The sequence below is a fragment of the Carcharhinus amblyrhynchos genome, chromosome 12, assembly GCF_965287045.1.
Source record: "Carcharhinus amblyrhynchos chromosome 12, sCarAmb.v2.hapA, whole genome shotgun sequence".
Classification (NCBI taxonomy): Eukaryota; Metazoa; Chordata; class Chondrichthyes; order Carcharhiniformes; family Carcharhinidae; genus Carcharhinus; species Carcharhinus amblyrhynchos.
In genome coordinates, this window is record NC_137335.1 from 24,831,788 (window position 1) to 25,120,145 (window position 288,358).

The 288,358-nt window shown below is 41.9% G+C and overlaps 4 protein-coding genes and 1 non-coding gene across 7 annotated transcripts; 1 reads left to right on the forward strand and 4 right to left on the reverse strand.

Moving 5' to 3' along the window:
- Positions 1-4,562: 4,562 nt before the first annotated feature.
- On the reverse strand, positions 4,563-42,014 carry LOC145350859 (solute carrier family 22 member 2-like). 2 transcript variants are annotated; one of them, XM_080200239.1, is made up of 11 exons: positions 41,544-42,014; positions 35,455-35,558; positions 35,115-35,269; positions 33,988-34,156; positions 33,787-33,901; positions 27,747-27,847; positions 21,760-21,974; positions 19,805-19,913; positions 19,474-19,586; positions 9,547-9,646; positions 4,563-5,005 (listed from the first exon to the last, which is right to left on the reverse strand). In XM_080200239.1, exons 1-11 carry the CDS (start codon positions 41,952-41,954, stop codon positions 4,906-4,908), a joined length of 1,692 nt encoding a protein of 563 aa, XP_080056365.1. In that variant the 5' UTR covers positions 41,955-42,014; the 3' UTR covers positions 4,563-4,905. The 2 variants fall into 2 exon arrangements, with proteins under 2 accessions (XP_080056365.1, XP_080056367.1); XM_080200241.1 differs by lacking the exons at positions 33,988-34,156; positions 35,115-35,269.
- Positions 42,015-60,340: 18,326 nt separating this feature from the next.
- igf2r (insulin-like growth factor 2 receptor) lies at positions 60,341-230,323 on the reverse strand. The gene is made up of 47 exons (XM_080200242.1): positions 230,115-230,323; positions 196,051-196,181; positions 190,200-190,324; positions 187,679-187,777; positions 184,209-184,338; positions 183,511-183,628; positions 180,613-180,727; positions 176,322-176,481; positions 172,478-172,673; positions 160,989-161,092; positions 159,708-159,872; positions 157,677-157,838; positions 156,840-156,983; positions 151,419-151,553; positions 145,146-145,290; positions 141,045-141,222; positions 140,422-140,537; positions 137,942-138,092; positions 136,669-136,845; positions 133,955-134,053; positions 132,616-132,717; positions 131,026-131,200; positions 130,357-130,527; positions 126,990-127,133; positions 123,943-124,121; positions 118,874-118,961; positions 117,118-117,333; positions 109,362-109,492; positions 107,904-108,007; positions 107,312-107,442; positions 102,368-102,567; positions 100,572-100,698; positions 99,635-99,769; positions 96,752-97,014; positions 96,252-96,473; positions 95,058-95,207; positions 94,630-94,791; positions 91,782-91,986; positions 90,687-90,921; positions 83,458-83,594; positions 81,952-82,069; positions 78,418-78,564; positions 77,841-78,025; positions 69,475-69,661; positions 68,101-68,259; positions 64,454-64,523; positions 60,341-61,705 (listed from the first exon to the last, which is right to left on the reverse strand). The coding sequence occupies exons 1-47, from the start codon at positions 230,237-230,239 to the stop codon at positions 61,265-61,267; spliced, it is 7,359 nt and encodes a 2,452-aa protein (XP_080056368.1). The 5' UTR covers positions 230,240-230,323; the 3' UTR covers positions 60,341-61,264.
- LOC145351262 (U2 spliceosomal RNA) lies at positions 135,968-136,159 on the reverse strand. Its single transcript, XR_013888369.1, has one exon. It is a non-coding gene; the product is annotated as a U2 spliceosomal RNA (small nuclear RNA).
- Positions 230,324-242,550: 12,227 nt separating the features above from the next.
- LOC145350566 (uncharacterized) lies at positions 242,551-263,554 on the forward strand. Of its 2 annotated transcripts, none has more exons than XR_013888224.1 (3): positions 242,551-242,777; positions 245,120-245,249; positions 246,191-248,483. XR_013888224.1 is itself a non-coding variant. In XM_080199766.1 (3 exons), the coding sequence occupies exons 1-3, from the start codon at positions 242,645-242,647 to the stop codon at positions 263,335-263,337; spliced, it is 420 nt and encodes a 139-aa protein (XP_080055892.1). In that variant the 5' UTR covers positions 242,551-242,644; the 3' UTR covers positions 263,338-263,554. The 2 variants fall into 2 exon arrangements, 1 of the variants encoding a protein (XP_080055892.1); XM_080199766.1 differs by lacking the exon at positions 246,191-248,483 and adding an exon at positions 263,181-263,554.
- Positions 263,555-275,611: 12,057 nt separating this feature from the next.
- Positions 275,612-277,745, reverse strand: LOC145350565 (platelet-activating factor receptor-like). The gene has a single exon (XM_080199764.1). The coding sequence runs from the start codon at positions 277,120-277,122 to the stop codon at positions 276,112-276,114; it is 1,011 nt and encodes a 336-aa protein (XP_080055890.1). The 5' UTR covers positions 277,123-277,745; the 3' UTR covers positions 275,612-276,111.
- Between the last annotated feature and the right edge of the window lie 10,613 nt (positions 277,746-288,358).

The window sequence follows — 288,358 nt, forward strand, 5'->3', positions numbered from 1 at the left end:
CAGGATGGCAATGTTTAGATCTGATCTATTTGTTCCTGCTTGTGCTGTTTAGCCTGCAATTTGTTCTGTGTAGCTTCACCAGGTTCACAACTCATTACTATGTATGCCTGATTCTGCTCCAACATGCCTTTCTGCATTCTTCATTGAACCAGGGCTAATCCCCTGGCCTGACGGTGATGGTAGAATGGGGGATATGCTGGACATGAGGTTACAGACTGTGGTTGAATACAATTCTGCTGTGGTTGATGGCCCACAACACCTCATGAATGGCTAGTCTTGAGTCGCTAGATGGGCAGCATTGTGGCACAATGGTTAGCACAGCTGCCTCACAGCGCTAGGAATCCCGTTCGATTCCTGGCTTGGGTCATTGTCTATGTAGAGTTTGCACATTCTCCCTGTGTTTGCATAGGTTTCCTCCAGGATGCTCAGTTTCTTCCCACAGTCCAAAGATGTACAGTTAGGTGGATTGACCATACTAAATTTCCTCTTAGTGTCAGGGGAACTAGCTAGGGTAAATGCATGGGGTTATAGGGATAGGGCCTGGGTGGGATTGTGGTCAGTGCAGACTTGATGGGCTGAATGGCCTCATTCTTTGCTGTAGAGATTTTACGATTCTATCTGTTCAAAATCTATCTAATACACAACACAATGGAGGGTATCCTAGCTTTGAAGACGGGGCTTCATCTCCACAATGACTGTGCAGTAGTAATGTCTCCCAATATTGTCATAGCCAGGCGCATCTGCACCAGGCAGAGTTGTGAACCTAGCAGCTAAATGCTTTAAGACTTGCCTACCTTAGAAAGCTGGTTGTATCACAGCTTGATATGGCTCCTACTCTATCCAAGACCGCAAGAAACTACAAAAGGTCGTAAAGGAAACCCAATCCATCACTCAAACTAGCCTCCCATCCATTGACACTGTCTACACTTCCTCTTGCCTCGGAGAAGCAGAAAGGAGTCCACACACCCCGGACATACTCTCGTCTGCTTTCTCTCATCGGGAAAAAGATACAAAAGTCTGAGGACAGGTACAACCGACTTAAGAACAGCTTCTAGCCTGCTGCCATCAGACTTTTGAATGTATTAAGTTGATCTTTCTCTACACCCTAGCTATGACTGTTGCACTATATTCTGCACTCTTTCATTTCCTTCTCTATGAATGGTATGCTTTGTCTATATCATGCATGAGAAACATATTTTTCATTGTATACCAATGCATGTGACAATAATAAATCAAATTTTTTTTTAAATCACCTAGGTCTGTAGTGCTGCTGAGCCACTTTTGGTGATGAACGTCACAGCTCTGTCCTGCTGGTAGGACAAGACCTACACAGGGGATAATGATTTTGCCAAGCTAACACCTGCGACACATCTCAGGATTTTGGCACAAGCCCTCAGATATCAATGAGGAGATTTTCAGACAGACAGGTCCATCAGATTTCTAATGACTGTGATACATTTGAGCAGCTTGCTAGGCCATTTCAGAGAGCACTTGAGCCTGCCACATTGCGGTTGGAGTCACATCTAGGCCAGACCAAGTAAGGATTCCCTTCCCTAAAGGGCATCTGGTTTTTATGACAATGGTTTCACTAGACTTTTAATTCCAAATTTTATTGATTGAATTCAAGTCAGCTATGGTGGGATTTGAACTCCGGTCCCCAGAGGATTACATTGGATCGTTGGATTACTAGTCCAGTAACAATACCACTAAGCCACCACCTCCCCCAGAAGAAAGTGGGAAATATTCCATCACACTCCCAATTTGTGCCTTGTAGGTGGTGGAAAGACCTATGGAGTTGAGTTATCAACCACAGAATTCCCAGCCTCTCACCTGTGTTTGTAGTTCTGGTATTTATATGGATGATCCAGTTAAGCTTCTGGTCAATGATAACCCCCATTAGGTTGATGAATAATCTTTGAATTTATGTAGCACATTATAGAATTTGGATAAGGGCATTGGGCTCACTACTGATGCCCCACACAGCAAATAACCTGGAGATATTCATCCCCAAAATCCATCCTCCACACTCCCACCCTTCCAACGCCCTAACCACAAAATAGTCCATGGACAATGTCAGCAGCTTCGACATGGAAAAATGTTCCAAGGTGCTTTACAGTTCACCAGAGTGTCAGAAGGTGGCAGACGCCTATTAATGATAGTGCAAACATTTCCTTTGTAAATTGGTGCGTTCAGCTGGAGAATGATTTGGTTTCACTGGTGTTGTTTTCCACCTGGTGTAGTCCAGCCGTTTTCAGGAAGTACTTGACCATGGAGCCACAGGATGGACAGGCTGCTGACTGGTTGAGCAACACCCCTAATGTCCAACATCGCTGTTGAGCTGCTGCTGCCCCACTTGAAAATCTTCAATACAGCTGGAACTCTGGGTTTACAGGATTAGGTTTACTATTGTCATTTCTTATACTTTAACACACTATAATATCACATTTCCTGAATGAAATAATTACAAAATATACACTTCTTGGGAGTCTGCAAACATGTCACTACTCATTCAACTCGCCTCAATCATCGATTCTTCCTGTTTTCCACATCACCATGCTCATGCCCTGAAGAATAGTGTGAAGTAGAGAAATGAAAAGATTTTTTGGTTCATTTAATATCTTTCATACAAGTCCTCAAAACTTTATGGCAACTGTAGTCATTTTATCAAAGCGCAATCATTGTTACAATATAGGAAACTTGGAAAGCAAAATTGCAGATAGCAATGTCCACTCATCTGCAATAATGACCAGATTGTGTGTTTCAAGTGTTGGTTGAAGGATAAATTTTGAACAGGACATTTTAAAAATTACCAGCAATTGTTTCACATCCTCAGTTTAGCATCTCATCATGCACTTTGAGCCATGTAACACTTCCTTGGTACTGCACTACAGTGTTGGCCTAAGTTTTGTGCTCAAGTGCTGGAGGAACACAGCAATGGGATTCATTACAATGAAAAGGGTGTTTAGTCCTAAATGGTGGGGGGATTTTATGGGGCTCCCATAACCTAAACAATGGGGGATCTTATCCACACACTGACATGAGTCAGACAGAGGTGGAGCTCAGGTCTCCACTCATTGTGACTGTCTGGAATAGTGTTCAAAGCCTGTTAACCTGGATTTAGAGGCAGGAAGCTGACCACTGAGCCAAAATCCGGTGCCCACCCATTATTCATCTATATTCTAGTTTGGCTACATCATAGAAGGCAGCAACTTGCCCAGGCTGCAACACCTTAGTGGAGTTTGCCACCTTCAAACAATGAATTTGAAAGGTTTCTGTGGCTTTTGTCCTCTACAGACCAGATAATGAAGTATCTGATTATTGGCCATCTCCTTGCTTAAATGAAACGATCGAGAGTTTAGGCTTCATTCTATGCAGCAACCATTTAATCACAGCGCAGTAAGGAGGCACTCCTGTCTTGGCTGAGATCCAGATCCTGTCCATCTGGATCCAGTGGCACCATTTCAAAAATAGCAAAGGATTCTCCCAATTTTGTGACCATTGGCCAATACCACCAGATCAGGGTTGTTTGAAATGAGAACAGAAACATAATTAAATGATAACTCACTGAGAATGAAGTGCATGGGGATATCCTGTCAGGGCTCAGAAGAGGGGGAATAGGAAGTGTCTAGTGCTCCAGCCATGATGATTGTGAGAGGGGTTTAAACCAGGTGGACTTTTCCTGCAACTTACTTTTGCAAGTTTAAACGAACCCACTGCATTGAGCAGATTTCATCTTCATGACTGGCCTCAGTAACGCTGCACATAAAATATCATTGAAACTTACGCTTAGGCGTGGATTTCTGTGAAGGGCCACATCAGTCATGATTGTGCTAATGAAAGGTCTGTGATGGCTTATGAAGGCCCTTCCTTAGTAATAATTCCTTCCTGTAATAATTCAGGAACTCGACCTAAATATGGAAGCAATTCTCATAGCCATTACTGCCAGTAATTTGGGAAACTGAATGAGATTGTTATAGCCACAGTTTCAGCAACCATAAGCAAGGTCAGAAAAATGGGCCAATGATAATGGCATCACTATCAACCCCATAAAGCAGCAATTGGACAGATAGATGTTCTCATGGCAGTTCAATGGATGAATAACAATAGTTAAGCTGTGATGTGTGTACAATGATCCACTCCTCTCAGTTGCAAGAGGAGTGAAGAAGAGAGGCCTGCTCAAAGCTGTTGGTGGGGGAGTGTTCTGACGTGGTCATAGGAACCATCCCATTCTCCCTGTCCTTGTTAATAGTGGCCAACTACAGATTATGTTAATAGATATGAGCATTTGGGAAAGACAGTCCAACCTGTACATGCAAAGGTTAATACCCACTGGGGTCTTCATTCTGTTGTCATATCACACCAGCAATCAGACAGTAAATTAACTACATGAAATAGGGGTTGAGGAGCATGGTGACTATTTAAGACACTTTATTAATCACCTTCTGTACAATCCTCTTGAACCTTCATGTTCTTTGTGTAATTAAACTCAAGTTTAATAATGGCACCCAACTCATCCAGTCACATTAGCAGCAACAAGACTGTCCAAAAGAAATTCAAATCTCTTCAGTTTAAAACTCAGAAATTTATTTTCTCAAGTGGGATTTTTTAAATATCAAGCACTGCTTGAGGACTCATTAGATATTGAATAATTAGCATTCAACAGCAGAAAGAACAAAAGCAGAAAAATGCTCTTTTAATTGTTATATAATCGCCGACCTCTCATCTTTTCACTTTGAAAGAAAAATATGCATTACTAAAGAAAATTGACACTAAACTAATCCTAAATATTGGTGAATCACTGGAATAAATGAATGTCATTGGACTAAATTTTGAGCAGGTGAAAGAAAACGTGAAATGTCAACCTGAGCAACTGAAATCAATAGCTCTCTAACATTGGAAACAAATTCATGTTTCAGAAACCATCTTCACTGATGTTGGATCCTTGATGTCTGTTGAATGCAGAACAACTGGCTGGTAGTGTGTCTTCAGAATCTTTTCCTTTGTCCTGAAGAAACAATGCATTATTGATAGAGCAATCTGCACTTTTGCTCAAAAACACAGAAACATAGAACCTTCACCAATCACACACCTTAGAAAAACTCTTCCACAAGTTGTTTACAACCATTGATCATCCAACTTTCCTTTCTGGCCCCTTTGCCAATATTCTTAATGGTTCCCTCTCCTCATGTACTGACCCCTAAATGCCATCACCCAATCCCTCAAAAAAAATGAACCTTGACCCCTCTGATCTGGCAAATTACACAACCTATTTCCAACTTCCCTTCCTCTTTCCTTCAAAGTGTTGTTACCCTCACAAACCCATGTTCCCACAACTCCATATTTAAGAATTAGGTTGCTGTCCCTACCATACCACCAAAAACAAAGATGGTATTCCTCATGGCCATGGTGATCTTCCCTCATTCTCATTGACCTATCTTGCAGCTTTCAACACCATCGTCCTCCATTGTAGTTCCTTGGAACTACACCCCCCTGGTTCCATACTTAATGACCCAATTTTACCCAGAGAATCATTGGTTTCTCTTCCCACTTTCACATTTACCTCTGGTGTTCCAGAGATCTATCCTTGGCCCCCCTCAGCTTTTCCATCTACACCCTGCCCAAGGACATCCAAGAACAAGTCAGGTTCTGCGTGTATCATGATGGCACACAATTCTACCTCACCACATGACCCTCGATTTTTTGTTTGGCCTTTGTGCCATTGCTTGTCTTATATTGAGTAAAGGATAAATGAAAATTTCTTCCAAATAAGTAGTGTGAAGGCCAAAGCAATTGCTTTCAGTCCATGCCAAAAAATGTTTCTAATCACTGACTCCATCCCTCTGGCAATTGAGAGATTGAATCAGACTATTTGCAGCCTTTTTGTCCAATTTAACCATGCTGAATTCTGACCTCATATTCTCTCCATTGCTAAGAGCAGCTATTCCCACTTCTGTAACATTTCCCTTTTTTGTCCCTCACTCATCTCATCTGCTGTTGAAACCCTCATTCATGCCTTTGTTGTATTCAGACTGAACTATTTCTGGCCAGCCTTTTAGATTATGCCTTCTCTAAACATCAGCTCATCCTGAAATCTGCGACCTGCCCCAAGTCCTATTCATACCGACTGACATTGTCTCACACTCCATACAGTCAGAAATTTAAAATTCCCAAATCTCTCAACGGCCTCACTCCTGCATCAAACTTCCAGCTCTATAACCTGCAGAAATCCAATTCTGGCCTCGTGCGCAACACCAATTTTGGTAATCTCTCCCTTTACTTTAGCTGCCTTGGACACAATCTCTAGAATTCCCTCCCTGAACTTTCCTAACTCTACTTTGCTCTCTTATCCTTTAAGATGTCTCTTAAAACCTACTTTTTTGACAGTATTAACATTTATTTAAATGATTATAGGAACAGAACAAGCTATTCAGCCCCTTGAACCTATTCTGCCATTCAATGAGAACTTGACTTTAGAAGAATGAGGGGAGATCTCATTGAGACGTATAAGATGATGAATGGGATGGATAGGATAGAGGTGGAGAGACTCTTCCCACTGAAAAAAGACAGTAGGACTAGGGGGCACAGCCTCAAGATAAAGGGGGGGCGTTTTAGAACGGAGTTGAGGAGGAACTTCTTCACTCAAAGGGTGGTGAATCTCTGGAATTCTCTACCCATTGAAGTGGTGGAGGCTGCCTCGCTAAATATTTTCAAGAAGCGGGTTGATGGGTTTTTGATAAGAGAGGGGATTAAGGGTTATGGGGAGAGGGCCGGAAAGTGGAACTGAGCCACGACAGATCAGCCATGATCTTATTGAATGGCGGGGCAGGCTCGAAGGGCCAGATGGCCTACTCCTGCTCCTATTTCTTATGTTCTTATGTTCTTATGTTCTTATGACTAATTTGTAGCTAAACTCCAAATACCTTTGTATGCCTGGTGTCAAATTTTGTTTAATCTCTTCTGTAAAACTTTGGGATGTTTTATTACATTGTTTTCTAAATATCAGTTGTTTTTCTGGGTTTTCACCAATGAGGTCCAATCCCTCCATCTCAATACTTGGATGCTCTGAGGACTCTCTGCATTTTGCTTGAATGGAGACCCAACCAGCCTCAATCTACCATCACTCTTCTCTACCTTGCTGAACCTGTTTTCACATTGAATAACTGCACTCACTTCCTCCAAACTATGGACACCCACCTGAGTCTCAGCTATGCCTGCCTTTTTGTGGAACATTACCCAGATGCAGGTTGGGTCACCTCTTTAAAGAGCGCCTACATTGAGTCTGTAAGCATGACCTCCAAGCTTGCAGTTGCCTTGTATTTTCATTCTTCAACTTTTTCCCACTCTGACCTTGCTGTTTTCAGCCTCTCACAACGTTCTAGCCTCATTGTTCAATTTAGCTCTTTACAACCTTCTGGACTCAGCATAGAGTTCAACAATTTTACATCACAACCCCTGCCTGTTTTGTTTAGATTTTCTTTGCTGATTTGATTTTTTCTCTCTCTGCTTTTGGATGGCAGTTGTGCACCATTTTGCCATTTACATCTCCTCTAGACACATCTGTTTCTTTATTTGTCCCATTACCATTCCCTTTGGCCTTGTACCGTGAAACCCTTTGTTCTTTAATCTCCCCACACAATTCTGGGGTGGGCATGCTGGTAAAAGTCCGGCATACGTTTACAACTTTTCCCAGTTCTGACAAAAGGTTAATCTCAAACGTTAACTCGGTTTCTCTATCCACAAATACTGCCGGACCTGCTGAGTATTTCCAGGTTTTTATTTTAGATTTCCAGCATCCATAGTATTTTGTTCTTGCATTTCTGTTCGAGATGTTGTGACCACAGTGCAAGGTGCTTGATTTCTCATCTCATGACAGTAAATGCCTTTAAATAGGTTACTTCCAAAGAGATGTTTTATTGGACTCTCACAAGCCATGCATTAGGGGGTGGGGGTGGGTATGGGACAAGATAGTGTCAACCCAAGATTCAGAACCCGAGCTGCGGTCTCTACTTGCTGGTACTGACTGGAGTGAGGTTTGAATACAGTTCCTTCAGCCTCAGATGTACGAATGCTACCAGTGAGCCAAAGCTCGCCCTCCACCATCACCATCCACATCCCCATTGGACCCCACCCCCCCAACCCCCGACTCCCCACCTGACCCAGTGCTTTTCATGCAAACTGATGTTAGTTTTAGTTCAGCTGAAAGCAAGATTAGATGACAGCTGCAATTTTAACTACAAATCAACAGGGGCCAGTATCAATGGACCCACACTTCAACAACACTGACAAAATCCTGGCACTGATTGCAGTTCCAGTTAGAAGTTGAGGATGAAATCCAACTTGCCCATTCAGCGACAGGCACCACTCTTGTCTCAATATTTGATACTCAGTCAACCAATGCATCATGGTTAAATTTCTCAGCCTTCTGTTCAACTCTTTAGAACTTCACCTCTCCTTAACTGTAACTGCAGCCACCCCTACCAGACTCCGAGAACCCCGTGTTCCAACAATTCTGCTCCTATGAGCATTCCCAACATCTTTCATCCCACTACTGGTGGCCGTGCCTTCTGCCAAATTCTCTTCCTCAAACCCTCTGCTTCTTGTTTCCCTAAATTCCTTTCTTTGAGCCCTCTGTCTGTGTGGAGTCTGCACATTCTCCCCGTATCTATGTAGATATCCTCCTACAGTTCAAAAGATGTGCTGGTTAGGTGCATTGGCCATGCTAAATTCTCCCTTAGTATACCTGAACAGGCACTGGAGTGTGGTGACGAGGGGATTTTCACAGCAACTTCATTGCAGTGTTAATATAAGCCTACTTGTGACTAATAAATAAATTAGGGCTAATCTGTGGAGAACTTCCTTCATTCGTAAATTGTTGGAGTTCTTCTCACATAAGGTAGGAGGTAAGACATAGTCCTGTTAAATGGTGGAGGAGGTTTGAAGGGTCAGATGGCCTACCCCAGTTGCTAATTATTATGTTCTTAAAAGCTTTCCTTATAATCTACCTGTTGGACCAAACTTTTAGTCATCCATATTAATCTCTCCTTCTTTCGATAATTTTTAATTTTTGTTGGATTATGCTTCTGTGAAGTAATTACAAACTGTTGTTGATTTTAGAGTACTTAAGGCTGTAAACATGGCAATGAATTGACTACAGATTGGTACTGTTAAATTCTGTGATTCAGCAAAGTCCTGTAAAGTTAACATGTAGCAGATATGGTTGCAGAAGCCGTATTATATAGGTATCTGGCATAGCAAGGGGTAAGGTGGGACTGAGAAACAGTACTGCCCAGTGTGTGAATGTAAAGAGACATGACCGGAGGTTATAGTCAATTGTGGACAGGACAGAGACCTTACAGAAGCAAGCATGGAGTTAGCTCATAGCATGGGCAATATTCTGTACGTATGTACATAATGATGCATTAGCACGGGGAGATAGATTTAAAGGTGCGAGGGAAAACCTTTCATAGTGGGCAATAAAATGGGTGGAAGGTTCGTAGCAAGAGCTTATTAGGGCCTGAGTGCCCCTGCTGCTGTCCGTTTACTTACCGTGTGATGTTCTCCACGTCCTCAATGGTGTCTGGTAAAGTCAACCCCTTTGTTTCAGGTAATAGCAACACTAAGCTGCCAGCAATCAAACCAATCACTCCTGAGGACGAACAGACAGAGCAAGGAAAGATTGAATGCAAACTAGAGACTAAACTAAATTTGAAGAACATTCTCTCAGAAATATTACTGAAATGTACATTAAGAAAATACATTTTTTAATATTTTATTCTGTACCAAATCTGAAAGATACAAGTTCTGAGATCATGTACCAACTGACTCAAGAACAGTTTCTTCCCTGCTGCCATCAGACTTTTCTTATATGAAGTTACCTTTCTTGCACCATAGTTAGGACTGTCCCACTATATTCTGCACACTTTCCTTTCCTTCTCCCCTATGTACTCAATGAATGATATGCTTTGTTTATATAGCACATAAGAAACAATACTTTTCACTGTATACCAATACATATGACAATAATAAATCAAATCAAATCAGAATGGTAAAACAACATTGAGAAATGTGTGTCTGCAGATAAACATGGCTTATGTCTAATACTTAATACTCTAGTTCTTGACGAGTCATCTATCAGTTTATGATCTCCTCACAAGGATGTAAGTTTGGTAGAATAACGTGAAGTTTTTTTTTACAAACTAAACAACATTCAACAGCATGTAATGAATGGCTGGATATAACAACAACCATTAACAGACTAGCAACACAGAGGTCCTACATTCAATTCAAAACATGAAACAGTGAAATTTAATTGAATAAATCTGATAATTTAATGAACCTGCACCAGAAAATTGTCCCAAGCTGGTGAAAATTCAGACTTCAGAGAAGGGACAGTACTATAAATCCAGTCTCTTTATCATGTGGTTAACGCAATATCTTTAGATCAACCAAGAATGAGCAATAGGGACAGTTCTGCCAGTTTACCCACTTTACAAGACTAAAAACTATTTGAACGTTATAGAAATGATCAGTTTAATCAGTGTTATGAAACCCAATATAGACCTCACTTCTTCTGACTTTATGCTTTTGTTAGATCTTTCCTGAACCTTTTCACCTCATATTATTTATACAATCTTTGGTCTGTTTTTCATATCTACGCATCTTCTTGCTGATCATCCCTGGGTTATTTTCTATTAAGCAGTTGGTAAGGTATCCTCTGCTTAACTTCTACTTCCATGTTTCCCAACTTGGTTAAAATGCCTGTACACCAACAGCCTACCACTCTGATGGAGGATCATTACCTGATTTTTTTTTGGCGGATTCTAACCAACTTGCTGTAGATTCCCAGAATTCCCTGTATTATAGCCAGCGTCATTTTGATTTAACTGCTACTCAAGTACCAGCAGTTGTGAGTACCTAACTGTTGTTCCAGTATCAATTAACATGATACAACACATGCAAAAAAACAATGTTGTAGCTGGTTTTGCGTTGATTTGTTACTTTAGGTAATATTTTTGATGCCAATGTAACACAATTCACTCACTTTCTGGGCTTGCGACTTGTTGTGTCACATTCTGTTGTGTTACCTCCAGGCATATATGTTCATTTAGTTTATCAGGGATATGCGGGATGCAGATTTGAGGTTATTTTCAGAGCAGCCATGATCTTATTAAATGGCAGACAGGCTGGTGAGGATGAATGACCAACTCTTTCTCCTCGTCTGTATGTTCATTCATGTCCTTTGATGTTGCACTTACTATATGCTGTGCTCCCTTGCTTCATATTGGCATTTTCTACTTTTCTATCTTTGCCAACTGCTCATCACATGTTCAGTGATCATTGCCACAAACTCTGCACCAATCCATTTCACTTGTCAACATTTATACAACATCTTCAACATAGTAAAACATCCCATAGTGCTTCACCAAGGGATTATCAAAACAAAATTCAAAACCAAGTGACATGAGGTTCATAAGGATACACTACAGCTAACAAAAACACAGACTTTACAAGGAGTATCTTAAAGAGGAAGGGAGAGGTGCAGCTATGGGGAAGTTAAGCAAGGGAATTAACATAGAAACTAGAAGTAGGAGTAGGCCTTTTGGCTCTTCGAGCCTGCTCTTGCCATTCATCCTGATCATGGGGATCAATATCCTGATCCCTCCCCCTTCCCCCTTAATCCCTTTAGCTCAAACAGCTATATCTAATTTCCTCTTGAAATCAGACAACATTTTGGCCTCAACCACATTCGGTGGTAGTGAATTCCACACATTCATCATTCTCTGGCTGAAGAAATTTCTCCTCAGCTCAGTTCTAAAAGGTGTACCCCTCTTATCCTCAAACAATGACTCCTAATTCTGGACTCCCCTAAATTCCTGTGCTTATGGCCTTGGCAACTGAAATAACAGCCACCGATGGCCAAGTGATCAAAATTGGGAGTGCACAAAAGGCCAGAATTGGAGGACTGCAAAGATACCATGGGTTGGATGGAGCCATATAGATGAGGAGAGACAAGGCCATGGAGCATGTTTGAAAACAGGAAAGATCATTTTAAAAATTGAGGCATTGCCGGACCTGGAGATAAGGTAGTTCAGCAAGTAAAGGGCTGATGGTGTGAGTTAGAATAGGCACCCTGAATTACCTCAAATTTATGGAGGGTAACACTTGGACAGGCAGCAACGAGTGGGTTAGAATAGTCAAGTCTAGTGGTTAAAAAAAGCTGAAGTTTTCAACAACAGATGAACTGATAAGGGGTAGGTTGGGGCAATGTGAGGAAGGAGGAAGTATTTGGGAAACATGGCATCAGAAATTCAGGACAGGTTCAGAAAGAACACCAAGGTTTTGATCAATCTCTGCTTTTAGCCTCAGTTGCTGAGGAGAGGGATGGTGTTTTGGAATTTGTGGTAAGGACTGAGACAAGTGGTTTTGCCTGCTCAAGTTAAATTGCAGGAAATTTCTGCTTGTTCAGGACTGCATGTCAGACGAGCAACAACATAAATCAGAGGCCATGCAAAGCTGGAGGGGCTTAGCGGTAGGCATCATCAGTGTAGAGTGGAAGGTGACGTTACTTATTTGATGATATCACTAAAAGGCAAATATGCAGATAAGGTGCAGAGTGTGATCCAGGACATAGCCTTGACAGACATCAGAGATATCAGCACGGGAGTGGGAAGTCAGGAGTGTGCTGCAATATTTCCCACTTGCCTGCCTGAGTGCAGTGCAAACAACATTTAAGAAGCTCAACACTTTGTGGGACAAAGTAGCATGATTGATTGGCAGACTATTAACTCCCTCCATCACCAATGTACAGTAACAGCAGCGGGAAGCCTCTAGAAGATGCAGTGCAGGAACTTGCCAAACCTCCTGAGACAGCACCTTCCGACCCACACCATCTAGAAGGTCAAGGGCAGCAAACACATGGGAACACCATCACCTGCAAGTTTCCCTCCAAGCTACTCAGCATCCTGACTTGTCAGGATTGGCCTGACTGTCACTGGGTCAAAATCCTAGAACTCCCTCCCTAACAGTAATGTGGGTGTAACCTGCACCACAAGGACTGTGGCAGCTGAAGACGACAGCTCATCCCCATCTTCGAGGGCAATTAGGAATGGGCAATAAATGCTGGCCTAGTCAATAATGGCCACTGTCACAATATGAACTGTTCCTCATTTTCCACATCTCCCCTGGCCTGTCCTCAAGCAGTTTGAGGGTTGTGCAGACTTTCTGTGGAAAGTTGGAATCTGGTGAGGTTTGCAGTTAACCAAGGTGGTGTGAATGGTAATAACCATCTTTGCCTACAATGCTCGTGAAAAGAAATACAGTGAATAATTTCAAGCCAAATGGATGGGCCTTCAAGGAAATAAACATTCAGGGTTATAGGGTTGAGTGGGAGAATGAGATTGATTGGATTGCTCGATGGGTTAAAGGGCCTCCACCTGTGTCCACCATAAGCAAAAAAAACAAACAGCCAATTCATACTAGTGCTGTGACTCTGTTTCCTTGCAGTCCCTGGTCTATATCACATTACGTCGAATATACAGCACAAAAAAAGGCCATTCCGCCCGACTAATAAATTCAGGCATTTAAGTTCCCTTATTTAATTTAATCAGCAGAACCCTCTGTTTCCTGCTCTTCATACGTTTTCTTACCCTTCACTTCAATCTATTGATACTGCTGGTCTCAATCACTCCCAGTGGTAATGAGTTCCACATTCTCACTACTCTGAATAATTTCTTCTGATTTTTCCATTTAATTTCACAATGATATTTGCATATTAATGGCCTCTAGTTTGCTCTTCAAGGGTTAGGCAGGAAAGTAGAGTTAAGACCACAATCGGATCAGCCATGATCTTATTGAATGACAAAGCAGGATCATATTCCAGCACTAATGCTATTGAAGTTCGGAAGTCCAAAGGATGTCAAGACTCAGTTTGTAGTGCAAACCCTCAGGATATAAACATTGGGAGCGTGTCATTCAACACCACAGCCCACCCAAATCTGCTGTGCCTTTCTGGTAGATCCTGGCTAACTTATACCTCAACAACATCTACCCTCTTTGTTCCACGTCCTTTGAGATCCTTATCTTGGACATTTTGATTGATCCACCAACCACAGTCTTTTTGGGGTAGCGAGTTCTAGATGTTCACTACAGATTTGATTTGATTTATTATTGTCACATGTATTAGTATACAGTGAAAAATATTTTTTATTGCATGCTTTACAGACAAAGCATACAGTTCATAGAGAAGGAAATGAGAGACTGCAGAATGTAGTGCTCCAATTATAGCTAGGGTGTAGAGAAAGATCAGCTTAATGCAAGGTAGGTCCATTCAAATAAAAGCAAATTATTGCGGATGCTGGAAAATCTTAACAGGTCTGGCAGCATCTGTAAGGAGAGAAAAGGGCTGACATTTCAAATCCAGACAACCCTTTATTAAAGGTCTATTCAAAGGTCTGACACCAGTAGGGAAGAAGCTGTTCTTGAGTCGATTGGTACGTGACCTCAGACTTTTGGATCTTCTTCCAGACGAAAGAAGGTGGAAGAGAAAATGTCCAGGGTATGTGGCGTCCTTAATTATACTGGCTGCTTTGCTGAAGCAGTGGAAGTGTAGACAGAGACAATGGATGGGAGGCTGGTTTGTGTGATGGATTGGGCTACATTCTTGACCTTTTGTAGTTTCTTGTGGTCTTGGGCAGAGCAGGAGCCATACTGAGCTGTGATACAACCAGAAAGAATGCTTTCTATGATGTATCTGTAAAAACTGGTGAGAATTGTAGCTGACATGTCAAATTTCCTTGGTCTTCTGAGAAAGTAGAGGAGTTGATGGCTTTCTTAACTATAGCGTCGGCATGGAGGGACAAGGACAGGTTGTTGGTGATCTGGACACTTAAAAACTTGAAGTTTCAAACATTTCTACTTTGTTTCCATTGATGGAGATGGGGGCATGTTCTCCTTTACGCTTCCTGAAGTTGATGACAAGTTGTTTTGTTGACATTGAGGGAGAGATTATTGTCATCGCACCAGTTCACTAGATTCTCTATCTTATTCCTGTACCCTGTCTCTTCATTGTTTGAGATTCGAACCACTAAGGTGGTGTCTCGGCAAACTTGAAAATTGAATTGGAGGGGAATTTGGCCACACAGTCATAGGTGTATAAGGAGTATAGTAGGGGGCTGGGAACACAGCCTTGTGGAACTTCAGTCTTGAGGATGATCATGGAGGAGGTATAGTTGCCTATCCTTACTGATTGTGGTCTGTGGGTTAAGTCGCAGAGAGAGGAGCCAAGGCCCAGGCCATGGAATTTGAAGTTTCATAGGAATAATAGTGTTGATGGGTGAGTTGTAGTCAATAAATAGGAGTCTGACATAGGTGCTCTTGTTATCTAGGTGTCGCAGGGTTGAGTACTGTTTTTGTGAAGAAGTCATTCCTGATTTCTCTTCTGAATAGCCTAGCACTCTCATTTTAAGATTGTGCAGCCATGTTCTGTATTCCTCACCACAGGAAACAGTTCTACCATAGCAACACCCTTTATCATTTTAAACAGTTCATGGAGATCACCCTTCTAAACCCAAAGAAAGGCAACCCAAGTTTATGCAAACGAGCTTTCATGATTTAACCCTTTAGACAGGCATCATTCGGACAAATTTGCAATGAACTTCTTCTGATTCTGTCTGAAATGCGGTGCCCGGAACTGAACGCAATACTTCAGATCGGGTTTGACTGAGGCTCTGTGCAACTGAAGAATAACTGTTTCACTTTTGAATCCTAATTCCCTGACCTAGAAGTCAATGTTTCATAAGCACTTTGACTACTTTTTGCACCTCTGCCACTTAAAGAATGTGCGTACCAAAATCCTTTAGTCCCTCCAAAGTTTCTAAATATTTCACCGTTAAAAAAAATCTAGTTCACCTTTGATGCAAAGTGAATGACTGCACACTTGGCCAACACCGAACTCTGTCTGCTACTGTTATGCCCACTTACTTGTTTGTATCCTTTTCAAACTTTGTCTACCCAATTGCAAAACTTGCTGTGCTTTCCATGTTTATCTGCAAACTTGGATTTACAACTCTCCATTCCATCATCTAAATTATTCAATATACCAAAAAGTCTAGGTTCCTCTACACATCCCCGGGGAACATTAATCTGGTGTTGTGAGACTTCTTAATAAGTAAAGTCCAACAGGTTCATTTGGTAGCACAAGCCACAAGCTTTCGGAGCGCTGCTCCTTCATCAAGGGAGTGGGAGATCTGCTCACAAACAGGGCATATAAAGACACAAACTTAATTTACAAAATTGAGTTTGTGTCTTTATATGCCCTGTTTGTGAACAGAACTCCCACTCTGATGAAGGGGCAGTGCTTCGAAAGCTAGTGGCTTGTGCTACCAAATAAACCTGTTGGACTTTAACCTGGTGCTGTGAGACTTCTTACTGTGTTTACCCCAGTCCAACACCGGCATCTCCACATCAACATTGCTTATTTCAGGCTACCAATATACAATCCGTATACACAGGACCTGCTCAGATGAGGAGGATCGCAACAGACACCTACAAACGCTGAAAGATGCCCTCATAAGAACAGGATATGGTGCTCAATTCATCGATTGACAGTTCTGATGCGCCACAGTGAAAAACCACACAGACCTCCTCAGGAGACAAACATGGGACACAATGGACAGAGTACCCTCTTTCATCCAGTACTTGCCTGGAGTGAAGAAGCTACGACATCTTCTCTGGAGTCTTCAAAATGTCATCAATGAAGTTGAATGTCTTGTCAAGGCCATCCCCAGATCTCCGCTACTTGTCTTTAAACAACCGCACAACCTCAGACTATTGTACACAGCAAACTACCCAGCCTTCAGGAGACCTTGACACCACACAACCCTACCACAGCAACCTTTGCAAGATGTGTCAGATCATCGACATTGATGCCGTCATCTCACGTGATAACACCATCCACTAAGTACACGGTACATACACTTGTGACTCAGCTAACATTGTCTACCTGATACGCTGCAGGAAAGGATGTCCCGAGGCATGGTACATTGGGGAGACCATGCACACGCTACGACAATAAATGAATGGATACTGCTCGGCGATCATCAGCGTTCCCTTCCTGTTGGGGAACACTTCAGCAATCAAGGGCATTCAGCCTCTGACCTTCAGGACATATGACAACACAGAATTACTGAGCAGAGACTGATAGCCAAGTTCCGCACAGATGAGGATGACCTCAGCCAGGATCTTGGGCTCATGTCACACTATCTGTAACCCCTATGACTTGCCTGGGTTTGCAAAATCTCACTAACTGTCCTGGCTGGAGACAATACACATCTCTTTAACCCGTGCTTAACCCTCTCTCCACTCACATTGTCTGCATCTGAAAAGACTTGATTACCTGTTAAGACTTGCACTCCAACCATTATCTTATAATTGAGTTTGTGTCTATGCCCTGTTTCTGAACCAAACTCTTCACTTACCTGATGAAGGGGCAACGCTCCGAAAACTTGTCCTACCAAATAAACCTGTTGGACTTTAACCTGATGTTGAGAGACTACTTACTGTGCCTACCCCAGTCCAACGCCGACAACTCCACATCATGCCAATCTCAGTGAGTTTTCCCATCTCCCTACACTGACCCAACCACTTATCAACGTGTAATAATGTTCCCTCTAATTCAGTGTGTACTTATATTTGTTAATATTCTCATCAGCTTTATGAAATGTCTTCTCAAAGGTCACATGGACAACATCCAGAGATCCTCATCTGTCCACCATGCTAGTTATAAGAACATAAGAAATAGGAGCAGGAGTAGGCCATCTAGCCCTTCGAGCCTGCCCTGCCATTCAATAAGATCATGGCTGATCTGTCGCTGCTCAGTTCCACTTTCCCGCCCTCTCCCCATAACCCTTAATCCCCTCTCTTATCAAAAACCCATCAACCCGCGTCTTAAAAATATTTAGCGAGGCAGCCTCCACCACTTCAACGGGCAGAGAATTCCAGAGATTCACCACCCTTTGAGTGAAGAAGTTCCTCCTCAACTCCGTTCTAAACCGCCCCCCTTTTATCTTGAGGCTGTGCCCCCTAGTCCTACTGTCTTTTTTGAGCGGGAAGAGTCTCTCCACCTCTATCCTATCTATCCCATTCATCATCTTATACGTCTCAATGAGATCTCCCCTCATTCTTCTAAACTCTAACGAGTACAAGCCTAGTTTATTCAGCCTCTCCTCATAGCTCAACCCCCTCAACTCCGGTATCAGCCTAGTAAACCTCCTCTGCACTCCCTCCAAGGCCAAAATATCTTTGTGCAGGTGCGGCGCCCAAAACTGCACACAGTACTCCAGCTGCGGTCTCACCAATGCCCTATACAGCTGCAGCAAGACCTCCCTACTTTTATATTCAATCCCCCTCGCTATGAAGGCCAGCATCCCATTCGCCTTCCTGACCACCTGCTGCACCTGCAAGCTGGGTTTTTGCGACTCATGCACAAGGACCCCGAGGTCCCTCTGCACCGTCGCCTGCTGCAGTTTTTCGCCACGTAAGTAATAGTCCTTCCTACCATTCTTCCTACCAAAGTGGACCACCTCACACTTGCCAACATTAAATTCCATTTGCCATTTCCTGGCCCATTCGCCCAGCCTATCTAGAACCTTCTGCAGACTCTCCACACCCTCCGCACAATTTGCCGTTCCCCCAATCTTGGTGTCACCAGCAAATTTCGACACCCTACACTCGGTTCCCTCCTCCAGATCATCTATATAAATGGTAAAAAGCTGAGGCCTCAGCACCGACCCCTGGGGCACTCCACTAGTCACCATCCGCCAATCCGAATAGCACCCGTTGACCCCCACTCTCTGCCTCCTATTTGACAACCAATCCTCTATCCACGCTAACACCCTACCCCCAACTCCATGTCCCTCGACCTTCTGCAATAACCTCTTGTGAGGTACTTTGTCAAACGCCTTCTGAAAATCCAGAAAGACCACATCCACTGGCTCTCCTCTATCCACCGCCCTAGACACATAAGAACTCCAGTAAATTTGTCATCTCAAAAGATTCAGCAGAAATGTTTGGGATTTTTGATAAGGAGGCATGTATTTTGCAGCTAAACTTCTCAGGTACTGAAAGATGATAGGGGTGTGTTTGTGGATAAGTTTGGCCATTTTCCCTCCAGAATTAGTATGTGTGTGTTTGTGAGACAGAAGTTATCTTCCGTCTGGAGGAGGAGGAATCACCATGGTTACTGAAAGGGCTTGGAGAGGAAGTGGGGGAAATGTGATTGATTCTTCTCTTGAGAATGGGAATGCTTACAGAAAAAGCTTATAGGAGTGTTTGCTTTTTTAGTGAATTGATTCTGAGCTCGCTTTGTTCATTTTAGACATACAACACAGAGGTATAGGGCGACTTTTTGTGAAAGTAAATGATTAAAGCACAGCGTTAAAATAGTTAAATTCATAGCACTATATAAACGATCCTCACCAAAAACCACAAGAGGCAGCCCCACCCACGTTCCTGCCAGTCTGTACACGATGAATGGGGCTGCAACCCCTCCAATATCACACAGTGATGAGCACACTGAAACACCAAAGTTCCTGTTGAAATAAAATGCACCTTTACTGCCACACAAAGTATTTCACAGGCATTAGATACTTCAAGCAAAGCAGATTTCATCACTATGAGATAGTTCAACAGAACGGGTCCATTCTGCAGAATGAACAGTATAATCAATAAATTGATACAGAACTATAATTTTTATTCAGTTCATTTAAAGAGTTTTCGTTAGTGTACAGAATATCTATTTAATACTCACCTCATAAATGTCGGGTAAAGTTCAGCATTTACAAACACCACCATTTCGATGCTCATTGTGATCCCTAGTTTACCCACAAAGGCTACTGCTGTTGACAACCAGCTGATACCTGAAATGGATATACGAATAGGAGTGTGATTAGCTTGACTGCATTTGCAGGAACAAAACTTAAATATTCACATTTTCAATTACAAGATGTAATCATGCCTAACTACTTAGATTTGTTCAGAGATTTTAAATGAATTAAATCTTTTGCAAATTGCAATTACTGTTTGGATCATCAGAACACACAGATACTGGTCCCAGACCAGGTAACGTGCACTGTGTGATGTGCAGTGAGCACAAGTTGCTGCACTAATCAGACTAACAGAAGAAGCAGCCTCAAGTCAGCTTGCACAGACTTTTCCCATAATCAACTTTTTGTGCTGCTTGGTAGGACAGCTTTTGTTGCTGAGCATCTGTACAAAATGAGTGCTGGAAGGAAGGTTCACCCCAGTACTGAAAAGTTTGGCTGCCCTGTTACTGACCCTTGCATTCTTACCATAGGTCAGCCATTTAAAATAAATTTCAGCTAGGTAGCTGCAAGAGTCAATGTTTCGTTGCAGTTGGCATTTCTAGTTTTCATTCTGCACCATGTGGCTGATATCGTTTAGATGAAAAGTTTGAACTTAATTGCAATACTTTGACCACTGAGAGGGCAAGTGTTGCAGCAGAGGAGAAACAGAGGTCACTCAACAGGCCACAGCTTTTAACAAGGAGTGGATGGAATGCTAACTCTCTTCTAACACTGAAAGGATTGGTTACTAAGTTCAAAAAGGGTTTGAGTTCTCCAAACCGGAGAGTATCTGGACAATTTTAAAAAGACCATTACTGCAGCTGCACCAGAAGTGGTCACTGAGAATGTATAGCTTGTGACTTTTCATTGCAAAGTGCATTGTGCCTTCTTATCACATGACTAGAACCAAATATATGTCAGTCCAGACCCCACCCCTACAGTGGAAGGGTTCCCTTTGACTGCTGCCAGGATATTCTGGTCTCATCAAAGTTGATGGTGATTTATATTTCTCGCCTGTGCAGTTGCTGGGGAACCTATGGTGGGGTCAACTTCAGCAGGACTAGAGGGCTGGAGAATTCCACTCATCATGTTCACATCAATACTTCAGAAAGATGGTACCAGAGATGAGTTATGTGGAAAGAAAAGAAGGTTTATTTAGTATCACAAGTGGGCTTACATTAACACTGCAATGAAGTTACGGTGAAAATCCCCTAGTCGCCGCACTCTGGTGCCTGTTCAGGTACACTGAGGGAGAATTTGCCATGGCCAATGCGCCTAACCAACATGTCTTTTGGACTGTGGGAGGAAACTGGAGCACCCAGAAGAAACCCACACAGACGAGAGGAGAATGTGCAGACAGAGTGTGATCCAAGCTGGGAATTGAACCCGGGACTCTGGCGCTGTGATGCAGCAGTGCTAACCACAAGGGAGGATTATTCTGCTCTGAGTAAGGAAGATTAAAGGGAAACTTGAAGGGCTGTTCATAATTATGAGGACTTTCAATGTAATAAATACTGTTTCCACTGACAGGAGACACAGTAGCCAGAGGATTTAAAATAATTAGCAAAAGGACAGGGAAGAGATGGAGTTTTTTTTATATAACAAATTCTTAATGAGCAGAATTGAATATGTTTTTAATGAACAAAAATAATGTGGAGATGCCTTGAATATGATTGGAATGTGCTGCTTGAAAGCAGATTTGACAGTAAATTATAGGAGGGAATTGGATAAATACTGAAAAGTAAATATTTGGAGGGCCATGAAGAAAGAGAAATTGGATAGATAGCTGAGAGATAATGACATATCCAGTGCTGAATGATTCTCTCCTATTCACTTGGCAGTCACCTCATTAGGTTGATTAGTCTGGGACTGGAATCCCAGTGTGAACCAGGATACTTACTGTCAGGAATGAGTGCTGCTATCAAACAGGAGGCTCCTGACAACAGGCAGCCTGCTGCAAAGGGGAGACGCCGTCCAATCCGTTCAATGGTTAAAAGGATGATGATTGCCGCCGGGATTTCTACAGCTCCCGAGATAAAGAAATCAAGGTAAATATTTCCTCCCAGGGTTCCCAAACGCATGACAAGACCTTGGTATATCAAAGTTATAGCAAACCTGCAGTGGAATTGTATACAAGTAAGTCCAGTGACATTAATATGCAGAATCAAGTTTATTCTAATAGACTATATGTAATTGTTAAAATTACTACAGTCCTTATGCCACTGCTAAGTTCACCATGGCCTAAATCTTACACTCAGGGCACCTGAAGTCAGCATGGGTGGGAATGGATGTGAAACCCATTCCTGCTCCGGATCACACTGTTAAAGGTTTGGTCTCTATGCAGACAGGGATTCTGGATCCAATGAGGACCCAATGGAGGCTGTAAAACAAAGAGGGGCATTTCCTATTACAGAGGAGGCTGTAAGCGCTGTGTGGCTGAAGACCAGGAACTTTACTGCTCCCCAGGAATATCATCAGTGTCAGGAAGGTGGGAAAACAAGTCACATTGGCAACTCTTTTGAAAAAAAGGGGTACAGAAACAATGCAAGACCTCAAAGGAGGAAATTAAGACCTCCAGAAAGAGGCAATGCTGGAACTCAGAGGAGGTAATAAGCCATCAAACAAGAGGCAACACCAGTCTCAGTAGGCAGTAAAAGATCCATGGAAGAGGGCACCAGAAGACCCCAAATTACTAAGTGAAGAGTTGAAAGCAAAACAGAGTTGTGTCCATCCTTTTGTATTACAATGAGAAGTTCCTCGAAGTTCTAGTCATAAACTACAAGCAAACAATAAAGCTCTGAGACGGTAAATCTGAGGTATACAAATTGAATAATGTCAAGATAAGTAAATTGGCTCCAATTATAATAGTAAATTTATGGTAAATTGGTAGCCGTTAAGTATGAAGGTGGATACCAGTGCTTCTACTATAGTTGTAGGACAGCAGACATACAAATACCTGCAAGGTGGTGTTTAACCTCTAATATTAAAAAATACAACAGTTAAATCAGTCACAAACACCAGGGAGACACTGAAAATACTGGGAACCAACATCCGCACCAGTGACGTACCAACACGAGTCAGCTCAACTACCAATCATCATAGTATAAGGCCAGGGATTGAGTCTCATGGGATGAAATTAATATGTCAAATAAAATAGATTTTCCGTATAACTGATGGCAGCTTCCAAGAAGTTTTGGTAAGATACCAAGAGGTCTTCCAAGATGAATTAGGCAAGTTATGGAGTATCAAAGCTAAAACCTATGTAAATTTGGGGCGGCACAGTAACACAGTGGTTAGCACTGCTGCTTCACAACTCCAGGGCTCCAGGGACCCAGCTTGGGTCGCTGTCTGTGTGGAGTTTGCACATTCTCCTCATGTCTGTGTGGGTTTCCTCCAGGTGCTCCGGTTTCCTCCCACAGTCCAAAGATTTGCGGGTTAGGTTGATCGGCCATGCTAAAATTGCTCCTTACAGTTATGAGATGTGCAGGTTAGAGGGATTAGAGATATGGGGGTAGGGCCTGGGTGGGATTGTGGTCAGTGCAGACTCGATGGGCTGAATGGCCTCCTTCTGCACTGCAGGGTTTCTATGATTTCTATGAAATTTAGATTCACCAGCCAAATTTTACAGGGCTCGCCCAGTGCCTTGCATGAAAAAGTTGGGGCACAACTTAAACATTTGTAAGAACTCGGAATAAAAAGGTGGGTACAGTTCTCAGAATGGGCTGCCCCCATCATACCTGTAGTGAAACCAGACAGAACAGTCTGAGACTAAAAAATTATCACATTGCTCACCCAGCTCAGACCAAAATGAAGATACTCACTAGAAGTTACATTTGGCGGCCAGGCATCGATAAGGATATTGAAAATCTGGTCAGGTGCTGCGATCAATGCAAGTCGCAACTCATTTGATCTCCTTCAGCTTCATTACACCTTTCGGAGTGGCCTAGTCATATGGCTACATGTGAATTTTGTGGGTCCTTTTATGTTCTTAATTATTGTAGATGCACGCTCCAAATGGATTGATAACCATGGAATGAAATCATCAGCAATGGTTGAGAAGCTTTGCTGAATCTTCTCTACGCATGGCCTGAGTGCTTTTATAGAGGAGGAAGTTCAGTATTTTGTGTGTACTAATTGAATACAACGTGTGCACACTGCACCATCCCACCCAGCCTCAAATGGCTTACCAAAGAGAGCTGTTATAGAATCATAGAATCCTATACTGCAGAAGGAGGCCATTTGGGCCCATTGAGTCTGCACCAACCACTATCCCACCCAGGCCCTATTCCCATAACCCCATGCATTTACCCTAGTTAGTCCCCCTAGGGGCAATTTAGCATGGACAATCTACTTAACCTGCACATCTTCAGACTCTGGGAGGAAACCAGAGCACCTGGAGGAAACCCAAACAGACACGGGGAGAATGTACAAACTCCACACAGACAGTGACCGAAGCCGTGAATCAAACCTGGGTCCCTGGAGCTGTGAGGCAGCAGTGCTAATCACTGTGACACCATGCTGTTTCCTCCTGTTCAGATCTTCAAGTCAGCAATGAAAGAATGCCCACACCTTTAAAGCTTGCTAGATTCCTCCTCACGTATAGAATGACACCACACGCAACTTTAGGTGTAACCCCTGCAGGACTACTGATAGGAAGGTGCCTCCAGATGAGGTGTTGCAGGAATTAACTGCTCTACTTTTACTGTTGCTAGTTTCTCTCTGCCTTATGTGGTCTACATGTTTCTTGACTTTTCTCCCTTAAAGATCAACCAGGTATGACACAGGCCCTGTTTTCGTTAGGATCTTCCCAGGGATCCAATCTGGATTGACATTAAAGGGCCGGATGTATACGTTGACTTAGTATTTCCCAATTTAGCAGGGACAGCGGAGGCAAAACAGGGTGCACAAAATAAGTACCCCAATTCTGTTAAAGCTCATAGGTCCTTCGCAGTGAATGATTTAGTATATGTCTAGACCTTTAATGTCAATCTAAATTGGGTCCCTGAGCAGATCCTGGTGAAAACAGGGCCTGTGCTACCTGGTTGATCTTCAAGGGAGAAAAGTCAAGAAAGTTGTAGACCACATAAGGCAGAGAGAAACTAGCAACAGTAAAAATAGAGCAGGTTATTCCTGCAGCACCTACCAGCATTCCTCCAATGGTGCCAATTTCAATGGGGAGGGGTGGGTTACTCCAGAGGAAGGACCCTGTGTTGTTCCAGGGGGAAGTGGAGAGGATATCTGCACTTGTGCACCTTCTGACACAAAGAGCCACCTAACTGCTGCTCAAAACATCATCTATCTCAACTGAGGAAGATCCTGCCAGAGAGCTGAGGCATTCTCAGAATATTTGGAAGTCTCCTGAAAGACAGAAGTTATGAGAGATTGCACTGATTTATCTCCTTTTATATTGTCTATTGTTGTAAAGTAGAACAAAAAGAACAAAGAACAAAATCAGCCTGGGAAACAGGCCCTTCGGCCCAACGAGCCTGCACCGCCATCTCAACACCACCAGTCCCCCTCTCCACCCACAGCCCTTGTCTAATATTTTATGGCCATCCAGATTGAGGGGAACTGATTTAGGGACAATTTATTCCTGTTAATCAGCCCTACAGCACATCTTTGGGGTGTGGGAGGAAACCGGAGCACCCGGAGAAAACCCACACAAGCACAGGGAGAATGTGCAAACTCCCACAGACACTGGCCCAAATCCATGTGTCTGCACAGCAATCAGCGATAGTCACTGAGCTGTCGTCTTGCCCAGTATCTGGTCCAGTTTAGGCACACACTAACGACATGAAGCACTAGGCCAATCTCGAACAACCAAGAGCAGCCCCAGTATGACCCATCGCGTGTATGCCCCTCGTTGGACACAAGGCGGACCGACTTATAACCTGTGAATGAAAAGGGAAAAAAAAACATTATTGTACCATATCCATTTACCTTACCAGGGATGCCCCAATGCTAATAACCCTTATTTGAAACAATCTCCTATATCCACCCATCTCCAACCCACTCATGTGCCTAAGTTACTCTTAAATGACTCTAGCATGTTTGCCTCCACCACCTTACTTGGCAGAGCATTCCATACCCCCACTACCCTCTGTGTGAAAACCTCCCTCTAATATCTGTGTTGTACCTCTCCCCCCTCACCTTAAGTCCATGGCCCCTTGTCCTATGTGTCTCTACCATAGGAAATAGCTTACCTCTGTTTACTCTATCTATACTCTTCGTAATCTTATATACCTCTATTAGATCCCCCCTCAGTCGGCGTCTTTCAAGGGAAAAGAGCCCCAATTTCTTCAATCTTTCCTCATACCCCAGTCCTTCCATACCAGGCAACATCCTGGTAAACCTCCTCTGCACTCTGTCCAGAGTCTCCACGTCCTTCTGGTAGTAAGGCAACCAGAACTGGACGCAGTACTCCAAATGCGGCCTAACCAATGTTCTATACAACTGCAACATTAGACTCCAGCTCTTATATTCTATACCCCTTCCTACAAAGGCTAACATACCATAGGCTTTCTTCACCACACTCTCCACTTGCACTGCCACCTTCAAAGACTTGTGCACTTGCACCCCCAGGTCTCGCTGCAATTCTGTACTCCTTACGGGCTTACCCTTTATCATATAACTGCCCCCTACATTATTCCGGCCAAAATGCATCACCTCACATTTATTCAGATTAAACTCCATTTGCCATGTATCTGCCCAATCGACCAGCCTATCTATATCCCATTGTATTGCCAGACACTGCTCCTCACTGCCTGCCAATCCAGCCATCTTGGTGTCATCAGCAAATTTGCTGATCACACCACCTACTCCCTCTTCCAAATCATTTATATACACTACAAAGAGAAGAGGTCCCAGTACTGAGCCCTGTGGCACACCACTAGTGACAGATCTCCAGCTAGAAAAGGACCCCTCCACTACTACTCTCTGACTCCTCTTTGCAAGCCAGTTCTCTACCCATCTAGATACCTGACCACATATCCCATGAGCTTTAATCTTCTGTATCAACCTACCATGAGGGACTTTGTCAAACGCCTTACTGAAATCCATATAGACAACATCAACGGCTCATCCTTCGTCGACCGTTTTTGTCACCTCCTCAAAGAATTCTACCAGATTTGTAAGGCAAGACTTCCCCTTGACAAAGCCATGCTGCGCATCCTTAATCAGATCGCAACGCTCTAAGTGTGCATACATCCTATCCCTAAGAATCCTCTCCATCAACTTACCTACCACTAACGTTAAACTCACCGGCCTATAGTTACCCGGGCTATCCCTCCTACCCTTTTTAAACAACGGTACCATGTTCGCTATCCTCCAGTCCTCTGGGACCTCACCTGTGTCCAAAGAAGAGACAAAGATTTGCGTCAGAGGCCCAGCAATCTCATCTCTCGCCTCCCTAAGCAGCCTAGGATAAATGCAACCTTAAAGGGGGTGTTGAGGGGGGAGCAGAATGTGCTAGAATAACTTCTTAAAAGAGTGAGTGATTGCAGGTCACGTAACCTGATGGGCCTCTCATAGCGGTCTGTGAGAATCTGGGCCAATCATGGCAGAGAGTGCGGGTCTGGGAATGGGCTGTCCCTCAATCGGAGCTTGGGGGTTGGAGAATAAAGTCACATCCATCATTCTGCCCTGTGTATAGTTTGTTTCACAATAAATAACTTTGTTTAGATTTCACCTGCTGAGTTGCGCCTCGTGACTATCACTGTTACAAAAGGAACAGGCTTAATGACAAATGTTTATCCCTCGTTCAGTGCTCTAAATGTTCATAATATTGGTCTTTTTTTCTAATTGATGTATATCTGATTCATTTATCAAGTCGATTTTTTTTCCTAGTGAGTCTCCTGAGTTTAAATATTTACAGAAATTAAATCTTACCAGTTAAACATCAAGATAAGAGTGTGTTTCCTGATCTGAGGTGTCCGTACTAGGTCTACAAAGGAAGGATGGTTCAAGTCCTCACTGCACTCTTCAACTATCTAAAGGAATAAGAAAAAAAAAATCATATCTCAATTTACGAATGTTCTATTGTATGAAACACTAACCCATCTAAAACAAGGAGCCTATTAAAATAAATGCTCCTTTAAAGAAATAGAAGAAATGGAGGTATTGTGGTGCAGTGGAAAGCATCCTGCTTCCTGAGCCAGAAGCTCCAGGTTCGCGTCCCATCCCAGGATCTGATGGCTAAGGAAGGTCCAGTGAAACAGGTTAAATGAACCAATCTGCAAATCCTTCCAAATACGCTAACAGCCGGTGGTAAAAGTGGGGGTGCCTCCTGGTCAGCTAGGCTTGATGCACAGTGGTGCCCCTCAAGCAATAAGTCCATGGTAACAGATTAGCAACCTGTTTTGGGAATTAATAGCCAAGGAAACAGAGAAAAGTCTGCCTTAGTGCACCACTAGGTGTGGGAGGAGAATAGGAAGTGCAATGTAATAAATTGGACAGTAATATTCAGCACAAAATTTAAAGCTTTCAAGACAATGGGCAGCATTTTCCAAAAAAAAAGTGTCATGACAGCAAGAGTATTGGGGATGGGTGGGGGCAGTAAATATGTTGACTAAATTGGTAAACTGACTGCATTGTACTCGGGTACCGTTATGCAAAGATGCCCCAATCACACATTGCACCAGGATACACCATCTCCCCCCTACTTTGGGCATAGACATTTTCCCCCACCCCCTCCCCAACATTGAGGCTCTCTTGATGGGTCCCCCCCCCCATTATAGCCAGCACTCAGGACCCACCCCCTTGGCACTGCCTCGACACTGGCAGTGTCCAATTGGCCACGCCCCTGACCACTCAGGGATTTAATGGCCTCTGAGCCGGCCCGCATGGCCGTCACTAGTGGAGACCAGTAGTGATTCTTGCCGTGTTTGTGTGACACCCGAAGTTTGGGAGATCCCAAGGGCTGGGGGAATCCCATACGCAATGGGTATTTAAATGCTACTTTAAATATGAGAATTGACCTTTCACCCTTCCTGGGTGCGATTCATTTCATGCTATTGGAAAAGGACTGGGGTAATTGCAACCATTTGGAGCCGGGCGCGGAAATGAGTTTTAGGCCCTCGTTATTCTCCTGGATCAGTGGAATCTGCAACGAGATCAGAGAATCCTCCCCAACATTTCCTCTACACTGTGAAACAGCTAATCAAATGAAACAAAAAAAAATCAGAGCTGATTTACCAGCAGATGGAGATACGGCCATTCATAACATTTAAGTCACAGAGGCATTCTCAACTCAGATATTGTGGGTGTCAATGCTGTGGTGAGAAGTGCACAGTTTTATCAGGACACGGTTGACTAAATAAACTGGCAGGGGGAGGGGACACAGACCGTTAGTAGGATAAGGGCACAGAATCATATAGCAAAACTCACAAGTCAGAGGGAATACAACTCCGTTAAGTTTCAAGAGAGTAAGGCCAGGCTGGATGACCTCTACTTTAACGCCACGAGTATTGCAGGTAAAACGGATGAGTTGAGGGCAATGATTGACACTTGGAAGTGTGATACAGCAGCCAAAAGAGACATGATTGAAGGAAGGACATGATTGGCAACTCAACATTCCAGGATATAGCATCTTCAGCCAAGACAGGGAAGGAGGTAAAAGAGGAGAAGGCATTGCATTATTAGTGAAGGAATCAGTTGTTGCAATAAGGAGAGATGATATCTTGGAGGAGTCATCAAATGGAGCTTTGTGGGTAGAACTTAAGAATAAAAAAGAGGCAGCCACATTGTTAGATGTTTATTATAGACCCCCAGATAGTCAGAGGGATGTTGAGGAGCAAATATGTGCTCAATTTGGGAGGTGTCTAAAAACAATAAAAATAGGGTTATTATATCAGGTGATTTCAATTTTCCCAACATTAACTGAGAGATACATTGTGCTAAAGCTTGGATGGAATCAATATCTTGAAATATGTACAGGAGAACTTTTTAAATCAACATGTAGAGGGTCCAACAAGGGAAGGAATTGTGCTGGACCTGATTCTGGGGAACGAAGCCGGATAAGTAGTTGAAGGGGAGCATTTTAGTGATAGCAATCACAACATGGTACAATTTAAGCTTGCTATGGAGAAGGAAATAGAAATCTGCAAAAAAAAAGTTTTGGATTGGGAGGGAGCGGATTTTAGTAAAATAAGACAGGATCTGGACAAGGTAAACTGGGAACAGCTACTAACAGGAAAATCAATGGAAGAGCAGTGGGGAGCATTCAAAAAAGAAATGGGGAGGGTGCAAGCCCAGCATGTTCCCTCTACGGTGATAAATAGGTGTAACAAGCCCAGAAAACCATGAATGACCAGACATATTCGGGATGTAATGAGAAGGAAAAGAAAGGCTTTTAAAAATACAAGGGGAGCAAATCAGTGGTGGCATTAGTGAGGTATGGAAAATGCAGGGTGGAGCTTAAAAAAGCAATTAGGAAAGCAAAGAGGGGATAAGAAAAACCTCTGGCTGGAAGAAGTAGGGAAAATCCCAAGATATTCTATATCAATTGGAAGAGGATAGCCAGGGAAAGAGAAAGCTCATTACGGACAAAGAGGCGATCTGTGGGTGGAGCCAGAGGACATCTGTAGAGTGTTGAATGGAGACTTCATATCTCTCTTCACCGAACAGCATGAAGACGATGATATGGAATTCAAGCAGAGAGACTGTGAGATTCTTGAGAAACTTGACATAGGGAAGGGCAAGGTATTGGAGATGTTGGCAGCCTTAAAAGTGGCTAAATCTCTAAGTACAGATGAATTGTGCCTTAGGCTGCTGTGGAAGTCAAGGGAGGAGATTGCAGGAACTTTGATCCAAATTTTCAATGCTACTAATTCTGGAGAATTAGCTGTTCTCCAGTCCTCGGTTCCAGACAACTGGAGAACAGCTAATGTGGTTCCGCTATTTAAGAAGGGTTAAGAACAAAGAACAGCACAGCACAGGAAACAGGCCCTTCGGCCCAACAAGCCCGCGCCGCCATTTTAACATCGTGAGTGCCCTCTTCTACCCACGACCTTTGTCTACGCTTATTGGACTCCACAATAAAGGAATTATAACCAGACTGAGGGATGCCTAATTTAGGGACAATTTGTTAACACCAATCAGCCTAAGAGCACGTTTTTGGGGTGTGGGAGGAAACCGGAGAACCCGGAGAAAACCCACGCAATCACAGGGAGAATGTGCAAACTCCCACAGACACTGGCCTAAATCCATGTATCTGCACAGCAAACAGTGATAGTCACTGAGCTGTCATGTTGCCCGTCAGCTGGTCCAGTTAAGCGTACACTAACGACGTGAAGCACTAGGCTACTCTCGAAGCAACATCCAAGAGCAGCCCTCGCACGACCCACCGCGTGTAGAGATAAACCAAATAACTACAAACCAGTGAGTTTCACATCAGTGGTAGGGAATTTCAGGACTAGGGGGCATAGCCTCAAGATAAGGGGGGGGGCGCGTTTTAGAACGGAGTTGAGGAGGAACTTCTTCACTCAAAGGGTGGTGAATCTCTGGAATTCTCTGCCCGTTGAAGTGGTGGAGGCTGCCTCGCTAAATATTTTTAAGACGCGGGTTGATGGGTTTTTGATAAGAGAGGGGATTAAGGGTTATGGGGAGAGGGCGGGAATGTGGAACTGAGCCACAACAGATCAGCCATGATCTTATTGACTGGCAGGGCAGGCTCGAAGGGCTGGATGGCCTACTCCTGCTCCTATTTCTTATGTTCTTATGAATGTATCAGAGAAACTTCTGAAGGAGAATATCTATCTGCACTTGGAGAGGCAAAACTTGACCAGGGATAGTCAGCATTGCTTTGTCAGAAGTAGGTCATGCCTGACAACTTTGAATTTTTTGGGGAGATGACCAGGTGTGTAGACAAGGATAGTGCAGTCAATATAGTATATATGGATTTCAGCAAAGCCTTTGACAAGGTCCCACATAGCAGACATGTAAAGAAAGTAAATTCACATAGGATACAGGGTAATTTGATAAAGTGAATTCAAAATTGACTCAGTTGTAGGAGACAGAGGGTGATGACAGAAGGCTGCCTTAGTGATTGGAAAAAGTCTGACAACACCAGGTTTTAGTCCAACCTATTTATTTGATAATATTCTCACAAGCTTTCGAGGGGACAGCCTCTTCGTCAGGTGAATGGAGAGTTCTGGCCTCAGACAGAGCATATAAAGCACAGACAGTTTAGAGATTACTGATTAAAATGCGAATCCTTACACCTAACCTGCTGTTCAAGACCTGAAGTGGCTGACAATGTGAGTGGTAGGAGCACTGATCACAGTTTAAAGAGATGTGTATTGTCTCCAGACAGTACAGTAAGTGAGGTTTTGCAAACCCAGCAAACCCAGGATTCGCATTTTAATCAGTAATCTCTAAACTGTCTGTGCTTTATATGCTCTGTCTGAGGCCAGAACTCTCCATTCACCTGACGAAGAGGCTGTCCCCTCGAAAGCTTGTGAGAATATTATCAAATAAATAGGTTGGACTAAAACCTGGTGTTGTCAGACTTTTTACTGTGTTTACGCCAGTCCAACGCCGGCATACCCACATCATTAGTGATTGGAAGCCAGTGTCCAGTGGCATACCACAGGGATCTGCATTGGGCCCCCTATTATTCATCATTTATATAGACGACTTTGGTGATTATGTGGGGAGTAGGATTAGTAAGTGTGCAGATGACACAAAGAGTGGACGGGTGGTTAACAGTGAGGTGGAGTGTCTTGGGCTACAAGATGATAAGGACGGAATGGGCAAATAAGTGGCAGATGGAATTTAACCCTGAAAGTGTGAGGTGATACATTTTGAAAGAGTAATTTGACAAGAAAGTACTCAATGAATAGTAGGACACTAGGAAGTTCTGTGGAACACAGGGACCATGACATGTTTGTCCACAGATCTCTGAAAGCAGAAGGGCATGTTAATAGGGTGGTGAAAAAGGCATATGAGACATTTGCCTTTGTCAATCGAGACATAGATTATAAAAGCAAGGAAGTCAGGTTGAAATTGTACAGAACTTTGGCCACAGCTGGAGTACTATATGTAGTTCTGGTCACTACATTATTGGAAGGACATGAATGCACTGGAGTGGGTGCAGAGATGATTCACCAGGATGCTGCCTGGGTTGGGAACATTCAAGTTATGAAGAGAGGTTGCGTAGGCTTGGGTTGGTTTTGTTGGAGCAGAGATGACTGAGAGGGTACGAGACATGGACAGAGTGGATGCAAAGCAGCTGTTCCCCTTAGTTGAAGGGTCGGTCACGAGGTTCAAAGTAAGGGACAGGAGGTTTAAAGGGGATGTGAGGAAAAACATTTTTACTGAGAGGGTGGTGGTGGTGGGCTGGAATGCACTCCCTGGGAGGGTGGTACCGACAGATTGCCTCACATCCTTTAGAAAGGTATCTGGGTGAGCACTTGGCACATCATTACATTCAGGGCCAAGTGCTGGCAGATAGGATTAGGTGGGAGTTCAGGTGTTTCTAATGTGTCGGTGTGGACTTAATAGGCCAAAGGGCCTCTTCTGCACTGAATGATCCTATGATTCAAAGTACAAAACCTGGCGACTGGGATATTTCCTATTTGGATCCAAGCCAAAGCTCCAGCAGGAAGGATGATGCTGGTTCCACATAGCATGGAAAGTCTCCTAGTGCTTTAGTAAGCAGCAGCCTTTCAGCTGGTTAAACTCCAGCAGTATCTCAATGCACTGTTGAGGGTCCCTCAGCTTGGCTTTTGCCAGCCCATACCTAAGCTGTCTGAACAGATATAAAGTGGGGTGTCCCCACCAAAAGAAATGCGTGGAATCCCTATCAGACACACTGTTCTATTTGCTTGGTGAAAATAGGTTATCACTCATGCCAAGCATACAGCCAATCAAATCAAAGGCTTTGAAATATATTTTTGACTAATTGCAGTAAGATATTCATGCTAATCACCTCAAAATCTTTGGGAAAATTATTCCCATTTGTTTTTGCAATTTTCTGTATAACATTTATGGCTTCTGCATTCTTTTTCTGGGACAGCATCCACCTGGGAGACTCTGGGATCAGCCTGTAAATGGAACACATTCAGGTTATCACTAAGCCTGAAGTACTTTTGCTACTGACTCAAATAATGATACTCTTTCAGGACATTACCAATAGTAGGTCAGGAAGAAAAAGCTTGGAATGGTAGTCACCAGTTGCAGATTTCTCCAGTCTGGTACAAAATAAGCAACAGCTGAAAGTAGCATCATCCCCGTACTGAACCACACTTGGTATAAAATTCCCACCGTTTTTCTGTACTCTAGTCCAACAAGTTCTGTGACTGAAACAGATTGCACCTTAATAAATCAATGATTAATCAGCACTTTGCAGCAAAAGAGAATGCACCATCAATGGTGCAATATTCTATTAATTGCACTGGTGAATCAGTCTAAACTGTAAGATGAAAGATTCACTGGATCAGGAACCTAGTTCAAACCTGCTTTGTGTTTGAACTATTCTACAACTATTGGTGTAATTTTTGGAGCTTTGTTCTTAGTGAGGAGTTGCAAACAAAGGAGCAGCAACTGGAAACAGTCTCACAATATCCCAAAGACCATGGCAAAATACTGCAGATGCTGGAACCTGAAATAAAAGCTCTGACGAAGGCTCATCCTGACTCAAAACGTTGGATCTTTTCTCTCTCTACAGATGCTGTCAGACCTGCTATGATTTTCCAGCATTTTCTCTTTGTGTCCCAAAGATCACAGCTGGAACATCTGAAGATTTCTGTCACATAATTTAATGTGGCCTAACAAAAGATTGTCCCAAGGATATATTACAGACAATCTGCAGATCTCGCCAAGGCACATTTGTCTTCTGATGTTGGCTAGGTGTCATTAGTCTCAGGACTCAGCAGGGAAATCTTTCATGTCACCAATTACATTTCCATTGCCATCACGTTTCCAGAATGTTAGGTCAATTTGAATGTGATTTTTTAAAGCACAGTATGACATAACTACGGTTAAACAAATCCTAATAGTGTTACAATTTATTAAATAATAACGCAAATGTGACAACTCACCAAAGAGGACTTTGTATCATTAGTTAACATTGAAATATGTGGAAGCATTTGATATCAACAAGAACCAGAACACAAGAAATGTTTGCTTATTAAATGGGCAGATTATATACTGGAACAAAGTATAGCGCTATGGTAGCTATTATTGAAATAAATGTGAAGTGTTGCTACGAAGCACTTAAAACATGTTATAAGATGGAGGTAGGAGTATAATTCTTACTGAAGACATATGCACACAACCAACTTCCTTTGCTGAATAAACCTTGTAAAGTTCGGAAAGTCAGGAACCAAGTGTAGTTTGGTAGGAATGACACAACAAGTCCCAACACTGAATTCACAAATGTTGCAAACAAGAAGCTCGATTTTCTACCAAATCTAGAAAGAAAATAAGTTTGGATTAAATTAGCAAGAAAAAATATTCATAGGATCATAGAATCCCTACAGTGCAGAAGGAACCCATTCAGCCCATCGATAACAATCCCACCCTGGCCCCACCCCCACAACCCCACACATTATTACCACTACATTCCAAATCTTTGATTGATGGATGATATACATACGTATCTGCTGCGAAACCCATGATTATTGTCCCAAGTGTAAACCCCAGGTTTAGACAAGCTTGACTCAGGTCCAGTTTCCAGGCCTCAGAACACACCAGTTCAAACTGTGCAAATTGTAGAGTTAGATAAAAAAAATGAGATTCGTGAGTCGTTTCATGTTTGAGAGATATTAAAAGACACAGACTACTCATTGCATCTTATAGTCATCAACTCATCGAATCATAGCATTATATGGGATAGAAAGTGACAATTCAGTTATCATAGAATCCCTACGTAGCAGACGGAGGCTATTTGGCCTATGAAGTCTGTGTCAACCACAATTCCACACAGGCTCTATCCCTTTAAACCCACCTATTTACACTGCTAGTCGCCCTGACACTGAGGGGCAATTTAGCATAACCAATCAACCTAACGCACATCTTTGGATTGTGGGAGGAAAGCGGAGCATCCAGAGGAAACCCACGTAGATGGGGGGAGAATGTACAAACTCCACACAGTGACCCGAGGCCAGAATCAAACCCAGGTCCCTGGCGCTGTGAGGCAGTGATGTTAACCATCCTGCTTGTGCCAGTTCGTTTGTAGATTAATCTGATTTTTCCCAAGCCCTTTTTCCCCCCTGCGTCACCTACAAAGGTGATGGCTGCACATTTGTAAATTTTAGAAGCAAGTTGGATAAATATTTTTGGAGCTTTGTTCTTAGTGAGGAGTTGCAAACAAAGGAGCATCAACTGGAAACAGTCTCACAATATCCCAAAGACCATAACAAAATACTGCAGATGCTGGAACCTGAAACAAAAGCTCTGACGAAGGCTCATAAGAACATAAGAAATAGGAGCAGGAGTAGGCCATCTAGCCCTTCGAGCCTGCCCCGCCATTCAATCTGTCATCCTGACTCAAAACTTTTGATTCAAACTTTCCTCTTCAAATATTTATCCAACTTACTTCTAAAATTTACTAATGTGCAGCCATCACCTTTGTAGGCAGTGCATTCCAAATAACAACTCGCAACATTAAAAACAAAGCCTCCTCTGATTCTTCTGCAATCTGCTGAAATACAAGTCCTCTCGGCACTGATCCTGTGCCACTGAAAACAGTTTCTCTCCAGTTACTCTGTCAAAAACATTCATGATTTTGAACATTTCTGTCAAATTTATTCTGCTCTAAAGAGAAGAACGCCAGATTCCATATAACTGAATTCCATCACTCGAGCACCATTCTTTTCTGTATCTACTCCAATGTTTTAGTAACTTACCTAAAAGGTTGCTGCCCAGAATGGGGACCAGAGCTTCTGTAGGGAGGAGTCCAAAGTGTAGGGGTTTTTCTAGCCCTTCCCGCAGGCAGGATCTGCCAGTCCTGCCAAAGGTGACCAGCCCCCCCCGACCTTATGATGGGACAGGTGATCTACACAAAACACCATAGACAATAACGGGAGCAACAGATCCCAGCAGCAGCCAATGGTGAGGCTTCTGCACAGTCAGAAAACATTCCAGGGCGGGGTGTGGGGTGGAGGGGCTGGAAACTCCCACTCAATGTTTTCCCCTGCAGCTGTACAATGTTATTTTGCACTGCTTTTTGTGACATGGTCACAATCCAAAAGTCAACTTGATTGACAGCCTTTGCTTCCAGTCAGGCAGGAAATCGAGGAGAGAATTCCCTTTTAATCTTTATAATTTAGTCATCAAAGGAGTTCCAGGCTTTGATGGCCTTCCTTTGTCCCTTGTAAGACAATGTTCATTCTCTACCCAAACCATCTCCTCTTTGAAGCCCCCCCCCCCCACCCAAACCCACTCCTCACATTGTTTAATTATTATTATTTGGTGGTCCATATTTTCTTTCCAATCCATCTGGACCAGGCACCTTCCAACATGTAGAAATACTTAACTGGAAATTTCAATGCTTTTTTTTGTCCTTTTCAGTAATAATTCTAACTATGATTATGACCACTGTTGCCCAAATGCTTCCTGTCTGAAACATGCTCCACTTTCCTAATTCCATTCCCCAAAACCTTCCTCTTTGGGCTGGAAACATGTTGATTAAGGAAGTTCTCTTGCATACATTTCAGGATTTCCTTTCCCTTTTTCACTTATCCTAGTCCTATATTGGGATAATTGACCTCCATTCATTATCATTTTTCTAATTTTTTTTGTCTCTCAGAGGCACATTGGCACTGTGGTTAGTACTACTGCCTCACAGTGCCCAAGACCAAGGTTTGATTTCAGTCTGGGGGCATGACTAACTGTTTGGAGTTTGCACATTCTCCCTGGGTCTGCATGGGTTTTATCTGCGTGCTCTGGTTTCCTCCCACAGTCCAAATGTCTGTGGATCAGGTATAATGGTTGAGCAACATCATCCCCTAACTGTCCAAAGTTGAGTAGATTGGGGGGGGGGACTGGTGGAGTACATCCAGAGATAGAGCTTGGGTAAGATGCTCTAGCTGAGAGAGATTTTGCGCAGACCCAATGGGCCAAATTGTCTCCTTCTGCACTGTAGTGATTCTATGTATCTTTCTATAATTTGCTGCACATTTGATCCCTTATCTGTTTCCAATTATTTGATGGCCTATTGTAAATACCCAACAGCATAATCAACCTATTATTTGTAACCAAATGGTTTGTCTTTGTCCCCTCAATTACATCATCCCACACCAAAGCTATAAAGCTCTCCAAAAGCTTCTGACACTTTGCTCACTCTCTTCTGTTCCTTCACCATTGTTCAAGAATACACTGTAGTCAGGAATATGAAATTCTCTATTATCATCACTGTTTGAGATTCTTGCCTCAAATGCTCTTTTCCTCATTTGGCTGACACATTGAAGATAATGATGAATTTTGTCATTAGTGTCTGCCTTCATCAAGAGGAATCTCTCAAGGTACAGATTCTCCAGGATCTTGTTGTTGATCATTATCCATGGAATAAGGTGTTGTGCTGTGGGAGCTGGTTGTAAGAGCACATTGTTTTAGTGAAAGGCCCATTTCCTCACATGCTTTTCAGAAGGAGTCAACATGACATGGAAGTGAGTGCACACAGGTGTCATCTGAACACTGTAGCCCAATGACTGAGGTTGGAGTGAATTTGGTTTTGGATTGAAGATGACAGAGGTTGAACATTTTCCTATCGGTTCTGCACATTATCACCATGCCTGTGGGAAACTTTCCGGAGGTGAGGTGTAGTATCACAGTGAGGGAAACAGAAAAGAGGATTAGTGCAATGACAATCTTTCTTACCCCATTCTTCACTGAGATAGTGTTTGTCATGGTTCCATTGGCGAGGATCATGGCTTGCATGTCATTGAGGACCTGAGACTAAGTTCCTGTTTCAATGGGCAGTGGTGATCCCCTTGCTCCTAGATGCTTCAGAGAATTGAATGACCTGCAGAAAGCACCTCATAGAAGTGGTGCCTTTGCAAATCCGATGGCAAAAAGGCAGTCCAACAGCAGCAGTCCCAAGCCAACTGACTCAGCATTGGCAAGTAAGCTTGCCTTTGGAATGGCCTACTTGGAATGAAAGCAAGAATACTGCCATGCTGGAGATCTGAAAAGCAGAAAGTGTTTCTGCTTTTCATGCTGAAAAAAATTCAGCATGTCTGGCAGCATCCAAGGAGAGAGAAACAGAGTAAAGGTTTTTGGCCCAATATGACTCTTCAAACTGAAGACAATGAGTCACATTGGATTCAAAACGTTAACTCTGTTTCTCTCTCCAGAGATGCTGCCAGTCCTGTTGAGCTTTTCCAGCATTTTGTTCTACTTAAACTTGGTCATGCCAGGAGATTCCCAGGAAGACAGCAAAAGCACTTCAAGGATTTTCTCAAAGTACTCCTGAAGAGATCAAACATTCCCTCTGACTCATGGCCCTGGCTTGTAACTGACAAAATGGAGAAGTTTCATTTGGGAAGGTACCTGTGATGATCATATGTAGTTGTTATAAATGTATATATTATATATAAACATATGCTATATCATTTCAGCATATCATTTGTTACTTTGACAGTGCTAATGGAGCTTTGTTTACATAAGAGATTCCTTGGGAAGTTGATTGACAGAGTCATGTGATAATGTGGTTAATGTGTAGCCTGGGTTTGTAGCAGAGAGAAATAAACTCCAGCAGTTACTGTTAGAGGTCTGCTAAGGTCACAGGCATGTGCAGACTGTTTGCTGAGAACTCAAGTCGTTCCCCACAAAATCTCTCTGAAAGCTTCAAGACTGTTAACGGTTTATAACAAGTATGCTTAGGTGTGCTAACTGTATTTAAAAGTGTTGTTAATCTATGAATGGGGCTTATTTGGAACTAGAACAGTCAGTAGCTAGAAAGTAAAATTGTTTCCTTTCATTTTAAAATACTGTTCAACTGTCAATGGTTAAGCTGCTTCATTTGTTAGACTTATCGTTAGACTATGTGTTATTAAATAAAGTTCATTTCAATATAAAAGATCCCTACTTTGTCGATGGAATTAAACCCGAAACAAAGTGCCCTTTCCTCACATTTTTTCCAAAAAGGAAAATTTGTCGGGGTCTAGTCTAGCTTCCTCATGTAACTTGGGGTTCTGGTCCAGTATCCTAACAAACCACAGAAAGACTTCATTGGAAGCATATACAAGCAAAGTTGAGCTTTTAGATCATTTATACTTGCATATACACATCCAAAACATCATCTCCTATCCTGCACTTTCCCCAATCTGATTCCCATTTCTGAGCAATTCTTTAGTATTAGTTGTCTCTCAGACCACAGTACACCTGGTTTCTTTTATCTAATTTTTTCATCCTGGTGTTCAAACCCCTCTTAAATTCATTTAAGATCACCCCACTCATTGATCTCCCCACATGTGGAGCAGCTTGCTTTGGCCCCAAAATTCGTTCCAAGTTGTTTAGGAACCTGGTACCTTTTGCATCTTATTGGAAATAAAGCACAAGGATAAGCACAATAAAAGGTCTTTCTATGCCCTTGGAGAGTTTAACCACGAAACATAATTGGGCACAAAGTGAAATCATTGCATATTCATCAATATACCTTAGAGAGAAAGCAAGTGAATACAAGACATTATAAACTCCCATAAAATTAAAACATTTACTGGAAACATTGACATTCCTAGCCCTTACCTATACAAGACTTAAATTCATAACAAGGATGTAAGTAAAACTGTGGGAAGTAATATTCAGGACTCAGTGTAAGGAAGTATTTCTTCACACAAAGTGATTAAGGGCTGGAGTAACCTCCAGGTATGGCCGTGCGGGTACAAATTCTACAATCGCAAAGATGATGTGAGATAAAGGAGATTGCAGGTTTCTCTAAGGATGAGTAAAATTATTGACATTAAACAACATGCATCACACCATTTATGTACATGCAGTCAAACAAGCCTATACTGCCTTGTACATCCCCTTATCTCATCCTAATATATGAGCTATTCTTTAGTGGTAATTGTCCTTCCCAGTCCTCTGGTTCTCCTATCTAGCGTTTCATTCTAACTTCCCACAACCCTTGTTAAGTGAATTTAAGAGCAGCCCACAGCACTCACTAATTCATCACCCTTCTTGTGCCTTGAACAATTTATATAATGCTATTACAGACGGCCACATATGATGATGATATCAGGACATAAAAGATGTTGATTTTGAGCCATCAAAAAGGATGAGAGAGAAGAGGTAAGGAAGTTTGGGAATAGAATTCCAAGTCAAAAGTATGACTGCAACTTAGAGGTACAGAAATAGGCCATTTAGCCCATTAAGTCAGCTCCCACATTCAATGAGATCCTGACTCATCTGATACGATACTAAACTCCTCAACTCCACTCTCCCTCCTTATCTCCAAAACATTTGATTCCCTTACTGACTAAAAATCTGTCTATCGTAACCTTGAATACAGTTAACAACTCAAACCCTACAGTCCTCAGCAGTGAAAAATTCCACAGATTCACTTCCTTCAGAAGAAATGCCTTCTCATCTCAGTCTGAAATGGGCAGCCCTGAGATTATGCCCTTTGGCCACCAACTCTGACAGCTCTCGCCCACAGTTAAGATTCGAGATGTTTCCGTTGCCTACGGTTAACCTTCCAATACAATCAACATCTGATCTCCAACCAAAATTAAAACGTACCTCAGTCACAATACTGGAGGACAAGCCATTTTCAAACACCCATCCATCCTGGCATGCTGTACGTGGTAAATCCCAGGAACCATTCTGGACAAACAGCAGTGGGTTTTCACAGCTAACTGAAGAGGAATTCCAGTCTATATCGTATCTCTCACACTGACTGTGTGAGGAGCTACCAGATCGTCCTAGAGGCAGTGTATAATTCTTCTCCTGTTCCAGAGACCAGTTGCACTTATTCCTCAGCTCAGTCACCCCAGGACTCCTGCACCAATGGTCAGGAGTGACCGCTAAAAAAACAAATCCAACATACAGATAGGAAAAAGCTGCCGAGGACAGACACACAAGACCCAAAATTAATTTCTGATACAGCCCAAATTTTCCAACTTCCTCTAAAACATCATCAAAGGTCGGCATTGCAACGTCTGTTCAACTGCTAAATTGAAGGTGCAAGTTGGTACTGATAGATTGTCCTGCTTGTTTATCTGCAGTGCCTGAGTATATCCCAGCAATTCAGTGTGGAAAATAGGTCTGCCAATCATCTGTGCAAATTAAGAAGTTAGTAAATGAGTGAACAAATGAAATGTGATACTGAATTCTTCAGTGTGATTACAAACTAACACAAGTAACCATTTATCAAAACTTCAACTTGAATACACAACTCAGAAACCACTATGCTTTTCTGATTTGTTCGCTTTGAGTTTTTCCACATATCCTCAGTTAATCTGATTCAGAGCAACTTGAATAGCTATTATAACTAGCTTCAGGATGTATTATAATTAGTGAAAAATACACAACTCCTTTTCACATCAGAAAGCTACTTTCCTCTCTTAAGGAGGATCCAAGTAAAATGCGTCTTATTCTATTTGGTTCTCCATATCCACTGAAGTGTACAGTCAGAGTCTCTTCCATAGCTGCAATGAATGGTAGAAAAGATCCCAGTTCTCTGGGTAATCTGAACCTGTAGAAACAGTTGAAGAAAGTGGTCTACTTTTAATCATAGAACCAAGCAATGCAAATAGATGCCATTCATGCATTACACTTATGTCAGCTTTTTACACAATAGATGCTTTCGTGAACACAACAGCAACATGAGAGAAAATGTAGTAGCATGTATAGAAAGTGACTGGTAGACAGAAAACAAAGGGCTAATGATGTGATTGTGGCCAATATGAACTATTACCCTTCTCTACCACAACATGCTGCTCCAATACCTGTCCTCCATTTGGGTGCATTTGCTTGGTGCAATTCTTATTTATCCAGCTACAACCAGAGGTTCATCTGCAGAGATGTTTCTTCATACCCCTGCAGTTATTGCTGAAATCTCCGCAAGGATCTATCCTTGACCCTATCCAATTTCTCCTCTACACAGTGTGACATGAGCCCAAGATGCCAGTTGAGGCTGGAACTTGGCTATCAGTTTCTGCTCAGCGTTTTTGTGTTGGTGTGTGCCTTGAAGGTCACCTTGGAGAATGCTTGCCTGAAGATCGGAGGCTGAATACTCTTGACTGCTGAAGTGTTCCTCGACAGCAAGAAAACACGTGCTCAGTGATTGTCAAGCGATGTCCGTTCATCTATTGTCGTCAACGTACCATGCTTTGGGACATTCTTTCCTGCAGCTGAAATCTCCCCAAGGATCTACCCTTGATCCTATCCCATTTCTCGTCTACATGCTGCCCCTTGGCAATAGTTGAAAGGATACCAAATAAACCTGTTGGATTTGACCCTGGTGTTGAGAGACTTCTACTGTGTTTTAAGGAGCTTGAGTTTTAATTTCACTCTACAATATGCCTGCACTTTAATAAGGTCTTACCACTTTAAGGTAGGAAAAATTATGTGGTTGCCTAGAGGCCAAATCATTGAATGCATTTAAGAAAGAAATGAAAGACAAAAGGGAATGTGGAGAAAGAACTGGAGTGCGACGTTGAGATAGAGCCTCAGTCATGATCACATTGAATGGCAGAGTAGGCTTGATGGGTCAAATGGCCTATTTTTCCTATTTTCTATGTTCCTATGTCTTTCTCATGAGGGTTTCCAATCTTCACTCTCTAAAGAGCACCTTAGAATCTTCTCCCAAACAACACTTCCTCTCAACTGTACTCGCCAAGGATCTGTCTCCAAGGTTTCAATCTCCCCTTCTGGTGTTCCTTTTCCCTAGAGCATCACATGTATTCAAGCAAATACAGATAGCAAAAGCAGTTTTCCAGTTCATCTGGAAGGTGGCATCCCAGAAACAAGCAGCCTTTCGCAGAATCCGCTGGATGGGAGGACTTCAAAGGGCAGGTCTCAAACTAAAGAACCAGGGAAAGGGACAGAAGGAAGTCCCAAGAAGACCTGTTAGCCCATATAATCCCTAAAGTGCAGAAGGAGGCCAATCAGCCAGCCCAGACACTCTCACCCACCCTGTAACCCCACACATTTACCATGGCTAATCCAACTTGGACACAAAGGGGCAACTTAGCATGGCCAATCCAACTAACTTGCACATCTTTGGACTGTCAAAGGGAAAGAATACAAATCTGGGAAATGGTCCTGTTAAGTGAAGTTAATAGCGATGAGCACAGATTTCAACTTAAACAACAGGGCTGTAGAGTATGGACCTAGAATAACATGAGGTTCTGAAAGGCCAGAAGATCCAAGAAGATTGCCAAATATTGATGACTCCCAACTACAGCCTTGTAAAGCAGTGGTATTTTGTTGGCAATGGCTGGGTATCTGAGAGGTCATGTGAAACGCGAAGCTTGAATACATGTGGTGCTCGTGGGAAAAGGAACATCAGAAGGAAAGATTGAAACCTTGGCAATGGATCCGTGATGAATACATTTGAAAGAAAGTGTTGTTTGGAAGAAGATTCTAAGGTGTATTCTTTAGAGAGTGAAGATTAGAAACACCCATCAGAAAGACATAGGAACATAGAAAATAGGAAGAATAGACCATTTGACCCATCAAGCCTACTCTGCCATTCAACCCATCAAGCCTACTCTGCCATTCAATGTGATCATGACTGATGCTCTATGTCATATTCCAATTCCGTCTCCACATCTCCTTTTGCCTTGTATATCCATAAATCCATTCATTTCTTTATTAAATACATTCAGTGATTTGACCTCTACATGATCGAGAATTCCACAGGTTCACCACCCTTTAATTGAAGAAATTTCTCCTCAACCCAGTCCAAAACCCCATATTGTGAGAATGTGGCTCCTTATTCTAGACCACTCCCCAGCCAGGGAAAACATCTTTCCTGCATTTAGTCTGTTCAGTCCTCTCAGAATGTTATATATTTCAGTCACATTTCCTCTCATTCTTCTGAACTCCAGTGAATCCAGACCTTGTGGACACAATCTCCCCTCATACATCAATCCTACCATTCCAGGAAGTAGTCTGTTGAATGTGAGCTGCCCCACCAGAGTCCCAGTGAAACCAGTTGTTTTACAATGAGACAATCACCTGAGAAAGTTGTTGAGAAAACTATAGAATAAGTTGTTTGGGCAGCATTTGTCACTTGGTTTCAGAGTGTGGAGCATCTGACAACAGTTCACTTATTGGTTTATATGGACTGTGAACTTTAAATATAGATTTTGTACCTTGTATTATCCTTACAAATCTGTACATAGAGTACATGGAGTAATATAGTTATTTTCTGGCTTAATAAATTTCATTGGCCGACTCCTGTAGCCACATTTCCAAATGAAAAAAGTTAAGATCTATCAGATTGGGTTCTTCCTTGGGATCCAACTTTTCCAGTAGTATCAGCTGGAATTATAATACTCACCAATCTACCTGTTGCTGATCATCTGTCTATTGTAGCATTTGAAGGCGTAATGCTGTACAGTCCTTGTGGCAATAAGGCCCAGTATTGAACCAAGAATACTATCCATCCTGTTGTGCGATACTACCTTTGTGCTTGATGAGAATTGATTCAGGATAAATCTAGCACTCAGAACAAGGCATCCACCAAGTTCATCAAAAACAGTAACTCAGCAAAAGGAATAACTATGAAAATCAGGAGCACTAATAAAACAGGTCTTCACTACAAGTCACCCTGTCGCAGACTAAAAAGTCCACCGACCCAAGACTGCAGATGCTCTGAACCCTCAACTGCCACCAGTAAAACAATCACATTGGAGGAAAGGCTCATAAGAACACTATGTATTCAAAATTATTCTTGTGTGATACTTCTCCGCTTAAATTTCAATTCCCCATCAGGACAGAACTACAGCAAAAGTAATGTCTTAACCATATGAAAGTGTCAGTAATACCACTGGTGAATTTTGTAATAGTTGCTTAACCAAAAATAGGCAAAGTCCACGTGCAAACTGAACCATGGCCTATTAAGCTACTCCCAAGGATGAAGTGATGCTGGTGGTACTGTCTTTTGGTTTATCTGACATGCCAAACAGGATTTCACCTTGTCCTCCAGTCCAGCTCCATATTATGCCACCATATACACACACACACACACACACACACACACACACACACACACACACACACACACACACACACACACACACACACACACACACACACACACAATCTGGCTGGACATTTCACACTAGGAGCACCTGGGTGACCCTCACGAACGCCACCCGACTTGCAAACTACAGGGAGGGTGGGGCGGGGGGGGAGGAGATGCCCAGCTGGGCACAACCACCACCCTTAATCCACACCGTATAAACCATTCTGCATACTTAACCCATTCCTACACTTCACACCAGGTTTAACTCATTATCTATGACAGTTGGCCACTTTTGCATCGGAAATCTTTTAACCTGCAACAGAACAGGATCTGTCTGTCCACTGAATCCACTTTGCACGACTGCAGAATATGCAAATCTCTCGATTAACAAAATTGTCTTGCGACAACACAGTAGTTTGGATGGTAAACCTGGTAAAGGCGATGACTCAATGCATCCGTATTTGCATTGTCTTCCCCTGCTCTGTACATGACATTGTACTAATACATCGACAATCTAAGTGGCCAGCACTGTAATCTTGCTAAGACCATGGGAGGAATACATTACAACTCACTGAAAAGACTCATCAGTGGCTTGTGGTCAGTACACAGTGAACGAATGATCATAGGAGGTATTGATGGAATTTTTTCACTGCAAAAACAACAGCTAGATCTTCTCTATCCATCTGTGAATATCCCTTTTCAGCCTTTGTCAACATCCTAGATGCAAAACTGATGGATTTTTCAGACCCATCCTCCATTAAATGGGAAAGTACTGCCCTACACTGTAGGGAGAGGCATTACAAGACAGGATAGGTTCCCTGTCCGGATCAAAATGGACTAGCAGATTACCCATTTGCAGCAGCACTTTCACATCTTTGAAAATTTTCTGTGCAGACTCTCACTTCCATTGGTTTCTTTATATAGAAGTAGGTACAGTGGAGATAACACTGCAGACTTTTCATAACAGTTTACCTAGTCCAATAATGACCAGAGCTTGGCTATATTCTGGGGCTTTGGAGCTTCCTTACTGGCTCAAATGTTCTCCTCCATGGGAGATCAGCCTTGTGCAGTGATTCTGTATTCTAGACATGCCACGCTTTGTGCCTGGAAAATGCACTTGCTAAGCTTTAGTCACAGACCCACCTCTCAAAACCTTTTTGGAATTGACCCAGGTTGCTGAGATGCTCCTCCTCAGTCTTCCCCATAATTAAAATATTATCCAAGTAGATGTCAACATGAGGAATACATTGCAGCTGGTTGTCCTTTGAAAGATTGCTTCACTGGAAGAAACTCCAAACAATTGTACTTGAACAACCCTTTATGCATGTAAGTGGTCACATTGCTTTGCATCTTCCTCTAGCAAGAGTTGTTGATATGTCTGCCTCATGTTCAGTTTTGAAAATGTCTTGCTTCCCACAAGAGTTGAAAACAAATCTTCCAGCCAAGATAACGGACAGGCATCTAACTTGGAAACCTGTTTAATGGTGAACATGTAGTCACTACATGTGCACCATAATATTTTTAGGGCAGAAATGATTGGAGCTGCCCAATGAAAGACTCCAAGATTTTGCCGCCATTTCAACAAATCCTCTATTTTCCTACTCATTGTATGGGACATTGTCCTCTGCTTGAGAAAGCAAGGAGTGGATACCTATGTACAACTTCACAATAGTACCATGCAATATACACAGTTTATCCTTGAACACATCCAGATACATCTGAACATCCTTGGTCACCCACATGTGCTTGATTTCACCCCAGTTCAATGGGATTTTGCTGAGCCAGTCATGCCTGAGCAAACTTGACCACAAAGAGGTACGTCCTTGCTTTGTGGCTATTATACACAATACTGACTTCCGAAGCCCCGAGCAAACGCATGGAGTCTCCAGTGTATGTCTGAAGATTAATCACCACCGCAATAAGGGCTAGTGCTTGGTTACATTGACTTGTAGCTCTCCATACTAATTCCGGACACAAAGGTTCCTGTGTCCCACTCCATCTTGATTTGCTCTCCATTGACCATCACCGTAGTAAAAATATGCTCTGCTCGTGACTCATTCACATTAAACGTACTGCAAACTTGTTCCCTAATCTGCTCTGAGCTATCTGGATAATGATTAGCTGATTGTGCATTCTTTGAATTTGATTTTCTTGCCCAGTCTTTACCTTGTCCCCTGCACTTCTTCACTAAATGTGCCTTTGTTTTGCACCGGGGACAAACTGTGTCCAGAAACTTGCAATGGTTCACATAGTGAAGCCCACCACACCTAAAACACTCCATTGTTTTCACCTTTTTGCTTGCAACTTCTTTCTTGGTTTAAAGCAATGCCCCTGCCTGGGCTCTACATTTGCCTGGTGAATATCTCTAGTATTACTGGCAGCCATTTCCAAGCCTTGTAAAATTTCTAGAGTCATCTTAAAAGTCAGTGTGGCTTCACCCAACAACTGATGCTGAATGATGCTGTAGTAAATGCCGCACACCAGTCTGTATCTGAGCATATCTTCTAGAACGGCTCCAAAATCAGCGTCTTGAAAGCTGATGTAATTCTGCCACGATGTTAGCTACCAATTAACTACTTTCCAAAAATGGTTAAGAAATTTGAATATTTGAACAATCACAACCTAATCTGCCAATGAGATTTCCCTTGGTTTCTGTGGCATGGCCAGATTCATCAGCTTAAGCCTTCGCCCCACAAACATTATAAAGAATCAAGCACTGCTTCATCTCATCCATTCCTTTTGCTAAAAAATGCTGCACCCTCTCCACTTGAAATTCCTTTGAATAAATTCATGATGAAAACTAGCTACCCCTTGGATGGACCTCATGTTGTCATGCTGAATATTGAAAAACTTTGTTTGCTTTTCTTGCCATTTACTCCTCAATTGCTATAAACACAGTGATTTGAGACCATAAATAAGGCAGTTGAATGCATTGTTTAAAAGAGATTCTTTATATAAAAAAATAAAGTTTAATAATAATAACTCATTATAACTATGAAAACAGGAGCACTGCTAAAACAGGTCTTGCTTACATGTCACCATCTTGCAGAGTGAAAGGCTTCTAAATCCCACTCATGCTTAAAACCCTCAACAAAAGTCAGGGCGTGTTTGTTCAATACTAAGTAGCGTGCAATTTAAGGCAAAGTGATCTCATGACTAACAAATCAGACCAAACCCTTGTAGTCCTGTCACACCAGTTGTGAATTAGTGGTGGAGAATTAAATTCCTCACCAGAGGAAGAGGTTTCACAAACACCAGCATTCTTAATGGTACAGGAGCCTATCAGGATAAAAGGCAAGGCTGAAGCATTTGCAAACATCTTCAGCCAGAAGTATTGAGCTGCTCCAGTACAGTTTATCACTGGCATCGACCAAACGTGTCCTGTTCACAAAAGAAGCAGGACAATCCAAACCAGTTAAGTACTGTCTACCGTAAATCATCAGCAAAGTAATGCAAGGTGATGGTGAACCAAACATCACTTACCCAGCAATAACCTGCTCACTGATGATCAGTTTGTTTCTGCCAGGGAAACTCCACTCTAGACCTTATTGCAGCTTTAGTCTAAACATGGAGAAAAATGTTGAACTCAAGAGATATGGAAAAAGTGACTGCCCGACATCAATCAACATTTTACTATATCGGCATTAAGGAAGCCTAGGAAAATTGACGTTAGTGGGAATTTGTATGAAAACACCCCATTTTTGGAATTATAATAGCATAAAGGAAGATGGTTGTGATTTGAGGTCAATCATCTCAGTCTCAGGTCACTGATTAAAGACACCCTCAAGGTGGTGTCCTAGGACCAACCATCTTCAGCTGCTTCATCAATAACCTTCCTTCCATTACAAAATCATTGACAACTGTGTGGCATTTAGTACTTGCAACTCCTCAGATACTGAGACAGTCTTTGTTATCTAGATCTTGCTGTATTCAAGCAATCAGGCTTGAGTGGCAAATGGCAAGTAACATTCATGCCATACACTTACCAGACAATGACCATCTCCAACAGGACAGAGACTAATCGTTACCTCTTGATATTTAATGATAACACCACCACTAAATACACCATTATGAACATCCTGGGAGTCACCATTAACCAAAAATGTAACTAGACCAGTTACATGAGTACTAATGCTAAAGGAGGTCAGCGGTTCTGTGCCAAGTATCTCACCTCTGAACTGGTCGGTCATAGACAAGGCACAAGTCAGGAGTATGATAGAGTACTCTCCACTTGCCTGGATGAGTGCAACTTCAACAGCTCAAGAAGCTCAAATCTACCCAGCCTGCTTGATCAACACTCTCCACTTACACACCATGTCAGTCATTTATGCAATAACTCACTAAGGCTCCTTCCATTGAAACTTCCAAACATACAAGGACTGCAAATACATGGGAACAACCTCATGCAAGTTCCCCAAACTACACAACATCCAGACAGAAATATTTGACCATTCCTTCATTGTTACTGGGTCAAAATGCTGGAACTCCCTCCCAAACACCACCGTATGTTCCTTACACCACATGGATTACAGCAGTTTGAGAAGGCAATTCACCAAAACCTTGAGGGAAATTAGGGATGGACAATAAATGCTGGCCTTGCCAGTGCTGCTCACACGCAATGAACAAACTGCTGGAACTTGGCAGAAAATGCTTAAGGGAAGAGAAGGGAACTGGAACCAGAGGAAGTCAAAAAGGATTCCACCATAACCAGGAGGCCGCTGAAAAGAATGAAGGTGAGTGGCCAAGGCAGTAGCACCAGGAAAGTTTCAATGACTTTCAGCAAATTATCTCAGATTTGAACACAAGCTGTTTCATGAACACTATAGTGGCAAGTGGTATTTTTCACCAATAGAATGCTGCTGAGGCCAATAATACATTCTTGCCCATCATGTTATTTAGCAACATCATATATATCTTAGTGTGTGTGTGTGTGTGTGTGTGTGTGTGTGTCAGCTCTACTCCAGCACTTGACCAATTGAATCAGTCTGCATGTTCCTTCACTTGTACAGGCTGATTCAATCAAGTCATGCCTAACATTGTTAGACAGCACTTACTGAACAATCTTGTGTGCTGATAGCTACACTAATCAATTTAAGATAATCAGTCAAGATTGTAAGGTGGCTCATTTACACCTGCTGGAAGCGACATGTATTTTTTTGTAGGGACCCATTCTTTGCAAGCAAAAAGAAATTATTCTAGCCTCGCTCCATTTGTGAAATACACAGTTGCTTTCTGCATGCGAACACCGTTGCTTTCTGCATGCGAACACCTTCAAAATCAACTTAGCAAACAATCTGCACCCTTTGCTCCTGCAGTATAAATTGTTATCGCTTGAAACCTGGCATTCTTGCTTTTGTCCTGATGAGTGCAAGATTAAAAAGCTTCAGAAACATCACTCTCTCTTCGGTAATGAACAACAATATTCTTTCCAAAACAGGATGATACATAGCTTGCACAGCCTGTTGCAGGTGGTGACGTTTGCAAAGGTTTCCCATCACCACAGCAAGTCTACTGGGCAGAGAGAAAAGACCATCTGTAACAACACCACCTGTAAGTTCCACTCCAAGCTGCTCACCATCCTGACTTAAATGTATTGTCATTTCTTCACTATCACTGGATCAATATTGGAACTCACTCCCCAACAGCACTGTGGGTGTACCTACACCTCATGGACTGCAGTGATTCAAAAAGGCATCTCACCACCACCTTTGAGGGAACCTGGGGAAGGACAATAAACGCCGGTCTAGCCAGTGACACCCACATCCTATAAATGAATAGAACTACAGCCTAGGCTAAATTGTCAAGAGCAAGCATCACAGGCAACCTAGCTTCAATACCCAGAGGGAGTAGGGGTAGAATCAGCAAGTGGTGAATTTTGAAAGGATTTTGGCAAAACAGTGTTACATGGCTGGGAAGGAAAATGATACCCATTTCAGAGATTGATAACTCAAATAAATGACGTGCTAGATCAATGACTAGCTACATTACAGGTCTTCATGTAAAAACCATCCTCGGTAGAAGTTGCAATGATTCTCTGATTTAAAAAGCAGCAGAATGGCATAGATCTAGAAATGCAATGACTATTACTGTATCTGATAAACACCAATATACAAAGAGGACCTACAATTAAGGATATAGTGTCTTGGAAAGTCAACATAGTTATCTAATTAAAGGGCAGCACAGTGATTAGCACTGCTGCATCCCAGTTCCAGAGACCTGGGTTCGATTTTGGATTCAGGTGACTGTCTGCATGGAGTTTGTACATTCTCCCTGTGTCTGCGTGTGTTTCCTCCGAGTGCTCTGGTTTCCTCCCAAGCTCATGAAATTACAAGGAATCCACGTGCATTACAACATTCAATCTAAAATTTAAAGCAATACATTTCATATTTCACATCACAAATCTCTACATTTCAACTATCAGGGACTTTCACTGGTTCAATAATTCTCAAATCATCAGGATCAGTTCAGAAGGAAGATTAATCTGATAGAAATAGCCTCCAGTTTTCTTCAGCTTTGACCCAGTGCCTGTGATATAAATCTTATTGATCAGGAAAAGAGGGGATTGCCTTTGGCAAATTGTCAATGATCAGAATGAGATACAACTACAGCTGAAGCTAACCATCTTTATTACCATAGATGCCTTTTGCCCAAGGGTAAGGGTCTGTTGATTGATCTGTATTTATTAAACTACAATTCCATGATACTGCTAATTTGTGTTGTGCCGTTTTTAGATGTTTAAACAAATTGCATTGTTGCGTAATTTCTGTTGCTGTACGTTAGCCTCTTGACCAGGTCATTACTGTAAGTGAAAATTAGTTCTCCATTGACTTACCTGGCTAAAGGTTAAATAAACAATTAAATACTAGGTGGTTTCATTTGATAATCAAATTGTTCTGCCATTGTCCAAAACTTTTGTAAACAAGCAAATTACAACTAAATAGGGGTTTCAGACATTGGATGAAGTATGGTTAAGGCCCCTCAATGAAGATTGAAGATAGTGGTCCTTTCTGCCAGTTTAGACTTTGTAGGGATCCTGAGACATCAAAAACCTAGGTACCAACTTGGGTAATTGAATTTCAATTGAAGCAAAGGAGAGAATCTAAGAAATAACTGATGTAATCTATAGCAATAATTTGAGATAGCTCTGGCACTTAGTCAAAAAAATTCTACTTGTGAGCCAGAAAATGTTCATAATGTTTAACTTTAGTGCAGCATAATGCAGAATCAAAGGTTATAAAAGCTTATGAGAACAATGCAAACATGCTGAAGGCGGCAACATTTAGAATACCAAATTTTCAATCTTGGGAATTTCATATTACAATTCTCTTATTTCCACTAAGTTTTAAAACACATGCTTTGACCTGTTAACTAGGAACTTTGGTGCTAGAACTGTTACGCTGAAAAACAGTAGCTTTGTCCATGCTGTACTAAGCCTGTTGGCAACAGCATCTTTTGATAACTTTTTTCTGCCAACTACTTGAGATTTTAACATTTCAAGCCCTTCCTCCTGTGCCTATGTGTGCTCCTCCCCCCACCCAAAATAGGAGTCAAAAAGATGTGGACAATGTGCACTAAAATACCAACAAGCTAAACATGTTCCTCCGTCTCAAACTGAAAGAATTTCATTTGTGCTACAAAAGATGAATGGGTACCATTCTCCTCACTAATGACTGCGTTCAAAGGTTTTAAATGAACATCTAGACTTGTATCATCTTCCCCATTTTCAAGTTATGAATTTATGGATGATCCTCATGGGTGAATCTGGAACCATGGGACAGTTTAAAATAAGTGGTCTCCAATTTAAATCAGAGATGAGGATAAATTTCTTCACTCAGAGGGTTGCTAATCTTCGGAATTCTCTTCTCCAGAAAATAATGGTGGCTGGGTAATTGAGTATATTCAAGTCTGAGTTTGACAGATCAAGTATTATGGGGGAAGAGGCAGGAAAGTGGAGTAAGGCCACAACCAAATTAACCATGATCTTATCAAATGGTGGATCAAGCTTGACTGGCCAAATAGCCTACTCCTTCTCCTATTTCATATGGCATGTAGGCAACTTGAAGCCAAATAAAGTGCAGTATTAAAGGCAGGATATGGCTAATGACAAACAGCAGTACGAATTTACAGTATGGGTTAGCACAAGATTTAGCTCAAAACAATTATATTTAGCCTGAACTTAAATGACTAAAGATTCCACTGGTAATATTTTAAAAAGTGGCATTGTGAATAGATACATATGGATGTTAAATTACACAACAGAGCACTTTCTCTAAATTAGAGATTGTTCAATGCAGTTTTTACACTATCATTTGAAATGTTAGAGGCTATTAAGAAATGTGCTTTACTTTTAAACCTTCATCATTCTTTTCTTAGAACATCTTGCTGATGTACATAAAACTGGTCAACCAAAAGGAAATCGTGATCGAGTCTTCAGGAATTTGCCATATAATCTTGAGGACTGTATCAATCCCTGACTACCCCACTCACCCGACCCCAAACTCCATCTCTCAACCCCTGAAAAGGAATCAGGAACATGAGGCCAGACAAATTCACAATGAACACAAAAAGACCTACAAAAAACAAATCAAAAAGGAGATTCAGACAAATGGCAAAAATAATTTCATTTTACCCCCTTGAATAAATTGATATATCACTGTGCTTATAAGTCTAGCCTCCAATGAATAACTTGAGTAAAATGTGATCCTCAGCACACCAATCTAAACAGTAATGCTTAGAGAAGGCTGCCTCATGAAGAACATTCAAAAATATTTCAGACACAGACTAAAAGTCCAACTAGAAATAGCTTTTATTTTACCTCAATTCCAAATCATCCTTATAACAAAGCGATACATCCAAATGTTCACTTCAACATGTTGAGATGAAATCACAAAAGTTATACCAAAAGAAAAATAATTGTCCAAAATTATGCAAAATTTTGTCCTCTTTTTGAAGTACTGAAGGACTCAAAATTGATGCACTCAAACATAGACTTGAGCTCAAAAAGATAATGGAGCTAGAATGAAATCAAAGTGCAGAAAAACTAACTGGCAAACTTGAAATGTATGCTACTTCTACACTGATATTAATTATGCTGGAATATAATACCAGCACATTATACATTAGTATGGGCAGGTCAGAATTCCTTTTCTTAAAAGATTGCAATTCAGGAACCAAAGGATGACTAACAAAGATTTTTTTGCTGCTCGGTCCTGTCTCATCACCATCCAAATTAGCCTGCATAAGAGTCTAGTTCTCTCACGAGAGGAGGAGATATCAACCCTCCCACTTCATACAGGAGACCACCTTCACATGCACTTTTACACCACAGTGCAGGCTATGTTAATGTCTCAGCAGAATAGAACTTCCCAGCTTTTGCTTTAAGCGTGAAAGCAGCAGATATTTGATGAGCTATCGAGATGGAAAGTAAGATCAAAATGTAATGCACATAGAAAGGCAAAATAAACATAAGAGAGTTGGGAAAAATCCAGAAGTAACCGTAGGGAACAGGAATGAAGTCAAAAATTAGAATCAAGCAGAAGATTGGAAAGAGCAAAACAGCTTGAAGTTAACTAAAAGTGTAAACACCTGTACAAAATCAATTCTGTACAATTACCCAGGTGGAATCTCTTGTGTATACTATAAAATCTAAGAAAAGTAGGACCTACAGGGAAAGTCCCACAAAGTAGTCACCCTCATCTTCCCTGTATGGACACAGATGACCCCGTCCCCCCATACCCCTGGGTTTTATATGCGGTCTGTATTTTTCACATGGTGTTCTTATCCAAACAATGGCACGCAAATGGTACATGGACATCAAACTTAATCCTTCAGTCACAATACTGAAGGATCCCAAGATAATTAGTCAGAGCTCCATATCTTTCCATATAAATGTTCACAGTAAGATTGAGTTTAAGCAAAAAGGTTGACAAAAAGAAATAGGCCCATGGCCGATTAACCGGGACCCGCTCTCCCTAACCATTGACTCCCTTGGAGAGTAAAACTCTGTACATCAGCTTTGACTATATTCAATGAGCCGCTGTTAGAATCCAGCTGGAATCCACCAACCCTGAGGGCAAAAGGTTAAGGACCTAACAAAAAATTGCTCCTGAATGCAAGGTCTCTAAAATTGAAACTGTGCCTCCTAGTTCTAGATCCCTCCCTCAAGGGAAAGGGTCCTCTCGGCATCTACCTTGCCGAGCACCTCCAGAATCTTGTGTGTTTCAATATGATCACCTTGTGTTCTAAATTCCTGCACTGTAACAATTCTGAGTATAGGCCCAACCTGCGCAATCTTGCGAGACAATCCTTTCAGCCCAAGAATCTATTGAACCTTCTCTAAATTGCTTCCAATGCATGTAGATCCTGCCTTAAACTTGAAGAAAACTGTACAAAGTACCATAGGTGTGGTCAAACTAAATATCTTGCAGAGCAAGAGTTTCAGACTTTCATACTCCATCTCCTTTCCAACAAAAGTCAACATTAAATTTGCCTTAATTGCTTGCTGTACCCAACTTTGAAATTCACGTACAAGCACATTTAGAATCTTCTATGTCATAGCATTCTGTATCTCTACCCGTTCATAGAATCCCTATAGTGCAGAGGCCATTTGGCCCATTGAGTCTGCACCAAATCTGACCCAGGCCCTCCCTCTATCCCTGCAACCCTAAACATTTACCATTGCTAATCCACCCAATCTACACAGTTTGGGACATGAGGGGCAGTTTAACATGGCCAATCCATCTAACCTGCACATCTTTGGACTGTGGGAGGAAACCCACACAGACACTGGGAGAACATGCAACTCCACAGAGTTATCAAAGGCTGAAATTGAACCCAGGTCCCTGGAGCTGAGAGGCAGCAGTGCTAACCATTTTACCACCCTGCTGCCCTAAAATGAACAACCTTACATTTCCCCATTTTAGCCCATCTGCCAAATTTTATCCACTCACTTAACCTTTTTCCCTGCATCCATATCACGTTTCCCTACGAACCTTTGTGTCATCAGCAAACTTGACAGAGAGACTGTTCCCTCATCCAAGTCATTAATATAGATTCTAAATAGTGGAGGCCTTAAGCACTGATCTGTGGTATTCCACTAGTCACCCTTGTCAACCTGAAAATGACACATTTATCCCAACTCTGTTTACTGTTAGTTTCTAACCCTCAATGCATTCACCTTCTCCCCAACATTGAACTCTAACCCTATGTAATCTTTGAGATGACATTATCAAATGCCTTTCAAAATTCAAATGCACATCTACCAGTTCCACTTTTCCCACCCTTTTACGTCCTCAAAGAACACCAATAAATTTATCAAACATGATCTTCCTTTTATACTATCTGCTTGACAGTATTTTGATCTCTAAATGTCCTAACTGCTTAATTGAATTCAGCATTTCTCCCAATTACAGGCAAGGCTAACTAACTAGTCTATAGTTTCTTGTTTTGTCTCCTTTCTTTTTAAATACATCTGATACATTTGCCGTTTTTTAATCCAACGGAACCTTTCAGAATCGAGAGAGTTTTGGAATATTAAAATTAATGCATCAGCACCCTCTGCAGCTACTTCAAGACCCTGCGATGCAGGTTATCATGACTAGGGGCCATGATAGCCTTTAGTCCCATTGGTTTACCTAATGGGTTTTTCTCTGGTGATAGTGATTGTTTTATGTTCCGGCATCCTTTTTGCCCCCTGATTTTCCTATTCCTGGAAAGCTTTTTGTATCATCTACCTTGAAGAGGCATGCCATATATATTTGTTTAGAGTCCTTGCCATTTCACCTCATTTCCCATTATTGGTTTGTCCTCTAAGGTTCCAATATTAACTTTAGTTTCTTACTTCTTTTAAGATTTGTAGAAACTCTTTATATTTCTAGATGGTTTATGCTCATCTTTTTATAAAGTTTTCCCCAATCTTGATGGCTGCCATTAATTTCCACAGCATTATATGTTTTTTCTCCAATTTGATACCATCCTTACCTAACTGGGATGGTGCATCCTTCTCAGTCTTTCTTCCTTAAATGACTATATTTTTGTTGAGTTGTGAAATATCTTAAATGTTTGCCATTGCTCATCTACCATCTTACCTTTTAAGCTATTTCCCTAGCACACCATAGCCAACTGTGTCTTCTTACCTTTACAATTGTCTTCAAGTTAAAGGTTCAGACCCAGATTTTTCATTCTCAAACTGTGAAATTCTAACATCATGATCACTTTTGTGTACAGGTTCCTTCACTGAGATCATTAATTGATCCTGCCTTATTACCAAGTGAGAAAGAACACATTCCCTGATCTACTCCAGAACATATTGTTCTAAGAAACTGCCCAAATACACAATCTTATGAATTCATCTAAGGTTATTTTTGCCAATTTGATTCACCCAATCCATTAGTTTAAAATCACACACGATTTTTGTGCACCTTTGTCATAAGTCTGCAAGGTCAAAAGGAACAGATCTTCATTGCAGATGCTTTTTAAAAAGGTGGCAAGAACGGCGTACAAAGCCTTGAGAAATAGAACACATTTAATATATTCATTATATTAGACTACAAAATACTGTTAAGTTCTTTAAAAGGTGGATGATTTCCTACAATTAAAACTCACCACTCGTGAATATGTACTGAAGATTGTTACCTTGACTAAATTCATCTTGCAGGATTCCTAGAAAATGCAATTGCAATATTGATTGCAGATCACTCAATAATGTGCACCACTAAGACAAAGGTTTAGATATGATTAATGTAGCAATGGTACTTGTAGGAGGTTGAATAAAGGATGAGTATGTTTATGTAAATGAATATCAATACCATTTACCCCAGTGAATTGTGCCTCAAAAAAGTTCATTAATTTACATTCATTTATCAAGAAATACATTTTAATTACACTGAGCCTAGAATTGTGTTTTCTACTACATCCGAAAAACAATAGGAGCATGGTTTGCACCATGCTTGAAACAAGCCAACATGAAAACAGCTCAGTTACATGGATGTGACTAACTCCATTTGTTTCTTATTGGATTTTAAGTATTCAACGTATTATTTGTAATTGATTTGTAAACATCTGCTCACTGGAAGGCTAATCACCTGGTTTTTCATCTTTGGTTTGTTTTTTATAAAGTCCTTTGACTTCTGGCACCAATGATAAATGTATATTTAACTTCAAACTGGTCAAGATTCAGCATTCTTGTTTTACCCCATATTCTCCCAGCATTGAAAAATTTGCTTAGCTGATTACCATGATTCTGTAACTCTGATCAATCTTTCCTATCCTTACAATTCATGGTTGTCCTAATGATGTAATCAAAGATGGAGATGTAGAAAGTGGAGACACAGAAGGGAACCAGATAACTTGAGTTTGAGTTTATTTATTAGTGTCACAAGTAGTCTTACATTATCACTGCAATGAAGTCACTGTGAAAATCCCCTAGTTGCCACATTTCAGCACCTGTTCGGATCCACTGAGGGAGAAGAATTTAGCATGGCCAATCCACCTAACCCACACATCTTCACACTGTGGGAGGAAACTGGAACTCCTGGAGGAAGCCCATGCAGGCACAGGGAGAACATGCAAACTCCACAGTGACCCAAGTCAGGAATCAAACCCGGGTCCCTGGCACTGTGAGGCAGCACTGCTAACCACTGAGCAACCAACAAACAAAGCATGAAAAAAGGGAAGCTATAAACCGAAACAAAGTCCAGATTATTGGAGAGACACATGAAAGGAAAGAGAAATGGACAGCCAGTCATTGCTAGCTGAAAAATAACATTTAATGAAGGACCATACGGGATTCAAAATTGGATCCTGAAAGCTGAGTGACAAGATCCCATCAACAGGAAGTTCCATAATTTATGCTGCATTAAAACAGAACTTAACAGTAAATAAAGCAACATAGATAAATAATCTACATTTGACATAAATACCATTGACTGGGAATGAGGTTCAGTTGACAATGTGCAATCACTTGGGATGGAATGTGTGTTAAAAGCTGTTTGAGCAGAATGTACATGGATGCATTCCACTCTTTTTGCTGCACTTCCAAAAGTCTGGATCACATCACGAACAAATGCATAACATGCCACCATTTGAACATTGCATCTAAACTGCTTATAAAACATGACAGGTTATTACCAAAAGCAGCAATAAATTAATTCAGGGTATGCAAAATTGCATGTACCTATTACTACTTTATTAAGAAAGCAAACGCATACATATGGGTTTTTAAATACTGCAATTTGATTTTAGTTCAACTTGCACATGAAAGCTTTCTTCAGCCTTGAAAAGATGGAGCATTTCGTGTGAATGCACTGGAAATGACTAGACAAAATGTTACATGGAGCAGAACTAGAATGGGAATATTTTCATCTTTTATTGAAATGGGTGTTGTGCTTCATATTACAACAAAATTATCAAACCTTTTGTAGAAACAAAAATCACATACCTTTTGATTTGAAAATAATTAAAAAATCTTTGAACCCAAACCAGAAATAGATACAAAAAGAACACTTGCCCAACACATTGTTGCATTTTGGTACCAACCAAGTATGGACAATAATATTGTAGAATATACTTCAGAGGGACATGCAAAAGGACTAGAGCTGACACATCTTTAACATATCCTGCCAACTTTTATACCTGCATGTAGCACAGTTTTCACAATATTATATAGTCTTTTGTCAAATGATTCCTTTCAGCATTTCAGAAACATTTTTTCCAAAAAATAATTATATCCAAATCCTCTGCAATTCCCTATATCACTGTACCTTTCCCTGTTTGGGAGGGATGAACAAAGTACCAGCATTGACTAACCCTTGCCACTTCCAATAAATATTAATGCAAAAAGAGCAGTGCTTCATGGAAGCTAAATCGAAGATACTGAGCTGCAAAGTAACAGATATTATTTAACTCCGTTCCCCTTCCTTTTTGCTGTCAAAAAGTGTCAGGTCAAAGTAAAAGAAAGCATCACAGAGCTCTTTGCAATACATAGGTTCAATAATTATTGCCCGAAAGAAATGGCCGTGTGCACAAGCTTTATTATTTAATATATAAATACCCTCTAGGCAGTTGCTAGGAAATCAGCAAAGATTTGTCTCTTTACACATCATTGTAAACAATCAGGAGTGTTTATGTAGTTCCCTTCTTGCGCTTAATTTGCAAAAATCAGCAGGGTTATTCAAACATTCAGCAGAGTAAATGACAGGCAGGCTCCTCCCATCCAGGTCTGCTGGGCTGGGTGTCCCATCGGGTTGTCAATAGATAGGCACAATGGTTAAACCTTTAGCAAGTCCTCATCACTGTCATCATGAAACGTTACATTTGAGGAGTCATTTGCCGGCTTATTTCGCTTCATTTGTGGTTTTGATTTTCCCTTCCTCTCCTTCCTTTCATTATGTAAGCCAAGCAAATCTTCATCACTTTCATCATGAAAGTGCTTCTCTGGATACCACTGCACTGGTTTGTCCACATTCCTGGGCTCTCCTGTTCTGGTCGAATTGACTTTCACTTGTGGCACGGTCAAAACCTCATCTTCACTGTCCTGATCATCCAATGGGAATGAACTGAAAACATCAGGGTTTACAGCTTTAGTGACAACATGGTTCAAACCATTCTGCTGGCACTCTCTTGCTGGTTTCAGTCCATTCTCAGACGTTGTGATTTCTTCCATCAACCATTCAGTCTCATTTTCATCACCTTCTTCTTCCCCGTTAATCTGAGAGAGAAAAATAAAATTAATTCTCCGTATTTAAGGTATTGAGCATTTTGTAGCAATGTTCCAGCCTTGCCTTGCAGTGTGCGCTATAATTCCAATACAACAACTCATCTCATTTTGGTTTATATTGATTACCTACCACCACCCCCCCCCATATGAATACTGCTGCCAATCTGGTTTGCATGATGGACATTTGCATTGTTTGAACAGCTCATCTCTTGCTCCTGAACCTCTTCTAATTTCTGAAGTGAGGCTTGAATTTGTGACATGTTTAGGTTGTGTATTATCACATCCAAGGCTGATGCAAAAGATGATCAAATCAAAATGTAACAATGATTTTCTGGCCAGTCATATATGGCACAGAACTGCCGTATTGCTGGAAAAAAGACATGTCTAATGGTTTCATCTTGCAACACCAGAACTCCCCAAGAATACCAAATGTATGCAGGTAACAATTTATACTGTAGAAGAGTATGCTGATTGATTGGCAAGTAGACTGATTCTCTTGCCAGCCAGCTAGCGCACACTTCTCTTCAGTATCAAAGTCCACTTGCCAACCAGTCAGCACACATCACTAAATTGTTTCCAAAACATTTAGTATTTGAGAGTTGTCCTGATGACTGCAAGATGAAAAACTTTGATAGCATGCATCTTTTTTCAGCAATATAAAGGAGTTATGGTTGGAAAGTGAAGTGAAGTGAGATTAGCATTAAAGGATTGGGCCTGTATCTACCATATTAGACCAGCAGAACTAGAAAATTAACTCAATTTAGTACTCGAGAATAATGGCAGCTGAGATTATAGAAATGGTGACAAGGAGCTGGATCCAGGTCAGCAGGGGGAGGTCAGGAGCCAGGATGTTGAGTTCTAACTCAACTTTTCAGCAAATGTCATCAATTCTCAGATTATTCGAGGAATTAGGAGCAGTAGAAGGCAATTCAGCTCTTAGAGCCTGGTCCGCCATTCAATCAGGTCAGGCTGATTTCTCACTGGTCTCAAATCCACCTGCCAATCCGTTCCCCATATCCCTTTAACCCATTTTTTAAAAATTAGAAAGATATCTATCTCCTTGTTGAAACCATTTACCGATTCAGACTCCACTCTGCTATGGGATAGCAAATTCCACAAATTCACCACAAACATTACAATCAAGAACTTCGGTCCTCCAACTCTATTTGCAAGACAGCCACATTCTATCCTTCCCTGTATCATTTGTTTCAATGTGAACTACAGTAATACTCGAGTGTTAATTTTTTTGTTCAATTAGCCTAGTGTTGTAAATTCAGGCCCAGGCCCACTTTGTGCTAAATTCCCTTCGCTTACATCCAGGCATAAACTGTTACCTTTTCATTGTTAATTGTGCATCAGATTTAGTTGCGAGAACACACTCATCTCAAATCAGCCACCACACCAGAGAAATGTGAGCATGTAATCTAGCACTTTAGTGCAGTATTCAAGGAATGCTGCAATATCAAAAGTGCTACTAGTCTTTACATTATCTTCTATTTGTTTAGATGAGCAGTAAAGGTGAAAGGTTTCAGAACAGCAAATGCCCTAATCATCGGAACCAAAAAATCCAAGTTAGTCGATATATTAAATTGGCTGTCACTAACCAGAACAGTAATAAATGATCTTAATCTATTAGCCATGAAATCATTTAGAATATCTAGGATACAGGAGTCAATTTTGTCACTTAGTCTAGTAAAGATAAAGCAGCTTCTCACTTTCACATCAAATTATTGTAGCTTTTTACCTCCCTACCAGTTACTCTTTGCCCTTCCAGTGACTAGTAGTGTGCCTCATGGATGCGTTGGGGCAGTAACTGCTTATATAGATGATATTGAGTTGGGGACCAAGTGTAGTATGTCAAAGTTCGCAGATAACACTAAGATGAGTGGCAAAACAAAGTGTGCGGAGGATACTGAACATCTGCAAAGGGATACAGATTAATTTGAGTGAGTAGCCAAGGGTCTGGCCCAGATGGAGTAAAATGTTGCTAAATTGAGGTCATCCATTTTGGTAGGAATAACAGCAAAATGGACTATTATTTAAATGGTAAAAAATGCAAAATTCTGCTGTGCAGAGGGACCTGGGTGTCCTTGTGCATGAAAAAGTTGGTTTGCAGGTGCAGCAGGTAATTAAGGCAGCAAATGGAATGTTCTTCTTCATGGCTAGAGGGATGGAGTTTAAAAACAGGGAGGTTATGTTGCAGCTGTGTAAGGCACTGGTGAGGCCACACCTGGAATACTGTATACAGTTTTGGTCTCAAAATTATGAAGTGAACAAATAAGCTGGAAGCAGGGAAGTTGTTTCTGGACGGTGAAACCAGAGTAAGGGGGAAACAGATTTAGGACTGAGTTGAGGAGGAACTTTACCCGAAGGGTTGTGAATCTGTGGAAGTAGTTGAGGCTACCTCATTGAATGTTTTTAAGGCAAGGATAAATTTTTGAACAGTAAAGGAATTACAGGTTCTGGTGAGCAGACAGGTATGTGGAGCTGAGTCCATGAAAAGATAAACCATGATCTTTTTGAATGATGGAGCAGCCCAAGGGACCAGATAGTCTACTCTTGCTCCTAATTGTTATATTATGTTCCACTTGCCAATTGATACCTCAATACATTTTAAATATACCCTCTGAAATATCTTGGTTTCAATGTAATAGCCAGGACTGTCTTCTGTACTTGCCTTAGAAGCTCTATTTCTTACAACATGGGAAAAGTCTCAGGCAATAATGAATATACTTTTACCTTTGTGTATTTATATGCAACTCCAGTTCCTCTCCTGCAACAGCCTGTCACTTTTTGTAAAATAATTTCCCTGGAAAAATGAAGAGAACATATGTTACACTCTCAATGGGATCTTTAAAAGCACCTTCAGTAAAAATACCAAGGTGCTTCAAAGGAGTGTTACTAAATAATATTTTACATCATGCACATTGGGAGGTGACAGAAGACCGTGGTCAAAGAGGTGGCTTTTAAGGCTCATCTTCCATGGCAGAGACACGCAGAGGAAATTCCAGAGTTTAGGAATTAGGCAACAGAAGGTATGACTGCCAATGATAGCAGGATGATAATCAGGGATGTGTATGAGACCAGAAATTGAAGAGAGTCAAGATCTGGGGATTGATAGAGGATAGAGAGATAGGTAGGGACAAGACAATGGATGAACTTAAAAATCAAAGGCATTCTTGGATCAGGAGCCAATGTGGATCAGCAGGCACAGAAGCAATGGCTGAAGAGGCCTGGTGCAAGTTAGGATAGAGGGAGCAAAGGATAAAAGTAAATTACTGCTGATGCCGGAATCTGAAACCAAAAGAGAAAATGCTGGAAAATCTCAGCAGGTCTGGGGGCATCTGTAAAGAGAGAAAAGAGCTGATGTTTTGAGTGCAGACTTTGACAAAGGATCACCTGGACTCAAAAGTCAACTCTTTTCTCTCCTTACAGATGCTGTCAGACCTGCTGAGATTTTCCAGTATTTTGTCTTTTGGTTACAGGGAGCAGAGTTTTGAGTGAGTTCAAGTTTACATGTCTCCATCAGAAGATGGAGAGTATTATGAGTGGAAACAAGTGGTCACAGTGATTGACAGAATATGAAGGTGGAAGTTTACATCAGGATCAAATAAGACAACAGTTTCTACTTCAGTTTCAGAAACCAACAGGGAGAGGGATGAAGTCATTGGCTAGGGAAGAGTTGGGGTGGTGAATATTAAATGTGAAGAACATTTCTGCTCGTTCCATGCTGGATTTTGATTGAGCAGCATGGTCGAGAAAGGTGGCAGATAAGTTGAGTTGGTGTTGTTAATATATTTGTGGATGTTGTCAAGAAATATCATGTAGATGAGAAATAGGAGGGGACCAAGGCTAGATCCTTATGGAGACTTGAGGTAACGATACACTAGTGATAAATTCAGATTTTATGCTGCAGAACAAACCTCCTCAGCCTTAATTAGTGCCACTCGAGTCTAAAACTAAATCCAAGTGTACAGGCTGACCCTGATGATTAAATAAATATTCAGCCTCTGCTTTGCAATCTGTTGACTGTAAAAGCAGAAAATATGGGGAAACCATTCTTTTTGGTAACCTTTTATATTTATTTGTGGCAAAACATTTATTCATTTGTGGGATATGGACATCACTGACCGGCTAGCATTTATTGCCCATCACTTGAGCTGAGTGGCTTGCGAGGCCTTTCAGAGGGCAGTTGAGAGTCAACCACATTGCTGTGGATCTGGAGTCATATGTAGCCCAGACCAAGCAAAGACAGTCTATTTCCTTCCTTAAAAGACATTAGTGAACCAGATGGGTTTACCCAACAATTCACAATAGTTTTAATGCTCATCAGTTGAGTCTTAATTCCACATTTTTTTCATTGAATTCAAATTCCACCATTGGCTGTAACAGGATTTGAACCCAGGTCCCAAGAACATTAGCTGAGTTTCGGGATTGATAGTCTGGTGATAATACCACTAGGCCATCACCTTCATGTACTAATGGCTGTGGGGAAACATTTGCCTTGTAATATTCCCCTCCCACATTATGGATTAGTTTCTGATTATTTTTACATTAAAGTGCGTTCATACACTGAAAAATATAGAACACACGAACATTTAAAAAAATAATAATTTGACAGTCATCCAGAATTAGATTTTATGGCTTCATAATCTTCGCTAGGTAGCAGCTATCTCGATTGCAAACTGACTTTTCTTATAGAATCTTAGTCATGTCTCAACACCTAAATCGAGTAAGCAAATAAAGTTTAAAAGTTTATTCACAAGTAAGGCTAACTTAACACTAATGAAGTTACTGTACAGTGTATTTTTGTTATTTATTTCTTATCAAGTTTCTGATCAACAAGAAAGGCAGAAATGGTTCGATTCTACGGTTACATGACAAAATATAAAGTAAAATTGTAATGACAGAAGTTCAAATAGCTGGAGAGCAACAACTTGACATTGGAAAAATGGGTAACAAAAATGAAAAATCAAGGATGAGCTTGATCCTTTTAAAACATTGGAACAGGTTATGAACAAGAACTAAGCAGATATATTACTTTTAGATTTGTGAACGCACATTGGTAAATCAGTAAAACAAAAGTGACATTGAGATGGAAAAAAGATATTGTAAATGGATTTACAGAATAACATTGCAAGATCCAATTCAACTCCTTGAAGAAATGGGAAAATCCTGTGACTCATTGCTCAACTAATGACTCAAGGATTAGTTACATTATCAAAAGGAAATTGAAGTCAAGGGGATAACTTGGTCTTACTTTTGGAAAGCCAGTGGAGTTGTTAGGGAATGCATTATAATTTGTGTGGATCGGGGTATGATTATTAATAAGGCTTCATGAGGGCTGCTCTGACCCTTATCCATTAAACCTTGGAGGGTATTAAATTTCAAGACACTGCTAACCTTTTCACATTTCTGTAAGGATATCAGTAGATTGCAAATAGATTTACACAAGTGAAAGGTTTGTAAACATCCAATACCATCTGAATATAGAGAAATATCATATTAGGTGCATAAGGCTAAGCTATGTAGGTATCCATTAGAAGTAAAAGAGAAAGGGACTTCCATCTAGTCAAAGGCAATAATTAAATGTTTCCTTAGGCAACACAAGGTAGTTAAAGGAATCAAGTTCATCTGATAAGCCTCAACTGAGAACAAAACTAAAAGCAATGTACATTGGTTATTTAAGACTTCACTCAAAATTTGTCCTTGTTTTCATAGCCATATTAGTTTATATTTCAAGAGAAAGTGCAGTGTAAGCTAACCATATCTCACGATATGCTGAGTGCACAGTCGGTTAATTTGGAGAAATGTAGGTTCAGAAAACAAATGACTAAGTATAGTTTTGAATAAATATTTGTATGAAAAGCTATGGTCAGACTAGAGGCCATGCTGACAAAGTTCACAGGCTGAGAATCAAGTTGGATACCAGAAAGTATTTATTCCAAGTGTTGTTAAACACTAGCATTTGGTTTGCATGGATATCCTAGTTGACAGTAAAGGTCATCTGCAAGTTTGAATGGGGCGTTTTGCAGTGTATCAAATCAAGGGAAGGTCAGTGAGGGAGATGGATGAGACATCTAATCAAGAGTTATGGATACCTGCAGCTTTAAATATTCCTGGTCCTGCTGAAATTTGCAATTTCTCCCTCCCTTCCCATTTTTCCCTGAAGAGTTATCACAAGATTGGAAGCTGGTGCTTCAGGTTTCACTGTCCAACCTAAGCACTAAAGAGGAAAATTATTTTCTCTCTCTCTCTTCTAATCCATTTATAAGTTAAAAGGTGTTGGGCAAATAGGAAGAGAAAGTACAGTGTTCCATTTAAAACAGTACTTCTACTTAAAAATTGAATAAAATCCAGCATCACTACCGCTATTTTATTCATACCTTCTTTCTTGCTTGTAAAGTAACAAGATGAGTAGGCAAGCAGTCAACACCACCAATAAAACACTGAGCACTGCCCCCACAGCTCTGCTTCTTCCAGATAAACCCATGGCATTGTTTCCACTTTGTGACTTATCATCTGGAATCACAGGACTGACAGAGCTGCACAAGCAAGAAAAGGAATGAGTTAAGCAGTTCACACTTCAGAGCAGGACTTCTCTTTAGCACATCTATCGTTAGGGCTCCTTGTCTGCGCTCTCTCTATACCTACATTATAAAGTTCCCTTTAATGAACAAATTCTTGCAAACTGCAAAGCCAATCCTGTCTTAGTGCAAGTACTTTGTCTTGAACTTCCTCCTTTTCAATGCTGGAGCACATCAGCTAACATATAAAAACACACTTGTATTTATGCAGCACTTCGTCTCAGAATATCCCAAGCACATTTCTCAGAAGTATTCACTGCTCTCGTACATGAAATGCTATTTGTCTAATCCACAAACAGCAGCCTCAAACTGACCAGATCATGTTTGTGATGTTAGCTTGAGAAAGAAATATTGGCCAGGTCTCCAGGGAGAACTGCTCTGCTCGTTTCAAATAGTAGCACAAGATCTTGAGGCCAGCTTAGAAGGCAGGCATATTTAGGATTTAAATCTCTCAATGGAAAGATGGCACCTTCAATAATAGGCAGTCAACATCAACCAACTAAGTGTTTATGAAGCCTTCATTTGTACAGATTTAAGTTACCTTAGGGCTGAAGTATGGAATATGGAAGACTATTAACTCAATGCCCTACTTTTCTCCATTATAGACTCTACCCATCCATTGCATAACTCACGTAAGAGCTTTCCTAGGTTTCTTCACAAATGGCTGAAGGCTTTTAAGATTAAGGGCCAAATTTGTATTTATTGGGTTTGGAAATGTCAATTTGCATGGAAGTTTTTTTTACAAGCAGGAATTTTCATTTTCACATGACCTGACCACCTGAAATTGATACTGCTTTTCATCTTCCCACCTCAGGTATTCTACAGTTCAGTCAAAAAGATGCCTTTTTTCTTCCAAGTATCTTCCCAGTTAGATCAAATTTTAAATTACGTAAATGCCCAGGGCTCAAAATGAATCGCATTCTTGAAACTCAGGGGAGGCTTGAGTTTGATCTTAAGGTAATAATGCATTTTTTTTTTGCAAACAAAAATTCCAGTGTGAATACATGGTGGGTGAGATGAGACTTCACATTTTTGAAAGCCTAGACAGAATGCTCAATAAATGAAATTCTGTTTGCAACAACTAAAAATTCAACAAGACAAAAATATCAAAGGAGAAATATTGAAAATCAGTTTTCAGCAGCTTAAAATGTATAAATATCTGGGGAAACTCACGTAAGTGCACAGATTGTTGATGTGTACCACGTAAACAGGTACTGGCAGTCTGAAGTTTCATGAAGGAAATCTGGTTTCCCTTCCCCTGCTGATTCACTGCAGTGAATGAGCATGGTGGAGGAAGCATTCTTGGATTTATCCCGGCCACACACAGAGTCAGAAGAGAAAACTACATCCAGGTCATCATCTGGAAACAAAACAATGAACAGCGATATAAAATTATACCACAAGATCAATATGGCCTCTATTATACATATTATACTGTTCAGAGGGCTGTTAATAAACCTGCATCAAAGGATAGATACTAGCATGATGACTGAAGTGAGGGACAACTTGGATTCAGAGTGGCTGGGGGACAAAAGGAGTATTGGGTACATGAACGATTAAAAGCAGGTTTTAGGATTTAAGTGTTGACAGAGTGAAGCACGATTAACCAACCACCTGAAAACTGGAACTGATTGGAAAGCATGACACTCGGTATGTTTTACTGCAAAAATGTTCCTGTTAAGATTTTTAATGAAGCAAAGGCCAGAAGTGCAGGTGGGTGAAGGTGTAGTACATCACCATTCTTATCAATTCATTGGACTGGATTTTCCAAGCATTGATGAAGGTACTCACAGCAGATTTACTTTACAGCAGTAGTGTGCAGTGTTTGATACTGTACTGCAACTGTTCTATACTGAGCACTCATCAGGCTATATCAGCAAATTAAAATCAACACTCCACCCAAATGCGAAACAAACAAAACCACTAATTTGGTTTACGCAATAAAGTTAAAATCAGAACACTCACGTGGGGCAAAGGTAATAACTAAAATATTCTGAATTTTAAAAATTAAAAATTCAAATCATCATTCAACATTCCTCAATTATAAAATTATTTTTACAGGGTCAGTTCTATTTAAATTTAATCACATTGGTGTCTAAAAACCTGGCTGCAGATGATTGACCTAGTTGTAACTTTTTGAATGGTTTGAGACAGCAACATGGGAGTGAGAAGATTGACATTCTCACTAATTTTGTGGCTGAGGTATGCGACAATGCTGCTTATGTCAGAGCTGAGTGACAGGCAGCATACCTTCAGGATTTCTGAGCGAATCTGCATATGCCTGATATCCTAAATTACAATAGTTTCAGAGGGACAATGATAGTAAATGCCAACAAATTTGTCAACCAACCCCATCCCTCAACACCCAAAAAATGGTCCATTGAATTAACCAAGGTACGTGAACTGAGTGACTAAAGTTGCTCGTCAATTTTACATTTTGAACTTAAGCTTAGAAGATGTTTAATTATCTTAGAAGTTATGTGCAGAATAAGTCAAGATGATGGTAAGTATGGATTCAATTCAATTACAAAGACAGTCAGGGAATCACTAGCCAAGGTGATTTTGCAAAATAAAAATGACCAAGGAGTAAACATGGAAACAGAACAAGCTGCCATTTACTTGGGGTACACATGGTGGGCAAAATAATGAAGTTAATAGGAGGAAACCAATTGCAGCACAGGAGATTTCTAAGGACTTTTTATGCAACCATAAAATCAAGCTGCACGAGATGCAGAATGCTTAAAATATGTATCAATGATAGTGCGAGCGCAAAAATTGTTGGACATTACAGCTGTTGCAGAAAGTTGTATAGAAAAAACCAACTAATGAGTCCTTGAGCTGGCAGAAGATGTGATGAGAACAATGATATAACCATGAAATTATTTTTCAGGATACATGGCAAGTTACTGGGATTGTTACTGCCTGGAAAAACTGGAGGCATAGAACATTGCTAGGTGGTTGATGGACAGGGTAGTTATATAAAGATAAAACTCTAGAGTACACTGGTCATCAGCCTCGACACCTCAAGCAAATTATAGATTAAACAAGCTTTAAATGCATAAACATAAAAGTCATTTTAGGTCTCATTGGCATGTCACCATTTCTATTTTGATCAATTCTAGAGCACATTCTGGGCTTTTAAAATAAAAAACTATTTGCAATTCATTCACTCAAAAAACTCTACACTTGACTGGCACCCCTGAGTAGTTGTCCTTCCTTCACTAACTACAAGTTGACAAGAGTGTTCTGTCAGGAAAACAAAGCATTCCTCACAGATGGTGGTTAGCCTTTGGAACAGTTTTTAAAAAAATTTGCTCACAGTATGTGGTGTCACTGGCTCAGCCAGCATTTACAGCCCATCCTTAATTGTCCAAGAAAACAGGGCTGAGCCACCTCTTGAACCACTGTAGTCCAAATAGTCTAGGTACACGTAGAGTTGTTAAGGAAAAGATATCCAGGATTTTGATGCAGTGACAGTAAAGGAAGATTGTATGGGCAAGGAGTTTACATCTCAAAACAAACAAGTTCTATAAGAAAAGCATCAGTTGTAAATGCTAATCAGAAGGGGGGGAAGAGATCACTTTCTCTGACAATGAGATTTTCTATATTCCTTGGGCTCCCAAGCAAAGGTTCAGGAGACTGCAGTAACCCATAATCCTGTTTATTCCTAGCTATCCCTGCAGGTGGAAAAGTGCTTTTAGAAATTGTTCAACTCTGTCTTAAAGGACCACATTGTAATAACTTCACAGGAGGTGAAGGTCCTGTCACCAAGTTACTTTAATTACATCATACATCTGTATACAGGTTACCCTCCAGTTGCTCCCTGATGAATGCAGGCTGGAGTCTGACACACCTGCTTTAAATAGGAAGCATGAGGCTCCCTGATTTAACCATCAGTTAAGACTCATCAGGTAGCTCTTTTAACAGCTAAACGAGTAAAACGAACTCAAATTAACTGAGGGACAAATTAAAAGGGGCAGCTCCCCAAAAGGTGGGGGAACAGCCTGAATAATAAAAAAAAAATCAAAGGAAACTTAAACCATTAAATCAAAAAGGTGATTATGAGGTCAATAATACACCACAGCCCCTGCGGTGCCCAGCAGGGGTGGAAGGGGTCAGCATGCATGTCCATCTCCAGGGAGGCCTGGCTGCAAATATAGCTGTGGTAGAGGGACAGTCAGGATGGATGGCCCCATTGATTCCTGCTGCCTGGACCTATTGATAGTTCACCTCATTAAGCCCACAGCAGGTTCACGGGGAGATCATCCTCCCGATCCGCTCCTCTCCGCACCAGGTGCCTGTAGATTAGGAGCATGGGACTGAAGTGCAAACAAAATATCAATAAAAGGCTTTTTAGAAAACCAATCAAGGTGTGTAACTGAAGATACAGAACATAGACATGGTCCACAGACTCCAGGAGACCACAAAAAGGCAAGCTTGGGGCCCATGAACTGAAAGAGCCTATGGTTGTATGGGGCTGCTGTGTGCAGTACCCTCCACTGCAGGTCCCCAAGATAGTGGTGGGAGATCTCTTTATAGAGGGACCACGAGCGCACTCAGGGCTACGCACGACCATCCTAAAGGTTCTGGATGGCTTTGGCTGTGTGCCAGATGGCAACCCCTGCATGCTCAGCCATGGGGGCTCATCCAGCACGTCCCTGATCCTGACAGCTCCAGCATCCTTGGCCCTCCTCTCCACCAGCCACCTCAAGTTATATGGCTGGAGGAGCGGATTCCTGAGCAGCGGCTCTCGCACAAGAGCCACTCCTGACAGGAGAGAGCTGCATCATGAGGCGACCATGTTCCAGAATGTCAAAGCGTCCTGGTAAAAAAGACAGGCAATGCCTGTGAGGGGGTCGGAAGATGCCCCAGATTGATATGCAGGTGTTGCACATCATAGTTCAGGCCACACACCTGGCAGAAATACATCGCCAGATCGCACCATTGTGAAGGAGGCTCACTGTAGAAGGTATCTCTACAGGGTCTGGAGTCAGAAGGTCGCTACCTGCGTGCAGAGGCACACCAGGCCTTGACCACCCTCCCTAAGTGGGAGATACAGAACCCCAGTAGAGACCCAGTACAGTCTCTTGTCCAAGAAGAACTGGACAAAGGTTCTCCGGATGTTTGAGACAAAAATCAGGGGGAGGGATCCAAGTGACCAGCCGATATCACAACATGGAGGCGAGCAGCTGACAAGAACCCGTGCCCTGTAGGACAGCACTTGGAGCAGTCCTGTCCAGCGACTCAGGCGAGTGGAGACTTTGGCCTCCTACCCTTGCCAGTATGCTAGCCAGGATTCCTTGGCTGGGCAGAGATGGACCCCCAAGTAGAGGAGATTGGTCCTGCTCAGGTGAAAGGCCTGAGCTCCTCTGGAATGGGGTCCGTCTCCCACAGACCAACCAGAAGTCCCGAGCACTTGGCCTAGTTGATCCTGGCAGAGGACGTGGCGGAGCATGCCGCCTGGCATTCTCACATCCTCCGCAAATCAGCCGGGTCTGTGAACATGAGGAGCACACTGGCGCAGACCAACAGGATCATCCGAACGTCCAGGCTGCACAGAGCTAAACCCGACAACCTCCTCCGCAAGAGGCACAGGAATGGCACCACACATATCCAATACTTGGCTGGACAAGGGGCAGCCCTGCCTCACTCCTCTCCCAAAACAAAAGGTGCTGTCAGGGACTCATTAAAAACTTAAATCAGACATGGCGGGAGAGTATGGTAATGGGATCCGGGTGACAAAATGAGTGCTGAACGCACATGCTTGCAGAGCCCTCAGCAGATACTCATGCTCCACCCCGTCAAATACCTTCTCCTGATCAAGGGACAAAATGGCACTCGACAGACCAGCTCTCTGGGAATGGAGGAGGGAGAGAGACTGGGTGTCAAGTCTTTTAAAAGGCAGAGACCCCCTTCTTGGTCAGAAGCGCAAATGATTACCCTGTGCCACAAAAGGGGCATATCGGTTGCGATAATCTCCCCCAGAATCCCCCGCACAATCATTCCCCAAGACATCCCAGAGCACCCCGAAGAACTCCACGCTAAGCTCCTCCAGCCCCAGGGCCTTGCCCCATTCGAGGCTGCTGAGTGCGCCGGTCAGCTCCCCCAGGCTTACTGAGGCCTCAAGCCCGCCCACCCCTCCAGGCTGACCTGCGGCAGGTCCTCCCACATAATTAAGCATCCCTGCTGGACAGATCTGGAGAAGAGGGTGGTATAATAATCACGGGCAATAGCCCTGATACCCACCAGATCCAAGACAGAGGAACCGTTGTTGTGTAGAAGTGTAAGGAGTTGCTGATGACTAGCCAGTCCTTTTTCCAGCAAAATAGAAGAGGGAGCCGCAGTCCAGGCCCACATGGAACATGGAACTGGAGCTGCAATCTCATGTACACGCCGCAGGACCCGACAAGGTGCAGTACTCGCAGCGCACCCTTCTTCTCCTGATACTGCAGCCACAGGGCCAGGTCCACGTCAAATTGAATGAGGTGCGCCTCCAGCCAGCCCAGAATCGACAAAACGAGTCCAGGAAGCGCTCGTCCTCCAGCAGCTGTCCTCAAAATGTAAAGGCGGTTGATTCTGGATGTTCCACTTCCATGTAAATGAAGGTTCTGCAGCCATGATGGAGGCATTTCCAGACATGGATCCCGAGCAGATCCCGCAACTTTACTGCAGGGGTGCACAGCCAGGGGCCGGTTGGTCCCATGCTGTGAGGGTACAGGTGAAATTGAGGCTAATGCATTTGCCCCCATTGATAGTGTCAAGATGAGCAGACAGTTGTCTGCTGTGGTCCAGCATTTGGGGTATAGATGTTCAGGAAGTGAATGGCCATGCCTCCCTCACAGACTGTCAAGAGCAGCAAATCGGCCTGGCACAGGCTCCATGACCCTTAAGATCTCCAGCTGAAAATGCAGGGCCAACAAGACAGTCACCCCACTGGAAGCGAGTGTGGGGTAACTCATGTAGGACTTCCCCTCGCCACTCCAGAAGCCATTGTGCTTCATCTCCCAGAATGGTAAGGGTTTCTTGCAGGAAACACACCGTATGCATCACGTCACGGAGGACCGAGAAGTTCTGGAACCTGCAGAGTGGCTCACTGCTGCCATTGATGTTGAGGCTGGCTATAGTCACTTTCATATCAGCAGCTCTGTGCTACCATCACCACTTAATCTAAATATATGAGAGAGTGAAGACAAGATGCGCCAGTCCACTCCCCCATGAGCCCATCAAGGAACTCCTGCACCTGATGCTGCTCTTTTTGGTCCAGCTCAATCTGCAAGCAGGCCTGCGCGGACCAGAAAAGCAGCATCAGGTCCGACCAAAGGTCAAAGCCCAGTTGGACGCCTTCAAGGCGACCAGGGTGGTTGTTTAAAAAGGCCCCGAGTTCCCTGGAGGGGATGAGGGGCAAAAATCAGTGGGGGTGCACAAGGGAGTCCCCTTCCTCGCTCCAGGTGGACTCCAAAACCATTCCTGTACCCACCACCAAACAGCCTCCTCAGGGCAGACACCCTTCAACTCCAGATCTCCCGCTGCAGTGCATACGGTGGGCAGTATGGAGCCACCAACCAGTCCTAACTCACCCCAATTCCACCCCCCGGATCGGTGGTGGAGGGGGGGCTCCTCCTGGGTCTGAAGGAGGCAGCAGCTCAGTCCCCTGCTCTGCCCCAGACACCTGGGCACCCACAGGTCCAGAGAACCCTCTGGTCCAAGATCAGGGTGCCTTCACCCAAGGACCCAAACAGCAGGATGCTGCTGCAATCCTCCAACAGGCTAAACAGGAACTCCTCTGGGGTGCTAAACTGCACCAGGTGTAACAGAGCCCCGGGGAGTCCCACTTAGAGGGCCTCGGCAGCACGTGTTTCTTTGTTTTTCTTGCCACTGTTCTGGGGGCAAAGCACAAAAATGGGTGGGGCAGGAGATGGTATAAATTGGGAGAGGGGCATGGCACTACCACCTTCAAGCTACAGAAGGGGGTGTGGGTTGTCCCACTGGTATCAAATACCCCGTCCTCTAGGGTACAGCACCTCTTCTGAGGGTCAATCCCCTAGCAGAGGATACCCCTCACTTTTCTGCCCTGCCCCTTGGGTTTCCCTTTTCCTTCCTGGTAAGTGTTCCAATTGCCGGCTTGGGGTCCCCCCTGTCCCTCCATGCCCGGACCCAGGAACCCGTGTACCAGAAAAACCTACGATTGTACGGCACCACTGCGGGCAGCATCCTCCATCCCAAGGTAATTGGGGGAGATCCCTATGTAGAGGGACCTCCACAGCCCAGCGGCAACAAGGCCCGCCAAAGGACTCATCAGGTATCTCTTCAAGATACAACTCATCAGGTAGCTCTTTTGACTACCAACCAAATAAACAAACTCAAATTAACTCTTCATACTCTAGCAAGCCAACCTCATTAGCCTGGCTGAAGATATCACACATACAATACAAAATCCAAATAAACTCCATGCCTAAGGATTGCCAGGTAAAGGATCTGGATATAACATGTTACACAAAAGCTACTTGTGTCCACTGCATGCATATTCTAAAATTTCCTTTTCCATGTGGGATATTCTTTAATCCTTTTGTGCCCTTTCCTCCAGATTCATCTGTGCATTTCTCTATCTCTGATTATAGCTTCCAATTCTCTATCTTAATCCATCTGCTTTTACTGTTCTCCTGCTGTCTGAGGATCTGATGCTTTCTGAATAGACCTCCAATCTACTTCATGTTTTTTCCCCTCGAAAGTGGGAACAAATCAGTTTGTTGTTATTTTTGCTCCCTCCCACAATGATCTCCATTTGAGGTGAAAACAAGTTCCAACAATCTGGGCTCTTTTTACACCTGACCCTTAACTTTTTGTTTTGTAAGCCAAGGTCTAGATCAGAGTAAAACCTCTAACAAGGAGAAATTGCTACCAGAGAAGTAAATACAATGGCAGCATAAAATGAGGTAACGTATAGATTATTAATTTCTGCAGAGAAGTACTCAAAAATGAGTGTGGAAAATTAAACTGATTTCAGTTGGTCCCATGAACAGTTATAGAAATAAACAACATGCATTTACGTGTGTAAATAATATATTTCTATTCACGAAATCAGGCATCCAAAAGTACTTTGGGACCAATTAAGTAATTTAAGTGTAATCAGTATGGTAATGTAGGAAACTTAGAAGCAGCTTGCACACAGTAAAGCTCCACAGTGTGATAATGGTTGGACAGTGAGCATTGTCAGTTGAGGGAGAAATGCTGGCCATGACAACTGGGAGAACTCCCCTGCTTTTATTCAAAACGGTACTTTGGACATTTTACATCTAGCTGCACACAGTGATCCTGCTTTGGTTTCAGCATCCCATCCAAAAGGCCTCATCTCCTGTACTGCAGTGAAGGGCCGAGAGAGATTGTGCGCTGAGGTCTGAATATTTTGCAGATAAAAATATTTGACGATTACAGCAGATTTATATCAACTTTGTTTTGTGTCAAGATCATTTCTAACAGTTTATTTCCTGAAAGCTTAATGACTAAGGAAAACAAGGAAATTACTGAATGCAAGTATTTACCTTCAATATAATATTTTGCTTTAGACACTATGCCAATGCGCCTGAAGTAAGGCTGGTTAGTTTTGATCTGACAGATATTAGATCCTTGGCACTGAACATGCTCAGGTTTTGTGATCCCAGAAAGCTGGATATCGTAGATATAGGAGTCGCCATTTGATCTAATGTCACCTGAAGCATGGTACAACCTGTAACACAAAGCAGGAATTTGTAGCAGTACGTTAAATGAGTGCTACCTATAATCTTCTGTGTGAAACCCCAATAGCAAAAACAATTGGCAAATTAAAGAGCTTTAAAAATGGGCAAAATATGTCAATTGCATGAAGATCAACTGTACCATTCAGAGCTAAGTTTTGTTCTAATATTTGAACGTTCAGAAATTTAGCTGGATAAAATCATTTAAAAAAATGTTTTCATGGTCTAGAGATTTAACTTTGAAAGCTGGCACTGGCACAAATCATGACCATATAGGTCTTCATGACAACAGCTTTCAAAAGTGAAATGACAACTTCGTTAACATGCACAAACAAATACAAATTGAATGAAAAGTATGAAACTAATCAAAATTTACAACACTTACTTAGAATAAATAGATGACAAATTGACTTTCTGGCCAGTTGTTGGACTTTGAATGGTTCCATCTATCACATGAACCTCTTGTGGTTTTCTGGCACAAGCTGCACGAGTCTCCCATAAGATTAAAAACTCGCACTCTGCTTCATCAAAACTGTGAATAGAATCAGAAAGTCATAAAAGTTTACAGCATGGAAACAGGCTCTTTGGCCAAACTTGCTCATGCCGCCCAATTTTTATCATTAAGCTAGTCCCAACTGCCCACATTTGGTCCATTTCCCTCATTACCAATTTTACCATGTAACTGTCTAAAATGTTTTTTCAAAGACAAAATTGTACCCACCACTATCATCTCTGGCAGTTCATTCCAGAAAGTGGTCACCCTCAAGAAAATTGCCCCTCTGTACCCTTTTGTATCTCTCCCCTCTCATCTTAATCCTATGCCTTCTAGTTTTAGATTCCCCTATGCTTGGAAAAAGATATTGACTATCTACCTTATTCCAATGTGGCCTTATTGTCTTGTACAACTTCAACAAGATGTCCAACTTGTGTATTCAATGTTCTGGCCAATGAAATCAAGCATGCTGAATGCCTTCTTCACCACCCTGTCCATCTGTGACTCCACTTTCATGGAGCAATGGATCTGTACCCCCATATCTCTGTTGTATGAGTCTTTGCAATGCCTACCACTAGCTGACTAAGCCCTGCCCTGGTTTGATATACAAAATGCATCACCTTGCATTTATCTAAACTAAACACCATCTGCCATTCATCAGCCCACAGGCCCAACTGATCAAGATTCCATTGCAATCCTAGATAACCTTCAGTATCCACTGTGCCACCAATCTTGGTATCATCTGAAAACTTAATGTTTCCTAAATTCTCAGCCAAATCATTAATATAAAATGACAACTAACAGTGGACCCAGCACTGATCCCTGAGGTACAGCACTAGTTACAGGCCTCCAGTTTGAAGAACAACTCTCAACAGCCACCTTGTCTTGTGTCATCAAGCCAATTTTATATCCAATTGGCTCCCTCACCCTGGGTCCTGTGAGATTTAACCTTCTATAACAACCTTCCAGAGGTAGGTTGTCAAGAGGCCTTGTTAAAGTCCATGTAGGCAACATCAACTGCCCTGCCCTCATCTACCTTCTTGGTTACCCCTTCAGAAAACTCAAATTCAAGAGATATAATTTTCTACTCTCAAAGCCATGCTGACCTATCCCTAACCACTCTTGCCTCTCTAAATGCCATAGATCCTGTCTCAGAATATCTAACAACTTATCCACCACAGATGTTAGGCTCACCAGCTTGTAGCTCTCAGGCTTTTCTCAGCAGACCTTCTTAAAAGGCAAAATATTTGTAACCCTCCAACTGCACATCACCTGCAGTTGTCAATCATTTAAATGTCTTTGCTAGGGGACCTGCAACTTCCTTTCTAGCCTCCCACAACATCCTGGAATACACTTCATCAGGTCCCAGGGCTTTAACTATCTTGATGTGCTTTAAAACTTCCAGCACTTCCTTCTCTGTAATGTGTACCTTCCTCAAGATATCACTACTTGCCCAAGAAAATCATTTCAGTATTATGTTGGCCAGGTTCACTAAAGCAAAGATTAAGACTCTGCAGAAGGTCCAATATTCAGCACAATGTAAACATGCAAAATAAATTTTCTTGATACTAATGGACAATTTTGGACTCAAAAGATTGAAACATGCTTGAGCAAAGTGAAATATTTACAAATGTTTCATTCTTTACCCCAAATATGTTTCCCCTTCAAAATTTCCTCCAAAATCTCTTATGAAGGCACAATCACTGATGAAACAATAATTGGGGCCTAGTTTCTAGGATGGAAATCTAACTTCAAGTGGACAGCATGGTGGCACAGTGGGTAGCACTGCTGCCTCAGTGCCAGAAACCTGGGTTCAATTCTTGGCCTGGGTCACTGTGTGAAGTTCGCACATTTTCCCCTAACTGCATAGGTTTCCTCCAGGTGCTCTGATTTCCTCTCAGTCCAAAGACATGCAGGTTAGGGGCAATTTAGCATGGCCAATCAACATTATCAAGGGGACTAGCTAGAGTAAATGCATGGGATCATGAGGATAGGGCCTGGATGGGATTGTGGTCAGTGCAGACTTGATGGGCCAAATGACCTCCTTCTGCACTATAGGATTCTATGCTTTATTCACCTTGACTGGGCACTATCGCGTATACAGCATTTAAGATTTAACCTGAATTTCACAATTCAAGTGGTGTGTCTCAGGGATCAGTGTTGGGGCCGCAATTGTTTACGATTTACATAACTGATTTGGAGTTGGGGGCCAAGTGCAGTGTGTCAAAATTTGCAGATGACACTAAGGTGAGTGGCAGAGCAGTGTGCAGAGGAAGCTGAAAGTCTACAAAGGGATATAGATAATCTAAGTGAGTAGGCGAGGGTCTGGCAATGGAGTACAATGCTGGTAAATGTGAGGTCATCCATTTTGGTAGGAATAACAGCAAAATGGATTATTTAATTGGCAAAAAATTGCAGCATGCTGCTGTGCAGGGGGATCTGGTGTTCTTCTGCAAAAATCACAGGAATTGGTTTGCAGTTGCAGCAGGTAATTAAGGCAGCAAATGAAATTTTGTCCTTCATTGCTAGAGGGATGAAGTTTAAAAACAGCAAGGTTATGTTGTAGGGTGCTGGTGAGGTCACAGCTGGAGTACGTGTACAGTTTTAGTCTCCTCATTTGAGAAAGAATGTACTGGCCTCTGATGATGCAGAGGAGATTCATTAGATTGATTCTGGAGTTGAGAGGGTTGGCTTATGAGGACAGACTGAGCAGACTGGGGCTATATTCATTGGAATTCAGAAGAATGAGGGGAGATCTTATAGAAACATACAAGATTATGATGGGAATAGATAAGCTAAAAGCAGCAAATTTGTTTCCACTGGCTGCTGAAAGTAGAACTAGGGAGCCTGGCCTCACAATAAGATTGTGCGGATTTAGGACTGAGTTGAGGAGGAACTTCTTCACCCAAAGGTTTGTGAATCTGTAATTCCCCACCCAGTGTAGTAGTTGAGGCTACGTTATTGGATGTTTTTAAGGCAAGAATAGACAAATTTTTGAACAGTAAAGGAATTAAGTATTATGATGAGTGGGCGGGCAAGTGGAGCTGAGTCCACAAAAAGATCAGTCATGGTCTTATTGAATGGCAGAGCAGGCTCAAGGGGCCAGATGGCCTACTCCTGCTCCCGGTTCTTACGTTCTTATTTCCGCAAAGTTTAATGGAAATACTATTTTGTCACGAAGTCTTCACTATCGAGATGCCGTGACACCACTATCTTTCTGGTGAGTAACCAGTGCCCGTCACTGTGTAAACAAGAATTGTCTAGACAAAGCTGCATTTTAAATATGCGACCCTTGCTTTACTCCTGCCTTGGTCTGCTCTTCCAATGTTTCAGACCTAGTCTGTGCTTGATGGAATCAAGATGATCCAATTTAGTTATCAGATTTTTATCAATACTTCAAATAATTGGAGGAAATGTCTACCTCACCTTTTAAACTCCGGTACTCCACCAGTTGATGAACACTGCATTTGTATAATTGTCTTTGCACGCTTTCCTGTGCTACACGCAAAATAGCCATTTGAATAGTTCACATAAAGATATTTATCTGGAAAAAAAAATGGAGATAAAAGCTTTTAGGCTAAATTAGCTTGTCAAGCAACTCTTCACAGACATGTATCATACTAAGCTGCGTTCATTTTGCCAACTATACAGAAAACTGTTACTGTTCACAACATAAATCTAGATCTCATTACTTCTGCTCTTACCCTTATTAGAGAACTGAACCCAGCTGACTGACATGGTTACAAAACCACAAGAGCAACCAACGGTCTGCTTATTTTACAGATTAAACCAAGCAATGCTGCACATTAGAGTTTGCAGAGTTTAAATGGGCCTGAACTTCTGCAGGGTGGAAGAGTCAAACTGCCTTCAAGTTTAACATTTTTCGCTAACTCTTGATGTAACCCAGTGGGAACCCTCCAAAGGTTGCGATTTTGCATGGTTCCCAGTGTAGGGCAATTGCCCACTGCAAGTTTGCACTTTGCAGGCAATTGCTCCACAAATTCCTGGGAATCTTCAGGGTGATGTTCCACAGCACATTTTGGGGATAACCCCCAAATACACTGCCCTGGAGTATGGAATCTGTTCTGTATCTTAATGCTTTTTGAAGTGATATCTCTTTTTTAGACATTCCAAATTTCCATATCCAAATAAAGTGCATTCACAATGGAACTTAGTTAAGATACTGTTAACAGGCACTAAATGGAACATAATAGCTTTCAATATGACTGTTCAAACTAAAGGGCTGAGCTTTGAGATGTAGGGACATTTAGGAAACAGGTAAAACATTAATTTAGCTAAACTGCAATCATGTAGTACATATCACATCTCCCTTTTTTCCCTACTTACAATGTAAATGACAAGGAAAAAAGCAGGATGTCTTGCAGAGCATTTGCAATGTATTTGTACAAAGTCAAAGAACATCAACACAAAATAATATACTGCAACTTTAAGGCTGCAGTTCAGAGTTGGCCTAATCAAGTGAAGTGTTCTGTGTAGACAGTAGATTCAGAGATTTGAGTTATGTAGGGCTCTAGGACAGTTAAATGGAAGAGAGTCAGTAAGCAAGATTCAAAAGTCAATACAAGAGAAAATGAATGAGAGAAACTGAATATTAAGCACATCTCCATTGTATAAACTTCCAGAGTCTGTTCACAAGCATGCAAAGGTACTTTGCCTAAAATGGACTGGATGGTCAGAGGAAATAAACATGTAAATTGTGACTACAGTGAGAGGCAGGGTATCTACAGGCTTTCTTATTAAACCCAGACAGTACGGAGGTTTGGTTTTCTGCTTCAAATGATGACCACAAGTAATTTAGAGTCGAAGACTGGAGATCCTGACTTCAAATTTTACATTTCAGGAAATAGTTGTTTAATTATATGTAAACCATTACTTGCACTGCATATTAAGGTAAGTGACAAGACATCATACCTTGAATGTCCATTTTTTGGGTGTGAACAAGTCCCAACACCTGGGTTTGTCCATTTTTATTCTTTCTGCACATGCTGGCATGTGCAGGGCAGCCTGTGGGTCCTTCATGAACTCCTTGACAGAGATTCATGTAATACCTAGAAGATAAAATTGGAATAAATTCACAATACAAAGGAACAGAAGTAGGCCACATCTTTTCAACATGTCCAGGATCACAACTTATGATGGAGGCAGCCATTTGGACCAGTGTGTCTGCATCAGCCTACCAAATAAGGGCTATATTCCCTTGCCTTTTCCTTGTATACCTGCACTATGTTTTTATTCAAATAATCGTCTCATGCCCTCCTGAAGGCCTCAATTACACCTACTCCACCACACTTCCAGACACTATTTTTCAGACCTGAAAGGTTTTTCTCGCATCACATTTGCTTCTTTTGCAAATCACTTAAATCTGCACCCTGTTGCTCTCATTTTACAAGTGGCAACGGTTTCTCCTATCTATTCCATCCAGTCTCAGATTTTGAACTTCTCTATCAAACTTCCACTTAGCCTTCTTCTCTCCAAGGAGAACAGTCTAACTCAAGGTTCTCATCTGCAGAACTATTCTTGTAAACCTCTTCTGCACTCTATTACATTCATACCTTTTCTATAAGAGTGTGGCATCCAGAGTTGGACATAATATTCCAGCTGAGGTCTAACTAGTACTTTGTACAAGTTCAGCACAACTTCTTTACTCTTGTACTCTAGCCCCCATTAAAAAAGCCTGGAATGTTATATGCTTTATTAACTGCTTTCTTCACTTGTCCTGACATCTTTAATGACTTGGGCATATATACACAAAGGTCCCTCTGCTCCTGCACCCACTTAAGAATTTTACCCTCATTTTAAATTGTGTCTCCATAATCTTCCTACCAAAAGGCATCACCTCACACTTCTTTGCATTGAATTTAATCTGCCATCCATCAACCCACTCCACCAACTTGTCTGCATCGTGTTGAAGTTCCAGACTGTCCGCTTCACAATTTACAATACTTTCAAGTTTTGAGAGATATGGAAACTTTGTAAACGTCCCCTATATTAATGATCTAGATCATGGTATACATCAGGAAAAACAAGGGTCCCAATACAGACCCCTGGGAATCTCCACTACAAACCTGTCTAAAAAAACATCCATTAACCATTACTGCTGCTCATTCTTTTGCCAAATTTTGCATCCACATTGCTATTGCCACTTTTCTTCCATGAACAATGATTTTTCTCAAGCCTGTTGTGGGGCACTGGATCAAATGCCTTCTGAAAGTCCAGTACACTAATTCAACAGCATTGTCCTCAAAGACCCTGTGACTTCCTCAAAAAACTCCAGCAAGTTAAACATGATTCGCCTTTCAAAACTGGCTCTTACTAATCACCCACATTCTTTTCAGGTGACTACCAACTCTATTTCAAATTATTGTTTCTAGAAGTTTGCCCACCACTGCTGTCAAACTGACGAGTCTATAATTGCTGGGGCTTGAACAAGGATATAACATTGGTCATTCTCCAATCCTCTGGTACCAGCGCAGCATTTGAGACTGGAACATTATGGCCAGCACCTCTGCATTCCCAATCTCATTCCCATCAATATCCTTGGACGCATCTCATCTGGTCCCAGTGCCTTAAGTACCACAGTCTATTCACATTTCTTGCCGAACAATTTTGTTCCACCATTTAATAAGATCAAAATCTTCAACCTCAATTCCACTTATTCCTCATATCCTTTGATTATGTTAGAATACCAAAATTTATTGATCTCAACTTTTAATATAGTCAACTGAACATCCAGTCAAAAATCATAAATAGAAGGAATAGGCCATTCAGTTTTGAGCCTGTTCTGTATTTTAGTCATATCATGGTTGATTGGATTTTGGCCTCAACTTCCTGCTGGCCCATACATTCCTAGGCTCCCTTGCAGATCAAAAATCTGTAACGCAGCATCCATCTATCAAGCTCCCTCAGAACCTTGCATGCTTCTATAAGATCATCTCTCATTATTCCAAACTCCAATTGGTATAGGCTCAACCCTTCATCCCAGGAATCAGCATAGCGAGTATTTTCTGAAATAAGGCAAGTACATTGAGACCAAAAGTGCGCACACTCCTCTAGGTGCAGTTGCAGCAATGCCTGCACTGTTGTAGCAGGACTTCCATACTTTTAATGTTTCTTCCCCTTTAACGTAAAGGCCAATATTCCATTTGCTTTTCTAATTATTTGCTGTACTTGCACGCTGGCCTTTTGTTTTAATGTACAAGGACACCTAGATCTTTCAGTACTCGAGCACTTTGGCAAGCAGAATAAAAAAAAGCAGAATATTTAAATGGAACATGGCGACAAAGTGGATAACCTCACATTTAACATTCCATCTTCCAAATTTTTGCCCACTCACTTAACCCATCACCCTCCTCAACTTAATTTCCTACCTCTTTGTTGCTGCAGATTTGACTTTATCCAACTTGCTGGCATAGATCCAAATAATTGAGGCCTCAGCACTGAAACCTTTGGCACTATGCTGATTAGTTTGCCAACCTGAAAATGATCCATTTATCTTGACTCTGCTTCCCACTAGTTATCCAAACTATTATTCACATTAATATTTTAACCCCAACATAATCTTTTGTGCACCACCTAATTGAATGTCTTTCTGGACCCTCTTTATCCTGTCTGCTTGAGATGTACTAAATGGACCTAATAATTTTATCAAACATGATTTCTGTTTCACAAAACCTCCGGGTAGAGAATTCCAGAGATTCAATGCTCCGAGTAAAGGAATTTCTTTTGACCAAAAGAGAAAATGCTCGAAATCTCAGCAGGTCAGGCAGCATCTGTAAGGAGAGAAAAGGGCCAACATTTCAAGTCCAGACGATTCTGTCAAAACTAAAAAAGGCATAGAAAGTGGGAGATATTTATACTGCAGAGTGAGGGCATGAATGATGAGTCATAGCCACAGAAACCAGGGGAAAAAACTACTAATGGCATTCCACAGGGAGAATAAACGGTGTGAATGGCCAAACGGTACAAAAGCTGAAATTAGAGAGTAAGCTCGGGGTGTGCGTACGTGTTGGGGGGGGGGGGGAGGCAGAGAGAAGAAGGGGAGGAATAAAGTAGGGGAAGAGTGGGGAGGGGCACAAAAATAAAGACAGACAATAAAAGGAAGAGGTAGAGAACAGTAAAAATTAAATAAAACGAAAGCAAAAGGGGCTGAGCTCATCATCTAAGTTGGTGAATTCGATGTTGAGACTGGGAGGCTGCAAGTGTCTAGCTGGAGGATGAGATGCTGTTTCTCCAGTTTGTGTTGAACTTCACTGGAACAGTGCAGGTCAAGGTCAGACATGTGGACATGGGAGCAGGACTGTGTTAAAATGGCAACCAGAAGGGCAGGGCTCTGATTGTGCACAGACCAAAGATGCTCAGCAAAGCGATCACCCATTCTACACTTGGTCTCTTTGTTAGAGACCACATTGGGAGAAGTGAATGCAATACACCAATTTGAAAGAGGTGCAAGTGAAATGCTGCTCAGCCTGGAATGAGTGTTTTGGACTTCGGATGGTAAGCCTGGAACAGGTAAAGAGGTGTTACACCTGCAGTTGCATGGGAAGGTGCCATGAGTGACGGGAAAGGTGTGTTTGGTATAGTGGAGGAGTGGACTAGGTTATCCCAGAGGGAACGGTCTCTGCAGAATGCTGACAGAATTTCTTTTGGGTCTGAAATGGCAGACCCCCTATCCTGGGAATACATCTACTCTTGCCCCAACCTGGGTTGAGAATATAGCCGTCCCCCACCCTGAGTTCCAGACTCTCTAACCAGGAATATAGCTTCTCAGCATCTATTCACTACCATCTCGAAAGACAAGGGCAGCAGGGACATGGGAACACCACCAGGAAGTTCCTGACCTGGAAATATGTCACCATTTCTTCACTATCACCAAGTCAAAGTCCTGGTACTCCCTTATCAGTACTTGTGGGTGTACCTACATTACATGCCTGCACAATTCAAGGCAGCAGTTCACCACCACCTTCAAGGACAATTAGTGATGGGACAATGAATGCTGGTGTGGCCAGCAAAGCCCACATCTCTTGAATAAAGAAAAACCCTCAATTTTTTGGTTGAGCATAATCCCCTGCATTCTTCTAAACTCCAGAGTATAGTTCTACACAATCCTTCCACAAAGGACAACCCCCTCCTCCCAGGAAATACAATCTAGTGAAAATTTGCTGCATGCCGTCCAAGGCCGAAATATCTTTCCTTGAGCAGAGATCAAAAATATGCACACAGTGTACTCTAAATGTGTTCTCACACAAGAACATAAGAACATAAGAACATAAGAAATAGGAGCAGGAGTAGGCCATCTAGCCCTTCGAGCCTGCCCCGCCATTCAATAAGATCATGGCTGATCTGTCGTGGCTCAGTTCCACTTTCCCGCCCTCTCCCCATAACCCTTAATCCCCTCTCTTATCAAAAACCCATCAACCCGCTTCTTAAAAATATTTAGCGAGGCAGCCTCCACCACTTCAACGGGCAGAGAATTCCAGAGATTCACCACCCTTTGAGTGAAGAAGTTCCTCCTCAACTCCTCAACAAGGCCAAGACAATCACACCAAGACTTCTCTACTCTTGTGCCTCAACCTCCCTGCAATAAATATTGCATTTGCCTTCTTAATTACTTGCTGTACTTGCATGTTAGCAATGTTTCTAATACAAGGACACCAGAATCCTTCTGAACACCATTTAATGGTGTCTCAATTTAAAATATTGAGTTTCTATTCTTCTTCCTGAAGAATTACTGCATCCTATACTCTTATCTTCCATGTTCACCTCATTGCCCACTCACTTAATCCAACCACATCCCTTGGCAGACTTAGTTGTCTCAAATCTTACTTTCGCAGCTAGCTCAGTATCGTCAGCAAATTTGGATACATTTCAAACCATACATTCATTCCTCCCCCCCCACGCAATTTGCATAAGCCAGTCAACCTGAAAATGACCCATTTATTCTACTTTGTCCTTTAACCAAACCTCTATGCATGCTAACAGTTTATCCCTATCCCATGAATCTTTAACTTGTTCAACAAACTTGTGGTATTCCTGAATGCTTTTGAAAAAGCAAATACAGTACTCACTGGTCCTCCTTTAGCCAGCTGCTAGCCATGTTTTTAAAAAATCTCCTTTCAATAAACTGCTTAATATGATTTTCCAAGTGAATTGTTACAATTTGCTTAATGATGGACTCCAGTTTTTGACAGAACAGAGGGAAACTGATACAATTGGCAGAAGGATTGAGAACCAGATTGAGAAAACAGTGAAAAGGCACCACAAAAAACTATAGTCAGCCAATGTGTGGTTAAGTTCCTTAGTGCACTGTCTGAAAGGCCTGTGGAGCCACATTCAATTATGACTTTCAAAGGGGAATTAGGCGAATACTTGCAGGGATACGGAAAAAGGGTGGGTGGCTGGATTACTCTTGGGAAAGCTGGCACGGACTTGACTGGTTAATAGTCTCCTTCTGTGTTGCAACAATTCAATAATTTTTTCAAGCAGGTAAAACCTATAGCAGAATTAACTTTCAGGTCAGGTTCATAAACACAAGTCACAAATGGCATAGCCAATTAAAAATCAAGTATTTCAATTGAATTGTCTTATTGTTTGCTATACTCAGGTTAACAATCAGTGTTGTTTAGAATTTAGCCACAAGACTTTTTTTTAAAGTCCAAAATCCAGAGACGATAACGTCCTCTGTCCTGTACAGTGTTTTTGGGCAAGGAAGGGGAAGCCCAGTGCATTCCTATCCAGCATGCTCACCCTATCTTCCAAAAGTCCTGGGCACCAAAACACATCCTGTGTACCAGACCATTACGCAACAGGCACTCTTTCAATATTTGCTTCTACAAATAAATAAATTTACAACTCTACCAGCAGGTAAACAAATTTTGATTTATCTTCGAGGTCAGTCACATCAAGTGTCCAACTTTTCCTTTACCTCTAGATGATACAAATACAAACTACAGATACAATGCTGCTGATGACATCCATACATCAAGCATATATGAACATTTTATGTTTTGATATAAAATTTATTCATCAATGAGCAAAGAGTAAAACCTGCCCCAGCCAAATTTAAAACAGCTTAAAGCCACAAACACTTCAAAGTGGAAAACATAACCAGATCATTTAGGTTATTTAGCTTGTGGACGATAGTTTGGACACCCCTAACATAGACCATGTTGGAAAATAACAGCAAGAACCCATCACAAGTTGCCCCGCCGTCTTTCATAGTCTCCTTCATCTCCTACTTGCGTATAATTCTTTTAAAAAAAGCATGTGTGTTAAAAGGGGTTCACTAGTAATACTGAATATAGAAATGCCTTGGTGGTGTATTCTACAGTCACTGAGTTGCCAATTAGTTTTCCAATGGATAGCTGGATTGGACAAGCACATTGATGGTGGATTGGGGAGGGAAGAAAAGCAGGTTGGAATTTATTGTAATAAATATGAATTCAGGGGCTTATGATATTCCCAGTGCTTGTTCTATGTAAAAATGAACATGTTAAGGTCAGTGACTTTTAAGAGGGGCAGAAAGGTTTTATACATGGAAGTTCAACCATTATAGCAATAGCAATTTTTCAAGAAATGATTTAGATATTTTATGATTTAGCACTTTTGTATTGCTAGAATAAAGATCAGCCAGAAGAACTTTGTTTTTAACAACTTGACTTTCTAAATTAGTTCTCTCTCAGGGTTAAGGGTTGATTTCTTACTATATCACAGATAGAGCATCATTCAGTCTCATGCTCAGGTAGCTATTATTCACGTGTTCAAGATGGAAATATACATTATCAGTATGATTTCTGACCAAGACAATCACAGCTAAGTTCGACCTCAACAAGCATCTGCAGATACGCAAGCCCATCATAAGCTGGGGATAGCCATTAGGAGAAACAGCCATCATTTTTCTCTTTCAAAAACCACAGATGACCAATGCAACTCCACCTTTTGACCCTTTGTGAGGTTAATTAACAATAAAAACGAGAAATCAAGGTGAGTACTTTCCTAGTCTGCAATGTTCAGTTATCAGGTAGGAGTCCAAAGTTCAGTAAATATTAAAATATTGAATTTGATTCGATTACAACTATGGAAATACAGTGCAAACAATATACAAAAATAGAAACTCTATAAATGGTGGGAAAACTATAACTTACGTATAACCATCAGACATGAACTTCCATGATCCGGTAAGAGAAGAAAGCATCCTCAAATCATAGGTCTTATGACTATGAATCATCTTGCATTCCATCTGTTTGGGTGGACAAACTGCGTTTGTCTTCCATTCAAATGTTGTTGAGCAATTAAGAGTCTCGCTCAGTACCTCAGGATTTCCACCTTCAACTGTTTCATCACATCTGAAGATGATCGTTGATCTCCGAGTTGCCGTTGCTGAAACCATTGGAATTTAAGCAGTTTATTAAATAACAATTAACCCATTAGCTCGCACACAAAAGCGCTGGTTTTTGTTACATACTGTAACTACAGAAGCCACATGCCTGTCATTGCACACCACAGAAATCGGTCTGATCTCCCATCAGTCATACAATCACTAAGATTTCTTGAAAAACTTAAAGGGAATCTGCAAAGCTCTCTTCTTTCAGTCACTCAAAGGCAGAGGAAAAAGCACACAGGTCACCCCAAATGAAAGAGCTAAAGTCTAAGCTGGCTGATGTATTGTGAACTCTTGAATTGCTGTTTAAACAAATAAAAATAAACACGAGCTCCTGTCACTGTTATCCTTCATCTTCCTATAGGTCACCCACTCTTCCTTTCCTTTGATTTTCTGGGCTTCCTGTACTCACACAGGTGGCATCCTCATACACTAGTGGAGGCACAGATCATGTCCACCCAGGCAACTATATAGAGCACAATAATCCTGTCTGATTGTGGCCCCATCCAAGATTCACACTTGCATTTTCAGCAGGACAATGCTATAGAAACTGGGAAGCAACCCAAAGTTATTTCCTTACTCCAGCTCTCAGTACTACAGCACATTGCAGCTTCCTACAAACTGCCCTAAGGTCAACTAATTCAGAATAACCCAAGAAACCTGGGGTACACTGGTGCACCCCAAGGATAACATTTTACTGAATTGAAGTTGAGGCAAAATAAACTGCACAACTTGCCACTTCCAAGCGCAAGGTAATTGATTGTGTACAAAAGTACAGTTAAAGGATTATGATTCACAGTATTTGCTTCAACATACAAAAGACACTTAGCAAACAAGTTAAATTAACTTCGCCCATTACCTTTTGGGCACAGCTCACTACTGTTGTAGTGCAAAATTAAGGCCTGATCCTGATGTTTGTATTCCAGAGTCATTGCTTTTGGATTACCAAATGAAACTGCTTCATCTCCTGAGACCAAACAGACAGCACTATCTTTACACTTGTCAGGTCCTTCAGTTACTGCTGCACATATATTAAGGTAATATGTCCTCTTTCCAGACTGAACCTGAGAGATCAAAAACATTGTCAATTATTTCAGAGCACTATCATAACACGCTAAAAGCAGCTTATAAAATAATGCTAAGGTAGACATAAAGAAAACATTCCCACTGTAGGGAAAACAAAAATGACAGAATTAAAGGTAAAATAGTCACAAATAAATCCAGTGAGGACTTCAGAAGAAACTTAACAATTGTATAAAGAATGAACAAGTTACAAAGCACTTTTAGTACTGAAGAAACAGTCAGCACCCACAAGGTCCTTTTGGTTTAACAGCCCAAACTTTGCTTTGATTATGTTTTTACCATTTATGAACCCTTTTGTGTTAACCCGTTAATTTATTCTCAATCTGTGCCTACCCTGCTATTTCCTTTTTCAATTCTTCCCTGTATTTCTGCATTCAACTTGGATTTACACTGGATAATGAACCAGTTATTTGCCATAAGATTCCTTTCTCATCTTTCATTTTAATCTGTGTTTAGTCATCAGAGATGGTTCAGCCTTGGCTGTCTGTTCTTTCCCCCTTTTTGGCAACGTTGCCAACTGGCTGCCCCTCGATTCAAGGATGGCGTCTCCTCATGGCGTCTGCTTCTGCCATAGGTCTTCTCATAACGGAGTCGGTCGATTTTCAACTCACAGATCTTTGGGCACATGGGGCAAGGCATTCTATGAGGTAGTGAGATCTGGACTGCAGGATTTACTTCCATTTCTTTCTTTGCTGCTATACAGTTTGATGGGCAAATTGCCACCATTCAAACTGGCAGCAAGTTCCTCCCATTCATTAAGGTCAATGTTGTCAGGGAGAACTTGTGTCTTTTAAGCATTTTTTTGCCTTCCTTTTGGACATTTGTCATTTCAACTTTGGAGATCAGGACCTGGCTGGGAAGACTATTTTCAGCCATGCAGTTCTCTTTTGTACTCTCATCAGCTCTCTGGAGGCTTCCTAAAGCTAAATTACAACTTTAGCTGTCAATCTGAAATTTCATTTTCACAGGAGCATATCCCTTTCTAAGTCACTGAAATTGGTCTACCTCCAGTTGAACATACATCTACATTTTATTTGCCTTTTTCCTGAATACTTTAAACCCAATGATATTACTATTACTGTGCTCTCTCACCAAATCACTCAACTTCATTCTCCAGAACTAGATCCAAAACTGTTTCTTCACTTGTTTAACTGGAAATGGATGGATAGGATAGAGGTGGAGAGACTCTTCCCGCTCAAAAAAGACAGTAGGACTAGGGGGCACAGCCTCAAGATAAAGGGGAGGCGGTTTAGAACGGAGTTGAGGAGGAACTTCTTCACTCAAAGGGTGGTGAATCTCTGGAATTCTCCGCCCGTTGAAGTGGTGGAGGCTGCCTCGCTAAATATTTTTAAGAAGCAGGTTGATGGGTTCTTGATAAGAGAGGGGATTAAGGGTTATGGGGAGAGGGCGGGAAAGTGGAACTGAGCCACGACAGATCAGCCATGATCTTATTGAATGGCGGGGCAGGCTCGAAGGGCTAGATGGCCTACTCCTGCTCCTATTTCTTATTTCTTATGTTCTTAAATACACTGATTAAGAAAACTTCCACACATTTCAGGAATTCCTCCTCCTTTCTGCACTTCATACCATTTTCTCCCCAATTTCATCAGGGAATTAAAAATTCTCATTGCATTCTGGTGCAACATGCCTGCAAATTTACTTCTCATTTCCTTCCCATTGGTTGGTGATCTTTAACATAGACCCAGTTTTTCTATACTTCCTCAGTTATAAACAAAAATTCTGATATGATTTTCATAGTGCAGGACCATTGATTGATATTGCTTGCCAACCACACTTAGCTTTGCCAATTTTCCTGAATCCACTGTAGCCAGGAATATTAATGGCTCATTCCTCCCCTTATTTCAGCAAGGTCACTATCCATGTCTACTTATGACTGTAACTTGCCACTTCACTGACCATGTACTGCACATTAAGTACATGCACCCAAAGTCCATCTTCATCTGCCACATATTTCCAAACTATTCTTTATTCTAACACTTCTTTGGGTATTTCAGGTCTTTGTGCACTTTATACCTCCTAACACAGGGCTTCCTAAATAGTGGAAGACCACCATCAGTGGAGAGATGAGATGAACTGTTGTGAAGCTCAATGTTAGCAGCTGTGAGGTCCCTTTAAATGATTATGTTTTATTCTAATGGTGGATGTAATGTAATGGACAGATCTTCAAGGCCTGATTGTTGTTGCAAAAAGTGCCTGTGAAAAGACAGATTTTTAAAATTTAAGAACCCTGCAGTTTAAACACTTCTCACTACGTTTAACCGCATTCATGGCACCTCTAGCATCTGAACCCCAGCCATACCCTTACTCAGCAACCAGACAGCATCCACCAGCCATCTCCCCACCTCTGCAATTTTCATACCCTCCAAGTTTTCACTCTTGGGCCACGTGAAGCCTGAGGGTATTTAGACAGGGTCACATTGGGGAAGTAGTCGGGGAAGAACTGAATCTACCCTCTATTTATCCACATCCTCCATTATCTTCATTCTCTTTGTAGTTGAAGGGACTCTCCATTTTTGAGTTGTCTACAAATGTTCATGTGTCACTTATACCCAAGTTCCAGCTAATCTGGAACTTGTTCACTTTCACATAATCAAAGTGATTACCTGGTATCTTCTTCCTGTCAAAGACGACAGACTGAATGTGTAATGCAATTGCTCATCAGTTAGTGAACAGCCAGATGCAATCACCGAATCTGGACAGACCAGTGGAGTTGCCCATTCAAACACAAAGCTGCAATCTGATTTTCTCATCATCTTTGGTCTTCCCTGGAAAGAAAAATTGCCACAGAATGGATCACCATTTGAGCACATCACACTTAACACCACCTTTCCAAATCCATATAAAGGGAGAAAACAATGTAAAAGCTAAGCTTTGCAAATGCACTGGTTATTGCATACAATATTTACTTGAAGCTGGCCCAACTCAGTCATTATCTACATGAGACAATACAAGCCTTTTACTGTCACCTACTCTATTTTAGTAAACTCTAGACTTTATAGTTCAATTGTAGAATAGCCAAAGAGTTTCTTACCAAATCTACACCCCTGACACAATGAAATACAATGAGGGAGTCATAATTCAAATTCTGGTTGGTTTGACAGGTGGTATTGCTATTAAAGGAAATGTAGACTTCCTCAGTTGCTGAATTAATCCGTGGAGGTCCAGAGATATAACCAATTGCCTAAAATAAAAAAAAACGCAGCAAATTATTGAAACTGAGATTTTAGCATTAATTCTATTAACTTCTTTTTACTTCAGTTGCATTGCTTTCATCTGAATGCATCTATCAAAAAAATAAATGTGAAGTGCAGTGATAAGACCATAAGACACAGAATTAGGCCACTTGGCTCATTGAGTCTGCTCCGTCACTCAATCACACCTGTTTTTTTTCTCATCCCCATTCTCCTACCTTTTCCCCAACAGCCCTGATCCCCTTGTTAATCAAGAGCCTATCTGTCTTAAAGACACTGAATGACCGGGCCTCCACAGCCTTCTGTGGCAAAGAATTCCATAGATCCACCACTCTCTGGCTGAAGAAATTCCTCCTCATCTGTTGTAAAGGATTGTCACTTTAGCCGGAGGTTGTGCCCTCTGGCTCCAGTTTTTCCTACTAGTGGAAACATCCTCTCCACATCCACTCTATCCAGGTGATATTATGGAGAAATATGCACTTAGAAGATTTAAAAATATTTCCAAGATGACAGTCATTTAATTTTCCTGTTTCAAAAGGAAGAAACTTAATATCCACCCTCATCCACATGGAAGAAGCTAAAAAGCAGTCCCTTTCAAGACAGGTATACCCCACAACAACTTGCACTTATAAAGCATCCCAAGGTACCTCATTGGAGCATTAAACAAAATTCAACCTCAAGCTATAGATATGCTAGAAATAATGAACAAAGCTTGGACAAACGGAATCCCTACAGTGCAGGAGGCCACTATTCGGCCCATCAAGCCTGCACCGAAACAACCCTATCCAGACACTATCCCTCCAATTTGAAAACAGCTTGGGCTTGTCACTGGAATGTAAAATGCAACAAAGAGAACTTTCCTGATAATTAGCCAGAAGCTGTAACTAAAACCATAATGCAACTCTCCCCTTCAAAATAAAGTGATAATATCTGTAGAGTTGCGTCATAATCATATTCCAATATACCACATTCAGATTTAGCATCATTAGAACATATATAAGCAACAATATACACAGTTGCACATTTCAGCTTACCACAGGTGGTCCATTCACAGGATCCATACAAACAGCTGAACCAGGGGGACAGGTAACTTCTGGGATTGGATTCAATGGCTGGCAAATGTTGATGTAAAAATCAGGAGAGTCACCATGACCATCGTCAGCAATATCTTCATCCTCTGCAGAATAGTACCCACTCTTCTGCATCAGAGGACTTAGGTCAATAATCGAACTTCCATTCTTCACTGAGCATCTCACCTAGCCAACAAACCAGAAAGGGCAAGAACATGTCAGCTTAGTTACTTTGTAATAGAAAAGAGTTTATTTAAGGGTCAGAAAACCATTCCAACTTATGTAAACTCACTTTTTATTCAAGGAGCAAAAGTGAAAAATTCACCCAAGTTAACAATTAGAGAATTGAAATACTGAGAGAACAGGTTCAAAAAAAAACAAACTTGATTTCCACTTTAATTTTTTACAGTCACATTGTGGCAATTTCTAAGTTACTGGTTATAAAATTGCTGTAAAAACTCTACCTCATGCTCACAGGCCAGCTGTGTGTGCCAAGAAAAATAATGAGTGCACAACTTCTCATCTGAAGTCACCAGAACAGGTCCCGTTTCTGCACCTGCAGTAGGGCCACAGACAAAGCTGAAGATGCTTCTGTGACGCAGGTTCTTGTTGCTGGAGCAGACGTCACCGTTGTCATACGTGAGCCTCAACACTTGATCTACATATGTCACTTCTTTGTTGAAACGTCCTGCATTGATTGCAGTCTGACCTCCTTGAATACACACACCTGCAAAGTACATGAACATTACTACTGTCCAAATGAAACATTAAATCTTTAAAAAAGTTCCCAAATATGTTAACTGCCTTCAGTCTGCAATGTTCACTGTATTCAAGTGTAGGATATAATGCTTGCAGTGTGTAGGGCACCATACATCACCAATCAAGTGATTGCCCACGCACAGGACAGGAAGATACCTGCACCAGTTCTATGGAGAAGGCCTTCAACAGAATATCTCACACATATATGATGGATGTACTCTACAAGATGGTTTTGGAGTAGAAATGTACAATCGAATCCAACTTCTCTGATACAAAAAAATCAGTAACAACAGATTTTTCAGCAAAGATGAAATCTGTGGGATTATAGTGAGAGTTGTATATAGAATCTGCAGAAAGCAGAGCAGCGAATTGTTGTTTTTCAGGTAATGTGAAATGTTCTTCATGGCTGGGATGCCGGTATTTGGACAACTGCTCTTCTGATTTATATATTTATCACCTGAACATGGGTATCTGCAACACAAACATCTAGGAACAACAAAATCCTCAGCAATATAATTAAGAGGCTGTGAAAGTTGAAACTCATGGAATTAAAAACAAATTAGTGACCTAGTTAAGAAATTGGGTGAATGGAAGACTAAGTTAAATGAACAGGTATTCCAATGGTGAGGATATAATTAATGGTATTCTGAAAAGATCAGTATGGGGGCCTCTTCACTGTATTCCTTAACGACTTGGATAACTGCACAGAAAGTCATACCAACATTAGCTGATGTCACAAAAATAGGCCACATAAGCAATGTAAACAGAAGCACACAATTACAAGGATTTTGATACATTTTGAGCAAAACTGGATTTCAATGTAGGCAAATGTAATATCATCTACTTTAGACCTAAAAAAAGGAAAAACAGGGTACTTATAAATCGCAAAGCTTGAAATAATACAAGTCCAAGACACTCGGATGCCTACTAAAATCACAGAAAATAATGAAAAGGGCTAATGGATTCTCAGTCTTTACAGCTGGAGGTCAGCTTCAGCCATACGAAGCCTTAATCCAAACCACAGCTAGAGGACTGTGAGCAGCTCTGTGCACCACATTAAGCAGTGCAGCATATATTTACCAGAATTATACATGAATTCCCAGGTTAATTTGAAACAAAGGAGATGGAAAATTAGAAAGTTGAGGGAGGATATGGTCAACAATTTCAAGATATTGAAGGGAACAGATAAGAGCAGATGGAAACCATTTCTACTGGTTGGAGCCTGGACTAGTGAGTACAGTCTAGAGCCAGATATTTCAGGTGTGAAATTAAGGGAACACTAAAAAGTAGATAATTGGAACTCCCTTCTATTCACCAATGGGTTCCAGCTCAATTGCCAATTTTAGATTTGAGATTGATATTTTCTTAATAAGATATTAAGAAATATCAGTCTAAAACATTTAGGTAGCAGGTCAGCCATGATCTCATCGAAAGGCTGAGCAGGCTCAAAGACCTAATTAGTCCACTTGTTTTCCTATTTTTGAACTTTCACAGACAAGTTGAGAGATAAGCCGCAAAAGCAGACTGACATTATTGATAAAAGCATGGAGTACAAAAGTAATGCCAATTTTTAATAAACCTCTGTCAGCCCCAGCTGGACTATTGTGACCAACTCCACAGAGTTTTGGAAGGATGTCAAAACCTTGGGGAAAGTGCCAGAAATGCAGGGCTTATGTGGAGATACCAGAGAATCTGCAGAAGGTTAAGGGCACATTGAGAAAATCATGTATGGTTTTGTTGAGGAAACAAAGGAGAAACTGTTTCTAATCACAGAAAAGTTGCTTACAAGTTAAAAATGCACAATTGACAGAACTAGAAGTGACAAGGAAACATTTTAAATGTCACGAGTCATGGTGACCTGGAAGGCAATGTTTGAAAAAGTACTGAAAGCAAATTCAGTGACTGTCAAAGGTGAATTGTATGAACACTTGAAGGTTTAAAAGTCACTGCACTAAAGAGAAATTGCAAGCAAGGGATATTAATTGGATAGCTCTACTAAAGAGCAAAGGTTCAATGTGCCAGTTGGCCTCCTCCTGTGCTATATCATTTTATGTCCTTAAGACGGCTGACCTCTGAACTAGATATGGTCAACAATAATTACTTGAAATAATTTCCTTAGATTTCTCAGGGAAGGGTTTTGAATTAGAAATACTTTATCCATCATAGAAGCATACAGTGGATTTCACTCCAGCTATAAAGTTGCACAGGATGCATATTAAAATACAAACAATAAGTTATGCCACGAAACATCGCAAGGCACTTCACAGGGGCATTATAAACAAAATATAGCACCAAGCTACGTAGAGATGTTGGCTGGAAAATTCCCATCCAACCAACCACAGGCAGGGCAGAAAATTAATCGGATCTTTTATAGGTCCGCTGACCTTGGGCAGGAGTTTATGGTCTCTGGGCACACACGCAGCCAGAAAATCCCACCCATTAGCTCAGATAAGAATGGTAGTAGTTGTGAGGTTGGAGGGTTAGTGAGATGGAGAGGAACAAGGTCATGGGGAAAATTAAAGATAAAAAGGATCAGAATTCTGAAATCAATAGAAGCAATATAATTTAGACATCCCTTTAATACATACCAACTTCATCTCCCGAACATCCTGTGTTTTGCACCTTATTGCAAACATTAAGATGAACAATTTTTCCTCTGATTTTCCGGTCATATACAGTGTAGCCTTGATCAGATTGCAGTGAGTTTAGGTCAAATAAATGGCCTGAACAGAAAATCAGAATTAGAAATATAGGCAGCTAAGTTCATAAGAAATTCATATCTAACTGAAGATTTATGCCCAAGTACAATATTTTAATGTGATAAATATCAGCTTGTAAAATAGTAAAAGGATTTATATACAAAACAATGCCACTGTGGAATGAAATGCTATAAATCCATCCCTAAAGAAAACACTTTAAACATAAAACACAGAAGCTCAAGTGCATGCCACAGTCCAGCATTCACTGGATTGCATTTGATTATTGATGGAGAATATTTGACTGTGTTAGAAGTGAGGTAAGATCCTCCTTTGAGAGCGCCAAAATACTGCAGACACGGAAAACCAGAGAGACATAATGCAGGGAACACCGAGTTGGTCAGTCAGCATTTGTGGCAAAAACTTGCGGATCAAGTTCTGGTGAAAGTTGTGCACACAACAAACATTAATTCACAGATGCAAACCTGACCTCAAATGTTTCCAATTGTTGCTGTTGTTGCTTGAGATTATGCAAGTTATTTTGCTTTATCCTGGGTGCTATCTAGGAGCAGGGCTGTTTCATTATAGATTTTGTGAAGACTAGGTTGGATTTCTAATCAGCAGTGTTTTAATTTAATCTCCTAGTGTTTTCTGGACTTGTCATTACATTTTCCAATTGAGATAACTTATTGTAATTGGGTAGTTTAACTGTTGACAAGAGTTCAGCGTGGAGCTTATTGCTTTAAGATTTAGAGTAAATTTCATTCAATGTTTGCCGATATTTGGCCATTTGAAAAGTGATGCTGCCACAAAAATGCACATTACTGACCTGTAAGCGGATTAGTCACAACACAATCATTGTGGACGTTCTTAGTCACAGGGCAAGCAACAGCCGTAAACCACAAAAACGTATACTCGCATTCTTGAATGGCAGTGATCAAGTTTGGCTTCGTGTTCTACAGAAAGATAGATTACTTTTAAAAGGAACGTTCGTACGATTGAACAATACCAGTAAATATTTGGTCAAAACAGATGACAAGACTTCTCCACATGCACCTATATATTTGATGTTCAGGAATTTACTATAATATCACAAGCCAACTATTTTTTGAGGCAAGACTGTCCCAAGTTCAGTGTATCCTGGCTCATGCAACTTAATCAAAATGAATTTCGTCTAGTATGAACAAATCCAATACAAAAATAAAGTCAGTAACCATTTATCCCAGACAGAAATATCTGGCTAGTCATTTAACTTCTTCACTGTCTGCACGTCTGACAATTCAAGGAAAAGCTCTACACCTCATGATATTCTTATACTGCATAAAAACAATTGGGGGATTTGCCTTGAACTTCTCTCCAGTTTCCTTCTTGAAATACACCAGCACAGCAGGGTAAGTGGATGGTGTGTGCAGAGGATCAGAGAAAAGCATAATCCCCTGGATAGTGGGATTTAGCTTCAGAAAGACTCATTTTAATCTGCAGTTCACATGCTCTGCCTAATGCAACGAATGTAATTGTGTGACAGTGGACTATGTCCATTCTGCCACAATGCACTTATAGGAACATGATCTGCAGGCCAAAATACAACAAGTTACTTTGATTGCACCTTGCTTACTTGTTGCCTCTTGCACAGGGAGGACAACAGCAATCTTCTGGGAACACATTACCACGTCTCAGAATTGTGAACTGGACACATTGCTAGCTCTTTAATCACCAAATCAGTATCCTGCAACTTAATAATGGCCTTGTGCGAATACCTTTCCCACAAGGAATCAGCATCTCAAGAGAAGGTCAACCAACTCTCAGGGAAATTAGAATGTGCAATAAATATCCTTATGCCCAGCATCACATTCCTCTATACCCATCTTACCCATGCAACTGTCTAAATGCATTTTAAAAGACAATTGTACTCGCCTCTGCTACTACCTCTAACAGCTTGTTAGTATGAGAGGTGGGTATAATTTTGTCTTTTAAAAAGCATTCAGACAGTTACATGGGTAAGTTGGGTATAGAGGGATATGGGCCAAACGCAGGCAATTGAGACAGCTTAGGGGTTTGAAAAAAAGGGCAGCATGGACAAATTGGCCTGAAGGGCCTGTTTACATGTTGTAAATCTCTATGATTATCTAATTCCAGAGAATAGAGTTTAACTTGAAAATGAAGGGAGCTGACAGTGCAACAAAATTGGATTAAACATTTCACGTACCATTTAGCTTTCAAATTCATCACTGAGATGAGCTGGCAATATGAAGCCTAAAGAACTTCTTTCACTAATAATCTACCAGCTAAAAATCAGGAGTGGGGAAGACAATATGTACAGTGTAACCTGCCAGTTGTACATTCCTTGTGACATGCATCTATATGGTCCAGAAGGTTACTAAGGGACAATGGTATGTAATGATTGAGATTCCTGGGCATCGGCAGCGGAAGTAACAGAATTGTTACACATTAAACAGGAAAGCTACAAATTAAGCAGACGTGGCTTCAAGCATCATACCAGGAATCCAAGGAAGAAAAGTAAAACAAGGGCTGAAGATAAGCTTTCCACATATTGTTGTTTTTTCCTACAAGTTTTCCACTCATTTTTATTGAGCTCAGAATAAAAATCCCATTAAGGTGACTTACAATTGCATCTTTATCACATTTAAAGCGTATAATCGTGGTCTTATTGCGCCTTCCATCAGGACATAAGTCACCATTTTGATAGTGTAGGACAAGCAGACCATGTGCTTCCCACCTTGGTCCTGCAACTACACCACCAAGGCTTGCGTATTTGTTGCCGTTCTTCAGGCAGGCGGCGGCACTCAAGGGACAAGCCCAGCTGCCTACAAAAGGTGAAAAACATGTCATAAACTAATCAATAACAAGCAATCCACCGAATAATATCAGATTTGAAAACTAACCAAAACAATGCCAATGTATCAGAAGAATTCAAACGATATGATGCATAACCTCAAAGAATGAGGTTCTTGAGGACTCGGCTTCAAATCAATGTGGCTCAGACACAAGTCCACATTCTCAATTCTTACTTAAATCCTTGCTAAATTATGTTGAACATAGCTCTTAAAAATGTGAAAGTTACCTATAGATTTGCTTTCCAGAATTGCACACTCCCATCTGATGTTAGACAACTTGAATTTCCAAGTTAATAGCACAACACTCCATTAAACCATTGAAGGACACAGCACAATGGGTCAAGGCTCAAAATCCTAGCACCATTCACCATGCCATCCCAGATATAGCAATAAAATAAATAGAGTATAAATAGGTTATTTATCTTCCTATAAATTTTAGCAAGGATCATAACCAGAGAACTGTAATGGTGCAGGAAAGCATTTGGCAGTGTCTGCACCAGGTCAAATGACTTAATGCCAATCTGTTGTTGTATGCAGGTACCCTTGCACATGGTTTCTATTTAAGTAACCATCTAATGCCCTCTTGAAAGACTCAAATGAACCTACCTCCACCATATCCCCAGGCAGTGCACTCCAGATCTAAATGACCCGCTGCATGAAAAAGTTCTCACATTACATCAGCTTCTTTTGCGAATCATTTTTAATCTGTGCCCCTCATTCCTCAATCCTTTTACAAGCGGGAACTGTTTCAACTTATCTACTCTGTCCAGCCCCATCATGATTCTGAACACCCCAAAACTCCTAAGTCATCTTCTCTCCAAGGAGAACAGTCTCAATCTGTCCAATCTATCCTGAAAAATGAAGTTCCTCATCTCTGGAACCATTCTCGTAAACGTCAACTGCACTCTCTCCAATGCATTCACATTTTTCGTATAGTGTGGTGCCTTGAACTATATAAGATAGTCTGGCTGAGGTTTTTTTATTTGATTTATTAGCACGAGTATACAGTGAAAAGTATTGTTTCTTGCACGCTACACAGATAAAGCATACCGTTCAGAGAAGGAAACAAGTGTGCAGAAAGCCCAGGCCACTGCATACTTAGCTGCTCTCGCCATCTGTCCTGCTACCTTCAATAATCTATGCACATATACACCAAGTCCCTCTGCTCCTGCACCCCTTCAGAATTGCAATCTAATGACTTACTAAAGACCGATGCAAAGTATTCCTTTATTACCTCAGTCATGCTCCTTGCTGCCATGCCTATACTCCATTTTAGGTCCCTAATTGGCCCTAGCCTTCATTTAACACTTTACTATTTGTGTCAAGCAAAGACTTTGGTATTCTCCTTAATGTTGGTGGCCAGTCTTTTCCCTCAAACACACTTCGCTTCTCTAATACACTTTTTCATTTCCCCTCTGAATCTTCAGTATTCCTCTGGGTTCTCAATTGTATTTTCTACTTGACACTTGTTATAAGCTTTCTTCTTTATCTTAATTTTTATCTCCTTTTTCATCCACCAAACTCAGCATTTGTTTGCCCTACCCCCACCTTTTGAGAGAATATACCTTGTCACGCCTGGCTCCTTCTTTTTGGAAGATAGCCCATTGTTCAACTGTAGCTTTTCCCATCAGCCTTTGTTCCAGTTTAACTGGCTCAGCTACATGCTTGTCCAATTAGCTTACTCTGGGTTTGCCCATTATCCTTTTCCAGTCATCATCTAAAACTTTACAATAGAAGACTCAGTGCCTCCTAAATGTTTCTCTGCTGACACTTGATCTACTTGACCCACAAAAACCAGGTCTAACAGAGCATTCTTTTTTGTGCCCAGTCCAACAGTCTGCTGTAGAAACATTTCCTGAACACAATCTAGAAAAGTTGGCCCTACTCAGTCTACATTCTGGTAACTAAAGTCAATTATAATGGCTCTATAATGCTTGCATGTCTCCAATTTCCCTATAGGCTTGTTCTGCTACATCCTTCCTACCATCTGGCAGTCTATAGACTACACTGAACAATGTAACTGCACTCTGTTTCTTAGCACTAGTCAAACTGATTCTGTCCTCGAACACTCCTGGATATGTTCTTGCTCCAGCACTGCAACATCCTCCTTAACTAATATCAACACCTTGCACCTAGGAATATTTAACACCCTGCTCTGCCCTTCCTTGAGCCAGGTCTCTTACTGTCACAATATCACATTTCCACATGGCAATTTGTACCTGCAACTCCCCAGTTTGATTCATGTTTTCCTGCACATTCACATACATCTGGCACTGTGGTAAGCACTGCTGCTTCTCAGCACCAGAGACCCAGATTCAATATGGGCCTTGGGTCACACTGAGTTTGCATGTTCTCCCATTGCCTGCGTGGGTTTCCTTCAAATGCTCCAGTTTCCCCCTGCAGTCCAATGATGTGCAGGTTAGGTTGATTGGCCATGCTAAACTGCCCCTTAGTGTCAGAGCAACAAGCAAGGTAAATATATGGGCTAATGGGGATACGGCCTGGGTGGGATTGTTGACAATTCAGGTTTGATGGGCCAATGGCCTCCTCCTGCACTATGATTTACAGCAACACAGACTTCATAAAACTTTAGTCCCTATTCTGACCACCTATTTACTTACTACAGTACTATCTATCCCTGCCCGTACTACACACTCTGGTATTCCTCTCTTGGTTCCCACACTGTCAAGTTAAGTCAAAGCCCTTGCAACAGCACAAGCCAAACACTCCTGTAAGGAACTCAGTCCAAGCTCTGTTCAAGATAGCCCATTCAGCTTATCATGTGCCATCTTCCCCAGAGCCAGTCCTATGTCCCAGAAATTGAAAGCTCTCCCTCTTGCACCATCTTTCCAAACATGCCTTATCCTCCTATTTCTATTCTCACTTGTAAAAAGTCTGACAACACCAGGTTTTAGTCCAACCTATCAAATAGGTTGGACTAAAACCTGGTGTTGTCAGACTTTTTACTGTGTTTACGCCAGTCCAACACTGGCATACCCACATCATATTCTCACTTGCACATGGCATTGGGAATAATCCAGAACTTTATACACTTGTGGTAATGCTTGCTGATTTTCAACCTACCTCTCAAAATTCTGATTGTAGATCTCATCTGCCTTCCTACCCAAGTCACTGGTACCAACGTGGACCATGACCTCTGGCTGTTCACCCTCTCTCAGAAGAATGCCACTCTGACATCCCTGACAATAGGAATGCAACATACCATCCTGGAATCATGTCTGCAGCTCCAGCAATACGGTAGAATCAATTTTACAAACTGAGCACGATAGGTATAAAGAGGAAAATAAATGGAGGGGGAAGAACAAACAATGGTGACAAAGAAAGACACTCCATTTATAAAGCTTCTTTTACCACCTCAGTTCATCCCAAAACATGACAACCAAATCAATACTTTAAGTGCAAAGTATAAAATGCAGCAAAAAAATTACCAGGTTCCACAAATAGCAGAGATAAGCAACCAATAATCCATTTAATGATGTTGGATGACAGATTATTAATAATCAATATGTACTCCCTAATTTACAGAACAAGGGGAAATATTCAGTCTTAGTCCGTTACAGCTGTTCAGAAGATATCCAATTTGATTCCAGTTGCCTGAATTTCTCTCTACAGGTACTAACGATTTCCTTTCTGAAAGTTCTGTTAGACCATCCTTTCAGACAAGTGTCAAGATAACAAGCTGCATAAACACATTCTCATCTCTTGTTCCTTTGCTTAAATCTCTCTTCTGGTTATCAATCCCTCAGCTAGTGGAAACAGATCTTCCTTATTTACTCCAACAAGACCTGTCATTTTGAGCATCCCTACCAAATTTCCCCTAACCTTCTCTGCTCCAAAAGTAAACCACCCCAACTTCTCTCCAGTATAGCGGAAGTCTTTCAAAAGAGATACCATTATAACAGATCAAAAATAGACTTTCATTTTTCATTTCTATTGTTGCACTTGAGTCCCAGGTTAGTTCTAGCTTGGTTGCCCATTTGCTAATGCAAACAGTGGGAGGATCCAAATCCCCCTTTTATTCCAGGATTACTTTGCAGAACAAGAACTAGCCCAGGATATTCCTTAATCACCCTCTCATCTCTTCCCTCTCTCTTGTAAATAGTCTCAAATACCAAATTCAAAGATTATAAAGGCACAGTCAGTTCTGCAGCACAGAAAGAGGCCATTTGGCCCATCATGTCTGCGCTGGCAATCAAGCACCTATTAATTCTTATCCCCTTGATTTTGTCAGCTTCTACCCACCTTGTCAGACTTATTTGCCTACTCTGTATGCCATGAAGAAACAACTTTCACATTATGCCCATGGCATGCTAAATTTTGCTGTGGTACAGGCACTCCGAAAGGGTTTAAGAAGTTGTCATAGTAAATCTTTAAGGAGAATAAGTTGTCAGATCTTGCTGGAACCAAGATAAATTAACCTTGAATTTCCAGTCAGAATGTAGAAATTGATTTTTAGTATTATTTCTCAAAATAAATGACAGGGACCCCAGAATTTACAGAACTGGACTTTCCTGTTCCTTTGCTCCTTCTCATCTGAAGATTGCAGAAATTCCTATTAGCAATTTATGATGAATGCATTTGCGCTTCCTGTAATGATAGTTTGATTTTGACTGGCATGGGCAAATTCCAACAGTCAAAGAGTGGCTGTCTATCAAATGCCACATGGTCACATACTCCTGTTCAGTGCACTCACCATTTTTTGGGACAAGTGACTTGCAGATGTTGATGTAATATTTCTGTGCACCACTTGGTTGCTGCTCGATCTCCCAGTTCTCTCGGGACTGTGACAAAGGTGTAAGGTCATAGGAATTCCCATCACTATCTCTGAAGGGAAGATTTACATTTTAAGTTAAATAATATTGCATTGACATTGTGTTTCCTAAACCACCAGTAAGGATATCTTAATTGTAATGAACACCAGGTCTTCAATACAATTAACCTTTTATAGATTCACATCACAGTACAATTGAACAGACCAGTGAAGAAATGGAAACAATGAAAGTGAAAAATGAATTTTAGGATCACAATTGCTTCAAATACATTAATTGCTCTGCATTAAGAAATTTCAAACCTTTAAAAAAAATTATAACTTTCTAAAAGCCAACAGTTCTAATTGTGAGCATGATCACATTTCACCCTTGGGCAAACCAATGCTTGCTGATCTATTATGCATTACTCTACCGAGAATACAATGCAACCCCAACTTGTTTCTGTTCTCAAATCATACATACACTTAAGCCATTTTGACATTCACTTCACAAAGTTTATTAAAAAAGCAAACATACCTCAATGTGCAATCAATGGATCTGAATGGTGGACAAGCATACGATGTATGCCATTCAAACAGGTATGTGCAGTCTGGAGTTTCCCTCAAATATACTGGCCTGCCCTGTCGGGGGTGGGGGGAAGTGTAAATTTACATATTCTTGCATTAAGCACAAATCATAACTGAGGTTTGCCATTTTACAATGTATTTGTAATATATCCTGACAAATTCCCCAAAATCGAAGACGCCTTTGGTAATTTCACCAAAAATTAAGAGTTTTGTGCAAACCACATTTTGAATGAAGCGACAGGCTTCTCACAAATGCTATTTTATCACAATGAAATTATAGAACATGTACAAAGATCAGCTCTCAGACCATTACGTCATGTTCTAATTATACCTGCCAATACCCATTTAAGGGGGTGCGCTACTGGACGAAGAAAAATACTTTTTCAGCAGTATCACCTGGTTCAATCTAGAACCAGGAATATTAAATATTTAAGGGGCTTCAGTCTGCAATGTGTTAGCTGATAATGACAAATTTCCCATTCCTGATGTTGCTATTGAGTGTCAACTGTTTTTAAGGACATCGGCATTGGGCTCAGCGAGGATTGGATTCTGTCGTCATGACATGCAACCTAACTCATTGTTTAGATTAGACAACGTGAACTCTAAAGTATCTACACGTTTTTAGTTCAATAGGACAGCTATGCTCAAGAGCTGAAAGAGGTTACCAAGATAAAGTCCCTCCCCAAAATATCCCCACCATCATTCATTTTCACCTGTACCTTGGTGATGTAATTACTTCAATTTATTCTTGTCCATTAAATAGTTTTTGCTGTAACAATGGGATCAGAAGTAACACTTTTGCTTTTGACTCAAGTGGAAGTCACGGGTTTAAACTCTACTTCGGAGAAGTGAGCACAATCTAGATAGACATCTCTGCAGTTACACAAATATGGTTCAGAAAGAACAATGACGCACTTTTGCCCATGGTACTTGCGCTTTCCATATGCATTATGTATTGTAAACTGAGATGCTAATTTAATTCTACAGTACATGACAGAAAAAAGCAAACATCTAATTCATGAGCATGCAACACCAGAATCCCCTTTTGGTTAAAGTTTTTATAGATTTTAGATGAAAACGTGCACATCTGAATACTCCAAGTTCCACTTTGCACTTCAAAAGTTTTGCAAAGCTGTAACGCCAAAAATGCAGCTTTGTTAACCATGGACATTACGACAGAGGATTTTTTTCAAATGGGGAGCATTTGCAGAGATGTGAAAATTGTTTGCTCTTGCAAAGTGTTAAGTTTTAAAATGAGACAACACACATTAGCTCTACATTTCAAAAATCTTTGAGGTAGACCAAAGGTAATAAACTGCATTAATATTTAGTTTTATGGCATTTATAAACTTCATGCAATGAAAAATTAATCAGCTGCTCTAAATCACTACAATATTATTTCACTAACCGGAGTTTGGCTGTGATCACAGTAGAACAGGATGGCTGTTGATCGTTCATAGATTTTATGGCAAACATCACCTCTTGTGTAGTTAATCATTATCAATCCATCTTCGTAAGTTAAATTCTGGGTAAAGCGTCCTTTTAGAAGGCAGTGAACATAATACACAAGACATTTTAAATATAAATTTTCAATTAAAACTAGGACACGACTGCTAAAACAACAAGAATGAGTCATCATTTAAGATAAAAATGTGTATTGCATGCTAATTAATAATTTCAGGCAGCTTAAGTTCTGTCTGTAGTCAAAGAAAATTGTAATTGTCCTATGAATTAATACTAAAGACTTCAATTTCCCTAATTGGAACTGGAGAACGGCAAATGTTGCACCCTTGTTCAAAAGATTATAAAAACGTACAAAGTTAAGTCCAGCAATTTCATGTCGGTTTAGCCTGTGGTGAGAAAGCTTTTGAAAGTGATAATACAGGGAAAAAGTTAAGGAGCACTTGGACAAATGTGGATTAATGAAAGCCAGCACAGATTTAATTGCAAATAATGTTTAATTAACTTGTTTAAGTTTTCAATGAGGTAACAATGTGGTAGATAAGGATAGTGTGTTTGATGTGGTGTATGTGGACTTCCAAAAGGGTCTTTAAATGTCACAGAACAGATTGGTCAGCAAAGCAATAGATGAAAGGAATAGCAACAGCATAGAAGTAACATTGGTTGGGTGACAGGAAACAGCAGTGGAGAACTAGTGTTTTTTTGTATTCAAGGAAGTTACATACTGGGGTTCCCTGGGGGTCACTATTAATACCCCCTGCTTCTTTTGACAATGATAATGACCTAGGCTTGGGTGCGCAAAGAAACCTGGGGGTATGTGAGAGTAAATCATTGAAGGTAGGTTGAGAATGCAATTAAGAAAGCAAATGGGATTGTGTTTTATAAAGACAGACAGGTGCTGATGACAAAGATGAGTGGAAAAGCAAATTGTGTGGAGTGTGTGGAAAATCTGCAGAGAGATCGGGATAGGCTGAGCGAGTGGGCGAGGACCTGGCAGATGGAGTATAACGTTAGCAAGTGTGAGGTTCCCCACTTTGGCAGAAATAATAGTAGGAGGGAATTATTATTTAAAAGGCGAAAAGCTGCATCATGCTACGGTGCAGAGGGACCTGAGAGGCCTTGTGCACAAGTCGCAAAAACCCAGTCTGCAGGTGCAGCAGGTGATCAAGGCGAATGGAATGTTGGCCTTTATAGCGAGGGGGTTAGAATATAAAAGTAGGGAGGTCTTGCTGCAACTGTACAGGATACTGGTGAGGCCGCAAATGGAGTAGTGCGCGCAGTTTTGGTCGCCGCACTTGGGCAAGGATATTTTGGCCTTGGAGGGAGTGCAGAGGAGGTTCACTAGGCTGATACCGGAGATGAGGGGGTTGGCCTATGAAGAGACACTAAATAGACCGGGTCTGTACTCGGAGTTTAGGATGAGGGGGATCTTATAGAGACGTATAAAAGGTAACGAAGGGGATAGATAGGGTAGAGGTAGAGAGATTCTTCCCACTTAGAAAGGATAGCAGGACTAGAGGGCACAGCCTCAAGATTTTGGCGGGGGGGGGGTGGGTGCAGTTTATATCAGAGTTGAGGAGGAACTTCTTCATTGAAAGGGTGGTGAATCTCTGGAATTCTCTGTCCGTTGAAGGGGTGGAGGCTACCTCGCTAAAAATATGCAAGTCACAGGTAGATAGGTTTCTGATAGACAGGGGAATTAAGGGTTATGGAGAGAGAGCGGGAAAGCGGAACTGATCCACTTCAGATCAGCCATGATCTTATTGAATGGCACGGCAGGCTCGAAGGCCTACTCCTGCTCCTATTTCTATGTTCTTATCTAAAGCAAGGAAGTAATGACAAACCTGTGTAAAATACTGGCTCTGTCTCAATGGTCAGGGCACTACACCTTAGGAACAATATAAAAGCAGAGGTTGCAGAAAAAAAGCATGCAAATAGCTCCAAGGATGAGAAAATTTAGTTATATGGATTGACTGAACAAAGAAATTTAAGGGGTGATTTGTTAGAGGTTTTCAACATAATAAAATGTTCCGGACAGAGTAAAAGGGCAGAAATGTTCCTGTTGGCAATGAGATCTCTATTTAAGATTTGGAGAAGTAATGGTGATGCAAAGAAAACTTCTTTAAAAATGGCAAATGGTTAGGATCCGAAATGCATTGCCCAAGAGTACAGTGATGGAGGCAGACAATTGTGACTTTGAAAAGGGAATTGAGAATACTGAGTGCTTGAAAAGCCTTCTTCTATTTGTAAATATAATCTATGATTTTTTTTAAACAGAACTAGTTTATAAAGATACCAGAGAACATGTTTCTGCTCTGAATAATAGTTCATAGAATCAGAGAAACCCCACACTACAGAAACAGGCCCATCGAGTCTCCGACCACAATTCCACCCCTATGTCCCTACATATTTACCCACTAACCCCTGTAACCTATGCATCCCAGGACATTAAGGGCAATTTTTTTTTCAAAAAAATGGCCAATCAAGCTAACCCACACATCTTCGGACTGTGGGAGGAAACACACGCAGACATGAGGAGAATGTGCAAACTCCACACAAACAGTGACCCAAGCCAGGAATCGAACCCAGGTCCCTCGAGCTGTGAAGCAGCAGTGCTAACCACTGTGCTACCGTGCCGTCCAAGTTGTACAGACTCAAAATGTTAACTAACTTTCTCTCCAAACTGGCTGCCAGACTGCTCGGTTTTCCAGCATTTTCTGCCTTTATTCCAGATTTCCTGCATCTGTGCATTTTGCTTTTACTTAACAAGTTTCTATACCAGGTCAATTACAAATTGAAAGGTGATGGAGCTATATCAAGTGAGTGTTCATGTACCACAGGAACGTGCTAAATATTGGAAATAGCATCCAAAAACTCTGGAAACACTCTGGTCTGAATCAATAACAATGACTTTTCGCCAGAAGATGTACGTGTTTTATCAAAGGTTAGATATTTGAAGGACTTCCATTTCCCAGATTATCACTGATCTTTAGGACAGGTTGCTGGCCCATGAAGTGAATACAGCTTCCTGCTTAACACCCTCCATAAACTTGAGTGAATCTAAAAATCTGCTGCCGTCAGCCTAACACACCCCAAATCACATTCATAATTCACTCATATATGCTGGCCTGTGTTGGCTTTCAATCTGCAATTTATTTTAGAATTCATATCCTTCCTTTTAAATGACTCCATTACTTTGTTCCTTCTCCTGCACAACTCTTGGATCTCTGCCCTCCTCCAATTCTAGCCTCTGGCCCACTGAAATTTTCATTCCTCTACAGCTGCACAGCCTTGCCTTCAGCTGCCTGTACCCCAGGTTCCAGAATTTCCTTCCTGAACCCTTTCTCGCTATGTTCCGTTCTTTAAAACTTCTGTCAAGCTTTTGAGGTGTCGTGTCCCGATAGTGTTATACATTGCTTGATGATCCTTCAAATGGAGCACCTTGGGATGCTTTACTACTTTAAAAATCACTATATAAATGCAAGTTGTTATTGTTGCTGGACAAGGTCCTGGAGCAAGCTGACATGGTTGCAGAAAGTGCAAGTGATGATGGGATATTGGGTAATAACTTCATGTCATCATTATCACTTGAAATTCATTTGTTTGCTTTCAGGGGATTATCAAAATTTATTTTATTCCCACAAATTGGCCAAGAGTTTTTTTTTTCTCTGCCGAGAGATAACATGGCTGCTGGTAGGAAGTGAACACTGGACATCAAGTTTACCTGGTTGTCACATAGCTTAATGGGGCAGTTTCAATATGGCAGCACACCTCTTTCCGCCCATGTTTGTGTACGTAAAGATAATTTAAAAGGCACAAGGAGATATATAGTGGAAATGAACAGGAAGTTCCTAAACATAGGGCGGTCAGAGTTCAAATAATCTGATTAGATATTCAATAAGCAAACGATTTTGCTTACTGATGAATTTGTACTGGTGGGGTGGCCTAAAGAATGACTTAAATCCTGTGTTATCTACTGGGAAAAAATCTCTACAATTATTTCAATTTAATGAATCTGGATTTCATGACGGCTTATAAATTCCAATTGGATAATACCACAGATTCCGTTCGGGAAGAAGTAAACCTTCAGCAACAATAAAACTAAACCAAGGAGCAATTTGTATAGAAAGACAAAATGTTGAGTGCTTTTACACATTAGACTTTATAAGAACATAAGAAATAGGAGGAGTAGGCCATCTAGCCCTTCGAGCCTGCCCCGCCATTCAATAAGATCATGGCTGATCTGTCGTGGCTCAGTTCCACATTCCCGCCCTCTCCCCATAACCCTTAATCCCCTCGCTTATCAAAAACCCATCAACCCGCGTCTTAAAAATATTGAGCGAGGCAGCCTCCACCACCTCAACGGGCAGAGAATTCCAGAGATTCACCACCCTTTGAGTGAAGAAGTTCCTCCTCAACTCCGTTCTAAACCGCCCCCCCTTTATCTTGAGGCTGTGCCCCCTAGTCCTACTGTCCTTTGAGTGGGAAGAGTCTCTCCACCTCTATCCTATCCATCCCATTCATCATCTTATACGTCTCAATGAGATCTCCCCTCATTCTTCTAAACTCTAACGAGTACAAGCCTAGTTTATTCAGCCTTTCCTCATAGCTCAACCCCCTCAACTCCGGCATCAGCCTAGTAAACCTCCTCTGCACTCCCTCCAAGGCCAAAATATCCTTGCGTAAGTGCGGCGCCCAAAACTGCACACAGTACTCCAGCTGCGGCCTCACCAATGCCCTATACAGCTGCAGCAAGACCTCCCTACTTTTATATTCAATCCCCCTTGCTATGAAGGCCAGCATCCCATTAACTTTCCTGACCACCTGCTGCACCAGCAGGCTGGGTTTTTGCAATTCATGCACAAGGACCCCGAGGTCCCGCTGCACCGTCGCCTGCTGCAGTTTTTTGCCATGTAAGTAATAGTCCTTCCTACCATTATTCCTACCAAAGTGGACCACCTCGCACTTGCCAACATTAAATTCCATTTGCCAGTTTCTGGCCCATTCGCCCAGCCTATCTAGATCCTTCTGCAGACTCTCCACACCCTCCGCGCAATTTGCCGTTCCACCAATCTTGGTGTCATCAGCAAATTTCAACACCATACACTCGGTTCCCTCCTCCAGATCATCTATGTAAATGGTAAATAGCTGAGGCCCCAGCACCGACCCCTGGGGCACTCCACTAGTCACCAACCGCCAATCCGAATAGCACCCGTTGACCCCCACTCTCTGCCTCCTATTTGACAACCAATCCTCTATCCACGCTAATACCCTACCCCCAACTCCATGCCCCCTTACCTTCTGCAATAACCTCGTGAGGTACCTTGTCAACCGCCTTCTGAAAATTAAGACAGACCACATCCACCGGCTCTCCTCTATCCACCGCCCTAGACACATCCTCATAGAACTCCAATAAAGTTGTCAGACACGAGTTCCCCTTAACGAAACCGTGCTGCGTCTGCTCTATCAAGCAATTCCCCTCAAGATGCCTCGCTATTTCCTCCTTGATGATGGATTCTAACATTTTACCTACAACAGACGTTAAACTAACTGGCCTATAATTCCCTGCCTTTTGCCTGCCACCCTTCTTAAACAACGGCGTAACATTAGCCGCTTTCCAATCTTCCGGCACTTCCCCGGAATCCAGCGACGTTTGGAAAATAACCACTAAGGCATCCACTATAACCTCCGCCATTTCTTTCAGAACCCTCGGATGCATTCCATCCGGTCCTGGGGACTTGTCCACATCTATACAAGTTGCTTTGCTTACATTGACACAAAGTTACTTGGGAATTCTGTAGCTACAATATTATCCCTCTTAAGGCCACAGATCGCTTGGCTATCTCAAGTGGTACAATCATTTGAAACAAGGGACAAAAATTTGTAACACATTTTTACCTCAGTATTAGGTGACAAGAACCCCACATTACAAAGGTGACATGGAGCAGCTAAAAGGAACACAATTTTGCAAAGAACATGACCTTTGTAAAACTGATATATATAAAAAACAGGGACAGTGATGAATATACAGTGGCAAGCACTCTGCCTCTTAGTACCAGGGATCCGGGTTCGATTCCCAGCTTGGATCAGTGTGAAGTCTGCACATTCCCCGTGTTTGCATGGGTTTCCTCCAATTTCATCCCACAGTCCAAAAGATGTGCAGGTTAGGTGAAGTAGCCAAACTAAATTCTCCCTCAGTGTACCCAAACACGCACTGAAGTGTGGCAACGAGAGGATTTTCACAGCAACCTCATTGTAGTGTGAATGCAAGCCAATTGTGACTAATAAATAAACTTTAACTTTACTTCATGGTTATCAACCTCAGGTAACTGCCAACATCTCAACTACTACTTTAGTCACTACCTTTGGTTTTCTCCTAGGAAGCTGGTATTGCAAAATGTCAGTACTACTGCTGTTTTACTAACAAGTAGTTACTTGTTGGATTTAAATAAACACTGCTTACTCAAGTTAATTTATGTTATAAACTATCAAATGTTTCATAACATATTCCAAGTAGCAAGAGCTCTCTCAAGGGAAGGTAAGTGCATTTTAAAATAAATTGCTTGCCTCCAGTTATTTAATTAAAGCATTGATTATGTCAACAAAAAGCTGGGTACATCGACGTCTTAAAAGAAAGATTTAATTAACATAAGAAATAGGAGGAGTAGGCCATCTAGCCCTTCAAGCCTGCCCTGCCATTCAATAAGATCATGGCTGATCTGAAGTGGATCAGTTCCACTTTCCCGCTTTCTCCCCATAACCCTTAATTCCCCCGTCTATCAGAAACCTATCTACCCGTGACTTAAATATATTTAGCGAGGCAGCCTCCACCACTTCTACAGAGAATTCCAGAGATTCACCACCCTTTGAGTGAAGAAGTTCCTCCTCAACTCCGATCTAAACTGCACCCCCCCCTTATCTTGAGGCTGTGTCCTCTAGTCCTGCTATCCTTTCTAAGCAGGAAGAATCTCTCTACCTCTACCCTATCCATCCCCTTCATTGTCTTATACGTTTCCATAAGATCCCCCCTCAGCCTTCTAAACTCCAACGAGTACAGACCAAGTCTATTTAGTCTCTCTTCATAGGCCAACCCCCTCATCTCCGGTATCAGCCTGGTGAACCTTCTCTGCACTCCTTGCGCAAGTGCGGCAACCAAAACTGCACACAGTACTCCAGCTGCGGCCTCATCAATACCCTGTACAGTTGCAGCAAGACCTCCCTACTTTTATATTCTATCCCCCTCGCTAAAGGCCAACATTGCATTCGCCTTCTTGATCACCTGCTGCACCTGCAGACTGGGTTTTTGCGACTCGTGACAAGGACCCCCAGGTCCCTCTGCACCGTAGCATGTTGCAGCTTTTTGCCTTTTAAATAATAATCCTTCCTACTATTATTTCTGCCCAAGTGGATAACCTCACATTTGCTAACATTATACTCCATCTGCCAGGTCCTTGCCCACTCGCTCAGCCTATCCAGTTCTCTCTGCAGACTTTCCACACCCTCCACGCAATTTGCTTTTCCACTCATCTTTGTGTTATCAGCAAATTTTGTCACCCTACACTCAGCCCCCTCCTCCAGGTCATCTATATAAATGGGAAACAGTTGAGGCCCCAGCACCGATCCCTGCAGTACTCCACTAGTCACCAACTGCCAACCAGAATAGCACCCGTTAAATCATTTCATATCAAAAGGGGAAAACATACCTGCTACCTTCGTGAAAGGGGGATTTAACTTTTTCTGACATGCCGATACTGAATCTTCCCGACTGGTTGGAGCATTTCCACATTCAATGCTCAACTGGTCACAAACTCTGAAGTAATATATATATTCATCGACCTTCACCATCTGATCTTTATTGGCAAGTGGGTGTAAATCAAGTACATAACCATATTTGGGATCTTTAATTTGACAGTTTGTACCTTGAGAAGAAAGCATGCTCAGTTAGAATTTATTCACTTGACAATAATTAATATTCCAAATAAAACCTGTCCAAGGCAGCTGAAATAATTTCTCTAATGCTTTTTGGGATCACTAACTTTAATACATCGAATAATTCCACCAACTTTAAGTAATGATAAAAAAATGTACTTTTTAAATATTTGTATGTGGGAGAAAAGATTACAAGTGTTGAGTGGGGTGACTCAAGAATTGATGCTGTGTCAACTACATTTTGTAATTTACATTAATGACCTGAATTCTAAAACTCAAAGGAATCTTTGGATCATGGATTCAAGTGGTCCAGATCTAAATGGGCAGATCTCAATGAATTTAAAGAGCAGTGGAATCTGAGGAAGCAGTCCACAAATTAGAGCAAGCTGGACAAAATGAACAAGTGAGCAAAACAGTCAGATGAAAGTTAATGCAGAAAAATTTAAGGATTGTTACCCAGGAAGGAAAATTGGGGAAATAGCTCAGTCCATGAATTGTGCCGCAATTGCAAGGATGAAGTTGAAGATGACTTTTTTGTAAATGTTTAAATGTCCAATCAACACATAGCAGCAAAATTCACGAAATGCTGAACTATACAATCAAACAAGTCTGATGAAGTGCAGCTCCAACAACATTCAAGCAGCCCTTAGATTACTACCCCTTCCACAAACATTCAATCCCTCCACTACTGATAAACACTGTCAGCCATGCACACCATCAACAAGATGCACTGCAAGAACTCACCAAGGTTTCTTAAGCAACACTTTCCAAACCCACAACTGCAACCACCTAAAAGCACAAGATCAGAAGATACCTGGGAACATCACCACTAGATGGTGTTGCTCCAAGTCTCTTACCACCCTGACTGAAATATATTGCCATTGCTTCATTGTCATTGGGTCAAAATCCTGGAATTCCCTTCCCAAGCAGTACTATAGGTGCAGTTACACCTTGGAACTGCAGCAGTTCAAGGCGGCAGCTCACCATTACCTTCCAAAGATCAACTATGAATGGGCAAAAAATGCTGGCTTAGCCAGCAGATATCCACATTCTGCAAAAATGGGAAAAACAAAATCAGGATGCTCGAGATCAAAATTTGCGAATAGATATGAAGTTAGTGGAGGCTGCAGAGGATTAGTGTCAGGAAAGCAGTAAGGCCATGAAGATATTTAAAAACAAGGATTTTAAAATCACATCATTGCTTGATCTGGAAAAAGGGACAGGGGGTTGACTTTTGGCTTGAATATACAAACAGACTGGTTTAACCTCAGGCTGTTGCACAAATGATGGCTACAGTCTTCCCAATATTTAATTGGGGAACATTCTTGTTGAGCTCCAAGCTGATTAAAAGATATCATGGAAAGCTGGCATTGACCTTTAGTTTGGACACCTCCTGACTGGATTCTGAAGATTCCTTATGGCATTGTTTCGTGATGGACAGGAATGAATAGCCTATACAGGTAGAAATACAATTATTTAATTGTAAATTCTCGCCATGTGCTTTCCAGGTTCACCTATAACGTCAAATACCTTGGGCTCTACGAATTGGACATGCAGATGGAGTTCTCCACACAAAGAGAAATTCACACTCATCCTTTTCCTCAAATATTGGGGACCCCTGCAGGGAGAGAAAGAGAATACAGTTGTTATCCTAAATTTCATAAACAAGATTAATCTCACTTGTGCCAATGGTCACTAAAAAGCCATCAATTTTCTTCTTTAATCATATACAAAGTTTACCTGTAGCGGAAACGTACAGAATTAGAGACTTCAGTTCTGTGCCGAACTTACAGAAGCTCATATTGTTTTCTTTAAGGCTTGAGAAGGTTAAGGGGAATTTAACAGAACGTTAAAATTAGGAGGGGTTTTAAAGAAGTATATTTGGCCAGTAACCCATGCGCTCAGATTTAAAGTGATTTAATAGGTGGTCTCAACAGTCCCAGCAGACTGGAAAGTGACAAATGGAACCTGACTGTTTAAAATAAGGGGGAAAAAAAAACAGAATTACAGGTCAGTTAGCCTAACATCAGTGGCAGCAAAAAATGTTACTGTCTATTAGAAGGGATGTAATAACAGCACACTTAGAAAATATCAAGTCACTCAACAACATGAATTTATGAAAGGGAAATCATGTTTGACAAACCTACTGTAGTTTTTTTTTGAGGATGTAATTGGCAAAAGAGGGAGCAGAACCAGCTGATGTGGTGTATTTGGATTTTCAGAAAGTTTTTGGTAAAAGTCCCATATAAGAGATAATGTACAAAATTAAAGCACAAAATTGGGTGTAATATATTGACAGATGGAGAATTGGCTAGTCGACAGGAAGCAATAAGAAATAAATCAGTTTTCTCCAAAGTAGCAGGCAGTGACTAGTGGAGCAGCGTACAGATAAGTGCTTGGGCCTCAGCTATTCACAATGTATATCAATGATTTGGATAAGGGAACCAAATATATCGGGTGCAATCTTATCAGCGCACTTTGACAGTTGATCAGCTTGGTGAGCCAGGAGAATCATGAGGTCCGATGCAAATTAGATTGCCATCTTCCCAGCCCCATTTTACTGGCAAGAACAAAGATGCAAAACTCATTAACATAGGACTGCCTGGATCTGCAGATGATCAGCAGGTCTTGCACGGCTGCTTCCCCCTCCCAGATGCTTCTCACCCTCGCTGGCGAGACATCACAGCAGCAGGAATCACTATTGCTCTGCAGTAGTGGGGACCAAGCGCTGGGGGAATTGGAGGCTATTGAAGCCCCAGTGGTCAGCAGCATAGTTGGGTAGTGCCCATCTCACACCCCAAGTATGCCAGGGCAGCGCCAAGCAGATGGGGCCTGAGTGGGAGTGGGTGCAGAGGAAGTCATGATGCAGAGGACCTATCAGGAAGGTCCTGATGCCCCGATGGTGGCAGCCCGTGTTGGTGTAGACAATAATAGTATCATTGCCATCGAGAAAGGGAGGCACCCCGGTTCACAAGCAGGTCAGAATGCCCTATGCAAATGGTGCTTGAGCACTCTGCAGCTGGCTTCACGGTGCAGAGGGACCTCGGGGTCCTTGTGCATGAGTCGCAAAAACCCAGCCTGCAGGTGCAGCAGGTGGTCAGGAAGGCGAATGGGATGCTGGCCTTCATAGCAAGGGGGGTTGAATATAAAAGTAGGGAGATCTTGCTGCAGCTGTATAGGGCATTGGTGAGGCCGCAGCTGGAGTACTGTGTGCAGTTTTGGTCGCCGCACTTACGCAAGGATATTTTGGCCTGGGAGTGCAGAGGAGGTTTACTAGGCTGATACCGGAGTTGAGGGGGTTGAGCTATGAGGAGAGGCTGAATAAACTAGGCTTGTACTCGTTACAGTTTAGAAGAATGAGGGGAAGATCTCATTGAGACATATAAGATGATGAATGGGATGGATAGGATAGAGGTGGAGACACTCTTCCCGCTCAGAAAGGGCAGTAGGACTAGGGGGCACAGCCTCAAGATAAGGGGGGGGTGTTTTTTAGAACGGAGTTGAGGAGGAACTTCTTCACTCAAAGGGTGGTTAATCTCTGGAATTCTCTGCCCGTTGAAGTGGTGGAGGCTGCCTCGCTCAATATTTTTAAGACGCGGGTTGATGGGTTTTTGATAAGTGAGGGGATTAAGGGTTATGGGGAGAGGGTGGGAAAGTGGAACTGAGGCACGACAGATCAGCCATGATCTTACTGAATGGCGGGGCAGGCTCGAAGGGCTAGATGGCCTACTCCTGCTCCTATTTCTTATGTTCACTGGCATACTTGATCCCCTACTCCACAACAGTGCAAATTTCCCAGCTGTCAAAAAAATTGACAGTGTCATAAGATTGCAATGCATGGAACCAGCATGGAAGTCTCCCATTTTCTCACCGTGACACAAACTTTGAGAAAGCTTGGCTCAAGATTCCCAAATTTGCTGATGACATGAAATTTGGTGGGAATGCAAGTGGTGAGGAGGCTATTAAGAGGCTTCAAGATAATTTAGAGTGGGCAAATACATGGCCATTGCAGTATAATGTAGATACGTGCAATGTTACCCACTTCAGACAAAAACAGAATGGTTGGTTATTTAAATTGTGATAGATTGGGAAATATCGATCACGACTGATCTTTAATGCCAAACTCCCATGCTTTCCCCATATCCCTTGACCCCTTTAAAATATAGGGATCTCTTTTTCCCTTCTTAAATAGATTGAATAAGCACGGGAATCCAACGATCAGCCAGTCATACTGAATGACAGAGCAGGTTCAAAGGGCTGAATGACCTACTGAAAATTACCTTAAAAACAAAAAAAGCCAAAGGGGAGAAGAGATGTTTTCAAAAACACAAGTTGTTGTGACCCAGAATGCATTGCCTGAAAGCTCAGTGGAAGCAGATTCATAAGAACATAAGAAATAGGAGGAGTAGGCCATCCAGCCCTTCGAGCCTGCCCCGCCATTCAATAAGATCATGGCTGATCTGTCGCTGCTCAGTTCCACTTTCCCGCCCTCTCCCCATAACCCTTAATCCCCTCTCCTATCAAAAACCCATCAACCCGCGTCTTAAAAATATTTAGCGAGGCAGCCTCCACCACTTCAACGGGCAGAGAATTCCAGAGATTCACCACCCTTTGAGTGAAGAAGTTCCTCCTCAACTCCGTTCTAAACCGCCCCCCTTTTATCTTGAGGCTGTGCCCCCTAGTCCTATTGTCTTTTTTGAGCGGGAAGAGTCTTTCCACCTCTATCCTATCCATCCCATTCATCATCTTATACGTCTCAATGAGATCTCCTCTCATTCTTCTAAACTCTAACGAGTACAAGCCCAGTTTATTCAGCCTCTCCTCATAGCTCAACCCCCTCAACTCCGGTATCAGCCTAGTAAACCTCCTCTGCACTCCCTCCAAGGCCAAAATATCTTTGCGCAGGTGCGGCGCCCAAAAATGCACACAGTACTCCAGCTGCGGCCTCACCAATGCCCTATACAGCTGCAGCAAGACCTCCCTACTTTTATATTCAATCCCCTTCGCTATGAAGGCCAGCACCCCATTCGCCTTCCTGACCACCTGCTGCACCTGCAAGCTGGGTTTTTGCGACTCATGCACAAGGACCCCGAGGTCCTCTGCACCGTCGCCTCCTGCAGTTTTTCGCCCCGTAAGTAATAGTCCTTCCTACCATTCTTCCTACCAAAGTGGACCACCTCACACTTGCCAACATTAAATTCCATTTGCCATTTCCTGGCCCATTCGCCCAGCCTATCTAGATCCTTCTGCAGACTCTCCACACCCTCCGCACAATTTGCCGTTCCCCCAATCTTGGTGTCATCAGCAAATTTCGACACTCTACACTCGGTTCCCTCCTCCAGATCATCTATATAAATGGTAAAAACCTGAGGCCCCAGCACCGACCCCTGGGGCACTCCACTAGTCACCATCCGCCAATCCGAATAGCACCCGTTGACCCCCACTCTCTGCCTCCTATTTGACAACCAATCCTCTATCCACGCTAACACCCTACCCCCAACTCCATGTCCCTCGACCTTCTGCAATAACCTCGTGAGGCACTTTGTCAAACGCCTTCTGAAAATCTAGAAAGACCACATCCATCGGCTGTCCTCTATCCACCGCCCTAGACACATCCTCATAGAACTCCAGTAAATTTGTCAGACACGACTTCCCTTTAATGAAACCGTGCTGCGTTTCAATACTACCTTGAAAACAGAAATTGGAAACAGACTTGAAAAGAAAGAATGATATAGCTACAGTGAAAGAGAAAGGCAGTGGAAACAATTAGATAGCTCTTTCAAAGAGTTGACACAGACTTAATGGACCACAGAACCATTTCGTGTAACTCAAGTACCCTTCCTCAAAATTAGAAAAACACAAGTGAAAAACCCAAAAGATTATCTTCCAGGAACAAACTAAGTTTGACAGCTTACAATCAGTTTGATACAAATGATGCATTGTTGAGATTGCAAGGTCACTCATCTGGAATCAAAAAATGCAACCTTAAATTTTCAAGACAGTTTTATCACTTCCTGCTGTGGAGTAGCAGGTTCAAATGAATCAAGGAGATTACGTCCAGTCAGCTGAAAAAAAAATGCCTGTTCATCCTCCTTCCTAGCTGGAGGGGAGTGTACAGAGGATAGCAGTTTATTAAAATCATTGAAAAGAAATACACTTTTATACCAGCAAATGAACCAGGATGATGATGATGATGATGATCCATCGAGTTTTAACCAATTTAATTTTAGTAGCATCTTTGCAAGTCCCTAACCATAGCTGTCATTAACCTATGCCAGGATTTTTTGTGCAGGTTAGTGTTCAGAAGGAAATACATTACAACTGGTAAACAAACACTAATGCATCTGAATAGCTTGGTTCAAAGATTCACGCACAGTCTTGGGTTCTTGAATGTCAGACACCCACAGGACACAAGTACTTCAAACAATGACAATAAGATCAGACCTTCCCAGAGATCAGTCTCTGGCTATTAAGAGCAAACGATAACTCCAAATTGAATTATTCACTGCCTATGAAAATAATTGTGTATTTCTTGCAATGATTAAACATTGTTAACATGGCCATAAGTCTTAATTTTTTTTTCCAAAAGGCAAACTTACTGAATTTTCATCACATTGGAAGAGAATACGTGTAGAATATTGCTGATGGACATTGCATTTATCACCATTCAGATACACAATGCTGAGGGAACCATCAATCCCAGCCCGTGGACGCATCTGAATGTAACCCAGGTTCTGGCTTTTATCAGCATATTTTACACAAGATCCGATAGCACCACCTGTAGAGCAACACAATTTAATTTACAATCCATCCTTGTGTTTCTCAAAGGTTTGAGATCTTTCAGAATAATTGCTTGTATAAAGCTGGTGGAATCTGCAGATCCCAGATGGGTCAGCCATTTGTGACAACCGTTAGTTTTTGCTGCACAGAGCCATAAGATAATAGGCATACAGGAGTATTACATATTCAATCATTAACATAAATGTAGCCTGCTCTCCTCCCCTACATTATCCAACTGGGCAGAAATCACCAGGACATTGGGAGGAATATATTTCAAATTTATTATTTGAGTAACCCATGTTTCAGGCTCTTAGTGTCCAAAGGAAGATGGCCTTTTTCAAAGTCTTGCAGCACAAAGAAAAGAATATCCAAACACAACATAGCAAATCAAATAACAGAATAGAAGGATAAGCAGTAAGGATATAAATGAAACGTACTTCAAGAATGTGGAAAATCAAATTTAAAAAGGTACGTGCTACGCAGAGGAGCTATGTTCAATACAGTGACAACCTGCATTTATATAGTGCCTCTAATGCAATGAAATGTCACAAGATGCTTTTACAAAACATGATAGTCACTGAGGAGATTAACCACCGGGTCGTTTGGCTTTTATCAATTGAAAGAAACACTGGTCAAATTGGCAAAGATAAGTCAAATTTTAAACAGCAAAAAAATAACTGATCAACAAAGGGGAAGAAAGTTGAGTATGAAGAAGCTAGTGAGTAACAAAAACAGATGGCAAAAGTTTTTAAATAGGAAAAGAGAAGCTAGAGCTAGTGTTGATCCTCTAAAGTGAGAATCTGAGGAATTAATAATGGAAAACAAGGAAATAGCAGAAACATTGAGCAGATGGCTTCACTGTACAAGACTTAGAAAAGTTCACGAAAGGTTACTAAAAATCCAGAGCAAACAGGGGGGGAGGACCTTAAAATGATCACTATTGCTAGAAGGAAGTGCCAGGAAAACTATCGGACCTAAAGGCTGACAAGTCCCCTGGACAAGATGGCTTGCATCCAAGTGTTATTAAAAGAAGTAGCTACAGCAATAGTAGATGCATTGCTTATAATGTGCTAAAATTCCTTTGACTCTGGAAGGGTTCCAGTGGATTGGAAAGTAGTACCTTTATTCAGGATAAGAGGGAGACAGAAAGCAGTATACTATAGGCCAGTTAGTCTAACATCTGCCATAGGAAATTGCTAGAAGCCATTATTAATGAGGTTACACCAGGATATTTAGGTCAGGCAGAGTCAACATTGCTTTGTGAAGGGGAAATCACGTTCAACTAAAATTGTTTGAGGAATTAACAAGCAAGGTGGAATAAAGGGGAACCTGGAGATGTGGTGTACTTGGATTTCCAAATGGCATTTGATAAGGTTCCACTTCAAAAGGTTATTACACAAGATTACATGGTGTAGAGGGTAACACATTAGCACAGATAGCAGATTGGTTAGCTGTCAGGAAGCAGAGTAGGGACAGTGGGCCTTGAGGGATCAGAACCAGAGCTTCAGCTATTTAGAATCTACATCAATGACTTGGATGAAGATATCAAATGAACGGCAGCTAGATTTGCTGAAGAAATTTGCCAAGATAGTAGGAAAGCAAGTTGTCAAGAGAAGTATATTTATTAGTCATAAGGCTTACATTTAAACTATAATGAAGTTACTGTGAAATTCCCCTAGTCACCACAGTCTGACACCTGTTTGGGTAAATGCACCTAACCAGCACGTCTTGCAGAATGTGGGAAGAAACCACACAGACACAGGGAGAATGTGTAAACTCCACAGAGTGACCTAAGCTGGGAATCGAACGTGGGTCTCTGGCACTGTAGAGCAGCAGTGCTAACCATTGTGCTTCTAGGAAATAGATTCTGCAAATAGATATTGATAGATTCAGTGGGCAAAAATTTGGCAGTTGGAGTAAAATGATGGAAAATATGAATTTGTCAGATAGAATAGAAAAACAGTACATTATGTGAGATGACAGAAGTCAGCAGTAGAGGGTTCTGAGTGTCCTTGTACATGAATCAAAGTTAATTGGCAGACATAGAAAGTAACCAGAAAGGCAAATGGAATAATAGCATTTATTGCAAGGGGAATGGAATATGAAGTAGATAAATTGAATATAAAGTAGGGAAATTTTACAGCAACTGTACAGGCAATTGGTAAGACCACAACAGAAATACTGTAGTTTTTGTCTCCTTATAAAATAGTTTTAGAAATGGAGCAGAGAAGGTTCGCTGCACTCAGGTTTAACATGTTGGGCCAATACCCATTGAAGTTTAGAAGAATGAAGAGAGTGACCTTACTGAAACATACAAGATACTGAATTGGCTTGACAGGGTAGATACTGGAAGGGTGTTTTCACTTATGGTGGAGACTAAAACTAGGGACATAGTTTAAAAATAAGAGGTCTCCCTTTTAGAACAGATGAGGAGCTTCCCTCCCCCCGAGGATTGCCAGTTACGTGGATTTGCTTTTTCAGAATCTAGGTCATTGAATTTATTCAAGAGCCACAAATTTTTGATTGACCAGGGAGTCAAAGGATATTTGGAGGAAGGGGGTTGGCGGTGCAGCTAAGAAAACGGAGTTAAGATCACAACCAGGTCAGCTATGGTTTCATTGAACGATGGGAAGCACCTGAAGGGCCAAATGGCCTACTCTTGCTCGCAAGTTCTATATTCCTATAATAGGCCGAAATACATCAGGCTACCTTCTGAAAGAGAAACAAACTAACTGTCATAAAGACTAATGTTTCCAAAATTGTTATTCCTATCAGCATTTTACCACACCAGAGTGTTACACTGCATTAACAAATAGGCAAGTTATTTATGAAAACAATGAACTTTACTCCATTTTTACACACTGACCTGGGCAGCCCTCAACTGGAGGTAAAGGTTTACAAACATTCAGATAAAATGTACGTTTTCTTCTATCTTCCGTTGTATCTATTGCAATCCAAGGATTGACGTCTCTTGCAAGGTCACTTAGGTCATATTCATTACCTGCTGCATCTGAAACAAAAAAAATCAAACCATCTGATGATACAGGGTGAATTCACCAAATATCTGATTCAAAAAGAAATGTTTTATTTATTGATCAACTTCACATTGCTTTCCTATATAAACTGAATTTTATGCAATCAAATTGCCAGATTCCCACTTTACCACAGAATCCCACAATGCAGAAAGAGGCCCTTCGGCCCATCGAGTCTGCACCAAACACAATCCCACCCAGGCCCTACCCCCATATCCCTACATATTATACCCACTAATCCCTCCAACCTACGCATCTCTGGACATTAAGGGACACTTTCTTAGCATGGCCAATCGACCTAACCCACACATCTGTGGACTGTGGGAGGAAACCAGAGCTCCCAGCGGGGAAACACACAGACATGAAGAGAACGTGCAAACTCCACACAGACAGAGACCCGAACCGGGAATCGAACCCAGGACCCTGGAGCTGTGAAGCAGCAGTGCTAACCACTGTGCTACCGTGCCACCCACGACTTGCACCGTTTGGTGTTGTTTCAGGGTAAGCAATTTTCCCATGGTGTTACAATGTGGTGCTAGTTGAGCTGGTCGTTCTCCCACTACCTCAGCTAACATTTTTTCTTCATTCGGCACTAAATGAAGTGAGGTAGCAACTCAGATAAAGACAAGTGGCATGTGGCAGAAAGAGGCTGGGAGTACAAACTTAAGAGCGTAAAGGCATTAAAACATTTAAAAAGATAGGCTCAGCAGCTGTGAATGCAATCAGTATTTGTAATAAAATGGATGAGCTGTTTGCTCAGATTAAAACAAACATGCATGGCCTGACAGTCATCACAAAAACTTGATTGGAGGGTGACCAAGGCTGGATCCTGAATATTAACAGGTATTTGACATTTCCAAAAGAAAATGAGGTGGAGTAGCTCCGTTAATTAAGGATGTCATTGCTAAGTAGTGACAGATGACCTTAGCACAAGAGTGCAAGATGTAGAATCAGTTTGGGTAGGGATCAAAAAAAAGGAAAGCTAAGAGATCACTGTGGGAGTTCAGTGGTGTTTCTACAAATCTAAACACTTTTCACAAGATACACAAGTGCTTAATTTCCTAGATTTTGCAGCAAGGGCGTTGAGGTGGCTCAGTGCTCACCATTATGGACTAAACTGAACAACATCCAGCAAGCTCAAGTGCAGAAACCAGGAAGCTTCTGTCCAATTTGTTCCTCCACAAACTTTGCTATACTGACATTTTGCCAAGAGATTTGCTACTAAAACAATGGTAGGTACCAGTATATAATCACTAAACACACCCGTAAAAGTTAGGGCTTGGCCACTCAATTATAAGCTATTTTTAATGTTGTGCTAAATTACTTACGAATAACCCTTCAAGCACTGAAAATCTACTTTTAGAAATGTGGAATTTACTTTTCGATTTTTATAGTTGGAGTTAAAGTAACTTTTCAAAAGATTTTTGCCTTTTCTCTCAATCAATGTCCTTTTTCTTTACACGATTTCATATTGGTTCTGGTTTCAGACTTCTTGTCTGAGTGAAGATTCTTCAACCATATTGGGTGTGATGTCACATTGGTGCTTGCCCACCTCACATCTTGGAATAGCTGCACCTGAAAGGGATTTCTAATCACCACAGTTGGCACACAAGAGCCCAAAGCCTGTGAGCAGCTGTTAGAGTATCATTCGCTCATGGCTGACAGCAAAAACTGGTCATGATGGAGATGCTGGCGTTGGACTCGAGTAAACAAGTAAGAAGTCTCACAACACCAGGTTAAAGTCCAACAGGTTTATTTGTTAATAAAAGCCACTAGCTTTCAGAGCGCTGCTCCTTCATCAGGTGAGTGGGGAGTTCTTATCACAGACAGTGCATATAAAGGCACACACTCGGTTTACAGAATACCGATTAGAATGCAAGTCTTTACACCTAGTCGAGTCTTAAAAGTGCAAACGTGAGTGGAGATAGCATTAACATAGGTTAAAGAGATGTGTATTGTCTCCAGACAGGGCAGTAAGTGAAATGTTGCAAGCCCAGGCAAGTCATGGGGGCTACAAATAGTGTGACATGAATCTTGGATCTGTTTGTGATCAGAACTCCCCAGTCACCTGACGAAGGAGCGGTGCTCCTAAAGCTAGTGGTGTCTTACCAAATAAACCTGTTCGACTTTAACCTGGTGTTGAGAGACTGCCTGAGCAAAAACTGGACCAGAACATATATGTATTCAGCATACTAGAAAAATTTTGCCACAAAATCTGGTAGCAGAGATACAGATCAGTCACTTACATATGATAATTTTGCATGCCAACAACCGTGATATTCAGTGTGCATCTTTAGAGTTAAGCAGCTGAAAGTGGAGGAGCTAATAGTTTTTCCCTGGCAAGGTAACCATACCCGTTAAGGGACAACAGCCTTGGCACAAGCATGCAACAATATTTGACATGTACACTATTGATGCACCATTAAACAAGTCAGCCAGTTTCACAACTAGCCTTTGGAGATATTAAGCCAGTCCACTGCCACATTTTATAGGTATCCATTAATTATGGAGGACTGTTTCAAGATATTGTCTGTTGAGAGATTTCAAAGCAGTTCTACAAATTAAAAAACTTTACAAGTTGTATGGGTAAAGGCTGTTTCCAAATAAAATCTTCTGGTGAATTTGTTAAAACATGCACACTTTAAAGCTCATGAATACAAGTCACAGGTCTAAGAGCAGTCCTTCAGTGTATGTCAAGCTGCTCAGCCCAAGGGGAAGCACCTAACCCATGTTATTGGGTTAGGTGCTAGCTGATTTTTCCAATGGACAGTAGTGTAAATGTCAGGCATTTCCCAAAGGCAGCCATGAAATTGGCAATTCACCAGACCAAAGACAAGAGTTTATATGGTTATCCTTCCCCACTCCATCAAGATAGATTAAAAAACTATAGAGAATAAAATTTATTGGAATATGCTGTGACCCAAATCCCGGAATAATTTTAAGCATGTATTCTCCATCCATTATAATAAATTGACCTATTTATTAAACATTGCAAGAAATAATTGACAGCAGCTCATCAGATCCTTATATTTGCAAAATGTTGCAATAGTATTAAACAAAGCAGGTGCACATTTGGTCAATTTGCAATGAAGAAAACCTCAACCAAGTACCTTTTAGATGATTTGAACTATTTAACCAGCAATATTTAATATCTACTACAGCAGGCTACTTAGTTCTACTGGATTAAAAACCCCGACTTACCATTGACAAGGCAATTCACAGGAGCTGGAAAACAAGCCAATGCAGTATAAAATTCAAAGTAGGTGTCATGAACCTGTGCAGCGGCACCAATTTCTTCTCGCAGAAACTTGAGCTTTCCAGGATATGAGTTAGCATCACAGACAAAACGGATAATAAACGTATCGCGAAGTCCTGCAGGTTGTAACAGTAACGTACAGATTATGGGGCTACTTACACCACATGTAAAACATTAAAGTTCTCAACTATATTTATGTATAACCAAAAATTCTTCTTGGATACATTCAAAAACAGAGGGCTGTGAAAATTAGCACATTTAATTGATATAAATTCATACAGAAACACATATTTGAACTTTAACGTAAAGCCAAATTTCTAGTCGCCCAATGCTAATGGATCAATGTTACAAAACAAAACATTGAAGAAAATGATAAAATTTGTAACAAGTGAATGTTACCCATTGGAAACTGATCAGCTAAATGTGCCCATACCAGCACCGTTTTAGCCACATGAACTAATTGTGTAGAAAGGATCAGAATGTTATGGAGATGGGATTAAAGGAACGGGTGGAGACTTCAATTGAGCATAAACACTATGGACCAAATTGGGCCACATTGCCAGTTTCAATGCATTCTATATAATGCTCTGCAACTCGTGTCTGAACACACCTACCTGAAAGTACTTGCAGTTCACCCTTGTACATGAGAGTTATAAAACCATCAGTGGAAATCCGCAGTGATGTTTCCAATCCAACTGGACGATTTGGTTTCTGTCCATCTATTTCGCATCCAGTTGCTGGCTTGCTGCCCACTTTCCCACACTCTTTTACACCCTGACAGATGTTGAGCTTTGAAAAGGATGGAATAATCTAGGTTATTAGACTACAATAGATACAAAGTGCAAGAAAGATTGTCGTGTTAAAAACCTAAACTACTTCTCCACAAAGAAAATTATTAAACTAGCTAGAAAATTAAATTAGAGGTGTGGTTTATGAAACACGAGTGAACACAGTGCGAGATGAATTAAAAGCAGAAAATGCTGGAAACTCAAATATGACAGCGTCTGTGGAGAAAAAAAAGTTAATATTTCAGGTCAATGACCCAAGCACTCCTACTCTAAGTGGCAGGAGAGGAGCATTCAGCAAATAGCTGCTGCCATTGGTTCTATAGCCAGTGTGATGTTACCACCAAATACCACTTTCCCTCACTCCCAGCTTCCTGAAGAGATCATTTCCTATTGCAAAAGATGTAGTAGTTTTTTTTTAAGCAACATATTAATGATCTGGACTTGAATATCTAATGCATTTCAAAGTTTGCAGTTAACACAAAATTCAAATGCAATGCAGGAGGAGGATAGCAAGAGACTTTAAAGAGGACAGACTGGTAACTGACACGACATATGAAATTTAGTGCAGAGATGAGTGAAATGGTACATTCGATATGTAGAGAAAGGAGGGTAAGTATTAACTAAAATATACAATTTTAAAGGCATTTGAGGAACAGAGATAGTGGATTTATGTAAAGTGTGAAATGAAGAGTTACTCCCCTGTTGCTATGCTACTTCAAAAGTTGCCCAAGAATAGTATCTCACCAAGAGATTCTTAAAATGCATGGTATAATGTGAAAGTTGTACTTAACTGATATGGACACATTAAACTCCCATGCCCATTTCAGCACAGGCATGTTTTTAACATCACGTCTTAATTACTGCCTAACCACCTTTCTGGCATTGAAAGTCAACTTGAATAAGTGTGGAGTTTCATTTTGATTTTAATTATAGAATATTTTAAATAAAAATAATTTATACCCTTTATTCTCTCCCTCTTTATCCAATTTTTATTTGCTCTATTACATACTCTTTGCACCTGAATGGACATTAAATTATTCCAACTTGAGTTCAGACACTGCCCTCTTAATGATTCAGTTATACAACTGCACCTCTTCACATGGTCTCAAATGCTTTTGAATAAACACTGCACTTTTGCTGATAACGACAAAGAGGCACTACCAGTGCAAAAATCTTTAGAAAGTCTAGGGGCAAAATGTAATGAACAGCACACTTAAAATCCAGCATTTTATTTTAAATTGATTCAGAGACATAGATAAAAATAGAACCCATCACATTCTGGCCAGCTACATGAAAAACACGAAATACTTTCACTTTTATCTCAGCCAAACACCACATGCTTCAGATTTGTATTTCGTATCTTTAGTACTTAAAATTATAAATCTAATACCAAACATCGTTGTTCAGTATTCTAACCTTAAATGTTACATGGTTCCCAGTCACCGAGTAACCTGTGTCTGAAGCCAGGGGCAGAAAGTTAAACACAAATCCAGTGTTGGGATCTTTTACGGAGCAGTTCTAGAAAGAAAATTGTACAGATGCTTCAATTTAGCAACTCATTTTACAAAAGTACAAAGGGTTTTATAAAGGCACACTTGTTACACAGAAAAAACATTTCAGTATAATGTAAATAGCTATTATCATCACTAACATTTTGGAGCATCAATACGTTTGGTACCATTGGAATCCTGCATCAAATCTGAACCTCCTAATCATGGGTTACATCAACGCAAAGGTCAATGAGTTAAGGAGCTGCTGGGGAAGAGTTATTTATTGGTGTGGATTAAGAAAAGCAGCGGATCAGTCTTCAATTTTAAAACGTTAGGTACAAAACAATTTTAGTATGAAGTCTCAGTCCTGAGTGCAAAGCAATAAACATCAATGTTTCCACTAATTTAGGGCAACTCGACAAATGTGTTTGGCAGCAATTTGTGTACCTGTTGCAGATTAATTTGGCACTAGATAAATTTACATTTGAAGTGGAAGCTATGTATCTTAGACATAGCAAATATACAAATATTTTAAACATGGATTGTTCTTTCACCCACAACTCTTCTACTTGTCCTTGTGGCTGATACAATAGGTCAATGTTAGGCATAGACTACCTATTCCTTTAATCTTCATCTGAATAAAGAAAGCATGCAGTTTGGGATGAAGAAAGATGCCTTCTTGTGAAATTGAGATCTGTATTGATTAAGGAAATAGTGGCAGTTTTATTACAAGAAACTGCATTACAAAACAAAGATTTTAAAGTCTGAAGGAAGAGACAGGTGGCTAGCCTCAGAAGGAACTATACATCTTAGGGGTCTAGGCAGGGGTCTCGCTGTGCATGCACAACGATCAATAGTGAACTACATCAGGATGTGCAAAAGCCTGAGTTGATGGAGCACAGTGATCAGAAATGTGGGGCTGGAAAATATTAGAGACAGGAAGGGGAAAGGGCATGGAGAGATTTGAAAATGAGTTTTAAAGTTGATGTGTTGCAACAAAGGAACCAGTGTTGGTCTGTAAACACAGGTTATAATGTGAATAGGCATTGGTGCAACTGGAATTCAGATGGTATGCTATTAATAAATACAAAATTCTGAAAGTGTTTAACACAGAATTACACCGTCTAAGTAGCATTCATCAGGGCAAACATTAAATTCAAAGAAAACTATATTTTCCCAAAAGAATACTTATTTCATAGTAAGTTTGACATTCAAATCTGTGACTAAAGACTTAAGATCCTTGGTCAGCGCAATTACACATTTACCTCATTTGAATCTTCAGTTGTGACAGGACAGGCTGCTTCAGTTTCCCACAAAAATGTGACCACACAGTCCTTGATATCAATGAACCTTGGGCCAGTGGACTATAAAAGTATATAAAACCGATTAGCATCACACAAGGAATACTTTGCTATTATTCCTAATATATTGTCACCTACAGCAACCCTCACAATCATAAGAAATGGTTTCTATTTATACCAATGAAATACTCATTCCATCTAAAGGATAATTGACTTGACATTCCTGCCAGTACTTTGTCTACCAGAAATCTGAACGTCTTGTTCATTATTTTCCAAACATGTGACCATCCAAATTGGTGTGCTTTTTTTGCCTGTGAAACGTTTCCATGCAAACGAATATAATGATTAGTTTGAGGAGTAAATACTCCTTTTGAAAGGATGGTGAACTCCCACTAATACCTGCACTGTAGATTCAAAGTTGAAATGAAGCATTAGAGCCAAGTAGAAATTCATCCAATGGAGTCGAAGTGTTTTGGAAACTTGAGTGAAACGGACTGGTGTTACCTTCAAAAGCTTTCTACATCATTCCTAACTATGCATTTACTATGATGCATTACTTAAATGCATTTTAGACGACTAGAATTCATGGGCGCATTTACAGAATTCAATTAACATTGTTAGCATTTCCTGCCAATTGCAAAATCTACAATTTGGAAGATAATTAAAAACATTACCACTTGTGATGGGATTGTACAGAGGCACAAGACCACAATCAAAGCTAAAAATCCATGTCAAGCATTGGATTACTTCAAGTAGATTTCTGGAACAAACGCCACCCCTTTCCCAATACTAAAGATATCAGTATTTACTGAGTGTTAGATCAGCTCAATTGATAACTGCAATACACAAGCTTGCAAATTCAAGCCTTGCACTAGAACTTGAATGCATAATCTTAGTTTACACTATTTTAGCGATGGGCATACATCACACTGGCAGAAGTGGCGAAAGATTTATACGATCTGAAGAGAAACCAGAGTATCATCTTGCATATGGATGCCAAAATAAGACCCATCCTCCTTGTACACAACGTTAGAGGTTTACAGTATGAAAACAGGTCCTTCAAAATCAACTTGTCCACGCTGTCCTGTTTTTAAAAAAGCCCCCAAGTTAAACCCAATTGCCTGCATTTGGCTCATATCCCTCTATACACATTGTACCCATGTAAACTATCCAAATGCTTTTTAAAAGATAAAATTGTACCCGCCTCTCTTACTACCTCTGGCAACTTGTTCCAGACACTCCCCACCCTGTGGAAAAATTGCCCCTCTGGACACTTTGTATCTCTCCCCTCTCACCTTACACATACGTCCGCAAATTTTAGATTCCCCTACTTTTGGGAAAAGATATTGACTATCTACCTTGTCTATGCCCCTCATCATTTTAAAGACCTCTATAAGGTCACTCCTTAGCCTCCCATACTCCAGAACAAAGTCTGTCTATTCAGCCTCTCCTTATAACTCAATCCATCAAGTCCCAGTAGCAACCTAGTAAATCTTTTTTGCACTCTTTCTAGTTTAATAATATCCTTTCTATAATAGGGTGACCAGAATTGCACACAGTATTCCAAGTGTGGCCTTACCAATGTCTTGTACAACTTCAACAAAGTTGTACAAGATAGTCATGACACTATCCAAAGATTAAGAGTTCTGGCCTGGATTTCTCCCTTTAGTCTAGGAGTACATTATAGAAAAATACTTTTTACAGATAATACCTTTAATCATCTATTTTGTTGCTTGTGGAATCTATGTAGAAATAGGCTGTTGCATCTATTTGCTTATCCATCATTAAAGGATCTTTAATCACAGTGCTTTGGGACATATGAGAAAAGGTAAATGCAAGCTCATTCTTTCTACACTTTGTTTTCAACTTTATTCCAATCCAGTCAAATTAAAGCCAATTCAGAGTCCCAGCAAGTTGAGACATTCCCAATCCAAGCTGACAAGACAGGGCTCTCACCTCCTGTCTTGGGCTTGACCTACATGATCCAAGCTGATTGGAGTAGGTGTAGCTCCACCTCCAAAGCTTGATCTAATTTGCACCTTAGCCAAAAGGCCCAGATGCCGCTTTAAAAAATTGCTTGAAATGAAGCTGAAATGTAACCTAATGACTTCAACCAAGTGCAGCATGTCGATACTACACTTGATCTTAGCCAAGAGGCCGAGAAGCAATTCTTGAAGTCTCACGAGGAGCAACGACAGGCCCAGAGTATCTCAATTTGCAACATCAGTAGTGAGCTTTACCCTATTTCTGCCCACCATCCCCCCCCAAAAAACCTGGTAGGTAAGGCTACCTCACTTATAACTGTAGGATGATGCCATGTTAGTGGTAAATATATTAAAGCTAAATATTTAGAGAAAGATACATATTTAAAATTAAGTCTGAATCAGCCTGTAGGCAAGTTTAGGATCTTTGGAAATTTGACGCGCATATTAATCAAATAGTAAATAACCAATTAGAAAAGGAGAAAGAAAGAGGATAAGATAATGTGGGGGGAAGCACACTAGTTTAATTTTCTTTATTGGTGTCACAAGTAGGCCTGTTACTGTGAAAATCCCAAAATCAACTGATGTTAAAAGGAAACCAAGGAAAAATCTGCTGCAAAGGAAAGCTGTCTTTCCCAGGAAAACCAGCAACTGGTAAAATAGAACATTAAGAGGTGGCAAGAGAAATTTGCTTACCAGTTCTTTTGAACAACTCAGGTGAATACGGGTAGTATAAGAGGTTAGATTACCACCTGAATTGGTACATGCAGAGCCATTTACGTATTCCAGAACAATCCTTCCATTTTTTCCCAGCTTGGGACCAGTTTTGGCAATTCCCAGATTGCTAATGGACACTTTTTCATAAAGTGCATCCTAAAGATAAATCAAACTTTATGAAAGCAATTATACATTAGAAACACTGAAATGTCCTATCATGCTAATATCCAAATGCAAGCCTTTGGCAAGTTTGCTGAGCTAGAAGGGAAAATCAAACTTACAAAACAGCATTTTCAGAGAATGTCAGAGAAAAGAACTGTACATGGCTCAACTATTTATAACAATCAAAAAAGGAAGGAAACATCTGGATAGTTGCTATGTTCCAACAGGCTTGAAAAGACAATTCTGAATTCCACTCGAGAAACGTTTAACATACTAAATCCTATTACATGATTCATGAATAATCTGCCCATCTGCACCACAGTTTGAGGTCAAGCACTTCCAGAAAAAGATCAATGGAAATCAAGTCAGTCAAGAGTGTGTAGAGAAATTGGTGGGGCCGAAGTTCTCATCCCTGATGTGAGCCAATACCAGACACCGACTAACTACTGCTTTTTCAATTTAACAGCAAGCAAAATGCCCCATCAGCTATAGCATTTAAAGAATTTTAAACAGCAAGTTAACACCAGGTAGAGTTCAATATATTGGTATGAAGCCACAGCATGTGCAATTACTCTTGATGGTACTCTCTTAACTCAGTGCATTTGTTCACATCATTGTTATATGTTTTTGCAAACTGTGCACAGTTTGACTGCTCAGTTAACAGTTTTTGTACTTGCAGCTGACACTAAGTCATAGAACTAATATTTTGTTGGAAAGTTATTACTGCAATGATATAGCAACTTAAACTTCTCTCATTATGACCAAAGTATTTCTTTCTTCCATTCAAATCCATGATCTAACCATCCATCATGGACCCACTGAATGCGTTATTTATCTATTAGACCAAATCCTGCATCACAATGCTTATGCGCAATATTTTTGTCAGTTCATTGAACACTTTATAAACAGCAGATTCTTGCTGTTCACTCTTCCTATCATGGAAAAATCAAACTTGTTTAACTTGAACTGCATGCAAGTTTTGCCAAATACATTCAGAATGTTGTCCACATGCACAGTTTAAAACTGAAAAACAAATTGATAGTTCACATTCATAAATATCAATACATGTTGCATTATAATATATCCTTACTAATTCTCTTTCATACTGCGTCTGGCACACTCCTGCATATCGATCACATCCTTCAACTGGATTCAGAGGTCGACAGACATTGATATAATACTTCTTGTGGTTACTTGATGTTGTGTCCATGGCGAACCAGTTGTCTTCGGACTTTGACAAGCTGAGTGGAAGAGATTTCGAAAAGCAAAGTAATCAAGTTATTACAACTTATACTTGTACAGCTTCTTTAATGTTGAAGCATCTGGCAAAGTATCTCCTTTCAGCAAAAGTTGGAATGTTTCTTTTATAAAATTAAACCTTTATTCTGCACCATTTTGAATACCAAGATCCAGTGATTGGACAAATACACACGCTCCTGCTCTTCTGCCTGCCCCTCCAAAAACAACCAAACCTCAAGAATTGCAGTGCTACCAACTTTATACAAAGATTTGTCTTAGACAAATACCAATACAATTCACTCAGCAATCTAACACGTCTTCCAGATGAAATTCAGTCAGGTTTAGATCTTACAGACAGCAATGGAACACTGAGCTGTTTATTGCTGAAGACATGAAAGGGTGTAGACTTCAAACAGATGCCGATATTAACTTGGAAGCTTGATCACAAAGCAGGCCAACTAGGATTTGTGGAAAGAAACAAGTTAGCTTCCATGTTACCGAATAAGAACAGTAATTTGAACAGGAAATTAAGAATGTGCAAACTTGTATTTTTCTCAAACTCGAGTGGCTTGACATGAAACAGTTCACATGAAAATTTTTATCTAAAGTTAGTTTCTCCTGTGGGAATTATAGTGGAATGCTGAATGCATTTAAAATCCAAAATGATCTTTTGTATCGCAGTGGTCCAAGCAAAGGTGATCAGGTTATAGCAAGATGGAAATGTCAAGGACCAACACCTGGAATAACTTTCCTTATTTGGACAAAAACCTAGTCAGTTACCAGGATTAAAACATGGGAGTATAAGGTGGATTGCAAGTCTCTCTGGCATGGATTCATGATTTTCATAGATTTTTAACTTTCATTTTTTATGTTCATTACCTCACATCTTCAAGTAGAGCTCCTGACAGCCAATTGCTGAAACTCTTCTTTCAGGATATGGAATAGGCCATTTTAGGACTGAGATGAAGGGAAATTTCTTCACTGAAGGAGGGTGGTGAACCAGTAGCACAAAAGGCTGTGGAGGCCAAGTCACTGACTATATTTAAGGAGGAATTAGGTGTATTTCTTTATTCTCAAGGTGTCAAGGGCTTTGGAGAACACGCTGAATATTGTGTTGAAAACAGGATGAGCTATCATACTGAATTGTGGAACATGTTTGAAGGGTCAAATGGCCTACTCCTGCTCCTATTGTAGGTTTCTATTTTTCATGCCATTGTTGCCAACTTAAGGCATTTAACAATGAATGCACGGAACAAATGTAACTTTGAAGCAGAAACCATTTTATTCAACCAAGTGGCAAAAGTGCAAATCAGATGTCAACTGTCTGGATAGGCTCCCGAGTCAGGGGAGGGAGAGGTGGCCTCTTTCAGAGCAACTCACCTCACTTCCTCTGCTGTCAGATCAGATCTTCTGACTTCAGGCCACATCTGTACTAATTCTGAGCAAGGTACAGTACAAAAGCCCATTGCATTGACAGTTGTGTGTGAATACACCCAAAGTAATTAAACATCAAGCATCAATTAGACACCAAGCATTTTTACATGCCAGCTGCATAATTAAAATGATATACCTGCAGATTTGTCATTTAACCCAAGTAACTGCTGAGGAAGACATTACTTTAGTCAGATGGAAAAGCTATTATTTGTTTTAGAAGTCAAATTGTATTCTTTAGACATTTAATTAAAATCTTCCTCAAACCTAGAATTTCACAAATGCCTAGATTAGCAGAATCAGAGATATTTATTAGATGAAACATCCACCATCAGGTAAAAGAAAGTTCAATTCCATCCAGGCAAGCATTTGCTTGCAGGCACAATAGTAAGAAAAACTAATGGAAAATAGACTTGTGGGTACATCCAATTTATCAGTAGGCAATTCCAAAACTATAGCAATTTCCATGTGCTGAATTGCACTATTATATTACTACTACAGGGGCCTCAGTCAGCCTTCAGAACCTGTTCCAGGTACATCAGCATCACTGCTATTACAATATTTGATTGGATGTTTTTCACATGTTCACAAATCAGAGTTACTTGCATGATAGCATTCTGTATCTTAATTGGTTTGGAAAATTCAGAAGTATTAAATTGAATAACTTCAGGTACAGGAAGAGAAGGAAGCAGCCCCCAAAATTGGCAAGACTTTTGTAATTATTTGAAATTAAAGAAAGTTAATAAGGCAGACTTTAATCTGACATCCTGCCACTCAACAAGAAAAGCTTGTTCCTGAATACAACTATTTATCAATATCTATTTTTGAAGGTGGAACATTGAAGTACAATTTATGAACTTAAATATACAAATATAAAAATCCAAAATGCTGTATTCTCACCTTGACAGATCATATTGTTGCTTTTTATCTGGGCTTGTCACTATACATTCTAATGGCACTTCAGGGCAGGCATATTGAGTGTACCACTTGAAATTATAGGTGTGCTCATCTTCCTCCTAATTTTGAAATACAGCTAAGTTTTAGTTCCACATTTATTTCATTCATCACTTAATTCAAATGAGAAAATTTTGAATTCCAAAAGAAACTATTTAGGAACTGAGATTCATGAGTTTAAACTTGTCATTTCCTTCCAAGTCCTACCCAAATACAGAAAAAAAATGATCCTTGTCATAAGGAACGATAATGCCATTCTTCAGAAAACAATCATTCTTTCGTTCCCATATTCGGATTTGAGTGGATTAGTGATTTAACTAAGAATATAAAAGCAATCTTGTTCCTTCCATCACAATTCATCCATTCATAGATTTGCCAAGTTGACAAATTCATTTCACTAACTCTAAACAGGCCGCAAATCCTGATAAACCCCTGGTCGAGCTTCTAACATCTCACCAAGACCTTGAATTGGAAGAAGTCCATCAGGGAACAGTAATTAACAGATATCTTTAGTGAAAGGAAAGTGTCGATATAATTTCACAACCTGCCTGAGTAATCTAACAACTGACCTCAAATTCTGGATGTCCTTTGCCTGCATCCCGGTCACACAGGAATGTTATGAGTGTCGATCGTTGAGTGTGCTGCCCATTATTGTATGGTGTCCCATTTGTATAGGCCAGATGAATGATCCCATCGTAGTATGACAATGCGGAGTTGGACATGCCCAGGCTCCAAACTTTTCGCTGGCTAAGGGTCAGGCAGAGCATTAAAACACATTGAAGGAAACTGGAGATAACCAACTTTAGCCTCATGGCAAATATACAAGGCAGCTCGAAACTTAATGACACAGATGGATTTCAACTACCATTTTTGGCCCTTGCAGTTGTACTGGGATGGGAGAGAAAGTAGTTTGTGTCTTTCAGGAATAGTAAATATGTAAATTTTATTGCACTTAGAGTGCTGCTTCCCATTTATTACAAAACAAGACACCAAGCCAATTAGAGAAACTGTTAGGACAGATGATCAATGGTTTGGCCAAAAACGTAGGTTTAAAGAAGCATCTTTATGGAGAAAAGTAAGATGTCAAGGTAGAGATATTTAAGGTGGGAATCTTAGACTTGGGGCCTAGGCAGCTGAAGGCACAGACAACGTCAGAGCAATTAAAATCAGGGGCACTCGAAGTCAGAATTAAGTGGGGAAACTGTCTAGGAATTCATTAGACTAGTCAAGTCTGAAGGTAACCAAGGAACGGAAGTGGGGTTTCAGCAGAAGAGCTGAGGCGTGAGTGGAAATAGGCACTGTTGGAGATGGAAATAGATGATCACAATGATAGTGCAGCATCGATTCGAGGGACACCAATGGTAACAGTACAGGAATGATGAGAGAAGTAATTGATTCCGACTCCCTGGCTACAAAAAAAGAATGGAACTAGTTTAGTGCACTACCAAGTTGGACAATGCTCAACTGTGCCAATGGATGTATTTGACATTGGTGAGGAGCATCTTTGTCACATTAAAGGGACATGTGGAGTTGCTGGCGTTGGACTGGGATAAACACAGTAAAATCTCACGACACCAGGTTAAAGACCAATAGGTTTATTTGGTAGCAAAAGCCACTAGCTTTGAGCACTGCCCCTTCATCAGGTCAGTGGGAGTTCTATTCACACAGCATATAAAAACACAAACTCAATTTACAGAATAATGGTTGGAATGAGAGTCTTTACAGGCAAAAAAAGTCTTAAAGGTACAATGAGTGGAAAGTGTGTTAAGCACAGGTTAAAAAGATGCGAATTGTCTCCAGGCAGGATAGCCGGTGAGATTTTGGAAGCCAAAGCAAGTCGTGGGGATTACAGATAATGTGACATGAACCCAAGATCCCAGTTGAAGCTCAGTCCCTGCCCAGCAACTGTGCATTGGCGTGTGTTGGGAAGGCCGCTTTGGAGAACACTTACCAGAAGATCAGAGGCCAAATGCCTGTGACTACTGAAGTGTTCCCCAACAGGGAGAGAACACCCTTGCCTGGTGATTGTCGAGCGGTGTTCATAAAGAACATAAGAAATAGGAGCAGGAGTAGGCCATCTAGCCCTTCGAGCCTGCCCCGCCATTCAATAAGATCATGGCTGATCTGTCGTGGCTCAGTTCCACTTTCCCGCCCTCTCCCCATAACCCTTAATCCCCTCTCATCAAGAACCCATCAACCCGCTTCTTAAAAAATATTTAGCGAGGCAGCCTCCACCACTTCAACGGGCAGAGAATTCCAGAGATTCACCACCCTTTGAGTGAAGAAGTTCTTCCTCAACTCCGTTCTAAACCGCCTCCCCTTTATCTTGAGGCTGTGCCCCCTAGTCCTACTGTCTTTTTTGAGCGGGAAGAGTCTCTCCACCTCTATCCTATCCATCCCATTCATCATCTTATACGTCTCAATGAGATCTCCCCTCATTCTTCTAAACTCTAACGAGTACAAGCCTAGTTTATTTAGCCTCTCCTCATAGCTCAATCCCCTCAACTCCGGTATCAGCCTAGTAAACCTCCTCTGCACTCCCTCCAGGGCTAAAATATCCTTGCGCAGGTGCGGCGCCCAAAACTGCACACAGTACTCCAGCTGCGGCCTCACCAATGCCCTATACAGCTGCAGCAAGACTTCCCTACTTTTATATTCAATCCCCCTCGCTATGAAGGCCAGCATCCCATTCGCCTTCCTGACCACCTGCTGCACCTGCAAGCTGGGTTTTTGCGACTCATGCACAAGGACCCCGAGGTCCCTCTGCACCGTCGCCTGCTGCAGTTTTTCGCCACGTAAGTAATAGTCCTTCCTACCATTCTTCCTACCAAAGTGGACCACCTCACACTTGCCAACATTAAATTCCATTTGCCATTTCCTGGCCCATTCGCCCAGCCTATCTAGATCCTTCTGCAGACTCTCCACACCCTCCGCACAATTTGCCTTTCCCCCAATCTTGGTGTCATCAGCAAATTTCGACACCCTGCACTCGGTTCCCTCCTCCAGATCATCTATATAAATGGTAAATAGCTGAGGCCCCAGCACCGACCCCTGGGGCACCCCACTAGTCACCAACCGCCAATCCGAATAGCACCCATTGACCCCCACTCTCTGCCTCCTATTTGACAACCAATCTTCTATCCATCTGTGGTAGGTAAAATGTTAGAATCCGTCATTAAGGAGGAAATTGCGAGGCATCTTGAAGGGAATTGCTTGATAGGGCGGACGCAACACGGTTTCGTTAAAGGGAAGTCGTGTCTGACAAATTTACTGGAGTTCTCATTCATCTGTCGTAGCATCTGCACGGTCTCCCAAATGTACCATGCCTCAGGACATCCTTTCCTGCAGTGTATCAGGTAGACAACTTGTTTAACATTCCAACCATTATTCTATAAATTGACTTTGTGTCTTTATATGCTCTGTTTGTGAATAGAACTCACACTCACCTGACGAAAGGGCAGCGCTCTGAAAGCTAGTGGCTTTTGCTACCAAATAGACCTCTTGAACTTTAACCTGATGTTGAGACACTTATTATATTAAAGAGTGCCATTTGTAACTTGAACAACCATTTCAGTGCAGGTCAGGTAAGAACCTACCTGGAGGAATTTGGAAATGCAATGTGGGGGAACGATGGGCACAATCTCACTGGGAGAGAAACACATTTAATGTCAGGAGGATCTCACGGACATGACAAGTTTAAAGGTGGTGAGATTAGAGACAAACTAAAGGAGGAAATACATTCAGGGCTAAGGTGAGGGACTCAAGGAAAATCTGGTGCAGTGAGCGAGCTAGCAGGAAGGAAGGAAGGAAAGCAAGAGGCGCAGCTCAATCTTTAGTGGTTAGCACTGCTGCCTCAGCACTAGAGACTTGGGTTTGATTGCTGGCTTGGGTCACTGTCTGTGTGGAGTTGGCACTATCTGTGCTTGGGTTTCCTCCAGGTATTCCAGTTTCCTCCTACAGTTCAGAGATGTGTGGGTTAGGTGGATTGGCCATGCTAACTTGCTCCTTAATGTCAGGGAGACGAGCTAGGGTAAGTGCATGAGGTTATAAGGATAGGGCCTGGGTGGGATAGTGGGTTGGTGCAGACTCCATGGGCCAAATGGCCTCCTTGCACACGATGTGGACGTGCCGGCGTTGGACTGGGGTAAATACAGTAAAAAGTCTGACAACACCAGGTTTTAGTCCGACCGATTTATTTGATAGTAAATGCACAAGCTTGTGCGTTTACTATCAAATAAATCGGTTGGACTAAAACCTGTTGTCAGACTTTTTACTGTCCTTGCACACTGCAGAGATCCAGAGATTCTAATAAATCAATCCAAGAGCTTCTCGCATTCATCACTGAACATGCAGACAGAGAGACAGCAAGAGGGGTTTAAGATGACAGCTTGCAGTAGAGAAAAGAACGATCATCCCAGGATAATGCTGGTGGCCCAACCAGAATTGGCAGTGAAGCAATTACTCCAGAATAAAATCAACTCAATTGTATAATATTTTTATAAACTCAGCACAAGATGGACTTATACAGCAAATGAAAAATTGTCATGAAGCACTGCCACTCTCTTTAGAAAAAGGGGCTCAATACTAAACTTCTACACTGATAATATTCAATTCATTCATTCTGCACCAATGCTCATGAATTGAGCTATACAAACACTTTGGTTACTTACACTGGATCTTCTTGACAAGCACCAGAATTTGCCTCACATACCGTTGACACGTTGGCACAGACATTTAAATAAAAATTGTACTTCCCAGATTTAACTTGGTAACTGCCATTTTGTTTGGTCAGAGGTGAAAGGTCAAATAAGAAACCTAAGAGTGAAACAAAAATAAATACAAAGCCAATAATAAATGGTTTTAGTTACACTATCTTCTCTCCAAAGCAAGCAGAAACTAAATTGGTAAGCAATGTGCAAATCGCTGGAAAATCTGTTAATTGTATTCAAGTTTAAGGATATACAGACATTAATTACCTTAAGCACTGAGAAATCTTTGGAACACTAATTAGGGAGCACACAGATATTTGTAATGTTAATATCCACAATTTAGTTTCAGAATCAATTAACCTGGGGTAGTAGAAAATAGTTTTCAGTCTTCGCCTTTAGACAGCTAAGATTCTTTACCCCCAGATAAAAGATTGTAATTGGAGTACTCCTGTGAAGAATTGCCAAAACCAAATATAATAGTCAGGGTGTGGCTACCCATCAATGTTCTTTAAATCCCAACCTCATGGCTAGTGGAAAAATGAGATGCATACATGGGCCTGGGTTATATCCTTACTGAGCAAAAGAAGAGATGGCCTTGGCATTATCGCTTCCTAACAATAAGTAAAATCAGAAGCAAAATATTTTGTGAACTGGATGTCTATTAGTCAGATAGTGAAGGAAGTTTGGATCTTCCATTAAGCTTCATGGATAAAACTTACAAGATGAATTACTAGATGCTGATGAGGCATGGTCAGAACAGATTGATTTCAAGAAATAATTTCATAGAAGAATATAGCATTGACTTGAACAGACTCAAAATTGCAGGAATTCAATTTGGAGATTCCTTATTCAGGAATCTCCAAATTGTTTTAGAGGACTTGCTTAGAGAGGGGAAAAATGCTGCAGGGAGACCAGGTGCTAATTAGGGAGGAGACAGATTAATTTCAATGCTGCATTCTGAAAATAAGGTGAATATCAACTAAGATTGGTGCTCAATTTCTACTTCAATTAGCTTTGGAGAAAATCAACAATCTTTGTTACAGAATACAGTTAGAGGTTATTGATAAGCATTGTGCAAGCAGTTTAAAAATATGCCTAAATGGAACAGATAAAGGATACGTATTAAATTAGAAATCTGCAATCTATTAAGGTCTAGGTGTGCTGACAAACACCATTCACTTCATCGACAGACAGACAATTGCAATTATGGTGTAAATTAACCCCAGACTTTCTGGGGAGTTTGTTCAGAGCACAAAGTCCTCAATAGAATATTTTTTACTGGCACTACTATTAATTTCAAACCTGAAAATCCAGTGAGAAATAATGCCAGAAATTTTAAAGTACTTCACCTTTCAGATTTCTAAGTAGGTGAGTCAAACTTTTAACACAGGCCCATTACTCTTTTGAAAGATCTGCACACATTAAACTAGCTTCCCCACATCAGATCATGTGATACCTAATACTATCAGTACTAATCAGAACTCCAGTGTATCTTTGTTATTGGTTTAGGAAGTTAATCCCAGTTAAATGTGAGACACACCAAATTCGCCAAAATCAATGACCAATCAGGATATTGAAGAAATGTTCTGGCTTTTTTTGGATAGAGCACCCATACAATTACAACTGCTGTCGATCACTAGAATTTTTATTACAGGTAACAGTGATAAAATTTATTCAATAACAGCTGATGTTTGAGTGGATGCAGAAGAATTTGCAGCTTCTACATCCTTCAACCATTCTTCCGCCTCCTTAGAATTATTTTTCTTGACTAATTGTTTCTTTTTACAATTGCAGTTATTATAATTTTGGGAACATAACACCCTAGGCAAATTACTAATTCCATACATCACATTTTCCAACCACAACCTTTTGTACATCACAAAGCACTAGTATGCTGCTTAAATCCAATTTATTCAAACTTATCATTGCATACAAGATTAAATCCCCATTAAACAAAAATTCCTGAAAACAGCCATGCGGCAGCATGATGGCACAGTGCCTAGCATTGCTGCCTCTCAGCACCAGGGACCTGGGTTCAATTCTAGCCTCAGGTGACTGTGGAGTTTGCATATTCTCCATGTGAGTTTCTTCTCAGTGCAAAGATGTACAGGTTGGATCGATTGGCCATAGTGAATTGACCCTTGGTATCAGAGGATTAGCAGGATAAAAGTGTGTAGGATTACAGGAATAGGGCTTGGGTGGGACTGTGGTCAGTGCAGACTCAAATGAGCCAAGTGGCCTCTTCCTGCACTACAAGGATTCTACATTGAACGAGCAGCCTAGAGAACCCCAGACTATTCTCCTTGCAACAAGCATTACTTTGGGGGTTGGGTGGCAGGTAGAAATAATGGTGAAAATTGACAGGCTTTAAGACAGGAAGTAGCTAAATGGAGTAGATAAATCATTTCCACTGACAGGAGGGTGAGTAATCACAGGACACAGCTTGAAAATAACTGACAAAAACAGATGGGAAAATTTTTAATTGAGTTGTGATCTGGGAGTGTGCGTCATGCGCAAGGGTATTTTAAAACAAAATGGAGAATAGACACAAACAGTGGAGTTGAGGTCAGGGGACCTTTTCTTTACTGTCAATACACATGAATTTACACAAGGTTGAGCTGAGCTAATCTTCATGTCACGATAAGTCTTTAAAATCTAAATGAACTTTTAGGACATACCTTTGAAATACAACAGACCTTTCCTGTGGTCAGATGCCCTCCTTCGAATAATTAAATTGTTTTCACATAGTGCTTGTGGATTTGAGTTGAGATGCAATCCAGAGAACGTGTACACAAAACCCTGTTCTATCACAGAGGTGTATGAATGGGTGAACTTTGGATCTCAATGTTTAATAATGGCCTAACCATCAAAAGCCATTTGTGAGAAACTGGTTAACGTGACAAACTATGCTTCACGTCAAGACATTTAATACGAAATTTCTGGAGAAAGATCTAGACCAAAGAAATAAGGCCCTCCCCAAGACCCACCAGTAAACAGAATTCAGCTTGGTCTCAACTTCTATTTGAGGAAACTAGCCAGGGATTTGCTAGAGATTTTTGATTGCATTTTGACTGAAGTGGAACAAGAGACAAATAAATCAAAGCAAATTTATCTTCGTAAACCTCTAAACAATTTCTGTGGATCACAAATTACAGGCCTGCAACATTTCACGAAAAGCAAGTGTGACAGAACCTTCAAACCTTTGAGATCTAAGTGCATGTTACCTTAAGTAATCTCAATGTTTTCTTTTCACTGTTTTCTTGTGTGCGCGCATGAGTGCATGAATTGGAGAGAGTGGAAATAGGCAGTCTGAGTCATGGACAATGACACAGTTGGAAACAAATCCCAGGGTCAACTATGACATCATGGTTACAAAGAGTCAGGTTTAGTCTCAATGTTGCTGAGAGATGGAATCAGTAGCTAGGGAACTAGCTTCCCCTTTGTAGAAGGGTCAGTGACCAGATAGCATAGATCTAATGTAAGGATGGGATTTAGAGGGATGAAGGGAAAAACTTTCACCCAGAGGATGCTGGCTATTTGGAACTTAACGCCAGAAAGGGTGGTCGACACTGGAACCTTCATAACATTTAAGCCACCTTTAGGTGAGCACTTTAGCATACAAGATTATGCATGGACCATGCAGAAAACACTGATTAGAATAGAATAGATTTATGTCTGATGGCCAGTGCAGATATAAGAACATAACAAATAGGAGCAGGAATAGGCCATCTAGCCCTTTGAGCCTGCCCTGCCATTCAATAAGATCATGGTTGATCTGAAGTGGATCAGTTCCACTTTCCCCCCATAACTCTTAATTCCCCTGTCTGTCAAAAACCTATCTACCCATGACTTAAATATATTTAGCAAGGTAGCCTCCACCATTTCAACAGGCAGAGAATTCCAGAGATTCACCATCCTTTGAGTGAAGAAGTTCCTCCTCAACTCTGTTCTAAACTGCACCTCCCTTATTTTGAGGCTGTGCCCTCTGGTCCTGCTGTCCTTTGAGCTGGAAGAATCTCTCTACCTCTACCCTATCCGTTCCTTTCATTATCTTATACGTCTCTATAAAATCCCCCCTCATCCTTCTAAACTCCAACAAGTACAGACCCAGTCTATTTAGTCTCTCTACATTGTCCAACCCCCTCATCTCCAGTATCAGCCCAGTGAACCTCCTCTGCGCTCCCTCCAAGGCAAATATATCCTTCCGCAACGAGGCGGCCAAAACCCACAGTACTCCAGCTGCAGCCTCACCAGTGCCCTGTACAGTTGCAGCAAGGCCTCCCTGCTTTTATATTCTATCCCCCTCGCTATAAAGGCCAGCATTCCATTCGCCTTCTTGATCACCTGCTGCACCTGCAGACTGGGTTTTTGCGACTCGTGCACAAGGACCCCCCAGGTCCCTCTGCACTGTAGCATGCTGCAGCTTTTCGCCCTTTAAATACTAATCCCTCCTATTATTTCTACCAAAGTGGATAACCTCACACTTGCTAACTCTGCAAACTTTCCACACCCTCCGCACAATTTGCTTTTCCACTCATCTTCGTGTCATCAGCAAATTTCGTTACCCTACACTCAGCCCCCTCCTCCAGATCACCTATATAAATGGTAAATAGCTGAGGCCCCAGCACCGATCCCTGCAGCACTCCACTAGTCACCAACCGCCAATCAGAATAGCACCCACTGATACCAACTCTGCCTATTGGGCAACCAATCCTCTATCCACGCTAACACCTTACCCCCAACTCCATGCCCCCTAATGTTCTGAAGCAACCTTTTGTGCAGCACCTTAACGCCTTTTGAAAATTGAGAAACACCACATCCACCGGTTCCCCTGTCTACCGCACTAGTCACATCCTCATAGGAGTCCAATAAATTTGTCAAACACGACTTCCCCTTAACAAATCTGTGCTGTGTCTGCTATATCAAACCATTCTTTTCTAGGTGCCTCACTATTTCTTCTTTGATGACGGATTCAAGCATTTTTCCAACTACAGACGTTAAACTAACTGGTTTATAATTCCCTGCCTTTTGCCTGCTACCTTTTTCAAACAGCGGCATAACATTAGCCATCTTCCAATCTTCCGGCACTTCCCTGGAATCCAGCGAAATTTGGTAAATAGTCACTAAGGCATCTACTATCACTTTTGCCATTTCCTTTAGAACCCTGAGATGCATTCCATCTGGTCCCGGGGACTTGTCCACCATCAGTCCCATTAGTCTATCAAGCACTACCTCTCTAGTGACAGTAATCACATTCAGGCCCTCAACTCCTACCATCCTTCTATCTTTAATATCCGGCAAACTATTCACGTCCTCCTCCATGAAGACCAAGGCAAAAAACTTAAAGGCCTCTGCCATTTCCTCACCTCCCACCACTAAATCCCCCCTCATCCCCTAAGGGTCCAACACGATAGGCCCAAGGGTCTCTACTTATGCTGAAAACTGACTATTCATTGTACTTTAAAATAATATCACTGAACAGTAGCACGTAGACAAAAAAAGGAGTTCAAGCATAAATGTTTGGGGGAAGAACAGGAAGAGGAAACCAAGTGATATTTTGGATATGTATGATTACATAAGAATGAAACCACGCAAAAACAATTTCACCCAGCTGGGTAGTTGGGCAAAGGTATGAAGGTGGAGCATGTTGTGAACTATGTCAAAAGTTGCAGACAGGTAGACAAGCACAATGAGGATAGAAGCAGACAGGCTGTCATTGGTGATCTTAAACACATTTTGGGGCTGAAAATCTTCTTAGATTTTATTCCCAACTCAATGTACTGTTCATGTTTGCTTCCATTCATATTGTTAATAAAACATAATTCACAGATTTCTTGACTTTCAACATATTCAACCTTCAACAAGATGCATCTTGCTCGGAGGACACAGACAAACCACCAGACTAACTAGTGTTTGAAAAGCCAGAGCACAAGGCTCATCTCAGTTGAGCACTGACCAATACTTGATTTTATTAACATTTGATGGTAATCCTGTGCATCTCTCAGAATTACAATAATGAAATTTATTGCAAAATACATTCAAATTGTTCTTGGACGTGTTTTATCTAAACTTACAACAATATCAATAATGGACATGGAGAAGCAGAGACTCAGTTGGTCGGAAAATACCCAGAATTGTAAGCATTAAGATGTGAATCATTGTTAAAGCTTATTTACGTGTGCAGGAAAGATGCATTTAAAAACCCAAGATACACGCCAGGTTTCAGATGCTTACCAGCCTCTTGATCAGAAACCTTGCAATCATCTCCCTGAGTTTTTGACAAGGCACAAGCAGCTGCTGTACGCCATTCTATTTCATGCAAACATACATTGATTCCAGACTTCAGAATGGGAGGACTCTCCAGATCCCCTGCGGAAGAACACAGTCTATTAGAAAAACATCAACTTAATTTTAGAACACTTTCATTTTCTATAAAACTGGTGCATTTCAAAAAAATCTAATAACCCAACTTTTTAAACTAATAGCTTGCTATGAACTTTGCACTTTATACTATCACACGCAGTTTGAGGATTGAATGGTTGAACAATTACTCAATTTAAATTGGCATGAGGTTCACTTTAATACATAAGTCTCATTCTCAAAACCTTTGGAAAAGTTGCTCCCATTGATGTGTGACTGGGTTTTTAATAGCACATTAAGTTCATAATTGATCATTAACAACCATTGGGCTTGAAAAATGTTTTCAGAATATAATTTATCCATTATGATAAACTTGTCAACTTTTAACTCAAATTTTTGATGCTTCAGTTTCTACCTTAAGTTCAGCAGTATGCACCAAATGTTATTTTATTTTATCAAGTTAACATGTAGATTTCAAGTTTCTTCATGAGATTGTTAATCTTTGTGGACAGATTTCTTTAACATTTTTACTACATGCCACAAAATTCAGGCTAATGGGTTCTTCCTGTGCTCTTGCCTACCAAAAGGTCTATGAAACTCAAACTCTCAGAATGGGGAGCACAACTTTCAACTTCTGTTAAACTCTATCCTGGAAACTGCAAATGTTCAATACACAGATTAATTACTGGAAACTTACTGCACATACACGGAAGTAACTGAAAGCTCAGGTTTAAATTGTGAAGTTCAAACCTGGCTTGAGCCTTCTCAAACTTATGGTGTCACATCTGATTTATGCAATTCTTTCTACACTTCAATTTTGTCTAAAGCAGTAAATACTTCAATGGATGCTATGGAAGGACTTGAATTCATGTGTCATTTGAAACTGTGCTCCATTAGTTGCAACCTTAGCCAGATTGTTCTAGTAGAGGTAAAACACTGGTGTTTATGTACTAAAATGAACACTATATTTAAGAAATTCCAAAAGATTTCAACCATGGGATTTTCAGCAGCACATCCTGAGGAAGAGTAATGCACTGAAGCACAGTGTAAGTTGGCAGATCAAGTAAATAGTCAGTTAAAAAAGCTAATCATCCAATATCAAATGTAAAAATACATAACCCTTCAGCCACATGAAAAACAAAGACTGCTTTGAATAGCAGAATGGAGCAGCAGCAAGAAAAGATTGGGAAGACTCAATTACAAGAAAACTCAAGATGAAACAATGGAGCTTTGCAGAGAAAATGAAAACCTGGTGAAGGAACTCCGCATGTTACAGGGTCACTCAGATCAGTGCTCCTCTGGAAGATTAAGAAGCAAAATGAATTTAACACCACAAAGAAATTGGATCAGCAGATTCAGCAATGTTCAATATTCCGGAAGTAAGCAAAGAGGTACAAGGAGGACTGCAGAGCTGAAGAACACAGTTGGATATTTGGAAGAAAACTTGGAAAAACATTACATTTCAAAGATATGAAGGAATGGAAAATAGGTTTTTTTTGATGCTGTGTTAAAGGGATGAATGTATGGGAAAAGGGATGTATGCAGAGGCCAAACTGTAAAGTGAAATAAACACTGGGCAATGGAAAAGGTGAACAACTCCTTGGTACAGGAACAAAGTAGAAAGCTTGCAGCTCTAATTTGTCAGTCCAAAAAAAAGTTCTCTACCACTTTTGCAATTAAAGAGATGAACATAGATATTGCTAGGCTGAAGAACTAGCTAAATGATTAAAAAGGAGGGATTGAAAGGAAAAGCCAGTGAGCTTTCCAAGACGTATATAACAAAGCCACGAATAACAATCACAGAATTGAACCAAGGCAAGGCTACTAGACCTGGCCAATAGTGAAAGCAAAACAAAGAACAAGGACTCAGCTCTATGGAAAACGTAATGGAAAAGTAAATTGACACTGATTTAGGAAGATTAAGGAACTAGAAAAAAAGCACAGGATGCCTCAAATTCACAGCCATTGAATCGTTAAAAATTACAAGGCTGAAATGAAAATCAAGAACTGAATGCCAAGAAAGTTGAACAGTTGCAACAGAAAGCAGATGTTCTCACAAAGGAGTGCAAAAAGTCTAAAAAAAAATTAAGTTAAAACTACACTCGGAGGATAGCACTGAGGCATTAGGCCTTGCTAAGAAACTCTTGGAGAATCAATTCTCACATATTTCACCAAACTCATCTTCTATATCAGGACTTAGTGAAATTAAAGTACAAGTCTCTATTAAGTATTCTAAAAATGCCTGGAACAGAAAAATAAATTGCTAGTGAATCAAAACAGTTGATTGAATGTAGAATCATCAGCCAAATCTAATGAAATGTTGGAACTTCACTGTGAAAAGGGCAATGAAATTAGTAAACTTGAACAGGAAAATAAGAGTAAACAAATATTTGGTGAAAACTGTGCATCAGGTGGAAGTGAAGATTTCACTTTTCAAAAGTCAACTTCCAGGAAAAACATAGCAGACACCATGGAAAAAAATTCAAGTCCACTATGAATGAATGGAGCAAGCATTCCCTCCGGAAGGAACAGGATGAGCTCATTAGTATCCAATCAGAGACAAAAAATTGTTGACACAAAAACATTAACACTAAAGAGCAAAGGAAGCAAACCAGCTGCTCAACCCAGAATACTACCATTGAGATATTGAATTTTAAAATTTCAACTCTGAACCAAAGTCAGCCCAAAGCAAACTAGAACTCCTCCAAAAAGTAAAAATTAGATCTGGAAGAGTTGTATTGCCTCCAGACCATCTGAATTTGTAAAGTCAGAAGCTTTGGGGTAGGGTGAGGGGAAGCATGGAAACATTGCATCAGACTTATTCAGCTAAGAACTTTTTTTTTTCAATATAAAAAAGGTAAGAGGTGCAAAAATAAACATTTGACCACCAGACAGGGGCTGGAGAAGTAATAATAGGAAACAAAAAATGGCAGAGGAATGAAAATTACTTTGCATCAGTCCTCACAGTGGAAGATGCCAGAGCTACAGGAGAATCAGGGGCACAGGTGAATGAGTGGCCATCAGTAAGGAGAAGGTTCTGGGGAAACTGAAAAGGTCTGAAGGTGGATAAATCGCCTGGAGCAGATGGACTATACCCAAGGGTTCTAAAAGAAATAGCTGAGGCAAGTGTAGAGACATTGGTGGTCATCTTTCAGCAATCACTTGAGGCAGGGAGGGTTCCAGAGGACTGGAAAGTAGCTAATGTAACACCGCTGTTTAAGGCAGGGAGGTAGCAGCAGAAGACAGGAAATTATAGGCCGGTTAGCCTGTCTTGAGTCATTGACAAGATTTGAGTCCATTATTAAATATGAGATCAGAGTACTTGGAGTCAGCAGGGCTTCATCAAGGGGAGGTCATGTCTGAGGTAAGGAATTAGATACAGGAGAGCCAGTGGATATGATTTATTTAGATTTCCAGAAGGCCTTTGAGAAGGCAACAGAAAGGAGACTGCTAAATAAGAGCCCATAGTGTCACGGTTAAGATTCTAGCATGGATATAGGATCAGCTGATTAGCAGTAGGCAGAGGGGATAAAGGGATCTTTTTCAGGATGGTAGCTGGTGATCAGTGGTGTGTCTCAGGAGTCAGCGCTGGGACCACTATTCATTAACCATCTGGAAGGAGGAACTGAAGGCACTGTTGCTAAGTTTACAGATGATACAAAAGGTATGTCGAGGGACACGTAGTACTGAGGAAGCTGGGAGATGGTAGGACTTGGACAGGCTAGGACTGTGGGCAAAGTAGGGACAGATAGAATACAGTGTGGAAAAGTGAGTGTTTTTGCACTTTGGAAAGAGGAAGAGAGGCATAGACTTTTCTAAATGGGGACATGCTTAGGAAGCGAGAAACAAAGGCACTTGAGGGTCCTTATTCAACATTTTCTTAAGGTTAACATGCAGGTTCAGTTGGCAGTTAGGGAGGCAAACGCAATGTTAGCATTCATGCCAAAGGACCAGAAGACAGGAGCAGGAATATAGTTCTGAGGCTGTATAAGGCTCTGGTCAGACCGCATTTGGAGTACTGTCAGCAGTTTTCGGCCTCATATGAGGATGGATGTGCTGGCCTTGGAAAGGGTCAGAGGATCCCTGGAATGAAGAGCTTACTGTATGAGAACAGTTAAGGACTCTGGGTCTGTATTCATTGGAGTTTAGAAGGATAAGGGGGGATCTTATTGAAACTTACAGGATACGAGGCGGCCAGGAGAGAATGGACACGGCGAGGATGTTTCCACTAGTAGAAAAAACTAGAACCAGAGGCACAACCTCAGGCTAAAGGGATGATCCTTTAAAAAGGGAGATGAGAAGGGATTTCTTCAGCCAAAGAGAGGTGAATGTCTACAACTCTTTGCCACAGCCTGTGACTGTGGAGTCTTCAAGACAGATAGATAGGTTCTTGATTAATGAGGGGACCAGGGGTTATGGGGGAAAAGCCCGAGAATGGGGATGAGAAAAATATCAACCACGATTGAATGGCAGAGCAGACTTAATAGGCCGAGTAACTGATTCTGCCCTTATGTCTCAAGGTATAACGGACTTAGGTGAAATAAGGGTGTTCACATCAATAAAGATTAATGTGGGACTGGGGAAAACAGTACAATCTACATTACGAGAGTCACATGTGCACGAGTGTCCGAGAGAAGTCAGTATGAATATAGCATCTAGACAGGCTATGCCTTAGAGGTACGTAGTTGTCCTAACAAACCATCCAAATCTCCAGACCTATTAGAGACTTACTTATTAGTAATTTACCAAAACACATTCCAATATGCCTCTCAGATTCTGTCTTCCATGTTTACTACTCATCCAAAGTAACCCATCTTGAAATTTTTGCTGACCATTGAGTTTTCAGAGATTTCTGGGACAAATTTGCCCATCATTCTCATACGTTTTGAACCATGGCTGGATCCTCTGACCCATTGTGCACTGCTCGACTTCAAGCAGCCCTTCTCAACCCTACCAACACTATGCTGATAAATCAGTGCCTCAATCTAGCATAATACAATGCCACTGTTGCATGAAATCTCCAACTCACTAAAATGCTGCAAAACAAAGAAAATCAGCTAACCTATTTTCTAAAGTGCATCTGTTTCAAATGTTAGAGATTTCATCATGTTATTAATGGTTCCTCTGATAAAGTATAATAAAATTCCCAAAATTTGTAATAGAATGCAAATTTCCTACATATTAATAGTGTGATGGAAATATCCACAGTACCTTCTGATATCTACAAATGCCCCCTGCAGTTTCCAATACTGGACAGGAAGTCAATTAAAATAGAAACAAAGCACACTAACTCACCAGGTGTGCATATAAAAGTGATTATAGTCTTGATTCGATCATCTCCTCTGCATTTATCACCATCTGAGTATATCAGCTGAATATTATTGCCTTCCTTTTTAGGGGGTGAAACAAATCTTCCAAGGTTCTTCTTCAGATCTTTACCTAGGAGGTGACAACATTTAAAACAAAATAACAATGGTTTAATTTGATTATCTTCAATTTTTAAGTAACTTAGCGGTGTTCAAACAAATAAATCTCTGCAGCATTTTTTCCACATTATACCATTATACTATACATCAGCACAGCAAGATACCTTCCTGCACAATTTGCTGTTTCTCAAGTGGAAAGGCAGGAGACAGATAGTGGACTCAAGTCTAATAGATAAACTTTCCTTCAAGTTGGTGAGAGAAAACCCCATGTTTGCAGGTTAAAAACAGAAAATGCTGGAAAGACAGATTACTTAGTTCCTGTACTGACAAAAGACAGGTTCATTGATAGAGTGCACATGCTCCATCAGAACGACACTGCAACATTGATGGAAGATGTCCATTCAAAACATCTTGTCCTTACTGACATGCAATGTCTTTGCATTTGCTTGTCACATTGGAAATGTGAACTTGTATCTCTGCAGATGTGGGCTACATTATTTCCAGAATGATTTTGTACCAGCGTTTTCATAATGTGCAGAGTTTACAATGTCAAATGCAGTAATTTCTACTTTTGGGAAGCCCGAGTGCAAAGCACTACCATATACTTTAAATGAATTTTTTATGAAAACCACTTAGTGTGCGCTCAATGATTATGTAATGAATCACAGAATTCCTTTATTGAAACACAAGTGACTTATTGACTTACCAACAGCACAGATTGCTGCATCTTCAGGACATCCTGCAGCTCCACCATCCTGAAGCACTTTGTGGCAAACATTAATATAGATATGTTTCCAGTCATGTTTCACCAGGCTGTTATCCAATGCCTCCCAGTTGTGGATATTCTGAGATTCAGGAATATCTTTTGCTGCATATTAACACAATTTCCAACATAGGTTAAAAAGGAACTTGTTGCGGCAATTTAAACTAATGCATTCATGCTGAAAGTCAATGATCACTGCCTGCTGCATAATAGCTTCATGTGCAGCAACAGCCTTCAGCGGTAAGAGCACTCAGTTTATTTTGTAACATTCAATGGCTTTACATCGATCCCAATTCTGGTCAAATCTCAGGTCCAGTTTCATATTCAAATATTTCACCAGGATTAAATTTTTTGTCATGACCAACGTACTCAAAAGGAGTGAAAGTGTGAAATATCAGATGGATTAAACATCGAGTGGGGAAACATTTAAGGATTTGACATCTTTATAAATAAACAAACTACCAGGCCTGGATGAAATATATCCCAAGTTGTTAAAAGGGATGAAAATGCAGCGGCTCATCCCATTTCAATTCTCCTGAGTTACAAAAGTCAAGTAGAGGATTAGAGAACTAGCAACAATAATTGAAAGAGGAGAAAAAGGGTAATCAGCATAGTTATAGGTCAGTTAACATCTGTTGTGGACAAAAGGGAGTGCACTATATTGCTTCTAAAGTTTGCTTAGTAGCAGAAAGCAATAGATAATGGCTGACGCATGTATTTACAACTGGAAATCTTGTTACCAGTGAGGTTTTGTAGGACTCTGTACTCAGCCCTTACTTTTTATAGCTTACAATGATTTAGATTCAACGATAAAGAATACAAATGTTGGCCTTGTGGAGGAAAATTTTAGATTGCAAGATGAAGATGGTTTGATAGGTTCAGCAGGAAGGTACAATATGGAATTCTATCTAGGGAAGTGAGATATATGTATGCATGTGGGAGGCATAACAAGGCAAAGGAAGTTTTAGCAAATCAGGATGACAATCAGTTGGACGAGACACACCTTGGAGCGTCCAACCACAGATACATAAAGAATAGGTTGGTATAGTGGTTAAGGAAACAGATGATTTGCCTTCCTTTATTTGTCAAGACACTGAATAAAAAACAGGAAAGCTGTTAGAACAGTATATGACCACTAGTTCAATCACTGCTGCATATGTTCTAGTCACCATATTACAGGGAAGGTATGATTGCACTAGAGTTGCACAAAGGACATTTATGAGAATGTTATCAGGGTCAGAAATTGTAGCTATGAGAAACTGGGCATCTTTTCCTTGCAACAGAAGAGGTTGAGAGATGACAATTTGAAGTGCATAAAATTGAGGGGCTGAGAATACATGGGAACAAGCAATTTACCCTAGCAGAGTGCCAAAAACAAAGCCACAACTTTAGAGGCAAGGCAAGGAATTTTTTTTTTTTAGGCAGGGTGTGTTAGGAACCTGGAACTTTCTGGTCAAGAGTGTGTAGAAGCAGAAATTGTCCAAATGTAAAGCGCATTGGATGTTTACATAAAGAGCCATGACCTACAGGGCTAGTGAACTACTACAAGAAAGTGGGATTTGGCAGAGTAGTTTTTTGTTGGCTGGCATGGACATTAAAGATCAATGGTCACCTTGTGTTGTAAATTTTCTACAATTTGATTCCTCAAAAAAATTGGGAGACCAAGTGAATAATTTAAAAGCAGCCTATTGTACAAATTTTAAATCTCAAATCGATAGAAACATGGGAAGATATTCCAAAATACAGTTTTCAATTTGGGCATCAAACATTCTATTTCTCCTTTTTGACTCTAGTAGCATTTACAATATTGGTAAATTCAAAATATCTAGTACATAAGAGGCAAATCAATAGAATTAAAATTTACTTTGTGTTCACAACATTAAAAACTAATTGACAGTAGGCAAGCACTACAGGCAAACAGATCTTTGCTAAATACAAATTTTATTCGAAGTGGCTGAAAGTAGGAAATCACACCTGCATATCGAGTTAAAGGGGAAAGATCATATCGTTTCCTTCCATCAGAAGCCCGACAGAGCAGATCTTCTTTTTCTTTCACACAGGCATATTTTGTACCCCAGTCAAAAATGTATGTGCAGTCAACTTCAGCACTGAATTCTGGTTTACCCTTCCCTCCATCAACTATAGAAAAGACAGATAAAGATGGTAACTAATGCAAGTTTTAACTGTTCAAACAGATTTACACAGCAAAGATTTTCAGCTGTTGCATGTCTACATAGATACAATGCATTGAACTGAACTCCTGTCTTGCTCAAAAGCACAATTCAATTCAACACAGGTTTACAGTTTAAAGTAGTGCAATGTTTTAACAAGTGCCTAACTCCTGCATAAAATATTAAAAAGCTGATCTTTTTAATGTGCCAAATGAAACAGTGCAGGATAATTCAACAGGAAGAGGACCAGATAGATTTGATAGTACGATAAGCTTGGAGGACCCATTATCCTGTTCAAGAGCACATTGCTTTCTGTAATAACCCATCCTTAGCAACATTACAAATTCTCACCAAAAGAACATTCATCCAGAAAGTGCAATATTAAATTTATGAGAAATCTCTATGGTGAGAATATGTAACCTGCAGTCACATGGAGTGACAAACAGACAAATAGCATATTTATAAGGAGGCTTCATGCACTCAAGAGAAGGCAAAGGAATACAGGGTCAGTGTGGGAGAAAGTAATTAAAGTGGAAGAAAGCTTGTGTTTTACATAGAGATATCAAACAATTACATCAAATGCTTGGTTTCTAAGCTGTAGGTTCTCTCATCTTTAATCCCTCCAATTATATGAGCAGTGCTGTGGTTTAGTCTAAAACACAAATCATAATAAAGTCCTTACCGGCAGTTAAGGCTGGATTTGGACAATATTATTTAAAATAGTGGTCATTAGGGTCTCAGGTCAGAAAATACAAGTACCTATTCCACCAAAATGTTGACAGACTATTCCCAAAAGCCCAACCTTCCCATTGCTTCTACAGCTTGGACGCAAACAACCAGGCTGCCACAAAAAGAAAATCAATTTATGTACATAAAAAATAGTCAGAAATCAAATGGAAATTTAATTTTGATTGGGAATCCTAGTGCTGGAATAAACTTGAATAATGCACAGCATCTAACTGAAGTATCATCTCAATAACGCACAGTAGACTTGAGATAAAATACACTTTTTCTCAAGTCCTGAGACAGATTGTTTATTTGATATATACTTAAAAAACAGCATATATTTTGCAGTTAACCTTACCAGCTGATTCATTACAATGGAAGTTTATTATTGTCATTCGTCGGAATCCAGAACTGCACAAATTGCCATCAGGATATGTCAATGTCAGATCGCCATCTGAATACCTGGTGTACAAAAACAACACAACCTAAAGAATAAGGCATTGCATTTCAAATTACAGCAACATTTGCATGCATGAAACAGGTTTAACTTATTTCTCGACTGTGGCCAGCTATACATTTACAATTAATTTTATTGTTAGTGATTTATCCCTATCGGAGAGCACTACAAGGAACCATGAAACACTGAATCTCCTCTAAGTTAACTGTAATGGAGTGAATTACCTGGCCATTTCAGCAGACAGTTAAGAATCAACCACATGGCTATGGGGCTGGTGACTGGGTAAGGCTGGCTTATTTTCCCGAAGGTTATGAGCAGTTTTACAACAATCAACGATAGTTGTCATGGTCACCATTACTGAGACTAGCTCGATATTTTTGAATTCAAGTTCCACCAGCTGCCATGGTGGGATTTCAACCTATGCCCCCAGAGAATTTTCCAGGGCCTCTAGATTAGTCCAATGATGTAACCACTACATCACCATCTCCCCACCATAGATGGTTTTTCATGTTCTTGGAGTAAAATCAAGGCTGCAACTCATGCAAAGTTTTTCATCCCAGTTCTATACCACCACAAACTCAGTTGCTTACTTTTATTTACAAACAATTTTGACCCGATCTTCTATAGTTTCCTTCTGCTGATTCTCCAATCATATCTTGTTACTGCAGTCATCTGTTGGATCTAACATGGTTCATGCCACAGACTGAGTTGCCAACTCCACACCATTCTATCAAAGCAAGAACTGTTGACGAATTGGATCTGTCGGCAACCTGGGAAGTTACTGGCGATGCAATGATAGTGGTACTGTGGTAGAATGTACAAAGCAATTCAGCTGAATTTTATTGAAGAGTTTTGTTCAAAAAATAATTGAATAAAACTGCTCATTGGCTTAAGATTTGTAGGGATAATTTACATGGTCTAACGTATTTCAGAACTAAAAATATTCATTTTGGCAGATTTAAGCTCTTTAATTGAATACATCAGTTCTGACTAACCATTGATGAGGTAGCTTATCCATGTTTTTTTTTAAATTCAGTAGGGGAATGTACATTCTTGAGAATATTTGCCATTGTCTTCCACCTTTTAATTTAATTTCCCAATTTATCTTGGCAAACTTGCCCCTCAACCTATGTAATTAGCTTGTTTAAATTTGAAACTCTCGTTTTCATAACTGCCATTAATTATGAAGTTTGTGTGGTCCATCTTCCCCAGAGGACTGTTTATATTATTACTAATTAACCCTGGCAAATTACACAACATTATGTCAAAAATCTCTGTTCCCTTATTGATTCTTTGACAGTCTAATGAGAATGGTCTTGAATGCATAGCATGAGCTCTTTCTGCAATCTACTACTTGGCTTGCCCAGTGTCTCAGAAGGTTAAACTAATCCTCAATTGCTGTAATTAGAGGAATATGTTACAAAGTTATTATCCAATTCATATTCTATATAATACTATTGGGGGAACATTTAAATTTAGTCATACTGAATCTACATCCTGATTTACTGAGCTTCCTCAATACTGTTTGGATGCTTTATCAGGGCTACCCTGCACTTTTTTCAATTTTGCCTGCTGTTCTAACAGTGAAGTACTATGGAATATTTAGTTTCCAACCTTGGTCACCCTACAACCATGACACACACACTGCCTTAATTCATCTATAATTCTGACTTTAAAAATTTGTGATGAAACCTTTAAATGTTTGATGAGGAATTTCTTCACTCAAAGCATTGTAAATTGTTGAAAACTTTACTCCAGTAGATTATGGATGTTCCATTGCTGAATATATTTAAGGCTAGGTTAGACATTTTTGGGAATTAAGCAATACTACCATTAACTGAGTAAGTCCTGCCCTGGTTCAATCTACCAAAATGCATCACCTTGCATTTGTCTAAATTAAACTGCCATTCGTCAGCCCACTGGCCCAATTGATCAAGATTCCATTGCAATCCGAGATAGCTTTCTTCACAGTCCGCTATGTCACCAATCTTGTGTCATCTGCCAACTTACTAACCATGCCTCTTATATTTATGATTTGGATGAGAATCTAGACGACAAATAACAGTCGACCCAGCACTGATCCCTGAGGCACACCACTGGTTACAGACCTCCAGTTTGAAAAACTCTCTACAACCACCCTTTGGCTTCTATCAAAAAGCCAATTTTGTATCGATTTAGATACCTCATCTTGGATCTGGAGAGATTTAATCTTATGCAACAACCTACCATGTGGTATCTTGTCAAAGGCCTTGCTGAAGTCCACGTAGGCAACATCAACTGCACTGCCCTCGTCTACCTTCTTGGTTATTCTCCCAAAAACTCAAATTTGAGAGACAAAATTTTCCACTCAAAGCCATGCTGACTGTCCCTAATCCGTCCTTGCAATACACTTCATCAGGTTCTAGGGATTTATAAGAACATAAGAAATAGGAGCAGGAGTAGGCCATCTAGCCCTTCGAGCCTGCCCCGCCATTCAATAAGATCATGGCTGATCTGTTGTGGCTCAGTTCCACATTCCCACCCTCTCCCCATAACCCTTAATCCCCCTGCCTATCAAAAACCTATCAACCCGCGTCTTAAAAATATTGAGTGAGGCAGCCTCCACCACTTCAACAGGCAGAGAATTCCAGAGATTCACCACCCTTTGAGTGAAGAAGTTCCTCCTCAACTCTGTTCTAAACCGCCCCCCCTTTATCTTGAGGCTGTGCCCCCTAGTCCTACTGTCCTTTGAGCGGGAAGAGTCTCTCCACTGCTATCCTACCAATCCCATTCATCATCTTATACGTCTCAATGAGATCTCCCTTCATTCTTCTAAACTCTAACGAGTACAAGCCTAGTTTATTCAGCCTCTCCTCATAGCTCAACCCCCTCAACTCCGGTATCAGCCTAGTAAACCTCCTCTGCACTCCCTCCAAGGCCAAAATATCCTTGTGTAAGTGCGGCGACCAAAACTGCACACAGTACTCCAGCTGCAGCCTCAACAGTGCCCTATACAGCTGCAGCAAAACCTCCCTACTTTTATATTCAATCCCCTTCGCTATGAAGGACAGCATCCCATTCACCTTCCTGACCATCTGCTGCATCTGCAGGCTGGGTTTTTGCGACTCATGCACAAGGACCCCGAGGTCCCTCTGCACCGTCACATGCCGCAGTTTTTCACCACCTAAGTAATAGTCCTTCCTACCATTATTCCTACCAAAGTGGACAACCTCACATTTGCCAACATTAAATTCCATTTGCCAGTTCCTGGCCCATTCGCCCAACCTATCTAGATCCTTCTGCAGACTCTCCACACCCTCCGCGCAATTTGCCGTTCCACCAATCTTGGTGTCATCAGCAAATTTTGACACCATACACTCAGTTCCCTCCTCCAGATCATCTATATAAATGGTGAATAGCTGAGGCCCCAGCACCGACCCCTGGGGCACTCCACTAGTCACCAACCGCCAATCCGAATAGCACCCATTGACCCCCACTCTCTGCCTCCTATTTGACAGCCAATCCTCTATCCACGCTAACACCCTACCCCCAACTCCATGCCCCCCGACCTTCTGCAATAACCTCGAGGCACCTTGTCAAACGCCTTCTGAAAATCAAGACAGACCACATCCACCGGCTCTCCTCTATCCACCACCCTAGACACGTCCTCATAGAACTCCAATAAATTCATCAGACACGACTTCCCCTTAACGAAACCGTGCTGCGTCTGCTCTACCAAACAATTCTCCTCAAGATGCCTCGCTATTTTCTCCTTGATCACCGATTCTAACATTTTTCCTACAACAGACGTTAAACTAACCGGCCTATAATTCCCCGCCTTTTGCCTGCCACCCTTCTTAAACAACGGCATAACATTAGCCGTTTTCCAATCTTCCAGCACTTCCCCGGAATCCAGCGATTTATCTACCTTGATGTGCTTTAAGACTTCCAGCACCACCTCCTCTAATATGTACACTCAAGACATCACTATTTATTTCTCCAAGTTCCCTAACATCCATGCTTTTTTCAACAGTAAATACTGAAGTGAAATTTCAATTTAGGATCTCACCCATCTCTTGTGGATTGGCAGACAGATGACCTTGTTGATCCTTAACAAGTTCTACTCTCTCCCTTGTCACTCTTTTACCCTTTGTGTGTTTGTAGAAGCTCTTTGTATTCTCCTTTGCCTTATCTGCCAAAGCAATCTCATGTCCTCTTTTTGCCCTCCTGATTTCTCTCTCAACTCAACTCCTACACCCCCTATACTCTTCAAGGGATTGGCCTGCTTCTGTGACCCTTCCTGAGGCATTGCTTCATCTTTTACCTCAATCATCAATTTCTACTGGTTTGACTGGTTTCTCTTTAAATTTACAAATTATCCTTAGTTGGTACTCTTTTCTTTCCATGCCCCCAATCCCTATTACTTTGAAGCGCTATCACCCAGTTGTTCAGCTCACCAAAAGTGTCTGCATCCTGGTTTAAGTGCAAATAGACTTGATGGGTCAAGTTCCTTTCCCCCAAATTGATGCTATTGCCATGTGAATTGAAATCCTTGTCTTCTGCACCTATGCCATGCATTTAACCCTTGAACTTGTTTGTCCAATTCCAATTTGTGCAGGGTTAAAATAATAATCCTGAGTACTAACTTTTGAGATTCTGCTTTTAGACCTCAGATCCTCAAACTAAATCTCGTTCAGTGCCATATCATTAGATACCCATGTGGAGGATGGCATACTGAGTGCAATTTTTAAAACAGATTGGCAATTTCTCTGCCCAGGTGATTATTGCTTCCCTGCTTCCTCCAAGCCACCTGCTTTCGATTTGTGCAGACCTTGTACTTGACAATACTTTTATAAGCTCATTCAAGTCTTCATGGATCAAATTTGTAAAATTGTGCAGCTGGACAAAGAGATGGAGTAGATGAAGGGAATCAAGTTTCTGACAGGAGCTAAAGAACAGTTCTAAACTGCCCAATGTTGTTGTCAGATTGATATCCTCAGTTTGTAGGTGGTTTTGTTAGAGGGAATAGGGACTGGGCATCATCTGTATCCAGGTGGAAGCTGCTCCTGCAAAAAGGGACAGCATGCAGACAAACTGGAAGGAACGAGAACACGAGAACACGAGAACACGAGAACACGAGAACACGAGAACACGAGAACACGAGAACACGAGAACACGAGAACACGAGAACACCATCTAGCCCCTCAAGCCTGCGCCGCTATTCAATAAGATCATGGCTGATCTGTCGTGTCTCAGTTCCACATTCCCACCCTCTCCCCATAACCCTTAATCCCCTTGCCTATCAAAAACCTATCAACCCGCGTCTTAAAAATACTTAGCAAGGCAGCCTCCACCACTTCAATAGGCAGAGAATTCCAGAGATTCACCACCCTTTGAGTGAAGAAGTTCCTCCTCAACTCTGTTCTAAACCGCCCCCCCTTTATCTTGAGGCTGTGCCCCCTAGTCCTACTGTCCTTTGAGCGGGAAGAGTCTCTCCACTGCTATCCTATCCATCCCATTCATCATCTTATACGTCTCAATGAGATCTCCCTTCATTCTTCTAAACTCTAATGAGTACAAGCCTAGTTTATTCAGCCTCTCCTCATAGCTCAACCCCCTCAACTCCGGTATCAGCCTAGTAAACCTCCTCTGCACTCCCTCCAAGGCCAAAATATCCTTGTGTAAGTGCGGCGACCAAAACTGCACACAGTACTCCAGCTGCAGCCTCAACAGTGCCCTATACAGCTGCAGCAAGACCTCCCTACTTTTATATTCAATCCCCCTCGCTATGAAGGACAGCATCCCATTCACCTTCCTGACCATCTGCTGCATCTGCAGGCTGGGTTTTTGCGACTCATGCACAAGGACCGAAGTCCCTCTGCACCGTCGCATGCTGCAGTTTTTCGCCAAGTAATAGTCCTTCCTACCATTATTCCTATCAAAGTGGACAACCTCTCATTTGCCAACATTAAATTCCATTTGCCAGTTCCTGGCCCATTTGCCCAGCCTATCTAGATCCTTCTGCAGACTCTCCACACCCTCCACACAATTTGCCATTCCACCAATCTTGGTGCCATCAGCAAACTTCGACACCATACACTCGGTTCCCTCCTCCAGATCATCTATATAAATGGTAAATAGCTGAGGCCCCAGCACCGACCCCAGGGGCATTCCACTAGTCACCAACCAATCCGAATAGCACCCATTGACCCCCACTCTGCCTCCTATTTGACAGCCAATCCTCTATCCACACTAACACCCTACCCCCAACTCCATGCCCCCTGACCTTCTGCAATAACCTCTTGAGGCACCTTGTCAAACGCCTTCTGAAAATCAAGAAACACCACATCCACCGGCTCTACCTTATCCACCTCCCTAGACACATCCTCATAGAACTCCAATAAATTCATCAGACACGACTTCCTCTTAACGAAACCGTGCTGCGTCTGCTCTACCAAACAATTCTCCTCAAGATGCCTCGCTATTTTCTCCTTGATCACGGATTCTAACATTTTACCTACAACAGACGTTAAACTAACCGGCCTATAGTTCCCTCCCTTTTGCTTGCCACCCTTCTTAAACAACGGCGTAACATTAGCCGTTTTCCAATCTTCCGGCACTTCCCCGGAATCCAGCGACATTTGGAAAATAATCACCAAGGCATCCACTATCACCTCCGCCATTTCTTTCAGAACCCTTGGATGCATTCCATCCGGTCCTGGGGACTTGTCCACAATCAGTCCCTCCAGTCTGTCGAGCACTGCCTCTCTAGTAACAATGTCATTCAGGCCCTCCACTCCTACCATCTTTCCATTGCTAACACCCGGCAAATTATTCACATCCTCCTCCGTGAAGACCAAAAAAAAGTTATTCAAGGCCTCAGCCATTTCCCCATCCCCTACCACTAAGTCCCCCCCCTCATCCTCTAAGGGTCCAACGTTCACCCTAGTCAGCCTCTTCCTACTTATAAAAACTCTGCTATCCTTTTTTATATTAAGCACTAGCCCAGCTTCATAGTTTATCCTACCCTTCTTTATCAACAGCTTTGTCATTCTTTGTTGACATTTAAACCTCTCCCAATCCTCTTCTCACCCACTACTCTTAGCTACTCTAAATGCATCCGCTTTTAATTTAACACTTTCCTTTACCTCCTTCGTTATCCACGGCTGATTATCTCTCCTCCTACGATCCTTTTTAACCATCGGAATAAATTTCTGCTGAGCACCAAGAAAGAACTCCTTAAAGATCCTCCACTGCTCCTCAGCAGACCTACCTTCCAACGTGCTCCCCCAATCAACATTCGCCAATTCCTCTCATGCTACCGTACTCCCCTCTGTTCAAACAAAGGACACATGTCTGGGAACCCACTTTCTCCTCCTCCATCTGCATCAGAAACTCCACCATACAATGATCACTCTTCCCAAGAGGATCCTTCACCACAAGGTCCCTAATTCTACCCGCCTCATTACATAACACCAGATCCAAGATAACTCACTCCCTCGTCGGCTCCAGCACACACTGTTCAAGGAAACTATCCCAGCAGCATTCCAAGAACTCTTCAAGCCCACCGCATCCAACATGGCTCGACCAATATGTAGATTGAAATCCCCCATAATTATCACCGTTCCACTCCTGCACGTCGCATTTATTTGTGCGTTAACAGCCCGCCCCTCCTCCAGATCATTATTTGGGGGCCTATAGATGACACCCACCAGCATCTTCCTCCCTTTGCTGTTCCTAATCTCCACCCACAACGATTCCACTTTCTGCTCTTTGGTTCCTATATCATCCCTTGCTACCACCCTGATGCTATCCTTAATCAGCAGAGCTACGCCCCCCACTTTTCCCTCCTGCCTATCCTTCCTAAACACTTGATACCCCTGGACATTCAGCTCCCAGTCCCTGTCACCTTGCAGCCACGTCTCTGTAATGGCCACCAGATCATATCCATTTGTGCTGATCTGTGCCACCAGCTCATCCACTTTATTCCGAATGCTTCGTGCATTCAGATAAAGTGCCTTTATCCCAGCCTTCACCTGTACCCTATTTGCCAGAACGCCACCAACCATACTCATGCCCCCTACTCCCTTTATTATTGGGACATCCTTGGCCTCTTCCCTTACCTGTACCCTCTCCTTAACTTTAGGCCTCGTAATGTCACCTACCCTTGCACACACACACACCCGCCCCCCCCGCCCCACAATTAGTTTAAAGCCCTGTCTACAGTCCTATCTACACGATTCGCCAGGACTCTGGTCCCAGCACAGTTCAGACCAACCCCATCCCACCTGAACAGGTCCCACCTACCCCAATACTGGTGCCAATGCCCCATAAATTTAAACCCATTCCTCCCACACCAGTCCGAGCCACCCATTCACTTCCTTAATCCTATCAACCCTACGCCCATCTGCACTCGGTTCAGGCAGTAGCCCAGAGATAACTACCTTGTCGGTTCTACTCTAATTCCATTCCCAGCTTCTCATACTCCATCCCCAGATCCTCAGTTTGCATTTTGCCTACGTTGTTGGCACCCACATGTACTACAACGACTGGATTCTCACCCTCCCACTCCAGGTGTGACATCCTGGACCCGAGCACCAGGCAGACAACACACCCTTCTGTGCACTTTGTCACTGTGACAAAGGACAGTGTCAATACCCTTAACCACACTATCCCCAATTACTACTACGTTCCTTTTCACCTTCTTTGTCTACGTCCTGTGTTTGCATCACTGTACCGTGTGCAGTTTGCTCACCAACCTCACAGCCCTCGTTCTTGTCCACACTGGAAGCAAGGACCTCAAGTATAGAACCTTGGGAGCTTTGAACACAACACAGATGAAAAAGCTTCACTGGAGATGCATTGGCAATATGTGAATCGAAAACCACACAAAACTAGCTCATAGCTGGACAAAAGAGTCGCAACGAAGGAGCATGATGTGGCACCCTTCAAATATTTGAATAGTGAAACAGAACAAGGAATGGAACATTGACAAGTGGGGAGTGGCAGTATGGTGAACACTGGTCTTAGTGCTCAGAGTAAAGCAGATGTCAGACTGAACAAATTCAAATTGGGAGTGAACTATACATTGAAGAAAAAGGGATTTGACAGAATTTGAATAGTCAACTTCAGATCAAGTCTTTGCTTTTTCAACATAATTTGATGATAGCAGTGGTGCATCTGAGAGGCTCTGTAAGCAGCATAAATATCCAGAGTTTGACGAGAACATATGCACAAGAGGGGTTACAGTCAGAGGTTTACAGCATGGAAACAGGCCCTTCAGCCCAACTTGTCCAGGCTGCCCAGTTCTTAACCACTAAGCTAATCCCAATTGCCTGCATTTGGCTCACTCATATCCCTCTATACCAATCTTACTCATGCAACTGTAAATTTTTTTTAATACTCAATTGTATCTGCCTCTGGCAGCTCTTTCCAAGCACTCACCACCCTCAGTGAAAAAACTGCCCCTCTGGACCCTTTATCTCTCCTCTCTCACCTTAAACTTACACCCTCTGGTTTTAGACTCTCCTACCTTTGGGAGAGGATGTTGGTGGTTTGGTCAGATTATCTATTATTTGGTTGCCACCTTGGTGAGTGAGTGCCCTAGACAAACTGGGAACAGGCTGGCCAAAAACTGGCAGTATGGATACAGAGGGGTATCCAGATTGTCAGACAAGCAAGCTAGAATTATAGCCAAAATGAAGGTCAAGTTACAAGTCAGCAACCCAAATTTAGAATGTAGCATCTTTCATTCCATTTTGCATGAACAAGCTGTGTATGGTACAAAGGTGAAAATTAATTTTGAGAATGTGGTTACTGAAACTAAGTTTCATTTGAAGTGCAACTCTCAATCACCGACATTTCAGCTGAGATTATGAAAGTCAGTCTGCCAAATTGGTAGCTGTGTTGTAACGTTTTCCCAAATTACATGGGAAAATTCAACTGTCCACTGACTCATGACAATTAATGGCTTCATGTTCTTGCTTCGATGGTAGATTTTACCATAAACCTGAACGCACTTTAAAGAATACAGGGTGACACACAGATAGTGACAATACTATTGCAACATTCAAGCATTAGAGAAGTAGATTTGGCAGTAGAAGAAAAATCTTTCCCAGAGTAACTTCTAACTTGGCACACTTTCCCAATCTTAAATCACACTGTCACTATTGGATACAATGCTGTCACAAAATGGTATATGGACAAAATTACTTAAGTGCAAAAAGGAATTTCCAGATGAATCCAGGAAGATGTGCAGGTAAGGTTGACTGGCCATGCTAAAATTTGCCCTTAGTGTCCTGAGACGCATAGGTTAGAGGGATTAACAGGTAAATATGTAGGGATATGGGGATAGGGCCTGGGTGGGATTTTGGTCAGTGCAGACTCAACAGGCTGAATGGCCTCCCTCTGTACTGTAGGGTTTCTATGATTCTACGAAGTATGAAGTGTATACAATTTTCAGTAAACCATTTTTTGTCAACATGCCTTATGTACCAGAGCAGCACCAAATAGAGTAGAGTAATTTGCTGCGGTGCACTGATCAATTATCTACATTTCCAATACTGAAGGACAAATTTCATTAATGCACAACTCCAAATTATCCCAACCTGTGATCCTTTACACACCAATGTCCCAAATGGGGAAATAATTTGATGCAAACATGAATTTCCAATTCTTTCTCCATCAGGGTTTGTTGACAGACTAACACTTGGTTTGGCAAAGTCTGATTTTAAAATTCTTATCCTCATGTTCAAATCCTCCATGGCCTCAACCAAATCCATTGCTGTAAAATCCCACAGCCCCAGAGCTCTGCTTTCCCGAATCTGCCTTTTGTGCAGCCCCAATTTCTGTTCCTCCCCCTCCTCCTCAGCCACTTAATAAAAACCTACCGCTTTGACCAAGATATCAGTCACCCATTCTAATATCTGCTGTGGCTCACTGTCAATTTGTTTTAACAACTCTCTTGTTAAGCATCTTCAGATATTTTGTTTAAATTCAAGGCATTATATAAATGTATGTTGTCACTGAATGGCAGTGCAACATTTGAAGGACAAGTTTTCCAAATTTGGTGAGCACCAAAATTATCCCAAAGGTCCTTTGGAATGAGACTTTTCTCTCACCCAACATTTGGGATCTCATGTGTGAATACGTATTCTGCATTCAGAATATCAACATAAGATCTAAACCTCAGGACATCAGTGTTTTACAGATAATGAAGTACTTTAAGTGTTAATCACCATTTCAAAGTAGGAAATAAAATCCAAATACGTAGATCAAAACCTTATCTAGTTCTTCTCTTTTATAAAGAACTTTTGCTGAAACTCACTCAATTTCTAAGGATCTCAAGTCAGACCCAGCATGGAAAATGGGATTGACATCTTGAACAAAGACAGATCAAATTAAAAACATACCTGAGAGTCTGATTTTGAAATCGCCCAGCAATCTTATGGAAAGAAACATCTTTTTTTGTTTGACATGATGCTATATAACCCTTCGCATCATTGCAGCCCCCAGAACTGATCGGCCCACACACATTCAGGTAATAGTAGTAGTCATCAGTAGTGTCATCACTCTTCTTGGGGATAACAAGATATGGCAAGGTAGAGTCTGGTTCAAAACAATTTAAAACATTTAAATATATGCTTGCTCCCATATTTCAAACTACAACGCTAAAAAAAGCCACTAAAATAGGCAATAAAATGGCTGTCACTTTAAATCCATATGCTTTAAACATTATGTAAAATGCAGCCTCCAACGTTGCTCCTAAATGCAGTGAATGGTAATTCAGATGCATGATTATCCTTGTGGAAAATATTGAGCTCAAGGTATTTGATTAGTTGCAAAGTTTCATCTTGAGTTAAATGGATTTTGAAGTCAAATAATCTATTAATGCAGGAATGACCATAGCCTGCATCACCCTGTTGCATCTGTCCTACTTGGTTCATTGGGTGCTTGGAGGTAGGAGTCATCAATGAGTCAAATAGGACATCGGGGCCCCTGTCAGCATCACTCGTGTTATATTCCAATTCTTGGGAAATTCAGTCTTAATATTTGGCCAGGCCTGCCCCCTGAAGAGGATACACCAGCTTCATGGTTTTACGTTGGCACAACTTTGGAAGCAGTTACTGGCTCTAAGCTCTTGCTCATTTGGTGTAGAATACAAGTACCAGGAGTTATTTCTGATGGTGAGATCATTGCACCTCAGTGAATAGCTACTCCCTGCCTCAAGCTGGGCAACATGCAGTCAGTCAAATGCTGAAAATCTGGAATGAAGTCCCATCAGTGGAAGTCTGTGATCTGTCAAGCAGCTTTCCAGCAACTCCTGCAGCAGAACTGGCATCAAACTACTGGACAAATACAACGTTAGATATTTTATTTGTCCAGTATAGTTTGACACCAGCTCTGTTGCAGAATCTTTTGGAAAGCTGCCCAATTTAATCACAGACGACGACCAATGGTACTCCATTCCAGAGTGTGTGTTTATGCCCTTAGTCACCCCTCCAAGGCACAAGACAGTGGGGCTATTTACCCATAGCAGAGGGTCAAGTTTGTGGGCACCAGCTTGTGGGCAGCTCTCAGAGCATTAAGTTGCCAGTTTGTGCATGTCAAAATGGTCAGACACTGCATACATCTTGGAGTATATGTAATGGGAGAAACTATTGCATTCTGCTTTTTTCATTTTGTTATAGTTATTATATTTCATTTCAGTTCTTGTCAATCTCTTTCCACGTTCCATTCTATTAATTTAAATGTCTTTGCCACCTCACTGTTGCTATTTCCACTATGGCACTGGTCCCAATCAGTTCAAGCCTGTTCCAATAGTGCAACTCCTTCCCATCTCCTTTCAAAGTACTGGCACCAATGTCACATGAAAAGGAACCTCTCCTTTGGTAGTACAGAGCTTAGTACTGCTAAGAAAGACATGCTGTGTAGCTTTACAACTTGCATTCATCAAGACAACATGCAGGAATGCCAAATTTCAACAGGAACAATTTGTACTGCAAGGAGAAAAGTGTTGCAAAGTGATTGGAAAGTTCACTCATTGGTCGAGACACTGCAATGACAAATATACCAGGGTGTTATTGCTTTTGCAATTTTTTTGAACAATGTTTGGATATATTCATTTTCCTCAAAGGTCAGTCTCCTGCATATGAATATACGTAGCTTTTAGCAAGCCCGAGTCAGAGCCTGACTCAATGTGAAATTGGTCAGTGCGATTCTTAGCATACTCGGGATTGCTCAGAAAATGCCTCTCTATTGTAGGATCGTTAGTAACATTACACATTTACGTTCTAAACTTTGCAAATGCTGGTTGGTTTAGTAGAGTCAGTATTCTTTCCATTACAAGCAGCTGAAGGGACATGATGCAATCCAGCTATCACTGGAAAATACTGTCTACATATCAAGCATATCAGCACCAAATCATTTTTCCACATTGAAAAAGATTAGTCACAAGTAGTCCTACATTAGCACTGCAATGAAGTTAGTGAAAATCCCCTAGTTGTCACATTTTGGTGCTTGTTCAGGTACACAGAAAATTTGGTATGGCCAATTTCACCTAACGTGCACATCTCTGGACTGTGGGAGGGAACCAGAGCACCCAGTGGAAACAGACACAGGAAGTATGTGCAAACTCCACAAAGAGTGACCCAAGCTGGGAATCAAACCCTGGTCCCGGGCACTGAGGCAGCAGTGCTAACAACTGCCACCCCATTACTCATTTGTGCAGCACACAGAACATCTTTCTGGCTTGATGGCAGCAATCCATTAGTAGAAAACGTCACTCGCACTATTACTGCATGCTAGTAACATTAAGCATCTAGCTTCACCTCTTCCTCAAAGTGAGATACCTTATCCTTCCAGGGTAATTTGAGGTACACTGGGCAGTTTGCAGATTTAAACCATCTTTGGCCCATTGGTGATTTTATGGTGGTGATCAATAATCTGATTGATGCAGCCATGAGCTGGCTGGAGAGTTTCAATGTCTCCTATTTTGGCATCAAGGTTGCATGAGGAAAAAAAATCACTTGGGTCCTATTTGAGATTTCTGATGAGGCCAATGCTACAGTGCTTAGAGTTGTAGGAATACCAATGTGTAAACTGACCAGTCAAGGGAGGTTTGCAGTAGATATAGTAAAGAACAAATTTGTGGACATTTTAACTGACATGTCAAGGAAAGATGCTCCATTTCAAACTTTGAAGCTGCCCCTTTTGGATCTGTAAACTGCCCAGTTTACCTCAAAACACCCTGACAAGAGATGAAGTTAGCCGTTTCTCACTGCTACCATTCAGTAGCAACAAGTGATATTTTCCATCAATAGAAGGCTGCTGTCAAACCAAAAGAGACATCCTGCCACAAATGAGCGATGTAGTATGTGAAAAGTTGAAATGAGATTAGCCATTTCTTGCTGCTACATGCGTCATATTTTTCACCAACAGGATGCTGTTATCAAACCAAAAAGATATCCTGACTCTTACACAAATGAGTATTGTGGTATGTGAGCTTGATAGGATGGTAAAGATAAATTTTTATCTCCCTAAGCCTGCACAAGAAAGGGCATTACACAGACCAGGAAAGGCTCAGATTTATTTTCTAAGATATCCTCAACATCAGTGAAAGAGGGGGAAGAAAAGCAAAGGCTCTTACTCAGATATCCTGCTGTATATGTGTACATGGGGATATCAGCAGCAATCTCCAAAATACCATACACAGCACTTATTTTAATTCATACACAAGAATCACTTGCTCAAGAAACTAAATGGTGACCAGCTGCAAACCAATAAGGAATACATTCAACCCTTTCCTACTCCACAGAAGTATGATAATCTGAGGTTTAAATCCACTGTTCCTGAAAGACCTTGCTTTTATACAAATTAAACTGACATTTGGGGTTGAATGTACGATGGATCTGAAACAATTTTAGACAGGTCTTAGAAAGTATTCTGATTATACCAAGACTTCAATTAAACTACAAAGAGCTGAATGGACTCAAAACGTTAAATACTTGCTCTCCCTACAGATGCTGCCAGACCTGAGTTTTCCCAAATTCTATGTTCTTGTTCCAGCATCCCTTGTCTTCTGTTTATTTCAGTTATAGATCAGTTCCTTAAAAATTTAAAATCACCCCAAAAACAACCAGCAGAATAACTTAAGCTTACATCTTGACCAGCACTCATTTCACTGCTCTAGACATTTGCAGTGACACCAACTATTACAGTTAATATATTTAATCTATTAAAAATGTATTCTCTCACCAGTCAATCTGAGGGGAGTAAGATCAATGGAGATGTCATGTTGTCCACTTGTGAGCTTGCAGTTATGGCTTTCTAGGTAATCTCTGGGGCAGGCATATTCAGTAACCCATTCAATTTCATAGCGACAGTTAGTACTGGCAATGAGCTTGGGTTCTGTGCCCTATTAAAACAAAAGCACATTTTCAATTGTACACCATGATAAAATCAGAAATACAAATTCTACAAGAGTTCATAATGTTTAAAAAGTTTTCATGGGCATTAACTTCAAACCAATTTTAATATTAGTTCTAATAAAAAGGTTAAACAGACGTCATTTACCCAATTCAATGTAATGGAACATAGACCTTAAATTTTCTCATTCGGAAATACAACAAACCTTAGTAATGAATATTAAGGACTCTAACAATTCAAATCTAAGTGAAGAAATTGTCTCGCCCACTGCAATCCAGAACAGAAAGTTTAGCGATCACAAGAATATTCACCGTGAAAGGGATTCTGAAGAGGAAATAGAAGTGGCTGGATTATGGAGGCAGCATTGCACCATAACATCAGTCCTGAAACTAAGAATTTCGGCTTCATCTTTTGGCGAAGTATTGAACTGGCATTTGCAATTTAACCAAATGTTCACTTCTTCCTCCACAACGTCAGGAGGTAACACCACAGTGTTGTGTTTTTTTAAAATGAAGACTTCACATTTCAAATTTAGATTTGTACAAAATACACTTTTTAATACAGGATTTAATAACTGCACATTGTCTATATAACTTCCTGATTTAAAAACATTTAAACAGTGGTTATGTTCTGTAAAAACACCACTGAAAGCACATGAATTAAACTAAAACAAATTTAAATTTAGAGGAGCGAGAGATCAGGTAACAGGAAATTTAGGCCTCAGGTTGAGGTAATAGAAAAAAAGAGTAACAATTGGGGTTAAGATAAACCAGGTAGGACAGGAAAAGAAAAGAGTAACAAAAGTAGTGAATTAGCTCACAAGCCCTAAAAAGAAGGCTCTTTATATGAATGCATGAAGCATTCATTAGTTGAAGTAGTAGCACAAAAAGCAATACGTTTGATCTAATCACTATTAAAAAGGCAAAGGACAGGATTTTGGCTCTGATATAGGACTGAGAATATAAGTGGGTTGGCAGGTAATTCCACTTCACTAGCCAGAGAATGCTGTTACCACCCGAGTCATTTTGCTGCAGGTCAGAGTGAAGCCAGAATTGCTAATCACCCACAAGTAGCAGGTTGCTTGAACGAAGCCAATGATCACAGGCTGACTGGAACTTTCTACGCAGCCAGTGCCTTTTCCTACGTTAACTCAAAGTAAAAAATTCTCTGGGGAAAAAATTGAGATAATACAATTGAATTTTACATCCAGAGTGAGAGCAGCATATACCAGTCCAAAATAATCTTAAACTGAAACATATGAGGGGAGACTTGGCTACAATTGACTGGGTAAATAGACTAAAAGAAAATGGTGGTAAATAAACAGTGTAAAACATTTCAAGATTGATTCAAAATGATGAAAAAACATCACATTAACTTGCAAAGAAATCCACCCATGGTTTACCAGGGAAGTCAATGATCGTGGGAGATCAAAATTGGCTTTTAATGTTGCAAGTTAAGTCTGGGAATTTAAAAGACAGCAAGGTATGACCAAAGAGGGAAAAAGAGAATGAGTAAATTATCCAGGAATGTAAATGCAGATTGTAAGAGCTATAAGGAACGCATCCAAAGTAAAAATCTAATTCCAAATTACATGCCAGAAATACAGAACAACAAAAAGGGGCTTCTTATAAAAAAATGTGGAATTTAAATTAATACCAGAGAAAAAGGTATTGGAGAAACCAAAAGGCAACAAATCCCTGTACCTGTCTGCGTAAGCCAGTTAGCTCTAGAGACAGCACATGTACTGGTTAACATTCCAAAACCTAGAATGGTCCCAGCAGTTTGGAAGTTAACATTAGGGCACTATTACTATTCAAGGAAAAAAGTGAAACAGGCCAATTCACCTGAGTCATAAAAACTGGAATCTTTTACAACAATTTTAACATGCACCTAGAGAAAGTTGAAGTGTGACCAGACAGAATCAACAGTTTTACAAAAAGAGAAATGTTTGATAAATAAATTTATTATTTTTGAGGATGTAACTGAAAGGGTAGGTAACAGGGAGTCTGTAGATATTTGGATTTCTAAAACACATTTTATAGGGTGCCTCAAAAGGTTAATATGCAAGACAAGTGCTCAGAGTTGGGGGTAATACATTCACATGGATGGAAGATTGGTGAACCAACAAATAGCATATGACAGTGATAAACGGGAGTATCAAGTTGACAGGCTGTAACTAGAGGTGTCGTAAGGATCATTGGAAGGCCCATTACTATTTACAATCTACATTAATCACTCGAATGCATATTCAAGTTCACTAACAAAACAAAGCTGGTAGAAATGCAATTTGTGGGGAGGACACAGGCTGTAAAATGGAATAGAAGAGACTAAATGAATGGGCCACATGGTGGCAGATGGCAATAACATGGGAATCAGTGAGGTGCTTAACTTTTGCAGTAGTAGAAACATAATATTTATTGAAAAACATGAAACTTTCAAATGTTGAAAAGGAATTGGGTATACCTCCAAGGAATAAAGCAAGCAATTAGGAAGGCATGTTGGCCTTTATTACAAGGACAAAGAATAAGAAAGTCTTGCTACAACTGCATAGGACTATGGTAAGATTGCACCTCCAGAGTACTGGGTACAGTTTTGGTCTAGGAAAGGAGTGGTTCCTCAGATGAGGCATTGGTCCATGATAAAAGACTGAGTAAGTTCAGTCTTACAGGCAGAATAATACAAGATTCTGCAAGGGCTTGATGGGATGGATGCCAAGAGACTGTTTCCCCGACAGAATTTGGAACAGTCTCAGGCCAAGATGTTGATCATCTAGGTCAAAGATTATGAGAAACTTCAAAGGATTGTGAATCCTTAGAATCCTCTGCCTTAGAGGGCTGTGGATACTCTATCATAGATTGTATTGAAGGCTGAAATTGATGTTTGATTCCAGGGAATCAGGGATTGCGCGCGTGCGTGGGGGTGGGGTGGGGTGGGGGGGGGGGGGGGGGGGCAGTGGTGTAAGAGCAAGATGGAATTCTAATAAACGACCAAACACATTAAGGCTATATATTCCACTCCAGCTGCTCATATTTCTTAACTTATTTTACTAATTAAATCCAACGTTCTGAAAAACAAGGTCACTAAACTAATTCTGTGAGCCCTTCACAACAATTAGTTTGTGAATCAAATTAAATATCTTATGGAAGGAAGCAGAATTAGGCAGATATGAAATTGTTCTAATAAATTAACAGCACCAATCATAGAATTCCAAAAACTTATCAAGGCAGAAGTGTAAGTGAGAAACCTTAATAGTTGGTAGCTTTTTAAACCATTAGACATTAAGGCACCTAATTAACTGGATGCTGGTAGTTTTAACTTTTAAAACAAGCTTATGAGCTAACAAGAAAGTAGTTCACAGATACAAGGTGCACTAAGAGATTTTAACAAGTGATTATGACTGTAAAACACATGGATATTTTGTAATATAGTTGATTTTAAGACATACTGTTCGCTTTTGCCAAGAGCGATTTGCTGCTCAGCATCACAAAAAGCATTCAGGCAAATCCATGTTCCAGGAGAACACAAACTTTGGGAATACGCAATATCTTTCAGATGGAAAGAACATTTAGAACACAACCATATTTTGTGAACAGGGTATCTGTTCGAGATGGATGCGTGGAGTCGAGTATTGTGTTAATCTGATTAGGCAGTGACCTTTAAAGGAACCCGTGGGAACACTCATTTGAATTTTAGGCTAAACATCTGAGGGAACTACACAACACGGGAAGTGGGATCAGAATTCTGAGGACTAATAAACTGCCATCATGCCAGAGTGTAAAATTCAATTGGCTAAGGAGTATGGCAGGTATTATTGTATACTGAAGATGTTTGATTTAAAACTAATCAAAGGCAGGAGTAATTGATTTTAAAAAATCCATAATTGATCGGTTTCATCGGAGAGGTCTTCCTGCTCCATCTCAGGAGCTGCCCTGACCCTTTGATGGTCTTTTGGCAGCTGCTGGTTGAAATAAAGTTACGTCTTTAAACTGAGACACTGGCAGTACCAGCAACCTTGGAAGCCCCACCATTAACAAAATTGTGCTTTTCCTCCATCATCCTCATCTGCTCTTAAAAGACCGGCTTTCATTTTAAATGAAATGTTTTCAGCCCATCTACAAACCTCTCTCCTTCCAGAAGGGCAAATTAAGGTAATGGTGACTGCAGGTCTATGATCCCCACAAAATGCTGGTGACTTCTCATCTCCAGAATATTCTTTGGCATAGTGAAGTACTAACCTGAAACAAATTGAAGGATACGTTAAAAATCTCATTGAAGCTGTTTGCACTATTGCACAGGCTGATATTGTAAACAGTTTTAGGAAGCAGGGCTATTGATGTGAAGAGGCAGGCAATTATTGGAGAAAAACCAAGTCTGTAAATACTGTTTTGGACACCAACTCTCCAATGTCATAGTTACAAAAGCATTATGATTTTTACAGTCAGCACTACAAGGGTATTTCGATACTGGTTACATCAACCTGTATAATCCAGTCTCAGCACCCAGATCCTACATACAAACCTTTGACAAGAGCCACTGGATGCCCAGAAGTGGGTGATTTGGGACTCAAAGTGCTGACACCAAGTTTAACACCTCTTCAACTGTCCCAGCTGAGATCCAGTAAGTAGTGTCACAACACCAGGTTAAAGTCCAACAGGTTTATTTGGTAGCACAAGCTTGTGGAGTGCTGCTCCTTCATCAAGCGAGTGAAGGATTTGTTTCACAAACAGGGCATATATAAGCACAAATTCAACTACAAGATAATGTTTGGAATGCAAGTATTAACAGGTAATCAAGTTTTTTTTAGACAGGTGCAGACAATGCAAGCGGAGAGAGGGTAAGCACAGGTTTAAGAGGTATGAATTCTCAAGCCAGGACAGTTAGTGAGATTTTGCAAGCCCAGGCAAGTCATGGGGGTTACAGATAGTGTGGCATGAACCCAAGATCCTGACTGAGGCCATCTTATGTGAGGAGCTTAGCCATCAGTTTCTGCTTGGCAATTCTGAGTTGTGCCAATGCTGGCAACTCTAGCTGAGATCAGCTAACAGCAGTCTTGACATTTTGTTTGACGAGCCCCAATGCTTACTGGATATACTTGCATAAAAAAATTAGTGAATTTAAAGTCGTCTATTGAAAAGTTTACCCGAATTCCCAAAAATTACCACCAAGATACAGGGGCAACATGGCAGCACAGTGGTTAGCACTGCTGCTTCACAGCTCCAGGGACCTGGGTTCAATTCCCAGCTCAGGTCACTGTGTGGAGTTTGCATGTTCTCCTCATGACAGTGTGGATTTCCTCCAAGTGCTCCGGTTTCCTCCCACAGTCCAAAGATGTGCAGGTTAGGTTGACTGGCCATGCTAAAATTGCCCCTTAGTGTCCTAAGGTGCTTAGATTAGAGGGATTAGCGGGTAATATGTAGGGATGAGGGTAGGGCCTGGGTGGGATTGTGGTCAGTGCAGGCTTAATGGGCCAAAGGGCCTCTTTCTGCATTGCAGGGTTCTATGATTCTATGAGAAGTGGGTGAAAATAAAGTTGCCGAAAGCCTTACGCTGCAAATTATGGCTGCTTGGATGTTCTACAATGTAGCAATAGTAGAAGAGCTTACCAAGAGAGTGCAAGGTGAGAGGGTATTAAAATGTTTGTGTGAAAGAGAGAAATATCAAAAAATGGGCAGAGAACAGCAGCTAAAAAAAGGCAAAGAAAAAATTAAGAGGTAACTGTCAAGATTTTATTTGTCATGGTTCCTGGCCTATGCTAATTGAGGAATTGTAATTACCTCTATTACAAAATTAAAAATAACTTGCAAACTAAAAATATTCGACAAAGCTGATTGCATTTCTAGAAACTTGAGAACGTGTTGGGTGGCATGCCCAATAGACAAATGTAAAATGCAGAGAATTCTGTCCTAAATTAAGTTCATAAGCACTACAAGTGAAAGTTAAGCAAAAATAGCCATCACGTTGAATCAAAAAAAAGTTTACTTCAGAGCAGTGCTGGACAGACTGGATTCAATGGGAAAAATAGAGTGATTGGCTAGGAACTGCCAGTACATAAGCCCACACAAAGCCCCTGGGGAAAGGCACCACCACTAGTGTTTGGCAGTGACCACATAACTCTAACACATTTACACTTTTCACCATAAACTATGCAGTAATCCAGTTCATTATCCTGCACATCAAGATCCATTAGTCAAACTACAAGGATTGCTGATGACAAGCTGGTACACCCCCTTGCTTGAGGAATCAACTGCTAGTTAACAGCTGGATAACCAACAGCTGCAAGATGCAGTATTATTAACATTTTAGTGGAATGGTGGAATACATTGTCAATCGATTGTGCATGGAAAATTAGTTTAGAACTGTTTGCAATCTATACCCAATTAGGCAGTCTTCACAACCGGACTGGATCAGAGATAACGAAACGGCTGAAAGTTGATTCCAAATTTTGCAGGCTTCTCACAATCACCCCTGCCTTCTGCATGTCAACAGTGCACACAAAAGCCTGTGTGCCTGAATGTACTCAGATAGATATCTGTGCATTTGCCTTGTCCACTATCCCAATGTCAACTCCATATTTACTTCCATTTCTATCTGCAGATCTATTATGGTAGATTCAGAGAAGGCGATGTTTACCATCTAAAAATAAGACAAGGTCAAGACTAATGGAAGATAAGGCTATAAATACAGTGAATACAGTTTGTGATAATTGATCCAAAAGATAAAGTGCAGCTTAGATGACAAAAGTTGCAAAACAACTACCTGCCCAAAATTATAAAGATTCTAAATGGGCTAACAAACGTAATCTGGTGCTATTTATTAGTTGAACATTAGTTAATGCTGCAATTTTCAATTATATGTAGTCTCAGGTGGCTCACTATAAAAACTACTAATCACAATTAAGGCTACAATGGAACTTTCACACAATGATTTCAATGTCATCATTGTTCTAATTTTAAAATATATTTTGGTAAGTGTATGCAGACAAAGACAGCACTTGGAATTCTAAAGATATACTCCATACCTGTCTTTACCAACTAGTTTCAAAGCATCTTTTGGTTGACCAACATCAAATGCAGTGGAGCCTTTCAATAAGCAGGCACTGCTGCCAGATATACACGCCGAGGTCTTGCCTGAAGGAGCTGGCAATTAAACAGACAAGAGGATATGATTAATATTAGAACTGAAAACTCTCGGTACTACATAACCTTACTTCAAAGTTCAAGCACAGAAATGGGCCATTTGGCTCAATGGCACCACACCAATACAAAGCAAAATACTACCGAAAGGGAAGTCTAACATAACTTCTAAGTTTAGCCCAAACTTACCTGCTTTTCAATTCTATTCCTCCATAAATAAACCAATCTTCTGTTTATCTTTTTAAAATCACTTTATTAACCTGCATTACTACTTATCTTGGATTTGTCTCTCTGTACCCCCAAACCCGCTGTTTCTCTTCCCTGTTTGAATAAATATACCTTCCTTAACCTCAATAAATGCAGATGTAATAACAATGAAATTATTGTTCTGGCTTTAAGTTTGATTAGTTTATCAATTATCCCCCTCCTACCACCTTAAATGATTTCACATTCTCTTTTTAATTCATGAGGTGCTTTGTGGTTTAGCGCAACTGCAAATTGGTGACAAAGTAGAGGGGTACAAAGTTCATAAACTCAATGCATGCCAAAGAAATTCATCAACTGAAAAGAAAAGTTAACTGACCTATATCTCTACAAATGTTGATATACAAATCATCCACGTCAGGCGAATCGACCAAATAGCCTCCTGACATCTTTATCAGAGGATTTAAATCACGTTTCTTTCCATCTTCATCAAAGATGTAACATGGAACCTTAAAAATGTTAATTGACAATTAATAAATGTTTTTACTGATTAAGTAAGAATCATTTCTTATTTAATGAGAATATTGGGGGAATATTTAGCAAATGAGACAATTAAGACCAATGAACAAATATAAATGTTAAAAACTAATGACTGCTGATATGACAAATGCACATTATAGACATAATGTAAGACATAACAAATGTGTGAATTCACATTTGCTTGGAGTAGAAACAAGTACACATTAGAGAAAAGATGAATCCACAATTTCTATCCAAGTCAAACACTGAGGTTATCATGCTCAGTTCTTAAATCCCTCTAGGCTTGTACTCGTTAGAGTTTAGAAGAATGAGGGGAGATCTCATTGAGACGTATATGATGATGAATGGGATGGATAGGATAAAGGTGGAGAGACTCTTCCCGCTCAGAAAGGATAGTAGGACTAGGGGGCACAGCCTCAAGATAAAGGGGGGGGGGGGGTGGTTCAGAACGGAGTTGAGGAGGAACTTCTTCACTCAAAGGGTGGTGAATCTCTGGAATTCTCTGCCTGTTGAAGTGGTGGAGGCTACCTCGCTAAATATTTTTAAGACGCGTGTTGATGGGTTTTTGATAAGCGAGGGGATTAAGGGTTATGGGGAGAGGGCGGGAATGTGGAACTGAGCCACAACAGATCAGCCATGATCTTACTGAATGGCGGGGCAGGCTCGAAGGGCTAGATGGCCTACTCCTGCTCCTATTTCCTATGTTCTTTATGTAAATACAGAGATGCTCCTGCTTGTGAAATAGTCAGTCATATCCAGGATGTCCAATTCTTCAACTGAAAGGCACGTGGCCAGTAAATTTCTGAATGGGCTGAAGCAGAATGAGACAGGGCACAGTAATAGGGTATTATGTCAAAAACTCAAGACAGATCAAGTGATACAAAAGCCAAACAACTCAGATACTGGAAATCCAAAACCACAAAATACTGTAAATTCTCATCAAATCAGGCAGCATTTTCAGGTCAGTGACCTATCATCAGAACTGGGAAAAGTTAGGAATCTAAGTAAGTTGAAGGGATGGAGGTGATGTGAAAAAATTAAAAAGGAAAGGTCTGTGGTCAGGCAAGAATCAGGAAGATTCAGAGTCCAGACAGTGCAGGCGACCATTTGGCCCACTGGGTCTTCACCGACTCCAACAGAGCATCCCATCCAGACCCTATCCCCGTATCTCCACTTACTTGCACCCCTAATTCCCCTAATCCATGCACCTTGGGATACTAAGTGTAATTTAGCCATAATTAAATGGCAGATGACTGTGCAAGGCAAAAGAAAGCAGTACCCAGACCACACTTCCCCCCTCACTCTACTAACTGTAAAATCACTATCACATTTCAATGGTGTAATCTTCCGATATGGTATTCCTTCTTCGTAAATCAAGGATTCCCCTCCAACATGATTGCCAGGGCCCTCCATCATGTCTGTTCCATTTTACATACTTCTATTCCAAACCATTCGCTCTCCTACCCAGAGCATGGTTCTCCTTGCCCTTACCTGCCACCCACCAGTCTCCACATACAATGGAACAAATTGAACCTTCAGTGTAATGCCACAAAACAAATCTTTCCTTTCCCACCCTCCTCAGCATTCTGCAGGGCAGTTCCCACAATACTCCAGCCCACTCTTCAGTTATCTCCAATAACCTCACCTTTTCCCATGTCCCAGTTCTATGCAGACAAAAGATCCAACACCTGCTGTTTTACCATATATTCTCTTGTTGTCCAACAGCCAAAATGTGTCTTGTTAAAGCAGGAATGTAGATTTATGTCTCAGCTTATTACACTGTTTTTGTGCACACAAAGCAGTCTCCTCTACATTGGAGTATCCAAACACAGACTGAGCAACTACACTGCAGAACAGCTCCATTCAGTCCACAAGGTGATCCTCATTTCCTAGTCACCCAATGACTTCCTTTTCTAACATGCTTCCACATTCGACGTTCTGTCCTTGGCCTCCTATGGCGTTACAAAATTGTTCAAAACACAAGCTGAGGAACAACACCTCATCTCTCAACTAAATATTTTATAGCCTTCCGGACCACTGAGCTCAGGAATTTTACATCATTTTTTATTTGCTGGATGCCTACCTTGTCTGGTTTATCTCCCTTTGCTTTTAAAGCCATAGACTCTCTACAGTGCAGAAGGAAGCCATTCAGCCCATCGAGTCTGCAACAACTTTTCAAAGAAGCATCTTACCCAGGCCTACCCCACCCACACCCCAATCCCATAACACAAGCTGGATACTCCATTTCATGAAAGTGATTCAGACTTCAACTCAGAACATTCTACCCAGAACCAAAACCATGTGATTAGTGTGAATTAATAGGTCAACATGCTTGCCAAAAATTCATGTATAGAGTACATTATTGAAAATAATATTTAATCCCTTTAGCAGCTCAAGTCGCTTTAATGGGGTTATATAAATGCATCATTCATTTTGTCTCAGCAGCTAATCAGAAAAGGGGATATATTAGAGTGCAGTAGAGGAAGGCAACTATGGAATTCAGTGCCATCAAGTATAATTCCTCATTCAGCCAATTTAAAGAGCTTAGAACGTTCTTTGTTTGCTTTTTCTTAATCTCTCCCTTCTCAATCTAAAATAGATAACACCTCAGCTATAGAACATATTTATTCATGTCACAAGTAGACTTATATTCACAATGCAATCAAGTTACTGTGAAAATCCCCTACTCATCACACTTCGGCACCTGTTCAGATACACTGAGGGAGAATTTAGTTAACCAGCACATCTCTCGGACTCTGGGAGGAAACTCATGCAGACACAAGGAGAATGTGCAGACTCCACACAGACCGTGACCCAAGCCTGGAAACGAACCCAGGATGTGAGCTGTGAGCTAACAGTGCTAATTACTATGCCACCCCTGGAAGATATATAGTAAGCAACAGTTTTTTTTTATAAGTACCTACAGGTATATTGTTCCCTTTGAAAGACATTCATGCCTCTACCAAATGGCATATGCCTGAAGTGTAAGGAATCACCAAAAAACTAATCCTCACACCCAAAAGCTAGCTTTCAGCCAATCCCACTTTCATGCTCAAATTCATCACAGTTTGAACTTAGTGCTATTTTGAATATTTCCGAGCTAACAAAATGGAATAGGAATACATTTTATGCCATTTCATGTACTTAATACCACTTATACAAACATTTTAAGAAGTGTTTTGCACAATAATGAGCATCATCCTCTCTCCTGCCAGTTATTTTCTTCAATAATTGTAGCCATCTTGAGGATTAAAAGTCAGATGGGCGGTAAAAATTTGAAATTAACCAATGCAGGGCATTTGCATTTACCTCTTTTTTCGGGTTGAAGGTGCTCTTCTTGCAAGCTACAAAAGTCTTCCATTCGAAATAATGCACACATTCAGAAGTCACCACAAATTCAGGGCTACCCTGATCAAACAATTAAAATGAGTTAAGATCACAATTAATTCCAAAGGGAGAATGATGTTGAATAACAAAGGTGCTTTTCAGTAGCAGTTTGACATACAAATCGTTAACAAAAGAAAAGTTAAACAAATTGGTTTAATACCAGCAAATGGGCAACAGCAGAAACCTTCCAAATGTGCAACAGCTCTGATGAAGTGAAGTGTTCTCTCTAAATGCCTCTTCAACTCAAAAAAACCTGACTGCTAACCAAGCTTTCAAGCTCCCTCATGGGAGCATGACGTTTCCCTCAATAATTTCAAGTTATTTATAGTTATCATCTGTCCTCTTTGTAAAACTTCCAGACATTTTCTTGTTAAAAGATAACATAAAAAACTTAGAGATCAAATTATTTGCTTCAGGAAATGGCAGTCTTACAGTCAAGGCAGGCATTGTGATTTCTATTCATTTCTCAGAAATATCTCAATACTGGAGAAGCACATTTCCCATTTTAAAATTTTCTAAACAGTCTAAAGCCTGCAAATGTCAGTTCAGACCAAACACTCCCTATTGAATAAACATTTTTCCATCTTCTCCACTCAAACCATTCTAATGGCCTCTACATGAGGTTAGTTAGTAGTTTCATTCCCATTCCAGGCAGTTTTATGCTGTGGACTCCCATCCAGTCAGAATTGGGTCAAGACTGCAAAAACAATTCCAGTATAACTACAAAAGCAAAAATACTGTGGATGATGGGACTTTGAAATAAAACAAAACTGGGAATGTAAGGTCACAGGCCTGAAAAGGTTGGACAGAACCTTCTGGTCTTGCTGATGAGTTTGGAGGCAGAAAAGGCATTAGGCAGCATGGTGCATATCACAATACCAACTTCCCATCTTTGCCAGAATTCAGATTTGGGCAGGAAGGCCCATGGTCAACCTTCCTGCCCTGCTGGCCTCAATCTGCCACCATTGGTATAATTCTAGCTGCAGGCAGCCTTGTCACCATGCAGCTCACATTGCAAGCTCAAGCTATGCAGCCAAACTGTGATTTCCATGGGGGTGGAGTACTCAGTGCCTGATCAAGGGATTAGACATCAGGGTGGGATGGGTCAGCACGAGCACGAGAGCGAGAGTGACATGCCTTTATCTGCTGACCCAACCCCTCTCCTCGACCTCACTTCACAAACATGCACCTGCGACCATACTATTTAGCTGTGGCCTGGGTCACTCCACAGTCCTGGGATTCCAGTAGGTTTTTTTTGTGCAGCAGGCCACCACCTATTAGGTGAGACGTTGGTCTGTAGCATCTGATTTCAGGGAGAGATCTGTTGGTGGCCTCATCACTGCACGATTGGCTTTTGGTTTGGCAGGCATTCCCAAAAAGGAGGTCTCCAGCTGTCATTCACGACCCTGACACCTCAATAAGTTTCCATGAACTCCACTTGTGTCTCTCTCCCCAGATTCTGCTAGACCCAAGTACCTCAGCATTTTCTGATTTTATTTTATATTAAAAGCAATTTCAATTTGGGCAACTACATCCAAGTGACATTCAACCTGTCTTGGCTAAAGATACTGTGCAATCTCTTTCAATTATTAAAAAATGTTTTACACTTAAATTGGAAACAAAGGCAATGAAAAAGTAATATTGTATGGAAGTTTATTCCAAAACTTTGTTATTCATTAGATGAAATTAGCCTCAGTACATGCAACTCAAATTTCTACTTCAGTCCAGTAAAAAATCATTGCATCTTCATGGTTCCTTAAGTGAATTTTGACTAAAATACATAAACTGGTCCTTATACCACAGATCAAATTTTGGAAACAAGAACATAGCTTAAGCTTCACTCATCTGAAGCTCCCCCTCATGGGCAGCACATGCTCTAAAATGTCTGTCAGAACTGCATAAAACCTGTGTGAATCCTGCTTTGGTTTTGCTTCAAAAGATGCATCTTTTATTTAAATCTATGTCAGTTCAACATCTTCACATACCATTTGGTTCAACAGCTTCTAATCTTCATCTGAAATAAAGCATGTGGGAGGGGCAGCAATAAAATGTTTTTGCCATTGTAAAAACTTTGTGTAGAAGTAAAGTCGAACAAATTGCAAACAGCAACTGTGACAAGTTTAATAAAAACATGATACATTGATGCTATCTTTAAAAACAGTAAGAGGTCTCAAGATTTTAAGGTTTTTGGTAGCAAAAGCCACTAGCTTTCGGAGCGCTGCTCCTTCACTCACCTGACAAAGGAGCAGCGCTCCGAAAGCTAGTGGTTTTTGCTACCAAATAAACCTGTTGGACTTTAACCTGGTGTTGTGAGGCCTCGTACTGTGTTTACCCCAGTTCAACTTCAGCATTTCCACGTCTTTAAAAACCACAGGTTACATTCAACATGCTCCAGACTGATAGAGCAGTTATGCAAAGATGACATAGCAAACCACATACTCACCAAAGATTTCCCACATAAGAAATTGATGCTACTTTGGACAGTCTGAACAGAGTTTGGTTCTGTGCACTTCTGGGTAGTGTTGTACTCAAAATGATGCACACCTCTGCTTCTGAGCGCGAAATCACCTATATGAAGCAACAGACATGTTAACCAAATTAATTCAGCCATATGAATGTATAATTTTTTTCTTCAACTTTCATTGATCAAGCATCTTCAGCACTGAAGAATTTGATGACCAAAGATTCACCCAAGGGGCCTCCCTTGTCTTACGTCTCTTCAATTCAGAGCAGGCTGATTTGTACGCACAGTAAGAATGGATAAGGCAGATAACCTTAGGGTAGAAGCATGTAAGAAGGATGATGGAATCTGAAACAAAATCGGAATCCCACAGGTGAGGGGAGAGTTGGAAGTTGCCGGAGGAGCCTTGTTGAGTTGCTGCAATGTGACTTGAGGATGGTCCATGCTGCCAATGAGCCAGTTGTGGAGGGGATGGATAGGTACTAATGAAGTACACTACATTGTCCTGGATGGTTTTGAGCTCATGTTATTGGAATTGCACTCATCCAGTTAGGAAACCATCTGTGTGCAGACCTACCATGGCATTACTTAATGCTCAAAGTGTGGTACTGGGGTTGAGGAGCTAGTACTTTAACCAAGAGAATAATAACCTCCAAAACACTCCCATTACTGTTCTTTTTTCTGCTCCATACCCACCATCCCCACCCCACCTTTAAATACTTCACAATTAACATCTCTCAATGTTAAAGACCAATAAAGGAAAATATACAGTTGCAATTCATTTGAATGACCACCAGCTTAGCTTTTATGGATGTGCAACAGAGAACAATTTAACATAACATTGGATTCCTGAGATTGAGAATCCCCTCTGCCTGCATCATTAGCCATGATGTGGAGATGTCAATATGCACGGTCTTCTTGGAGATCTAACCCCACGACTTGCCTGGGCTTGCAAAATCTCACTATCCTGCCTGCAGACAATACACATCTCTTTAACTTGTGCTTAACCCTCTCTCCACTCACGTTGTCTGTATCTTTAAAATTTGATTACTTGTAAAGACTCGCATTCCAACCATTATCTTGTAAATTGAGTTTGTATCTACACGCGCTGTTTGTGAACAACTCCCATTCATCTGATCGAGGCAGTGCTCCAAAAGCTAGTGGCTTATGCTTCCAAATAAACCTGTTGGACTTGAACCTGGTGTTGAGAGAGTTCTTACTGTGCATCAGTAGTCCAGACCCATTTTCTTCAGCCCTTGAAGCTTTATCATTCCACATAGAAAAGCAAATCATAGCAAAGACAAACTGGGATAAAGGTGTTTTAGGAGAGAAGTGAAGAATGGGAAAAGAATGTGAAAAGGACAAAGGGAAAAACCAAGAGTCAAAAAGGGGAGGGAGAAGACAACGACAAAAAGAGACTCATGTATAACCAACTCAAGAACAGCTTCTTCCCTGCTGCCAGACTTTTGAACGGACCTACCTTGCATTCAGTTGATATTTCTCTGCACGTTAGCTATAACTGTAACACTACATTCTGCACTCATTTCCTTCTCTATGAACGGTATGCCACATCTCTATAGCACGCAAGAAACAATACTTTTCACAGCATGTTAATACATAAGAACATAAGAAATAGGAGCAGGAGTAGGCCATCTAGCCCTTCGAGCCTGCCCCGCCATTCAATAAGATCATGGCTGATCTGTCGTGGCTCAGTTCCACATTCCCGCCCTCTCCCCATAACCCTTAATCCCCTCTCTTATCAAAAACCCATCAACCCGTGTCTTAAAAATATTTAGCGAGGTAGCCTCCACCACTTCAACGGGCAGAGAATTCCAGAAATTCGCCACCCTTTGAGTGAAGAAGTTCCTCCTCAACTCCGTTCTAAATCGCACCCCCCCCCCCCCTTTATCTTGAGGCTGTGCCCCCTAGTCCTACTATCCTTTGAGCGGGAAGAGTCTCTCCACCTCTATCCTATCCATCCCATTCATCACCTTATACGTCTCAATGAGATCTCCCCTCATTCTTCTAAACTCTAACGAGTACAAGCCTAGTTTATTCAGCCTCTCCTCATAGTTCAACCCCCTCAACTCCGGTATCAGCCTAGTAAACCTCCTCTGCACTCCCTCCAAGGCCAAAATATCCTTGTTTGAGTACGGCGCCCAAAACTGCATACAGTACTCCAGCTGCGGCCTCACCAAGGCCCTATACAGCCGCAGCAAGACCTCCCTACTTTTATATTCAATCCCCCTCGCTATGAAGGCCAGCATCCCATTTGCCTTCCTGACCACCTGCTGCACCTGCAAGCTGGGTTTTTGCGACTCATGCACAAGGTCCCTCTGCACCATCGCCTGCTGCAGTTTTTCTCCACGTAAGTAATAATCCTTCCTACCATTATTCCTACCAAAGTGGACCACCTCGCACTTGCCAACATTAAATTCCATTCGCCATTTCCTGGCCCATTCGCCCAGCCTATCTAGATCCTTCTGTAGACTCTCACCACCCTCCGCACAATTTGCCGTTCCACCAATCTTGGTGTCATCAGCAAATTTCGACACCCTACACTCGGTTCCCTCCTCCAGATCATCTATATAAATGGTAAATAGCTGAGGCTCCAGCACCGACCCCTGGGGCACTCCACTAGTCACCATCCGCCAATCTGAATAGCACCCATTGACCCCCACTCTCTGCCTCCTATTTGACAGCCAATCCTCTATCCGCACTAACACCCTACCCCCAACTCCATGTCCCCTGATCTTCTGCAATAACCTGTGAGGTACCTTGTCAAACGCCTTCTGAAAATCAAGAAACACCATATCCACCGGCTCTCTATCCACCGCCCTAGACACATCCTCATAGAACTCCAGTAAATTTGTCAGACACGACTTCCCTTTAATGAAACCGTGCTGCGTCCGCTCTATCAAGCAATTCCTCTCGAGATGCCTCACTATTTCCTCCTTGATGACGGATTCTAACATTTTACCTACAACAGACGTTAAACTAACTGGCCTATAATTCCCTGCCTTTTGCCTGGCACCCTTCTTAAACAACGGTGTAACATTAGCCGCTTTCCAATCTTCCGGCACTTCCCCTGAATCCAGCGACGTCTGGAAAATAACCACCAAGGCATCCACTATCACCTCCGCCATTTCTTTCAGAACCCTCAGATGCATTCCATCCGGTCCTGGCGACTTGTCCACAATCAGCCCCTCCAGTCTGTCGAGCACCGCCTCTCTCGTAACAATAATGTCATTAAGACCCTCCAGTCCTACCACCTTTCCATCTCTAACACCCGGCAAATTATTCATGTCCTCCTCCGTGAAGACAAAAACAAAAGAGTTATTCAGGGCCTCAGCCATATCCCCATCCCCTACCACTAAGTCCCCCTTCTCATCCTGTAAGGGACCAACGTTCACCCTAGCCAGCCTCTTCCTTTTTATATATTTATAAAAATTCTTGCTATCCTTTTTTATATTAAGCGCTAGCCCAGCTTCATAGTTTCTCCTACCCTTCTTTATCAACTTCGTCAATCTTTGTTGACATTTAAACCTCTCCCAATCCTCTTCTCACCCACTACTCTTAGCTACTCTAAACGCCTCCGCTTTTAAATTAACACTTTCCTTCACCTCCTTCGTTATCCACGGCTTATTACCTCTCCTCCTACTGTCCTTTTTGACCATCGGAATAAATTTCCGCTGAGCACCAAGAAAGATCTCCTTAAAGATTCTCCGCTGCTCCTCAGCAGACCTACCTTCCAACGCGCTCCCCCAGTCCACATTTGCCAATTCTTCTCTCATCCTACCGTACTCCCCTCTGTTCAAACAAAGGACGCGTGTCCGGGAACCCACTTTCTCCTCCTCCATCTGCAACAGAAACTCCACCATACAACGATCACTCTCCCCAAGAGGATCCTTCACCGCAAGGTCCCTAATTCTACCCGCCTCATTACATAACACCAGATCCAAGATAGCTCGCTCCCTCGTCGGCTCCAACACACACCGTTCAAGGAAACTATCCCGGCAGCATTCCAAGAACTCCTCCTCGAGCCCTCCGAGTCCAACATGGGTCGACCAATCTATATGTAGATTGAAATCCCCCATAACTACGGCCGTCCCATTCCTGCACACCGCACTTATTTGCGCGTTAACAGCCCGGGGTAATTGGTTCCAGAAGGCGATCTAAGGTTGGAGCACTGATCTTATAAGAATTGGAAGTGAAAGTATGATGGAAAAGTTTGAGGCAGAGCAAAAGTTAGAACATAAGATACATGCAGGTAAAGCTTTAGATACAGGTGAGAGAAAAATGAACATAAGACTAAGTGAACTCAAGAGTGGGATACATTCTCAAAGAGATGAGAAACAGTTTTTCCATTTTACTCTAAGCAGTGATATGGAATCCAATGCTTTGCAACAAACATTTCTAGAATTCTCATTTCAATAAATGGAAATATTAACCAACCTTTTAATACACTATTAGCTGTTGTTTGAACGATAAGTTACTAAGCAAAATACCTTGCAAAATAATCAGCTGCAGTCCACAAAAGATGCACTGGAAATTTTGGCTTATATTCATATCTAAAAAACCTCACAGGCTAACCAGAACAAATTTTGCCTTACTAGTGCTAAATCTTATGGGAAATAGTGAGGGGAAAATAAGTTGAATGACGGACTGTTCTGCACTGCTAACCAAGTTTTAGCATGAAAGTCAGCTTTTAAAGCTAAGCTGCAACTGAGTGAAACTCAATTGTGGTTGATGTCTCATTTCAAAATAAATGCAGCGCAACTTCTGAGAAGTAACAGAATTTGTTACATTCCTAGTCTTAGTTGTAAATACTACATTGATTATTTGAGATGCAAATCTATAGTCCAAATGAAAACAAAATGCTAGAAACACAAGATTTTGAGGAAAAGTAGTTGATCAAAAATATTGTCTCTCTACAAATGCTGCCTACCTGCTAAGTGCTTGCCAGCATTTTGTTGTTACTTCAGATTTCCTGTTCTTGCAGCGCTTCACTTTTGTTTTAGTGTAAACTTCCAAATGTGGTGCACAGAATTATATCATGGGTGTGCATGCTGTAGAAATGTTGGAGGTGATTCTTTATAATCTAGTAGGCTTTCAGATACTGGTAGTAGTACTTTCTTTTGTATTACAGCTGTTATGCATGTTGCATGTCTACAATTTTGGTTTCAGCTCTCATATGAATATCTTTGAGACTGTCTTGTGGGATTTCTGAGGGATCATCATTAGCTTTAATACTTAAAGTTTTAAAGTGTCACAAGTAGGCTTACATTAGCACTGCAATGAAGTTACTATGAAAATCCCCTAGTCGCCACACTCTGGCACCTGTTCAGGTACACAGAGGAAGAGTTTAGCATGCCCAATGCACTGACTGGCATGTCTTTTGGATTGTGGGAGGAAACTAGAGCCCCCTGAAGAAACCCATGCAGTCACAGGGAGAACTCAAACTCCAGACAGTGAACTCAAGCCAGGAATCAAACCCAGGTCCCTGGTCCTGTGAGGCAGCAGTGCTAACCACTGAGCCACCCAGCAGAGGGCAATTCTTTGCTCTATACTTAAGGAAAAAGGAGCAAAAGATTTATGATCAAGTCAGTCTTTTCCATCACCAAATTATACAGGTTCAACTGTAAATGGGATAGTTTAAGCCTAAACTATTTGTATTTTAGTAGAAGTGAATATTCCATGACAGTGGAATTCACCAATTATATCCCATAAAACAATATGAAAAATATCAGTATGCAACATGAACGTTCAGAATAATGCTCACATGAAAATGCACTTTTAAAAATAAGTGTATAATAAAGTCTGCTACACTTACCTACTGACTGGTTGGTTTTTTGTGAAGCATTGTAAGCACAGATGGCACTCAAGCTCCCACAATTTAAAGGGGTACAGAGATTTATTTTGTAATTTATTCCCTTGTCAGAATCTATCGCCTCCCACGTATACCTGCAAGAAGGAAAGCACTGTTAATTGCATACACAAAAAGGGAAGCACATATAGGCTACCATTTCCAAGCAGCATTCAGAGCTGCCATTCTTCAGGCAAATAGTAAACCAAGGCTCTGCGAATGTAAAAAGATTCCTTGGCACATTTTTCCTGAAAAGGCAAGTAGTTTCAAGGTGGCCTCCGTAATACTCACCCCGAACTATAGCTAAAAACAGATCAAGTGCTCATTTATCTAATTTGCTGCTTATGGGACCTTTGTGAGCTCAAACTGACTGCTGCATTTGCATACAGAACAATAGACCAATGGCCAAACTACAATAAACAATTCAGACATGAAGCACTTTGGTGCATCACATACATGAAAAGTAGTATAAAAATAGAAGAGTTTGCATTCTACAATTGAAAGTATAACCACCCTTGAAGTCTGATGTGTAGAGAAAACCAACAGGTGGTGCAAAGTCAGCAGAATGGTGTAACTAAAACTGGAATTGCATTTTTGCATCTCAGAGCACCTCAATCATGTATATATACTGTTCTATTAGTCTGAAACAAAACAAATCTTTGGATCTCAATGAGCACTTTTCTCTTAATTTTACTGCTGACATCAAAGAGATTATGAGCAGCACTAACCTTTCCCTTCAGTGACTGGAAAAACCTACCAAACTGCTTACGATTGATCCTAACCACTTTGTAAAACCACAGAACTGCTACCAGATTCCATGAAATAATCCATTAACTGCCTGGCTTTTAACAGTGGCTTCTAGATTTGCTCTGGGAGGTGGAGCAAAACAGGAACGGTAGAAAGGAAAAGAACCAGCTTGCTGTAAGAATACTGTAACTCCACTGTTACTAGCCCATAATGAAGCCTAGCCACCCCTGTGGACTGAGCTATGGAATTACATACTTAATTCCAGAAGACAACTATTACTACTTTTTATGGTGGAAAAAGCACAAAATGAGGAAAAAAGGTTTTTTTTTTAAACAAAGTGACAAAGATCTGGAAGTTGCAAGGCTGTGGAAGCAGAAATAATATCAAGAGAAATTTGGGTAAGAGTGTGAGGGAACTAAACTTGCAGAGTTATGGGGTTAGAATAGAAGAATGGGACTGATTGTATTATTCCTCAGAAAGCTGGCATATACTTGATGGGCCGAATGATCTCCTTGTGCCATAATGACTGACTCGTCAGGCAGTCCATTTGGTCTGATGTTTTGAATAGAGAAATGAGATTCTCCCACAATAGGTATTAAATGGGCATGATACTTCAAACCATTCCTCACCATCCATTTATGGACAGGTGGCCACTGGCTGTACCCTGTGCAGATTAGCCAGATGGAGGAGAAAAAGTGGATAGGGACAGATTGGTCTCCATTTGAGTAAGAAGTGGAGGGCTGACAGCTCATTTGGTGGCTGTTGATGTATATTTTCCAGAAGTGTTTTTCTATCTTGCTGTAGCTGCACTAAGTACTTTTCTGAAAAACAGAAAAGTACAGCACAGTACAGGCCCTTCAGCCCTCAATGTTGTGCCAAGCTATGTCCAAGCTATCCTGCTCCCCATTATTCTGTTGTGCTCTACACGCCTATCCAATAACCACTTGAAAGTTCCTGAAGTATCCGACTCCACTATCACAGCAGGCAGTGCATTCCACACCCCAACCACTGGACGAAGAATCAATATCTATCTCGGACATCCCTCCTATACCTACCTTCCACCATGAAGGTTAAAAGTATGCCCCCTAGTACCCTCCAAATCAGGTAGCATCCTGGTAAATAAGAACATAAGAAATAGGAGTAGGCCATCTAGCCCCTCGAGCCTGCCCCACCATTCAATAAGATCATGGCTGATCTGTCGTGTCTCAGTTCCACGTTCCCGCCCTCTCCCCATAACCCTTAATCCCCTTGCCTATCAAAAACCTATCAACCCACGTCTTAAAAACATTTAGCGAGGTAGCCTCCACCACTTCAACAGGCAGAGAATTCCAGAGATTCACCACCCTTTGAGTGAAGAAGTTCCTCCTCAACTCCGTTCTAAACCGCCCCCCCTTTATCTTGAGGCTGTGCCCTCTAGTCCTACTGTCCTTTGAGTGGGAAGAGCCTCTCCACCTCTATCCTATCCATCCCATTCATCATCTTACATGTCTCAATGAGATCTCCCCTCATTCTTCTAAACTCTAACGAGTACAAGCCTAGTTTATTCAGCCTCTCCTCATAGTTCAACCCCCTCAACTCCAGTATCAGCCTAGTAAACCTCCTCTGCACTTCCTCCAAGGCCAAAATATCCTTGTGTAAGTGTGGCGACCAAAACTGCACACAGTACTTCAGCTGTGGCCTCACCAGTGCCCTATACAGCTGCAGCAAGACCTCCCTACTTTTATATTCAATCCCCCTCGTTATGAAGGCCAGCATCCCATTCGCCTTCCTGACCACCTGCTGCACCTGCAGGCTGGGTTTTTGCGACTCATGCACAAGGACCCCGAGGTCCCTCTGCACCGTCGCATGCTGCAGTTTTTCGCTACGTAATAGTCCTTCCTACCAAAGTGGACAACCTCACATTTGCCAACATTAAATTCCATTTGCCAGTTCCTGGCCCATTCGCCCAGCCTATCTAGATCCTTCTGCAGACTCTCCACACCCTCCGCACAATTTGCCCTTCCACCAATCTTGGTGTCATCAGCAAATTTCAACACCATACACTCAGTTCCCTCCTCCAGAACATCTATATAAATGGTAAATAGCTGAGGCCCCAGCACCGAGCACTGGGGCACTCCACCAGTCACCATCCGCCAATCCGAATAGCACCCATTGACCCCCACTCTGCCTCCTATTTGACAGCCAATCCTCTATCCATGCCAACACCCTACCCCCAACTCCATGCCCCCTGACCTTCTGTAATAACCTCGTGAGGCACCTTGTCAAACGCTTTCTGAAAATCAAGAAACACCACATCCACTGGCTCTCCTCTATCCACCAGCCTGGACACATCCTCCTAGAACTCCAATAAATTCATCAGACACGACTTCCTCTTAACGAAACCGTGCTGCGTCTGCTCTATCAAACAATTCTCCTCAAGATGCCTCGCTAGTTTCTCCTCGATCACGGATTCTAACATTTTACCTACAACAGACGTTAAACTAACCGGCCTATAATTCCCTGCCTTTTGCCTGCCACCCTTCTTAAACAATGGCATAACATTAGCCATTTTTCAATCTTCCGGCACTTCCCCGGAATCCAGCGACGTTTCTGCTTCCACATCCTTGTCAGGTGACCAGAACTGAACACAATATTCCAAATGTGGTCTCACCAACATCAAGTATAGTTGCAGCATAACCCCATAGCTCTTAAACTCAAACCCTTTGTTAATAAACGCTAACACACTAAGCCTTCTTCACGGCTCTATCAACTTGAGTGGCAACCTTCAGAGATCTGTGGATATGACCACCAAGATCTCTGCTCCTCCACATTCCTCAGAACCTTACGTTGACCCTGTAATTCACATTCAAGATTGTCTTATCAAAATGAATCACCTTGCACTTAGCAGGGTTAAACTCATCTGCCACTTTGCAGCCCAGCTCTGCATCCTATCAATGTCTCTTTGCAGCCTACAAGAGCCCTCCACCTCATCCACTACTCCACCAATCTTGGTGTCATCAGCAAAATTTACTAACCCACTCTTCAGCCCCCTCCTCCAAGTCATTGATAAAAATCACAAAATGTACGTACTTGAAGTGAATAGGCCATATTGGATGTTCTATATTAAATTCAAGGACTATAAATTTGCACTAGGAAATAAGAGTACGATTTGGATTTTTATTTGCTGGAATTTCCAAGGGAGGTAAGGAGTGTACAGCTCAAGGAAAAGCCATTAGTAAATTTGGGAAAGTTCTGTGACTCCATTTAAGGAAAGGTTGGGAGATGTGTTGAGAGCAGTGGCCACATAAGACCCTCAAGTGTGCTCTTGGAAGCTTGGACCACGACAACTGGATCCTACCAGGATCCTCATCTCTAACTTGAGCAGACGCTTTACACCCTTGCACCAGGCAGACAACAGTCTTGTGGGTTCAGCTGCAGAGAAGAGTCTCCATTCCCCTAGTTGTACAGTCCCCTAACCAAAACTACATTCCTTTTTACTCTTCACACTTGAATGGTTCCTTGCACAATGATGCCACAGTCAGTTTGCTCATCCACCTGCAAGTCCCTGCTATCATTGCAAGAACACTGAGCTTGGTCAATTGCAATAACAGACTTATTAGTATATGCCACAACTATTGCACAGTACTCCACTGCGCAATGGCACTCTTCATTAACTGGCATTTTTGATTAACTTTCATCACCCAGACCCTGTGCATACCAGATAATAAAGATTTTACTGTTTTGGTTTAGAGCTACTGTGCAGCAACCAGTATTGCCAAGGAGTCCATTCAAATACTAGCTAGGTACAATGATACCTTGGTGGCTTAGGCCAAACATGGTCATAATTCTGTAACAGCTTGGTTTCTTCCAATTTGAAAGTTGCAGATGACATGAAACTTGGAAAATGTAGTAAACATAAGGGAGATAGCAACAGACTTAAGATACATACAGGTTGGTGGGATGGGCAGTACATGGCAAATGAGCCCTGAGGGGGGTTGTGCACATATCTCTGGAAACCTGTTCTGCCACCTTCAAAGAAGCAAACAAAACTAAAAGGGATCTGGCAACCAGTGCAGTGCTGGATGAAAAAATTTCCTTCAATTAAATAGCAGGACTTTTCAGGTCCCATCCCAAACATCCTTCTGTAGCTACTAACTTCATCCAGCCTGATCACAACCTTGATGTCATACCTGAGCTTTCAATTGCATATTAGGGGTCAGTTTTTGTGCAAAGTGTGCAGGAAGGTTTTTTGACTCAGTATGTTGATAGGCCAATTAGAGGTGAGGCTATATTGGATTTGGTGCTGGGAAATGAGCCAGACCAGGTGCTAGACTTGGAAGTTGGTGTGCATTTTGGTGATAGTGACCACAATTCGGTTACATTCACCTTAGTGATGGAAAGGGATAGGCATGAACCTCAGGTCAGTAGTTTTAGCTGGGGGAAGGGTAATTATGAGGCTATTAGGAGAGAATTAGGAAGCATGGGTTGGACTAGGAGACTACAGGGTCTCAGAACGTCCGAAATGTGGAGTTTTTTCAAGGAGCAGCTACTGCGAGTCCTTGATATGTATGTCCCTGTCAGGCAAGGAGGAATTGGTCGAGCTAGGGAACCGTGGTGCACTAAGAAAGTTGGCTCGCTAGTTAAAAAGAAAAAGGAGGCTTATGTTCGGATGAGACTTGAGAGCTCAGGTAGTGCACTAGAAAGCTTTAGATTGGCTAGGAGGGAGTTAAAGAGTGAGTTAAGAAAAGCTAAAAGAGGACATGAGAAGACTTTGGCTGATAGGATTAAGGAGAATCCTAAGGCGTTCTATAGATATGTTAAGAACAGAAGGTTGGTTAGGGCAAGATTGGGGCCAGTTAGAGACAGCAGTGGGAATTTGTGTGGAGCCGGAAGAGATTGGAGAGGCATTGAACCAATATTTCTCTTCGGTGTTCACACAGGGGGACATAAATGTAGCTGTGGAGAACACTGGGTTACAGGGTTGTAAACTGGACAGTATTGCAGTTGATAAGGAGGATGTGCTAGATATTCTTGAGGGTTTGAAAATAGATAAGTCCCCTGGGCCAGACAGGATTTACCCTAGGATTCTCTGGGAGGCAAGAGAGGCGATTGCAGAACCTCTGGCTCTGATCTTCAGGTCGTCATTGGTCGCAGGTATAGTGCCAGAAGATTGGAGGATAGCGAATGTTGTCCCATTGTTTAAGAAGGGGAACAGAGACTTCCCCGGGAATTATAGACCGGTGAGTCTTACTTCTGTTGTGGGTAAGGTTTTAGAAAAAATTATTAGGGATAGGACTTATAGTTATTTGGAGAGTAATGAATTGATTGGAGGTAGTCAGCATGGTTTTGTGGAGGGTAGGTCGTGCCTTACTAACCTTAGAGTTTTTTGAGAAAGTGACCAAAGAGGTGGATGGGGGTAAGGCAGTTGACGTGGTATATATGGACTTTAGTAAGGTGTTTGATAAGGTTCACCATGGAAGGCTTCTGCAGAAAATGCAGATGTATGGGATTGAGGGTGATTTAGGTAATTGGATCAGGAATTGGCTGGCGGATAAGAGACAGAGGGTGGTGGTTGATGGTAAGTATTCATCATGGAGTTCAGTTACGAGTGTTGTGCCTCAGAGATCTGTTTTGGGGCCACTGCTGTTTGTAATTTTTATAAATGATCTGGATGAGGGTATAGTTGGGTGGATCAGTAAATTTGCTGATGACACCAAAGTCGGAGGTGTGGTAGATAGTGAGGAAGGGTGTCTTAGTTTACAGGGGGACTTGGACAAGTTGCAGAGCTGGGCCGAGAGGTGGTGAATGGACTTTAATGTGGAAAAGTGTGAAGGAATTCACTTTGGCAGGAATAACAGATGTGTAGAGTATAGGGCTAACGGTTGGACTCTGAATAGTGTGGATGAACAGAGGGATCCAGGTGTACGTGTACATAGATCCCTGAAAGTTGGGAATCAAGTAGAAAGGGTTGTTAGGAAGGCATACGGTGTCTTGGCATTTATTGGTAGGGGGATTGAATTTAGGAGCCACAGCGTCAGGTTGCAACTGTACAAGACTCTGGTGCGGCCGCACTTGGAGTATTGTGTGCAGTTCTTGTCCCCACATTATAGGAAGGATGTGGAGGCATTGGAGAGGGTGCAGAGGGGGTTTACCAGGATGTTGCCTGGTATGGAGGGGAAGTCCTATGAGGAGAGACTGAGGGATTTGGGGTTGTTTTCGTTAGAAAGAAGGCAGCTAAGAGGGGACCTTATTGAAACATAAAAGATGATTAGAGGTTTAGATAGAGTGGACAGTGATAGCCTTTTTCCTCGGATGGAGAAAGCTAGCACGAGGGGGCATAGCTTTAAATTAAGGGGTGGTAGTTATAGGACAGATGTCAGGGGTAGGTTCTTTACCCAGAGGGTGGTGAGGGATTGGAATGCCCTGCCTGCTGCAGTTGTAAATGCGCCTAGTTTGGGGGCGTTTAAGAGATCCGTGGATAGGTTTATGGATGGTAAGGGTTTGGTTTAGGTTAGAGGGTCATTGCTTTTTAACTGGTCGGCGCAACATCATGGGCCGAAGGGCCTGTTCTGCGCTGTAATGTTCTATGTTCTATTACACCTTAACAAAGGCTGCCTATTTCCACCTCCATAACTTTGCTTGGCTCCACCTATCTCAGCTCATCTCCTGAAACATTCATGCTTTTCCCCCCCCAGCTCTATTGTTATTCAAATGCATTCCTGGCTGGACTCCCATGTCACCAAAAACCGCAGTTTGCGCCTCAACATGCATCAAATCCCATTCATCCATCACCCCATGCTCAGTCATCTATACTGGCTCTCAGTAAAGCAATTACTTGATCTTCAATTTTTTTTTCTCCCAGATACTGCTATGGCCTCACCCTATTGTTTCTTGATTTTCAGAAGGTGTTTGACAAGGTGCCTCACAAGAGGTTATTACAGAAGGTCGGGGGCATGGAGTTGGGGGTAGGGTGTTAGCGTGGATAGAGGATTGGCTGTCAAATAGGAGGCAGAGAGTGGGGGTCAATGGGTGCTATTCAGATTGGCGGTTGGCGACTAGTGGAGTGCCCCAGGGGTCGGTGCTGGGGCCTCAGCTATTTACCATTTATATAGATGATCTGGAGGAGGGAGCCGAGTGTAAGATGTCAAAATTTGTTGATGACACAAAGATAAGTGGAACAGCGAATTGTGCTGAGGGTGTAGAAAGTCTGCAGAGAGATCTAGATAGGCTGAGCACCTGGCAGATGGAATACAATGTTGGCAAGTGTGAGGTTATCCACTTTGGTAGGAATAATAGTAGGAAGGACTACTACTTACAGGACGAAAAGCCGCAGCATGCTACAGTGCAGAGGGACCTGGGGCTCCTTGTGCATGAGTTGCAAAAAGCCAGCCTACAGGTGCAGCAGGTGGTCAGGAAGGCAAATGGGATGCTGGCCTTCATAGCGAGGGGGATTGAATATAAAAGCAGGGAGGTCTTGCTGCAACTGCACAGGGCACTGGTGAGGCCGCAGCTGGAGTACTGTGTGCAGTTTTGGTCGCCGCACTTGCACAAGGATATTTTGGCCTTGGAGGGAGTGCAGAGGTTTACTAGGCTGATGCCGGAGTTGAGGGGGTTGAGCTATGAGGAGAGGCTGAATAAACTAGGCTTGTACTCGTTAGAGTTTAGAAGAACGAGGGGAGATCTCATTGAGACGTATAAGATGTTGAATGGGATGGATAGGATAGAGGTGGAGAGGCTCTTCCCGCTCAGAAAGGACAGTAGGACTAGAGGGCACAGCCTCAAGATAAGGGGGGGGGTTTTTTTTAGAACGGCATTGAGGAGGAACTTCTTCACTCAAAGGGTGGTGAATCTCTGGAATTCTCTGCCCGTTGGAAGTGGTGGAGGCTGCCTCGCTCAATATTTTTAAGACGCGGGTTGATAGGTTTTTGATAGGCAGGGGGATTAAGGGTTATGGGGAGAGGGCGGGAATGTGGAACTGAGCCATGACAGATCAGCCATGATCTTATCGAATGGCGGGGCAGGCTCGAAGGGCTAGATGGCCTACTCCTGCTCCTATTTCTTATGTTCTTATTATGTTCTTATGGGAGATGCAGATTCAAAAGTAGCTTTCAGAAGGAAATTCAATAAATACCTGATGGACAAAAGGTGATATGGGTAAGAACGGGGAAGTGAGGCTTTAAGAGTTAATGTAGGCACGATTGATTAAATAGCCTTCTGTTCATGGTTCAATCCCATTTGTAGAGCCTGTTTGAGCAGAAAAGAGAGACAGACAGACAGGCCACTATGGTTAGATTAGTTGAGTAAGTGGTGCCATTGACTTGAGATTTTGTCCACCAGACTCTAAGAAATCATAATACAAAATATAACTTCACATTTGAGAAGGAGGTAAAAAGTGAAATATTTGGATGAAAGTGGGGTAGGTTGCCAGGGAGAAGATGCATAGGAAATGGTGAGGGAACTTAAAGAACAACTGGAAAGTAAATTCAGGAGATGTGACAATGCAGAGCAGAGCACAAAAGCTCCACAGAAACTGATTTATTCATGGCCAACTATACAGGTCAAGGATAGTCTTCCCTGGTAATGTAAATGGGTATGGTATGATAATAATGTTTTTCTCTTTTCATTCACAGGTTTTAAGTCGGTCCACCTTGTGTCCGAGGGGCATACACGCGATGGGTCGTACTGGGGCTGCTCTTGGTTGCTCAAGATTGGCCTAGTGTTTCATGTCGTTAGTGCCCCTAAACTGGACAAGATACTGGGCAAGACGACAGCTCAGTGACTATCGCTGATTGCTGTGCAGACACATGGATTTGGGCCGGTGTCTGTGGGAGTTTGCGCATTCTCCCCGTGCTTGTGTGGGTTTTCTCCGGGTGCTCCAGTTTCCTCCCACACCCCAAAGATGTGCTGTAGGGCTGATTGACAGGAATAAATTGTCCCTAAATCAGTTTCCCTCAATCTGGATGGCCATAAAACATTAGACAGGGGTCATGGGTGGAGAGGGGGACTGGTGGTGTTGAGGGAGTGGTGTGGGCTCGTTGGGCCGAAGGGCCTGTTTCCCAGGCTGATTTTGTTCTTTGGATCAAAAGAAGCTTGTGGTGGCATCAACAAGAGTAATATGCCTCAGGATTTCAGTGTATTACAAACCTGGGCCAAAAAAAGTGTTAAAAGTGGAATAAGTGCAAATTAGCAATATAAACAGATTGCAAGAGCTTCTCAAACTGTGCAAAAAAGGCAAACAAACATGAATTCCTTAGAGACTACAACAGGGGAAATTATAACGGGAAAGGAAATGGCAGAGGCTAAATATTTTGCAGTGACTTCACAAGCGAAGACACAAAGCACACCAGAAATAGCACGGAACTAAGCTGAATGGGAGTGAGGAAGCTGAAAGAAAAAATACTGGAGAAGTTTCTTGGGCTCAAAAAGAAACAAATGCCCTGGACCTTGTGGCCTACATATTTGAGCTCCAAGTGGTGGCCTCAGTGCAATCTTCTAAAAATTCACCAGATTTTGGGATAGTTCCACTAGGAAGTAACACCATTATTCAAGAAAGGGGAGGGGAAACAGGAATTCCAGGCAATTAGTCTGACATCTGTTGGCAGGAAAATGCTAGAATCTATTATTGGTGGTGGTAATAACGGGGCACTTAAAGTATCTTGTGATTTGATAAATTTGAGCTTTATATAACTGCCACTGAAAATGGGCAGTGATAATATTTTTACCACTTTTTTGGTCTTTTGCTGGTTCATAAACATATTTCAAAAACCAAGAAACTTATTTCAATGCAGCTTGGTACAAATTAGAAGATTCACTAACTTAAGTCCTGGGATGCAAGGACTGACATTTGAGAATATATTCAAGTATCAGTCCTTGCATCCCAGGAATTGTGGGACTACAGAATCCCTACAGTGCCAAAGGTGGCCACCTGGCCCAGGTCTGCACTGAAAGTGCATCATACCCATGCCTGCTCTGTTCCCATAACCAATCCATCTAATTTACACATCTTTGGACTGTAGGAGGAAACCCATGCAGACACAAGACAAAGTGCAAATTACAGTCACCCAAGGCTGGAATCAAATCTGAGTTATTGTGAGGCAGCAGCGCTAACCTCTGTGGCATTAGCTGCCCCATGAAGGAGGCAGCTTGGCAGGTAAATGCTAAGAGGTTGTTTCTTCTGACTGGAGAGTCTAAAATTGGAAATTATCTTCCAGTTTATTGACAGTTAAAAGACAGTCATTTAGGATACAAATGGAGAGCATTTATCATCACACTGAGGGTTGTGAATCTTTGAAATGTTCTATCCCAGAAGGTGAATGCTTAATTCCAAATACATTTAAGGCCAATAGATTTTTGTAACCTGAGGATATCAAGGGATATGGTTCATTAGGGCGAAAAGTGGATTGAGGCTGAAGATTAGTCATGACTCGATTGAATAGCAGAGCAGACTTGAGGGGTCACCTGGAGCTATTCCTGATCCAACTTTTATCTCAAAATTATAGCTGAAAGAGGAGGCTATTCAAATATCAAACAAGCAGCAATTCCCATTTGATTTCGCTTGAACGTAGCTGCAAAGTAGATTTCAGGATATTGACTCTTTGGTTTGGATTTCGATATAGTGCAACCTGTTAAAGAAATATTCAAGGTTTAAATCCTGCAATGTGTTGCTCCTTCAAATCAGAGCTGGAGGCCGAGCTGCAGACATCACAATATATCAGGAAGGTGGAAAGTTTCTTGGATATTCTACTGCAAGAGATGATCAGATTCCTTAGGATGGGGTCTTTGACTGCACGCAAGTAGGCATGGGGACCCAGAAGTAGAAGTGGAGTCTTAGACTTCATAATTGTTAAACTGGTTTGAGATTCTTTCAACTTGGGCAAAAGCAGAGGCTGCAAGGTGGAAAAATGAACTAAATGGTACAGGAATCCATGACAAATGCAGTAATTATAAAGGGACAGTATAGTTAGGGGATAGACAATTCTCTGCAGCCAAGAGAGTCCAGCAGGTGCACTGCATGTCTAGTGCCAGCATTCATGACATCTTCCTAGGTGAGGAATTTGCAGTGGGAGGATCTGGTGATCATGGTCCACATGGCTACCAAATTCACGGGTAGGACAAGGAAGAGATTCTTTTTGGGGATTATGAGCACCAGAATAACTTGAGCCATGAGTAAAGCAGAAAAGAGTAAATAAGGTTAGAGAGATGAACATAGTGTGGAAGAAATAGATTTTGATTCATGGGCTGTAGAAGCTGTATCATTGGGATAGTCTTCACCTGAAACATGCTGGGACCAATGTTCCACTGAATCATGTTACTTGCTTAGAGAAAAGTATAGATCTAAAAGTTGACAAGTCTCCAGAACCAGATGACCTACATTCTAGTGGCTGCATTGATAGTAGATACATTGGTTATTACCCATTCAAAATTCTTTAGATTCTGGAAGTGTTGCTAGCAGATTGGAAACCCTGATGTAACATCTTTATTCAAGAAAGGAGAGACTCTGAATCTGGAAAAGTGACAGATTGCAAAAAGGAGAATGCCACTGCTAAAAAGATACTCAAAGCGAGTTCAAGCTTTTACGATGCAACTTGTTTACTTTAGCAGAATTAAGCCTCAACTTGTTCCAAATCTAAACTCAAATACAACAGCTGAATAGAACGACATTACACGAGTTTAGCAACTCCTTTGTAAATTGCTAAGCAGACAATGCCCAATAACAAGAGTTTTTTTTTAAATTCCCTTTTAACCCAAGTACTGCTAGATTCATCTAATTCTTGAACACTTCAGGTTCTTGCCTCTCAACATCTTTAATCATGTCAGGTTAATGAAGGGTCTTTCATATGGGAGCACTGACAGTTGACTTCATTAATTTAATTCATAATACATTGGTCAGTTATGTAATTAACTGAATACATGCCAGTCATAGATGAGGTGACAGGGTCAACAACCACTTTTCTTAAAATGGGGTCAGCATATAGATTGTCCTAGGACCATTTCTGTATCTTCCTGGGACACATTTATCACTTATTTCTATTGCTTTCACTGGCTTGCAACCCAAAATACTCCATGGTGCCTCTTCTCAGCTCAGTGTGTCTGCTGAAAGGTCACAGTGTTAATTGCTTCTCTCCACAGATGCTGCCAAACATGCAGAGTATTACCAGCATTTCCTATTTTTAAATGAATTATATATTTTGGACATTAGCATCAGGTGTTTCTTGCTTGAGTGCTGTTTCCACAAAGATAACCATGTAGAATCTGGACTTTGTTAGATGAAAACAAGCAGCCACTAAAACTTGGACTAACATCTTCAACTAAATAACAAGGGCACCTATGTGAGACTCCTATTTATTGACTACAGCTCAGCCTTCAACACCATTATTCCCATGAAACTCATCTCCAAACTCTGCAAGGGTCTCAGCACCTACCACTGCAATTGGATCCTGAACTTCCCAAATCACCGACCACAATCACTAAGGACAGGCAACACCACCACTTCTAGGATTATCCTCAACACTGGTACCCCACAAGGCTGTGTTCTCAGCCCCCTGCTATAGTCCTTATAGTAAGTAGCCTAACAGGTTAAAGTCCAACAGGTTTATCTGATAGCACAAGCCACTAGCTTTTGGAGTGCTGCCTCTCCATCAGGTGGGTGGGCGTTCTGTTCACAAACAGGGCATATAAAGACAAACTCAATTTACAAAATGATGGTTGGAATGAGAGTCTTTACAGGTAACCAAGTCTTAAGGTACAGACAATGTGAGTTGCCAGAGGGTTAATCACAGGTTAAAGAGATGTGTATCATCTCCAGACAGGACAGTTAGTGAGATTTTGCAAGCCCAGGCAAGTCATGGGGGTTACAGATAATGTGACAAGAACCCAAGATCCCAGTTGAGGCCGTCCTCATGCGCGCGAAACTTGGCTATCAGTCTCTGCTCAGCGACTCCTCGTTGTCACGTGTCGTGATGGCCACCTTGGCGAACGCTTACCCAAAGATTAGAGGCCGAATGCCCATGACCGCTGAAGTGCTCCCCAACAGGAAGAGAAGATGCGAATGAACACTGCTTGACAATCAGGCAAGAGTTTCTCTTCCTATTGGGAAACACTTCAGCGGTCACAGGCATTCAGCCTCTGATCTTCGAGAAAGTGTTCTCCAAGGCAGCCATCACAACACGACAACGCAGAGTCAGCGAGCAGAGACTGATAGCCAAGTTCCGCACACAAAGATGACCTCAACCAGGATCTTGGGTTCATGTCACTTGATCTGGAACCCCCACAACTTGCCTAAGATTGCAAAATCTCACTAACTGTCCTGGCTGGATACAACACACACCTCTTTAACCTGCGATTAATCCTCTGTCTACTGTCACTGTCTGTACCTTTAAGACTTGATTGCCTGTAACAGCTTGCATTCCAGCCATTATTCTGCAAATTGAGTTTGTGTCTATATATGCCCTGTTTGTGAATAGATCTCCCACTCACCTGACAAAGGGGCAGCATTCCAAAAGCTAGTGGCTTGTGCTACCAAATAAACCTGTTGGACTTTAATCTGATGTTGAGAGATGACTTATTTTTACCCCGTCCAACACCGGCACCTCCACATCATACTCCTTATACACCTATGACTGTGTGGTCAAATTCCCCTTCAATTTGATTTTCAAGTTTGCTGATGACATCACCGTTGTGGGTCAGACCTCAAACAATGAGAAAGAGTACAAGAATGAGAGAGAATCTGGTGAACTGGTACAGCGACAATAATCTCTCCCTCAATTTCAACAAAACGAAGGAGATTGTCATTGACTTCAAGAAGTCAAAAGAAGAACATGCCCCTGCCTACATCAACAGGGACGAAGTAGAAAGGGTGGAGAGCTTCAAGTTTTTAGATGTCCAGGTCACCAACAACCTGTCCTCGTCTCCCCCCATGACGACACCACAGTTAAGAAAGCCCACCAATGCCTCTACTTTCTCAGAAGACCAAGAAAATTTGACATGTTAGTTATGACCCTCTCCAACTTTTACAGATGCACCATAGAAAGCATTCTTTCTGGTCGTATCACACCACGGTATGGCTTCTGCTCTGCCCAAGACCGCAAGGAACCACAAAAGGTTGTGAATGCAGCCCAATCCATCACACAAAACAGCCTTCCATCCACTGACTGTCTAGATTTCCCGCTGCCTCAGCAAAACAGCCAGCATAATTAAGGACCCCACGCACCCTGGACATTCTCTCTTCCATCTTCTTCCTTCGGGAAAAAGATACAAAAGTCTGAGGTCACATACCAACTGACTTAAGAACAGCTTCTTCTTTGCTGCTGTTAGACTTTTGAATGGAACTGCCCTGAATTAAGTTGATCTTTTGCCACACGTAGCTATGACTGTAACACTACATTCTGCACACACTCGTTTCCCTACAGAACCCTACAATGCAGAGAGGGGCCCTTCGGCCCATCAAGTCTGCACTGACCACAATCCCACCCAGGCCCTAACCCCATATCCCTACATTTTATACCCACTAATCCCTCTAAGCTACGCATCCCTGAATATTAAGGGGCAATTTCTTAGCACAGCTGATCAACCTAACCCGCACATCTTTGGACTGTGGGAGGAAACCCACACAGATACGAGGAGAATGTGCAAACTCCAGTGACCCGAGCCAGGAATTGAACCCAGGACCCTGGAGCTGTGAAGCAGCAGTGCTAACCACTGTGCTATCATTTCCTTCTCCATGAATGGTATGCTTTGTCTGTAAAGCGTGTAAGAAACAAAAGCTTTTGCTATGTTAATACGTGACAATAATAAATCAAATCAAAAACTAAATTGTCACTGTCTTCGGTACTCCAGAGAATCCATGCCTCGTTTACGCAACATGTCCTCACAGATCAACCCTCTCAACTCCAGAATCATTGGCAATCTGTCGCCTCTCCCAAGGTGCAGTACCAGAAACTGAACAGTGTATTTTAACCAGAGCACTCTATGTCTCTAACATAGTTTAAGCTTCTTTGTTTTCCAGCTCTCAAGAAATATCATTCATGTTTTATATTTTTTGTACCTGCCATTTAGTTACTTCTGAATTTTGGATCCTTAAATCGATGCTCGTCCAGAGTTCCGAGCCTCTTGCCATTTAGAAAATACTCTAATCTACCTTTCTTAAACCATCTCCCCACATCAGGGCTTTCGGAAAGAGCAATGCTTAGAAATCTTGCAGCATTTTAGTTAGACAGATATAAATGGTTAGCCTTCAATTTTGCAATTATCTATTTAATTTTCTAATATCCAATTTCAAACAAGGAATCTGCGGACAACAGGCTCAGAACCCTGCTCAACTCCTAAAATTAACAATTTACAGCAGTTGTCCCAAGTCTCTCAATGATACTCAAAAATACAGCTCAGGACACTCCTCATATTGGGTATACAGAATACCAAATAGGCAAAACATTGCCATGATTGCCACGGTTAATTCACAGGTTTTAAGTCGGTCCGCCTTGTTGTCCAACGAGGGGCATACACGCGATGGGTCGTTCTTGGGCTGCTCCTGAATGTGAGAAATTGACCTAGTGCTTCATATCGTTAGTGTGTGCTTAAACTGGACCTGATGCTGGGCAACATGACAGCTCACTGACTATCACTGATTGCTGTGCAGACACATGGATTTGGGCCAGTGTCTGTGGGAGTTTGTGCATTCTCCCCGTGCTTGTGTGGGTCTTCTCCAGGTGCTCCGGTTTCCTCCCACACCCCAAAGATGTGCTATTAGGCTGATTGGAAGTAATAAATTGTCCCTAAATTAGTTTCCCTCAATGTGGATTGCCATAAAAACAATAGATAAGGGTCATGGGTGGGTGGGTAGAGAACTGGTAATATTAAAATGGTGGCGTGGGCTCGTTGGGCCGAAGGGCCTGTTTTTGTTCTTTGATTTGATGGAGAGCAACTTTCTCCAAGATTTTCAGTGGCTGGAGGTTAACTTTAAAGGCTTGCTCTCCATCTAACGGAAAGTCCAAATTCTGCAGGGTAATCTTCGTGGGAATAGCACTCAAACAAGGAACTTTTGTTGCTAATATACAGATATAGTAACATGGATAATTACAGAATTATAATTTTTCAATTCTAAAAAGTGATTGCTAATCATTTATATCTGTCTTACTAAAATGCTACAAGATTTTCAGCATTGCTCTTTCCAAAAGGCACAATACAGGATGACAGTTTAATAATAGATCAGGGTATTTTTTAAAGAGCAATGCAAGTATAGAACTCCTTGCCATTTGATCCTACTTTCTCAAATAGTTGGGTTACTTTGTCCCGAATCGAACAGTCAAATGACCTGTTTCAGAGAAAGAAGATAATTTACACCTTTGTGTAAGTGATACATGTAATAACAATGATTAAACAGCACCATCTCAATCTAAAGTGAAATTGAGCACAATTGGCTCTAGAGTCAACCAAGGCATTAGGCAGAAATTATGCTGGCTAAGCAAATCGTGTGGACCAGCAACCAAATCCAAATCCTGAGTTAATGCATTTGAAACAGCACTTAATGTGAAAGAATCATGACCACTGTAGGTGGCCATGATGCAGAGCTTGAAAAGATTTTACAATAAAACAAACTGTTGTATTCAGGGAATTGAAACTAGAAGTCTTGAGCCTCCACGAACCATTAACAAAGACCAGCAATTATGGAAATTTGAATAACGATCCCCTTATAGATCACGAACAGAAATTAGAGCACCCCCATTTGCTGAAAGAATGAAGTCACAAGAATCATGGTTTGAACAAATGATTTTACTATACAAGAGTCAAAGAAAACTACCTTAGATCCTTAACTGAGCCTTCCCTTTTCCATTTCACTTTTCCCCACTTGCCCTCAAAATTAATGGTTACTTATCAGGTTCCTTCACTTCTGAGAGTAAGCTCCAGAGTTTTTCTATAGCTATCTTTTAAGCTTTGAGATTTCTTGGCCTTCCTTCCACTAGTATTGGTAAAGAAATACCTTTATCTTCAACACCAAGAACAAAAACAGCCTGGGAAACAGGCCCTTCGGCTCAACGAGCCCACGCCGCCATCTCAACACCACCAGTCCCCCTCTCCACCCACAACCCTTGTCTAATATTTTATGGCCATCCAGATTGAGGGGGAACTGATTTAGGGACAATTTATTCCTGCCAATCAGCCTAACAGCACATCTTTGGGGTGTGGGAGGAAACCGGAGCACCCGGAGAAAATCCACGCAAGCACAGGGAAAATGCGCAAACTCCCACAGACACCGGCCCAAATCCATGTGTCTGCACAGCAATCAGCGATAGTCACTGAGCTGTTGTCTTGACCAGTATCTAGTCCAGTTTAGGCACACACTAATGACATGAAGCACTAGGCCAATCTCGAACAAGAGCAGCCCCAGTATGACCCATCGTGTGTATGCCCCTCATTGGACACAAGGCGGACTGACTTATAACCTGTGAACGAAAAGGAAAAAAACCCATTATTGTACCATATCCATTTACCTTACCAGGGATGCCCCAATGCTAATGACCCTTATTTAAAACAATCTCCTATATCCACCCATCTCCAACCCACTCATGCGCCTGTCCAAGTTACTCTTAAATAACTCTAGCGTGTTTGCCTCCACCTTACTTGGCAGAGCATTCCATACCCCCACTACCCTGTGTGAAAAACCTCCCTCTAATATCTGTGTTGTACCTCTCCCCCCTCACCTTAAGTCCATGGCCCCTTGTCCTATGTGTCTCTACCATAGGAAATAGCTTACCTCTGTTTACTCTATCTATACTCTTCATAATCTTATATACCTCGATTAGATCCCCCCCCCCTCAGTCGGTGTCTTTCAAGGGAAAAGAGCCCCAATTTCTTCAATCTTTCCTCACACCCCAGTCCTTCCATACCAGGCAACATCCTGGTAAACCTCCTCTGCACTCTCTCCAGAGTCTCCACGTCCTTCCGGTAGTAAGGCTACCAGAACTGGACGCAGTACTCTAAATGCGGCCTAACCAACGTTCTGCCCCTTCCTATAAAGGCTAACATACCATAGGCTTTCTTCACCACACTCTCCATTTGCACTGCCACCTTCAAAGACTTGTGCACTTGCACCCCCAGGTCTCGCTGCCATTCTATACTCCTTACAGGCTTACCCTTTATCATAACTCCCCCCACATTATTCCGGCCAAAATGCATCACCTCACATTTATCCAGATTAAACTCCATTTGCCATGTATCTGCCCAATCAACCAGCCTATCAATATCCTGCTGTATTGCCAGACACTGCTCCTTACTGCCTGCCAATCCAGCCATCTTGGTGTCATCAGCAAATTTGCTGATCACACCACCTTCTCCTTCTTCCAAATCATTTATATACACTACAAACAGAAGAGGTCCCAGTACTGAGCCCTGCAGCACACCACTAGTGACAGGCCTCCAGCTAGAAAAGGACCCCTCCACTACTACTCTGACTCCTCTTTGCAAGCCAGTTCTCTACCCAACACCATTACAATTGCAATTCTTCAGTTCAAGCATGGGCCTCCCTTCACTCTTATGGAGTCAGAATTACCTTCAAGTTCTCACTGCCCTTTTCAATTCTGGCCTAATACTGCTTTATAACTCTTGGCAGACTGTACCTGATTTCAAGTGGAACTGCATGCCTTCACTCCGAGTTACTGTAAATTTCTTTCTCCAAGTTAGGCAAATCTTCCAGCCTTTTTGCCCTTTCAGAATCTGTCTCCAAACTGAGCACAAGCTACAACCAACATCCCATACAATGGACAATTAAATTAGTATTTGCTCGGTTTAAGCTGTAGGCCTGGCTGACATTTCTCTTTGCTCACTTATACAATAAGTTGCAGCTGTGAGAAAACAAAAATGAGAGAAAAGAACCTTCCTAACCCCACACCTCCATGCCAATGTGGGGATCTTCTGAAAAGAAATAAAATAATCTGTTACCTTCAATATGAGCCATTAGATTTGATTTTCGGCCCATATGTCTAATGGCTATAATTATGCTCTCTCCAGACTCCCCAGTTCCACCTAGGTACCCCATTATTTACGAAAGTGCTCTTAGCTTTAAATTTGGGACCCATCATTTAAATCCCTTACAAAGACAACCGTAGACATCCCATCTCTAACAAGAAAACAGTCCATTAGTTTCTCCCTTCAAATCCTATCCTCATTAAATAATGATGGATTACCCTTTGAATTGCAATCACCAAGGTCTGTTTACCAGCTCCTCCTATAAGTGTTTCTATTTATCTCATTTTAATTTCCCAACTGGCAGTTATTTTCCTAAAACAAAACTTTGTACTTCCGAAACACAAACTATATGTTCACATTTTTTTTGTGAAATCCAAGTAAAAGGGACCAACGTGCAAACCAACCAACTTAAACTGGGCTTTTAAAACTCAAACTTGGAGGAGGAAAGCAAGCTTGGGGTTCTGAAGAAGATTTATTCATCTGGAAATATTACTCTCCACAGATGCTGCCTGATTTGCTGGGTTCAGAGCTGTGGCATTTGCAGTATTTTGTTTTCATTATGGAAGACAAGTTAAAATTATTTAAGGTCTATGGGAGACAAAAATTGAATACACAGTCTGGTGAGTTGTGATTTCAACAAAGAAAGATGTGCATGGAGCTCAAGAGAAATAATTGTAGAACTGTTAGTGCAGGTGGCCACTTGGCCCATCGTATCTGCCCCAACTTTCAGAATGAGCAACTCACCCAAATACTACTCCCCAGCCATTGCTCTGTAACTGTATTCTTCCTTTTCAAATATCAATCTAATTCCTTTTAGAATGCCTCAATTGAACCACCTTCTTCATACTCACAGACAGTATATTCTACATCCTAACAACTGAGAAGGTTTTGCCTCAAATTGTCTGTTTCTTTTGCCCTTTTTTAAAAGACGTGCCCTCTCAGAAGAAATCACAGGAGCATAGAATTACTACAGTACAAAAAGAGGCCATTCGGACCATTGAGTCTGCACCAACCACAATCCCACCCAGGCCCTACCCCCCATATCCCCACATATTTTAATCCTCTAACCTATGCATCTACAGTCAATTTAGCATTGCCAATTAACCTAACCTGCACATCTTTGGACTGTGGGAGGAAACCTCAGCACCCAGAGGAAACCCATGCAGATGCGAGGAGAATGTGCAACTCCACAGTGACCCAAGCCAGGAATTGAACCCAGATCCCTGGAACTGTGAAGCAGCAGTGCTAACCACTACGCTGCCCTCATTGCCCAGAACACACACATTTTCATTTTAAACAAGGTTCAGAGCATTACCGACTGTAGTAGTGGTAAAAAAAAAATCAATGGGAAAGAAAGGCTCTGATAGAGGTGTACAAAATGAGGCTGCATAGGAAGTGATTGTCATGTTAGGCTTTCTTGTATCTTACTCAAAAACCAGAAGTTGTAGGAACCTCTCTTCAATACTGAATGCAGTATTTAAGCTTTTCTCAATAGATTGCACAATATAGCAATCTGAACGACAAATATAACAGCACTTGCAGCAGTAATGAATAAAACAAAATCCAGAGCTGTACCTCACAAAGAATTAAAAAGGTGCAATCAGTATAAAGTGCTATTCTCCCTCAATTGCCCCAACTCATACGTATTATTGTAGTAAGAGCAGGGAGATCATCTAGTGGTGTGGTAAAAGCATCAAATTTTATTTTAATGCAAAAATAATTGTTTAAAAATCCCCTTAATACTAAAACTAGAATTAAAAAGGACTGACATTTCTGCTGAATCTAATAGGACAAGGAAGTATCAAATTATGCTGGGCAACCAAGCTCAAGATGCACATAAACCTCCACGTGCACTAAAAAAGTTGCTAAATGCGTGCACCAAGGCAGGAATAATTTGTATCAAACCCTAGCAGTACTAAGATCAAAATGGTAGCGTCTAGCTGGTGCTGCTTTATTGCAGGTAACTCAAAGGGTGAACTATGCTCTTAGACAACCAAAATCTCCAAGAGACAAGTGGAAGTTTAGCAAGGGGCTGGAAATGCACAAGACATGTTTCCACAGAATCCCTTAGTAAATCATTTCATCTAAGAAAATCGTCACAACCATGACTGAATACTTGATATGACTGATCACTGGAAGTTTGTCACCATTTTTTCCAAAATTTTCTAGCTTTGTATTTGCAAATTTTATAATACAAACACCAAAAAGTCTGACCACATCTAAATATCAACAGGCTCTTAATACAAAGCCTTTCCTTAATGGAAAGTGCAGCATCTTTTACTTGTTTTTATTCCAATTCAATCCAATACAGAGTCTCAACAAGTTGAGACATTCCCGATCCAAGCTGACAAGACAGGGCTCTCACCTCCTGTCTTGGGCTTGATCTATATGATCCAAGCTGATTGGAGTAGGCATAGCTCCTCCTCCAAGGCTTGATCTCACTTGCATCTGAGCCAAAAGGCCAAGATGCCGCTTTTAAAAATTGCTTTGAATGAAGCTGAAATGTAACCTAATGATGTCAACCAAGTACAGCATGTCGATACGACACTTGATCTTAGCCAAAAGCAAGCTAGACAAAAGAAAACTTGTCTCTCTGCCATATGATCACTGCAGATCAGCTAGTACTACTATGACTATCTGAAGCTCATTCTAAGAGCCATCGCACCTGAAAGAAAAGCAAGACAAATGAAAGGAAAGCTTGTCTGATCACTTTGAGCACAACTTAACCAAGCACCAAGAGTGACAAGCAGAGTTTGGCTGCTGTACTACATTATCCTCCAGGTTATCTTTTGAACAATTCAAAGCTCCTAAAAAGTGAAATTAACTACATCAGGCATTCCTTTAAATGAAACTAGGGATCAAAATTAATTTTCAACATCTAGTATTGTTTACATTTCAGTTTAAACAAGTCCATCATAACAGGGAAGTCTTGGGATTGTGGGGAGGGGAAAGGAACAGGCTAAAAAAATTCAGGAGAATCAGGAGTCCTTAAATCTTCATTGGGTTGTCACTACATTCTAGAGTAACAATAAATTTGATCTATGGAATAGAATTTCCTATATATATGTTCAGAAGTATGTGTAATCAGGATTTAAAGTAAATATTAAAATTGAATAAGTCAGGTGCAAGCATGTTATGCAAGCAATGATGGCATGCCCAAATATCTGTGCCCTTAGACCATTAATCCCTGAACTCACCTGAGCTACTTACAATGGTTTCACTGCCAGGCAAGAGGGGCAAACTCTTCGTACTGCGTTATCTTTGGATTTTTTTAAAAATGGTACCAAATAATCATGTGAAAAACAGATAAGCACTAACTCCAGATTTTTAAACGTACTGTGCCTAATGCATGACTGATAGATGGTTTCAAATGCAATGGGTGCAAATTCAGCACCTTCCCTGGACCCATGACTGATATCCCTAAAATCTCGTGTTATAGAAACAAGATTTAAAACATCTTGGGGAGTGAATAAACAATAGAAAAAATAAACTCAAGTACGAATAATCTTGGGTGCAACTTGCTAATGATGCACCCACAGAAAATTCCACCCTAAAGGTTAATTTACATTAAGCCAGAAGAAAGCATTGCCTGGCAGATTATGCAGTATAATTGGAAGGAGACAAGGGGAGATTCCGTAACAAGAAATACTGCAGGTGCTAGAATATTTTTTGAACTAACTCCTCAGAATCTGTTCAGTTTAAAACCCTACCATAGTGCTGCTCAGCTGACTTCTAAGCCATTTCTATTATCTGACAGCAACATTTTATAATAAGTCTCACAACACCAGGTTAAAGTCCAACAGGTTTATTTGGTAACAAACACCACTACCTTTTGGAGCACTGCTCCTTAATCAGGTGAGTGGGGAGTTCTGATCAGAAACAGGGCATAGAAAGGCACACACAGTTTATAGAATACTGATTAGAATGTGAGTTTTTACAGCTAATTCCTGTTCTCATCCTAACTGATCTTAAACTAGAAAAAGCAGGTTTTACTTATTTCCTCCTCTTCCCAAATGAGGGGTGCACATGGATGTGACTTGGCCCAATTGTCGTCTCCTATAGCTAAAATGAAGTGCCAATACTCACCTTTTTCAGCTCACTCAAAAGGGTAACCACTTGACCAAGGAACTGAAGGACTGACACCATCAGGTAAACAGTGTTTAGGCACAATTAAAGTATGAGGGGGAAAACAAACTACAGAAAAGACATGAAATACTAAATAAAGATCTGAGACAGGAAAAAGGATACACTAAGCAGGCTATGACTTACAGTTGGATATGCCTGGAATGGTCTAAATATTTTAGAGGACTTGCCAGCATTGCAATCATTTGACAGTCTACATAATTCAGCACAACAGAAGAAACCAGTTATAATTGTGAATAAATTCTAATGCAGGTTCCCTTTTTCAGAAAGAGCCACCCGAATTGAATTAGGCTGGTATAGAAAGATCAAAAGGTTTATTCAAGCTGCCAACCTGAAGCGGAAACAAATCCAAGAGGAAAAGTTGACTCCCAATAACGCAGGAAAGCCTGAAAGAATTGTTAATACTTCACCACACTCCCCCTAATGACAAGCAGGCGCTAGATTCATCAAGGCATACATCAGGCAGAACTACACTATTTAGGTTCTGTAAATTGACAAAACAGTTTAGTTTTAATGTTTACATTGTGCATCACTCCAATTAGAGTGATAAAACAGTTACCTCAAATTACTGTCAATCAGAATTAAACATAACCCATTTCACGTTGTAATCCTTGAGCTGATCCAGTTAGCTAGTATCGCAATCCTGCAGTGTCAGGTATATGCGCTCACAGTAGTGGGCCACAATAGAGATGGAGCAGGTTACATTTACATAGAATTTTCAAGTGCTTCCTTGGTATTTAGCATCCCCAAAGCTGTAGTTATACCAAAGTACCAACAAATAGTTTAAAGATAGAAGTGTAGTGGGTTAGGTCAGAAATACACCTAACTCTGTCCTCTACAAGATCACGACCGCACTTGCTTTGTCACCTTTTGGATAGAAAATTTCCTGCAACATTAAAGCCAGTGACCTGCACGCTACCCAAATGGTTTTAAATTATGACTTTAGATCAGACAGCAATTGTACTCCAGCCAGTGCAATGGCCAATGGTGTACCAGCATCTTTCAAAGATGCCTCACCTTTCACTTCAGCGAATTTAGAAAAGTTCTGCTGATAGTTTGACGGGGAATATTAAGAAGTGGCTTTGTTTGAGAATCAAAATTATTGCAGCCCAACTGAAGAGATCAAAATAAGGGTGACAGTTTAACAACCCAGTAGGCAACCACAGATCTGGGTGGTCACCACCCTTTTTAAATGTAAAAAAACACTCCAAGGTGTTTCACAGGAGACATTATAAAACCATGCATGATATAAGGAAATATAGGGTCAAAAGGGTAGGTTTTAAGAAAGAAGCCCAAATAGATTGGGAGTGATTTAGGGATCCAGTTTTTAAGGGGATGCTCAAGAGATGACAATTAGCAGGCATATATCAGAGTTGTGGGGCTGAAAGAGTTTAATTACTGAGATAGGAAAGAGGAAAAATCATGGAGGAATTTGGAAACAAGGATGTCAATCACAATCAGAATCTACTAGCCTCATCTCAGTTTCATTTGAAGCAATGGTAATTATTTACATCTATACAATGTTTGTCATCCTTTGTACCTCTCATCTCAGTCAGTCCTTTCTTTTACAATGAAACACTCAAGTTTCTCCATGGCTTTCCTCATACTTGGTTCAGTTATCTGACACTGAAGGTGACTTATAGTTCTTTGCACCACCTTCAAGGCAGAAGTGTTTCCCTAGGCAGTTACTAAATAACGTCGAGCAGCCCAGTGGTTAGCACTGCTGCCTCAGCACCAGGGACCCAGGTTCAATTCCAGGCTTGTGTGACTGTGGTGTTTGCACATTCCCTCCATGTCTGTGCAGGTTTCCTCCCACAGTCCAAAGATGTGCAGCTTAGGCGCACTGGCCACACTAAATTGCCTCTTAGTTTCCAGGGATTAGCAGAGTAAATGTGAGATTATGGGGATAGGGCCTCGATGGGATTGCTGTCAGTGCATAATCAATGGAACAAATGGCCTCCTTCTGCACTATAGGGATGTTATGATCGTAGTGAGGTTATACTTCTGTAGTGCTAAATATTATATACAGTCTCATCAATTGGATCCCAAGCCAAGGAAGTTATGACTGTGGAAAAACAGAACTTACAAGAGGTGTGGTGGCATGACTGCAATGTTGTCTACTTTGTTCCTGCTACACTTAAACATTTCTTGTTAGCAAGAGACTGGGAGCAGTCATCACAACAATGGAGAACATTATCCATTTGTCCCCATTCATGATACACTGCAGGAGTGTTACCTGCTCTTGGGTTGCTTCCAATCAGCAACTCAAAATATAAGTCAGAAGGACTGGAAAAAAAACTGCATCATCTGACACCCAGCCCAGTTATAATACTGAATAGTTGAACAAGTGCGCTTCAACAGGAAGTGACTTTACCACAAGTTTATTTATTAGTCACGAATAGGTTTGCATTCATAATGAAGTTACTGTGAAAATACCATAGTCACCACATATTGGCACTTGTTCAGGTACACTGAGGGAGAGTTTTGCATGGTCAATTCACCTAACACACATCTTTGACTGTGGAAAGAAACTGAAGAACCCAGAAGAAACCCACACAGACACAGCGAGAAAATGCGAACTCTATACAGAGAGTGACCCAAGCCAGGAATCAAACTTGCATCCCTGGTGCTGAGAGGCAGCAGTTCCACCATGCTGCCCACATAGCAAATGCTTCAAGGTTAGTTTAGAGTAAGATGCCGTGGTGCATTTCTGAAAATACCTGCACATTTCACAAATTGTTTTAGAGCAAATGCAGGAACTTACATTGGAACCCTGTACCCATTATGTAATATGAATAAGAAGTTATTTTTGGTTTAACTGGTTGAGACAAAACCTTCCTGTTCTCTGAATAGGGTTTATAATATATCAGCCTGAAGCAGAACAAGCACCAATGGCCTCTGACAATGAAGCACTCCGTCAATATTGTAGTGAAGTGTTTGCCTAGATGTGTTAGAGTCCCTAGGTCATGAAACACAATCTTTAACTATGCAACAGAGTTGGTCATAGCTCAAATATCAAACTCTGCAACAATAAAACAACTTTTCCTATAACATGTTTGCAATGACAAATGTCCAAACTTCAAACAATCTGCAGACATTTCATCAATGACAATAAAAGTCCTGAGTGTCAAACTTGTGTCCTAAATTAAAGCTGCATTTGTGCCTAAATGTGGAGAATCAAAGTGACAAATTGCTGGCCTGAATTTTGCTCTGAGAATGCTGGTAATAGTACCAGGACTCAGCATTATTAGCGAATAAATCAAACATCTACTCCAAAGTATGCATAGGCACAGTTAAACAAGAAAAACCTGAAGATACTGTCCAAGTCACCCTGCTCCTCCACAGGCTGAGCTATAATAGTACTTTGGCATTGAAATAAATGCAAGGGCATGTGATCCCTGTATTTAGCCAGTTAATCACAAAGCATGATAGAAAACGTTACGAACTGGTGCATTCAGATGCAGTGGATTTTTCACAGTTGGATAATAACAGAAGCTGCATGGGAGAATCTCAAAGGTGGGGAATATGTTGAGGGGAGTCCCTTGGGGGTCAGTATGGTATTAAAAAGTTACCCAGCAGTTAGAAGAGCTTTTATTCCTTCTAACTGAATGTAACTATAAGCATAAATTGTCAAAACCATCTGATGATGACAGCAATGTAAATCATATTTTTGGATGTTCACAGCACAGTTCAATTGGTCAGAAGTTAGTGCCTCAGAATAATTGCCACGCAAATACTTCCCTTGGAAATTCCAAGGGATTTCAAGTGCATCTTTGGAACACTGCCCAAATCAGCTGCTAGGGAACCTGGAAGTTACAGCCCATTGTTCATTCATATTTTTATTCCTTTGTATTTTCAAAGGTAGCCTAAAATGGAGATAAATTAAAATAATTTATGCAGCATTTTATACCTTACTATACAACACAGTAATCTGTTGAGCAGTATTTCATTGAAAATAAGCTTTCAAACTATACTCCACATAAATGCAAAATTATAGGCCAAGTGATGCTTCAGGCCTCTGAAAACTATTTTTAATCTAAACATTATCTTTGAATTATCCATTACATAAATAGCTGTTTAGTAGAACAGAACTCAAGTACTGCTGAAAAAAAGACATCTGTCGAAGCTTTTGATTTGAACTCAGAATAGATATGCAAGAATACTAATTGTAAAAGGGAACAGAAACTGCATAAAAGGACACAAATTAATGGGACTCTGGTAGAGGCAGTGTCATGGTGAATGCACAAGGAAACAGTTAACTGCTAAGATTTTGTTTAAATTCAGACCAAGCAGATCTACTGATTGCTCATGGCAATGATTTGACCAATGGTTGTCTCCATGTTTTTGAGTTGGGGAAAAAAAAAGCACAATGCGTTTGCCTGGAAATGACCAGGACCTGTATATAAGTGATTGTAGCTTCTAGCACGTATTAAGTAATGCGCATTAAGAACATAAGAACATAAGAAATAGGAGCAGGAGTAGGCCATCCAGCCCTTCGAGCCTGCCCCACCATTCAATAAGATCATGGCTGATCTGTCGTGGCTCAGTTCCACTTTCCCGCCCTCTCCCCATAACCCTTAATCCCCTCTATCAAAAACCCATCAACCCGCGTCTTAAAAATATTTAGCGAGGCAGCCTCCACCACTTCAACAGGCAGAGAATTCCAGAGATTCACCACCCTTTGAGTGAAGAAGTTCCTCCTCAACTCTGTTCTAAACCGCCCCCCTTTTATCTAGAGGCTGTGCCCCCTAGTCCTATTGTCTTTTTTGAGCGGGAAGAGTCTTTCCAAGACTCTTTGCAAGACTTTCTTTGCAAGCCTAAGTGTGAAATTGATTGTCAGAATTGTTCAGCAAGAGCTGTCCAATTGCAGAACCACAACTGATGTTGGAAATGAGTTTTACAAGCATAGAGATTGGGTACGGTCAGCACTGTGTTGATAAAAGCTGAAGAGTTTTGCTGGATAAGATCCACCAGCCATTAGGACATATGGCTCATATTTGCCATCATACTGGCACTGAAATTCTTCTACCACTTACTCATTTGCATGGAAGACAGAATGCCTTTTGGATTTGACAGCAACATCCTGCTCGTGGTGAATACCATGCATTGCTACAAGGTAATAATAGCATTAAATGGGGAGCTTTACCCTTGGCTTAGATTTTGGAGATACCTTTCCAGAGTAATCCAAGGAAGGATAGGCATTTAACAGGCCTCAGTATTTTCAGAACATATTGCAATGATCAGAACATGGAAGCCACTATCCTGCAGGAGGGCTTTGATAGGCCCTATTTCAGCATCAAGCTTGCACTGAGCAAATGGCTCAGGCCTCATTTACGAGTTTGTTAGCAAAACCAATCTTATAACATGTGGAACCAATGAAGATAGGCTTGCCATTGGTTGATACAACTAGCATTTCATGGAAAAGAAGCTCCACTTCATAGATTCAGGATAGAGTCCATTGGTGCGTGTAAGGAAATTCTTATATGCAGGTGCGGATTCAAATACAGCAACCGTATCATCTACGTATTGGAAAGGTGCAAGGGATTGGAGGTTAGGGGTCATTTCTCAAAAACTGAAAGATGTTGACGAGAGCTGGGCCTAGAGGGATCCCATGGCAATGCCATCTATTTGTACATGATGGCTTTGAATTGAACTCAACTGCTTGAGTTGCTGAATTCATAATTTCAATATACAAATTCAAAGATGATACATCTAAATCACCATAGAGATATGGTGCAAATGTTTATGGCTTCCTTGAGTGGGCAATTGGTGAATAGGTGAGCAATGTTGACATGGACATAGCATTGCAATTGACATGCATGTCCGCATGGTCTTCATAAAAGTGGAGGATCCTTCCCCATGTATGTGCAATTCCTTAACTTGCTCAGAAATAGCTGTAGCTGCCCAACCATTTGGCCAATCCACACTGTGCAGCCTATATATATATATGCAGGTGCAATGGACAAATTTTATACGTACCATCCAACATCTTGATATCACCCTTGTGACTCTTACACAAGCATTTTTGCAATTTTCTTTCCAGCAGGATGCCTGATCATGCTTTATGGTAGGTACAAAAGACATCAATTTTGATCCAAGAAAATGGCAGGAATTTTGTTGATGTGGTCAAACATGTAGAGGACTATTCCTGCCCTCTTGTTGAGTTCACCGATCTGTGGTGGGGCGGGCTGTTAACGCGCAAATAAGTGCGGCGTGCAGGAATGGGACGGCCGTAGTTATGGGAGATTTCAATCTGCATATTGATTGGTCGACCCATGTTGGACGAGGTGGGCTCGAGGAGGAGTTCTTGGAATGCTGCCGGGATAATTTCCTTGAACAGTGTGTGTTGGAGCCGACGAGGGAGCGAGCTATCTTGGATCTGGTGCTATGTAATGAGGTGGGTAGAATTAGGGACCTTGCGGTGAAGGATCCTCTTGGAGAGAGTGATCATTGTATGGTGGAGTTTCTGGTGCAGATGGAGGAGGAGAAAGTGGGTTCCCGGACACGCGTCCTTTGTTTGAATAGAGGGGAGTATGGTAGGATGAGAGAAGAATTGGCAAATGTGGACTGGGGGAGTGCGTTGGAAGGTAGGTCTGCTGAGGAGCAGTGGAGGATCTTTAAGGAGATCTTTCTTGGTGCTCAGCAGAAATTTATTCCGATGGTTAAAAAGGACAGTAGGAAGAGAGGTAATAAGCCGTGGATAACGAAGGAGGTGAAGGAAAGTGTTAAATTAAAAGCGGAGGAATTTAGAGTAGCTAAGAGCAGTGGGCGAGAAGAGGATTGGGAAAGGTTTAAATGTCAACAAAGATTGACAAAGAAGTTGATAAAGGAGGGTAGGAGAAGCTATGAGGCTGGGCTAGCACTTAATATAAAAAAGGATAGCAAGAGTTTTTATAAATATATAAAAAGGAAGAGGCTGGCTAGGGTGAACGTTGGTCCTTTAGAGGATGAGAAAGGGGAGCTAGTGGTAGGGGATGGGGATATGGCTAAGGTATTGAATAACTTTTTTGTTTCTGTCTTCACGGAGGAGGACATGAATAATTTGCCGGGTGTTAGAGATGGAAAGGTGGTAGGACTGGAGGGTCTTAATGACATTACTGTTACTAGAGAGGTGGTGCTCGACAGACTGGAGGGGCTGATTGTGGACAAGTCCCCAGGACCGGATGGAATGCATCCGAGGGTTCTGAAAGAAATGGCGGAGGTTATAGTGGATGCCTTGGTGGTTATTTTCCAGACGTCGCTGGATTCCGGGGAAGTGCCGGAAGATTGGAAAACGGCTAATGTTACGCCGTTGTTTAAGAAGGGTGCCAGGCAAAAGGCGGGGAATTATAGGCCGGTTAGTTTAACGTCTGTGGTAGGTAAAATGTTAGAATCTGTCATTAAGGAGGAAATTGCGAGGCATCTTGAAGGGAATTGCTTGATAGGGCGGACGCAACACGGTTTCATTAAAGGGAAGTCGTGTCTGACAAATTTACTGGAGTTCTATGAGGATGTGTCTAGGGCAGTGGATAGAGGAGAGCCGGTGGATGCGGTCTTTCTGGATTTTCAGAAGGCGTTTGACAAGGTACCTCACAAGAGGTTATTGCAGAAGGTCAGGGGACATGGAGTTAAGGGGTAGGGTGTTAGCGTGGATAGAGGATTGGTTGTCAAATAGGAGGCAGAGAGTGGGGGTCAATGGGTGCTATTCGGATTGGCGGTTGGTGACTAGTGGGGTGCCCCAGGGGTCGGTGCTGGGGCCTCAGCTATTTACCATTTATATAGATGATCTGGAGGAGGGAACCGAGTGCAGGGTGTCGAAATTTGCTGATGACACCAAGATTGGGGGAAAGGCAAATTGTGCGGAGGGTGTGGAGAGTCTGCAGAAGGATCTAGATAGGCTGGGCGAATGGGCCAGGAAATGGCAAATGGAATTTAATGTTGGCAAGTGTGAGGTGGTCCACTTTGGTAGGAAGAATGGTAGGAAGGACTATTACTTACGTGGCGAAAAACTGCAGCAGGCGACGGTGCAGAGGGACCTCGGGGTCCTTGTGCATGAGTCGCAAAAACCCAGCTTGCAGGTGCAGCAGGTGGTCAGGAAGGCGAATGGGATGCTGGCCTTCATAGCGAGGGGGATTGAATATAAAAGTAGGGAGGTCTTGCTGCAGCTGTATAGGGCATTGGTGAGGCCGCAGCTGGAGTACTGTGTGCAGTTTTGGGCGCCGTACCGGCGCAAGGATATTTTGGCCCTGGAGGGAGTGCAGAGGAGGTTTACTAGGCTGATACCGGAGTTGAGGGGATTGAGCTATGAGGAGAGGCTGAATAAACTAGGCTTGTACTCGTTAGAGTTTAGAAGAATGAGGGGAGATCTCATTGAGACGTATAAGATGATGAATGGGATGGATAGGATAGAGGTGGAGAGACTCTTCCCGCTCAAAAAAGACAGTAGGACTAGGGGGCACAGCCTCAAGATAAAGGGGAGGCGGTTTAGAACGGAGTTGAGGAGGAACTTCTTCACTCAAAGGGTGGTGAATCTCTGGAATTCTCTGCCCGTTGAAGTGGTGGAGGCTGCCTCGCTAAATATTTTTAAGAAGCGGGTTGATGGGTTCTTGATAAGAGAGGGGATTAAGGGTTATGGGGAGAGGGCGGGAAAGTGGAACTGAGCCACAACAGATCAGCCATGATCTTATTGAATGGCGGGGCAGGCTCGAAGGGCTAGATGGCCTACTCCTGCTCCTATTTCTTATGTTCTTATGTATGTCTGAGCTGTCCTTGAGGCCTCAACTCTACCATATATTGGCATTGCTTGTGAAAAACCAAAGACTTTCAGTATCCTGCAACTTGTATGCCCAAGATCAGCTAAGTGCATGGCAACATCCCTACCAATCGACACACACCCTCAAGCAGTACAAATTCTTATTCCCCTTATAAATGATATTCTTACAGATCTGATCTCACGAGTGCAAGATGAAAAGCTTTTGATAGCATGTCTCTTTTCAGCAATAGCCACTCCATTATCTAGGATGCTTCTAATTTACAACATTGTCTTTTATGACTCAAATGTGAGACCCACAACAGAAATAGACATGCACATGCCCAGTGTGGATCTGCCTTACAAATAGATGCTACACATATGCAGAACTAGAGAGTAAAAAGAAAACAAATCAGATTTAGCCTAAAAGTACCTGATTTAGTCAATTAGAAGGCACAGCAAATATGTAAGAAACTGCAATGGATTGTGAACATAGCCCAGTTCATCACACAAACCAGCTTCTCATCCATTGGCTACACTCTCCACAGCCTCAAAAGCAGTCAGCGTAATCAAGGACCACAACATACTCTCTTCCACCTTCTTCCATCAGGAAAAAGATAAAGATCACATACTAACCAGCTCAAGAACAGCTTCTTTCTTGCTGTCAGACTACAGAAATGGACCATCATTAAGTTGATCTTTCTCTACACTCTAGCCATGCCTAAGACACTACATTGTGCACCCTCTCTTTTCCTTCTCCCTATATACTCTATGAACAGTATGCTTTGTTAACCACACAAGCAACAATAATTTACATTGTGTTACAATACATATGACAAGAAATCAATTCAAAAACTATGGACAGAAACAATTGCATTTTTTGATGCCTTCTACGACCTCAAACGTCCCAAAGCTGTTTGCAGTCACTGAAGTATTTTGCAGCATAGTCACATGGCAGCTAATTTATACACAGCAAGGACTGACAAACAGCAATGTGACAATGACCACATCATCCAATTTAATGATTTTGGTTGAGAAATGAATATTGTCCAGGGCACCAAGGAGTCACTGTCTGCTCCTCGAAAACAGGATTACTTAACTCAGGCCGGGGAGTAGGAGAAGCCAAAGACAACAAACACCTCAGACAATGTAGCACTCTCAGGAGTGGGACTCCAACTCTCTGGCGCAAAGGGAATGCTCCCCAGGGCAAATAGACAGCCCCTCAGATTGGGATCAATGTTTCCAAGCTGATTGAAAGGACTTGGCCTCAGTAACAGTGACCAGCCCAGAAACTGGCTCCCTTCTCCCTCAGCCAGGAGCGGTAACTGGTTTGGGGCCGAGCTCCACGCAGACACTTGGCAGCCGGCCCGCAGCTCCGTTCAAGAGCCTGCAGCCCGGGAGTCCGGGTGGCGGGCTGGAGTCGGTACGGGCGGAGGAGAAGGTGGGGTGGGGAGGGTGACAGCTCCAGACTCACCCACACAGCTCCGGATAGCTAAATGGCTCGGCCGCCTGCGCTCCACTCCACACACACCAAAGGACAAGAAGCAGCAACCACCTCGCCACTCCCACAGAGCCCGAGCACGGCGCCCGGACCCACATTGTTGCTGAAAGAACAAGCAACAGCTTCTACCCTCCTTCCAGCTAAGACAAACCGAGGCCTCCTCCTGCAGCGGACTGCCTTACCCCCCCCTCACATGACTGGCCCAGAGAGGCGGGGCTTATCCCTGTCACATGACTGACCCAGAGAGGCGGGGCTTATCCCCGTCGCATGACTGGCCCAGAGGCGGGGCTTATCCCAGTCACATGACTGGCCCAGAGAGGCGGGGCTTATCCCAGTCACATGACTGGCCCAGAGAGGCGGGGCTTATCCCCGTCGAATGACTTATCATGTGAGGCGGGGTCCTATCTCCATCACGCGACCAACCCTGAGGCGGGCTTCTTCATCACGTGTGTCAGCTGCGCGCGCAGAGGGATGGTTGGGCAGGTTAACGGCGTTAAAATCTATTCTTTCGTTTAAGTTTGTGACTGTGGTTAGTGTTGGCTGAATCAGACGAGACTCGCTGTTATGGTCATCTATTACTGCCTGCTTACTGAGATTGTTGAAAACAGATTGATTGACCTGATTGATTACTGTCATGTGTATTAACAGATATTTTTGTTTCTTGTGCGTTATTCGGACAAAACATTCGATCATAGAGAAGGAAACGAGAGAGTGTAGAATATAGCATTACAGTCATAGTCTAGGGTGTAGAGAAAGATCAACATCGTGCGAGGTAGGTCCATTCGAGAGTTTGATGGTAGTAGGGGTGCAGCTGTTTTTGAGTTGGTTAGTATGTGTACTCAAACTTTATCTTTTTCCCAGTGGAAGAAAGTATGGCCGGGTTGTGTGGGGTCCTTAATTAAGCTGGCTGTTTTTCCAAGGCAGCGGGAAATGTAGACGGTCAATGGGTGGGGGGGCTGCTTTGCATGATGGACTGGGCTGAGCTGGCAAGTTAAGAATGACCCAGATTATTTGGCATGAATAGATGTAGGTGCAAAAACTGAAACAGTAGCCACTTATTTCAATGTATTGGGGACCAGAAGGGTCATCTAGATTTGAAATGTTGGCTCTATTCTCTCCTCACAGATGTCGTCAGACTTGCTGAGATTTTCCAGCATTTTCTGCTTTTGTTTCAGATTCTAGCATTCATATTGTTTATATTAATGAATTGGATGAAAATATAGGAGGTACGGTTAGTAAGTTTGTAGATGACACCAAGATTGGTGGCATAGTGGATAGTGAAGAAAGTTATCTTGGATTGCAATGGGATCTTGATCAATTGTGCCAGTGGGCTGACGAATGGCAGATGGAGTTTAATTTGGATAAATGCAAGGTGATGCATTTTGATAGATTGAACCAGCGCAGGACATATTCAGTTAATGGTAGGGGCATTGGGGGAAGTTACAGAACAAAGGGATCTAGGAGTACATATTCATAGCTCCTTGAAAGTGGAGCCACAGGTGGACAGAATGGTGAAGAAGGCATTCAGTATGCTTGGTTTCATTAGTCAGAACATTGAATACAGGAGTTGGGAGTTGTACAAGACATTGGTAAGGCCACACTTGGAATACCATGTACAGTTCTGGTCACCCTATTGTAGAAAGGATGTTATTAAACTAGAAAGAGTGCAAAAGAGATTTACTAGGATGCTACCGGGACTTGATGGCTTGAGTTATAAGGAGAGCCTGGATAGACTGGGACTTTTTGCTCTGGAACGTAGAAGGCTGAGGGGTGATTCTTATTTTATAATGAGGGGCAGAGATCAGCTAGATAATCAATATCTTTTCCCAAAGGTAGGGAAGGGAGTGTAAAATTAGAGGGCATAAGTTTAAGGTGAGAGGGAAAAGATGCAGGAAGGTCGAGGGGAGCAATTTTTTCAGAGGGTGGTGAGTGTCTGGAACAAGCGGCCAGAGGTAGTAGAGGCAGATACAATTTTGTCTTTTGAAAAGTGTTTAGACAGTTACATGGGTAAGATGGGTATAGAGGAATATGGGCCAAATGCAGGCAATTGGGACTAGAACAAAGAACAACACAGCATGGGAAACAGGCCCTTTGGCCCAACGAGCCCACGCTGCCATTTTAACATTGTGAGTTCCCTCTTCCACCCGTGACCCTTGTCTACGCTTATGGCACTCCACATTGGAAACCAGATTGAGGGGAGAATAATTTAGGGACAATTTGTTACACCAATCAGCCTAAGACCACATCTTTGGGGTGTGGGAGGAAACTGGAGCACCTGGAGAAAACCCACGCAAGCACACGGAGAACATGCAAACACAGACACCGGCCCAAATCCATGTATCTGCACAGCACACAGCGATAGTCACTGAGCTGCCGTGTTGCCCGTCAGATGGTTCAGTTTAAGCGTACACTAACGACATGAAGTACTAGGCTACTCTCGAAACATCCAAGAGCAGCCCTCGCACAACCCACCACGTGTATGCCCCTTGTTGGACAACAAGGTGAACCGAAGCACCTGTGGATTAAAAGAGAAAAACATCAATAACATGCACATCTAATGCAAACACTCAAGGGAATCCCCAGAAGCTCAAAAGTAAAACAGGAAATATGTTGGAAGGTCCATAGGAATCAATTGATTCCCAGGAACGTCCCAAGGCCCTTGATCCTTACTTAAAACAGTCTCCTATATCCCTCCATCTCTATTCCGCTCATGTGCCTATCTAAGTATCCCTTAAACAACTCCAGCGTGCCTACCTCCACCACCTTACTTGGATGTGCATTCCATACCCCCACAACCCTTTGTGTGAACCCTCCCCGTGTCTGCGTGGGTTTCCTCTGGGTGCTCTGAAAGATGTGTTGGTTAGCTCAGTTGGTCAATTGCTAAAGTGCCTCTTATTATCAGGGGGACTAGCAAGGGTAAATGCGTGGGGTTAAGGGAATAGCGTCTGGATGGGATTGTGGTCGGCACAGACTCAATGGGTCAAATGGCCTCTTCTGTACTGTCGGGATTCTATGATCCAATGATTCTATGATGTAGGGAAATCCTCCAAGATATTTTAACAGAAGCATAAACAGACAAACAATAACACTGGGCCACCTTGGGAGATTTGAGGGCAGATGAGGTTATTTCAAAAGTCTCAAAGCAGGTTTGGGAAGGGCAGAATTGGAGAGGTTTATGGCCAGAATTCCAGAGCTTTAAGCCTAGGCAGCTGCCAATGGTGGAGTAATTCAAAGGCCAGAACTAGAGACTGGATAGGTGAGAGACTAGTTGCCCTTGAGAAAGTGGTGGTGAGCTGCCTTCTTGAATCGCTGCAGTCCACCTGCTGTGGGTTGGCCCACAAAGCCATTTGGGAGGGAATTCCAGGATTTTGACCCAGTGACTGCGCTGGAACAGTGACGTATTTCCAAATCAGGGTGGTGAGTGGCTTGTGGGGGGGGAGAACTTGGAGGCGTTCCCCATGTATCTGCTGTCCTTGTCCTTCTAGGTGGAAGTGGTCCTGATGTGTAAACATGGGGAGATTGGTTCCCCTGGCTAGGGAATCCAGATTTCAGGATGAGGGGTTGATTATTTTGGACTGAGGTGAGGAGAAACCGCTTCATTCAAAATCTTCAGGATTCTCTACCCCAGAGGGCTGGGATTGACAGATCTTTTTGTCTCTCAGGGAATTAAGGGATATGGGTGGGAAAATGAGGTTGAGGCCCAAGATGATGATGAGTATATGAAGCCCATGATGAGTATATGGGATTGAGTGTTATAGATAGGCCTGGTAAGTAGGGATATGATTGGCGCAACTTGTGGGCCGAAGGGCCTGTTTGTGCTGTAGTGTTCTATGTTCTATTAATCACAACTGTACTCGTTAAATCTGAGACTACTGGGGGAGGTAGCTTCCAAAGAACACAGTGGCATAGACGGCACAGCGGTTAATGCCACTGCCTCACAGCACCAGAGATCTGGGTACGGTTCCTGGCTCGGGTCACTGTGTGGAGTTTGCACATCCTCCCCATGTCCGTGTGGGTTTCCTCCCAGCGCTCCAGCCTCCTCCCACAGTCCAAAGACATGCAGGTTAGGTGGATTGGCCATGCTAAATTGACCCTTAGTGTTAAGGGGACTAGCTAGGGTAAATGCCTGAGGTAAGGGGGGGTAGGGTCTGGGTGGGATTGTGGTCAGTGCAGACTCAATGGGCCAAATGGCCTCCCTCTGCACCGTAGGCATTCCGTGGTAAACTCACATGGAGGAAAACCACAGGAACAACAGGGTTTAGTGAGGAGCTGTTCTTCTCGCACCTTAACCGTTCATAGGGTGGATTCCTGAGCAGGTCACCCCTTGCCCCAAGTCACCTGACCATCCTCTTAAAAGGGCTATGCCCCACATACATAACTGCTCAATGGTGGAGTAGGCTCAAGGTCATATAGCCAATTTCTGCTCCTATTTCTCACGCTGCTGGAGAGGACTAGAGCTACAGAGTGTAATAAGTCCTCAGATGTGGAAGTCCCTTCCTTTATTGATAGGATCCAACTACATGATACAGAATGGCCTCAGTGTGCAGTCTACATCTGGAGTGCCAGAGGAACTGACACTGTTTCAGTACAGAGCAGGGGGTCTCCCTGATTAGACCATTAATTTGGAGGGAGTTCATATTCAGGCAGGCCAACCCCGACTGCTGGATTAAAATGGTTAGAGAGAGCAACAAAGCAATGGAGCAATTTGGAAACAAGAATGAGAATTCGGAAATCGACATGTTTTAAATTGTGGCAATCACTCGATGGGTGATGTATGGTTTGAGATATACATCACACTTTGGGTGTCACAAAGTTTTGTGTCAAATTTTTTTAAAAAACAAGAAGGGACATATTTATATTGAGTTTTTTATGTTCCCAGGACTTGATGTTGGTTGAGGGACACTTCTCAGGACAAGGGGGGAGAATTCTCTTGCTCTTCTTTGCAACATTGCCCTTCATTGCAACATCTCCTTGACAGGGATGTTGGGGCCTTGGGTTCATCATCTATCTACAGCTGAGAGACAGGACCTCCTGCAGGACAGGCACAATCTACTTCCCTCCCATTCCAAACTTCCAGATTCCGACAGCCCATTTTGAAGTTGGCGATATTATTGGAGAATTTAGTTTTTAATTAGCTTAAAGCTGCACTGTTCCCCATGGGTTATTTTCTCACTCATAGAATCCCACAGTGCAGAAGGAGGCCACTTGGCCCATCGAGACCGCACCAAGCTTCTGATAGAGTACCTTACCCAGGTCCTATACCCGTAACCCAATGTACTTACCCTGATCATCCCACACGTCTCGGGACATTAAGGGGCAGCCCAGCACGGCCAACACACCCAACATCTTCCGGACTGTGGGAGGAAACCGGAGCACCCGGAGGAAGCCCACGCAGACACGGGGAGAACGCGGAGAATCCGCACAGACCCTGACCCAAGCCGGGAATCAAACCCAGGCTTAGGTTTAAAAAAGCGGCATGGACAAGTTGGGCCTAAGGGCCTGTTTCCATGCTGTAAACCTCTATGACTCTATCTGCAGTATTATGCTTTTACCTTAATTGATGAGTGCTTATTCACTTGTAAAAATGTCTATGAATAACTGAAATCCAAACTTGTCTGTATGATGCTAAATATTGTGATGTGAGGTGAGCAAACATGGAATTTACCTCTATTGGAAGCGATTAACCAACACAATTCAGATTATGCCTTTTCTTTGAGTATGATGGGATCACAAACCAATGTGACCACTCCAATCTAATCTGCTCCCAATGATTTCTCGACTCAACTTCCATAAAATCTTTTTGGGCTGGCGTTCTCAATAATCTAGATTGCATTTGCTTTCTCAGTAAAATCCCTGAGACTGACTCAATAAAAGGAAACCTTCATGACTTCATAAATTAGATCTCTTTCTCAGATCACTCACATGAGATCCCTCAAAGCAGTTCTCTCCCTCTAAACTTGCCACAATTTGAGATTTTTTTTTAAAAAAATACAAACATAAGTAGTTTTTAATAATGTAGTTTGAGTAGAAATCTGCCTCAGGGATTTGTTTCCTGAGACATCTCCATTGTAGGTGATGCATTCATAGCTAGGCAAGAAATATTTAAAATTCCCAGAATCATCACAGGGAGTTTACTTATTGTCATTTTCCACCCCACAAGTCTCTGAATTTGACAGATAATTCTCAGCCATTTCAACTACCTCTACCACAATTCTACCATCGAACACATCTTTCCCCTTTCAGATTTCCAAAGTGACCGTTCATCCCATGACACGCTGCTCCATCACCTATAACACGTTTTTCCTTTCCCATTTGATTGCAGGTGATACAAACCCTGACCTTTCACCCCTTGCCATTCCACCTTTCGGGGCCCTAAACTTGTTCTGATTCCCCAAAAGATAAAAAAAAACATGTTCTGAGTGAGACAGAAATTTGTACTTTCCATCCACAACAGCCAATATACTGTGCTTGCTGCTCACAATGTAGTTTTCTCTAAATTTGTATTAGGGATTGCTTTACTGAACATCACTGTTCTGTCTGTAAGAATGAAGATCCTGCCAGTGGGAAGGGTCGAAGAGCCTGTCCCAGTTTCTCAATTACTCACTCATAAATTTACTCTCTGCCTTTTAGATCAGCGTTAAATAATCACTCAGTACAATGTGGATTTGCGGTCTCACAGCTATAGATTAATAGCTGAGAATGAGCGCAGTCACAACTGACTGAAAAAGCCATTGCAGCTATTCAGCCAATCACAGGCTGATTGAGCCAATTGGCAGTAAATGTGGGCAGGAATCAGTGTGATTGGCTGAATAGCTGCAATCGAACAGCCCGATTCCCAAGCAGATACAAATTATTGTTTTTTAAATCATTTACTGTGAACGCCGTACATTTACAGACTGACTTCTTCCTGGCCCTTGGGGGGGAAAAAGGATGTGAAACTGTGGTGACTTTCTCGCCTTTTCAGTCTTGCTAAGTGAAGCTCAATTTTGATTTTGCTTCATTTCTGATTGGATGAGAGTTTCAAGTAAGTGTCAAATGTTCTAACCTAAGCATCCAGCCCTCAAGTATACTAAGCTGTAATATAGGACAAGATGGAAGAACAGTAGAAATCAAGATTCCCTATAGAAAAGAGACAAACAAGGTCATGAGCTCAGAGCTGTTCCACTTTCCAATAAGCCTGCTGTTTGAAAAATGTGAGTGAAACTATTCAGCCAATCACAGGCTGATTCCTCTCCACAGTTGCTGCTGATTGCTTCCTCCTTACATTTACTGCCGATAGGCTCAATGTGTGATTGGCTGAATAGCTGCAATGGATTTTTCACTCAGTTATGACTACGCAGGAAAGCCTGGAATGTCTCACAAAAACAGAAAATACTGGAAAATCTCAGCAGGTCTGACAGCATTTGAAGAGGGCCAGTGTTTTAAATCTGGATCACCTTTCACCAGAGCAAAGAAAATCGGAAGAGATTTATACTAGATGGGTAGGGGGGCTGTAATAGGACATAGGGAATGTAAATGATAAAAGAGTAGGCTGAGAAATGGCAGAACAGAGGTACAAACTGTTATAAGAAACTGCCCGAGGAATGTAGCTGTTGCCCTGAAGGGGGTTTGGGGGCAAGATGGAGACTGTGAATGGAGAAGTGGAAAAATGGAAGTGAGAATGATGGATGATAAAAGTGGATCAATGAGATGAAAAGAAGAAATAAAATAAATGGGTTGAAGGGGAGAGTTCATGCTCTGAAGTTGTTGAACACAGTGGGCACTTTACAGCCATCTGGACTGAACAACCAGTAGATGAGGTGCTGCAAGAAGGAACAGCACCTCATCTTCTGCTTCAAAATTCTATTTGGTTTGAAGAATTAACAGGAGGGAATGTTTTGGGATTCCGTGCCAGGGTACTGTCTGTTTCATCGTAAATCAGCCTCTGTACATTCAAGACCTGAAGGGAACAGAAACTGCGCAGGTTTATGGAGATTCTGTTTCATTGCCACATGATGCTGTTGATTTTAAAGTTATGCATCATGTTTAATTGTAAACACAATTATCATTTAAAACAATTGTCTAAAAATAAATGCATCTCAAAGAAGTATTAAAGATTTGCATTGGCTTTTGGGATTTTTCTTTCCTTCCCAATGCAAGCTACCATGTATCCTTATAAACGTGGTCAGCTTTCCATTGTTCAGTCCCTTTAAATATTTCATGGGCCTTTTTTTTGTTTCATCCAGTACTTTTTAACGTACTTCAAAATCTGTTTTTATTTTGTTGTATTGTGAGGCCTACAAATAGTATACCTAATCAGCTTTCCAGCCCATGAGGGGATACATGGCAGCCAGGATCTCCCTGAAGTAGATGGTCAAGTGCTAGTTTTAATGAACCAGGCAAGAAACTTCATCTGAAATGACTTTGGTGGAGATGCCAGTGTTGGGATCAACCTGCTTTGTGACATTGTAAGTGTAGTTGAATAATTTTCCTTCCTTGATTTAGAAAGTGGTAATACTCAGATTTCACTTCCTGACTCAGTGCAAAGATTGCATACTTTGTGCCAAGGCCAAGCAGCATTCCTCCATTTTTCCAAATGTTTTTAGAAAGGAGATAATGTTATGAATATACAACTACAGTTTTGTTTTCTGAACTGATAATGGAGCTGCAATTTGGGAATAATGCCCATCATCATTAGGAGTAAGTGAAGAATAGTAAACATGCAGCACATGTCAAATGTACACATCCTTTAATGAAGGGCTCATTAAATTATAATTTTAAAAGCAATGTGGCTCTCTTCCAAAGGTACTGGGGAATCACTTTTGGCACAATCTGGAAACTGGGCACAAAATGCACTTGTAATTCTACTGCTTTTCCGTAATTCAAGTTATTCATATTCATACACCACTAAATGGATGGGGAGTGATCAACAAATGACTAAGAACAGAGCCGATAGGGCAAAGAGGCATCATACAAAAGCCAGTCTAAAAACACTCTTCAGTGTAAAGGTTAAGAGTAAAATTCTGTCTGGAAGACAATGCCAAGTTGCTTATCAGCTTAGTTAATTTAGTATATTGTAGTAGCGCATGATTCCAATATGAGCTGTGTTTGTGCAAGTTGATTTAAGAAATGCATTAATCTGATTGATTCAATTTTAATTAACTTAAATGTAAATCATGGTAAAGTTTTAAGATTAGTGATGAGTATTCTCAATTTGGACGGTGTGCAAATGGATTTAAGGGATTAATTGATCAGATCTGATTTGAATTCATCTTAATTTAGTGATGGATAAGTTTTAGAATCAGTGATGAATGTTTCAGTCTCAGCAATGGGAAAGTTGATTTAATGTGGCAACATACTAAAATGATTGGGGCTACGCTCTCTGGAAAATATGCTAGTCTAATCCCAGATTTGTTAAAGTATTTGAAACAGCTCCACATGGTCCCCAGTACCTCTGCCTTGTGAAGAGAAGGACCTGATTAAATTTCACTTCTGCCTCGGTGTGTGGTGCTCAAAATGTAGTCATCAGCCAAGGAAGCAAGGGTGAACCATATCCTTGTTGAATCAATAATCAGGCCAATTACCTTCTCCAAATATATGGCCTAGTCTGAGTTCCTCATAATAAACGTGTGTTGATTCACATGTATAACATTCATATGGAAGAACAATATACGGGCATTACACATTATCTGAACAATAAGAGGGTGGAATCCCTTCCTGGTTCAGTAGCTCTATGGGTCCTCACTAGTGACATTTTATGTCATATGTGTGCCATCAATCTCTCTAGGTACCTTTGGAAAGCTAGGTATTCACCAAAATATAATGACCTCTTCTGCCATTCCTCTGCAAGTCTTGGATCAAACTTTTACAAAGTTATTCACTTCACAGAAGTGTTGTATATCTGTCCTATTCCAGGCGCAAGCTTTCACAGCCTTTTGGACCTGGAATGAGCCATTCATGTAGAAATGTATGGCTATTTATGATCTTCATCTGCACAACAATAGCTTTGCCAGCTGACAATTCAGATCCTCCCTCAGTAAGTTGCAGAGCTGACTGATTGCTGCTTTGATGGAGGATACAATAAGAAGTCTCACAACACCAGGTTAAAGTCCAACAAGTTTATTTGTTAGTAAACACCACTAGCTTTCAGGGTTTGCCACTAGCTTTCGGGCAAACCCCAAAAGCTACTGGCATTTACTACCAAATAAACCTGTTGGACTTTAACCTGGTGTTGAGAGACTTCTTACTGTGTTTACCCGAGTCCAACGCCAGCATCTCCACATCTTGATGGAGGATAGACAGTGCATGACTATGGAGACACGAGTTCAAATCCCACCAAGCCAGCTGGGGAATTTAAATTCAATTAGTAAAATAAAAGACCATTGAGTAATTGTGACTGTAAAACTACCGGGTTGTCATAAAAACCTGTCTGGTTCACTAATGTCGTTGAAGACAGGAAATCTATTGCTCTTCCTTGGTCTGGCCTTTATGTAACTCCAGACTGACAGTAATGTGGTTTTCTTTTCACTGCTCTCTGGCCTGGTAAATCACTCAATTTAAATAGATTACTTGAAAATTTCTAATAAAAATAAAGCCAGACAGACCACTCAATGTTAACTTAGAAAACAGATATGACAAAGACGCATCCAGCCCAGTCAACCTTGCAAAGCCTCACTTCCCTACCATCTGGGGACTTGAATTGGAATTGACAACAATTCCACAGACTACAGAGGAATCTGCCTGACGTAGTCACTGAATGAAGCCTTACAACCAATGACCCAGGCTCCTCCATCACCACCCATGGGTATATCCTGTCCCACCAGCATAACAGGCCCACCATAGGTTGTGGGAGAATGGTATACAATAAGGAGGAAGTGGGACTGGGTGTTCTTAATATTGACTCTGGATCCCATGAAGTCTCATGAAACAAGCCAAACATGGACATTCTTATCGACAGCCCCCTCTCAGTTGAAGAACAAGCATTCCTCTGTGTTGAGCACCACTTGGAAAAAGGATTCAGGGTAGCACGGATGCAGAATGTACTCTGGATAAATTCCATCACCAATAGTGGCTCGGGAGTAGAATTATTCACCAAACTGGCAAAATTTTGATGAACACATCAGCCAGGCTGGACCATACCTGTTTTGGACACATCTGTCCATGACAGTATTTGTCGGACTGTCCACCACACAGTCAAGAAAGATTTGCATTTAAGTATCACCTTTCACAGTCCTCAGATGTCCCTAAACAATTTACAGTGAATGAAGTACTTTTTGAAGTGTAGTTACTGTTATAGGACACAGCAGCCAATTTGTGCAAAACAAGCTTCCACAAACAACAATGTAAAAATGACTAGATATAATAAATCACCTTTTCCATCATTATCAGCTAAATGATGATAAAGATCTCCAGGACAGAGCAGGTACAAGTAGACAGGGCATTGTTACAGTAAGTGGGTACACCATTCACTGGTAAATTAATGTTGAATTTAGTCAGGAGCAAATGAAAACAGAGGAGGAAATGTTTTTCAGTTCTTCAATTCAGCAGCAGCAATCCAAGGGGAAACCTGAGTGAGATGATGATCGGGATGATTGGAACAAAACAATGAAATGAATTTAAACTGAAAAGCTTTGGGTTGGTGTTGAACCTGATTCATTGTTCCAAAGCTCGCCTTGGATAGGAAAATACCAGCTGTGCTAACAATAAGGTGGTGCTGAATTCACAACTTAATGATGCAGTGTAAAAATATCTACATTGAATAGTAAAGGCCCTGTCTAAAAAATGACCACACACCGTCCATCTGTATAATCAGCAAACAAATGTCTTGTTATCAGAGCAAGTGCTTCCCTTTAGTACTATGTCAGCAATTGATGCTGGTGTCAAAGTGCAATTCAAATCATTGTCTCTGTTATACTGGATTGATACACGTGGATCTGACAGCATATTTGTTTTCATGATAATTATTCAGTCTGTATGACCAATCAGAGCAAGTGTGATCCCTGAGTCGCCCCAGTTCTGTCAGAAATGAACTGTTGGATGATTGTTGGGGAGCAGCTGGAGTGCTTCGATTCTAATTACGGAAAATGACATCCCACGCAATCTGATTAGTGAGGGACAGGGTTGGAACTCACTCCGGTAGCACATGATGAAGTTCATCAGTAGCCGGAGTACTGATTCTTAACTGTGTTCAGGGCCGGTCACACGATTGTGACTCTCAGTCTAGCCATTAGATCACAACATTAGATTGTTTTCTAGTCTCTTAGGTCTTGAGGCCAATCTATTCTATCGAATGCCCAATGATGGCTTGTTTGATTCTTAAACTGATTCAGACCCTGTCACATGATGTGAGAATATGTGGCTCTTGTCCAAATTCTACTAAATCATCTTATGACTCACAGCCTAACATAGTAGTTGCTGACTGGATTGGAATGATGTATCAACCAAATAGCAGGAACTATCTCTTGTGAAATTGAAATTGCTGTGAACTGTTTTCCACTGACCCTACTGAAAGCATGAGAACTTAAATGGAAGTCGAAACTCGGCTCTGCTGGAGTCCACCACTAATGGTTTTCAGTAGCTTCCTGTCCAGTCTTTTCACTTGGGAACCACATTTCAATTTTTTCTCACTCAAGGGACCAATGAGCAAACTTCTGAACGGTAAGGTTTGGCATCACATTGAATGTGAATTTCAAAATAAAATTCAGGTGTGGAGAATATAAAACTTGCTGAGCAAAAATAAAGTAATACCAAAGCAATAAATTGATATTGAAAAGAAGTAATTAATAAAGATCATCATGAGAGTATGAGAGGGACAGAGTCTGTGGGTGGCATTTTCCTGTCTCACCTGCCATGGGAATTTATAGCGGTCGAGACACAGATCACGTAAAGGGTGGTGATATTCGGCAGGATTTTGCAGTCTTGGAGCAAGTATGGTCTGAAAATCCTGCCCTGTGTGTCTGGCTCACTCCCACTTTTTTGATGCTCAGTCAGTCACCTTCACCTATGTGTTACATAAGAACATAAGAACATAAGAAATAGGAGCAGGAGTAGGCCATCTAGCCCTTCGAGCCTGCCCCACCATGATCATGGCTGTTCGTGGGTGGGAATCCTGCCGCAGAGAATAAGCCAGACCCTTCCCTCTTTTTCTCTCTCTCTCTTCCACACACCCTCCCTCTCACTCACTGACACTGTCACTCTCTCGTGCTCACTCCTCATTCTCTCACACTCACTTTCCCCCCCACTTACTCACTCTCTCCCACATTCCCCTCTCTCTCAGTCACTCTCTTACTCTCACCCTCTCTCTTCTACACTTGCTCTCCCGTACCCACACTTTCTTGCTCCTCCCCTTCTTGCCTGCTCGCTGTCTTGTGAATTTATTCAACAGAATTTTGAGCTAGCATTGTTACGTGAATTTGATGAGAGAAGCGAGGTCTGGCTTCAATAACTGAAGTGGATGCAGCATTTATTTTTAACAGATGAGAAAGACGATAAGGTGAAGCAGCACTTGATTCTCCTGATTTTGTGCGTGTGTGTGTTGATGAGGAATCATGCCATGCCACAGAAACCAGGGAAGGTTTCAATTGCAGAGTTAATAGCTCTGGTCCAGAATCATCATAATCTGAAGCCCTTGGTGATTGTTCAAAGATTCAAACTTCATAGCTATTTTTGAAAAGCAGGTCAATCGGTAGCTAATTTTGTGCCAAAATTACACCAGAATTCAGAAACTGTGATTTCAGAGTAGTTTGAGATATGCTTGGAGATAGGCTTGTCTCTGGCATTAACAAGAACAACATTCTGGTTGTCGAGGGTAGCCACAGGGATTTAAGAAGACTTTGGAAATTTCTCAAGGCCTACCTAGAAATGGCTGCCAGTAATACTGGGGATATTCAACAGGCAAATATATTGCCCAGATGGGGGTGCTGTATCAAGTACTGAAAGGTGAAAGCAGTGGAGTATTTTATGAGTGGACAGCCACACTATGCCAGTCATTGCAAGTTTAGGGATGCTGTTTGTCACTGATACAGCAAGAAAGGACATTTAGCAAAGAAATTCAAGGATGCGAAGAGCAAAATGAGAGCTGAGACAGAAGATTTTAATTCAAAGAAGTCTCAATCAGTTACACACTATATGACACCTTGGAGTAGGCAGACATGCAAGTTTACAACATGTTAAATATCAGTGAGGCACAGGCAGAGCCTATTTTTGCACTAGTTGTAGTTGATAGTAAACAGATGAAAACGGAGGTGGACACAAGAACCTCCGCATCTCTAATTAGTGAGGAAATCTACAAGTTGATGTGGGACTCTAACCAAGTGCCAAACTTTACTCTGGCAGAGATTAATCTTCAGACGTACATCGGAAAGTCCATACCTTTGCTTGGGGCGTTGTAAATCCATATTGCACGTAATAGCCAAGAAGCAAGAACATACCTCTTTGTAGTCAAAGGGAAGGGGCGGATTTCTTAGTAACTGGCTCAGCAAAATTCCTTTGAACCGTGGTGAAGTCAAGCACATGTGGGTAACTGAAGATGTTATTAAGAAGTATCCAGACATGTTCAGGGATGAACTGGGTACATTGTGTGGTACTACTTGGGTGTGGCCTGATAGGCTATGGTCCAGAATGGATCTGGACTTTGCAGGAGCTGCCTTTTGGTTGTTGTAGACGCACACTCAAAATAGCTGGAAGCACATATCATAAGTGATATGACAGCTGCTGTGACAATTGAGAAGCTACATCAAATTTTCGCAACTCATGTCCTATCAGATTTGCTTGTTTTTCAGATAATGGTAGTACATTTACAAGTGAGTTATTTCAAGAATTCACGCAAAAGAATGTTATATGCCAGTGTGTATTGAGCCATTTCATCCAGCTTCAAATGGTTTGGCAGAGTGAGCTGTTCAAAATCTGAAGGAGGATTGAAGAGGATGGCATTTGATATTTTGAGAACAAACTGTCCACATTTTTATTCCAGTATTGTGTCGTGCTTAAATCCCCAACAGGCTGTCGCCAGTTGTTGCTTAGCAGAAGGCCAAAATCTCATGTGGATTTGCTTCATCCAGATCCTGGAGCAAAAGTGAGCAGGCAGCAAGAGAAGCAAACATCGGGATGTGACTGCCACGCTAAAGAAAGGTAATTCAAACCACATGATCAAGTCTATATCGGGACCTTTGTTAGTAGTGGTTACCAGGAATAATTTTAAACCAGAATGGTCCAGTATCTTGGGTCATGAGAAGAGTGAATCACAAACAGCAGGATCATATTCATTTACCATATGGCATAGGATCAGAAGAAGAATTCAGTGTCAACAACCATTACTGATAACATGACAGAAGGTCATGCTGCTGTGGACGTTCACTAGGAAGTTGTTTCTGAGGTTCAAGGTTTACCAGTTGACTCAGCTGTGGGAGTGGAAGAGGAATGTCCATTCACGGATTCTCAGCTGACTTCTACTCCTGCAATTCCAGATCATCCGTAACAAGATTCACCAGTAGCATTACACAGATCACAGCTCCTGACAGACTTTCATATAGTCAAGACATTATATTTCTGTCCGAGTAGGGGTTTGAAATTTAAAGGGGAAGTATTATAGAGTTTCATTTTGAGTACAGAGTGTTCTTATGACCCCTCTCTCTCATGTGATTGTTTTACTGAGGGTTCTGAGCTTTAATGTGTTTTGGAGGGTCTGCAAGAGTGACTGTGGAAATTGTGGATGCATTGGTTGTCATCTTCCAAAATATAGTCGGAGGACTACAGATAACTTCCACTCATGTTTTCAGTCCCTTGTTGATTCTTAGCTCCACCCAGACAGATTTTACTTGTAGATTTTGAGCTAATATCCTGTCTCACTATGGCACTGATTCTGGAACAGTCCTCATAGATTGGAGGGTGGCAAATGTAACCTCATTATTTAAAAAAGGAGGGAAGAAGACACTCATTACAGATGTAGATTATCAGGTCCAGCGGATTTCATGACTTTGTCTCATTAATTTCTTGAGCACTTCTCAAAACTACTATTAATCCCCTTCAATTCTTCCTCATTCTCTCTTCCACTTTCTTCCGTCGGGAAAAAGATACAAAAGTCTGAGGTCACATACCAACTGACTCAAGAACACTTTCTTCCCTGCTGCTGTCAGACGTTTGAATGGACTTGCCTTGCAGTAAGTTGATTGTTCTCTACATCCTAGCTATGACTGTAACACTACATTCTGCACTCTCTCGTTTCCTTCTCTATGAACAATATGCTTTGTATAGAGCACAAGAAACATTACTTTTCACTGTATGTTAATACATGTGACAATAAATCATATCAAATCACTAGACCTAACACCAGAAAATAATGTATACTGCATGTATTCATTCCTTAAATGTTAGCCATTACCTATCCACCATTATGCCTTTTAATGAAGTTCCCCAATCAATCACAGCTGACTCACCCCTCTAACCTTTGTAGTTTCCTTTGTTTAGATTTAGGACCCTAGTTTTGGACTGAACTACTTTACTTTCCATCCCATTGAAGAATTCTATTATGTCATGGTCACTCTTCCCAAAGGACCCCTGCACACCAAGGTTATTAATTAACCCCTTTGCACTGCACAATACGAAATGTAGAATACTCTAATTGGCTCCTTGGTCTAAAAAACATCGCATACACATTCTAGGAATTCATCCACCATTGCTAATTTGGTTTGCCTAGCTTGTATGCAGATTAAAGTCACCCATGATTGTTGTAGCATCATTGTTACATGCATCTTGAATTTCCTGTTTAATGCTGACCCTACTTTACTACTACTGTTCGGAGGACTACAGATAACTTCCGCTCATTTTTCAGTCCCTTGTTGATTCTTAGCTCCACCCAGACAGATTTTACTTGTAGATTTTGAGCTAATATCCTGTCTCACTATGGCGCTGATTTCAACCTTAATTAACAACATCACCCCATTGTCCTTTCCTTCCTCAATATTGAATATCCTTAAATATTCAGTTCCTTGTCTTGGTCACACATCCTAGTATTTCTGCTTTGACTAGCATGTGGCACTGGTAGTAATTGTGAGATCACTACCTTTTGAGGTCTTACTTTTTACTTTACTTTCTAACCCCCTATATTCGGCCAGATCTTTATTTGACCCCTGGATTGGAAATGGTTTTTAGGTGAAAAAACCCTAGAGTCCATCTGGTCTTACCTCTGCATACATCTGCCAGAGCCAGACAGCCATGCCTCATGAGATGCAAAAATATGTAACGTTTCAGGAAATTGTAGAGATTCACTCAGAGCTTCCAGTTGAGAATTAATCAGGCACCAGCAGTACCCCGGAAGATGTGCTACCCTTCGGAACTCCAAATGCAAGGACTCTTATGAGAATTATCTGGGAAGTTTGAACTTCCAGTGGGCATTTCCTGATCCCCAGGACTGTCCAAAAAGGCCTCCAACAGAGACTTCAGATGATTCCAAATTACTTACCTGGATAGTTAGCCAAAACATGTTAGCCAGAAAAAATCTAGTCTAACTCCAGTGTAATTATACAACTCCCCACCAATCACTCATATGGACGGCACCCCCCACACCCGACCACTCCATCAACTTCCCCAAACATCTCAATTCAACTTGACTATACCCCAACCTGATTCCTTCCCCTCCAAACAACCCACCTTAACTACCAGCCACTCTGCCCCCTTATCCACCCTGCCCCCTTACACACTTACCTTCTCTCCACAGCTGTTTTCAAAGAAGTTTTGGGACATTTAGTGTCCTTGCTTACCAGGATATGACAGCCAACACCTTAACCAAGGAGCATGAATTCTGCACAAGCTGTTTGCACTGCTCCATATGAGGTTTGCTGCACTGGGTGAAGGATCTTTCAATGGAAGATTGCTCAGAAAACTTGGAGGAAGATCAGAATGCATTATTCTGATCAGGGTCGGAAATTTGGGGAATTTTCCTCAAAAATGACTGCTTTTGAGTCAGAAAACTGTGTTTGCATTTTCCCAATTTTTGTCTAGGTTGTCTTGGCGACTGCAAGACCAAAATAAGGATAGAAAACTGTTGCATAAGTTTGGGTGGGATTGGCAAGGTCTGGGATGTTTACTGAACTGGGAAGCAAAACAGGAAGGAACAGGCACCAGGGCTTAATGTAATTAGAGCAAAAAAGAAACACAGGAGTGAGTGAATATAGATAGCAATGTGACGAGGAAGCAGCTGGAAGTGGAAACAATCCATTGGGAAGAAAGGGAAATATTGAATTTTATGAAATGGAGAAAACGTGATGCAGAGCCACCTTGTGTCTGGATCTGGAAATACAAGATTAATGTACAATTAATCATTGTTTTTGAATAAAAGTTCTGAACTTTTAAGTATTTTTCCAGCAGGATTTTGTAAGTACAGGATTCATCAAAAATGCTTTAGAATTATTTAATAAAGCAGGAAAGTTATCAATCAGAAGATTTTTCTGATACTTTGTCCATTTCCTTAGCCTCTTATAAACGTGTGATGTGATAATGAATGTCATGATCTTCATGCTAGATACCTAAGCCCACAGAATGTGAGCTCAAATTCCATCATGACAGTTTAAGGATATGAACTTATTTTTCCTTTTAAATCTGGAAGTAATAAGCTGGTATCAATAAATGTGACCACAAAGTTGTCTCATTGTCATAAAACCCAACAAGTTTAGTAATGTATTTTTGGCAAGCAAACCTGCCACCTTTAACTGGTCTGCTTTGTAAAACAAAGTGACTTGAGTCCCACACCATTGAGTCTTAACTGCCCTCAGTTTTGTATCAATCCACTGTAATGAGGAAGACCCACCACCATATTTGTAGTGAATTATCATCAGTGAATTAAAGCAATTTTCAAAAGACATTCAAAGAAAAACACTTTAACTCCAAATTCTGTGCTGTGGAAAGGCAACCAGAGATGGGCAATAAATGTGGACCTTGCCAACAATGCCCATACTGAGAATAAATAAAACAGACACCAAAGAGTTGCTCCCATACCTTGGGCCAGATTCTCCGACCTCGCCAGCAGCTGGGGTTCTCCGGTCCTTCTATAGTGAATGGAGATTTGGCTACGTTCCAAATTCTCCATTCTCGCTGGCAGCGGTAATGGGAAGCACGAGCCTGGAGAATTCCAGCCATTACATACAGGAATTTAAGTAACTGATACTTAGTTATCTGCTTGCAATGGTGAAGGCACACAATTTAAATAATGTTCAGACATCAATCAAAAATACTTGTCTTACTGTCTCTTGAAAAATCATTTACAAATAATTCCAAATTATTTCACTGGAGGTATCCAGTTGTTGTATTCATAACTGGGTGACCTTTGACTCACATTTAGTACAATCACAGTTATTGCCCATGTCATATTGATTATCAATCAAACAAACTTATCTCCTCATCCAATTTTTGTTTACTTACAAAAGTATTCAGAGAAAATGAAAAATCCATGCAATTTGACAATGATTTATTTCCTAGACTTCTCACAGCAATGTCCAGAAGATTGTTCTTTGATCCCTTGGGTTCCTCTTACAACTTAGAAATGCTTTTAAGCTGATAACCAATTTATCCTTCAGGCCTCGCAACATTAAGTACCACTGTGTCTCAGCTTTGTTTCTGTAAGTGACACTGTAGATAAATATTTGTTTATTTTCTGCAACTATTATTATTTTCCATTTATACCTTGCTTAAACATTTAAGTCTACTTTAACTCTGATATTGCCTTTATCTTACCATTTTTCAACTGTCTCCAAGACCTGCTGGTCTTCCCCTTCGTACGGCCTTTGGCTTCAGGCTGACACAGTCCACCCAACCTCAATTATCACACTCTACTTGAAACCAGTGCCCAATGTGAGGGTTGTCAACTCTCCAGAATTATCCTGGAGTTTGTAAGAATTAAGAGATTAATCTCCAGGACATTACTGCAAGCAGTCTGTGAAAACAAAAACAATTGGGACTTTTTTTCTAAAAAGTGTCTTATTTTCATTTACTTTAAATACTTTCATTTATTAGTTTAAAAATATTGGAGATTGGAGCAAAAATGCTATTTGGCTAACGTTCAAGCAGCATCCAATTTTTTTTTTAGCAAGAGCCTGTGTTTGCTTTCCAATTGGTATGGCAAGGTAGTGCACTGCAAAGTTGGACAAATTAGGTAGTAAGTGTGGTGGTGGGGTGGTTAGAAGCAGAAGTTGTGTAATGAAGCCTTTAGAACTAGATCCATCAGAATTAGCAATCCTTATCCTACAACACCTATAGCTACCAGGTCATACAAGAAGATCACCATCAGTCGCCTCTGCGACAGGGTCTTATTTTTGAATGGGCATCATCGCTTCTACCAACAAAAGCCTAAGACACACATTCATCACCTCTACTCCTCATGAACTAATCCAGAAAGCAGATACCTGGTTCCTCTCCTGCACAAAGCATCCATCCCCCATACTAATTGCTTTCACAGAGCAAGCACCTTGACTGCCTTGTTGTGTCTAAAAAATCATAATGACATAATTTCAACCATATAGTGAAACTCACATCCTCCTCCCCACAGACTCTGGATTACTGCTTTGTCCCTGAAGCATTTGGCCTGTCATAATGCCTTAGTCCCTTGTAACTATCTTTCCAATTATTTTACCTTGATATTACTTCCTTTATTAGCTGTTAAAATTCACTAACAGGTCATTTCTCTCCCAAAATCCCAGAATATTGAAAGTAGCCACATTTCCCATCACCGAACACGCTAAAAGTAAATGTGAAATCTTGTAAGTGCGAGCTTAGACTCCCTGTAAGCATGAATTTAGACTCAGTACCGCTTTTTGAGCTGAAAGTGATGTTGTTCCCTTCCTTCTAAAGTGCCTTTGGATGTTTTCCACGTTAAAGGCATTATATAAATGCACACGGCCGTTATTAGTTTGTACAATAGTTTTACTCTGGACAGAATTGCTCTCTGTATTCATTCTAAGAAACACAAACTCCTAACCATATGACTTCCTCTTTCATGTATTAATGGCATTTGGTGTTATGGTGGTGTTTTATTCGTGTTAAGGATGTAATGAGTGTTCTTTTCAACGTTCACTCAGAATGATGTATTTTATGTGTAATCTACTGCTAGTCTCCAGGGAGCAGTCAGAGGGCAGAGCAGAGCACAGTGAGTATAAAACTAACTTATCTTGGAGATTCGCAGCCTAGTCTCCAGGGAGCAGTCAGAGGGTGGAGCAGAACACAGTATATAGGTAGTAGTGAAAAAAACTGAAAAGTGACATCACAGGGAAGCTGTGATCTGATTGACTAGTAGGAAATCTGTACCAAATTTGAAAAAAGAACACTGCAAAACTAATTAAATAAATTAATTAGCTAAGTAGAGATGGCTGGACAGGTTTATGTGCAGGAGCGGTATGAACATAGAAATGTTGGCTGGGACTCTTCAAAAAAAATCAAAGTTCCCAATGTGTGGGAAAATGACAGTAATTGTTGCCAGTTTTTTAGTGTACTTAGCAGACCGAATCTCCAACACACCTACTCTGGGAAGTAGAGGGTGGGATCTATTCCTGCCGAGAGGCCAGCAGCAAGTGCTGAGCAGGCCACTGCGCGTGCGCCAATCTGTCAGCACAGTCTCCTGTCGCTGGCCAACCCCTTTAACCCTCCCCCCACCCCTCCACCAACAATCACGGCCTTCCAATCACCCCTCCCCAACAATCCCCTTATTGCTGGCCTCCTAGACCTTGCCAGGCCAGCCCTATGTTCCTCCCCGAAAGTCCTCATTCCCTCCTTTCTCTCACTGATCCTTTTATAGAGTGGCAGCAGGTTCCCCCCACTGATCGCCCCACCCCAGGGCAATGCCATGGTGCTGGGTGGACAGTGCCAGTTAGCCCCTTAGGCAGTGAGTGTCAGGCTGGCAGTGCCCAAGGGGCACCCCCCTATCCTTGACCTCTATAGGGAATCTTAATGGCTTCTGTTCCCTCCAGCTGGATCGGGCACCTGCTCCCCATTAGTGGAGAGCAGTTGTAAACCCTGCTGGAGGGAACCACTCCTAGGCAGGAGGGAGATGATAATGGGCCGGGAGAATACCATCCTGCGTGTGCTAATCTACTGAAATGCTGATTATGTTCAAAAACGTGGCACGGGAGATGCACGGAGGGCTGGGTGTCCAGCATAAATTCCATGAAACGGTTGCTGCTGGTGTCTCCTGGCCCACTACACTACACAAGCTGTTAACTCTGTTTCTTCACAGGTGCTGCCAGATAAGAACATAAGAAATAGGAGCAGGAGTAGGCCATCTAGCCCTTCGAGCCTGCCCCGCCATTCAGTAAGATCATGGCTGATCTGTCGTGTCTCAGTTCCACATTCCAGCCCTCTCCCCATAACCCTTAATCCCCTCGCTTATCAAAAACCCATCAACCCGCGTCTTAAAAATATTTAGCGAGGTAGCCTCCACCACCTCAACGGGCAGAGAATTCCAGAGATTCACCACCCTTTGAGTGAAGAAGTTCCTCCTCAACTCCGTTCTAAACCCCCCCCCCTTTATCTTGAGGCTGTGCCCCCTAGTCCTACTGTCCTTTCTGAGCGGGAAGAGTCTCTCCACCTCTATCCTATCCATCCCATTCATCATCTTATATGTCTCAATGAGATCTCCCCTCATTCTTCTAAACTCTAACGAGTACAAGCCTAGTTTATTCAGCCTCTCCTCATAGCTCAACCCCCTCAACTCCGGTATCAGCCTAGTAAACCTCCTCTGCACTCCCTCCAAGGCCAAAATATCCTTGCATAAGTACGGCGACCAAAACCGCACACAGTACTCCAGCTGCGGCCTCACCAATGCCCTATACAGCCACAGCAAGACCTCCCTACTTTTATATTCAATCCCCCTCGCTATGAAGGCCAGCATCCCATTCGCCTTCCTGACCACCTGCTGCACCTGCAGGCTGGGATTTTGCGACTCATGCACAAGGACCCCGAGGTCCCTCTGCACTGTCGCCTGCTGCAGTTTTTCACCACGTAAGTAATAGTCCTTCCTACCATTATTCCTACCAAAGTGGACCATGCTGACTATTTCCAGCTTTTGTAAATTACTCAGTATACAGTTGCAGAACTGAACATTAACAGGACGCCAAGAGGATGTTTTCTCAATTCTAATTGTGCATTTCTTATGACTGTGTGTGTGTGTGTGTGTGTGTGTGTGTGTGTGTGTGTGTGTGTTGATAGCCCTTGTGCAATGTAGGACGGCACTTGGAGGGATGGGGGGCTGTGGTCTTGTTCATTTCTGGAAACCCACCATGATATCACGGCCCACCCCCAAGTGACATGATGTCTTGCTCCCAATTAAGTCACAGCTCGACATCATTGACATCACAGCCCCTCTGACACCGTCCACCCTCATCCCACAGCATGCAAAGGTGCGAACCACAAAAGTACATAAATTGATCACTACTTAATTGCTTTAATGCTTTTTTAACTTATAAAAACACATCTGTCATTGCTGAATTGAAATCCAACTTGCCTGTTCTCAGAATGACAGTAAAGCTGATCAATGTTGCGATCTGTGTGTCTTGAGGCAAGCAAACATGGAACTGCTCGAAATGCAACAAGCTGGAAAAATCAGCCAATGACATGATTGCAGCACAGGACAGAATGAGTCAGTCCAGTGCAGGAACAAATACTCCAATCAAATGGAGTTCAGTGAGTCAAAGTTCAATGTCAGTGGTGTGGCTTTGTCTGGCAGGATTTCATTCTTTGTCCTAGAGAAAACCAGTCTTGAGAACGATGGGGAATGGCAGTGATCAACAACCATTATATCAGACCAGCAAATAGGGGTCCCTTTGAAAAACAGAATTTAAACAAAAGAATATGGAAGAGGAACATACTTTTAAGATTTTTTTTGCTTCATCCTTTGTTGGCATGGCAATTTAGATAGCTTTTCTTCCACACTTTTTCTTCACAAAATCATCAATTATATCATCGTAGGTAAGATCTTGTAAAGATGCACTTTCAGTCGTCAGTATTGCTGAACTTGACAAATATTCCTGACTCATCGTACCTCGCAAACAATTTTTCACTCTTCTGAATATAGAGGAAGAATGTTCACTGGAAGCATTTGTGACAGGTACCGTTAAAAATATTTTCAGAATGGTTTTCACATTTGGAAAGGTTGCCTGCAAATCATCACGTACAAGAGTGACTGGAACTTGGGATGAATAATACACAGGGGCTTGCATTTGCTTGTAGATCAGAATATTTTCCTGCCATATTTGTGGCATTATCGAAGCTCTGCCCATGACAATTTTTGGTGTTCAAACCTAAATTTGCAATGATTTCCAAAACTATTGTCTCCAGACACTCAGAAGTGTGGGATTGTAGTTAGACAAAACAGAGAAATCACTCTACAATTTCACCATCACTGGTCACATATCTTAAAATTAACACCAATTGGTTCACATAAGTCACATCTGGTGTTGAATCAACTGTTATGGAATAGTATTTAGCATCTTTCATTCATAGGTGAATTGATTTCTGAGCCATTACAATAATTTCATCAGTGTATGTTCTATGCATTAAAAAGCTGGTCTTTCCTGAGCCACAATATTGATAACTTTTAAAATGCTCTTCGAGAAGCTCATCATATTCACTGAGATATTCAGGGTCGGCTAAAAAAAATTAACTCTTTGAGTTGACACTGATGACTCATCATATCCTCTTAAAGGAAGTCCCAAAGAACGCAGCAGGTGTTATTTGGTTGCTTCCAGTTGGCAAATGAGTTTTCACATCTTTCAGCGTGAGCATGCTGTCTCTCACCATCTTATAAATCATACTTCATCACTGGACCCAAGGAGTGGTGTTATCCCATTGAGGTCTACTTTTTCCCTGTATTCTTGAAGGGAGACATTCATTTTTCTAGATCCAATAGCAGATGATGGTTTTCCTGAAGCCTCAGAGGACCAATTTGGTGGCTGAGAGCTTGAGAAGTCAAATGAAGTGGTTGTAGGTTTTGAGGAGGTGGTGGAATCTGGATTAAGAGAAGCGGTTTTTGAGAATCTACTGCAGACAATCCTTTTGATTTTTTTATGTGTGCTAGTTCAAGATCAATGTAATTCCGGCTTGGGAATGGGATAGTTGGGCAGGTCTTATCAGGGTCACATCACCGGTTGGCTATTTCTGTCAGGTTTTATAGCAAAGATATAGCACTTCGCTCATCTGATGGAATGGTATGTGCCAGGCTACTTTGCATCATACACAAGTTTTAGGTCAGGCACAAAGGCCCAGTCTGACAGTTATTCTCCTCCAGTTCTGTCAGGGGGTACCCTCACGTATGATGTTGTTTGTTGAAGTCATAAATGTAGATGGTTGGGTGTCCTGTAGGTATAATGCAATGTTGGACCACAGGTCACTTGGTAACTTGCAGAAACTTTTGATGGCCAACTTTGATGAAGATGGGATGGGGGTAGCTGATTTTAGGTCATCTGCAAATTTGATGTGTCTTTCCTTAATGTAGATGACGAGGCTTAATGTGATGTAATCTCTGTTTGTAATGAGTTGGTACCTGGGAAAATGGGCTCAATGGCTGGTAGTGAAGTGGTTTGCTTGCATTGTTACTACATCCTGTCAGAGAGTAAAGTTCTTTTGCACACAGCTCATGTTTTGCACGGATCAGCTTCAAGGTGGCTGGGGTTTGGTCACCATTTTGACAGCATTGGTTTGCAGATTCCCAATTTAGAAAACATGCTTTTAATATATGAAGTTGTCCGCTCTTGTCAAAAAGGTAGAAAGCAATGGAATTAATGGGAAAGCAGTTGTCTGAGTTACAGGAAGCAGAGGGTAGTAATAATGTTTTTCAGACTGGGAATGGTTTGCAGTGTGTTTCCCAAGGGGCAGCTCTGGGTCCATTATATGTCTTCAGTTTTTATGACAACTTAGAATCTGAATTGCGGAGCAGAATTATAAAGTTGGCAAATGACACAAAATTTGGCAATGTAGTAGATAGTTACAGAATGCCTACAGTGCAGAAGGAGGCCATTTGCACCCACAACAATCCCACCCAGGCCCTATTAGGCCACTCGGCCCATTGAGTCTGCTCTGCCATTCAATTATGGCTGACTTTTTTTTTCTCATCCCCATTCTCCTGCCTTTTCTCCATAACCCTTGATCCCCTTATATAACCAATGACAGAACCTATCTATCTTTGTCTTCAATGACCTGGCCTCCACAGCCTTCTGCAGCAAAGAGTTCCACAGATTCACCACTCTCTGAAATTCCTTCTCATCCATCTCTGTTTTAAAGGATTGTCCCTTTAGCCTGAGGTTGTGCCCTCTGGTTCTAGTTTCTCCTACTGATGGAAACATTCTCTCCATGTCCACTCTATCCGGGCCTTGCAGTATCCTGTAAGTTTCAATAGGATCCCCTCACCACCATCCTTCTAAACTCCGAGTACAAACCCAGAGTCCTCAACTGTTCGTCAAGCTCTATACTCCAGGGATCATTCTTGTGAAACTCCTCTAGACCCTTTCCAAGAGCAGCACATTCTTCATTAGATATGGAGTCCAAAACTGCTGACAATACTCCAAATGGGGTTTGACCAGAGCCTTATGCAGCCTCAGAAGTACATCACTGCTCAAGTATTGTAGTCCTCTCGATATGAATGCTAACATTTTATTTGCCTTCCTAGCTGCTGACTGAATCTGCACGTTAAGAGAATCTTGAACAGTGACTCCCAAGTCCCTTTGTGTTTCTGATTTCCTAAGCATTTTCCCATTTAGAAAATAGTCTATCCTCTATTCCTCCTTCCAAAGTGCATAACACCACACTTTTCCACATTGTATTCCATCTGCCATTTCTTTGCCCACTCTCCTAACCTGTCCAAGTCCTTCTGCAGCCCCCCTGCTTCCTCAATGCTACCTGTCCTTCTACATATCTTCGTATCATTTGCAAACTTAGCAACAGTGCCTTCAGTTCCTTCTTCCAAATTGTTGATGTATACTATGAAAAGTTGTGGTCCCACCAATGACACCTGTGCACACCACTAGTCACTGGCTGCCACCCTGAAAAAGACCCCTTTTTCCCCACTCTTTGTCTTCTATCCTCTATCCATGCCAGGATCTTACCCTTAACACCATGGGCACAATTTATTTAAGTCTCCCATGAAGGGTTCTCCTTTATCTAACTTTGTTGTTACTTCCTCAAAGAACTCTTAATAGATTTGTCAGACATGACCTCCCCTTGACAAAGCTGTGCTGACTCAGTCCTGCTTTATCATGCACTTCCAAGTACTCTGCAATCTCATCTTTAATAATGGACTCTAAAATCTTGCCAATGACTGAAGTCAGGCTAACCAGCCTATAATTTCTCGTCTGCTTCCTCTCTCCCTTTTTAAACATTGGTATTACATTTGCTACTTTCTAGTCCTTCTCTGCCTCCAGTAATTGTTAAAAGATCACCACCAATGCCTCTACAAATTCCTCAACTATCTCTTTTCGAACCCTTCAGTGTAGTCTATCCGATCCAGGTGATTTATTCACCTTCAGACCTTTCAGTTTCTCCAAAACCTTCTCCTTTGTAATGGCCACAACACTCACCTGTGCCCCCTGACTCTCCTGGAGCTCTGGCATTCCACTGGTATCTTCCACCATGAGGACTAATGCAAAGTAACTATTCAATTCCTCTGCCATTGCTTTGTTTCCTATTATTACTTCTCCAGCCTCACTTTCCAGTGATCCAATGTCTATTTTTGCCCCTCTCTTACCTTTTATATGTTGAAAATAACTCTCCCTATCTTTTATGTTATTAGCTAGCTTATACTCATTTCATCTTCTCCCTCTTATTGCTTTTTTAGTTGTCCTTTGCTCACTTTTAAAGGCTTCCCACTAATCCTTGCCATTTACCCAGCTAGTCCTCCTCACAGTAAGGGGCAATTTAGCCTGGCCAATCAACCTAACATGTGTGGCACAGTAGCACAGTGGTTAGCACTGCTGCATCACAGCTCCAGGGACCTGCGTTCAATTCCTAGCTTGGGTCACTGTCTGTGTGGAGTTTGCACATTCTCCTCATGTCTGCGTGGTTTCCTCTGGGTGCTCCAGTTTCCTCCCACAGTCCAAAGATGTGTGGGTTAGGTTGATTGGCCATGCTAAAAATTGCCCCTTAGTACATAAGAACATAAGAACATAAGAACATAAGAAATAGGAGCAGGAGTAGGCCATCTGGCCCTTCGAGCCTGCCCCGCCATTCAATAAGATCATGGCTGATCTGTCGTGGCTGATCTGTCGTGGCTCAGTTCCACTTTCCCGCCCTCTCCCCATAACCCTTAATCCCCTCTCTTATCAAAAACCCATCAACCCGCTTCTTAAAAATATTTAGCGAGGCAGCCTCCACCACTTCAACGGGCAGAGAATTCCAGAGATTCACCACCCTTTGAGTGAAGAAGTTCCTCCTCAACTCCGTTCTGAACTGCCCCCCCTTTATCTTGAGGCTGTGCCCCCTAGTCCTACTGTCTTTTTTGAGCGGGAAGAGTCTTTCCACCTCTATCCTATCCATCCCATTCATCATCTTATACGTCTCAATGAGATCTCCCCTCATTCTTCTAAACTCTAACGAGTACAAGCCTAGTTTATTCAGCCTCTCCTCATAGCTCAACCCCCTCAACTCCGGTATCAGCCTAGTAAACCTCCTCTGCACTCCCTCCAAGGCCAAAATATCCTTGCGCAGGTGCGGCGCCCAAAACTGCACACAGTACTCCAGCTGCGGCCTCACCAATGCCCTATACAGCTGCAGCAAGACCTCCCTACTTTTATATTCAATCCCCCTCGCTATGAAGGCCAGCATCCCATTCGCCTTCCTGACCACCTGCTGCACCTGCAGGCTGGGTTTTTGCGACTCATGCACAAGGACCCCGAGGTCCCTCTGCACCGTCGCCTGCTGCAGTTTTTCGCCACGTAAGTAATAGTCCTTCCTACCATTCTTCCTACCAAAGTGGACCACCTCACACTTGCCAACATTAAATTCCATTTGCCATTTCCTGGCCCATTCGCCCAGCCTATCTAGATCCTTCTGCAGACTCTCCACACCCTCCGCACAATTTGCCTTTCCCCCAATCTTGGTGTCATCAGCAAATTTCGACACCCTACACTCGGTTCCCTCCTCCAGATCATCTATATAAATGGTAAATAGCTGAGGCCCCAGCACCGACCCCTGGGGCACCCCACTAGTCACCAACCGCCAATCCGAATAGCACCCATTGACCCCCACTCTCTGCCTCCTATTTGACAACCAATCCTCTATCCACGCTAACACCCTACCCCCAACTCCATGTCCTCTGACCTTCTGCAGTAACCTCTTGTGAGGTACCTTATCAAACGCCTTCTGAAAATCCAGAAAGACCACATCCACCGGCTCTCCTCTATCCACCGCCCTAGACACATCCTCATAGAACTCCAGTAAATTTGTCAGACACGACTTCCCTTTAATGAAACCGTGTTGCGTCTGCCCTATCAAGCAATTCCCTTCAAGATGCCTCGCAATTTCCTCCTTAATGACGGATTCTAACATTTTACCTACCACAGACGTTAAACTAACCGGCCTGTAATTCCCCGCCTTTTGCCTGGCACCCTTCTTAAACAACGGCGTAACATTAGCCGTTTTCCAATCCTCCGGCACTTCCCCGGAATCCAGCGACGTCTGGAAAATAACCACCAAGGCATCCACTATCACCTCCGCCATTTCTTTCAGAACCCTCGGATGCATTCCATCCGGTCCTGGGGACTTGTCCACAATCAGCCCCTCCAGTCTGTCGCGCACCACCTCTCTAGTAACAGTAATGTCATTAAGACCCTCCAGTCCTACCACCTTTCCATCGCTAACACCCGGCAAATTATTCACGTCCTCCTCCGTGAAGACAGAAACAAAAAAGTTATTCAAGACCTTAGCCATATCCCCATCCCCTACCACTAGGTCCCCTTTCTCATCCGCTAAGGGACCAACGTTCACCCTAGCCAGCCTCTTCCTTTTTATATATTTATAAAAACTCTTGCTATCCTTTTTTATATTAAGTGCTAGCCCAGCTTCATAGCTTCTTCTACCCTCCTTTATCAACTTTTTTGTCAATCTTTGTTGACATTTAAACCTTTCCCAATCCTCTTCTCGCCCACTGCTCTTAGCTACTCTAAATTCCTCCGCTTTTAATTTAACACTTTCCTTCACCTCCTTCGTTATCCACGGCTTATTACCTCTCTTCCTACTGTCCTTTTTAACCATCGGAATAAATTTCTGCTGAGCACCAAGAAAGATCTCCTTAAAGATCCTCCACTGCTCCTCAGCAGACCTACCTTCCAACGCGCTCCCCCAGTCCACATTCGCCAATTCTTCTCTCATCCTACCATACTCCCCTCTATTCAAACAAAGGACACGTGTCCGGGAACCCACTTTCTCCTCCTCCATCTGCAACAGAAACTCCACCATACAATGATCACTCTCTCCAAGAGGATCCTTCACCTCAAGGTCCCTAATTCTACCCGCCTCATTACATAGCACCAGATCCAAGATAGCTCGCTCCCTCGTCGGCTCCAACACACACTGTTCCAGGAAACTATCCCGGCAGCATTCCAAGAACTCCTCCTCGAGCCCACCTCGTCCAACATGGGTCGACCAATCAATATGCAGATTGAAATCCCCCATAACTACTGCCGTCCCATTCCTGCACGCCGCACTTATTTGCGCGTTAACAGCCCGCCCCACCTCCAGATCATTATTCGGGGGCCTATAGACGACACCCACCAGCGTCTTCCTCCCTTTGCTGTTCCTAATCTCCACCCACAACGATTCCACTTTCTGCTCTTTGGCTCCGATATCATCCCTTGCTACCACCTTGATGCTGTCCTTAATCAGCAGAGCTACGCCACCCCCTCTTTCCTCCTGCCTATCCCTCCTAAACACTTGATAGCCCTGTACATTCATCTCCCAGTCCCTGTCACCTTGCAGCCACGTCTCTGTAATGGCCACCAGATCGTATCCATTTGTGTCGATCTGCGCCACCAGCTCATCCACTTTATTCCGAATGCTTCGTGCATTCAGATAAAGCGCTTTCATCCCAGCCTTCACCTGGACCCTATTTGCCGTAACGCCACCACGTGGGACATCCTCAGCCTCTTCCCTTACCTGTACCCTATCCTTAACTGTAGACCTCCTAACATTACCTACCCTCGCACCCTCCCCCCCCCTAATTAGTTTAAAGCCCTGTCTACAGTCCTCTTTACTCGATTCGCCAGCACTCTGGTCCCAGCACGATTCAGACCAACCCCATCCCGCCCGAACAAGTCCCACCTACCCCAATACTGGTGCCAATGCCCCATAAATTCGATCCCATTCCTCCCACACCAATCTCTGAGCCACCCATTCACTTCCTTTATCCTGTCAACCCTACGCCCGTCTGCACTCGGTTCAGGCAGTAGTCCGGAGATAACCACCTTGTCGGTTCTACTTTTTAATTCCATTCCCAGCTTCTCATACTCCCTCCCCAGATCCTCAGTCCGCACTTTGCCTACGTCGCCGGCACCCACATGTACCACCACAACTGGGTTCTCACCCTCCCACTCCAGATTCCTCTGCAGCCCAGCTGCGACATCCTGTACCCGAGCACCAGGCAGACAACACACCCTTCTGTGCACTTTGTCATTGTGACAAAGGACAGTGTCAATACCCTTCACCCCACTATCTCCAATCACTACTACGTTCCTTTTCCCCTTCTCTTTGCCTATGTCCTGCTGCATCACTGTACCGTGTGCAGTTTGCTCACCAACCTCACCTGCCTTGTCCTCTTCCAGACTGGAAGCAAGAACCATCCTGAGATGCGTAGGTTAGGAGGATTAGTTGGGTAAATATGTAGGGATATTGGGTGGGGCCTGGGTGGGATTGTGGTCAGTGCAGACTCGATGGGCCAAATGTATTTCTGCACTGTAGGGTTTCTATGTTCTATGTACATCCTTGTGGGAGGAAACTGAAGCGCCCAGAGGAAACCCGTGCAGACACGAGGAGAACGTGCAGACTCTGCACAGACAGTGACCTGAGGCTGGAATTGAACCTGGGTGCCTGGCGCTGTGAGGCAGTAGTACCATTGTGCTGCGATGGCACCACTGCATTGATGAGGATAGTTGTAGATGGCAGGATGACATTAGCAGAATGGCCACATAGGGTTCAATGCAGAGGATTGTGAAGTGATTCACATCGAAAGAACTAATATGGAAAGACAATACACTCTAAATGACGTGGGCTGGAATCTTCCCAAAATTTAGCTAAGTGCCATTTTTGATGTGAAAACCATAGTGAATCCTGCCAGTCCCGATGGCCTGATCTAGACCGGAATTGTTAGACACTTGAAAAAAGATTTTCACGGGAATGATGCCACGTCTGTCACATGGTGTGTCTATCAGCTGCCCTGGGGTCACCTGAGCAGTTCAGTCAATTACATGGCACTTAATCAAGCTGCATTTAAACAGTTCCAGAGCACTTGCTCATGGTTCAGCCAAGACAATGGCAGGAAAAAAGCCAGCTCCAGGGTTCACAGAGGGAGCCCTAACATGGGTGTTGAGTGTTGTAGAAGAGAGGAGAGCAACTATTTTACCTGTAAGTGCACAGGAGACGCTGGAATATACAGTCCATTTGACTCATCCCTCCCAGAGACCAAGGTGTCTCAGCCCAGCAGAACAGGTTGACATGACAACACCCAAGGCTCTCCAGAGGATGCCTGTCAAGGTCATCTCGGGCAGTAGGGTGTGGCAGACAGCAGGGTGCCTCAACCTCAGACGTGAATCCTGTGGAAACACCTAGACATCGGAATGTGGTTGGGAAGGTTGAGAAATTGTCACAACATAGGCAGGGCTGACGTTAGGTATTTGGGGATGCAAGAACACTGATGTTTGTGTATATTTGATATCACTATGTATTAAACTCACTTCTGTTAACCACTTTTAGGCTTCCCAACCTCCATTGATCAGTGACAGCAATGGCACATCTAACATTAGAGATGCATTTGCAGTTGCAACATTGCTTCCATCCCCTATCTGTGATAATGTCATCTCAGTGTATATATTTCCCTTGCAGTTACAGACTCAGTAATGACATAGCGAAAGCTCGGACTGATCTACCAACAACCCCCAAGACAGCATCAGGAGAAGTGACTGACTCTACGCGTCATATCTCTGAAATGATCCAAACCACAGAGTCTATGAGCTGCCATCAGCCAGACACGAGTCAGTAATTTGCAGTATCTATGAGGGCATCACAGTCCTTTCCTCACTACAAGTCATCATCGCCCTCCTACATTGAATGGACAGATAGCATTCGGGGACTCCCTGAGTTGTTAACCCTAGTAATCTCTAAACTATCTGTGCTTTATATGCCCTGTCTGAGGCCAGAACTCTCCATTCACCTGACGAAGAGGCAGTCCCCTCGAAAGCTCGTGAGTATTATCAAATAAATCGGTTGGACTAAAACCTGGTGTTGTCAGACTTTTTACTGTGTTTACGCCAGTCCAACGCCGGCATCTCCACATCATTGTTAACCCTTGCCAGCCCTCCCAGACGCATAAGAGGGCCATGTCCAGAAGAGTCACCTGAGTGTCCTCCTTAATCCTGGAACTCTGACACAATGAGGGCATCTCTAGGTGTCCTGCCCTTGCATGTCGGACCACTGAAGACTATTTCAGAAGGGATTTGTGTCTCCTAATGGCACCTGAACATTCACATTTCGACAGTGAGATGGATTTGGGAAGAGATGGAGGGATTCCAATGGAACTGCTAATAACCCCTTGGCCCTTGTTTCCAAGACACTAGGTCTGCCAGCCTTTCACTGAAAGCTGAGGTTCAGCCTTGGATGATGGTGCAAAGGATTAAGTCCTGAGGGCCCATCAGTGTCACAAGCATAAAACTCAGCTTACTAACTGGGCATAATTGGTTTGCCCCTCAATGCTAGGTTATACTAACAGTTGAGCTGTCATAACGCCACCTTCCCAAAAAAGAAAGATTATTACTATAGTAATGAATTTTCTACGACACTATTAAAGTATAACATTGGATGCATTTATAAATGAACATACAACATACAATACATATTCTTCCATTTTTTTCATATTTCACCATTAAACATTCTGTTTTGGCAAAATTATAAGGCTTCTCTCACACAACCACCTGCGTGTGGTACTTGGGATTTAAAGTCCAGTATGCAGGAGTTCTTAAAGTCCCAAATTATTCATTTATTGTAAGATTTATGTTATCTCTAACTTAATTGATTTCAGCCATCCCAACTGGCCAGACTTTAATTGGTTAACATCTTATCCAGTCTAAAGACAGGCAAAACTTATGTACGTGTGCAGCAAACATAACTGCAGAAGAGGGGGCAGACAGGCAGTTGGACAATAACCTTCAACTGCCTATGCCTGGATCTGTTAATGGACAGCTTGGCTAGGCCCAGGAACAAGCCCTCTAAAGTATGTGTGTCTATACACGGGTGCTGAACAATCATGAATGTTTTACCCACTGAAATAATGAAGGGTACTCACAATAGTGAACTAACATGGTGGAAGGCATGTGATGAGGCTGAATATGTCATTCCATTGGCATGATTGTGAGTATGGATCAGATTATAAGTTTCCTTTCACTTTTTGGCAAGAATATGATGCAAAGGGTAAATTATTGGAAGGTATTTTGAAAGACAGGATCTACAGATATTGAGAGATGCAAGGACTGATTAGGGACAGCCAGCATGGCTTTGTGAGTGCAAAATCATGTCTCACAAATGAGTTTTTTGAAGGGGTAATCAAGAAGATAAATGAGGGCAGTGCAGTTGATGTTGTTTCCATCGACTTTAGCAAGGCGTTTGACAAGGTATTGCATGGTAGGTTGTTGCATAAAGTTAAATCTCACAGGATCCAGGGTGAGCGGTCTAAATGGATAGAAAATTGGCTTAGAACATAGAACACTACAGCACAAACAGGCCCTTTGGCCCACAAGTTGCGCCAATCACATCTATACCTACCAAGCCATCTGTAACCCCCAATGCCATTAGATCCCATATACTCATCCAGAAGTCTTTTAAAAGACTCCAGCGAGTTTGCATCTACCACCACTGACAGCAGCCGATTCCACTCACTCACCACCCTCTGAGTGAAAAACTTACACCTAACATCTCCTCTGTACTTGCTTCCCAGCACCTTAAACCTGTGTCCTCTCGTAGCAACCATTTCAGCCCTGGGAAATAGCCTCCGAGAATCCACCCTATCTATTCCTCTCAACATTTTATAAACCTCTATCAGGTCGCGTCTGAACCTTCATCTCTCCAGGGAGAAGAGACCTAGCTCCCTCAACCTATCTTCATAAGGCATGCCTCCCAATCCAGGCAACATCCTTGTAAATCTCCTCTGCACCCTTTCAATAGCTTCCACATCCTTCCTGTAGTGAAGTGACCAGAACTGTGCACAGTACTCCAAGTGGGGTCTGACAAGGGTCTTGACAGGTGATTGTAGAGAGTTGTTTTTCAAACTAGAGGCCTGTGACCAGCGGTGTGCCTCAGGGATCAGTGCTGGGTCCACTGTTATTTGTCATTTATATTAATGATTTGGATGAGAACATAGGGGGCATGGTTAGTAAGTTTGCAGATGACACCAAGATTGGTCGCATAGTGGACAGTGAAGAAAGTTATCTCCAATTGCGACGGAATCTTGATCAATTGGGCCAGTGGGCTGATGAATGGCAGATGGAGTTTAATTTAGACAACTGCGAGGTGATGCATTTTGGTAGATTGAACCAGGGCAGGACTTATCCAGTTAATGCTAGGGCATTGGGGAGAGTTACAGAACAAAGAAATCTAAGGGTACATGTTCATAGCTCCTTGAAAGTGGAGTCACAGGTGGACAGAGTGGTGAAGGCGGCATTCAACATGCTCAGTTTCATCGGTCAGAACATTGAATACAGGAGTTGGGACTTCTTGTTGAAGTTGTACAAGACATTGGTAAGGCCACACTTGGAATACTGTGTGCAATTCTGGTCACCCTATTATAGAAAGGATATTATTAAAGTAAAAAGAGTGCAGAAAAGATTTACTAGGATGCTACCGGGACTCGATGGATTGAGTTATAAGGAGAGGCTAAATAGACTGGGACCTTTTTCCTCTGGCGTGTAGGAGGCTGAGGGGTGACCTTATAGAAGGCTATAAAATAATGAGGGGCATAGATAAGGTAGATAGTCAATATCTTTTCCCAAAGTTAAGGGAAAGATAGCCAGTAAAATCCTGTGAAAGAATTTTAAAAACTGCCCTCAAAAGGTCAACGTCTTAATCTTACCCGTGTATCACTCATCCATTTAAGGGTTTCTGTTATTGTTTTTCCTCTGTCCATCTGTGGTGTGGTCATGCAGTTTGTAGTGTTTATACCAAGCTGTGGGAAACTCTCTTTGCAGAACCAGCAGCTGTGCTCATCCCTAATTGTTCTTGAGAAAGTTGAAATAAAGGCATCTTTTAGGAAACTGTGACAATAGATGATATAAGGGCATAGGTTTAAGGTGATAGGGGAGAGATACAAAAGTGTCCAGAGGGGCAATTTTGTCATGCAGAGGGTGGTGAGTGTGTGGAACAAATTGCCAGAGGTAATAGTAGAGGTGGGTACAATTTTATCTTTTAAAAAGCATTTAGATAGTTACATGGGTACGTTGGGTATAGAGGGCTATGGGCCAAATACAGGCAATTGGGATTAGCTTTGTGGTTTAAAAAAAAAGTGCCATGGACAAGTTGGGCCAAAGGGCTTGTTTCTATGCTGTAAACCTCTGATTCTATGATTCTTAACCTGGATTTTCAAGCTGCGTGTAACCTTTCTGCTCCTCTACTCTTCTGACAGTGCAAACTGTTATATTGGGAGAGAGGATTAACAGTCAATTGTGGGATTTGAGAGGAGGGAGAGGACGGGGTGCATGAGTGGAGAGACAAGAAGATCAGGGAAGAGAGAGGTGCACTGGGAGATGTGAGGGTGAGTTATGAAGCAAAGAGGTGGAGTTGAGATTGAAGCTTTGAGGTGAGAGAGAATGGGGTGAGTGGGAAATAAGAGATGTCTCTTTCAAGGCCGACAGCAATCTGGAATATAGTGCAGAAAAAAATTAACAGGCTGCTCACAAATCAACAATGAAGGCTCGGTGACATCAAAAATATAAACAGCCCGTAGATAAGTATGTAGCGCTAAGTGCAGTATGTAGCTCACACTGCATGAAGAACAATTTGAAGAAATAATAAATTCCATATAAGCAAATGTTAACAAACTGAGAACAGATGGGATGTTAGTGATGCTACATCAGGAAGGCCAGAATTGCAGACAGTGGAAGTAATTGAGCTGTACATAGTTTAATTTTGACTGGAGTTGGAGTACTTTGTTCATTCTTGGACATATGTCAAGAGGATATCAAGGCTTTCCAAGTGTAGTGAAAAAAAGGACTTCTGCAAAGAGGGTTTCCCACTGGGCAGAGGGAAAACAGTAACAGAAACCCTTAAATGGATGAGTGATACATGGGTAATCTTGTATGTTGATCTTTTGAGGGCAGTTTTTAAAATTGCTGGATATAATTCATGATTTGTCAAGTGCCATGCCCCCAGGAAAGAAAACATTGTGCGTAATACGACACTGTGATTGGTTTGCTAACATATTAAAACTTCAAAGAAAAATCTTCAATCAGGTGTTAATGTCCTGTAATTGTTTTGATTTGATTTGATAGAGATGAATAAAGACATTGTAAATTAACCCGTAGAACTATGGTATTTACAAAAATTGGAATTGTTTTGAATCAAAACAATTGGGCGGCACGGTAGTACAGTGGTTAGCACTGCTGCTTCATAGCGCCAGGGACTCGGGTTCAATTCCCAGCTTGGGTCACTGCCTGTGTAGAGTTTGCGTGTTCTCCCGGGGGTTTCCTCTGGGTGCTCCGGTTTCCTCCCACATTCTCAAAGACATGTTGGTTAGATGCGTTGACCTGAACAAGTGCTGCACTGTGCAAATAGGGGAGTTTCACAGTAATTCATTGCAGTGTTAATGCAAGCATTACTTGTGACTAATAAATAAATTTTAACTTTAAAATGCAACAGTGAAGTGATTGTAAAAAAGTGTTCAGCAAAATTTTAATAGCTCGTGAAAAGGAATACAGCTGTGTAGTTTTTAGTATGTAAATGTAAATGCTGGCATAAAGGACAATTATCTATTATAAGAACATAAGAAATAGGAGCAGGAGTAGGCCATCTAGCCCTTCGAGCCTGCCCCGCCATTCAATAAGATCATGGCTGATCTGTCGTGGCTCAGTTCCACTTTCCCGCCCTCTCCCCATAACCCTTAATCCCCTCGCTTATCAAAAACCCATCAACCCGCGTCTTAAAAATATTTAGCGAGGCAGCCTCCACCACCTCAACGGGCAGAGAATTCCAGAGATTCACCACCCTTTGAGTGAAGAAGTTCCTCCTCAACTCCGTTCTAAACCGCCCCCCCCCCCCCTTTATCTTGAGGCTGTGCCCCCTAGTCCTACTGTCCTTTCTGAGCGGGAAGAGCCTCTCCACCTCTATCCTATCCATCCCATTCATCATCTTATACGTCTCAATGAGATCTCCCCTCATTCTTCTAAACTCTAACGAGTACAAGCCTAGTTTATTCAGCCTCTCCTCATAGCTCAACCCCCTCAACTCCGGTATCAGCCTAGTAAACCTCCTCTGCACTCCCTCCAAGGCCAAAATATCCTTGCGTAAGTACAGCGCCCAAAACTGCACACAGTACTCCAGCTGCGGCCTCACCAATGCCCTATACAGCCTGGTTTATGGTATTCAGTGCCTGTGAATAAAACAAATCAATTTGAAAAATATTGTTCATGAAAGCCATTTAAATACAAACAAAACATTTCACAATGTGCATTTAATGTACTAAACCTTAGTCACAAGCATGGAAAAATGTGCTATTCACAGACAAATCAACGCTCGTGGAGGGATGCGGGTTTAAGTTTCACTTTGAATGTTGGAGTAAAGCGTAGCTTTGCTTCACTCTTACCTAATTTCTAATTTCACCGTTAATGGCAGTGATAATATAAAAACAAAAAGGCAGTGGACCACTGCTGGACAACCAATTGAGTGTCCAAAAGCCCAGGCTATAAACTAATGAGCAGAGGAAAGAAAGAGAGACAGCGAAGGAGAAAGAAGAGAGTGAAAGGGAAAAGTGACAAGTTCTCGTGTTGGGCCCCATGTGGAAGTTGAGTTACAACAATGGTGAAAATTAAAGTTCTATAATTGTCAAAACAAAACTCGGTGTCAAGTAATGGAAAATAATTATTAGCCAAACACAACCTTCAGTAAGGCCAACACTAATGTACGCAGGATAAGCGGGTATATCTAAAACCTTGTTCCACTTCATTCCAGGTCAGGACAGCAGGATGAAAACAAAGAACAAGTTACCATGGCGACTACCAAATAGCAAGATAATGGGGATATATTATGTTAATGAATGATTGGTTTTCTATTGGATAAGAAAGGGCAAAAATGCTATGCTACGATTGGCGGATATGTATGGCAAAGATGTAAAAAATCTCTTGTTCCTGATTTGCTGTAATTGACTATAACTGCTGAGCTGTTTCTCTGTAACCTCAGAACTGCTCCAGGCATTCAATGTTGGCCGTTGAGAGTTCTACTTGTGCGAATCACATCTGTGATTCGCACAAGTAGAAGTAATTAAAGACCTTGTATTGGACGCATGGTGTCCAGCACTGTTTGTGTTAAGACTGCGTGCCTTTAGATTGCTGATACCCAAGAGAATGCTAACACCCACACCTCAGCAGGGTAGGCAGGCATACTCAGGTAAAGGGCCAGCGCACGTCCACCAATGGGGGAGGGGGTGGAATTCTCACACAGCACCGTGGTTCCTGGGGCCATCGGGTATCTACTCACCCAGTTCCCAACATGCGCTATGAATGGTTGCCAGGTCTTATAGAACCTAGCAGTGCACCCATGCAGTGTGCACCATCACCAGCTTAATGGCATCTACCATGTCCTTCATTTACCTCGAGTGCATTGGGGGTGCACCTGATTTTAAACAGGATTAGTCATTTTGCCAGGAGTGGAGTGAAAGCTACAAAATCTGCTTGGAATTTCAGCAGCAGCAGATTTAAAGGCACAACCTCAAACAGGGCAGCCTGGGGAGATGCACTTATGTCCCAATCTAGCATTGCCGCAATCATCTCAAATATCGATATCCAGCAGTTATACAGTGATGGGTAAGCCCAGAATATATGTAACAGGATGGCAGGAGCTTGCTGGCACCGTTTACAAATGGGGCTTGTGCCTGGGTACATTCTAGAGAGTCTAACCCTAGTTAGATATGTTCTGTGAAAGAGTTTACATTGTATCACACCCAGCTTGGCATATAACGAGGAGGAGCGTACTCAATGTCCTAACCGACTCCCCCAGCCGTTCCCATAAAGATTTAACCACTGATAGAGAGTTTTATTGGGCCAGAATTTGAGAGTCAAGAACAGAAATGATATCATAGAAGGCATTAAGATATCAATGGAGGCACAAGGTGGGAGTGTCAGAAATTGGGGGTTGGCCCTTCACACAGTCTCACACAATTTGCAAATATCTAAAAAAGTGCATTGCAGATGAGCTGTTTTTAAACGTAAAGGAAAAAGGTGAAATGGCAGAGAACAAACACACAGTGTTTACACATACAAACATTATCATCTTTCAGATTTGAGCCTCTGATGATTTCTCATCAATACTGTAGTATGATTTTATTTAGTAATAATAGGTCTGTCTGAAAATGCTGACTGAGTTTAGAGAATGGTCCCATAGATGTTGGGCATTCATGCATACTTCATCCAAGAGATCATCCTTCACATCCAAGCCAGACAAGGATTGCGAGCAGATCATTTGGTATAAGGAATTTTATTAAAGTGAAGAAAAATTATTGACCTGGTTTAGAAATTGGCTTAGCAGTAGGAAACTGAGAATTGGATTTTTGCAGACTCGGGAAGACTCTGTGGGCATTTAAAAATGGCCGGCTGGACCCAGATCCAGGAGTCCAACCTTCATTTCCAACAGGACCAACCTTTGCTGGTAGGGGAAAAGACAGATGTGATTCGCACAGGAGGGAAATCAGAATTCAGGAGAGCTATTTGAATTCTGCTAAGTTCAGGTAGAACCAATGTAGGCTGCGGTAAGAGCACTAACACACAATGGGGAAGTCACAAATTTAAGGAGTATATTTAAAGGCTCTTGCAGGACAGATACGGTCGATTTAACTTTGATTTAAAGTTTTCTTTTAATTACCCACCCTTTAAACTGTAAAAAGAACTGGCTACAACTGCCAGTGGTTGTTGGACTGCTTTGACTGACAAACCTGCTGGTGCAGTATCCATTCAAGCAGTGTCAGTGTAGTTCTTTGTTGGCATTTCTGCAGTGCCTAGTCATTATGAATGGTTGACTGAGTTTCAAAAGCTACAAAAAGCTTCAAAAGCAGGCATTTAAGTTCACAGTTTGATTCATAGCGCAAAGAGGCCATTAAAAGATTATGGGCATGAACAGAAGTTTATTTTTATGAAAGATTAACCACTTGTAATTTAAAAACTTTGATACTTTCATGAATTAGAGCTTTTCACTAGCAAGTCTATCATGACAGATGGAGTAGACCTTATAAAGTTAATTTTATTTCCTCCTGGCTCCTGAGGACTCCCATGCTCAGTGGTTGACGGTGAGTTGACAGTATGAAAGGCTGTGGGAAATAGTGGGACACATGAGTTGGCATTGACTTTGCATGGGAGTTAAGAGGGATGGTTGGAGACATAAGTTTGCATGGAAGGTATGAGAGTCCATCAGTTGAAGGGACGTGAGTGGTGAGGATTAGATGGCCTAAAATCTTATAAAACAACTAGGAAGAATTCCAAAGAATCTAGGTCGGAGGTAAAGAATCTAGGTTGGTCTCTGACCAGCCCCTATAACCCTCTAGCACTGATTCTGGGGTTGGTAGACTTGATTTAATCCCATTTATGCCTCCCTGGAGCAGATATTTCATGATTCATGGCACCCTTTAACCATGGCGAGTTCAGCTAGAATTTTCAGTAGCCAAAATCTAGCCAGGAGTGTAGTGATAATGGGCTGGCGCTCTAACTGACAGGATGTGACAACTGGTCTCGGGCAATTGGAGCCTCAACTATTCATTGAATACATTAACAACTTAGATGGTTGAATTGAAAGCTAGATATCCAATTTGCTGCTGGCAAAAAAGATACATGATATTGTAATTCGTATAGAAAAGAGCATAAAATTTAAAAAAGCTATGTTGACAAAATAAGCAAATGGACAAATCTAGTACGAAGTAGAAAGAAACTTAAACAAGGAGTAAGGAGGGCTAAAAGGGATCATGACAAATCATTGGCCAGCAGGGTTAAGGAAAATCCCAGGCTTTTTATACATATATAAAGAACAAGAGGGTAGCCAAGGAGAGGGCTGGCCCATTCAAGGCCAAGGGAGGGAATCTATGCATGGAGCCAGAGGAAATGAATGAGGTATTAAGTAAGTACTTTGCATCAGTATTCACCAAAGAGAAGGACTTGGTCTATGGTGAGTCTGGGAAAGAGTGTGTAGATAGTTTAAGTCATGTTAAGATCAAAAAGGTATTGGGGTTATTGTGATACATTAAGGGAGACAAGTCCCCAGGGCCTGATGGGATATACTCCAGAATACTGAGAAAGGCAAGGGAGGAAATTGCTGGGGCCTTGAGAGAAATTTTTGTACCTCCACTGACTACAGGGGAGGTCCCAGAGGGTTGGAGAATAGCTGACGTTGTTCCTTCGTTTAAGAAGAGTAGCAAGAATAATCCAGGTAATTGCAGGCCAGTGAGCCTTATATCAGTGGTAGGGAAATTATTGGAGAAGATTCTTTGAGACAGGATTTATTCCCACTTGGAAATAAATGGATGTAATTATTGAGAGGCAACATGGTTTTGTGAAGGGGAGGTCGTATCTCACTAACTTGACTGAATTTTTCATGGAAGTGACAAAGACGATTGATGGGAATAGGGCAGTGGATGTTGTCTACATGGACTTCGGTAAGACCTCTGACAAGGTCCCTCATGGCAGACTGGTGCAGAAGGTGAAGTCATATGGGGTCAGAGGTGAGTCGGCAAAGTGGATACAAAACTGGCTCGGTTAAAGAAGACAGAGGGAAGTAGTAGAAGAGTGCATTTCTGAATGGAAGGCTCAGGGATCAGTGTTGGAACCTTTGCTGTTTGTAATATATATAAATGATTTGGAGGAAAATGTAACTGGATTTATTAGTAAGTTTGCAGACGAGACAAAGGTTGGTGGATTTGCGGATAGCGATGAGGATCATCAGAGGATACAGCAAGATATAGATCGGTTGGAGACTTGGGCGGAGTGATGGCAGATGGAATTTAATCCGGACAAATGTGAGGTAATGCATTTTGGAACGTCTAATACAGATAGGAAATATACAGTAAATGGCAGAACTCTTAAGAATACTGATAGGCAAAGGGATCTGGGTGAACAGGTACATAGATCACTGAAAGTGGCAATGCAGGTGGAGAAGGTAGTCAAGAAGGCATACGGCATGCTTGCCTTCATCAGCCAGGGCATTGAGTTTAAAAATTGGTAAGTCATGTTGCAGCGTTATAGAATCTTAGTTAGATTGCACTTTGAATATAGTGTTTAATTCTGATCGCCACACTACCAGAAAGATGTGGAGGCTTTCAAGAGGGTACAGAAAAGATGTACCTGGTATGGAGGGCATTAGCTATGAAGAGATGTTGGAGAAACTTGATTTGTTCTCACTGGAACAACTGAAGTTGAGGGGTGACCTGACAGGAGTCTACAAGATTATGAGAGGCATGGATAGAGTGGAAAGTCAGAAGCTTTTTCCCAGGGTGGAAGAGTCAATTACTCAGGGGCACAGTTTAAGGTGCAAGGGGCAAGGTTTAAAGGAGAAATATGAGACAGATTTTTTACACAGAGGGTGATGGGTACCTGGAACTAGCTGCTGGGAGAGATAGTGGAAGCAGATACGATAGTGGCTTTTAAGGGGCGTCTGGACAAATACATGAATAGGATAGGAATTGAGGGATATAGTCCCCAGAAGGGTAGGGGTTTTAGTTAAGTCAGGAAGCATGGTTGGTGCAGGCTTGGAGGGCTGAAGGGCCTGTCCCTGTGCTTTAATTTTCTTTGTTGTTTGTACATTATGGTAAAAGGAATTCAATGTAGAGAAATTTGAGATCATCCATTTTGACCTAAAAGGTCAAAGGTATTTTCTAAATGGTGAAAAAATATAAACATTGGGGATCTAAACAGGCTTAGGAGTCAGGTACACAGATCAATAAATTACATGAACAGTTACAGAAATTAATCAAAAAAACTAATGCAATGTTGGCTTTTACGTTCAGAGGAGTAGAATATGCGGGTAAGAAGCTCTGCTACAACATTACGAAGTTCTAATTAGGGCACATAGAGAGTATAGTCATTCTAGACACTGCACTTTAGGAAGAATATATTGGCTTTGGAGGGAGTGCACTGTATCTTCATCAGAATAATACCTGGACTCTGGATTAAATTACAAAGACAGATTACACAAACTAGGATTGCATTTCCTGTAATTTGTAAGATCAGCAGGTACTCAGCAGGTTTTCAACATACTAAGAGGAACATATGACAGATGGGGAGAAACTATTTGCATTATTTGGGGTACTCAGGCTATGACAATTAAAAATGGCAGGCTGGATGGACTAGAGGGTCTTATCTGATCATTGTTGACATGTCAGTAATGAGGGGCATTTGGGATAAAGCTGCTGATTTCAATGCACTTTGCAGTTGGGAGCAGATAATGGATATTAAAATCTTGGCCCTGGATTATATTGGGCCTGATTTTACCATTTTGATTCTAAGTGCTAAATCTGGGCACAATTCAAATCCGACTTGGAAATCTGTTCTCAAGTGCCCCCATATGCACTTAGACTGAAAAAAAATTGCGGGTCTGAACTGCGCTGTGTGCGGGGCTTATCGCGCCTGAAACGCTGTCGCTCTAATCGAAGCTCTGAACTGCACATGTGCAGTGAGAAAAAAATTTGAAAAATACGCCCCTGTCACATCACTCCCGGGCTGCAAAAAGCAGAGAAAGCAGCCCAGGAGTGAAAAGCGGGAGCGATGGCCCCCACAGACATCACCCCACCCCACAACATAACTGTCCCCCTTATCCACCCACCTCCCCGCTACCCAGATCTTCGATCGTGACCTTCTGCCCCCCTTCCTCCCCCATCTGCATAATGGTGGCGGTGCCCCCATGCCCCCCTCCCCATACTGCAGAGAATAATTGGGCCTCCCTCTGGCACCACCACCCCCCCCTCTTCCCCCCCCCACCCACCCCACCAAACAACAATCTGGCTTCTCCTCCCTCCCCCCACAGACAACTATCCGGCCTTTCTCTGCCCTCCCTCACTCACCCCAGAGAATGATTGGGCCTCCCCCTGCCCCAGAGAATGATCTGTAAACTGGGCATCTGTGCGGATGTGGGCGTGGATTGTGCTAATTGCTTCATGCCAACTTTACCAAGTTTTTGTGCCCGCTTGCAGTGATAAAATCGGGCCCATTGTTCAAGAGGTTGACGTGAATTCTAATTTTATAGCTGTTGCCCTCAATTAGATCATGATCTGAACAATAATAGGGAACTGAAAACTCTTTGGTAAATGTGTCCAACACATTCAGAAAGTCCTATGTCACAGAAGTTTAACTAATATTTAGGGGAAGAAGTTTTTTGATCTGATACTTTAATTATTTTTGAATAGTAATAAAATACGGAATGACCAATCACAAACCGTTAACATTTTTTACTCATGGTTAACCGGATAAATTTTAAGAATACTGGCATATTTACTTATGATAAAATTTTAAAAGTTGAACAGCGTTTTTTTTTTAGGGAGATGGGTAAAATACCAACAAAATCTCATGACCTAACAAAGATATAACTTTCATGAAAGCTGAATCTCTTCAGGTTTAGGGCTTCTCCTAATGGTACATTTCTGTCCCCAGGACTGTGTTAATTCTTTAAGATATTGTTTGAAGTTTTTTGTCAGGAAGCAGTAAAGAACGGGGTCCAGAATACAATTGATAGACATGAGGCACAAAACGACTTGATGAACATCGTTGACAGATTTTCTGAATGCGCAGTCCTTAGATTTCCAGAAATTCAGAACTAGAAGTGTCCAGACCAGATGGACTATATGATAAGGTAGAAAACAAAAAATGTAAATAACCAAGACCGCAAGCACCATTCGAAATGCCCGTGTCTTCAACCTTTGGGAAGGTCTCAACATTTCCTTCGCAATTGAAAGTCTTTGAAGAATAAGGATACTGTTAGCAATCACCACTCCAAAACCAACGATAAAACCCAGTAGCATTGCCAAGTGCAAAATTAATAATTTTGTTTTGGTGTCTGACTGCTGATAATATTCAAAACATCGTGACCTGTTCCCTACTTTGACAATGTGATCGTTGTGGTTGATTAAAATTGGTAAAGCAGCCGATATAGTGATTGTCCAGATTAAAGCTGTTAAGGCGAAGCCTCTTCTGTTCTGCCTCGACTGAGCCACCTTGACCGGCTGTGAGACGGCGAGATAACGAGTGAAACTGATAAGAGCCAGAAGGAAGATAGTATTGTAAGTATTGACGTAAAACAGAGATCCCCACAGGCTGCACAAGAAACTGGAGAAGATCCAATCGCCGCTGCGATAGTAGTAATCAATCCAAAAAGGCAGAAATGTAACGAACAGCAGATCAGCAATTGTTAGACTGATCATATAGATTTTGATTTCAGTCACCCCTTTTTTGCTACGTACTAAAAAGCAAAGTGATGCAATATTTACTGGGAATCCCACAATAAATAGAAAACTGTAAAGTATCGAGGACATTGAGTACTTAAATTCCGATGTATCATACAAGTGTTCTTCACTGCAGTTTTCAGCATATTTTGAGGCATTCATTTTAACTTGCAAAAATCTAGTATCGCTGGTCGTTATTTCCTCCTGTTCTTAAACATTCATAAATTTATGTTGTAAGGTAAACTCACAAGTCACTTTACTGCATTTTTCAAGATGGTTCTTCTGTCGCTTTTAGGTCTGCGATTATTTTAAAAAAATCACAAAGCGTGATACCTGTGAAAATGTGTGAATTGTGCTACAGACTGAGTCTTCAAAACCAGTTCAATGCGGGTACTTGCACAATTCACACGTCAGATGCTTTTCTGTTAGAAGAACTGAAAAACGGTGGAAACATTCAGCAGGTCAGGCGGCATCTTCGAAAAGAGAAAGGGAGTCAACATTTCAGCTCCATCGCCTTTCTTTCATCAGAATTCCAGCTGGAGAGCAGAGCACAACTTGTTCAATGCGGACACCCCGCGTTTCTCTGATCAGCACAACTAGAGAAAACTGCACCTTCTGCTCCCTGTATCTGGCAGGATGTGATGCTGAATGTTCACAACAGCTGAATGGTTAATAGTGATCTGACGGTGGCCACTTTATCTCTAAATGCTGCATTTGCTAACGCATTGGAGGGTTTATGTTCTTCCACCAATCTTCTGTTTTCCGATTTGCTGCCCGATTTGAATTACTATTCGAGCCAAAGCCCAACTTTCCCTCCTTTGGAAATCGAATGGAGTGCTGGTAGTTCCAGGAAGGGGTGAAAATTGTGGATTTGTGCTCGGAGTATTATTGGCGTCGTTGTGTGTTTCTTCCAGCGCTTGCAGCTTTTCAGTTCCCTTTCTAACTAATTAGCTATTCCGCCTATGTTGGTCACACCACTACCCACATCTTGTATATTTTAACCCTTTGATATCTCTCATTGCGTCTCCTTTTATTTTCTGCAAAATCACTTATGAAAATTTAAAATATCTCATTCTTCAGCTATTCAGACGTGTTTTTTCTTCCTCCAGTGTGTGTTTTGGGTTTCTCCTCCTTGATCCGGCGCTTTTAAAATATTTATCCATTATATTTTCCATTTCTGAGGGTGGGGTGCTACCTGAAACCTTGACTTTTGTATTCTGCACAAATGTTGTCTGACCTGCTCAGTGTTCCAGCACTTGTTTCAGATTTTCAGCATTCGTAGCAGTTTGTCTCTGGGAGTTAATGTCCACGTCCAAAAAAAAGCATTCGCCAAACAGGAACAAAGTAGAAGCTGGTGAACTTAACGCAGGAAATTGCCAAGCTTCTTACATTTTTTTTTAAACACCGCAGGCGTGAACTTACACAAGTGTATGTTTGAGGAAGGAGTTAGTTTGTGATATTTACGCATGGAGTGAAAGGGACATTTTGTAACTTGCTCTCCTGCGTTCCATCCAAATAAACATTCAGGGCGGAATTTTCCCGCCTGCCAGCAGCTGGCATCATGACGGGCAGGAACGGAGAACTGGCCTTGAGGCTAAAAGTCCAATATTCGTCAGTAAGAAAACGAGTTGGAATCTTCCCCTCGGGATTTTCATGTTGCCTAATGGCGAGTGGCCTGTCTGCTACTCCACGTTAGGAAGCCAATTTGCAAATATTAGCAGATCATGAATACGCATATCACAACTGATCAGAATTACAGTCTCCCTCCTAAATTGGTGCCATTTCGGTGAGTAATTAGACCGGTCTGATGTACAACAGGAATACCGAGGCATCCACTCGCCCACATTCACTTTACTCACATTTTCCAGGTGCGTATATGAAGAGTTCTCCCACCTTTCACTGCTCTGCTGCCAGCTCTCACCACGGCTCAGACTCCTGATCACTGGCAAAGCTGCTCTGTCAGGAAAGAGCAGGGTGGACGTTGGCAGTCTGACAGCACTGTATTCAGAGAGACTGTTGTGAGTCATAGACAGGGCTGCCCTGTACCCTGTGAGACCTGACTGGGCAAGGGAAGATGCGGGAAGTGGTAGTCATACTGGCGTTGCAGGGGTGTGTAGGTTTCAGATGAACAAGCGAGCCAGTGACTGGATGACAGATGAACAACTGTGGCTGGGTGGGTGTGAGGATCTATGGATGGGAGAGTCATAGATCTGGCATACAGAGGAATAACTAGGACTGGGGGGACTGGAACCTGAACGGAAGGGGTGATTGCAGAAGGCAGTTAAGTGGAGTTCAGATCTGAACAAGAGGGAATGGCTTCACACAGGATCATGACTGGGTGAGGTGATGGTTTTATGGAACTGCGAGTTTAAGTGACAATCTCTCACGTAGTTGTGTCTCTTGGGACCACATTGTCGGAGTGGAAAATCAAAGGGGCTGTGCAGATCTTTGATACAGTGCATGACAGGCAAGCACATTATGGTCACTGTCCAGTGAGGGAAAGGCCTATCCATGCTACCTGGTGGTTCACTCAGTGGTATGCAGGGCATGTTCCTTGCCTCATACACAGCAGTCTCGGAAGTATGTGGCCCAGTATTGGGTGGCAGACTACCATAGATTGCTCTAACGCCTTTGTGGCAGTAGCTACTGATCTTCATCAACATGAAGGGATTCCACTCCTCAATGTGCAGCTAAAGTGCAATCATCATACAGTCATAGAGGTTTACAGCCATGGAAACAGGTCCTTCAGCCCAACTTGTTCATGCTGCCCTTTTTTTTAAAACCCCTAAGCTAATCCCAATTGCCCACATGAGCCCATATCCCTGTATACCCATCGTACTCATGTAACTATCTAAATGCTTTTTAAAAGATAAAATTGTACCTGGTTCTACTACTACCTCTGGCAGCTTGTTCCAGACACTCACCATCCCCTGTGTGAAAAAATTGCCTCTCTGGACACTTTTGTATCTCTCCCCTCTCACCTTAAACCTATGCCCTCTAGTTTTAGATTCCCCTACCTTTGGGAAAAGATATTGACCATCTACCTTGTCTAAGCCCCTCATTATAGACCTCTTTACGATCCTAAGTATATCAGCCTCCTACGCTCTAGAGAAAAAAGTCCCAGTCTATTCAGCCTCTCATAACTCAATCCAACAAGTCCTGGTAGCATCCTAGTACATCTTTTCTGCACTCTTTCTAGTTTAATAATATCCTTTCTATAAAAGGGTGACCAGAATTGCACACAGTATTCCAAGTGTGGCCTTACCAATGTCTTGTACAACTTCAACAAAACATCCCAACTCCTGTATTTAATGTTCTGACCGATAACGCCAAGCATGGGTCGAATGCCTTCTTCACCACCTGTGACTCCACTTTTAAGGAGCTATGAACATGTATCCCTAGATCTCTTTGTTTTGTAACTCTCCCCAATGCCCTACCATTAACTGAGTAAGTTCTGCCCTGAGTTAGCCTACCAAAATGCATTACCTTGCATTTATCTAAATTAAACTCCACCTGCCATTTGTCAGCCCACTGGCCCAATTGATCAAGATCCTGCTGCAATTGGAGATAACCTTCCTCACTGTCCACCATGCCACCAATCTTGGTGTCATCTGCAAACTTACTAACTACACCCCCTATATTCTCATCCAAATCATTAATATAAATGACAAATAACAGGGGCCCAACACTGATTCCTGAGGGACACCACTGGTCACTAGCCTCCAGTTTGAAAAACAATTCTCTACAACCATCCTCTGGCTTCTGTTAAGAAGCCAATTTTGTATCCATTTAGATACCTCACCCTGGATCCCATGAGATTTAACTTTATGCAACAACCTACCATGCGGTACCTTGTCAAAGGTCTTGCTAAAGTCCATGTAGACAACATCAACTGCCCTCATCTACCTTCTTAGTGACCCCTTCAAGAAACTCAATCAAATTTGTGAGACATGATTTTTCACTCACAAAGCCATGCTGACTGTCCCTAATTAGTCCTTGCGTCTCTAAATGCCTGTAGTTCCTGTCTCTCAAAAAACCTTCCAACAATTTACCCACCACAGATGTGAGGCTCACTGGCCTGTATTTCCCAGGCTTTTCCCTGCAGCCTTTTTTAAACAAAGGCACAACATTTGCTACTCTCCAATCTTCAGGCACCTCACCCATGACTATCGATGATTCAAATATCTCGGTTGGGAGACCGCAATTTCCTCCCTAGCCTCCCACAATGTCCTGGGATACACCTCATCAGGTCCCATAGATTTATCTACCTTGATGTGCTTCAAGACTTCCAGCACTTCCTTCTCTGTAATATGTACACTCCTCAAGACATCAATATTTAATTCCCCAAGTTCCCTGAAATCCATACTTTTCTCAACAGTAAATACTGATGAGAAATACTCATTTAGGATCTCACTGATCTCTTGTGGATCCGCACATAGATGACCTTGTTGATCCTTAAGAGGCCATATCCTCTCCCTTGTTATTCTTTTGCCCTTTATGTATTTGTAGAAGCTCTTTGGATTCTCTTTTGCCTTATCAGCCAAAACAATTTCGTGTCTCCTTTTTGCCCTCCTGATTTTTCCCTTCACTCTACTCCTACACCCCTTACACTTTTCAAGAGATTCACTTGATCCCAGCTGCCTATGCACATCATGTGCCTCTTTTTCCTTCTTGTCCAAGTTCTCAATATCCCGAGTCTTCCAGCGTTCCCATCTTCTGCCAGCCTTGCCCTTCACTCTAAGAGGAATGTGTTTACCCTGAAGAAGATTATGCATGTTTGTGTTAGGTTCCCCAGGGGTTCTCACAGGTCCTACATCCTGATTCACTCTCAGGTGCTACAGATCTTTGAGAGCCCGCAGTGTTCATGGGGTTAGCTGCTGGGAGAATTCCCCCCATCATGGGAATTGGTGGGGGCAGACCATGCAAAGGTCCATTCTAGTTTTGGGGCAAGTGTGGTCAGAAAATCACACCCCTTGTGTCGTCATCAAAGTGCCTCAGAGAAGAAGGACGAGCTGGCACATACTGTGACAAGGTCCATCATAGAGCAAACCATTGGCATCCTGAAGATATGCTTTTGATGTTTGAACCATTAAGAACATAAGAACATAAGAAATAGGAGCAGGAGTAGGCCATCCAGCCCTTCGAGCCTGCCCCACCATTCAATAAGATCATGGCTGATCTGTCGCTGCTCAGTTCCACTTTCCCGCCCTCTCACCATAACCCTTAATCCCCTCTCCTATCAAAAACCCATCAACCCGCGTCTTAAAAATATTTAGCGAGGCAGCCTCCACCACTTCAACGGGCAGAGAATTCCAGAGATTCACCACCCTTTGAGTGAAGAAGTTCCTCCTCAACTCCGTTCTAAACCGCCCCCCCCCCCCCTTTTATCTTGAGGCTGTGCCCCCTAGTCCTACTGTCTTTTTTGAGCGGGAAGAGTCTCTCCACCTCTATCCTATCCATCCCATTCATCATCTTATACGTCTCAATGAGATCTCCCCTCATTCTTCTAAACTCTAATGAGTACAAGCCCAGTTTATTCAGCCTCTCCTCATAGCTCAACCCCCTCAACTCCGGTATCAGCCTAGTAAACCTCCTCTGCACTCCCTCCAAGGCCAAAATATCTTTGCGCAGGTGTGGCGCCCAAAACTGCACACAGTACTCCAGCTGCGGCCTCATCAATGCCCTATATAGCCGCAGCAAGACCTCCCTACTTTTATATTCAATCCCCCTCGCTATGAAGGCCAGCATCCCATTCGCCTTCCTGACCACCTGCTGCACCTGCAAGCTGGGTTTTTGCGACTCATGCACAAGGACCCCGAGGTCCCTCTGCACCGTCGCCTGCTGCAGTTTTTCGCCCCGTAAGTAATAGTCCTTCCTACCATTCTTCCTACCAAAGTGGACCACCTCACACTTGCCAACATTAAATTCCATTTGCCATTTCCTGGCCCATTCGCCCAGCCTATCTAGATCCTTCTGCAGACTCTCCACACCCTCCGCACAATTTGCCGTTCCCCCAATCTTGGTGTCATCAGCAAATTTCGACACTCTACACTCGGTTCCCTCCTCCAGATCATCTATATAAATGGTAAAAAGCTGAGGCCCCAGCACCGACCCCTGGGGCACTCCACTAGTCACCATCCGCCAATCCGAATAGCATGTAACATTCATGTGGAGCTCTGCAGTTCTCTCCAATGCAGGAGAGAAGTATAGTGGTGGGTGTCCCAACTCATCATGGTCTATTCACCCTGCACAACCTGGCAGTTCAAAGGGGCGATAACTTGCCAGAGTGAGACATGGAAGAGGCAGAGATTTCCACTGAAGAGGAGAATTTGAAAGGAATGGAACCTTAAGAGGGTCAGGGTGGAGACTTCCCATCACAGTAGCACAATGTGGAAAGATGTACCTATGGCATGCTGATTACCTCTAACTTCACAAAGGGGCTAGGCCCACACAAGGTGACAAATGTGCATTTTGTATGGATCCCAGTAGCATGGGAGTGATTAGGAAGACCTTTATAAATGTACAAATCTCAGTCAAGCTCATCTTTCAATCTGGGACCAATAACCCTCAACGATTATGAAAGTATCAGTGTTGGAAAGATCTGCATCAAATGCTGCATGTGGTGCCTGTGTAATGTGAAAAGCAGCACACTTTCACTCACAACCTAAGTCTGATTGTACAGTCTTTGCCAGCAGCACACAACACTTTCAGTGGCCATTTAGATTTGGACTTGGTTGCAGCGAATATAATGTACTCAAAGAACAAAAACAGCCCGGGAAACCGGCCCTTCAGCCCAACGAGCCCACGCCGCCATTTTAACATTACCAGCACCCCCCCTCCACCTATGACCCTTATCTATTGTTTGATGGCAATCCACATTGAGGGAAACTAATTTAGGGACAATTTATTACTTCCAATCAGCCTAATAGCACATCTTTGGGGTGTGGGAGGAAACCGGAGCACCCGGAGAAAACCCACGCAAGCACGGGGAGAATGCACAAACTCCCACAGACACCGGCCCAAATCCATGTGTCTGCACATGTGTTAGTCACTGAGTGATAGTCACTGAGCTGTCGTCTTGCCCAGTATCTGGTCCAGTTTAGGCACACACTAACGACATGAAGCACTAGGCCAATCTCGAACATTCAAGAGCAGCCCAAGTACGACCCATCGCGTGTATGCCCCTCGTTGGACAACAAGGCGGACCAACTTAAAACCTGTGAATTAAAAGAGAAAAAACATTATTATCATACCATATCCTTTTACATTACCAGGGACGTCCCAATGCTAATGAACTTTATTTAAAACAATCTCCTATATCCACCCATCTCCAACCCACTCATGTGCCTGTCCAAGTTACTCTTAAACAAGTCCAGCGTGCTTGCCTCCACCACCTTACTTGGCAGAGCATTCCATACTCCCACTACCCTCTGTGTGAAAAACCTCCCTCTAATATCTGTGTTATACCTCTCCCCCCTCACCTTAAGCCCATGGCCCCTCATACTGTGTGTCTCTAACATAGGAAATAGCTTACCTCTGTTTACTCTATCTATACCCTTCATAATCTTATATACCTCTATTAGATCCCCCCTCAGTGGCTGTCTTTCAAGGGAAAACAGCCCCAATTTGTTCAATCTTTCCTCATAACCCAGTCCTTCCATACCAGGCAGCATCCTGGTAAACCTCCTCTGCACTCTCTCCAGAGTTTCCACGTCCTTCCGGTAGTAAGGTGACCAGAACTGGATGCAGTACTCTAAATGTGGCCTAACCAATGTTCTATAGAACAGCAACATTAGACTCCAGCTCTTATATTCTATACCCCTTCCTATAAAGGCTAACATACCATAGGCTTTCTTCACCACACTCTCCACTTGCACTGCCACCTTCAAAGACTTGTGCACTTGCACCCCCAGGTCTTACTGCGATTCTATACTCCTTACGGGCTTACCCTTTATCATATAACTCCCCCCTACATTATTCCGGCCAAAATGCATCACCTCACATTTATCTGGATTAAACTCCATTTGCCATGTATCTGCCCAATCAACCAGCCTATCAATATCCCGTTGTATTGCCAGACACTGCTCCTCACTACCCGCCAATCCAGCCATCTTGGTGTCATCAGCAAATTTGCTGATCACACCACCTACTCCCTCTTCCAAGTCACTTATATAGACTACAAAGAGAAGAGGTCCCAGTACTGAGCCCTGCAGCACACCACTAGTGACAGATCTCCAGCTAGAAAAGGACCCTTCCACTACTACTCTCTGTCTCCTCTTAGCAAGCCAGTTCTCAACCCATCTAGATACCTGGCCGCGTATCCCACGAGCCTTAATCTTTTCTACCAACCTACCATGAGGGACTTTGTCAAATGCCTTACTGAAATCCATATAGACGACATCAACGGCTCGTCTTTTGTCGACCATTTTTGTCACCTCAAAAAATTCTACCAGATTCGTAAGGCAAGACTTCCTCTTTACAAAGCCATGCTGCGTATCCTTAATCAGATCGCAACGCTCTAAGTGATTATACATCCTATCCCTAAGAATCCTCTCCATCAACTTGCCTACTACTGATGTCAAACTCACTGGCCTATAGTTACCAGGGTTATCCCTCCTACAGGAGATTACAGGGACTGGGAACGTCTGAAATGTGGAGTTTTTTCAAGGAGCAGCTACTGCGAGTCCGTGATAGGTATGTCCCTGTCAGGCAAGGAGGAATTGGTAGGGCTAGGGAACCGTGGTGCACCAAAAAAGTTTTTTCGTTGGTTAAGAGGAAAAAGGAGGCTTATGTTCGGATGAGACGTGAGGGCTCGGGTAGTGCACTAGAAAACTTTAGATTGGCTAGGAGGGAGTTGAAGAGTGAGCTAAGAAGGGCTAAAAGAGGACATGAGAAGACTTTGGCTGATAGGGTTAAGGAGAATCCTAAGGCGTTCTATAGGTATGTTAAGAACAGAAGGTTGGTTAGGGCAAGATTAGGGCCAGTTATAGACAGCAGAGGGAAGTTATGTGTGGAACCGGAGGAGATTGGAGAGGCATTGAACCAATATTTCTCTTCGGTGTTCACGCAAGGGGACATGGATATAGCTGAGGAGGACACTGGATTGCAGGGGAGTAGAATTGACAGTGTTGCAGTTGATAAGGAGGATGTGCTAGATATTCTGGAGGGTCTGAAAATAGATAAGTCCCCTGGTCCGGATGGGATTTACCCCAGGATTCTCTGGGAGGCAAGAGAAGTGATTGCAGAGCCTCTGGCTCTGATCTTCAGGTCGTCGTTGGCCTCTGGTATAGTACCGGAAGATTGGAGGTTAGCGAATGTTGTCCCATTGTTTAAGAAGGGGAACAGAGACTTCCCTGGGAATTATAGACCGGTGAGTCTCACTTCTGTTGTGGGCAAGGTTTTAGAAAAAATTATTCAGGATAGGATTTATAGTTATTTGGAGAGTAAAGAATTGATTGGAGATAGTCAGCATGGTTTTGTGGCGGGTAGGTCGTGCCTTACTAACCTTATTGAGTTTTTTGAGAAAGTGACCAAAGAGGTGGATGGGGGTAAGGCAGTGGACGTGGTGTATATGGATTTTAGTAAGGCGTTTGATAAGGTTCACCATGGTAGGCTTCTGCAGAAAATGCAGATGTATGGGATTGGGGTGATCTAGGGAATTGGATCAGGAATTGGCTAGCAGATAGGAGACAGAGGGTGGTGGTTGATGGTAAATATTCATCATGGAGTTCGGTTTCGAGTGGTGTGCCTCAGGGATCTGTTTTGGGGCCACTGCTGTTTGTAATTTTTATTAATGATCTGGTTGAGGGTATAATTGAGTGGATTAGTAAGTTTGCTGATGACACCAAAGTCGGAGGTGTGGTAGATAGTGATGAAGGGTGTCATAGTTTGCAGGAAGACTTAGACAGGTTGCAGAGCTGGGCCGAGAGGTGGCGGATGGAGTTTAGTGCGGAGAAGTGTGAGGTAATTCACTTTGGTAGGAATAACAGATGTGTCGAGTATAGGGCTAACGGGAGGACTTTGAATAGTGTGGATGAGCAGAGGGATCTAGGTGTATGTGTACATAGATCCCTGAAAGTTGGGAGTCAAGTAGATAAGGTTGTTAAGAAGGCATACGGTGTCTTGGCGTTTATTGGTAGGGGGATTGAATTTAGGAGTCGCAGCGTCATGTTGCAACTGTACACAACTCTGGTGCGGCCGCACTTGGAGTACTGTGTGCAGTTCTGGTCCCCACATTATAGGAAGGATGTGGAGGCTTTGGAGAGGGTGCAGAGGAGGTTTACCAGGATGTTGCCTGGTATGGAGGGGAGGTCCTATGAGGAGAGGCTGAGGGATTTGGGGTTGTTTTCGCTGGAAAGAAGGCGGCTAAGAGGGGATCTTATTGAAACATATAAGATGATTAGAGGTTTAGATAGGGTGGATAGTAATAGCCTTTTTCCTCTGATGGAGAAATCTAGCACGAGGGGGCATGGCTTTAAATTAAGGGGTGGTAGTTATAGGACGGATGTCAGGGGTAGGTTCTTTACTCAGAGGGTGGTGAGGGATTGGAATGCCCTGCCTGCTGCAGTTGTAAATGCGCCTAGTTTGGGGGCGTTTAAGAGATCCGTGGATAGGTTTATGGACGAGAAGGGATTGGTTTAGGTTAGTGGGTCATTGTTTTGTAACTGGTCGGCGCAACATCGTGGGCCGAAGGGCCTGTTCTGCGCTGTAATGTTCTATGTTCTATGTTCTATGTACCCTTTTTAAACAACAGTACCACGTTCTCTATCCTCTAGTCCTCTGGGACCTCACCTGTGTCCAAAGAAGAGACAAAGATTTGCGTCAGAGGCCCAGCAATCTCATCTCTCGCCTCCCTAAGCAGCCTAGGATAAATGCCATTGGGCCCCGGAGATTTATCAGTTTTAATGCTGCCTAAAAGCCCTAACACAAAGCCCTAACACTTCCTCCCTCGTAATGGATAGTTCCTTCAATTGGTCTACAGCTCCCTCGATGACTATACCAGACATCAAGCCCCTCTCCTTCGTGAATACCGATGCAAAGTATTCATTCAGGATCTCCCCCATTCCCTCGGACTCTAAGCACAATTCCCCTTGTCTGTCCCTGAAGGGACCAATTTTTCTCCTAGCCACCCTTTTGCTCCTAACATAGGAGTAAAACGCCTTTGGATTTTCCTTAATTCTACCTGCCAAAGCCATTTCATGCCCCCTTTTTGCCCTCCTAACTCCCCTTTTGAGATCCCTCCTACTCTCTCTGTACTCAGGAAGTGTAGCTTCCACAATCGACCAGGGACACATTGCTGATGCTACTACAATAGCCATCACCGGCGGACTACTCCATCCCATGTTCTAGTCTGGTGATTGCCTGGGGTAATTCTGTCTGCTGCTCACCTGCCTACTTC

Excerpts from the sequence above, each read along its gene's own strand:
- LOC145350859 (XM_080200239.1), bottom strand. The coding sequence starts at position 41,954 with ATGCCGACCTTTGATGATGTTTTAGAGGAAGTTGGAAAATTTGGGCTG. Across the intron at positions 35,270-35,454 it reads ATGGGTTTCGCAGCAGATAC|ATTTGGTAGAAAATCGAGCT; the intron begins GTATGTATATCA and ends TTTTCTTTCTAG. Across the intron at positions 19,587-19,804 it reads CTTTACCCGACATTTATGAG|GAACTTTGGTGTTTCAGTGT; the intron begins GTGAGTATTAAA and ends TTATTTCAACAG.
- LOC145350566 (XM_080199766.1), top strand. The coding sequence starts at position 242,645 with ATGGAAGTCGAAACTCGGCTCTGCTGGAGTCCACCACTAATGGTTTTC. Across the intron at positions 242,778-245,119 it reads AATGAGCAAACTTCTGAACG|GCTGTCGCCAGTTGTTGCTT; the intron begins GTAAGGTTTGGC and ends AATCCCCAACAG. Across the intron at positions 245,250-263,180 it reads GACTGCCACGCTAAAGAAAG|TTACAGACTCAGTAATGACA; the intron begins GTAATTCAAACC and ends TTTCCCTTGCAG.
- igf2r (XM_080200242.1), bottom strand. The coding sequence starts at position 230,239 with ATGTGGGTCCGGGCGCCGTGCTCGGGCTCTGTGGGAGTGGCGAGGTGG. Across the intron at positions 196,182-230,114 it reads AGCTATCCGGAGCTGTGTGG|GTATACGTGGGAGGCGATAG; the intron begins GTGAGTCTGGAG and ends TCCTTCTTGCAG. Across the intron at positions 95,208-96,251 it reads CTGTGAATGGACCACCTGTG|GCAATTGGTTATATCTCTGG; the intron begins GTAAGCTGAAAT and ends TTTTTATTTTAG.
- LOC145350565 (XM_080199764.1), bottom strand. The coding sequence starts at position 277,122 with ATGAATGCCTCAAAATATGCTGAAAACTGCAGTGAAGAACACTTGTAT.